Genomic DNA, 288358 nt, shown 5'->3' with positions numbered 1-288358 from the left:
TGTTTGGAGGGTAATGGAGATACCTCTCTTCTTTCCTTCTCCTGTCCGCAGCCTGGGAAACTAGTAGAGAAGAATGCAAAAATCTCACATTGCAGAAGAAAGAGAGAGATGATAAAATTATCTTGGTAATGCCCTGGCTCCTGGATGGGTGGTATGTTTGTCTTTCTCTTTATTCTTACTTTGGGTGTTGGCTGCTTTTAGTTCAGATTTAATACATTCAATCTGGAATAAACATTACTAAATTTGGAAGAACAGTTTGAAACTAATGGAAAATGGCCAGTGAAAAATGCTAAACCCAAATTACCAATGTTTGTGGCATATGGAAAATAAAAAGTATGAAATCAATTCATAATACAATGCTGGTGTGTAATTATTTCTAATTTTAGAAATAATAATGGGCTAGATGAGTTTCTATTAAGTATTAAATGGATACAAATAAATGAAAAATTTATAACAGAGATCAGGTCTTGCAAGGAACTAGAGGTTACCTGCATAAAATTCCCTAAGAACAAAAAATGCAAAGAAAACTAAATGTGAGGGTTGAGTAAGTAAATTATGGCATAAATGGTGCAGCCATTTAAAAATGCTATAGATCTATTTTTTTAATCGCTTCTCAGCCTTTTGGCTAAGATCACGTGAAATCTAAATGTGTCCAAGATATATTTTATGTGATAAAATCTAATTATAAAGTGGTCTTATAGCATGAAGTAATTTTAGTTACTTAAATTAAAAGGAGAGGGAAAAATTGCCTGTGTCCCTGTAAGTGTGTGTTTGACTATGAAACATTTTAGAAAGATGTACATAAAAATGTTAATACTGGTTACCTTTGGATGATAAAATCAGCAATGATAATTTTCTTTTAAAATTATTTGTTATTATTATTATCTAAAATTTTATAAATATTTTTCTTATGTATTCAAGGAAAAAAAATCTGTAAAGCTATTTCCATTTTCAAAAAAGTTTGATTGAAAAAGATTAATCTTATCCATAAAAATTTAAATCTGAGTCTGCGTTCATATGAAACATTTTTGAAGAGCAGTTGAAATAGTGACCAAGATAGACAGCAAAGGAATGTTTGCCATTCACTTTTTCAATGTGCAAATTTGAATCAAATTAGATTTCCAGTAAAGATGATGGTATATGACTCCATGTCTGAATATCACATTAAGCAAAATAATAAGCACAACAGAAAACAATAAAGGAATTTCCATTTATAAAGACATTAGTAAATTACCAAAATGTCTTACTGTAGAATCTACTATATATTTGCCATTTTTTAAATATTTGATCTACAAAAGGGAAAGATACTCACCTTTGACACATATCTCCCATAATCAAGAGTGGGATGCTATTTGGGGAAAGAAAGTAAGCAGTATCCCTAAAAATCCTTTACTTGGAGATTGGACCCCTTGTAGTTTGGATGGGTTGCAGGAGAAGTATGGGTCACCATTTTGGATACCCTAGACCACAAGACCACAAGCTTTGTGAAGTCTGGAACTATAATTTTGTTGTTGTTGTTGTTGTTAACAATCTTAACCTCAGTTTCTGGCATCTAATAAGGGCTGAATAAATATTTGTTGAATAAATGCCTGGAGTTGTTTTCCTTCCCACATAATGGCAGCAATGGAAGGAGAAACCAAGTGGTAATGTCATTTTAATTTAACCTAACCAAGTTTCATAACCAGGAGGAAACAGCTGCTCAGCCACAGAGGAAAGTTAACCAAACAGACATAAATATTCATCCATCAAGTAAAAATCCTGCGAGCCTTTGACTATTACACTGATATGGAAATCTGCCAGGATAATCTGAATCAGACTCTCTAAAATGGAGGAAGAGCTGAAATCCAAAAAACTTAAGATTTGAAATAATGTGAAATCTTTTGTTTTTAATCACTGTATTGCACTGTGTCTTTTTCCAAGGAAGATGCAAGTAATCTTCCCAATGATTAAATTGTAATGATAGAGTTGTAAGATAACATTAGACTAAAATACTATCTTGTCCTTCCAGATGGCTCTAAACTAATTAGAGTAATAATAGAACTTCTCTGATGCACCTTTAAGCAAAGATTTAGTAATTCAGAACACTTCCTGAGAGAATGCACAAAAGCAACATGACTCAGAAAGTCAGTGTGCTACCAAGATCTGGTCTCAAGCTGTGTCCTATGCATCAAGGGTTCACAGGGTTCTGCTGGGTTTTAGAAAGAACTTGAGGTTTTATGGTTTTGCCTTCAAAATGTTTAAGTGTACAACACAGTAACATTAACTATAGGCACCATGGTGCATAACAGATCTCTAGGACTTCTTCATCTTGCATGACTGAAACTTTACACACACTAAACAGCAACTCTTCATTTTCCTTTCCCTGAGGCCCTGGCAACCACCATTCTATTTTCTGCTTCCATGAGTTTGACTACTTTAGATACCTCATGTAAGTAAAATCACTAGCCATGTGTATATATCACTCCATATCTGTAATTACATGTATGTAAAATTATAGAAGTCAAATAAAAATAAATAAGAAAAATAAATGGAAAGTGTTAACTGGAATTGTAGAAAAACTTACCAAATAGACACTAAGTAGAAATGCCTTAATTATTTTTCTGTATATCCCACATATTCTGGCTTTCATCAATCTACAACTATAATAAATTTATACTTATTTACTCAAAAAATCATAACCAGTTTAGCTATAAATCTTAAAGCAGAAGTTTACTTAATAGGGATGTAGTATATAAAATAAGTAGGTCAATACATAACTGTTGAATAACTGAAAATTACTCTGGATAACTCAAGCAAAAGAGTTAAATTTATTAGAATATTAAGATAACACACAGAAGTGAAAAACATTGAACCACCATCCTGCCTTGACAGTCTCAGGACAAAGACTGTTTGTGGGTCTTTAACATCAGAAACTATTGAACCTTCTCTTGTCTGTTCATATTAGCTATCCTGTGCTAATAACTTTCATTCTCTCTGGGGCTCTGATCAAGTTTCATGTTTCCAAGAAAGAAAATTGGATTTGCCTAATGCCAGATGTGAAGTTATCCAACCAGCCTGATGGCAGGGCCCGGGCGGTGGACGGATCGGGACTGAATGGCGGCCCACCAAAAGTGAAACTTCTTGTACTCCTGCTTTTATGTAATTTGGCCTTAGCGTTGGTCAGGGCAGCCCCCCTACCAATGAAAGTACCTGGGGATTTGTCGGTTGGGGAATTGCCCACAACAGGCTCCCCAGGAAAAGAGCCATTGGGGAAAGAAGTAAGATTCCACAGGGAAATTATGCGGCCCTACATCCAGCCCTTGAGACACCCTATAAAGACTTCTCTACCTAAAGGAAGGATAGCCCCATATATTTCCCAGCCAAGAGAGGGACAAATGGGTTCAAAATCCCCACTCTGGCAACAAAGGAATGTATCTATGGATACAAGTTACTTACTCCAACCCCTAGTCCCACTTGGCCCCCAGGAGGCATTCCAGATGATAACTGGACCTGGTGGGTTAAGGTACAGAACGGTTCATTAGTTCCTAGGTATACATTGCCTCCGTGGGAGCACATAAAGCGTGGGTTCCCAGGGCCCTCTTGGCTCCCTCCGGGAACCCCAGACCAAAGGGAATACTTTTGTTCTTTATACTGCAAATGGTTCAAAGAAACAATTAAGAAGTCAGGTCCCTATAAATATTCCACTTGAGGTGTTGAGAGCTAGATGACCTTTCATGAAAATAGCGAAGCAAACGCTTTATAAACTATAAATAAACATAGATACATAATGAAAGTAGTATGAAGAAATTAATCAATAAGCAAAAGGCAGGAGGGAACATTACAAAGAAATAACCATGAGGTTCCTTAATGGGTGATTACACAAAAGAACATTTTTAGAATTAGGTAAAGCCGAGAAACATAGATGACACACGCTACAAGGAAATTGCTAACAAATATAATGCCACGCTTGCCACAGTAAAGCGGCCAGTCTAACACACTGCTGTTTTCTGTGTCCATTTGTTATTTTCGCCGATGCCATTCATCCTTCGGGAACCCCTGGACCAGCTGGGGCTGAACTCCGGCAGCCTAACTTAGATTAAGGTATCTAGATCCTTGATAAATCAGCCAGGTAAGTGTCTGGGGGGAAGAGGATGTTGACATCAACAAGGTACAGGGTAAGAAGTGAAAACAAAGACATTGTCCCAATTTGTATCACTGTAATGGGTTATCCTTATGATCAGAGCAATGTTCTCTTGAGGTAAAAATAGATGGTGATGCATGAAGAGTCCTCTCAGAATGTGGCTTGACCACAATTGAGTTTGCTCTAGGACTAAAGCAAGAAGTAGAGTTATATATCTTAAATTGATTTAAATAAGCAGAATGTAGTATGCCAAATCCTATATCCCTGGCCTACTACTAGAATTTAATGTCAAAGTTTCTCTCTCCTTCCCTTTCCTCCAGCTTCTGTTGATAGACAGTAGCCGTTATTTTCTTTGGTTCATCTTTCTCAAGATTGCTCCATTATAAGTGAGAGCTGATTTCTCATGCACTTATGTAGCTCTGTGTTTAGCTCATTAGACATGGGAGGAGTGCATCTTGTTGGCTCATTGATCATGCTAAGTAGACAATATCGCAGTAATAATATGCTAGAAAATGCAAGATTGTACCTAGCTTTTTTAACCAAAATTGTATATTCTGAACTTAAACATAGTCCAGCATCTTGCAATTCTCAGATTTCCACCCTTTTTAAGGTAAAATAATTATAAAAATATACTTGTAAAGCTTCCCTTATATAAGAATATCAGAAAACCATATGGCTGAGTATTTTAATTATCTATTGCCTTATAACATATTCTTTCAAAATTTAGCAGGTTAAAAAATGGAACATTTATCTCACTGTCTCTGTGTGTCAGGAATTTAAGTGCAGCTTACCTGGGTGTCTCTGGCTCAAGGTCTTTCATGGGGTACAACACCCATTTGGGGTGTTGGCTAAGACTGTGATCTCACTTGAAGGCTCAGCTGGGAGAGGATCTACATCCAAGCTCCCTCAATACGGTTGTTGATAGGATTTAGTTCCTCGTGGGCTGTTGAACTGATGACCTAAGTTCTTTACTAGCTGATGGCTAGAGAGAGACTTCCAAGACAGAAGCCACAGTCTTTTTTGTACCCTAATCTTATAGGTGACATCCCATCAACTTTGCTACATTCTGCTCCCTAGAGAGGAATCGCTAGGTCTAATCCACACTTAAGACAAAAGAATTATTCAGGGTTCAACTCCCAGAAAGCAAGAATCATTGGGAGCTCTCTTATAGTCTGCATTTAACACCAAGGAAACCCAGATCTATGATATTTTAGTATTGGAACCACAGGTATATTTTGATACTTAGGAAGTAGAAGAAAGTCACACAGCAAAGCACAATAAAGGAACATTAAGACTAAGAAGAGACTTTGGTTAAAAACGAAGGGCATTTATGATTACGGTTCTATAAACCAAGAGGAAAAATGGCTCAGTTGCTAAGACAGATGTTCACTGATGAACATGAAGACTTTTATACCAAACATTTACATCGAACATTTACTAGGCCACATATTTCTGTACAAATTTTAAGTGTATGCCTAGTTACCCTCTACAATAGGTATCTGTCCATCATGACTTGTGGTTATCAGTACAGAGTTAGGCAAAGATACTGGCAAGCTCTAGACAGCTTATAAAGGAAACCCTTGTCAATGCAAGAAAAATGAAAAAAAATTAAATAATTTTAACAAAGTGTGCTTTGTTAAAGCATAAGAGAGACACATAGAAAGAAAAAAATGCAATAATTTAAATTGCTTATGTTAATACAAAAGCAAAATACTTTGAGGCAAAACAATTCAAGAGCTGTGGGCTTCCTTTAGCTCTATAGGAAGCAGGCTTATTATACCTCCTCATATGAAAAATAAGGAGGATAACCAAATTCCCTAACCAAAAAATAAAAATCAATAAATTTAGATATTTTAATCTTCTTAATGAACTATGAATACAGATACAGATACACAGAATTAATGCCATATGGGATGGGTAGAATAGCTGAGACAGAAAAATAGAAAAAGAAATTTAACAGACATTGGAAGAACAACTTAAAACACACAATTTGGCTATGTTAAAATCAACATGGCATGTTTTATTTAGGAAATGGCTGATGGTCTACCTTACTAATCACCCTAAGGTTTTCTTTCTCAGATAACAGGAAGCTCTCTTTTATGTTTTTTTTTTTTCCAAGATGAAGAATGGATAGGTGAAGCCAATAATGATACATTAGTGCCCTATTTAAAAAGCTGGGGAAATAATCTTAAATACACATTTTCAGATTAACTCACCAGACAATTTAAGAACACAGTGATTGAAAGCTTTAAAAAGGTATGAAAAAAAAAAACAGTGGCCCTAATATTCCTAGCAGTTCACCAAGATTTATTGAATGTCAACAATATGAAGAACACTCTACACCAGAGGTAGGAAGCCAATGAACCATAGTTCACATCATTATTTTGTTTTACAATAACATTTTTTCTAATATTTATCATTTGTAAAAAGTCCAAAAGCATAAAAAAATATAAAATCACCCACAATAAACATCATAAACATTTTGGTATGTTTCCTATTAAAAAATATGTGTTTTTACATATGGATGTGTGTGGATAAATTTTAAATATTGACATATAATTTTTAGAAACTATTATGCAAATTTAACTTTTCCCACCTACAATGTCAGTGTTTTTTAAAATTATTATTACTGAATATACTTTTAAAAACATGACTTTTAAATGTGTGTAGCATTCCATCGTGGTTGTAATACAATTCATCAGATCTGCTTGTATAACGGATATTAGATTGTTTCCAACCTAAATATTTGTTTTGTTTATTTTTTGTATTCATGTAGTGATAAACATCCTGAAGCAAAAATGTACTGGTCATTTATCATGCAGCAAACAGTCTGTGCTTTCAGAGTTCCTACTCTCATGGGGAAAAAAGAGGCATAAATAATTACATTTTCATTAAAAGAGGTACAAACAATTATTGGCATATGGTAAATTCTAAAAGACAAATATCAATTGCAGGGCAAGTATAGGCAATACAGAACTACCTGCTTTCTGTCCACGGACCCAGCTAAGATCTCATAGAGCTCACACTTGCCTGAGCCTTGAAAGAGAAATATGAGCTTGTCAGACTATGAATTTAAAAGTTTCCAGGCAGGGAGGATCACGTGCAAGGGTGGCATTTGAACTGTACTTAAGTGTTTTCTTCTTCTTTTTAAAAATATTTTCTTTTAATTTTTTAAATGTTTACTTATTTTTGAGGGAGAGACAGACAGAGAGAGACAGAGTGTGAGTGGGGGGCTGGCAGCAAAAGAGGGATAACAGACTCTGAAGCAGGCTCCAGGCTCTGAGCTGTCAGCACAGAACCTGATGAGGGGCCTGAACTCGCTAACCGTGAGATCAAGACCTGAGCCGAAGTTGGTCGCTTAACCAACTGAGCCACCCAGGAGCCCCTTAACTGTTTTCTTTTTGAAACACTCTCTTAATTTCCATGATTCCAAACCCTCTTCCGCTTCTCTTCCTCATGTTAGTGGAGGAATATACATATTTGCCTTTTCTCCTGTTTCCAGCAGTTGGGACTCCCTAACATAAACTCCTGGCCTCTTGCTACACTCCTCAAACGCTCCTCTACATGCAGAAGACAGTAGGTTCTGCTGTGGCTGAAAGTCATTGGTTTACATTTTATGTCAATCATCTGCTATCTCTGAGGATTTCAATATCTTTTCTCCTCTTTCTACTGGACTGGTGGGAACAGAAAGCTTAAGTTCATTTTTGAACACTAAATTTACCTACAGAACTTTCTTAAGACACAGATGGAAGTATGAGAGGAAAGAGGGGCTACCATGACTTTCTAGTCATTTAACTCCTCTACGACTGACTTCAAGCATTTAGCAGTAATTTTAGGCAATATTATAATTTCTGCTTTCTGACACTGTTTCTCAATTGGTTCTGCACTGACCAAAGAATAGGGGGTACTATGTATTTACCACCTAAAATCCCAGTAATTTGTATCCTATTTGTAATTTCTATGTCTGTTTGCTCTGAGAAGAACTGGTGTTTGGTTGGATGTGGGAGGTTAGGGATAGAGAACCAGATGACCCCAGATGCTAGAAGAAAATCTCTACCAAAGAAGGGAGAGAATGGGTGAACACAATGATTTTGGTTTTTGAGCTTAAGGCATCTGTGGGGGTCCCTAATGGAGAAGTCAAGTAAGAAGTTATAAGAAGAGTTACAGCCTTGTTATGTGAGATGTCAAAAGTTTACTTCAGAGTATGTCATGAGTTGATCATAAATCAATAAGAAAAGAAAGTCAATTTGCAGATTATTAGAGGCAGTACAACATAATCATAAATAACAATAGCTTCATAAGAAGACGATCATATTGCAGAAGAAAAAAGTTTAGGAATCAGAAATATTGAAATAATTTCATTAATTTGAAATTTTGTATAATGTGAAAAGTATTTGCAATGATAATAAATTGTTGGTATCTATATTTCTTTAAAATGAAAGTATGACAGGCTTTCCCATTTCTTTCTTTTCCTCTTCTGTCTTAATCTTAACAGCATTAATGTAACATGATTAACTGGAAAATGTCAGTGTCTTGGAGGCCTAACTTAAATCTTACCAGGCTAGGTAAAAGAAATGTTATAGATTATCATTTAATGTGTAAACTCTGACATTGGGAACTATGCCAGCTTTTAAAGAATAATTTATGACTCAAAAGCAAGCAGGAAAGTACCTAGCAGGTATGTGTAAGTATTAGCTACTAAGATAAAATATAGCTTCCAAGAGGAGTATATTTGTAGTGGGTGACAAATTTCCTTATCATTTTTCTCTTAATAAATATGTGTATGGTTGTAGCACTTCATCATTTAGTTCACTAAAAGTTACATACAATGTGTCACATAAGGGGTCATAATATATGTCAACCTAGGCTTCTGTGAGTTTTCAAACCTGAAAGACCCGTTTGCTATTTCACTGTGCTTACAAATTTGTATTCTTTACAAACAATATAAATAAAACCTGCAGGACTTTAAAGGAAAAAATAAATCACATCTGATTGGAGGACTGAAAAAGATTTCAGAGAGAAAGTCAAACTTGAACGAGACCATCATGAGTTGCACAGATGATAATGTGGCAGAAAGAAAAAGACTAGAAACACGGTGTTTCTCAAAGCACATTAAACATCCTAAAATTTTGGAATGGGATATTTTTAAATAATATTTTTCTCTCTCCTTGCTACTTTAACACTATGCAATCAAGTCAGCTGGACCTCTTGAAGGCCAGAAATGAAAATGAAAATGAGCCCCAGGTCCTTTTTGGGAATTCTTCAATTCCTTCTTAACTGACTTCTATTCTCATCCTTTTTTTTTCTATCTGGCTCTAAACTGAAACTATATATTTTACTTTTTGGATTTGGGTGTCTACATTCAATTTCCCTCACTTTTGGCTATTAATTATCCTTACTAATTCTTTTACTTGTACTCAACCTTGTGCTGTGACACTTCCCATGCTAGGCTATTTCTGATACGATGGCTCTCCTTTGTTTTGGCCCTTTGGTACCCACTCCCAGTGCTAGGAATGGTTGGCACCCAGGACAGCCTAATATGGATCCACATGAGGAAGGATTTGGACATCAACCATGGAAGTTACTTTTGTTTTATTGCTATTTATTTTTTTCTGGAAATACAAATGTTTGTTGGAGGAAAGTATAAAAAAGAAGAAAAAAATTACCTGCAACTCCACTGCTCAAGATAAACACTATTAACCTGTTGATATATTTCTTCCTCATCTTTTTTCTATTTGTTTATATACATATTTTAAAAAATAAAATTGTGTTAATAGTACATATACATTTTGTGTTTTGATTTTACATACTTATTTTATAATAATAATTCCCAGTATCATTAGTTTTGTCAAAAAATGTGTTTTTTAATGGCTTGTACATTTATATATAAATAAAACACGATGAAACTCTATTATTAATTTATGTTGTTTTTTTAATTTTTCACTATTGTATAAGAAACCCTAATATCCTGTGGTCTGTATAGTACAAGTCACAATCAAGGAACTATAGGTATAAAGCTAGATGTAAGTACAAATAACACTAATTCTATACTTGCTCATGGAAAACATTCTTAAGAAACCCATTCACAGACAACTGAAAATTTTTGTAATATCCCTTAATCATTTGAGTCTATGCAAATATCCTGTTTCTCCTTAAAGTCTGCCCACCAAGTATAACATTCATCAGTAGACCGTGTCTACAGCAAGTATTACTGTGATGTTCTAATAGTGATTTTCTATTTCCCTCATTTCTTCTATGTCCGTTAGCTGAAAATCTTCAAAAAGGAAGACACATCTCTTCCCTCTCCTCAATTCATTCATTCATTCAATCATTCACTTATATCAGTATAGATTTATATATTGGAGGAGTGTATAATTCAATATTATTATTACTTTGTTCAAATTGTTATAGCACTGGTTGTTGGAAACTTTTTTAAGTAGGCTCCTTTGTTCTTTTGATATATCTCCATCTATGCATCTCTCTCTCTCTGAACATTCCCTTACTTTCTAGTAGCACACAATGCTTTACACTACTTTTACATTTTCCATGACCAGCCCGGGGATCAACCATTTCTCTAAGGAGCCCAGATTCCTTTTATTGGATAACTATATTGACAAACCAAGATCTGGGCACTAGGTAAACTCACTGCAAAAAAGACATCATTGCTTATAGGCCTTTTCAGCAGACATAACTAGGAAATATGTGTGTGTATACTAATGACTATGCACACATAAAAATGTTTACCTCTGTATCTATCTGTATGTATAATATAGTAAATACGAGTTTATGCTATTATCTCCAACTCCAACCCAGTACCACAAGATTCGTTCTAGTCTTCCCCCTACTGGCTTATTTGTAAATTCCTTTTTTGACAGTGAGAAAACATATCCACTACAGCAATACCATGCAGAACAGTTCCATCACCCTAAAAATGCCACTGTATGGCTCCTATATAGCCATTTCCTCCTTTCTTTCCTAATCTTCAGCAACTAATGATCTGTTACCCATTCCTACAGTTGTCTTCTTCCAGAATGCCATATAAAGGAATCATACAGTTGACACCTTTTTGGGGTCTAGCTTCCTTCACTTAGCAAAATGAAGGCAGTATTTTAAACGCACTTCTACTAAACCTCAAATGAAGTATTGCAAAAGTCCCAACAGGAGGTAAAATGGATATAAAACGAATAGCACTTTGAGTCTTCCACTTCTGCTTGAACAGAACAAATGTGCTTTTATCTGTTACATATAGGCTTCCATATGCCATTTGGCTTTCAATTCTTTTTCTACTGGTTTAAGAAAGTGTTTATGCAGTAGTAGTAATAATGGAGGACTTTGGAACAATTGGGAAAGATATTAAAGATGAATAACAAAACATGGAAACTTGTTTGAATATGTTGAATAAGTGCACTATGAAAAATCCCAGGTATTTGTGTTGAAGAGTAGATATATGTAGACATCTCATCAAAACAGATTCAAAAGAAGAGAAGATCTGGAAGAAAAGCTAAATTCTGTTTTGAAATTTTTCTAAGTGAGAGGTCTATACTAATACTTTGAAGCTCATTAATTAAATCTGAGTTAAAGATACAGAGTTGGAAGTTATTGCCTCATACACATTAATAAAATACATGGATATGAGTGAGTTATCTGAAGGAGAGTATATAAAAAGGGAAAATAATAAAAGCTCAGGATGCTGGTATGTGAAACACTCATATTTAATAAACAAAATATGAAAAGACCATGAGGAGACAAACAATCTACATAAAAGAAAGCCCAGGAAAGAATGATATCACAGGCTGCAAGAAAATGGGGTCTTTCAAGGATTTAGGTGCTTAACAATGTTAAAGATCAAAAAAGAAGAAGTAAAAGACATTAACAGAAAAACAAAAATGTTCCCCCTAGATTTGGCTGTTAAAGTTTGTTGGTGATGACAAGTTTCAGTGTGTCAAAACTGAAGTATATAGCAATTGGTTAGTAGCAAAAGAAAATAAAGGCATAGTAAAAAGAGTAGGTATAGCGTATTCTCTCTAAAAGTTTGAGTTAGAAGAGATAAAGAATTAGGAGAGAAAAAAATGTGACCTGTGGGATGTACAGGGTTGGTAGGCTGCATTAAAGCTCCTCTTTAGGTTTAGAAAAACTTGGTTTTTCACGTGTTTTAAAAATAATTGGTATCATTTATTCTCAAAATTACTCTTTTTGGTAAATATTCTTAAATGTGCTTAAGCTAAATTTTAGTTAAATGTTATATAAGATAAATAAAATTACATTCAATTAGTAGAAAATCTCTAGAATTTCTGAAGTCATATAAAAGAAAAAGTGTTTAAGAAATGTAAAAATTTACTTTTTGGAGTCAAGATGGAGACGTAGAAGCAGGAACCTGGACTTACCTCATCTCTCAAACACAGCTAAATCAACATCACATCATTATGAACACCTAGGAAATCAATCTGAGGATTAAGAGAATAATCTGCATGCATAATGAGAGAGAGAGAACATGGCAGGTACCAGGTGCAGAGACAAAAACTGGGGGAGAGAAAAACCAAAGTGCCACAGACGGAAGGGATCCCTTTCTGTGGAGAGAAGAGAGAGAAAGAGAGAGGGGGAGAGAAAACTGTGAGTCAAGTTCATGCAAGAAAAACACTTCCTCAAAACCACTGACTGGGAAATCGAGAGGAACCGACTATTGCAAGTTTTCACCTACAGTGGAGCTCAAATTCTGAGGTTTTAGAAATGTGTGGCATTCACCGGAATCAGGGACAATGCTGCTCCAGGGGAGAAGGAGCAGAGGACTAGGAGCAGACAGCATGGTTAGAGATCCCCTGGGTTGCACTGGGAGAGAATGTTCCCCTTCTTGGAGTACATTTGGAAGAAGGTATATTGCCTGTCAAAGGGCAAAACACCTGTTGGGCACCTTTGAGCGGCTGTAACAGCAGGGGACAGAGGCATGTACTGAAGGCTGATAAAGTGGTCATGGTTTTTTGCTGTGTGTCACCTTAAGCTGCAGCTGTGCAGCTGCTTTTCTGGGATAGAACAGTATTAGGCACAGTGCTATGAGGCTCTCCTCCAGAGGAGAGGAGATGGGGTCTACACCATGCCAGGTCTTTTATGATTTGTTGGAATTTTGAATCCCTGCCGCGCACCAGAGATAAAATACAGGAGAACTGTGGTTCCAGGAATGCCAAATGCCCAGGCACAGACAGAATGAGGGCAGGAATCTGACATAAGCCTGGGATACAGGAAGGGAGATTGTTTGCTTTTCTTTGAGGACTCCCTGAACAGCTGCAGGCTGAACTCCCTTCTCCAGGGAGGAGAGAGTGGGGTGACGCCATTTACCACCTCTAACTCCCCCACCTCCAACTCACCAGCATGGTCAGATTTCAGTGAGCAACACAGAGCCTCCAGTGGAGCCTGGGGCCACTTACACCAAACCCCACACCCCTGTGCCCTGCAGGTGCATCTTTACTATGGCAGGACTGACTGTGAATCAGCCCAGTGGGCCTCTCACCCAGAAGACCAGCACAGGCCCCACTGCATGTACCAAGTCTACTGATCATAGAGTGCTTCAAAATGTCAGCTTCAGTTATGGCTGAAATAGGACTAAGCTTCTTCTTCTTTATTTTCTTTCTTTTTCATTGGAATCAGGCTTATTGTTTTCCTTTTTTTTTTTTTAATTTTTTTTAATGTTTATTTCTGAGACAGAGAGAGACAGAGCATGAGTGGGGGAGGGGAAGAGGGGGAGGGAGACACAGAATCCAAAGCAGGCTCCAGGCTCAGAGCTGTCAGCACAGAGCCCGACACAGGCCTCAAACTCACAAACTGTGAGATCATGACCTGAGCTGAAGTGGGTCGCTCAACCAACTGAGCCACCCAGGCGCCCCTCCTTTGTTTGTTTTTGTTCCTTATTCTTTTCTTGTTTTTGGATCAGCGTGTTTTTTTATTTTAATCAGGTTTATTTTAACAAACAGATCAAAACACACCAAGTTAAAGGTCCAAAAACTTACTATTTCAAGCCAGAGAGGCTCTGCAGATGACTGACCTGTGGGAAAGAGCAGCCAAAACACAACAGCAGCGTGTTCACAGCATACACCAGAAACACTTCTTAAAGTGCCATGTCCTGGAGAGTGTATGACCCATTTTGATATAGCATTACTCTCAGGAGCAGGAAAAACATAATAAGCTTTGATAACACACAAAAGACAGAAACCTAGACAAAATGACAAGATGGAGGAATGTGCCCCAAAAGAATGGTCAAGAAGAAATCACAATCAGGGATTTATTCAAAACAGATATAAGCAATATATATGGACAAGAATTTAGAACAACAGTCATAAGAATACTACCTGGGCATGAAAGAAGCATAGAAGACACCAGAGAAACTTTTGCTACAGAGACAACAAACCTAAAAATTAGTCAGGCAGAAATATAAAGTGCTCTAAATGAGATGCAAAACTGACTGTATGTAATCACAACGATGATGAAAGATGCAGAGGAATGAATAGATGACACAGAAGATAAAATTATGAAAAATAATGCAGCTTAAGAGGAGAGGGAAAGAAAATTATTAGATTACAAATGTGGACTTAAGGCACTCAGTAATTCCACAGAGCACAATAATATCCATATCATAGGAGTCCCAAAAGAAGAGCAGGAAGAAGGGGCAGTAGGTTTATTTGAACAAATTATATCTGAGAACTTCCCTAATCTGAGGGAGGAAGCAAACATTCAAGTCCAAGAGGCACAGAGAACTCCCCACAAAATCAATAAAAACAGGTCAACCCCAAAACATATCATAGTGAAACTTGCAAAATACAAAATAAAGAGAGAATTCTGAAAGCGGCTAGGGACAAAAAGTTCTTAACCTACAAGGCTATACACATAAGGTTAGCAGTAGACCTTTCCACAGAAACTTCGCAAGTCAGAAGAGAATGGCATGATATATTCAACAAGAAAAATGGAAAAAATATGCAGCCAACAATATTTTATCCAGCAAGGCTGCTGTTCAGAATAGAAGGAGAGATAGTTTCCAAGACTAGCAAAAATTAAAGAAGCTCATGAACACTAAACCAACTGTACAAGAAATTTATTAAAGGGGCCCTTTGAGTGGGAAAGAGAGACCAAAAGCAACAAAGACAAGAAAGGAACAGAGATTATCTACAGGAACAGTGACTTCACAGGTAATACAATGGCACTAAATTCATATCTGTCAATAATTATTCTGAATGTAAGTGGACTAAATGCTCCAATCAAAATACACAGGGTATCAGAATGGGTAAACACACACACACACACACACACACACACACACACACGACCATTGATATGCTGCTTATATAACTCATTTTAGACCCCAAGACACCTCCAGATAGAAAGTGATGGGATGAAAAACCATTTATCAGGCTAAGGACATTAAAAGAAAGCTATAGTAACCATACTTATATCAGACTAACTAGATTTTATGTGAAAGACTATAATAAGAGATGAAGGAGGGCAATAAAACAAAAAGGGGCCTATCCAACAAGAAGATCTAACAATTATAAATATTTATGCCTCCAAATTGAGAGCAGCCAAGTATATAAATCATTTAATAAGCTTAAATATACTCATTGATAATACAACAACAATGGTAGGGGACTTTAACACCCCACTTACAACAATGGATACATCATCTGAGCAGAAGATCAATAAGGAAAAAAATGGTTTTGAATGACACATTGGACCAGATGGACTTAACAGATATATTCAGAGCATTTCATCCTAAAGCAGCAAATACACATTCTTTTTGTGTGCACATGGAACATTCTCCAAAATATATCACACACTGGGTCACAAATCAGGCTTCAACCAGTACAAAAGGATTGAGATCATAGCAAGCATATTTTTAGACCACAACACTATGAAATCTAAAGTCAACCACAAGAAAAAATTTGGAAAGACCACAAATACATGGAGGCTAAATAACATGCTACTAAGGAATGAATGGGATAACCAGGAAATTAAAGAAGAAATAAAAAATAAAAAATACATGAAAGTTGATTAAAATGAAAACATGACAGTCCAAAACCTTTGGGACACAGCAAAGGTGGTCGTAAAAGGGGAGTATATAGCAATTCAGGCTTTCTTCAAGAAGCAAGAAAAGTCTCAAATGTACCACCTAACCTTACATCCAAAGGAGTTGGAAAAGAGAATGAAATAAAGCCTATAACCAGCAGAAGAAGGAAAATAATAAAGATTAGAGCAGAAATATATGATATAGAAAAAAAACAGTAGAACATATCAACAAAACTAGGAGATGGTTCATTGAAAGAATTAAAAAAAACATATTGATAAACCTCTAGCCAGAGTTATCAAAATGAAAAGAGAAAATAACAAGATAAATAAAATTGCAAATGAAAGAGGAGAGATCACAACCAACACCATAGAAATACAAATAATTATAAGAGGCTACCATTAGCAATTATATGCCAAAAAATTGCACAATCTGGAAGAAATGTATACATTCCTAGAAACATATAAACTATCAAAACTGAAGTGGGAAGATACAGAAAACTTGAACAGACCCATAACCAGCAAAGAAATTGAATCAGTAATCAAAAATCTCCCAACAAACATGAATGCAAGTCTGGATGCTTCCCAGGGGAATTCTACCAAATATAGAGTAATACTTGTTATTCTCAACTATTCCAAAAAAAGAGAGATGGAAGGAAAATTTCCAAATTCATTCTACAAGGCCAACATTACCTGAATTCCAAAACCAGATAAAGACCCTATTAAAAAGGAGAATTACTGACCAATATCCCTGATGAACAGCAATGCAAAAATTCTCAAAAAGATTCTAGCAAATTTAATCCAAAAGTACATTAAAATAATCATTCACAAGTGGGATTTATTCCTGGTCTGTAGGTGTGGTTCAATATCTGCAAATCAATTAACATGATATACCACATTAATAAAATAAAGGATAAGAACCATATTATCCTCTCAATAAATGCAAAAAAAAATGTGTTTGAAAGAATACAGCATCCTCTCTTGATGAAAACCCTCAAGAAAGTAGGGATAGAAGGAACATACCTCAATATAATAAAGATCATATATGAAAGACCGTCACCTAACATCATAAAGGTCACATACAAAGAACCACAGCTAACATAAACCTCAATGGGGAAAAACTCAGCTCTTCCCCTAAGGTCAGGAACACAACAGGGATATTTACTCTTACCACTATTGTTGAACATAGTACTAGAAGTCCTAACCTCAGCAATCAGACAACAAAAAGAAATAAAAGGCATCCAAATCAGCAAGGAAGAAATCAAATTTTCACTCTTTGCAGAAGACAAGATACTCTATGTAGAATACCGGAAAGACTCCATCAAAAAAATGCTAGAACTCATGTTGATACATGAATTCAATACAGATGCAGGATACAAAATCAGTGTATCGAAATCTGTTGCATTTCTATATACCTATAATGATGTAGCAGAAAGAGAATCAAGGAATCAATTCCATTTACAACGGCACCAAAAATAATAAGACACCTAGGAATAAACCTAACTAAAGAGGTAAAAGATATGCATTCTGAAAACTATAGAATACTTATGAAATAAGTTGAAGATAACACAAAGAAATGGAAAAACATTCCATGCTCATGGATTGGAAGAGGAAATATTGTTAAAATATCTATACTATCCAAAGCAAGATACACATTCAATGCAATCCCCATCAAAATAATACCAGCATTTTTTACAGAGCTGGAACAAACAATCCTAAAATTTGTATGGAACCACAAAAGACCCTGAATAGCCAAAGAAATCTTGAAAAAGCAAAGCAAAGAGGGAGGTATCACCATTCCAAACTTCAAGCTATATTCCAAAGCTATAGTGATCAACACAGTATTCTACAGGCACAACAACACACACATAGATTAATAGAACAGAAAAGAAAACCCAGAAATGAACCCACAAGTGTATGCTCACCTCATCTTCGACAAAACAGGAAAGAATATCCAATGGAAAAAAGACGGTCTCTTCAACAAATGGTTTTGGGAAAACTGGGCAGCAACATTCATAAAAATGAAACTGGACCATTTTGTTACACCATATACAAAAATAAATTCAAAATGGATGAAAGACATATATGAGACAACATCAAAATTCTAGAGGAGAACACAGACAGCAACCTCTTTGACCTCAGCTGTAGCAACTTCTGACTAGACACGTCACCAGAAACAAGGCAAGCAAAAGCAAAAATGAACTATTGGGACTCATCAAGATAAAAAGCTTCTGCACAGTGAAGGAAACAATCAACAAAACTAAAAGGCAACCAACAGAATGGGAGAAGATATTTATAAATGGCATATCAGATAAAGGGCTAGTATCCAAAATCACTGAGGAACTTATCAAATTCAAAACCCAAAGAATAAATAATCCAGTTAAGAAATGGGCAGAAGACATGGACAAACATTTCTCTAAAGAAGATATACAAAGATATACAAGACACATAAGATGCTCAACATCACTCATCATCATGGAAATAACAAATCAAAACCATGAGGAGACACCTCTCACCTGTCAGAATTGCTAAAATTAACAACTCAGTAAACAACAGATTTTGGCGAGGATGTGGAAAAAGAGGAATCCTTTTACACTGTTGGTGGTAATGCAAACTGATGCAACCACTCCGGAAAACAGTATGGATATTCCTCAAAAAGTTAAAAATAGAACCCTACGACCCAGCAATTGCACTACCAGGTATTTATCCAAAGGATGCAGGGGTGCTGTTTTGAAGGGACACATGCACCCACTGTTTATAGCAGTGTTATCAACAACAGCCAAAGTATGGAAAGAGCCCAAATGCCCATCAATAGATGAATGGTTAAAGAAGATGTGATATACATACATACATACATACATACATACATACATACATACAAACAATACTGTGGAATATTACTCAGCCATCAAAAAGAATGATCTCTTGCCATTTGCAACTACATGGATGGAACTAGAGTATTTTATGCTAAGTGAAATACATCTGTCAGAGAAAGACAAATACCACAATATTTCACACATATGTGGAATTTAAGAAACAACATAGTTGAATACTGGGGAAATAAGATAAAAACAGAGAGGGAGACAAATCATAAATTTTTAACTATATAGAACTAACCAAGGGTTGCTGGAGGGGAGAGGGGGATGGACTAAATGGGTGATGGGCATTAAGGAGGGCACTTGTTGTGATGAGCACCGGGTGTTATATGTAAGTGATGAATCACTGAGTTCTACTTCAGAGACCAATAAGAGAAAGAAAGAAAGAAAGAAAGAAAGAAAGAAAGAAAGAAAGAAAGAAAGAAAGAAAGAAAGAAAGAAAAAGAAAGAAAGATAAAAAATTAGAAGTGGTTCACTAGTCCTCCTCAGCAGCCTGAATATTAAAGACCAAATTATAAATGTGTTGGATAAGAGTTTGTTGGATGAGTCCATTTTCAACTAAAAATAAAAATTATCTTAAACAAACACACAAAAAAATTAAATGCTGAATCCTGAAAATTTTGGAGTCAGAAAGGAAACAAAACAAGACAATCCAAAGCTAAAACTAAGTCTGGTTGACATGATAAATTCAATCATGTTGGATTTAAGGAGAAAAAATACATATAATTCAATGACAATAAGCAGTGGGATAACAGGGACAAAAAAACATATTGGTTATAAATTATTCTAATTAGAGCTCTTGACTTCAAACCTATGTAGTCAATAGATGCACTTAGCTCTTCCCCTTAAGAACTGGAAATTTAATCTCTTGGAGCCTCCAGGGGACTGGAATAATAATAGCATCCTACCTTAAGGTTGCTTGAGGGGAGTAAATGATGAAATAAAATGATGCTGTGATATCAAGTTCTGGAACAAAGTAAGTCCTCAACAAAAGGTTGATGATGACGATGGATTACTTCATTTTCTCAGTCCAATATAAGTTCACCTGGTATAAGACAGTAGGAAAAATCAAACAGGATTTCTAGAGCTTCTTTCCAAGTTTATATCATTTTCTAACTAAAAAAGTTTCATGATGAAGTCACTTGCACTGAATTTTCTCACACTTTTGATATATCATTAGCCCTCAAATGCTAAAGTATACCATATCTCTTTTATGAAATAGAAAATTGATGGTCAATTATGTCCAGAAAGCAATAAAAAAGAAAAGAAAAAAAATGATGTGGCAAGAATCTCATTTTCTTCCATAAGTAATAGAAAAAGTATAGTTGGAAACATCTTCTGTAAACTATTTTTAAAAAGGAAAATCAGAAAATTTCATTTTTCAATGATTTTTATTTTATTTGGCACACTTAGGTTGAGTCACATGAATTTGAATAGTTTACCCATATGATCAAAGTTAAAATTTGTTTTGACATTTTGTTGGCCTACTGTCTGGGATTTTTGGAGTAATTTGTTTAAAACTCTGACAGGAAACAATTGTTTTGGAGAACATTTTAATTCACAGAGTTTCAATAAATTATATCAGCAAGTATATTTGCTTTCAAAAACACTTGAAAATACTTACTTTAATTATGTATTAAGAAAAAGAATTCAGTTGGAAAAATGGCCCAGGAAAACCAACAAAATGTGGAGAGTTGTCTCAAACAAACTTAGAGAAAAAAATGTTTTTAATGCAAACTAAACACTGATTGAAAGGTGACAGACAAAAAATGGATGACACACCACAGTTTTTGTCTTGGGGATTTTAAATATACCCTTAACTGGGGTATAGAATAAGATGTATGGACAAGAGTATCTAATTTCTTAGAAAATATTCAAAGAAACATGAAAATCTTGTATGTTTCCTCTTATATGTTTGAAGTACCCTTTAGGAAAGCAGTTTAGGAATGTTAATTTTACTTAGAAAATTTTTAATTATTCTAGTACTACTATTTTTATTTTTAAAGTCAAAAATTAAATAAAAAGAAACATGAAAAAGTAAAAAGTAATAATTTTTATCATACACAGTTTCTATTTGTATCATTTATAAATTATGCTATGCCTTTATTTTATAGAATTAGTTGAATATCAGTAATAGCATTTTTTGTTGTCTTTTTTTTTTTTTTTTTAACAGACAGAGCACAAGTAGGGGAGGGGCAGAGAGAGACGGAGAGAGAGAATCCCAAGCAGGCTCTGTGCTGTCAGCATGGTGCCTGATGGGGGGCTTGATCCCATGAACCATGATATCATGACCTGGGCCTAAACCAAGAGCTGGACATTCCTGAGTCACTGAGGAATCCCAAAGAGAGAGAATCTTAAGCAGGCCCCATGCCCAGTGCAGAGCCTGATGCAGGGCTCCATCTCACAACCATGAGATCATGACCTGAGCCAAAATCAAGTCAGATGCTTAACCAGACTGAGCTACCCAGGCACCCCAGTGGCAGCATTTCTATTGCCTAATTTTTATATCACTAAGAATATATTGATTTATAATTAAATAGTGAATAACATAAATATCTCATTAAGCAAGGTATACATTCATTAGTAAATATAAAGAAGTTCATCTTACATGAAAAACTTACTTAAAGGACGATTTTCTCTAATTGAGAAAGGATTGGCACTAGAATAAGTTACTGAGGTTGGCTAGAGAATATAAATTTTTGGAAATATTGATGTGTGAAATAAATGATGATGTCACTTGCATATCCTTCACTTTCCTTGTATTGCAATATTATAAAATAAATTTGTATTTATGTATTTATATTTCTCACTTAATTTGGGTTTTTGTTCAGATATAATCTTCTCAGAAAGGTTTTCCCAGATCATTCTATTTAAAATAGTCCCATTTCCAGCGTGCCTGGGTGGTTCAATCAGTTAAGCATCCAGCTCTTGATTTCCACTCAGGTTATGATCTCATGGTTTGTGGGATTGAGCCCCGTCTCTCTCTCTCTCTCTGCTTGGGATTCTCTCTCCCTTTCTCTATGGCCCTCCCTTGTCTCTCTCAAAATAAAAAAAAATATACTTAAAAAATTAAAAATAAAATAGTCCCATTACCTTAACTTATTTTTGTTTATAGCACTTCCACTACCTAATATTATGTATTTGATTATGTATTTATTTGTATGCTTATTATTTTTCCTCTCTTTAATAATTTCCATGAGAGCAGATACTTTATTTTATTTACTGGTGTATCTCAGAACATATTTAAGTGACTGGAGTAATAATGTGCTCAATAAAAATTATTTGAACAAATGAATGAATTATTGTTTGTGTTCCCTAATAGAGATTGCTCTTGAGGGGCAGAATATCACTCTCCAGCAGAATAATGTGCTTTAATATGGTTGCCTTATAGTAGAGAACTAACAAATATTATTTTAATCCTATAAAAATCCTTGGAGAATTCAGGAAGTTAATGTGGGATTTGTGAAAAAAAATTAGAGTACTCACTTTCTAAAATGTCACCCACTTAATTTGGGCATGTTGTATAACATAACATAACATTCAAAATTCTCCTCCAAATTTATACAAATTGGTTTTCCAAATGATGATTTACTATAAGCAAAACTACATATATTGCAACTTCTCAGAGCTTAACTTTGCCTGTAACTGAAACTCCTCCTTGGTGGGATTATCTGCATCTGGTCCCTACTCACCCCCACCCCACCACCACTTCAAAACCTCAGGAAGGCTGGATAATGTCTCATGATCCAACTTGGATTACCAAATTTACTCTCTCTGCTACTCTCTTTACACTTTTGCATTATAGATCTGATCAGTTCCTTAGCTTACATTTGTCTCTCTCTAAATTAAGAGGTTAACTAGATAGAGGTTAACAAAGTTCTCTTTCATATCTTTCTATGATGTATATATCTGTTAGAAATTCTAATTGGTATATCAGATCGATAATACATTACAAAATACTTTTATTTAAAACAACTGCTTCTAAAAATAACCTTAAAACAGAAGTCATTTGATCATAAATTAAAATCACAAATATGACCTGCTACGAAGAGGCAATGCTTATTGACCTTCTGACACTCTAAATAATTACTTGGTTATCAGAGCAAAGCTAAATTAGAACTGATGTTTCTTACAAATGGGTTAACTCTTACAATAATTTTTATTTGTCTAAGTTATATTATAACAGAGTATGATCTACTACTCTGAATTTCTCTTCCAAACTGAGATGTAATTATTATTGTATATATACTGCCTTGTTTTCCGTGCACCAGATTTATTCTGTCTGTTGTTAATGATAGAGTAAATACTGAGTGTTTTCTTTTACAACTAGGATTGCCTGCTAATTGTAAAAAATATAGAGATTTAGGAAAATTAGTTATTCAACTACTGGTAACATTGTATTTCCTTCTAGTCATAAAATTATGAAAGGCCAAGATGATTATATAATAAATATATATTTATATATGAATGTATATGTAAAAATATATATGTAATAATATATAACATATAAATATATATTTATATAGATTTTTATGTTTATCTATACATGTGTACATATACATATTTCCTTATAGTCATACAATTATAAAAGATCAAGATGATTATATCATAATCATGATCACATATCATATATCATCATATAAATGAAGTACTAACTGAAATTGTTTTTACCACAAGTTTTTTGTTTTTTTTTTTCAATATATGACATTTATTGTCAAATTTGTTTCCATACAACACCCAGTGCTCATCCCAAAAGGTGCCTTCCTCAATACCCATCACCCACCCTCCCCTTGCTCCCACCCCCCATCAACCCTCAGTTTGTTCTCAGTTTTTAACAGTCTCTTATGCTTTGGCTCTCTCCCACTCTAACCTCTTTTTTTTTTTTTCCTTCCCCTCCCCCATGGGTTTCTGTTAAGTTTCTCAGGATCCACATAAAAGTGAAAACATATGGTATCTGTCTTTCTCTGTATGGCTTATTTCACTTAGCATCACACTCTCCAGTTCCATCCACGTTGCTACAAAGGGCCATATTTCGTTCTTTCTCATTGCCACGTAGTACTCCATTGTGTATATAAACCACAATTTCTTTATCCATTCATCAGTTGATGGACATTGAGGTTCTTTCCATAATTTGGCTATTGTTGAGAGTGCTGCTATAAACATTGGGGTACAAGTGCCCCTATGCATCAGTGCTCCTGTATCCCTTGGGTAAATTCCTAGCAGTGTTATTGCTGGGTCATAGGGTAGGTCTATTTTTAATTTTCTGAGGAACCTCCACACTGCTTTCCAGAGTGGCTGCACCAATTTGCATTCCCACCAACAGTGCAAGAGGGTTCCCGTTTCTCCACATCCTCTCCAGCATCTATGGTCTCCTGATTTGTTCATTTTGGCCACTCTGACTGGCGTGAGGTGATATCTCAGTGTGGTTTTGATTTGTATTTCCCTGATAAGGAGTGACGTTGAGCATCTTTTCGTGTGCCTGTTGGCCATCTGGATGTCTTCTTTAGAGAAGTGTCTATTCATGTTTTCTGCCCATTTCTTCACTGGGTTATTTGTTTTTCGGGTGCGGAGTTTGGTGAGTTCTTTATAGATTTTGGATACTAGCCCTTTGTCTGATATGTCATTTGCAAATATCTTTTCCCATTCCGTTGGTTGCCTTTTAGTTTTGTTGGTTGTTTCCCTTGCTGTGCAGAAGCTTTTTATCTTCATAAGGTCCCAGTAATTCATTTTTGCTTTTAATTCCCTTGCCTTTGGGGATGTGTCGAATAAGAAATTGCTACGGCTGAGGTCAGAGAGGTCTTTTCCTGCTTTCTCCTCTAGGCTTTTGATGGTTTCCTGTCTCACATTCAGGTCCTTTATCCATTTTGAGTTTATTTTTGTGAATGGTGTGAGAAAGTGGTCTAGTTTCAACCTTCTGCATGTTGCTGTCCAGTTCTCCCAGCACCATTTGTTAAAGAGACTGTCTTTTTTCCATTGGATGCTCTTTCCTGCTTTGCCAAAGATTAGTTGACCATACGTTTGTGGGTCTAGTTCTGGGGTTTCTATTCCATTCCATTGGTCTATGTGTCTGTTTTTGTACCATACCACAAGTTTTTAAACAACATAGATCACACTTTGTCTCTTTTTGCATCTGTTTTAATGTTAAAATCAACATTTTCCTACATCATCAGTCTATTTTTTAATAGTTTTTACTTTCTAAAAGTTTTTATTTTTATTTATTTTTATTTCTAGCAGTTTTTATTAGTTTTGTCAGTTATCTGCTACTGCATAACAAAGGAACTCAAAGCTTATGGCTTAAAAAAACTACTTTATTATATCTCATTATTCTGTGGTTGACCAGGCTCAGCTGGGCAGTTCTGATTTACTATATCATGTTGGCTGGGGCTGCAGTGATTTGGGGGCTCATTTGGGTTGGAATTTGTCCAAGGGAGCTCACTCATATGGCTGACAATTGATGCAGATTGTCAGGTGCTCTGGCCTCTCCAAGGGTCTTGGGTTTCTCACAGCATGGTGGCTTTGTTCTGAGAGAGAATGTCCCTACAGTGAGCATTCCAAGAGACAGGAAACAGAAACTGCTATTCCTTTTAACAGCTAGACATGGAATTAGCACAATGTTGCCTCCATTGCATTTCATGTGATAAGCAGTCACAGGACTTTAATTAAGGGGAAGTAAAATAAACTCCACCCCTCAATGGAGAGAATGAGAAATTTGGGTCCATATTTAATCCACAAGAATAGCTGCATAATTTCTACTTGTGTAGGGACCATAACTTAGTCAAAGTTAAAAATAATCTGCTAAAAACAACCAACAAAAGGAGAATGTTTATTATAATTAAGGCTAAGACACATCTGTGCAACTTTCTTTGGGTTTAGCCTGCTTAGGATTCACTTAGTTTCTTGAATTTGAAGGTTATGTTTTTTTCTGAATTTGAGACATTTTCAGCCATTACTTCTTTAAATACTTTTCAGCCCCATACTATTTCTACTCTCCTTCTGGACTCCAATTTTATTTATTTATTTATTTTTTTTGGACTCCAATTCTAGATCTTTTATTATAGTCCTTCAGGTCTCTAGGTTTTTGTTTTTATTTTTCAGTCTATTTTCTCTCTGTTGCTCAGACTGGGTAATTTTTACTGTAGTACCTTCTAGTCCACTTATTCTGTCCTCTGTCCACTTCTTTCTGCTATTGAGCCAATTCATTGAGTTTTTTTTTTTTTTTTGGTTACTACATTTCAGTTTTAAATTTTCTATTTGATATCTTCTATTTTTTGAGATTTTCTAATTTTTCATGTTTCAAACTTGATCATAAATGGTGCTGAAGTATTTTTATGATGGCTGCTCTGAAATCTTTATCAGTTAATCTCAACATTGGTGTCATTTCAGTGTTATCATCTATTAATTATCTTTTCTCATACAAGTTGAGATTTCCTGGTTTTTGCTTTGGGGGGTGCTTTTTCCTCTTCCAGGCAGTGTGGTGTCATCAGATACTTCACGGAGAACATGAAATACCACTTCTGCTTTTGGCTATAACAAGGTTTTCCTCCCTGTTAGGATGTCAAAGAAGGTTGAACAAACCACCAAGACTTTCATCCCTATATGTCAGAGGCGGTCTGCTAAAACAGGTATTTCAATGAGGTTCATAGTCTCAGAACATAATACATAAAATGTGCAGGATATGATAAAAAAAAAATCCTATGCTTCCTGCATGACCTCCACTGACACTGCAGTTGGAGGAGGGCTTCTTACCACTAGATCATGATGAATGTTCTGGCTTTTTGCTTTGTCTCCTCTCACAGTAGTGGAAAGAAGGAGGGTGTTTAATATGGGTAGGTGGCAATAAAAATCCAGAATCTTCATGTGGCCTCTACTGAAACCATATGGTAAAAGGCCTGCTTATCACCAGGCAAGAGTGAAAGTCCTAGCTCCCTACTCAACCTTCTCTGATAACACTCTGGTGAAGAAGTTGAGAGTCTTTGTTATACTCCCAGGTAAGGGTGGAGGTCTAGGCTCCCCTTGGGGCTTTTGCTGACTGGGATGCCTACTTGCCTACTTGATCCAGAACTGTGTTTTTAAATTCTGATTATTTTCACTTCACATTTCATGAACATTTTCAAATGTTTTTAAACTCATCGAGAAATTGTTACACAGACCTCTCGAACATCATTTTTAACAGCAATCATCTACACTAACTTATGAGAGAAATATCTTTAGATGGTGGAATTGCATGTAATTTTTATTTTCTCTGTCTCTTCTTGTCTGTAGTGTCTACGTTCTCTTTTGAACATATATTGCTTTTGTGGTAGGATATCACTAGGTAATTATTAGTAGTAAACAAGTATTTTTTTTTTCTAAATCAGACTAGCATTACATATATCAATAAAAATAAATGGTACAATATTATTAGAGGCAAATCACAGGAATTCTATCCATAGTTTAGAAGATTTGACAGAAAAAGTTTAGGAGTACTATGTTCTTTAAGTAGCATTAAACTTTGTAAAAGTTAACTCCCCAATTTTTATCTTATAATTCAGTAATATTTAAGGCATGTCCCTTTGTGTTCCCTCCCCTCCTCTTTCTCCTTCCACCCACTTAGTTATCACACAGAAAAGCATTTCAGTGCTTCTTTTTTTTTTATTCTCTGTTTTTCCATTGAAAAGATAAAAGTTAAGAATATCCTTAATAATCTAACTAAGGGGCAGATGGTCGTACAAAAATAACCAAGTTTACCAGAATCACGGCAAAAAAAAAAAAAAAAGCCACATTTCTCTGAACATTGCCACTGAGCAAGATGAATAAAAGTCAAGGTTTTTATGCTTCCCTTCCTCAGAACTGAAAAGTAAGGTAAAATAACACCAACAGAATTAGTTGTGTTCTAACTAATAGAACCTTAGTAAGCTAAATGGAGTTTTTACCTAAGTGATAAACTAGTTCACTAAGCACTTGATTGAAAAGAAAATATTATTCTAATAACAGTATTCAGTAATTTTAAATCTCCAGTGGAAGACTGGATTCCATTCTTCTGATTTTTGTCAGACTACCTCCAAACTTGCAGGTAAGGCAGCTAGTGGCATCAAAAAGAGAGATTTCTCCATTTATTTCTTTTTTTAATGTTTATTTATTTTTAGAGAGGAAGAGAAAGCATGCAGGGGAATGTCAGAGAGAGAGGGAGACAGAGGATCTGAAGCAGGCAGCACACTGACAGCAGACAGCCCAATGAAAGGCTCTAACTCACAAGCCATGACATCATGATCTGAGCCAAAGTTGGACGCTTAACCTGAGCCAACCAGATGTACTAAGAATACTCCATTTCTAAATTAGAATCAAACTGGTAGGAACCTCTGGAGTCAAGAGAACTGTCTTTTAGTAAAATGATTAGGAAATATAAGCTTAAATGTCATTTTTTTAAAGCACTGCTGTGCCATTTTGTTCATGTGGATGAAGTCCAAGTCGCTAAGCTCTTTTCATTCATTCACTCATATATTCAACAGGCATTGAATTAAGTAATAAAAATTGTATTAACTACTAAAATATGGAAGACATACTCATTATGTTTTTGAATCTTAAAATTTCTTCATTTATACTGGAGTGTGTCTTCAGAAGATGTTAGTAACTTGGTCTGTTTCTTAACGATGATAGCTCTGAAATGTGCTAATAGATTTACAAAGCCCTTAAAAAAGGGTGCCAGTAAAATAGAGATAGAGATAGGAGCCATTTAGCTTGTCCTAAAAAGTATTTCCTATACTGAGAGTATTCTCAATGAATATAGACAATGTATTCATCGTCTATAAAAGTGATTGGGGGAGGGTGGAGGTGGAAGAAGAGAGGATTTGTACAGACATGCTGACAAGGGATCATTTCTTTCAGATCCTGTGTTACATTTCACTTTCTCTATTTTTTTTTTGTTTGTTTATTTTTTAAGAGAGAGATAGACAGAGCCTGAGCAGGGGAGGAGCAGAGAGAGTTGGAGACACAGATTCGGAAGCAAGATCATGACCTGAGCCGAAGTAGGATGCCTAATCCACTGAGCAACCCAGGAGCCCCTATACCACATCTTTATTCATTCATCTACTGATGGACACTTGGGCTGCTTCCATAATTAGGCTATTTTAAATGATGCCTAAATATATAAATATAGGGTTGCATACATCTTTTTGAATTAGTTTTTTCATATTCTTTAGGTAAATACCCAGTAGTGGAATTACTGGATCATATGGTAAGTTTTAATTTTTTGAGGAACTTCAGTACTATTTTCCATAGTGTCTGCACCAGTTTGCATTTCCCCCAACAGTGCACAAAGGTTCCTTTTTCTCCACAGCCTCACCAACACTTGTTTCTTATGGATTTGATTTTAGCCATTCTGACAAGTATGAGGTTATAGCTCATTGTGGGTTTTTAAAAAATTTTTTAATGTTTATTTATTTTTGAAGGAGAGAGATACAGAGCGTGAGCAGGGAGGGGAAGAGAGAGAGAGGGAGACACAGAAACCAAAGCAGGCTCCAGGCTCTAAGCTGTCAGCAAATCACAACGAGGGGCACCTGGGAGGCTTAGTCAGTTAAGCAGCCAACTTCACTTTCTCTATTGAAGTAATTGCCTTTGTTAGTGAAGTTTCCAAGATATTAAAGCTCTATTCCCGCACTGCATCTATACCCTACTGGGTGGCTTGCCACTAAAGATGGCTGAGCTATATGACACTAGCTACACTTCAGCAAAAAGTGTGTACATTATTCCTTGCTAGCATTATTTCCAAAAATCTCTGCTATAATGAGTTTGGCTGGAAAAGTCATAAACATCAAAAATCTTTCTCACTTTTATATCTATTCCTTAAAGTTTAATACACAGCTAATCTACCCTCCCTTGATCCTTTTTCCCTTGATTCTATGTGGGCCCCCAGATTGTTTTGTAATCCTATAAGAAATATTAGTCCCCTATCACAGAAGTCTTTCCCAAGAAAAAATTGCCAATCCAATCATAACATTCTGCTAGGAAGGTAAATCACAAGGATAAAGAGAATTCTGATTCTTCTTTCTTCCCATAAAAAGCCCCAATCCAGTATGGAAATCTCACTGTGTATAGATTAGCATCCACTTCATATCATTAGCCACTCTGAAGCTAGAGTAATGACAGTGTGGGAAATAATTTTTACTGAAAAGAATAAGATTATGGGAAATGTAGCATTTGAGAAAATTTTAGTCACGGCAATGTTGAGCCAACTAGAGGGAAAAAAAGACAGATAACCTAATCAAAAGAAATTCTTGGGCAATAAAAAGCTGATTTTACAGAAAGATTTTACAAAAAGGAGACAGTCTTAAATTCTATATTCATTCCTATCTCTGAGATAAATAATGTTGAGCAACAAATGATGAAATGCTGAAAAATTCTGCATGGGAACATTGACAGTACTGGGCAATTAATTTTATTTTATTTTTATTTTTTTGCAATTGGTAGCTTTTATTTTTATTTTATTTATTTATTTATTTATTATTTTAATATGAAGTTTCTTTTTTTTTTAATTTTTTTTTATTTTATTTTTTTCATGAAATTTATCCTCAAATTGGTTTCCATACAACACCCAGTGCTCGTCCCAACAGGTGCCCTCCTCAATGCCCATCACCCACCCTCCCCTCCCTCCCACCCCCCATCAACCCTCAGTTTATTCTCAGTTTTTAATAGTATCTTAAGGTTTGGCTCCCTCCCTCTCTAAACTTTTTTTCCTTCCCCTCCCCACGGTCTTAAATTTCTCAGGATCCACATAAGAGTGAAACCATATGGTATCTGTCTTTCTCTGTATGACTTATTTCACTTAGCATCACACTCTCCAGTTCTATCCACGTTGCTACAAAAGGCCATATTTCATTCTTTCTCATTGCCAAGTAGTATTCCATTGTGTATATAAACCACAATGTCTTTATCCATTCATCAGTTGATGGACATTGAGGCTCTTTCCATAATTTGGCTATTGTTGAAAGTGCTGCTATAAACATTAGGGTACAAGTTGGGCAATTGATTTTAAAGCCCTGATACCCCTCCCTGATACAAGGGAAGTGGCCATTTCAATTCAGATGAGAATCGACACAGACTTAAAAGAGGGAGAAATGAATTTAACGATTAAATAAAAAGAAAAAAATCAAATAGTACTGGTATAATATCTTTAGAGATTTTCCTTGGCCACATATCCCAAGGGTTTCAGCAGGTAATTCAGTTTAGTTTCCTAAGAACTGCATTCTTGACAGCAGGCTGTATTTATAGTTATTCTTAAGGTAATTGCATGGCAATGCATTATTTTGTCAAGTCTTAGTATATATTTAGTTATTTTCAATATATTCCTACATTATCTTTGTAAAGCCCCAAGTAAAATAACTCTTTAAGCTTTTATTAAAGACAATGATCTAATCCAATAAATACAAGATAATTGCTAATATTCAGAGTCCTGAATGGCTAAGGAAGCACAGCCATCAGAGAGAGAATAGTGCTATATTCTATACTATATAACTGATTCCCACTGAGATGTGCAAAGAGCTCCTGCATCAACCATGTCATAGACCTTGCTACTAGTTGGCAGGTAGGAGAAAACTCTTTACGACAATTTTTATTGCCAGTGAGCTGAAATGTTTATGTACCTCCACTGTCAATGAGAGCATTCTTGGTTTCCTAACCAAAACTATAAGGAATAATAAGTAGTAATAAAAATGACCACTTAATGTAATCCTAAAAGATACAGATTCAGAATATAGATTTAAAAAGGCACTTTAATAAAATATTAACTAACTCAGTATTGGAACTGGGAACTTAATGCATCTTAAAATTTATTCTAGACTTAAGGCATGTTTTGTTTTCTTCCAATTTCAGATTTACTAGCCATGACTATTAACTTCTTTAAGTTCTATTTCAAATACCATCTCTTTAGTGAAGCTGTCTTTGACCTCTATCTGCAAATAGGGATACTTTCTCCAGCAGGACTCACTGTTCTCCATATAGGCTCCTAGAACACTTTGTATTTAACTCTGTCATAATTTGTTATTAGAGTTGGTTGTTGTTACGTATTCCTTTCCCACTAGCTGTGAAATTATCTAAGGACAGCATTTTATTAGTATGTTCATCCCCAGTGCTTAATACAGTGCCTAAAACTGAGTGGTCACTTATTAAATATGGGTTTGGTATATTCCGTGTGCATCTTCATTTTCAAAATTCTCTGTGGATTACGTTCAGCCAAAAGACAAAAGACCTACTGACTTAGACTTCCCTTCTGTTAAGAACTCTTTAAGCAAGTCTCAGAATTTGATGCCTTTATACAGCTATGGACATATATTATGAAATGTATTATCAGATAGATCATATGTCTGGATCACGTTTTTAAACTACATTTTATTTAAAGTCTATGGGGCGCCTGGGTGGCTCAGTCGGTTAAGCGTCCGACTTCAGCTCAGGTCACGATCTCGCGGTCCGTGAGTTCGAGCCCCGCGTCGGGCTCTGGGCAGATGGCTCAGAGCCTGGAGCCTGTTTCCGATTCTGTGTCTCCCTCTCTCTCTGCCCTTCCCCCGTTCATGCTCTGTCTCTCTCTGTCTCAAAAATAAAAACGTTAAAAAAAAAATAAAATAAAGTCTATATGATCCATCCAGAGACAATTCAACTATTAAGAAGCAAAAAACTCTAAGCAGCTACTGAAGAACATTATGTGATAGATCAAGTTCTTCTGGGTGCCTGATAAAAGGTTTTAAAAGGCTTCTGATTGAATTTTTAAAGGAATTCATCTTTATAACCCTTGTAAGAATAAAATAATGTGATTAGTGTCTGACTGACAACAGGGTGTCCTGAATTCTTCTACTGATGTGGGTTTACTCTGAAGTATCCCAAGTGAAGTTGCTTTCAAAAACTTAGCTTACTTACAGGAAAATGTCAATTGTCATGAACACATGGTAATCATTAGACTGATCAGTACATGGCTTTCCTGTTTTGTGTTTATGGCCATTTGTTTCTAGTACACTTACCATTGTGTGTATCCTCCTTGTAGTGTTTTTACTGGTGTTGATTTAGATTGAACTATGAAATTTTTGGCTAGGTACAGAAGACAAGAATTTTTTTAGGATTATACTGATATTTTCAGTCCAGGCATCACACAGAAGACAACACTGTCAGTGCCAGTGTCATGTCCTCAGCACATGAAAGGATGACTGAATTAGCATGGAAGTCTAATTTAACAAAATCCTGTAATGTTCAGTAATTAAATAATCACTCCTATTAGGAAAACTAGGGCACTCCTCATTCACCAGCAAGACAACAAAGATAGCATCAGTCCTAATCTCAATTCCAGAGGGCTTTTTTTTTTTAATATATAGAAACTAACAAGCTAATTTTAAAATGTATCTGGAAATGTTAGAACCCAGAATATTCTACATAGTCATGAAAAAGAAGACTAAGGTTGGAGAACTTATATTACCTGATTTCAAGACTTGATATAAAACTATAATAACCAATCAGTGTGGGTCTGGCATACAGATCAACAAATAGATCAATAGAACAGAATAGGGAGCTCAGAAATGGACTTACACTTAGTTATTTGGTTTTTGATAAAGGCTCCAAGACAATCTAATGAGAAACAAAAGCCTTTTGGCAAATGGTGCTGAAATAAATGTTCACATGAAAACAATAAACTCTGGCCATACACATACCACACACAAAACTAATTTGATATGGATCACAGATGTAATCCAAAATTAACATCATGAAAATTTTTAAATGAAATATAGAAAAACCATTGTGACCTGGGGGGTAGCCAAAGTTTTCTCAGATAAGAGAAGACATTAAATAACAAAACAAAAAATAATAGAATTCATTAAAATAAAAATTTACTTATTAAAAGACACCATTAAGACAATAGGCAAGTAATAGAGTATGAAAAAATATTTATTAAACTTATATGTACTAAAGGACTGATATCCTTTACTATACATATAGATATGGGTATGTCAACAGCATGGTTATTTTGTTGGCTGTTTATAGGTAGAAACTAATGAGAAACTGTAGCCAGATCAGCATTGGTAAGAGGAAGTTCAGATTGCTGAGCCCATGTATAGCTTCTATCCTGTCACCATGGCCAGTCTACCTATGAGTTCACTGAACAAGTACTAGATGGAGAAAGAGATATTTGACATTTTGGAGAACATGTCCTTTGGTACATTTAATTGTTGAAAGAGTTCTCTATAGTAGATGCCATTTAGTGAGGACTCACGAGACAATTATTTTCACACTAGATGTCAAGCTTGAGAAGTTCATCCATATGCATTTTTCCAAACCTCCTTGCCACTACACTTTCAGTCCTGTTCTTCCTAAGTCCCTGGTCATAAAACCAAACCACTAGCAATTTCCCATAAGTCAATGTAGATTCATTCTTCTGATCATCTTTTTTTTCTAGACAAGGTAGACACTAAAATGTCCCACTCAATGTTCTGCCTACTAGGGTGATTTATATTCACTCTCTTCCTCCAGACCACCCCTGAGTGAGGTTGTCATGTTACAGCAGTGCAGCTATGGTTGGTGCTAGCAAATTGTGTATAACCATCTATAAACCAGGCTTTTTTTTTTCCTCCTCAACTGACTGGTCATAAGGAGCTCTCCATAAGATCACAGGTGTGTACTGAAAGCAATGAGACAATGCAGCAGCTGGAGTCAGTGTCAAAGGAGCCTGAGCCTATATATACTATTTCCATTTGTTGACAGAGTGCTGTTGTACATGTCCAACTTAATGGCAGGTCAGAAACACCCAGTTTGAGATGGAAAGCTCAGGTCACATGGTCACTTGATGTTCCATGGCTAGGCATTCAGTCTCTACCAGGACCCAATAGGAAGTTAGGATATATTTCTCAAAGGAGGAATAATCATCTGCAGAAAAAGGCAAAGGTTTACTCCAAAGTTCTGGAGGTCTGACATTCTCCTATTGGTGCTTGCAAGCAACTCCACAGTACATCAATATTTGCCATAGATGCTCTGAGTATCATTGGATCTGCTAAGTCATGAGGCCCAATTAGCAGAGCAACCTGTATTTGATGCCTTAACTTGCTGCACAGACTTCTCTTGCTCTGGTCCTTACTCAACATCAGGACCCTCATGGGTTACTCAGTAAATGGTTTCAATTAAGACATTCAAATAAGGTGCACATTGTCTCCCAAATCCATAATGGCTATGTAGCATCGAGCCCCATTTAGTGCTAGGTGGTACAGGCACAACAACCTTTGAGGGGATATGTTCATTGGTTCCAAACCATTGGGCTTGAAATTTCAATGATGTGGCAGACCTCTGAATTTTCATGTGATTTCTCTCCCTTCCTCTGCTTTGCAAATATTGGGCCAATTAACGCAATCTGTGAGTTGTGGCTTCTCTTTTTCAACAACACTAAGATAACTCTGTGAACTATTCTAAACTGTCACAATGGATGGAGTTTTACATAATCCTGTGACTTTACATAGCATATACAATATCTTCTGTATTAGTTTCCCATTGCTGCTGTAACAATTGCCACACGTTAGAGGCTTTAAATAACATATACTTATTGTCTTACAATTCTGGACATAAGAAGTTCAAACTGTGTTGGCAGGTCTGCATTCCTTCTGGGGGCCCTCAGGGAGAATTGATTACTTTCCCTTTTCTAGTTTCTAAAGACTATCTGAATTCCTTGTCTCATGTCCCTGTATCACTCTGACTTTGTCCATGGTCTCATCACCTTCTCTGACTCTGACCCTCCTGCCTTTCTCTTATAAGGACCCTTGTGATTATTTTGGGCCCACTTGGATAATACAGGATAATCCTTTATCTCAAAATCATTAACTTTATCACATCTGCAAATCCCTTTTACCGTGTAAAGTAGCATTTTCACAGGTTCTGGGGATTGGGATGTGGACATATTTGGGTGCCATTATTCTGCCTGCCACATCCTAAACTGAGGGCTACCTTGAAAACATTTCAGAAGAATTCCAATCCATTTTTTCTTTCTTTTGTGGTTCTTGCCCAGAATTTCTATAAAAATCAAAGTAAATATTTTTCCTTTGTCTGACTTCTGACTGATCCAAGTGTTGTCCGTTTAACCCTTGTTTTGGTGTCTTGGAGCAAAGTGTAGAGAGATGGTGTTTCAGAGAGAGAGTGTGGGATCTGAGTCTTGGCATTGCTACTGACTATGGTGGGTTTGATATGTTTTCTTATATGTAAAGTAAAAGCGCTTTTACTCTAGAAATTAAACTGCATGATGTAGGTTAAACACCTAGCTTGATATTTGACACAGAGAGGAACACTTCACAGATGGGGGTGGTTATTATTATAACAGCTACAATTACTCATTTAGATTAGACATTCTTAACTCTAAGTGTCCATGAGAATCATTAACAAAACAACAAAGTCCAGGAACCACCCTCAGAGATTATGATTTAATTGCTCTATGATAGCTTCTGGACATCAGTATTTTTTTTAAAAAGCCCCCCAGATAATTCTAGTTGACGATCAAGGTTGAGAAAACACTGACTTACATGAAGTTTGCTAGGATATTAACCAAATCTTTTCTTGTATTGTGGCACATTTAAAAAACTCTTTCTTTTAAAGTCATTATTTAAAAACATATTTTGCAAGGGGGTGCCTGGGTGACTCAGTCAGTTAAGCATCCAGCTCTTGATTTCAGCACTGGTCATCATCTCACAGTTCATGGGATCATGCTCCACATCACTTTGGGGCTCTATGCTAACAGTGAGGAACCTGCTTGGGATTCCCGCTTCCCCCCCATCCCCCACCTCTCTCCCTCTCTCTCTTTTCCTGTCCCTCCCCTGTTTGTGCTTACTCTCTCTCTCTCTCAAAAATAAATAAACATTAAAAAATACATATTTTACAAATATAATTTGACTGAAGCACACATGTGGTGAACAGATGTACATTGATTGCAAAAGACTCTTTTTTCTCTAATGTGTTTAGGCTCTAAAAAATATAGTTTTATCTTTTTGACAAATAATGATTTTACTTGAAAAAAATTATTTCTCTATTGAGCATCCATAAGAGGTTTTCAACATTTTAATATAGTTTTTGAATATAGTGGGAAATAGTGACTTGTTTAAAAATTGTCATTTAATATTTAATGTCAGTATTTTAACATAGCTCAGAAATTATTTCCAATATGTCTGAGGGTATGTTCTTGCTAAAAACAATCTCTATGAATTTTGTCCTGTGGCTTCAGAATAAGCATTTGTCTCAGATTATCTGTTGAAGATTCTGATTGTGTGTCCATAAAATTAACAAGATGATTTAATGAACTCAAAACAACCAATTGATGAGGGTAAGATAATTTTGAAGCAAACTAACTGAATGAATTGACAGGTTATTTGAATTTATCTACCTTTCTAACTATCATCTATAGATTTAAAAATTAAATTATTGGTAATGTATAGAAAAGAGATGTATACCATATTCCAAATTGCAGGGGTTTGTGTTACTGTTATTTTAATTTTGGAATCAGTATTTTAAAGATAACTTTTAGTGAATTCAGCCTTTATTCGGGTTAAAATAGACTCTGACCCAGACTCATGTTTAGATATCTTTGTGAAGAACAAAATAAAACTGTGTATCCATATCAAGTTATTTTTGGGAATAGCTGGAGCAAATATCCTTCACAGCCAACTATTTTTATATAAGGATAAATAATGAGAAACAGAACATATATTTGAGTATCAAGCTAAGCAAAACAGGCAAAAATCAGTATTTTCTCATTCATGAAAAGACTATCATATTTCCCCTTAATAACATAGTGCATTAATCCCCTAAATATTTTCAAGAGAATAAATAAATCCTCTTGCTAAGAGTATCATTCTAGTAAGTATCAAAAGAAAACTAGCTTTTCTTATATTCTTTTCTACCAATTATTTACCATTTGCTACAAGTATTTTTTTTTCTAGATAAAAGGAATACATTCCTTTTGTGAAAAGGCTTTTTTTTTTTTTTTTAAAGAAAGGTAATCATAGATCCCTCCTGGTCCTCTCTGTTGCTAAAATTATGGTAGAACAATAGTCTGCAAAATGAGATGATCCCATTCCAGTAGTTGTGCAAAGCAATCCATTGGGGAATGGGAAGAAAATATTCACTTACCTCTATTTATTATGTAGCATTCATACAGAAAGAAATAAAACACATTCAGATTTAAAATACGAATTGACAGTAGTATGTGTATATAATTTATAAATGAATTGCTATATATTGGGACTGTATACAAAATTATTTTTCTCTGAGTGATATATGATCAAAGGAGTGTGAAGATTTGCTAGCATTGGTGCCCTTTTTCCAGCTGCATCCATGTGAACTCTGGATATGGCTGCAGAGTGCTGGATTTAGAAGAGTCTGAAAAGAGTGGATTTCTCTACATGATAGAATGAGAATATATTGGAATAGGATGGAGTGAATGGCACATTTCTACACTCCTAGTGGGAGGGATGAGGAAAAAAAGGTGAGGAAAAAGAAAGAAGGAAAAAATGGAGAGTCCAGGCTATTGCCTGTAAGAAGACCACATTTAGAAGTGTTATAGAGTAGTTTTGTGGTGCCTGGGTGGCTCAGTCGGTTAAGCATCCGACTTTGGCTCAGGTCATGATCTCACGGTTTGTGAGTTAGAGCCCTGCATCGGGCTCTGTGCTGACAGCTCAGAGCCTGGAGCCTGGAGCTTGCTTAGGGTTCTGTGTCTCTTTCTATCTCTGCTCCTCCCCCACTTGTGCTCTGTCTCTGTCTCTCAAAAATAAATAAACGTTAAAAAAAATTTTTTTTTAAAGAAGTCTTATAGGGTAGTTTAATAGCAAAGATTTTTTAAAACAGGGGCTTCTTTTACTTAATGTTACATAATTTAAGTGTTAGTTGATGACCTTTCTCCCGTGATTCCCAAATCTCCAGTAAAAGTTTTTCCATCTGCCACAGCCTTGAAAATATGGTGACTGGGAGGAGGAAATAAAGAGGAGAGGCCACATTCACATCATTGCCATGGCAGCAATTGCATTATCTGCTTCCTAGCTGTGGAATCATGAGCATCATGTAACACCGAGGCTTATCAATTTATTTCTAAAACTCCTCTTCCAGCCTTGCCCTGGAACCTTGACCCAACACTATGCTGCCTAACCTGGATTTCACCTTTTTTGGGTAACTGTTTATTTTTTTCTCAGTTACAATCCTTGAGTCAATACTGGTAAACTATAGTTAGTGTATTTGATTAAGTTACCTTCAGAATTTTGACGTATTTTCAGAAACATGGGCATATTAATGATGGTGAGAGTGTGAGTGTTAGTAGAGGAAGAAAAGGCAGTATTCCCAGGATACCACAGGGGTTTTTCTAGCATATAAAAGGAACAGCACAGTCTCTGGAGTTTATCCAAGAAAAGAGGGCTTAAATTCAATACCAGGACCTGCACTAACAATGGAAATTTGTGCTATAATATAACGTCTTTGAGTCATAAGTTCCTCATTTAAAAATGGAGATAAGAATACCTACTTACCTAGAGATGTTTAAAAAAAAAGAAATGTTAAAGAAGTTAATTATATATGTATATAAAATGTCTGGCACAGAATACTCAGTTAATAGTAGCTGTTGTTATTATTATAATAATAGTATATATATATAATCAAATCTGGTCATCTAAACACTTATTAACCTCACAGTATAACACAGGATAACTTGGACAGGCAAACTACATAACTGATGTCCCAAAGTGCTTCATTCCTAACTGATTAAGTCAGGCAAGTACCCTCTCACATATACATTGGATTTGTTTTACTCAAGCTATTATATTTTTCTCCTTATATGTTACATAAACAAACTACAAAATAAAATAGTACTTCAAAATCTCTTATGTTTATTCTTTTTTCATATAACCTTACCTTATCCTTATTTTATTCTTTAAAATGTTTATGTTGCTGGCTGGCAAAAACAACCTAAAGACTTAAAAAAAATCCATACCATATAAGCAGGGAAAAGTTTAACCGTTTCTCAGAATATGTGTTTTCTCTGTGTATGTGTGTGTGTTACAATAGAATCTTGAAGAAAAAGATTTTATACAAATCTAATAACTTTTTAATTATTGATGTGTTTTTCTCTTTTCCTTTCTTTGTCCAAGTTAGCTTGAAATATCTGTTTAACAGGAAGGAGATAAGAACTTCTTACTAGAGAAATACAAGACGTGAGAGGTCGGATTCAGCCACTAATATGCAAACTAGAGCTCTGTGTAACCAAGAAACAAGATTACAGTTAAGAGAGCAAGAGGGAAAACTTTCCAGATTACATCATTTTCTCCATTAAAATATCAAGGGCTTGAAGGACCTAGCTCACAGAGCTCTCCTGTCCCACAGAGATACTTCTTAACCCATGACAGAAAAGCAGCCAAGCTTGCTTCTCCTCTGTGGCAGAAAGGAGATGCTATGAAGGGAAAGGAAAACAAACAAAAAGCCCATTTTCTGGTCCCAGGAGAGAATGGGAAGGGACAAGCAAGAAAAAGAAGCATGAAGTGAGTGTATGACAACCTCCACCCCCCATCCCAATTTACTTTCAGAGAGAGGAAAATGTGGTTTAGAAAAGTGAAGGTAACGTGGGAGGAGAGTGACTGTTCCCCAATTTCCTATTTAAGATGCAGAAAGAGCTCACCTTATGTGATGCTCTTGTGGCTTGGCCATACTTCCTTGATGTTCTATGAGATAGGAGAGAGGGGCCTTAGGGCTTAACTTTGCCAAGCTGCTTTCTAGATTTAAATGATATGAATGAATGTTGAGAATAGAGAGATCAGCTATGGGGCTTACTGGGAGCAGCACAATGATCTCTGGCAGAGATTAAGGTATGAGAGTTGGAGGACATGGAAGAACCTTGTGGGTCTGTAGCTAGCCAGGAATCAAGTCAGCTAGGGAATGCCATCAAAATCTGGTTAGGACAAGAGGCATCATTTTCTGAGTAACACTCCCTACAGACCAGCAGTAGAGACTGCATCTAATTGAAATCAGATGCTAACCAGGGCTCCTCCACAGTAATTCTAGGACTTTCTTTCCAACCTCATCTGGGAATCCCTTTCACCCTTCCTAGGTTGGAACACTTGTTTCTTGAAGCACACACTTCTTTGTTTTCATCCTCATTATTTTCTGGAACATACCAGTTTCCTGAAAGAGTTTTTTGGGGAGAGGAATGATCTTAGGTACCTGAAAATGTCTTTATAATATTATAAGTATTATATTACACGTATCCCTCAATTAACAGTTTTAGTTTATTTCTGAGAACCCATTGCTAACTCAAAAGTTGTTTAAAAAAAGAATAATTCCATCAGTTTTAAGGGGGAAAAATATATTGTATTTCTTTCCCAACGCAAAATAATACCCAAATGATTTTCACAGAAAAATATATCAATTGAGCAAATAATTACTTATATAACTAAACTATAATAATCTGAAAATAAATATACATGGTTTGTAGGTGAAATTTAATAATAAATATTTATTGTACTCATCAAGAGAAGAGTCAACTTGATAGTGGGTAGTGGTTAGTGGAGGAAAGTATAGGAAGCAATTCTTTGAAAGAGTGGAAAATGTGATAGATAATGAACTTTTAGGCAGGCATTCGGTATCTGAAGCAGGTATGCTTTATAATTTTGTTTTCTTTGAGACTGTGATAAAATAAATGCCATGCATGACCACATTTTTAAATATATACACATAATATTTATGTACTAAGGGTCATAGAAAACCATGTGTTTTCCTCCTTGGCTATTTATTCATATTTAAGAATGGGGCACTAAAATGCTGACTGGACAGTGTATGTTCAGAGGTTAGATGTGTGGATTGGGGGGTTGAGACTGTGTGGTGACTGAAAGGGGACACAGATTCTTGCTTTAGAACCCTCAAATTATAGAAGCTGTAGGATTTTCCTTTTAGACTGGTTTGTTTCTTCAGAAAGCACTGCTCCAATCTTTAAGGAATGCATTTGATGGATGGCATAGGCTTAGCTATCAGTATTCTCAAAGCTGAATATGAGAGGACGGCTAGGGTCTCCTAGTTCCCTCCATATACTTTCAATTAATCAAGTCTTCAGTATATGTCTCTAAGGCTAGTGCCAGGCTGACTCAATTTCTCCAGAGAACAAATTTCTTTTATACTACCAGCATGCAGGAAGGTAGATACTGGCAAAAGGATGGAATTAAGATGCCTAACAGACTTTCAAACAATCTTTCTGCCCTCTTTGGTACCTAATGCTTCTGATTCATGAATGTTTATGGTTCTGTGATGCTTATCCTCTTGTGTCATTTGACATCTTTGTCTATAAAAACTTAGATTTCCATTTTTTCTTCTTTGCTTACATCAGTTACTAATTTGTTCATTGGCTTTCCCACTTCAAAAATTTGTTGACATCCGTTATATAACATCATCTCCCACCCTTTTGCCCCTTCTAGTTTATACATTGTTATTCATTTACAACAGTTTGAAAGAAAAAGGGCAAACATGAGTTCCTCTATAATATTTAACTAAAAATTTTCTTCTCTCTCTTTTTCTCAGGAAAAGACAAAAGTTTGCTCACATCAAATGATTTTGAACTAAAATTTTCAGACCAAAGAGTAAAATTGAAGGACTATAGTGACAAAAAAATGAGAACTTAGGAAGTGTTCTAATTGACCTGGAAGTGAAACTTGGGATAGTGTGGTATGGGGAGTTTAATTATTAAATGGTACCACAGTCATTAATGTGTAAAAGAAAAGACTTTAGTGTTAAGTAAACCTGGATTCAATTTGGGACCTGCCATTTATTAGCTGTCACCTAGAAAAAGTTGCTTTGGCTTCCTCCTTTGTAAAGTGAAGAGAGCTAATGTCTATGATAAGGTTTTCATGAGGATTAAAGTAGGTAATATTAAGTGCTTAATCTAATACCTCACACAAACATGGTGCTCTTTGATAGTTATTACATAAATTTGGCTACCCATCATAATATTTTGTACTCCTGAAGAGTTCTAATTTCATAACACTATTTTTTACTGTTTTTATATAGGATTTAAATAGCATATATAGTAAATACATCATATAGAGTATGAGCATATTATATTGTATAAAGTATGAGTGAGCAAGTTGAAAAGGCACCAGCAGAAGAGGGATGCAGAAAGAAACATAAAGAAGAACCAGAATCTAAAGTTTCATCTTTGAAACCACCTATTCCCATTCTACTCTACCTGCCTTCCACATTGTAAAGACATTTCTACAAGTGGTGGTTGCTCAAAGCTATCCACTGAGCTCTCCTGTGGATGTTGAAAGGATTCGATCTATTCCAGGAAAAAGGAGTAAAATTTACAGCTGAGTTAAACCTCTGAGTGTCACAAAGGGTTGAAGGTTATGAACAGACACTTCACCTGGCTTCTTCCACTGACTCTATTCTCTGCTTCCCTGTGGTCTTCTTTGGGATTTTAGCATAAGTCTATCTTCACAACCACAGGCAAACTTCCACCAGAGTTGTTGACCAGGGATCAAATGTGCAGTATCATGTTTTGGTATTTGTTTGAAGTACCCAAGGATATCAAATCTTGCAAAGAAAACCTGGAAAAATGCATGTGTTGGTCCTTTATTAAAATCAAACTTCAGATTAAGGTCTAAATCTGAAATTTGAACTGCTTAAGGAAAATTATAAATATTAAAACCACTTTTCAATCATTTTCCAAGCCAGGCAAATTTCCCTTAACCCAGCCTCTAACATATCTATATATGTATCTATCTACCTCCTTCTCTGTCTGTCTGTCTCTCCATTGATACCATTATGGAGTTACTAAAGTAATTCTCTTGTTTAAAGCCTTTTTTTTTTTCTCTGTTCTAAGTTGAGCATGGCTACAGACAGAATCAATTTTGGAATAATTTGTCAAATAATTTATATTGAAAATTTCAGTGGAAGGAAAAGATAGAAGCTCCACATATGCATAAAACTCTACCTAAATAAATAATACTACATGCACATATAAACACATTTTAAGTTTAATTTACCCATTCTTATTCTTTTAACACCTTCAACTAATAACAACATTTATAGCCTGAACATTTCCTCTGGGCATAGAGAAACACTCTTTTATTTATTCCAAATTTTCTACCTCATTATCTTTAATAACATACATTGTCTTCTCAGTTATTTTCAAGGAGAAAATGATTAAAAGGCAGTTACAGATAAGAGAGCCTTTAAGGACTTCAAGAAAAGGGATCTGGTTTCAGGCTGAATTTACTATCTTCTTGATGCCTGATTCAGACTGAAGGCAGGAACTTTTTAGTACGCTAAGTTATAATTTAAAATTTTTCACATGTGGAAATTATGCTGGTGTCTGATAGAGTTTGGGGCCCAATCTAATCACACTAGTCCATCACAGTGGAAAACCCTTCCTGGCTGTGATCGGAGAGAGAGAGATGCAACAGACAAAAGGATCAGTGAGAATCAGCATGAGAAGGACTTGGTCTATTTCTGGCTTTGGAGACAGAGGACAGGGAGAACAAGACAAAGAATGCAGGTGGCCTCTAAAACCTGAAAAAGGCAGAGAAATGAATTCTTCCCTAGAACTTCCAGGAAGGCACTCAGAGCTGGCCAATACCTTGTTTATAGCCCAGTGAGATTATGCATCTGACTTCTGACCCACAGAACTATAAGATAATAAATTTCTGTTGTTTTATATCCCTAAGTTGGTAGTGACTTGCTATGGCAGCCATAGAAAACTAACACACAAACTTCAGTAAATTTTATAATCTAAGCATTTCCTTAGTGTTTCAACTGTGTTAAAATAGAAATTATCTTAATAAAATATTTTCTATAATAGAGAGAATAAGTAATTAAAATTTTTCAATATTTCATATGACAAGTCTAGGAGTTAATAAACTTTGTACATGAAGTTTTTACTCACAAGAATGCAAACAGCTATCTTAATCACAAGTAAATTTTAAAATTCAAAAGAAACTTCCAGTTATAAGACAAGTTTTGGGGATGTAATGTACAGGATATGAACTGTAGTTAATACTGTATTACACATTTGAAACTTGCTAAAAGAGTAGGTCGTAAAAGTTCTTATCAGAAGAAAAAAAAGCTTTGTAATGATATGAAATGATGGATGTTAACTAAACTTATTGTGGTAATCTTTCACAATATATATTTATATCAAATTGTTACATTGTGCACCTTAAACTAATACAATGCTACATCTCAATTAAATCTCAATAAAACTGGAAAATATTAAGGGGCATCTGGGTGGCTCAGTCAGTTAAACTTATGACTCTTGGTTTCAGCTCAGATCATGATCTCACAGCTTGTGAGATCAAGCCCTGTATCAGGCTCTGTGCTGACAGTGCAAAGCCTGCTTGGGATTTTCTCTTTCCCTCTCTCTTTCTGCCCTTCCCCTGCTCACACTGTCTCTCGTCTCTCTCAAAAATGAATAAATTTTTAAAAAATTAAAAAAATAAAACTGGAAAATATTAAAAGTGCAAAAGAAAGTGCTTTCATAATACCAAAGAAGAAATCTTATGTAAATTTTAAAAATAATATATAATATCTCTTGTCACAAAGGAGCTATCAAATTAATTTCTTACTATGTCTCAAAGTCTATACTAGTCATAGCTATGTCCCAAGTGATCAAATATTCTTATCAAGGCTTAAAGAAGTGACTTATAAAGCTGTTTGTGACATGTTCTAAATATATTTCAATTCCAGGTCTTTTGTGTATGAATAAAACCAAATATCAAGATTCACAAGCACAAGTTGAAGAAAATACACTAACATCTGGAAATTTACATCATAAGAAGAGACGGTGTCATGGAAAACAAAGGAATAAATTATTCATCTTTTGGGAATGTTTGCTTCCTGGAAAGTAAAGGCAATTTTCCTCTAAAGTGAGAAATGTGGTGAATTTAACATAAAAACAGAATAGATAAGACAAAACAACCTAACATACTCAAAATCAAATTCCTATAGCAGAGAATAATCTGGATATTTTCTATAATAACATGCTATTTGTTAACGTATGTAATCAGTACTCAGAATAAGGCACCAAGCATGTTTAGATCTCTGCTGTGCAGAACATTCTGTTAGGTACTGTGAGATATTTCAGAAAATCTGGTCCCTGACATTAAAGAGTTTACTCCCTGCGAGTCAACAGGGAATTACTACATGACAATTATCAAGGAGCACACAATATTAAAATGACATAGAAGAATGACAGGAATAAAATGTGATTAGTCAGGGAAGAGAATAGATAGGAATCCATATCCAGAAATAAATAGGGTTGCCAGGTGCACAGTGCAAATGGAGATGTGCTGAGAAAGCCACTTTCAGAGAAAAAATATGTCCCCTACCAGTCCTTCAAGATGACTTAAATTTTTGCCATTTATCTGACCTGTCAGCTATTCATCTATCCAGAAAATATTTATTGAATTCTACACACCAAGTTGCATGCATGTCAATGTAAGTATTTTCCTTTCTTTCTCCTTTTTTCTTCATTTTGGGTCATTTTAAATATGATTGTTCTGTGGAAGAGATAACATAGAAAATCATTATTAGATCCTAACATGTAATTATGACCCACATTTTCCTCTCCTCCCTCTTTCTCACTTCACTGAAGAATTACACTAACCTTTTAGTTCATGTTCCAAACACCCATTGTCTACACTACTGTCAGAGCAATCTTCTAAAATTGTAATTCTCATTATTTTCTCATGGTATTGATTGCTTTCAAAATTTACCTGTCCAGTGGCTCGATTCTCCAGGGCCCTAAAAGAATAGCTGAAGTGAAATGATGAAAAGTTTAGACACACACGGTGAGTAGTTCAAGAAATGACCTGAGCTTGACCACTTTTATGAAGTCTAGAGGTCCTGGTAAAACACCCACATGAGAGATATATAGGTAATGATATAATGGAGCATGGGTGCATGAATATATTTTTAAAAGGTATCATTTTCTGGAAAGAAAGATAACAGGTTAGCATTTGCTATGAGCATGATTGGTCTACATACAATCACCAGGAGTTTGGAACTTACACATTTAGCAATCAATCCATACAAAATTGGCAAGTCATAACATGAGGATGGGGTACCTTCTGAAGAAGATGAATTTTAAGGGAAAAGAGCAAAGAACAAGGGATTAATTCCTGGAAATCTCTATAGGGTGGTAGAAAAAAAGGATATCAGAGAAAGAGCATTGAGAGAAATAATAGAAGAAATGAATCTTATAAAATTTGTATTAGTGTTGTAAAAAAAATTCTATTTCATTTGCAGTCAGAGTTTGTATATGGGACGATGTTAAGTAAAATAAAGTATTCTGTGAAATTCCTCCTGATTTTTCTCTGGGTCAGGAGGGTTTTGATATTAAGCAGGCTAAATGGTTCCAATTCTTCTTTTCTTGAAATTAAATAAACCAGAGCTGCTTTTTTGACTGTTTATAAAAGAAGAAAATGAGCTGCCAAGATACAGTTAATAATATTGTGTATCTTTGAGTTTGTCACGGAGCGACTTTTAACAAGCCCTAGCATGATCTTGTTTTTGCATACCCCAGCCAAATAACTTCTCAAATTTCTTATTCTTAAAACTGCTCATTAGTACAAGCTGGTAATCTAACTACAGCAATAGCCAAGAAACATTGCTTATTCAGCCACTAGAACAAACTGAGCTGCTTTAAGTGATTTTACCTACTGACTCATTAATATGAACCATCATAATCCAATCTTTTTATTTATGCTGAAGTAGCTAATGGCTAAAGGTGTTTTAATTTATCAACAAGAGTTTATACATAACTTGCCTATGAGGAAAAACATCATTTTAGGATGTTATCCAAGAACATAGACCCTACAAGAAGAGACAAGAATCAAGAAATAAAAAGGCAAAAGGGGAAAGTTTATACAGTCCTGCAACTTTTAAATTCCCATTATTGAAGTGTTTCAGAGGTTGATCTGCCCAGAGATGGCCATGGCTCTTCCCTCCCCAGCGCCCACCCCCCCCAATTCCAAAGCACATCACAACCTCTGCTTCCATTGTTAATTTCCCTTCTGCTGCTTTTTTTTTTTTTTAATTAAAGTTTATTTATTTTTGAGAGAGAGAGTGAGAGAGGGGCAGAGAGTGAGAATCCCAAGCAAGCTCCACACTGCCCTTGCAGAGACTGATGTGGGGCTCAAACCCACAGACTGTGAGATCATGACCTAAGCCAAAACCGGGAGTCTGATGCCCAACTGACTGAGCCATCCAGGTGCTCCAAGGACCCTTCTGATTACATTGGGTCCGCCCAGATAATCTAAGAATAAATTTTTATCAAAACATCCTTAATTTAATCACATCTGTAAGAGCACTTTGCCATTTGAGGTAACATATTTACAGAGTCCCAAGATTAGGATATGGACATCTTTTGAAGGCCATTATTCAGCTTACCACAATCACTATACCAGGGAACTCATAACTAACTGGAAAAGACTCTCAGCTGATTCATGAACTTCTTTAATTATATCTAACCTGCTACTTTTACAAAAATTTTTCACTGTATAGATGCACATTTGGGAAAGTGCCAGTTCTCTAAACTTTGTGTCTTTCACTTATAAAATGGAATTAAGGCCTACTTCCATAATAGGGATGTTCTAAGGATTAAATGACATAGTGGATAAAGAGCAATCCCCACTGCATCATACAAGAGTGCTGTGGCATTGTGCTGAAAAGTGAGTCTTCGGTGCAGAGGGGACACATTCAACTTACTGTTGCATGTTTGCAGTACACTGGAATTTCATACTAGTCACACTGAAACAACTTGAATTAAATTGCATGCTTGATGAGAGAAAGAATAATGTAAAAATATATACCATGCTACCTACCTGTCATTCTACCCAATAGACATATGAAAGAATGAGTATGTAATGGGTTACTTGAATCTGCTCTTCCTTGGTAAGGTTCAGTGTTCTCAGTTGCCCATCCCATGTCTTACTCCTGAACTTTGTGTGAATATCAAGGGCTTCTTTGCCTTTTTCTGTTTGAAGACATGAATAGAGACTACCTGCTCCCTTCCCACTTGCCCCTCCATGGAAATTCAGGCTACATTTCAATTTCTCATAATTTCAACCATTCATTAAGGTCATGAGTAAAATGTCTACCTCACAGACTCCATCCTCTGAGCTACACCTTGGCCATACTTGACTATTTGAGATTTTCAAAGACCTTCTGAGAAGTTGCTCCTAGATATGATCCCATGTATGAGCCATCTATGAAGAGATAACTAAGGAAAAATAAATATCAAAAGAAAACACATCAAAAAGAAGAAAACACAACACAGGCAACTATTTAAAAAAAACATATTTTACAGAATCATACCCTTTACTCCACTCCCTGAGACCTGCACAACCTGCTTCAATTACCCTTGTATGTGCTGACATTAGGTACATCCATTCTAGGAAAGCTGTGCCCTAAACAGCGGACTTGAAGACAAGACCTCCATGGTAATTACTTCAGTTGCTCTTTAAAATTTTTAATAATTCTCTTTCAAGGATTGGTTTTTCTATTTATTATCAATGTTCTGAGCTATAATCAATTGTTACCTTTTTCTCAGCTCTTTACCCTTATGCTTTCTTTCTCATTGCATTTGGTGTTCAATTTTGAGAAGAAATATAAAGGATTTAGGAACCCATATGGCTACCTGAAAGAGGAGTGTTCTATGACCCAGCAATTGCACTAGGAATTTATTCAAAAGCTACAAAAATGCTGATTCAAAGGGGCACATGCACCCGATGTTTATAGCAGCACTATCAACAATAGCCCAACTATGAAAAGAGCACAAATGTCCATTGACTGATGAATAAAGAAGATGTGATATATATATATATATGTATATGTATGTATATATATATATATGTATGTATATACATATGTACATACATACATACATACATACAATGGAATATTGGTGACCAAACAGAATGAAAGCTTGCCATTTGCAACAATGTGGATGGAACTGGAGAGTATTATGCTAAGCGACATAAGTCAGTCAGAGAAAGATATCATACAATTTCATTCATATGTGGAAATTTGAAAAACTCAACAGATAAACATAGATGGGGAAGGGATGGAAAAATAAGATAAAAACAGAGGAGGCAAACCATAAGAGACTCTTAAATACAGAGAACAAACTGAGGGTTGTTGGAGGAGAGGTAGTTAGGGTTAAATGGGTGATGGGCATTAAGGAGGGCACTTTTTCAGGATGAGAACTGGGTATCATATGTAAGAAATGAATCACTGGGTTCTACTCCTGAAGCCAAGACTACACTGTACGTCGACTAACTAGAATTTAAAGTAAACAAATTAAAAAAAAATAAACTAGGAAGAAGAAGGAGGAGGAGGAGTAGAAGGAGGAGAAAGAAGAAGGAAGAAAGGAGAAAGAAGAAAGAAGAAGAAAGAAGAAAGAAGTGTTCTAGACAAAGAATGAGAAGTACAAGGGCCTTGAAGAGGGAGCTCAGTAAGAAGACTGGCTGACAGGAAGTGAAACAGTTGAGGACGAGAGAGGTAGGAGCTAAGCCAGAAGGATAATGTAGGAGTTTTAAAAGCACATTAGTCAGACTTATTTCTTGCAAATTTTTCAAAAGGATACAAAATCCAGAAAATGTGAAAAAAAATTCCTCATAGTCCCCACTGTTGTGCAATTTTATCAGTTCCAATCTGTCTTTCATTAATGTCAGACTGACTCCAGAGAAAAACGTTGCTTTGAAAAAATTTTTTCTTGGATTATGAAGCATTGAAAATTTAAATGCTTAAAAATTATGTATCAGATTTTTTTATAATTTCATGTGACAGGAAACCCAATCTAAAAGGGATTAAGAAGCGTTTAAGAACAAAGGGAAAGTAATTGCTTCATGTATCTGAAAAATCAATTATTTGATGGGTAAAGGGGAATGGGAAATTTAGGCTTCCAATTATGGAAAGAATAAGTCACAGGGATAAATGTACAGGTACAGCATAAGAAATGTAGTCAATGGTACTGTACTAATATTGTATAGTGTGACACATGGTAACTACACTTGTGGTGGACATAGGATAATGTAGAGAGTTGTTGAATCACTATGTTGTACACCTGAAAATAATGTAACACTATGTGTCACCTATGTTTGAGCTAGCTGTTCTAACTCTAGACTTGGATTGTTCCTCAGTCAAATCTAATGGAAAAAGAATGAGAGATTTTGGGAAGTTCCAGAATGTTACTAATTTTTATTATGTCACATACAAACTCCTGAACTTGGCTACAAATGGCCATATCCAAGGGGATGGAATATGTTTATTTCTCTCAATTCCTATCCAGTAGAACATCCCTGAATGAATCTCCAAATGGTGGTACCAGAAATAGGGTGACTTGATGTTTGACAGCAAATAGACAACCGAGGAAATAAATGTTCACTTATTTGTCTACCCCATCTTTTCATCCAATCATCTTTTAAAATATCTCTACCTACATAAAAAAACTTATGCTATGTCCCACAGAAAACACAATATCCTTACCTTTCCCAAAGCAGTAACAAGTCTCATTCACTTACTGCATACATCTGTTAAGTACAAAATATCTTCTCAGTGCACAGTCTTTTCAGACCCATCTCTAACTCCTCTCAGCCCACAGAACTAATGCTATATAATATGTTTAATGAATACCAAAACATCCAATACACCTTTCCTTGCTAATCTGACATTGGGGAAGAGATACAACATACAACAGTTGCTGCTACATAACTCATCATATCTTGCACATAGAGAAGGCAAAGACACTTCAACTCAGTAGTGAAATGTGGTCAACAAATCTAGTTGTCCTGTGCTCTCTAGAAGGATCTTTATTGCATTGTTGAGAAGGAAATGATTAATGACAGGTTAATAAACCACTTACTAGTGGGGATAATGGGGGGAAAGAATTATGTCCACCAGATCTTCTTGCACATAGGGATTCCCTAACTACAATATAGGATATTTCTGACCCATCTATTTTTCTTACTGTAGAAAAACCTGACATTTATAGATTTTGCCTGTATCTGGTGTCTGTAACCTTTGAAATATTAATAAAGTTTGATGTAAAGTGAGATCTATGATTTTAGTGGGTGTGTTTTGATAATTCAATCTAGTGAGTTAACACAATTGTTTTCCATGACCATAACTGAGATGAGTAACATAATTCTTTATCAGTGTTCTTTGTTTAACCTCAAGTTCTGGAGCCTGAGGATGATTTTCAGGTTTGAGACAACCCTAGCCTCTTGTTTGTAAAGAATGAGATTTCTCTAATAGTAAAATTTATTTAAACTCTTGATATAATTTTAATCTATTTTCATTCACTCTATAGCATGGGGTAAACAGAGATATGAAGAATCAGTGTTTAAATCTGAAAAATCACCCTTCAATTTCCTGTCTTCTAGAAATTGACTATGACCACTATTTGGCTTTAATTATGTGCTCCTAAAAAATATGTTGAAGTCCTAACTCTTGGTACCTCAGAATGTGACCTTATCTGCAACCAGGGTCATTGCAGATATAATTAGTTAAGATGGGATCATACTAGAGTGGGCCCTAAATCCAGTATTACTGGTGCCCTTAAAGGAAGACACATAGATACAGAGAGAATGCCATGTGAATGGAGGCAGATTCAAGTGATACATCTACAAACCAAAGAATGTAAGAATTGTTGACAATAGTCAGAAGCTATGAAGAAGTCATGGAACAGATTCTCCTTCAATGCCTCCAGAAGGAACCAACACTGCTAACACCTTGATTTTAGACTTTAGCCTCCAGAACTGTGAAACAATAAATTTCTGTTTTAAGCCATCCAAGTTTGTATTTTGGTGCAAGTTGGTACTCTGTTATAGCAGCCCTAAGAAACTAATACAGCCACAATGCACTGCTAATGACATTAGGCCTGGGCTGAATGTGTTTTGTTTTGTATCTGTGCCCCTGGACTGCATATTCCCAATGGGAGTAATTTATCCCCTTCTTGGGCCATGACTGCTTAAATGGAAATATGTGTGAGAAGTCGGAGATACTAGAATCTCTTCTCAACTACCATTCTTGCTAAGTTGTCCCACCTCTGATTTTGCTTGAGTCAACAGTAGCCTGGGGCAGAGAACTTGGCTTTTCCAACCCTGTCAATATACTTGCAGCTATCTCAGATTTCAGACTGCAGGTAAAGGACCATCATACAAAACAATATTCTCTGATTTGTTTTCAGATGGAACAGATCCAGCTTAAAACTTCCTCGTTCTGGTTTGACCTTACTAATGACTCTATTTTGCTGAATTTTTCAAAACAAGTTCCCTTGTCCTGTAGTCTTGTTCAGCACAAGACACAGAGTGGACAATTTAACCAGTTATTTTGCTTATGCTTAATTAAAATTCTTTTCAAGTCTGGGATTGAGAGACCTGCACTGCCCACCATGGGACCTCATGAGCTTGGCCAGACAACATACACAGTATAGTTCCTGCTCAAAAGCTGGCACAACCAAATATGGCTCAAGATTCTTCCACTTTGGTTTACTTTATTGCCTTTCCAAATGTAGTTAGACCAGGTTTCTAACAATATCCACTGTGACCTTTTTGTCTCTATAATCAACTACTTTGTCCTGGCTGTATTCTCACATAAGATCTCTCCATGTGGTGAGATGGTTGTCACAATTTTAAACTCGCATTTTCTCTCAAGTCATTGGTGTTAGCAAAATCAAGGGTCATTTCATTGGCTTTGATCTGGTTACATTCTCATTCCTAAATGAATCATAGTAGATGGATTAATACCAAGTGCTTAATGACAAGTCTGAGTCATATGCTCCGGCCTCTACACCTCCAAAAACATATGGGCTCATTATGAGGAAGGACTAAATCCCCAAATGGCCATTTGCAGAAGTGGAGGACATTGAATATCGACAGTCAGAAAATGTGTAAATAACAGAATTAAAACTTTTTTTTTTTAAATTTGTATTTGAAAAATATATAATGCCTACAGGAGAAAATAAAAACCACTGGACCAGTCAACTGATGAATGGATAAAGACTATAGCATATCCATATAATGGAATATTACTTGGTAATAAACTATTGATGAATGCGTCTAAAATTTTTTTTGAGTGTGTCTTAGCTTGGGTTGCTATAACAAAATGCCACAGACTGGGTAGCTTAAACAACAGATATTTATTGCTGATAGTTCTGGAGGCTGACAACAAAGAGCCAGCAGGTACTCATGCCCAGTGAAAACTCTCTCCTTGCCATGCAGAGGGCTGCCGTCTTGCTGTGTTCTCATCAAGTGGGAAGACAGAACTCTGATCTCTCTTCCTCTTCTTATAAAAACACTAATCCCATCCCATCCCCACTGTTATGAACTTATCTAAACCTAATTACCTCCCAAGTGCTCCATCTCTGATTATATTAGGGGTTCAGACTTCAACATATGAATCTGTAGGTGGGGCACAAACATTCAGTCCATTGCAAGAGTGGAAAGCCAGACAAATAATGTATGATGCCCTTATATATAACTGTAGAAAAGGTAAACTAATCTACAGAGGCATAAAGCAGATCAATTGTTTTAGGGACAGGGCTGGAAAGGAATAGTGGGACTGGAGGGACTACCCAGGGCATGAGAAACTTTGAGAAGTGTATATGTTCACTATCATGATTATGGTGATGGTTTCACAGGTGTATATAAGTGTCAAATTTAACCAATTGTACACTTTAGATATGAACAGTTCACTGTATGTCAATTATCTCAATAAAACTGTTTTAAAAATATTCTATGGTACATTCTTCCAGTCATTCTCTGTATTTGATATTACTAAACTGATTGTAGAATTCTTTTATAAATGGTTCACCTAAATTTTTATTGTATTTTTCCATATTTTTAACACATCTTTTAATATTACACTTCTTTTTGAGGTTTATTATACATCTGGAAAAAAGCATATATCATGAATTGCCAAAAATTGAACATATCTGTGCAAATATCCCTCAGACCAAGAAGCAGACCAGAACATCAATGCCCACTTCACATTCCTTTCCAATAAACATTCTATTTCCCTTCCTAACAGAACCACTATTCTGACTTGTAACAGCACAAATTCATCGTGCCAGTTTTGAGTTTCATATTAATAGAATTGTAATAGTAGTATCTTTTGTGTTTGGCTTTATCCAGTATTATATTTGCAAGACCCATCCATGTTGCTTCATGTAGCAGTTATTCATGCATATTCATTATATATTCATAGCATTTCATCGTATGACTATATCATAAATATCTTGTCTGGTTTTCATGAGTATTTTGGTTATTTCAAGGTTGGAGCTTGCACAGTTAATCCTAAGATTATTCTTGTATCTTGTAGAGCATGTGTAGGTATATTTTTGTCAGTACACCTCAGAGTAGAATTGCTGGGTCATGAATATTTGTATCACCCTAAAAAATTCCTTTGGCTTCCTTCGCTCCTGACCCATACTTTAGTACTAGAAATTTACAAATAGTCTGCTCTGGAATTGCATATAAATGCAATCATATATGATGTACTCTTGTATATGGCTTCTTTTTGCTCAGAGATACAATTTTTTTTTTTTTTAATTGCTGAAGAGTGTTTCATTTGAATAGATTGCGCTTTGTTTATCCATTTATCTGATGAGCATTTGGGCTGTCTCCAGTTTTGTTACCATGAATAAAGCTACTGTGAACATTTGCATTATGATTAAAGAGCACGGTCTTGGAATTTACTGAGGTTTCCTTTATGGTCTGATACATAGTGTGGTTTTGTAAAGATTCCTTATGTGCTAGGAAATAATGCACTGTGTCAAGTGAAATTCTATATAAATTTAATAGGTCAAGGTTATTTAGATCTTTATCCACTTATTTTTTTCTCTACTTGACCCCTTAGTTTCTCAGAGGATTTTGTTAAAATCTCTAGTTACAATTTCTGATTTCCCTGTACTATTACTCCTTAAAATTTCTAGTTACAATTTCTGATTTATTTCCCTGTACTATTACTCGCTGTTATTTTTAGATTATATTGTTGATGTATGTGTTTATGATGGACATGTCTTGTTACATTGTTCCTTTTACTAGTATGCATCATTCATCTTCTCTTCTGGCCTTGAATTTTGTTTTGTCATGTATTAAAATTGTTACCCTGGCTTGCTTTGATTCATATTTACTGGTAGGCTTTTTCTCATACTTTTGCTTCTATATAAAAGCGTTTCAGGGACAACATGTTGTTGGACCTTGTATTTATAACTCAATGTAATTATATAAAACTTAGTTGAATATAATGAAAACAAAAGAGAGCTCTAACAGCTTATTTTTTGTTAGGTTTAACTTATTTTACATTCATTTGAATTACTGCTACATTAGTCCTTTATATCTTAGCATCTTTTTTTGTACTGCACTTTCATTTGCCCTGGCCCCATTACTAAATTCCATTGGGCTACGGTGAGTTTTCTTCTGACGGATTAAAAGTTACAAATTGTTCGTATATTTGTAATATTTGTTTTTAACCTAAGCCCCATAATCATGTTTAATGATGTCTTAAACTTTGCCACTGTTTTTGAGTAAATAAACCATTAGTAAGCTCTCATGTTCTTTTGGTTTCTCTCCTACCTCCTCCTTCTCTGCTTTAAACTGGATATACTTTTTCTTTTAGTTTCTCTTTCTTAAACTTCTCCAATAGGCATGGGGTTTGGAAGAGAGGATGGGAGGAATGAACACCTCTGGATGTGATGTTTAATAGATCACTGGGTTCATGGTCCTGAAGTTTAGAGAACCTCTAGGCTGGAGGTTTGGAATCCTATAAAGCTGAAACCACTGCTCAAAGGAAACAGGGAAATAAAAAGGGTAGAAGAGAGAACATTGGTATTTAAGGTACAGGAATAAATTAAAAAGCTTGCAAATGACACTGCAGATCCATCACCAAGGGAAATTGCGGTGTCATATAAAGAGATCATGTATTAAAAATGTACACACTACAAAAGGTTCCCAATTTACAATGGTTTGACTTATGATTTTTTGCCTTTATGATGGTGTAAGAGATATACATTCAGTAGAAACTGTATTTCAGTTTGAATTTTGATCCTGTCCTGGGCTAGTGATACCCAGTATGATACTTTCTAGTATGGTGGTGGGCAGGATCAGCCAGCCATGAGATAATCAATACACTGACAACTGTTCTATACCCATACAACCATTGTTTTTCACTTTCAGTACAGTATTCAATAGTTACATGAGACATTCAACACTTTATTATAAAACAGGCTTTGTGTCTAATGATTTTGCCCAATTGCAGGCTAATGTAATTGTTCTGAGAACATTTAACATAGGCTAAGCTATGATGTTCACTAAGTTAGATGTATTAAGAACATTTTCAACTTACAATATTTTCAACTTCAACGGGTTTATTGGTATGTAACCCCATCATAAATCAAGTAAGATCTGTATATTCACTACTCAGGAATTAGTTTTACAGATGTCACTATTGAGCATAAGTCCAATTCTGCTGACAGTTTGATTACTCTGATTCCACTCCCAAAAGGCAGTTACCTGGCCTGCCAGTGCCCATCAAAAACAGGATTCTGGTCATAAGTGGCCTTCTTGCAGTTACAAAGATTTTCTGTGGTCTTTCGCAATTCCTTGCTTAGATAGGCGGAATGGTGGAGAAACTCCATATCCCTCAAATAACTCCCACTGTATTGCCTGCAACTTTATAAAGAAAGAAGTTCATTTGATTTACTGTTAAGATGACTAACAAGACCTATCATTTGTAGTTTAACATGGATTAATCAGATGACTTTCCTAATATCAGAAACTAAATCCATGGGGGAAGGAAGGAATAAGGACAATGGAGTTTAACCACTAAAGTCTTTAAGAAAGGGAAAACTAGAATGGTTTGGTGAGAAGTATTTTGCTTAAGGTAAAAACTGAAGGCATCAGGTTCCTATACAATAAAAACACGACTTGACGGGAATTATGCTATCCATTGGCAGAGTCACAGAAATGTTACTTTGAATAAAGTGGGTTCCAAAGAACATGAATTTGCCTGAGATTAAGTCTTCAGAGACTTTTAGGAAAGATTTTATCTTATGCTACCTTCCTAAAAGCAGTGAACAGCAAAGAACAAGTTCCTTAGCTAGCTAAGGAACCAGCATTAAATATCTAATAATCTGTTTGCTACACAACCATCATTAACATTATCTCTGCTAACACATAAAGAAAATCATATGTATCAAATGCAAGCCTAAACCTGTGATTACATTAATGATTAACATCTATTATTTACTACATACCTAAGCCTTATGATTACATTAATGATTAACATCTATCATTTACTATACCACGAACTATCCTAAACAATTTAAATATATTAATATTTTTAATATAAATATATAGATTTTTCCACTTGCTGAATTTATTTCAACAAATCAACTTAGAAATGTCATAAAACTTCTGACATATAAACATACTGCCATGTTATGAAACAGATGTTAACACCCGCTAAAAGTCAATAATCACTTGTTAGGAAAGCTGTTCATTAATAAGGCCAGTCTTTAGCAAAACTAAAACCATTGTTTCTTTCGTTTTCCCAATCTAATAAAATATTATCAAGCCACAATCAAATAAAATAAAGACAACACTGGATGGATAGATCAGTACTACTGGTTGGTTACAGCTGTAAACAGATTCATGTTGATACTACGTGAAAAAAAATTAAGCCAATTACATCAAATAAATCATGGCTTTTCTTTAACACAATTTACTACGTGATGTTAATTATGGTCCTTATCAAACATGTTTGGTAAAGACTATTTACAATGTACATGGCTGAGCATGCATTATTTATAGTTACAAAAATACCTGCCAGTTTATACAATAGGATATATACATATTAAACCTATATAAATGTAAACCAAGGACATATAGGTTAAACATTCCTTTAAGTTATATTAGTAAGGGTGGTACCAAGATTTGAATCCAGGCAGATCCATAACTCAGACTCCTAATTATTTCACCACACTGACTTCTACTTATGTGTATAAAAATCCATATTTGAATTTGTCTCATTTTCTTTAGTTTCTGTCACTAAGGGTTGAAAATGTATCACTGTTCTTGAAGCAATTTAACACGTCTTTCTCATATCACTGCTAATAAAAACTACCCACCAGCTCTTCTGTCTTTGTGGGGCAGAAATCTGTTGATACACTACTGTACTTCTCATTTGAACACTAAAAGGCAATTCAGGTGAAGGTTTTAAAAAGCATTTTATACTGAATATTTAGAAATATGGTACACACAGACACCACCATAATATAAAATGCATATAATATTAAACTATTTTCTTATAAACCCTTAACATGGATGGCTGATAGCTTCCAAGAGACAAAATTTTGGACAAAGGTACCAGATATTTTGGGGGGTTCATTTTAAATATCATTTAGTCATGCAAACAATTAGGAAGTTTTTAAAAAAATAAATATGACAAATATATGGATTTCTGAAGTAGAAACTGACATACAAATCTATATATTTTCATAATAGTTCTCATTAAAGCATCTTCAAAGAAGTATTCTGCAACATGAAGTTGAGAGCTCAAATTAGATGTAATGAAAACGCATGAGGTTTTATTAGAATTGTGTAATTCACATACTAAATATTTACATAAACGGAAACACAAAATTGCAAACATATTTGTTTTATCCTCCAAGTCATGAGCTTCATGAAATCACTTACTGGTATAGTTACAAGATAAACCTCCCAATTCTGAATGTTAACAAGGAAATACCATAGGAGCAATAGGAGAAAAATGTAATTCTTTCTTCTGAGAAGCAGTGAAAAAGTAACCTAACTGCCCCTTCGGGATTGTCAAAGCTTTCCTAGAACTCCTGGGGGAATATATTCTTTTGTAAAACAGTGAGAACTAAAACTACATCGCTTTACCAGCACACAGACCTATGATAAGCTTTCTTTTCCAAACATACAGATGCCTACAACTATGAACCATAGGTTAGTGACCTGGACTAAAATGCCCCTAACCATCCATATCCCCATAAAGGCAGTTCCAAAGAGGTGGGAAAAAATCTATTACCTTTTTTCACTTGAACAGCTTCAATAAAATTTCTACTATGAGTTTAAAGAGAATAATCACCTTACACATAAGCAAGCTTGACGGTACTTAAGATGAAATAAATACTAGTTATCAGAAGAGCATAATTATTAAAACATCAAAACTTAACCGGGTTATGTTACTAAATTAAAAAGTTAACACAGAAGAGATAAAGAGGATTTTCTTGAACTAATTTAGAATTTCCTGAACTAATTTTGAGCAGTGGTCATTAACCCTGACTACAAATTAGAACCTGAGAACTTTAAGAAAAATAGAAGCATGGCCCCCTAAGAAATTCAGATTAAATTGTTGTGGGGTGGGATTCATATTTAAGAGCCCTCCAAATGATTCTAATATGAAGTGAGGGTTGAAACATTAATTTGGAAAAATCATTAATTATTCAGGGTGGATTTGACTTAAATAAATTATTTAAAACTCAAATACATGAGCACTTCCTACATGATAGGCATTGTTCTAAGTGCAAATAAGAAGGAAATTCTTTTTTTCTATAAAAATCATTGGATAACAATATATTTTTTATCTTTTCAATAGTTATACAATTTTATTAAAATATTACTCAAAGCTCTTATTATAATCTGCTGTCATGAAAGATTCTCTTTACTTTTCTGAATTATCTTTGTTTGATACTATAACAGAAGAGATCAAACTCAGAAACTTTTTCTCAAGATACGTGGAGAGAACATAAGATTAACATAGATTTTGTTTTTCAAGTCATAGTATATGAGGTATTCTCCATCTTATACCTGGAGTCACAAATCCATAATTTAAAAACTGAAACTGGGTATTGCTTTAAATCCTGAATAGAATCTCCTAAATCAAAAATGAACTATGATTGGTGTCAGTGCTTGATTTAAATTGCCTAAAAAATAATCTATGACACAACCTCAGGGAAGCTAGTAAGAGTGGGTCTTTAATGTAGACTATGTTTCTTGTGACCTATTTAGAAAATATTTCTTTATAAAAACTTACAGTAATGATTTTTGAAACAATTTAGTGATCTCAGAGGAACAGAAATACAGTTTTTTAAATTCTACATAATTAGAAATCAGTTACTATCTCAGGATGATAGCTTGAGCTTTAACATTTTAAATTAAAACCAACTTTACTCGATACTGTAAAACTCATTTGAAATGTATTTTAACTCAAAAAATCAGATATAAATTAATAAATTTGATTTATATCTACTCTTCAACCTAACAGTTTTCAGGTTTAAATTTGCTAAAATTAACTATTAATCCTATATGAGGCTAACTACCTTTTATAGCTGGAAAGTATGCCAAAGACGATGAAATTTTGTTTAAACTGTAATATATGCATTTATAGGAAAATGCAACAGCAATTTGTTTTCCATGGTTGATGGAATTAAAACAGCTTTAAATTTTTTATGAAAGCTCAGTAGTCAAAATAAATATTTAATAAAAATATACACCATAGGAAGATATCAAGAACTTAGTGTTTAAAAATAAAACTTTGTCACATTGTTTTGCCTTCAGTTAAATAAAGAACTCAATTTAGTTGTTTAAAGTATCTAAGAATGATTATGTTTTTGGAACAATTAAAATTCAAATAACACTAGAGAGAGAACACTAAGATGAAAGAGAATCTTACTATGTTTTAACTCAAAAGTTTAAATGAAGTTATAATTATTGGAACTTTTTCAATCTGACTAGACTCTAATAAACCTGAACAGTTGGGGAGTAAAAAATCAAAGATAGCTATGATTTATGTGGGGTTCATGCTGTGAAACTCTCAGTATGTAAAAAAATAAAAATACAGTATATATGAGCACCATTAGAAATGTGTGTGTGTATTTAAAACTTTACCTGATTAAAAATTGCATTTCAGAGTAAAGTTAAGGACAAGCACACAATTATGAAAAATACATTCTTAAACTAACATGTCATAGGACTTATTTTAAAAAGTTTTACCTGGCAGTCCTTCTAAAAATCAACCAAAGAACATAACCTAAAAGAAGCCAGTATTCTTTTGTGGTGCCAAGTTCCTTTGTTAAACAGAAGTTACCAAAGAAAAAAGAATGTGTTCATTAAGTGTTTTCAATCCATAGTCAGATTGCAAAGGTAACAGAAGGTAATGAAGTCAACTAATAAATGCAAATTCATAGAATAAACTAGCATATGTTGAATCTGCCCCCAAGGGTTTATCATTTAGGCTTTAGATTATTTTTGAGAGTAGTCAAGATTACTCTGCAGGTAGATTCTTCTACATAAAAGATACAAATTTGCCAACTGTAATTTAGTATTTCTGCTATATTTGCCAAAACTCAGAATTACTGTCATATCTTATACAATACATACCCTGGGGTAACACAGGTATTTAATGAAAATCGTATTTTGATCCTATGTAGAGGCAGCTCATGATAGACTGTCACATGTACACTTGTTTTTTCAAAGCTCCCAGTATAAACAATCACATAAGATAGACTGAAGTTCTTTGAAGACATTGTCACATGATAAATAATGCTATTCACCATTTAAAATACGTTCAATCTCTTCTAGTCTTTTTAAAGCAGCAACTCTTTTTTTCTCAATTTCTTTGATTTCTTTTGTTGTTTTATGGGGGGTCTCTTTGTCTGCACTTTTTCCTAATAGTTTGTTGGACTTAGACTGACTTTTATTATCACTTGGTTTTATGATCTGTGTAGGTCTGGGTTCACTTCTTACTTCTTTTACATTTTCAGTTGGAATTTTGTCTCCTTCTACACCTGAAGTCTTACCAGCTGGGGATACTGGCTGTTCTGCAAAACTAGATGAGGATATTTTATCCCTGACTATATTCAAATGGCGTTGAATATATTCTTCATGTGGTGCTAATGCCAATGTTTCAACCAGGCATCTTTCAGCTTTTAGTAAGTCCTTCTCTTCAAAATAAACAACACAAAGATTGTGTTTTCCTTGCACATTGTTTGGATCCATCTCCAAAATTTTTTCAAAACATTTTTTTGCTCCAAGTATATCTTTCTTTTGATTCATCAGAATGTCTCCCTTTAAAATAAGACCCTTGATATGGTCAGGATAGTATCTAAGTAACTCTTCCAAAATTGGCAAAGCCATTAATTCCTTTGCAGTCTGAGAATACAGGAGAGCCAGATTAAACAAAGCACTTCTAAAATCGGCTTGTAATTTTATGGCTTTCTTCATCCACATCTCTGCTTCACTGTCCTTTTTGTCATCCATGGCAAGCATTCCCAAATTGAAATAACCATTAGCATCTTGTGGCTCTTCATTTATGTAGCTAAGAAGGCGTTTTCTAGCTTCAGGTCTAAGTTTAACCTCACCTAAGAATAATTTTTTTAAAGAAAAAATACATATTGTTAACAAATGAATTAATAAGCCTGAGGAACAAAAGCCATTTTCAGTATTTATCTAGTTAAGATTACAAAAAGACAGCATCAAAACAACTAATTTCTGTACCTACATCAAAAAGTGGAATGAAAAAAACCCGAAGTTTTCCCAGGAAAGACAGTTGTGTTTGAAACACTGAAATGATAGCCCGCTTCTTTTCCTTTAAAGCAGAAAGAGTGCCTCAAAAATCAGAAGGGATGACATATCTCCTTAGTTAAGAATCTAACTGGTAGTAGCAGAGGAAGAAAACGCAATTAGGGGGAAGAGGCCTGGGATTTGCCAAAAATGACATGTATTCTAATCTTGACTCTATTAACACTATGACTTTATACATTAAACAAATAACTTCTCTGGGTTAGCCTGCTGAATTTTCTAGGCATTACATGGGATATATGTAAAACAGCTCAGCAAATAGTAACTACTACTGGATAAACAGAATGTTTCAGTCTTACAAAATCATATTTTTAATTACTTCAATTTTTTAAAGATTTTCAAAGGTAAAAATATACCATTAAATATAAAGCTTATAAATTTAAATATAAATTAGGATGCAAATATTTGAGATAATTTCTATTGCAAATAAATAGAAAAACTTCAAGTTCCACAACTACAAATCTTAGGGTGCAATCTTGTGTTGAATACTGGGCATTTTTCACGATTGCCAAGGTTAGCTAACTTTACAAAAACATTAGCTTTTCTCTAAATTTATGTTTTGAATACCAGGCATAAATATCTCCCTCTATACTTTTATTTGACAGTAAGATGAATAAAAAACATTGTAAAATAAATCAGTCAGCTTAAGTTCTTATCTTGAACTAGTTTTACTAAACTAGCCATATGACATTTGGGGTAGTTATTAGATCTATTTGGTCCTTACTCTAATATACTAAATAGAACAATGGCAAAAGTAAATTCAAATACCCTCTTTAACTCAAATACTATGATTTTATGATTCTTTCATTTTTTGTAAAAGTTTTTAAAAAGTAAGATTTAACTACAAAAATCTAAATGTACAAATTTTTTCCAAATTAAAAATTAAGATTATAAATTATAAATACTGCCTTTTGTTGTAGTACTAAAATACCCATGTATCAAAGATCCTAATTTACTGTCACGAATGATTTAGTTTTGTTAAATTACAAAAAATTGTAAATTACAATAATACGTCACAAAATAAAACTAGATATAAAATGATACCAAAAGTACTTGCTCTTACAAATCAAGGTAAAATACATTGTTCTGTTTTTTTTCTAAAATAAATAGAAATATAATGCTCGTCTCCCTAGAAATAATTATATAAGAATTTTTGCAAGTTCTGATTATTTGGATGGTATATTTAGGAGTAAGAAATTATATATTTCTGTGTATAAAATTGACAAAATAGATTAAAAAGGCACTGCTTAATAGACTGCTTGAATATTAAGTCTTAACACATACCCAAAGAACTAATAATTGTGTTAAGGCATATTACTTGAAAACTTTAAGTATTTTAAATATTCTTATATTTATCTGCAGTTTTGATATAAACTATTCATAAAACGTTTGCTACTCATAATGTAATTTAAGTTCAGATTTCATTATACTTCAAACTATAATGTGTTTAAATATAGAACTATTTTAAGAAAACATACCTGATTCTTGCATTAATATAGCAGAATTGAATAATGCTAGCTTATGCTTTGGATTTAATTCTAAAGCACGATTAAAATTTTTTAGGGCTTCATTTGGTTCTTTAAGTTCAATATGAACAATCGCCAAGTTGTACCAAAGATCTGCATTATTTCTGTCCAGCTCTAGTGCTTTAAGATATGCTTCTTTTGCCTTAAGAGGTTTATTCATTTTTAAAAGCAATTCTCCTCTGTGGAAAAATCAAACACAAGCTTTACTTACAACATTACCATGTCAATGTGTAGATACTATTTTTTGTAAGTTTCAACTTTTTCCACGTATTCACAGCTTTCCTTTTTCCTTTTAACCCAGGCTTTTAAAGTTTTCTACCAAAAATATCTGAAAATGTCCTCAAACCTGAACTCATTAGTTTAGCAAATTTGGTTTGTTAGGTTTTCAAGTATAATTAAAGAAAGAAACAGCATACCTGACTTTAAAGGGTAAGATGCGGGGAGGTAGCCAATAAAGGGGAACAGAGAAAATATATTCTTTAATTGTATCTTGAAAGAAGGCAGACCAGACTACATCATAAAATTGGCAGCGACAAGAATGGGAGATTAAGTTTTCAGGGGACCAAGTAATAGCATTTGAAGAAGGAAAATAAATATGGGAGTGATGGGGAAATTCCAGTATTCAAATCTATGTTAGAAGTCTCGTTTATAAAGAGCAGAATGAAAATTTTGCCCCTTCTTATATTAATTTAGTATTCTACAATGTATTCTTATAAAATGGCCATTCATTAAAACGAAAGAAAAAACTCCCCAAAACAACAAAAAGAGTTTTTAAAAAAACTGACTAGTAGTCAGGGTAGGAGGGCACTAGTGCCACCTGCAGGTACCTTTGAGGAACACATGTGGAACGGAAGATCACAGTTTGAAAACCATTTTACAAATCCTTCTAATACGGATCTATTATGTTAGAGCTTTAAAAAGTCATTTTGTTTAAGCACATATGTGCAAATAAATTTGAGCAGTAATATGAGAATACTTTTATTATGATACCATTATGTCCTTTAAGTATAAGCATAGGAATGAAATCAAATGAATGACTAATATTATCAATTAAAGCAACTTCTGGAAAGAGCATCTGTCCAGGATGTTATTTTTTAATGCAGATTGTTGAATAATTCTTCATAGATTAACACATGACAGATTTTATTTATATATGCAACCCCACTAAACTTAGCTAATTTCAACAACTACTGGATAAAACTGAACAAAGACAGCTTCCCAACTTATGAACAGATTTTTATCTCAAAAACTAATGAAATTCTGAATGCATTTTCCCCATAAGAACAATGTTAAAAATTATGATTAGGTTTCTGGGCCAGCGGATGAAGCAGAGTTTAATACACAATTTTACTCAAGTATAATACAAATGATAATCCTTACATGGTAAAATATATTAAGTTCTCTCTAACATGTGCGGCCAAAAGTTTTTGTACTGACAACTAAAAAGTTTCTTTGTGATAAATAAAAGGCATAATAACCAATCAGTTGTCAGTATTTAAGAAAGCTCTTGAGAGTTGGATATTAGAAGTAATTATTAGAAAATACAAGTTTCAAGTGCTTTAAGTAAAAAAGAATGTGACAATAAGAAGTAAATGAAACTAACAAGAAGCTTCTACTCTTTCTTCCGTATAAAACCTTAGTTTGCTACTACAAGTGACAGTCAATTTCAAATCAAATCAATTAAATTTGATTGTAAGTCTAACAGTCAAAATGTACATGCAGATACAGCTTCAATTCTCTGTAATACAACTTAAAAGTGAACTACAAATACCTGCTAATATAAGCCTGCTTGAAGTCGGGTCTCATGCTTATTGCTTGTCGGTACAGCTGATCTGCTTCTTCCAGCCGGGACTCATTTGCTCTGATCAGATTGGCCAGATTAATATAAACGTTTAGGTGGTTAGGGGCAATTCTGGCTGCATATTTTTTACCAGGAATAATCTGTTCAGAAAAACATAGCTGGATGTTTCAGTACCACATAAAAATAAAAAATAAGTATTCTTAGTAGCTTACTTCAAATATATATGACATAAAAAGGTTATGGTACCAGTTTGTATTGCTATACTGAAATAAGTCATAAAAACGTGAAAGTACCTACACTATTTATAAAATGTTAATAAAATAATTAATATTTTGTGGTATTAAAGGAGATAATATTTTTTCACTCATGCCAGCTCAATGGAATATTGTTAGCTTTTTATTTTATGCATCATTTTATAAAATCCTAACTAAATCTAAACTTTTGAGACTAAGGTCTCTTAGCATATTCGTATCAGACAAGGAATAGAAAGAACTCGGGTCTCTTTCCTCTCAGTCTAGTGTATTTGTTACAGCATGTCAGCTTCCATGTTGTCAGCAAAGTACTTCCTGATTGTGACAGGGTGGTTAATTTGTTAAGAGTTATACTAAAGCCTCATTTGGTAGAATTAGGAAATAAAATTCCCTTGTTAACTGATTTTTCAGGTTAAGTAAAGATTATAAAAGATACATAGACCCAAATTTTCAATGAAAGTAAAAAATTATATCTGAAAAAAGTCTATATTGAACACAATATAACTTTAGAATCTTAGGACTGAAACAATGCTTAAGATCATGTGGTCCAACTGTTTTTGAAACATTTATCAAACTATATCTAGTTATTTTAATATTATAATTATTAATGTAATATTAATGTATACTACCATTGAGAAGACTGTAGTGCAGTTTTTTTGTAATATTTATTTTTGAGAGAGAGAGAAAGAGAAAGAGAAAGACAGAAAGAGAGAGAGCATGCACCAGTGGGGGAAGGGCAGTGACGGAGGGAGACACAGCATCCATAGCAGGCTCTAGGCTCTGAACTGTCAGCATAGAGCCTGACATGGGGCTTGAACTCACTCATAAACCGCAAGATCATGACCTGAGCCAAAGTCCGACACTTAACCAACTGAGCCACCCAGGTGCCCTGCAAACCATCTTTTCTGATGAAAGACAGGATCTGACTTTCCAACTTTCATGCTATATTATAATATCCAGTGAATTTTCTGCATGTGTCATTGTTACAACTGAACACAATATAGCAACAGAGGTATATCCCCTCATGTTATTAGTTTCTTATTCATTTATCTTTTGATAGGAATAATGTTGCATTTAGTGCTTAATGTACTATATAAAAATCTCTTCACTTAAAGTTACTTAACTCATTGGTAACTTGTAATCAAGAATATCTAAAATTCATAACTTTATAAAATTTTTTACAAACATAAGTTTAATCTTTGCCTTTTTAAAATTTATTTATTTATTTTTGAGAGAGCGAGTGTATGCACACGAGCATGTGGAAGGGGCGGAAAGCAGGTTCTACACTATCAGGCACAGAGTCCAATGCGGGGCTCGAACTCACCAACTGTGAGATCACGACCTGAGCCGAACTCAAGAGTTGGATGCTTAACCAACTGAGCCACCCAAGCTCTCCTAGAAATTTTTTTTTAATTAAGTGAGCTAGAAAAGTAAATATAATCCTTTATAAAACTTGTAGTACTGTGCTCAGCAAAATAAGTTAAGTCAGAGAAAGACAAATACTATATGATTTCACTCATGTGGAATTTAAGAAACAAGCAAGCAAAGGAGAAAGAGAGGTAAAACAAGAAACAAACTCCTAAATATAGAGAACTGATGGTTACCAGAGGGAAGATTGGCGGGGAGATGGGTGAAACAGGGAATGGGGATTAAAGAGTGCACTTGTATGAAAGTGTTGAATCACTATATTGTACACCTGAAACTATTATCACACTATATGTTAATTAGACTTTAAATAAAAACTTGTAGTAATAAATGGTTTATTGGACACTTTACATTTGTATCAACAAATTGAAGAAAAGATAATCTAGGTAATTCTATTCAATATGGACATCTAGTAGATATGACACAATAGAAATAAATTATGACAACTTACTTGGGGCATCAGGGACTTAGCCATCATGTAAGATTCTTCAGCTTCTTTGGTTCTATTTAAATTTTTATAAGTTCTTCCTACATTCATGTGAGCACCAATATCATCTAAAATTAAAAAAAAAATCATTTGTTGGCAAATATACTAAATAGTATTCAACGTAAACCCAAAGTTTCTAGCAACAAAACACTAGGCAAAAAAATACAAAAGCAAGCAACAGGTCCTGCATCCTCCTTAAAGTTCTTCTAACACAGAGTGATCGATGCTATACTAGAAAATTATGTCATAAAGTACTCTAAGGACAGAAACTGCATATATGACATGAAAGGGGAGATATAGAGGTAATAAAGAAATCTGTATCATTTCTCTTCAGATTTTACTATACTATACTAAGGCTTGTTTCCATTTCCTTGATGCATAGCTCTGGAATTCACTCAAAATGTATGGCTCAACTCTAAAAGTAAAAAGATCTACAAGTGAAAAAGATCATGATTCCTAGAATTATTTCGAGTGTTATAACTAACAAATATACATGCATGGTGGGATGGGGCAATGAGACTGTGAAAAAACTCTGCAATTTTGTTTTTTTAAATTTTTCTGAATGTGGTCAGAATGCAAGTATAATAAAATATTAGGATTCTCCAGTACCACTTAAGATGCAGCAGCCCATCCTACATAACATATTTATAACTTTTTAAAAGGCTGTGTTACTATCAGTATGTCAGAAACTTTTATCTGATTTTCTGGTATGGAGAATCAAACCCACAGCAAATTTTTTCAGGGAAACAAAAAATATGTTATTTAAATAAGAAAGATATTAGGGCCCACTGCATACTACTTTTAGGACACATTTCCCAGTAAATATTTCAAAGGTTTGGAATAAAGATAGAAGAGAGAAGATCTTAAATCATACAAATGTTATTGAATGAATCTCTCGCAGACATGACAAGGTTTCACATTATGATTTCTACTTGCCTATGACAGCAATGATTTTGCCTGCTGGACAGTTTTCTGCCTGCACCTCCTAGGACACATAGGGGCCAAGCATATATATCTTAGTCATTCTCTTAGGACGATAGTAAACAGTCCTAAAATCTTGGTACATTATGTTTCAGGCTGGTAATTGTGCACACTGCACAGAAAATGTCACATGCAGCACAGGTTTGGTTAAAGAAGTAAGGGACAAGATTGGGAGGAAAGGGCTGATTTTTTGTTTTTTGATGTACTGCTGAGTCTTTAAAAAAAAAAAAAATTAATGTTTATTTATTTTTGAGACAGAGAGAGACAGAGCATGAACAGGGGAGGGTCAGAGAGAGAGGGAGACACAGAATCCCAAGCAGGCTCCGGGCTCTGAGCTGTCAGCACAGAGCCCGACGCAGGGCTTGAACTCTCAAACGGTGAGATCATGACCTGAGCTGAAGTTGGGCGCTCAACCGACGGAGCCACCCAGGCGCCCCAATGAGTCTTAAGGGGTTTCAGGAGAGAGGTCAAGAGGGAAATAAAAAAAAAAAAGAAAAAAAATTGCTTAGGCAAACCATTCCCAGTCCTGGCTGCAAATCAGGATACCTATGTACTTTCAAAAAGTCACATAACCTCAGCACCACCTCACTCTATCAAAATAGAATCTATAGAAACATGATCTGGGAAAATGTTTTTATAAGGTTTCAAAGGAGGTTCTGATGTAGAACCAAGGTTGAAATTCACTGCATTACCAAGAGCATATAAAAATAGAGTAGGTAGTATATGCTCTTATATAGCTCATTTTTTTTTAATTTCAAATAAATCTATATCATTTATTTTTATGTATTTTTAATTTTTTAAAGTTTTTATTTTTTTAACTCTTTTTTTTTTTTAGTATTTATTTTTGAGAGAGAGAGAGAGAGAGAAAGAGCCTGAGCAGGGGAGGGGCAGAGAAAGAGGGAGACGCAGAATCCAAAGCAGGCCCCAGGCTCTGAGCTATCAGCACAGAGCCCGAAGCAGGGCTGGAACTAATGGACCATGAGATCATGACCTGAGCTGAAGTCAGATGCTTAACTGACTGGGCCACTCAGGCTCCTCAAATCTATACCATTTATTATGGAGATCAGAAAGTTACTTAGAAAAACTAAGTTACTAAGAACCTGAAAAAAATTAATTATAAAGTGAGAATTTAAGGAAAGAACAAAGAAACTGGTAGTTTAGATAAACAAAATTCAGTGAAGTATTTACAATGTTATTGACATCAGCTCCAATCGTAGAAAGAAAATATGTTGGGGCGCCTGGGTGGCTCAGTCGGTTAAGCGTCTGACTTTGGCTCAAGTCATAATCTCATGGCTCATGGATTCAAACCCCACATTGGGTTCTGTACTGACAGCTCAGAGCCTGGAGTCTGCTTCAGATTCTGTGGTCTCCCTCTCTCTCTCTGCACTTACCCCTTTCACACTCTACCTTCTGTATCAAAAATAAACATTAAAAAAAATTTTTTTTAATAAAAGAAAAGAAAGAGGTTACCTACTTGGATGAAGGACAAGGCAAATTAATACCCACAGAAATCAGGTTCTTAAAATTATGGCAAGGAGATATTGTCATCAACGCAGACTTCAGACACTAGAGTAAGGCAGCCCTACTTTCTCAAAGAACTAAGGTAGCAATTAGATATCCTACAACAAAGCTAATAAAATGAAAGACAAAATTTCTAAGCAGTTTCTTAGAAGTTAACAGAGTTTTAAGATTTCAGAGAAGGAAATAACCATTACTAGAGTAAAGTAAATTTAAATTTGAAAACAAAAAGGGTTGGAAAAGAAGACAAGATATAAAAAGCAATGACATTTAAATGACTTTTAAAAAGCTATAGGATTTCAACAGACAGTCTTGCTATTATGAGTATGCTATCCAAACCAACAATAGCATGAATCTAGCAGTCTATCTTTAATTCAATGTAAATGAGAACTGACAAGTACTAGGCAACTTTGTACCTAATAATTCCTTTTCCACCAACAATGAAGCTAAGCAATCTCACACTGGTGGCCCTGGCATCTATGTTGCTTTCCAGTATTTCCTATCTACAAAATTATCTGTCAATTCATCTAAAGAGATAAACTTAAAAACACCTGAAAACTCATAAATACTCTTTAAACATTTCCATATTGACAACATCAAAGGTGAACTACAGGTCCATGATTTTTTTCTCGCATGAATAATTTCAAAGATTTGGACTTAGATAAAAATGAAATCAAAACAAACCTTACAGAATTCTGGTGTTCCTTGACAAAAATCTATCCTTGTCTTGTAAAGATGTTTATGGAAACTGCAATTCCATTTGTAAAAATTTTATCTTTGTGAATTGAAATTTTTTTTTTAAACACTGGTAACCATCAAAACAAAAAAACCACAATTCTTCGTTTAACACAACATGTGTGTCACCTTCTCAGACCACTGCATAATTTATAATCTTACTCTGGTTAAGCAAGAAAAGCCTTCAGACTCAATGTTTTATTTATTTTTTTAAAGTAATTTTAAAATGTTATGAATCCCTATTTATGTGCTCAACTGTTCCAAGGTTTTAAATATCTAGATACTTGTTACCCCAAATTTTTACCTCTAGTCCCAATATCCCTTATCTCCAGTCTTATGAATCTATCTGTGTATGTGTAACACTGACAAAAAAGGACTCTTGATATCCCTCCATATATGCCATTTCATCTATCAAATCTATGAAGAACACAACTAAAAAACAAAGAAAAAGCTAGGATGCCTCTAAATACCAAATTCAATGTTTCTAACTTTATGTACTTTTTCAAGTACTTTACGTACATAGAGGGGAGGGGCAAAGAGAGGAAGAGAAAGAATCCCAAATAAACTGGTTTACCTATTTTCTTAGCCCATGGCTAATTAGAAACAGCAATTTTGAGAATATTGTAGAGAAGTCATACTAATGGAAGTATCAGCAATTATCTCAAGAAAGGCAAAGAGTGACAACTGACAATGAAGGGAAAAATTATTTTAACACCGAGTATTTGTACCTGGCAAAGCTATACTTCACCAAATTGATTATCAGTACCACTCAACAACTCTGTTATATCAAAATAAATTCCTTAAAAGTCTAAGTAGCTCTAACATATAATCCAACTCAAAATAAGACAGCATCGAGCACTATAGTTTTCAAGTCACCTGGAATGAACAAACCTCTTACTTTTATTTTCCCAAATATAATTCAAGTTTTAAAAACAAGCTATCCAAATAGTTTTATTAATTAATAATGCTTACCTGGCTGAACATGAGTAGCCTGTAAGAAGTATTTCAAAGCTCTCTCAAAGTTCTTTTCATTTTCCAGAGCATGACCCACATTATTCCATAATTTGGCATTATTTTTATTTACCTTAAATACATAAGCATAGATAGAAATTAGTTACAATTAAGAAAATACAACTCCAATTAACACAGATATTTATCTGGTATACCATTAGGAATGGAGTATTCTACAGAGATATCCACGAATGGGTGAAGGTGGTCAAAGATACAAACTTTCAGTTACAAGACAAATAAATTCTATGGATGCAAGGTATAGCATGGTGATTATAGTTAACAATGTTGTATATTTGAAAGTTTCTGAGAGTAGACCTTCAAAATTCTCATCAAAAGAGAAAAACTGTAAATATGTGACAGATGTTAACTTGTTGCAGTAATTATTTTGTAATATATCCATAAATTACATTGTACACCTTAAACTAATACAAAGTTATATGTCAATTATACCTCAATAAAACTTGAAAAGTAATTGAGACTTTCTCCCAAAAAAGAAAAACTTATGGATCTATATCTATATATAAATATATATATCTCCAATCAACACAGATATTTGTTTGGTATATTATTAGAAATGGAGTGTTTGACAGAGGTGTCCCTGGAGAGGAGAAATAAGCAAAATGAACACGGCTTCACCAAATTTACTCTCCTTCCTTTTAACATCAACATACTAAAACCATAGCAGTCTAATTTCATCTGTTTTATATATTAGAATTTTACTAAAACTTTTATTTGATCAAAGCAGCTTGGAGTGCTGGCTGACTCAGTCAGTAGAGAATGTGACTCTTAATCTCAGGGCCGTGAATTCAAGTCCCACATTGGACACAGACCTTACTAAAAAGAAAACCAAAAAACAAGCTACAATGTTGTTTGAAAGCTGCTCTATTTATATTCTTTTGGACGAGAAGGTATTTGAACATGAGAATATATTTAACACTTCACTATTTATTTTTTAGGCTTAGTATAAAGCTGTTTATGTGGTCTATTATGGTAATGGGAGCCCTGGGATTAAAGTTCTAAGTTGATCTGTGCTTTCAGAGTTCACTGATGGGCATGGTATTCCTGCAGGAAGAGGATGGTAGCTGGCCAAGGAACTAGCTTCAGTGACTAGGACTGTGGTTTTGAGATTGTCCTAGGAGTAAGGATAAGCAAAATCTTGAAAATTATGGGGCTCCACTGGTATTTTAGGAGTGCAGATTAAGAGGAATGGTAATGAGGTCTCTTCTATTTATAAACTTCTGAGCTAGAGGAAAGAGTGGAGCTACTGAGACTAAATGATAGTCATGTGATCTTAAACTGATGTCAAATCAAGAAATGACATTGACTACTGGAATGAAGCAGTATTCTAGTAAAGCCAGGCAATGGGGAGCACAGAAATAGCCAAAAAGAATTTAAGAATTTACAGATTTGAAGAGAAGCACCTGAAAAACAAAATCACTGGTTTTAACTTTTACAGAAACCAAATTTTATGATTTTTAAAAAGACCTTATTCCTAGATGTTGTCCATTCTACAGAAATGCTTTATCACTCCTTCCTGCCAGTGCGTACTTAACTACCATACTGTAACCACCGGTTATCTTCCACATAGTAAGGTGCCATTTTTGTTATGTATTTTATTTCATTGAATCTAAGATGCCATCATTTCTAAGACTCACCATTAAGAAAAAAATAAGCCACTAAGGGCGCCTGGGTGGCTCAGTGGGTTAAGCATCCGACTTTGGCTCAGGGAACGATCTCATGGCTGGTGAGTTCAAGCCCTGCGTCAGGCTCTGTGCTGACAGCTCAGAGCCTGGAGCCTGCTTTGGATTCTGTGTCTCCCTCTCTCCCTGCCCCTCCCCTGCTCCTGCTCTGTCTCTCTCAAAAATAAATAAACGTTTAAAAAAAAAATTTAAAAAAAAAAAGAAAAAAGAAAAAAATAAGCCACTAATTGTTAAGATGCCTCTCACTCTAAGATTTATTCTGATTTTAGAGATGTTAAAAGGTAAAAATCAAAAAAAAGAAAAAAGAAAAAGTGCACCTTTAGAACTAGTGAACTATATATAGTATTCTTAAATTTTTTTTTTTTTAATGTTTATTTATATTTGAGAAAAAGAGATAGAGCCTGAGCAGGGGATAGGTAAAGAGGGAGACATAGAATCCGAAGCAGGCTCCAGGCTTTGAGCTATCAGCACAGAGCCTGATGCAGGGCTCGAACTCATAAGCTGTGAGATCATGACCAGAGCCGAAGTCCAATGCTTAACCAACTGAGCCACCCAGGCTCCCCTACAGTATTTTTAAACATTCTATTATCATTTGAGCTTCTAACAACTATATAGTATTTAGAAAATTATTCATATATGCTGTAGACATACAACTAAGTACTATTCAGAGCCCTGGTTATGGTATATATTATATAAAGAACAAATTTTTATTAATCTTTTGGTGAAGTACTTAAAATTGACAGTTAAATGTCTAATGAAATGTAAAAACATCTTAAACATGACTATAAGAAATCATTAATGACATACTTTCCTGTCATTCTGGGTAATACTTTACCTTCAAGGCTGACATAAACAATGTATATTCAGACTCCCAATCCCAATTTCTGTGGAGTGTTTTTAAGGCATGAGTGAATATCACCATAGACAGACAAACCCAGGATAACTTTTTTAATACACTGTTTAAAAGAAAAAAGCAGAACAAAAACAACATTATCTATATCACCAGAAGCATTTTACCTTTTACAATAGAGGTAAGAAATATGTTAAATATCCCCAAATATCATGTTTGAGTTTATTTTAAGGAATGAGGATCCTTCTAACAATCATCCAACTTCAAAGGCAACACCAAAAAATTAAATATTATGCACACTGCCTTCTACTTCAGTCTTAAATTATATTAAATATTCCACTATTGGTCTCTATTTCAAAAAGTCTGCTTAAGTTTAATGACAAAAAACCCGATAAACCAATTTTTAAGTATGACTTTCTTTTTGGGGCTTACTTACAACTTGAACATTCTTAATTGTGTTTATCAAGGGTCTATTTTATCATTGGCTGTATTTTAAAAAATTTTGGCTTACCCAGACTGCATCTATACCACAGATTATCATGACATTCTTTGAATATTTTTACATTCTAAAGCTAGAGTTATTTATGACAAGTCATAGTAAAACTAACTCTTTATATAATAGATACAATATAGCTTATATAGCTTTAGGCTAATTATTTGGGAAACAATTCCTCATGTATAAAAAGGTTACACTTCAATAATCCCTATGATCACATTCATTACTAATGTTCTCTGAGTCTATTTTTTTGTCTCAGTAACACAGTTCAACTTCTTTCATTTTGACAGATCCACTTAATCAGGATAAGAGTGCATGGATCAGAAAGAAAACGGACACTGAAGGCAGTGAGATGTAAATGTGAATCAAGAGTCTACTATTTACTAGCTGTGTGATCTTGAGGTAATCTGGTTCAGTAACCTGTATGAGCTTCAATTTTCAAATGTGCACACCAGAGTTAAGGAAAGTTAGATTAAATGAGAAAACAAATCTAAAAGGTCTATCATGGCTCTTGGCACCTGGGAAGCACTCAAAAACTGGTAGTAATTATAACTGGATAAATGGGTAGAAGTTAAGAGAAAAGGCTTGGTAGATGTTAGCAAAAATTGTAGACATGGATGAGATCATCCAAAGAGAATATGCATTGTGACAAAAATGGCTGTGAATAAAACTCTGAGAAATAAATATTTAAAGAGCAGTTACAGCAATAAGAATCTGAGAAGAGTCTGAACGGAGATGAAGAGACATGGAAGAGAATTAGGAGAGACACTTTTTACAGATGCCCAGGAAATAAATTTTAAATACAAGCACTGACTGGATTTAGTTACTAGAACGCAATGATATAGAGAGAAGTCAGAATTCTGTGTGTTGAAGGATGACTAGAAAGTGAGAAAGCAGAGTCGGTGACCATTTCTTGCATATATACAATGTGAATATTCTGTTCCTTAATTGTTAGTTTGAGGCCTCTAGGACATGGTAGTTATGATGAAGACAGTGATATCAAATTACAGACTGCTTACTATATGCATTTTACATATATTAAATCAACATGACTCACTTAAATAAGAAGCCTATATCTTAGTTCACTGCATGTGGAAGTGGCAATGGTAATTTGTAACTTTAGTGTCAATAATATCCTTGTTTTCATTTGGGTCTAACTCAAAGTGTGTTAGGTTTCAGGCTTACAACAAAATTATATAAATAAGAGAAAGAACATAGGGTGAGGTGGGTGCCATGGAGCTTTCTTAACTTCAATTACAGAAATATGAGGAAACGATCAAGATGGAAAATAAAAAGGTATAAAAATATGACTTATAAAACTAAACACTTTAAATACTTAAATGTATCACACTTAATTCTATAGTTTGTAAGCATTAAATGAACTAACATTTTAATTCACCTTTTGTTTGATATTTTCTGCCATCCATGGGCTACCAAAATACAGAACCCCATGCTAGGAACATATAATACTCGCTCAGCAACAACAAATCCCACTGGGAAGAAAAGGTTTGATGCAGGAATAAATGGTAATGCCATTAGACAAAGTGCCTACAAAGAAAAATAAGACATTTTATTTAAAAAATATGTGGACATTCAATAGCAAAATCCAAATATTTTATCATTTAACTTGAATGATAAATGACCATTAATTTGAATGGTTCACTGTACTGGTGGACCATTTTTAATAATACTCTAAACAATACTAGTTTAAACATAAGGAAGGCAATTTAGGGATAGTAATAACAGACCTCAGGATTATGTCACCAAAGTGAGATCAAGCTAGAATTTATAACCAGAGATCATCCAATTAAATAAAAAAAATTTGGGGGGAATATATATAAATAAGACAATTTTTATACATCCAACTAAAGTACGTGTGGTAAAAATAAACTGATAAAGATGTTAACAGGTTTTAACAAAAGAAAACCAATCATACAAGTTTTTATAATTTTACTACTGTAACTATTCAAATATTGGAAATTGAGGAAATGACATAAGGTATACTTCAGACAAGACAGTAGACTACTACTTCTGTACCCCAGCATTACTTGCATAACATTCTGATGGATCATATACATTTAACAGTGGCTTAGTATATACACAAAAATAAAACTGCCCCATTAAATAGTAGTCCTTTATTCTACAAGAATTTCTAAAATTCTAACATTGTACATTGACATAAAACATCATAAAAATGCTTAATTTGTTTTTGCCATTTTGAAAATGAGTTAACATAAGGTTGCTAGATTATAAAGCCATTAAAAAGATAGGATACAAACAGCTAGCACACAAATAACTTGTGAAAAGAAGTTGGTTGTTATTAAGACACCTGTTTCTATGGATATCTGCTTCCACAATTTGTTACCCTAATTTGTTTTATAGTATCTAACTGAATAACTGCAAATTGTTCCTTCAGCTTCAGAAGTTTGAGTCTTCTAACAGTTTGAGAGGAAAGATTGTTTTTCCTTTATTATATTTTATTAGTAAAATATAGATACAGAGATGTGTATTTCTCCATCACAAATTAATGACTTGTAATGAGGAAATAACTCTAAAGCACTACCAAATTGCTCAGTATCATGCTAATTTATAGATCTAAAATTTTAGTGTTTTCTTTTTGATCAAAAAGGTAAAACATTCAGAGTACATAATTCACTTTCCATTTCCCAAGAGTGGTTGATAAAAATAACCAGCTAGCTGCGAAAGAGACATTCCAAAATATGTAGTCCTTTTCTAAAAACAAACAAGCAAACATTTTTTTTTAATAATTCATGGCTTCCTTATAGCAATTTTACTTAAAAGAATTAAAAGTGTTAAATTCATTCAAAGATGCATTGGTTATGATGCATAAGCTGCATACACAAAAAACAATCTCACAAAAAACCTACCGGTTCCTAGATAAGGAATGCCTCTAATTAACTTAATGAAAAGTTCTAATATGTTCTCTACTGGTATATGCTAACCTAGGTAACTATGGCTACCATAAGTTCCTTCTTCAGTAATATAAAACTCTCTTTAAAACAACAGGTGTTAGGAGTGCCTTGCTGGCTCAGATGGTTAAGTATCTGACTTCAGCTCAGGTGATGATTTCATGGTTTGTTGGTTCGAGCCCCATGTCGGGCTCTGTGCTGACAGCCCAGAGCCTGGAGTCTGCTTTTGATTCTGTGTCTCTCTCTCTGCCCCTCCCCTACTTGCACTCTGTCAAAAATAACATTAAAAAAACAACAACAACAAAAAAGAAAAGGCGGTAGTGGAAAGCTCACAGAGTTTGGACAAATCTCTTTCACTATTTCTTATGTAACATAATAAGGTAAACCACTCAATCATCTTGCCAATCAGTGTTTCTTCATAAAAAGGGATTAATAACTGCTTATATTGTTGATACATATGGCATTTTATTTAGTAAGTGCTTATCATGGTATCTGGTACTTGGCAGGTACTCCTTTGATCTACTCAGTCCCTTCCATAGATCTTCAGAAAATATCACCATAAAAAATAACCTGTTTAGTACTCTCTTAAGGCAGTACTTAAGGTCACAATTGTTCTTTTGTACACATAAAATAAAATTTATGTAAATCTATGCTTACTTCACTGGCACGATCCTCTTTTTATTTTTTATTCAGCTTACATTACATAAATCATTACTTTATTTGCCCAAATTTTAAATTCACCCAACCTTCCTTATTTTTCCTTTCTTTTAGCAGAACCTCAGCTTTGGATGTGTTCTACCATATATCTGCTTTGTATTTACCTGAGCAACAAAGCACTACTAGAGACAGTCCCAAAGCAGAACAGATTAGTATCATCAAAAATTCATGGTCAACTTCAAAATGATTCTTAAGACTGCTCAGAATTTCTAGGTTTCTTTGGTAGGCTCATTCCCACTCTCCTAGATTTTAAATCTTGATTACTTTACTCAAACTTCTGATCCATGACATTTTCAGCAGGTGACTATACTTCCAAACATAGAGAAAACTACACTCATAAAACAAGAATTCCTTCAATTCCCTGCTCCTATACCAGCCAACATCCACATTCACATGTATTTCCATCCATTCTGAGATATAAGAGGCATCTCCATCTGTCTCAGGCCAAACCTGAGCTGTATCTACATGGCCCTTGCTCCGCACAAATCTCACAATTAGCCATCCCTTCAACTACTCAGCCACTTTCTAATCAACTGTATCGCTCCTATCCATATTTAAATATGCCCTTGTCTCCCCAATCTTAAACATGTCCGTTGACAACATATATTTACGTTACCATTCATTATGTACTTCAGGTGTAAATCAAGTTCCCACACTCTTACGAAAGCACTTTTATAGTGGGGGTATGAAGTAGCTCGTTTTAACCCCACTTAATCAACAGTTCAAATCAATGAGTATGTTTTTGCAAATCAACCCATTATTGACATCCCCTGCTTCTAAAAGTCAGCCAACTGAGTACTCCAATCAAAGTGATTCTCCTACTTCTGAAGGTACACCAAATCTAGATCTTCATGCTTCCTCCAAGCTCTACATGAGATCAGTCTGTGATACTTGAAGTCGGCATAGTATTCTCTCACTTAGCTAGTAATAAATTCAAGTTTGCTCATCCTTTGAAATATTCAAAGTTGAGTTACCCTATGGGTTGGTTATCTACACTAGCAATCTTCACATCCTCATCTCCTAATCAAATTTTTCCACAGAAATAAATTTCATTTAAGTAACTAATACACCAAAAGAGGTAAAATATGACTGATCTCACTTTTCTGCTTCACAGCATCTGTTAGTGATAACCATTCCATCTTCCTTAAAACATTTACTTACCTTCTGTCCACTTGGTCTAGCTCCTACTTAGGTTCATTCTCTTCTACACAGTATCTAAATACAGAAGGTCTTTTTTTTTTTTATTTTATTTTATTTTATTTTAATTATTTTCTCAAGTTAATATACAGTGTGGTCATGGCTACAGGAGTAGAACCTGGTGATTCATCTCTTACATCTGACACCCTGTGCTCATCTCGAAAAGTGCCCTCCTTAATGCCTGTCACCCATTTAACACACTCCTCACCAACCTTCAGTTTGTTCTCTGTATTTAAGAGTCTCTTATGGTTTGCCACCCTCTCTGTTTTTATCTTATTTTTCCTTCCCTTCTCCTATGTTCATCTGTTAAGGTCCTCAAATTCTACATATACGTGAAATAATAGGAGATCTTTCTCTGACTGACTTATTTTAAGCAGGCTCTGCACTCAGTGTGGAGCACAGCGTGGGGCTTGAACTCAGGATCCTGAGAACAAAATCTGTATTGAGATCCAGAGTCAGATGCTTAACCAACTAAGGCACCTAGGTACCCCCAAATATAGAAGTTTTTTAAAGACCTACTTGTAGGTTTCTTTTCTTTTCACTCTATCTAGACCCTTCAACTATCTACTGAGGAAGAATTAAGACCAAATACTCCAAGGCATTAATTATGTGTATGAATTATCTTCTATTCCATGCATCTACAATGGTAATAGCTGATTACTATCTTTGAGAACAGTGACAAAACCCCAGGTGAGAAACCTCTAAAATCGCCATAAACTTTCTTAATCATATCCTGGTTTCAATTACTATCTCTATGCCAATACTGCAATCAATTTTTTATGTGTAGCTTAGGCGTCTCCTCTGAACTCCAGGCACCAGGTGCTATTCAAATTCCCCACTAGGATCAAACTCAACAGATCAAAAAATAATAGTAAATATGATCTTTCTCCCAAACTCTATGTTCTTTCAATTGTCTCTATATATCAGAGATTAGCTTCAAATTTTTCCAAAATGCCAATTCCCTGGTAATGGGGGCCTTGTATTTATCATATATATCCTCAGTGCCTAAAATGCTGCCTGGTACACAGATCACAACAAAAAACTTTTAGTGAATGACTAAATTAATCTACTGACTGCAGCCAGGTATGATGTATTTGTAAAGTATTAAAAACACTTTCTGGCATGTAGCAAATGCTCAAGAAAATGTTAAAGATTATTATTGTCTTCAATAATTTAAAGGAAAACAAAACTGTTAGAAGTGACAGCAAAGTAAGAAAATTACAAAGAAATACATCCCTGAATAAGAAGACTTTGTACATAATCAGAGTCCTCTGAACATAGTAAAAAATAACTCACAGGATAATTAAGTCTTACTAATGAGAACTAAAGAGCTAATATGTTTCTAGCTGTCTACCTTACATGACATTCTTCTCTGTGTCAAGAAAACAAAGTATATAATATGATCCATTTCCTCAAAAAAAGTGTATAATCTACTTGGATAAAGAAGTAGAAGATAATGATGCCAAAAGGGATGCTTCATGATTTCAGAGTTCCTACCAAATAGGGAAATTTATAACCAGTTTTTATTTTACATGCTGAATATATATGCCTGCATATGAAATTCTGATATATATATATGTGTGTGTATATATATATATATATATATATATAACCTAAAATAAATTAATAAATTAGGGTGATGTTGAATAAACAAAAATACTGTTTCTAAGAAGATGCTTTGACAAATTAAAGGTGGTCTTTAAATCAACTGAATGTTGTATCAATTGAAAAATTAAGAAAGTTTTCTTACCATTAAAACAGTCTTGGAGGAATCACCAGGGTATCTGAGACTGAATACCCCCAAAGCCCCCAAAAAGCAAAAGAAAATAAATGTGGCAAGATTTCGAATATCTAGAAATGATTCTATAAGTGGTATTGTTCCCATGGTCCAATCACAGCACAGTTCCGAAGGATTTAATAGAAGCCAAGCATTCAAGGGAAGGAGGTAGTTAAAAGTTAGCTGCCTTGTAGGAGTTGGGCTTACAGCAGCTGGGTTATCAAATCTGTAAAAAGATTAAAAAAAAAGTTATTTAATCTAAAACACGTTTCAAACACAAAATTAATATGTAACATATAAATAAAATACCAAAAAAGCAGTATTTCATACGTAATCTCACTTAAAATGACAAAGTATTTTTTATGAATACCTCAGTCCTCACTGAAGTTCAAAATGTCCAACCCTTATGAAATATCTAGTTGAGAATCTATGAAGAATGGTTGGAAGGGCAACTAGATCAGACATGTGTACCCTGCAGAAGTGCTTTCATTAAATTATAACCTGATTAAAAGTAAAAAGAACATTTTAATAGACTCGTTGTAGGTGCTGTACGAGTGCTTCTGAGAACACTAACCAATATTTTCTTCTGCATGAGATGCTTCTTTCAGCACTAAATGCTAATAAAAATTATGCTTCCTAGAAAGAAAGGTTTTCTTTTGTCATGGACAGAAAAAACTATCACCTATGAGCTTTTCCTCTTTGCTTAGACTTTTAGGAAGCTGAAACCAAATTTCCAGTATAGAATAGTAGCTGTATTTCCCTATGTAACATTTTATTTGTGTTCTACTTTTTCTCCTACTATATACTAACATAAGCTTATACTTTTTTTTCCAAGTTTTTATTTAAATTCTAGTTAACATACATGGTAAAACATATGTGGTTTCTGTGTAGAATTTAGTGATTCATCACTTATATATAACTTATATATAACATATATAACTTATATATATAAGTGCTATCCCAAGTGCCCTCCTTAATGCCCATCACCCATTTAGCCCATCCCCCACCCACCTCCCTCCATCAACCTTCAGTTTGTTCTCTATAGTTAAGAGTCTCTTACAGTTTGCTTATATCCTATTTTATATTTGTCCAGGCCATGATATATTACATGTATGTTTCATTAATTCAGTCTGCTTCTTGCAAACTAAGTCAAACCATAGTCAAATCATTTTTTAAGTATATTTCAAATGAATGGCTTCAAATACTCATTTCTTTAGGCTACATTCAAAATTTTATTGGTTTTGTTAATATTAGTCTTTAAAAACCCAATTTCTCATTTTATAATGAATGAGTTAATAAAAAAAATCAACCTCTACCATTTATTTGACTTGGTCTTCTTAAAAATTCAAATGGCTGGGAAACAGTAAATACTATTTAAACAAATAACATCATTTTTAAAACTTTCATATTTGAATGTCTACATATATGAAAAATAACAAATCTTGAGTCAAGGCTTGAATTATCAAATAACGAACAGAACTGAACACAAGGCTGTCTTTTTTCCTATAATCCACTATTTGAAGTTCAGTTTTATAATTAATAGTTTATTTAGAATAGCTGATTTAATAACTGTACTATAGAAAAAGAACATGTGGCAAAGCATGTGAAACCATATTATAGTCAACTTCACTGATAATTTAATACAAGAAATTTATATATACACATACTTTTAAAAGCTTATATTTGGAAAATATATATTTATATGTAATATAATCCATATAGCAATCCACATGTACACAAAATACATTAATACATATAAACCACATTATCATACTACAGAAATGGAGATAAAAACAGTTGATGCAAATTCTCTAAAAGGAATAAAAACAGTAACACTGAATATGAGGGTAAAGAAGGAAATATAAAATATTATTTACAGTTTAATCTCTTTTCCATATTTTACTATTTAAATAAGTTGGTTCAGTTTAGCACAGCTAGACTCAGAAGTAAAAATTCATGAAATTAGAAAGTAATTATTCTTCAAAGAAAAAAATGCTACTGAAAGGAATATTGCGTGGAAATGTTAAAAAGAAAGTGTTTAATGTAAGAGAATTATCTGAATAAAATTTTATTCTAGCCTGGGCCAGCAATGCATTATCATGGATAGCACCTGAACAACATTTTGGCCATCTGTTAAAAAAGATCTTGCATGTAACGTTAGTCCCTTAAATAAAATTGGATAAGAAACTAGTACAAATTTCATTTTATTTTTTTTTAACTTTTTTATTTTTTTGAGAGACAGTGTGAGTTGGGGAGGGGCAGAGAGAGAGAGAGAGACAGAATATCCCAAGCAGGTTCTGCAATGTTAGGGCAGAGCCCCAATGCAGGATTCAATCTCACAAACCATGAGATCATGACCTGAGTCGAAATTGAGAATTAGATGCTTAACCGACAGAGTCACCCAGGTGCCCCTATAAATTTCATTATAAATTTTACCCTGAAAAAGGTGAAATGGGAAATGCTAAATGTTAGAGCAGGAAAACAAGATATGTAGACTGTTAAATTCAGTATAACTTTTGCTTCTAGTCTTTTTTTTTTTTAATTTTTTTTTATGTTTTTATTTTATTTTTGAGAGAGACACAGAGTGCTAGTGGGGGGAGGGGCAGGGAGAGAACAAGACACAGAATCCAAAGCAGGCTCCAGGCTCTGAGCTATCAGCAGAAAGCCTGATGTGGGGCTCGAACTCACGGACGGCGAGATCATGACCTGAGCTGAAGTCGGACACCCAACTGACTGAGCCGCCCAGGCGCCCCTTTTTGCTTCTAGTCTTAAAGGAGAGAAGAACTGGACAAGACATAACACAGTTGGGTATCAGGCAAAGAAAGACAATGATACCCAAGAGAAGGAAAACGAATGAGGGAAACCCTACCTGGAAAGTTCAATACTTGGATACAGTTCTTAGTCTGTGGAGCATTGAGGGAGAACCCAGTGGAGCCTAGGAGTATCCCTGAGTTGTGAAGATGGAACTGGGATCCCTAGGAGCCCAGGTCGATAGAGTCAGTGGGGAGGAATACCAGAGAGAAGAAAGCTGCTGAGAAAGAGAACTCAGATCTGTAGAGGGTCTCCTTCCAGTTTGTAGTACTGATCAGAACCGATCCGCATATATATATGGAAATACTCAAGGTCAGTGTAGTGGGTTGAACCATGTCTCTGAAACATTCATGTCTATCCAGAACCTCAGATTTTTTTCCTTATTTGGAAATAGGTTCTTTGCCAATGTAATTAGTCAAGTTAGGATGAGGTCACACTGGATTAGGGTGAGCCTTAAACCAAATGTATAATCACTGCAGTGATACAGCAACACACCAAGGAATGCCAAAGACTGCTAGCAACCACTAGAAGCTACTAGGAAAGAGGCATGGAACAGACTTCTTCCTGAGAGTCTTCAGAAGGAACCAACTATGCCTGACACAGTTTGGACTGTGGCCTCCATCACTGTAAGAGAATAAATTTCTGCTGCTTTAAGCTACCCAGTTTCTGCTAATTTGTTACAGCAGCAGGAAAAATAATAGAAATAGGAAACTACCTCTCAAACGAATTAGATAAAAATTCTCAAATGCCATACAGAGCTAGGAATAGTTCCTCAGCAGCCAGAATAGAAGCCCTCATAAGTCACAGTCTATCAGACAGAATCAGTAGTGGAAGAAAATTACCTCTATCATAAATGCTGCTGTGGTCTCATACAACAAAGCTTAAGAGCAAGACTAGAAGATGAAACATCTCTCAAATAACTTAAATGCATCCCAAAATAAAGCTCTAAAATATTTATAGGAATATATTAAAGTAAAACTCACATATGGCATCTACTAAAAAATTACTGGGCATGTGAAAAAGTAGAAACATATAATCTATGAGGAGAAAAATTATTCAATCTAAACTAAGAAATGACACACACAAGAAAATTAGTAGATGAAGACATTAAAGTACTAGAACATGTAAAGACATGAAACATAGAAAAAAGGCTTAAACAGAATTTCTAGAGATGAAAACAATGTCTGAAATGAAAAAGAACTAGAAAAAATTAAAGGGAGACTCGACATTGCATAAAAAAGACCAGTGAACTTGAATGCAAAGCAGAAGAAACTACCAAAATGAAAACGAAGAAAATAGTTCTGGGAGGGGAATAAACAGAGCATTAGTGTGACAACTTCAAAAGGCCTAATTTACATGTAATTGGGGTCCTAGAAGAATAGAAACAAATTTCAATGAGTAATGGCTAAAACATTTCCAAAATTTACATACTAAAACATATAGATTCTAAACTCAGTTAACCTAAGCACAGTACACATGAAAATAAAAGTAAGCGTAACCAGAAGTTTGTATCATTTGACCACCTTCACCCAAATTTTGTTATATGATAAGTATGTCCTACAGTAGTAATATGCAGCATGGGGACTACAGGTAATAATACCATATTACATATTTGAAAGCTGCAAAGAAAGTAGATCGTAAAGGTTTTCATCACAAGAAAAACATTTTCTGTAATTATGTATGGTGATGGATGTTAAGTAAATTTATTGTGATAATTTCTCAATACGCATATACTAAATCATGACACTGTATACCTAAAATTCATATAGTGTTATATATCAGTTATGTCTCAATTTAAAAAAGAAAATAAAAAGAGAAACAATGGTGAGGAGAAAATAATAAAAGCAGACATAGAGAAAAAGACACACTATATGCAGAAGCACAAAAATAAAGATGACAGAGGTTCTCCCAGTAAAAACAATGCAAGCTAGAAAATAGTAGAGCAACATTTTTAGAGTGCTGAATGCAAAACAGTCAGTGTGGAATTCTAAACTCAGGGAAAATATTTTTCAAAAACAAAGGTAAAATAAAGATATTTTTATATACAAAAGCTAAAACAATTTGGCATCAACAGACCTACAGGTCAAGAAATGATAAAGTCCTTTAGTCACAAACAAAAATGGTACAATACGAAAATCACATTAAATGTAAATAGCTGAAACACCTCATTTAAAAAACAGATTATCTGATCAAACAAAAAAGGAAGACCCAATTATATGCAGCCTGTAAGATACCAACTTCAAAGATACTGATAGTAGTGCCTGGATGGCTCAGTTGGTTAAGTGTTCGACTCTTGATTTCAGCTCAGGTCATGATCTCATGGTTTGTGGGATTGAGACCTGCCCTGGGCTCTGTGCTGACAGTTCAAAGCTTGCTTGGAATTTTCTTTCTCCCTCTCTCTCTCTCCCTGCTCTCTCAAAATAAAAAAAAAAAAGATATTGATAAAAAGTAAAAAGATGGAAAAAGATAAACCATGTAACTCTAACAAAAGATATATAAAGTAATTTCTGAGTAAAGATTATTACTAAGGATAAAGAAACTCATTAATAAAGGTAAAGGGATTAATTCATCAAGACATTATAATCCTAGATGTTAACCACTTGAAAATAGAGCTTTAAAACACATGAAGTAAAAACTACAAGAAATAGACCAATCTACAATTATAGTCAAAGATTTCAACATCCTCTACTTAACAATAGAACAAGTAGACAAAAATCACTTAAACTATATAAGACATCACTTAATAACCAATTAAGTTAAAATAGGTTAAAGTTTCATTAGGTTAAAATCATTATTTTCATTCGTTGGTTTCATGAGTGTACTCAATATGTCAAAATTTACTAATTTGTACATTATAAATATATGCAGGTTTTAAAAAAATATTAATACAAAAAGCTGTTAAAAAAAACTTCAATGTAGGGGCACCTGGGTGGCTTAGTCATTTAGCAGCCAACTCTTAATTTCAGCTCAGGTCGTGATCTCACGATTCATGAGATCGAGTCCCGCATCGGGCTCTGTGCTGACAGCGTGGAGCCTGCTTGGAATTCTCTCACCCTCTCTCTCTGCTCCTCCCTTGCTTGTGCTCTGTTTTTACTCTCTCTCAAAATAAATAAATAAACATGAAAAAAGAAAAAAAAAAACTCAATGTAAATCAAACACTTCTATTATAATCACTGAACATCAAGAGTTAAAGAAAGAATGAAAACAAAACAAAACAAAACAAAAACAAAAAAAAGAATCAGAATTTCCATACCTGGTGAATACTGGAAGTTGGGACTGAATGACCTGGACTCTAATCACAACAAGTAATAGGGTACTGAACATCAAAACAATGAGTTTTATTAGTGTCTGCAGCATAGAAAATGGAATATTACTCTTCCCACGGAAAAACTGTCCGGCAGTAGTACATAATAATGGCAAAGTATACTGCAATAGGAAAAAAAAAGTTTTAAATAACAATATACTACAACGTTTTCAACAATGCAATACATTCAAAATGCAAGATTAGATATAAATTGACTGTAATTATAAAATCAGTATGGAGCAATGTGTGGAACTGATAAGGAATAAAACTGAATCCAATAATCTTACCCAATAATGAATCATATTGGACGGTATTACTGTGTACATTTCCAAATTACCTAATGATTCCATTATTGAAACTGAAACAACAGTCTTAAAAAACTGAAGGAGTTATAAAATGTTAAGTAATTTTCAGTGGATACGAGGACAAGATATGCCAGTTTCTTGCAAATTTTTGGTAACATTATTGGTAAAGAGAATAATTTATAATGACACATTTAGAAACCAAGTTTATTATCATCAAATTCAAATAGGATAAAAGATAACAATAAAAATTGTATTTCTCCTTACCCCCTGGGCAATAAATACTTCATACACACAGCAAATTCCCACAACTGTTATTCCTTGTTCTTTACACAATGTTGCAACAGCAACTAAAACCACTGTCAAAGCAATTGGAGTCCATACTGCAATTTAAGAACAGAAAAATATAAACTACACAAAACAATTTTATAGTATCATAAATGAATATTTTAAGTTATACAACTGTTGGACATTACTAAAAAACTCATGATTCTATATTCACATTTGTGTTATTTCCCATTAACCTATACTTCATATTTCAAAATGTATTTAAATGTTGTGATTTTATATACCCAAAACAAAACATCGAAATGTATAACTTAAACTAAAAAATTTTTGTAGAGAGGAAAATTATCTAATGAAATGTTTTTAAAAAGTTTATTTAGTTTGAGAGAGAGAGACCAGCATGCACGCATGCATGCACGCACACAGGGAGGGGCGGGGGGGGGGGGTAGAGAATCCCAAGCAGGCTCCCTGCTGTCAGCACAGAGCCCAAAGCTGGGCTCAATCTCAGGAACCCTGAGATCATGACCTGAGCTGAAATCAAGAGTCAAATACTTAACCGACTTAGCCACCCAGGCGCCCTGAAATACTAATTTTTAAAACAAAGGTAGGGTGGCCAAATTGGAGAAGGGAAGCTTAAAGGCTGGAGTGTTGTGATTAATGAACCATGTATGTGAAATGAAGGCAAATTCTTTAAATTATTACACAGACATCTATATGTTTTATTATATCTGTCATTTATTAAAAACTTCAAACTGAAAACTACTAACAAAAGTAGAATAACATTCTTATTTTAAAGAGTATAAAAACTGAAACAGATAAATAGAATTTAAATTAATACTATTCTTTTAAAAAATCTGCATTAGAGGGCACCTGGGTGGCTCAGTCAGTTAAGTGTCAAACTCTTGGTTTCAGCTCAGGTCATGATCTCACGGCTTTGTGGGTTCGAGCCCTGAATTGGGCTGTGCTGGTAGTGTTCCTCTCTCTCTCTGCCCCTCCCCTTCTTGCACTCTCTCTCAGGATATATATACACACACATATATATGTACATATATATATATACTTAAAAATACTATCAATAGAATATTCATAAGTTCTACTTAAATAGAAAACCTACTTCATCAACTTTAAGCAATATCAACTAGTTTAGTAATAATTTGATTCAAGAAGAATGAATTTTGAGAATAATTCCATATCTACTAATTTGCTTTATGACTTTGAACAAGTTTTCTGAGCTTAAGTTTTCCTTAAAATTTCCGTAAAATATGACCTCTGATTCTTTTCAAGTTAAAAAAGCATATTGCAGTATAATTGTGTGACCTCAGGTTTATTTATTAAGAACATTAATCAGAGCAAAATCTCAAATAATTGACTTAAATCCAAGTATAAATAGAAAAAGAATTCATGAGTTTGATATATCTTCTTTTGTTGTTGGGCTTACTACAGAAATTCATTTATTTTTGAAATTGTTTTCAACTTTAAAATACTCTACTGATTAAAATTACTGTAAGAAAAACAACTCAAAAAACCTTCAAACACTATTGGAGATACCCAGTAAAACAGTATTCCTTTCCTCAAAAAAAAAAAAAAAAAAAAAAAAAAAAAAAAAAAAAAAAATCTCATATTCCAGTCAGATCAAAACCATCAATACAAAAGTACATTATACCAAGGAATGAAACATAATGCTAAATTCTGTAAGAAATTCATACAGGAAAGAAATCAATAGATGATTATTTATAAAACAAGCTGAACCTAAAGTTGAACCTTGAAGATATATACATAGAAAAACTGGGGAAGAGGTATGCATGCATAGAGAGGAGGAGGGAATAAGCTTAGCAAATGAATGATACAGAGAACAGTATGAATGGAAGGGTATGAATATAATAAAAATTAGTGGGAAATAACGGCCTTGAAAAGATATTTAAAACAATATATCAAATGGCTTGTATAACCAGTTTAGCATATATTATTTGAGTCTCAAAATCACTCTACTGTGATATAAGGGAAGATGTAATCATGTGCATTTTTAAGAAGAAAGAATTTTAGAGGTCCAAAAAACAGTCATGCACAATAAAGAAATCAGGACTTTAACTTGGTTCTTCTGACATTAAATTCAGAGCTTCTCCCTAGTTTGTAATTCCACTCCAAGACAGAAAGCAAACAGCTGCATTCTGTAATGCTGGATTCAATCTCAGCAACTAACAGCTCTAATAAAGGCAAAAGGTTTATTGAAACCAGTCGCTTCAGTTCTTCAACTTTTGGTGATTACATTACTGTATGAACACATACTTTGATTTTATAAATAGATCTCTGGGGTTAAAGTTAACCACGTGTAATTTTGCCCAAAACAAATCCCCCTGCTAGATACACTAACAACACTTAAAAATATACATGTATAAATACAGAATCCATTTCAATCATTAAAATTCATTCCAATTTCAAAATATAGGTTTCTAAACTGAATTTTACATGTATAAAGATACAAACCTTTAGCAATCACATATTCAAATAGTTATTTTAAGTATCTACTACATTTTGTGGAGGAGAAAGATAATAGTCATATAAATAAGATTTATTTGTTAACTGATGATCTAAGTGTTAATAAAGAAAAACAGAAGGTGAAGGGAAATAGAAAGGAATGGGAAGATGAGTGGTGCTGCTAATGGCATCTGAGCAGAAACCCAAAGTAACAGAAAGAAGCAAAGGCCCTGAGGTGGATCATGCTTTCAAAATGGGTGTGGGTCATGAATAACCTAGAATTTAAAGTGATCAAATAATTACAAATTGGAAACCTTTGCAAGGACACATACGTTAAATAGTGAATACAAAAGATGATGACAAATCTGTTTATGGTCTCAAGTATAAAATTATGTAATGTGGAATAGGACTATGGGAGTTAAGAGGACAGAGAGAGGTCCAAAGCAGGTTCAGCACTTTTTTTAATTATAATTTAATCACTGACTTGGTCATTTGCTCAACAAGTATATACTGAACACCTACTGTATACCAGGAACTCCATTCCAGGAAATGGAGATAGAAACCTACCTATATTACAAATCTAAGACAACACTAAAGGTGTTTGGCTAAATCACTTATTTGTTGAAACTTAGTTTCCGTTAATGTAAAGTTAGGCCCCTTATCATCAGTACTTTGGGTTTATAGTGAGAAAATTCTCCAATGATGTAGGGAAAAAAAAAATTAAAGTTTAGATCAACCAAATACAGGTTACTATTATGTAAAACCTCTTTCAGGTCTACTGTTCACACAACTAAAAAATCATTTTTATTGCCTGGAACTTGTTTTCTGATAATACCTGGCATAACTAGGATTAATGAGCTAATGTGTACAAAGCATTTTCCAGGGTGGGCCACATGGTAGGGACTCCATAAATAGCTGAACTATGATCAACACCTAATAAAAGTTATATTCTAATAGGCTTTCAACTTTATCTAAACGATACAATGCATGGCCTTCACAGGTGTTATTATAGAAAGACAACTGAAGTATTAGTACTTGTATCTTTGATAGGTAACAACAGATGGAACTAGGAATGACTGTAAAACTCCTATACTCTAGGGTAAATTTTTTAAGTTAAATTAAATACAGAATCTGTTAGTCATGATAAAATATAAACTGCATACAAAAATAATTTTTACTATTGACAATGTTGCATATCATGTTCGTATGTCCATACGTGCTGAAATAGTATAATATATAAACCCAAGTGTGACATATATTTTATAACAAATAGAGTAAATAAAAATTACTTAGCAAGTTTTATATCTATAGAAAAAAAATTAAATGTTAGACACTTACCTATGGAATTATCTGGTCCTTTTGATTTGGTATATGACAAAAATGCAGCTAGAAAAAAGATAGATGACAAAAGTTCTGCTCTTCCTACAACACCGGTTACCTAAAAAGGGAAAGGGAGAGGAGTTCGTATTAATGAAGAGCCTCTTGAAAATTTAACTACCAAATATAATAGGAATAGCACTTTAGAAATTAAATTGCCATAATTTTTCAAGCATATTTCAGTTTCTTAGACATGCTTTGAGTGCCCTCGTGTGGTGAATCTGTGTATCTTCCATAAAAATAAATTTTCCAGCGACTCTACAATAGTTCTGTTATCATCACTATTTTGAAATAATTGCAGACCCACAGGGAGTTGCAAAAATAGATACAGAGAAGTCCTGTGTATGGTTTACCCAGCTTCCATCAACAGTAACATCTTATATAATATTAGTACAATATCTAGAGTAGGTCTTAATTAAAAAAGACAAAAAACCTAAGACCTTACATATTTTCTTAAAATACAAGTGTTCTTAAAATATAAAAACATCATAAATTCAGTAAGGTCTATCTCAAAATAAACTTATAAACTAAAGACAATGAACTTTAAAAAGTCCTTTTAAATTCTACAAAATTAAATATAAAACCCTCAAACCTCTTCCTCTGAAGTATGCCTGAGTGCCTGAATCAGTTAAGCGTTAACTCCTGATTTCAGCTCAGGTCATGATCTCTGCTGTCAGCATAGAGTGTGTGTGGGATTGTCTCTCTCCCTCTCAAAACAAATAAACTTAAAAAAAAGAAAAAAAAGAGGCCAGTATATAAAAAGTTTGGGGGCGCCTAGGGGGCTCAGTCAGTTAAGCATCGACCCCTGATTTCGGCTCAGGTCATGATCTCTGCTGACAGTGTGCAGCCTGCTTGGGATTCTCTCTCTGCCTTTGTCCCACTCATACTCTCTCTCAAAATAAATAAACTTAAAAACAAAGTACTCTTGTGACAGCTGGGTGGTTCAGTTGGTTAAGCGTCAACTTTGGCTCAGGTCATGATCTCATGGTCTATGAGTTCAAGACCCGCATCGGGCTCTGTGCTGACAGCTCCAAGCCTGGAGCCTGCTTCGGATGCTGTGTCTCCCTCTCTCTCTGCCCCTCCCTGGCTCATGCTCTGTCTCAAAAATAAACAAACACTTAAAAAAATTTTTTTAAATAAATAAAAAATTAAAAAAAGAAAAAAAAGTACTCTGAATTCACTGTAGAATTTAAAACAACCTATCATTTTTATAAACATATGGAAAAATATCTATTCAATTAGACATAAAAAGGTTCAAGACAGTGAGAGACACACACTCCTTCTAATACACACACACACACACACACACATTCAAACACTTGGAGTTTAAACACACACATTTTTGCTTACAACCAAAAGCTCATAACAAAGCAATTGAACAGAGTCCTCTTTGCTCTGTTGTGCACAGTTTTGGGGTTTCACGGTTTTCAAGAAAAAATAAAGTTATAGTTTATGTCTTAGGAGGTACTGGCTGACAGACACATTGGCAACAGCAGAGACAGCTAACAATTTTGAAACACATGGCAAGAGACAACATGAAAGTACTGGGTATCATCATTTGTTAGGATGTGTTTATGTTTACATATATTTTGATATATTTTCATCCTTTACTTAAATTTGCCTTACTAAATATTTCCTATCCTTTGAAACACAATGCCAAGTTGACAAATATTTTAAATCTATATTCATAAAAAAATTAGCAAAAAAGGCCTATATTCATTTATATTTTACATTACTAATCTTGAGCAAGTATACCTTATACCCTTAAATAATAAATGCTTGTTTCAAAACTTGTTTTAAATTTAAAAATTTTATGTAGCCTAGAAAGTTAAGACTTACACTAATTTAAAAATCTTCAAATATTTGATTTAAAGCCACAGTTAAATTTTTTCTTAAAAACATATACCATTATAATCATTATGTAGGCTCTGCTACAAAAAAAAAAAAAAAAAAAAAAAAAATTGATTCACAGTTTTACTTACTGCTTCTGTGTGTATTGGGTGCACTGCAAAAAGTAAAGAAGCAATGACACTACTCCTGTTGTCCAGAAAAAGTTTGCAGACTTTAAGAAATATCACACTAACCACAGCATGAAAAATCATATTTAGGAGATGATATGACATTGGTTTCAGCTCACTAAACAGATAATTTAAGCGAAATGTCAATACTGTTAAGGGACGGTAAGACTTGTGGCTTCTCTCCTGAAAGGAAAAAAACAATCATCATCATTAAAGTACCATGGTCCTTCAGGGCACACAAACTAATTGCTGCATTTACTGTTGAAACTAGCAATAAAATAATGAAGTGAATGCTCCAAGGATAACACAAACATAAAATACAGCTTTATAAGCTGTGTTTTCCTATTTCCTTAGTCCCAAAACAAGGCAATTTCCTCTCCTAAATATAATGAAGAATCAACAGCAGAGGAAGAACATTTGACTTTTAACTCCTCTTTAACACACAAATTAAAAAAAGAGAAAAATAGGGGCACCTGGGTGGCTCAGTTGGTTGAGTGTCCGACTCCTGATTTCAGCTCAGGTCATGATACCAGAGTTGTGGGATCAAGTCCTGCATCAGGCTCTGCACTGAGGGGTGGAGCCCGCCTAAGGTTCTCTTTCTCTGCCCCACTCTGTCCCTCCCCCCACTCTTGTGTGCTCTCTAAAAATAAAAATATAAAATAAAATAAAAATATAATAATAGCACTGATCAAATTAGACCAAAAGATTCCTTCCAAAGCCTATATCCCCATCTATACCAATACCAGCATTTATATAACTGCTGGATAGCTCTTCAAAAGTAAATATAAGAATTAAATGTTTACCAGCACAGTTTAAACGGTGAAGTCTCAAAATGATACTGTCTAGTTGTTTTATGAAAAATACCTTTGTAATGTATACACCTGAATATATTAAGCCAAAAACTCACTAAATACTACACAGAGGATAATACAAAAGCAAAAACTTTCTTAGTTTTTGCTGAATTTCTTTACAAACTGTAAGGTTCACTTAACCAGAAAAGTTTTACTTTAAGACAAAATTAAAGCCAATTTAAGAATAAAACACAGGTCAAAACCACATAAAATATTATCCTAGCTATTTTTAAAAATTTTAGCTCGGGAAGATGGAGGTGTAGGAGGACGCTGGGCTCACCGTGTCCTGCTGATCACTTAGATAGATTCCACCTATACCTGCCTAAATAACCCAGAAAACCACCAGAACACTAGCAGAACGGATTCTCTGGAGCCAAGCGCAGACGAGAGGCCCACGGAAGAGGGTAGGAAGGGCGGCGAGGCAGTGCGTGCTACACGGACTGGCGGGAGGCAGCTGGGGCAGAGGGGCAGCCCGCCGGCCAAGCAGAGGCCCCAAGTCTGGCTGGCAAAAGCGGAGGAGCCAGACGGAGTGTGTTCTGACAGCAAGAGGGACTTGACATCTGGAAGGTTATAAGTTAACAGCTCTGCTTGGAAAGCGGGAAGGCTGGAGGAAAACAGGAAGGAGAGTTGTTGAGCCCCTGGCGACAAAGCTCAGCTTGGCAGGGAACAAAAGCGCTCGCCAGCGCCATCTCCCTCGCCCACCCCCCAGCCAAAATCCCAAAGGGAACCAGTTCCCGCCAGGTAACTTGCTTGCACTGTGAAACACCCAATGCTGTGCTTCTGCAGATCCATCCCTCCGGCAGCGGGTCTGACTCCCTCCCCCTGCCACAGGGCCCCTCCTGAAGTGGATCACCTAAGGAGAAGCGAGCTGAGACTGCCCCTCCTGCCCCTGTGCACCTAACCTATTCACCCCAGCTAATATGCCAGATCCTCAGCACCACAAGCCTCGCAGTATGCAAGTAGCCCAGATGGACCACGCCACCCCACAGTGAATCCCACCCCTAGGAAAGGGGAAGAGAAGGTACACACCAGTCTGACTGTGGCCCCAGCAGTGGGCTGGGGGCAGACATCAGGTCTGACTGCGGCCCTGCCCACCAACACAAGTTATTCAAGACAGCACAGGGGAAGTGCCCTGCAGTCCCGCACCACTCCAGGGACTATCCAAAATGACGAAATGGAAGAATTCCCCTCAAAAGAACCTCCAGGAAATAACGACTGCTAATGAACTGATCAAAAAGGATTTAAACAATATAACAGAAAGTGAATTTAGAATAACAGTCATAAAATTAATCGCTGGGCTTGAAAACAGTATACAGGACAGCAGAGAATCTATTGCTACAGAGATCAAGGGACTAAGGAACAGTCAGAAGGAGCTAAAAAATGCTATTAATGAACTGCAAAATAAAATGGAGATGACCACGGCTCGGACTGAAGAGGCAGAGGAGAGAATAGGTGAACTAGAAGATAAAATTATGGAAAAAGAGGAAGCTGAGAAACAGAGAGATAAAAAAATCCAGGAGTATGAGGGGAAATTTAGAGAACTAAGTGATGCACTAAAGAGAAATAATCTACGCATAATTGGTATTCCAGAGAAGGAAGAAAGAGGGAAAGGTACTGAAGGTGTACTTGAAGAAATCATAGCTGAGAACTTCCCTGATCTGGGGAAGGAAAAAGGCACTGAAATCCAAGAGGCACAGAGAACTCCCTTCAGACGTAACTTGAATCAATCTTCTGCACGACACATCACAGTGAAACTGGCAAAATACAAGGATAAAGAGAAAATTCTGAAAGCAGCGAGGGATAAACGTGCTCTAACATATAAAGGGAGACCGATAAGACTCGTGACAGATCTCTCTACTGAAACTTGGCAGGCCAGAAAGGAATGGCAGGAGATCTTCGATGTGATGAACAGAAAAAATATGCAGCCGAGAATCCTTTATCCAGCAAGTCTGTCATTTAGAATAGAAGGAGAGATAAAGGTCTTCCCAAACAAACAAAAACTGAAGGAATTAGTCACCACTAAACCAGCCCTACAAGAGATCCTAAGGGGGATCCTGTGAGACAAAGTACCAGAGACATCGCTACAAGCATGAAACCTACGGACATCACAATGACTCTAAACCCATATCTTTCTATAATAACACTGAATGTAAATGGATTAAATGCGCCAACCAAAAGACATAGGGTATCAGAATGGATAAAAAAACAAGACCAATCTTATTCCTACATAGATATATGAGAGGGGATGGAGAACTATTAATCATGCTACTGGAAGTCAAAAGAAAGCTGGAGTAGCCATACTTGTATTAGACAAACTAGACTTTAAATTAAAGGCTGTAACAAGAGATGAAGGAGGGTATTATATAATAATTACAGGATTTATCCCTCAGGGAGAGCTAACAATTATAAATGTCTATGCACCGAATACAGGAGCCCCCAAATATATAAAACAATTACTCACAAACATAAACAACCTTATTGATAGAATGTGGTAATTGCAGGGGACTTTAACACTCCACTTACAGAAATGAATAGATCATCTAGACACACGATCAATAAAGAAACAAGGGCCCTGAATGATACATTGTATCAGACGGACTTGACAGATATATTTAGAACTCTGCATCCCAAAGCAACAGAATATACTTTCTTCTCCAGTGCACATGGAACATTCTCCAAGATAGATCACATACTGGGCCACAAAACAGCCCTTCATAAGTATACAAGAAATGAGATCATACCATTCATACTTTCAGACCACAATGCTATGAAGCTTGAAATCAACCACAGGAAAGAGTCTGGAAAACCTCCAAAAGCATGGAGATTAAAGAACACCCTACTAAAGAATGAATGGGTCAACCAAGCAATTAGAGAAGAAATTAAAAAATATATGGAAACGAAAATGAAAATACAACAATCCAAACGCTTTGGGATGCAGGGAAGGCAGTCCTGAGAGGAAAATACATTGCAATCCAGGCCTATCTCAAGAAACAAGAAAAATCCCAGATACAAAATCTAACAGCACACCTAAAGGAAATAGAAGCAGAACAGCAAAGACACCCCAAACCCAGCAGAAGAAGAGAACTAATAAAGATCAGAGCAGAAATACACAATATAGAACCTAAAAAAGCTGTAGAGCAGACCAATGAAACCAGGAGTTGGTTTTTTAGAAAAATAAACAAAATTGATAAACCTCTAGCCAGGCTTCTCAAAAAGAAAAGGGAGATGGCCCAAATAGATAAAATCATGAATGAAAATGGAATTATTACAACTAATCCCTCTGAGATACAAACAATTATCAGGGAATACTATGAAAAATTATATGCCAACAAACTGGACAACGTGGAAGAAATGGACAAATTCCTAAACACCCACACACTTCCAAAACTTAATCAGGAGGAAATAGAAAGCAGCAAAGAAATTCAATCGGTTATCAAAAATCTCCCAACCAATAAGAGTCCAGGACCAGATGGCTTCCCAGGGGAGTTCTACCAGACATTTAAAGCAGAGATAATACCTATCCTTCTCAAGCTATTCTAAAAAATAGAAAGGGAAGGAAAACTTCCAGACTCATTCTATGAAGCTAGTATTACTTTGATTCCTAAACCAGACAGAGACCCAGTAAAAAAAGAGACTACAGGCCAATATCCCTGATGAATATGGATGCAAAAATTCTCAATAAGATACTAGCAAATCGAATTCAACAACATATAAAAAGAATTATTCACCATGATCAAGTGGGATTCATTCCTGGGATGCAGGGCTGGTTCAACATTCGCAAATCAATCAATGTGATACATCACATTAGTAAAAGAAAAGATAAGAACCATATGATCCTGTCAATCGATGCAGAAAAGGCATTTGACAAAATTCAGCAAACTTTCTTAATAAAAACCCTCGAGAAAGTCGGGATAGAAGGAACATACTTAAAGATCATGAAAGCCATTTATGAAAAGCCCACAGCTAACATCATCCTCAATGGGGAAAAACTGAGACCTTTTTCCCTGAGATCAGGAACACGACAGGGATGTCCACTCTCACCGCTGTTGTTTAACATAGTGCAGGAAGTTCTAGTGTCAACAATCAGACAACAAAAGGAAATCAAAGACATCAAAATTGGCAAACATGAAGTCAAGCTTTCACTTTTTGCAGATGACAGGATATTATACATGGAAGATCGATAGACTCCACCAAAAGTCTGCTAGAACTGATACATGAATTTAGCAAAGTTGCAGGATACAAAATCAAGGTACAGAAATCAGTTGCATTCTTATACATTAATAATGAAGCCACAGAAAGACAAATAAAGCAACTGATCCCATTCACAATTGCACCAAGAAGCATAAAATACCTAGAAATTAATCTAACCAAAGATGTACATAATCTGTATGCTGAAAACTATAGAAAGCTTATGAAGGAAACTGAAGAAAATATAAAGAAATGGAAAAACATTCCGTGCTCATGGATTGGAAGAATAAATATTGTCAAAATGTCAATACTACCCAAAGCTATCTACACATTCAATGCAATCCCAATCAAAATTGCACCAGCATTCTTCTCAAAGCTGGAACAAGCAATCCTAAAATTCATGTGGAACCACAAAAGGCCCCGAATAGCCAAAGTAATTTTGAAGAAGACCAAAGGAAGAGGCATCACAATCCCAGACTTTAGCCTCTACTACAAAGCTGTCATCATCAAGACAGAATGGTATTGGCACAAAAACAGACACATAGACCAATGGAATAGAATAGAAACCCCAGTACTAGACCCACAAATGTATGGCCAACTCATCTTTGACAAAGCAGGAAAGAACATCCAATGGAAAAAAGACAGTCTCTTTAACAAATGGTGCTGGGAGAACTGGACAGCAACATGCAGAAGGTTGAAACTAGACCACTTTCTCACACCATTCACAAAAATAAACTCAAAATGGATAAAGGACCTGAATGTGAGACAGGAAACCATCAAAACCATAGAGGAGAAAGCAGGAAAAGACCTCTCCGACCTCAGTCGTAGCAATTTCTTACTTGACACATCCCCAAAGGCAAGGGAATTAAAAGCAAAAATGAACTACTGGGACCTCATGAAGATAAAAAGCTTCTGCACAGCAAAGGAAACAACCAACAAAACTAAAAGGCAACCAACGGAATGGGAAAAGATATTTGCAAATGACATATCAGACAAAGGGCTAGTATCCAAAATCTATAAAGAGCTCACCAAACTCCGCACCTGAAAAACAAATAACCCAGTGAAGAAATGGGCAGAAAACATGAATAGACACTTCTCTAAAGAAGACATCCAGATGGCCAACAGGCACATGAAAAGATGCTCAACGTCGCTCCTTATTAGGGAAATACAAATCAAAACCACACTCAGATATCACCTCACGCCAGTCAGAGTGGCCAAAATGAACAAATCAGGAGACCATAGATGCTGGAGAGGATGTGGAGAAACGGGAACCCTCTTGTACTGTTGGTGGGAATGCAAATTGGTGCAGCCACTCTGGAAAACAGTGTGGAGGTTCCTCAAAAAATTAAAAATAGACCTACCCTATGGCCCAGCAGTAGCACTGCTAGAAATTTACCCAAGGGATACAAGAGTACTGATGCATAGGGGCACTTGTACCCCAATGTTTATAGCAGCACTCTCAACAATAGCCAAATTATGGAAAGAGCCTCAATGTCCATCAACTGATGAATGGATAAAGAAATTGTGGTTTATATACACAATGGAGTACTATGTGGCAATGAGAAAGAACGAAATATGGCCCTTTGTAGCAACGTGGATGGAACTGGAGAGTGTGATGCTAAGTGAAGTAAGCCATACAGAGAAAGACAGATACCATATGTTTTCACTCTTATGTGGATCCTGAGAAACTTTACAGAAACCCATGGAGGAGGGGAAGGAAAAAAAAAAAAAACAAGTGGTTAGAGTGGGAGAGAGCCAAAGCATGAGACTCCTAAAATCTGAGAACAAACTGGGGCGCCTGGGTGGCTCAGTCGGTTAAGCATCCGACTTCAGCTCAGGTCATGATCTCGCGGTCCGTGAGTTCGAGCCCCGCGTCGGGCTCTGGGCTGATGGCTCAGAACCTGGAGCCTGCTTCTGATTCTGTGTCTCCCTCTCTCTCTGCCCCTCCCCCGTTCATGCTCTGTCTCTCTCTGTCTCAAAAATAAATAAAACCTTAAAAAAAAAAAAAAAATCTGAGAACAAACAGGGTTGATGGGGGGGGAGGGTGGGTAATGGGTATTGAGGAGGGCACCTTTTGGGATGAGCACTGAGTGTTGTACGGAAACCAATTTGACAATAAAAACCAATTTGATAATAAATTTCATCTATTGAAAAAAAATAAATAAATAAAAATTGTATGTAAGGGTATTCAAATTCAGCTTCTTTGCTCTCTTACCTCTTACCATATCTTGCTGGGACCCTGGTATTATACTTGTAAGCTTTTCATCCCTACTAGGGAATGTTAGGAACCACAAGGAACAAATATTTCTCCTTTGAAAATAGGAACATTTTAATATCTCTATACTGACTACACACACCATGAGTGTTGTCTACTTAGAATGTTCTTTGCTGCTTAATTTCTGTATAACATTGGCTTTAGCTCAGGCAGATGAAATTATTTTTAAGGCACTATACTGAACTGACATGATTTGTATCCAATAGCAAAAAAAAGGTTCTAGAATCCTTTTGAGAGCCTAAAATGTTACCATAGTTCCAATGGGACATGTTTGCCAGCTGAATGGATAAAGTCTGAAAATGCAAGGGGAATAGGTTATTTTTAATTGCAATATACATGATTTTTTTTGTTAGGTCAATTAGAGAGCCATAGGTAATGGCCAATTAAAAAATTAATTATTAACATAACTAATTATAGTAAATCTTGGATTGCAAAAGTAACTCGTTCTAAGTGTTCCACAAAACAAGGAAATATTTCTAATAAATTTTAACTTGATAAATGAGTAATATCTTACAATAGTAGTATGTGAAACAAAGTCACATGATCACAACTGAGACAATGGCGCGCTCTCTCTCTCTCTCTCTCTATGGCTGTGGAATTGTGGGTGACCATCTCCCATGGTCACATGCTTGATGTCAGGCTGTGGCAGAAATCGGTGGTTTCAGAACTCTGGAGGGTGCCCACAACTGGCACTAGTGTCTTGTTTGTCACTTCAAACTACCTATGTACGTACTTCACTTTTCCATACAAGAGTAAGCTAAGGAATGCTTTGTTTCATTTTATGTCAGACTGCCTTCAGATATAGACTCTTTCCTCTGCTGTCTTACTGCCAGTTTCATTAAATATGACAAGAATTTATCAATACTGTATTGTAGTATCTCTGCAAGCGTATATGATGGCCCCCATGCAGAAAAAGGTTGAAAAGAAAGGCAGTGAGAAGGAGATGATCATGGTGGATGTTAAGAAGGAAATCATTGAGCACTACAAACAAGGCATGCAAGTGGCCGAAATTGCAAGATTTTATGGAAGTCTACATCTGCATCTCATCTGGAGAGGAGGAGAAAAAGGTAGAGGAATCCCTCACTTCAAATGAGATCAGGGAGAAGTGTAAAATGTGGAAACGGTGCAAAATTTTATAGAAATGTACCACCCAAATAAGGCTGTGGCAGTGTGAGTGATGAATCTATTTAATGGCAATGCAATGTCACATTTCCACAAAATCTTCAAAAGGAGGCAAAAGCAAGTGCCAGTGGATAGGTTCTTTGTTTAAGTTGCACAAAAAGAGGAAGATTCCATGGAGTCTATAGATAGCAGTGATTCCGTTAGTGATGGTGAAAGTTGTCCTACACAATAACTCTTCTCTTGTCTCCCTCACACCAGCCACTAAAGTTTTCAAAGGTAAGTGCAGATTAATTTTTCTTTATATTTTGTATTTTCTTAATTGTATATTATATTGCAGTGTGGTAACGGAATAAGCTTAGGAATTCCCTGAGCCTGCACTGATGGGTTAACAAGGCATAAAGAATTAAAAAGCCATAGGATACTCACACCCAAATTTGGGTAAACAAGATTAGGTAAGTAAGTATAGAGAGGGTGGGCCAATGCCCCAATATAAAAGTATATGAGGTAAATAAGGTTGGTATTCAGGGAAGATACCACCCCCCCCCCCCCCCCCCCCCCCCAACTCCCCAACTTAGTATTATAGCAGAAAGCTGCTTTTGCAGAAGGACCAAATTAGGTAAACAGGTAAATAGGGCTATAGACCACTGCAGGGCAAAGCTGCCCAGAGCAGAGCTAATTAACAAAAGAAAGGTTCCTAGTTGACTCTGAGGTTACATGTTCCACCTTTCTTGTCCCCAGACAAGTTTAGGTAAACAGGTGGTGCCTGAGGTCTGCTGTAAACAACCTTCCTCTGGGCACCAGGATTTTTTGTTTTGTATTAACCCAAACCCCTAACCCCGCATATCTTCAAGATCCCCTTTCCCATGAGTCCATGAGTTAATGTTTACAGTTTCATTCTCTCTTTCTGCACGTTCATCACCATGTTTGTAAGCCTTCTGATCCTAATAAGAAAGGAGCAAGGACCCTTAATCAGGGGCTCTTGTCTTCTCCCGGACATTAGCCATCTTTTGCATTTTAATCCTGCATCTCGCTTTCTTGCTAGACAAGAAAGAACTCTAGGCCCAGAGTCTACGACATTACAGTATTGTAATCATTTTTATATGAATATTTTTGGGTTGTGGAACAAATCATCTGAGTTTCCATTATTTCTTATGGGGAAATTTGCTTTGACATATAAGTGCTTTGGATTACAAGCATGTTTCCAGAACAAATTATGCTCACAAACCAGTATTTTACTGTATTTACACAATTCATTAGTAATCTGAGACTCTGCTATGACAAATAATCATTAGCATAGTACATAACAGGTTTACTCTTCGAAAGTACAGTAAAACAGCTATATTACAAACAAAATAATATAGATCATTATTAAATTCAGGTATATTAAAAGAAAATTTAATTACTCATATTATTATGTGGCAATAGAAACATAGGCATGAATATAATGAGTGAATTAGCTGACAGTTCCCTGCTAATGTGAATCTCCATATAGTTGAGGCAATATCTAGTGCAATGGGATTATTTGCAAACATTACCTTAAGATAGATATATTGTAGGCCAAATGCCAGACAAGAGTGGCTCATTACAGCTCAGTGGTTCTCAACCATGGCTGCACCAGAGAATCACTTGGATAACTTAAGAAACACCCAATCCTCTATCCCCCCAAAATCCTACAATAAAAAAGCGCACACAAAAAGAACAAGACAAAAATATTGATGGTTACATCCCATTCTGAGCTAACTGTAACTAACAAGTTTGAGTAGAGCCTTGGTAACATTTTAAGTGCCCCAGGCAACTGTAATATGCAGCCGGATTTATAATCCACCGAACCATTCAAAAACAGAGTATTACTATCTAAAGGATGGGTTTATAAAAGAGATGATCTAAACACTGAGAAGCCAAAAGGAGTCTAAAGATCCCTAATGTGCCAGTATTCATACAGTTCAGGAGAATGTTCTAAGCCCAAAATGTGTCTTTAAGCTCTATACTGGCACAAAAATCCTTATATAAAGGTTTGGTGATCTGCACACAGGCCTCTAGCCTATCAGTACTTAATGACATCAACCATTAGATCTTTGTGCTAATTCCAGGCTTGTCAAGAAAACATATAATACCTAAATACTATTCAGAACAATTTTTCCCTAGTGGCATGTTTCCCAACAGGAAAAGAAGATGCCCATCTGAAAACAGGAGGAAGCAACAATCTCCACCATATATTGTTATTCTAATTTGTTCATTCATTTTGTCTGAGTTTATTATTATGAGTATTTTCTTAGTGTGCCCACTTATAGGTGCTTTGAACAAAATCAAATATTGTATTTGTAAAGCTGAGGAAATCATATTGACACGAAGGTATGATAACTTTCATGAGACCTTTAATCTAGCCAGCTAACCTTTCAGTTTAAAATCTCAATGCCATGATTAATATCACAACAGATACTAGCTTAAGTTGTAGGAATGGACACGTAGTTCTAAGGGTCTCTGGGGATAAAAGGTAGAAGGAAATAAACTGACTAGAAAATAATGTATCTTATTATAGAACCATTATATTTTACTCATTATCAAATATGTATTTTTTTTAAAGGCTAGAATTAGGTGAGAACAGGAAGGTTTAAGAAAATAAAGTCTGCTTTTTAACAAGAAAAAATACTTATGTGCTGTCACTAAAGGAATGACAGACTTCACCCCCACCCTTGAGAGACTTCCATATTTAAAGCCTGCTTGGGATTCTCTCTCTCTGCCCTTCCTAAACTCATGATCACGTGAGTGCACACATGCACTATCACTCTCAAAAAAAAAGTCTAATCTATTTATACTGAAGTCACATATTTTCAGATGGTTAAATATATCCAAAGTGGTCATCTCTTTGGCCTGAATCATGGAAAAAGAGAAAATTAGCAAGAAATAGATTTGTTTACACTTACTCGTATCCTAATATGTTTGGTTTTCACACACATATATTATTTTTAAAAAGATTAAACCAAGGTATACAACTAAGGAAAGAACCATGTACTGCTTTAAAGACGATAACCACATCTTCAACTTCCTATCTAACATACAAATTTTTGGGAAACAAATTCATAAATGCTATGATGCCAATGTTGATAGAGAATTACGAGTAATAAACTACTAGAATTATTTAAAATCTGAGATACATATAAGCAATAAATAACTACTTACCTCAGACATAGGGGTTCCCCAGAAGTCATTCTGAAATAAAGTTTTTAAAGGTGTAGATGGATGCAGGTCTTTATTATCCAGTATTGCTGAAACATCATCAAAAACAAAACCACAAAAGAGGCTGTTCCAATAGCAGGCAGTAACCACACCTACTATTAAGGTTACTTCTTTGAGGTTAATATCAGCCATCTTTTCCACAAGCACTTGTGGATAAAATCTAGGAGGGAAAAATCATGAAAATAAAATAAGCATCATTTTTTTCAAGTAAGTAAAATTTTAGTAGAAGGATAAGTAAAATAGCGAATGCTAATTCTCCTTGAGAATATTTCAAAGCTCAGCTCAAATATCATCCACCTCTAAAAAGCATTAGCTGCTCACTCTTCAAATTTCTAACTTAAAATTAATTGCTGCTTCATGAATTTCAAACCTCTACTACAATCACACCACTTACTTAATCTCTGGATTTATATCTCTAGCTAACTAAATAGTGAATTCCTTATAAGTCGTCACAGGTCAGATTACTCAGGGAAACAGATATACATACAAAAAACTTAAAAAAAAAACTAGTATGGTCTACTCAAGGAGTAGTAAATAAATCTTAGTGGGAAGAACAGTAAATTTTTGTGGGAAAACAAATATTTGAAAAAACATTGAACATGGATTTTCTGAAATGTATCTTGAAACTTCTATTTTAGTACTTAATATACTAGAAGATCAACTATTACCTAAATCAGGTGTCCAAACTTGCAGCCCACAGCCTTGGTTTGGTTAAAACCTTTTAAACATATCTGTCTTAAATGTCTCTATAGGAATCCTAAGCCTAAGCTAGCTGTATACTAGCCATTTAAGTATCGTCTTGTCTTTAACCCTGACTTGTTTGATTGATTTATGTTATCTGGCCCATATAAGCTTAAAACCCAGTTCTAAATAGTGTTTCTTTTTCTTTTTACCACAAATGGTTATAATATAGGGAATGGGCTTCACACATGAAAATTCATAATTAAGTCATTGTTTTAGAGAGGATTCAGTGAGGGGTACCTGGGTGGCTCAGTCGGTTAAGCATCCAGCTCTTGATTTCAGCTCAAGTCACGTATCTCATGGATGCAAAGGATGGAGCCCCGTGTCTGGCTCTGCACTGACAGCACAGAGCTTGCTTGCAATTCTCTCCCACCCCCTCTGCCCCTTCTCATTGGTGCTCTCTCAAAATAATTTTTTTTTTTTTTAAATAAAGGATTCAGTGAGAGAATGGTTTAGAGTAAAAGGCACTATAATAACTGGATGATACTGAAGAATCAGCCCTATAATTAAAATAAGGGTACTCTTGAAAAACAAGCTGATGATCTACTTTTTTAGCTTGAGTAGTATCATTAGGATCATTTTAGGCTCATCACTTGTGGAAGATAGAACTATGCCCCCCTCCCAAACTGTCCACATCCAAATCCCCTGATCCTGTGAATATGTTACCTTACATGGCAAAAGAGACTTTACAAGTTGTGATTACATGGAGGGTTTTGAGATGAAGAGATTATATCCTTAATTATCTGGTGGGCCAATTCAATGACACGAAACCTTACAAAAGGCAGGCAGAAGAGTCAGAAAAGCAGAGATGAGAGTGATGTGACAGCAGGCTAGGGCCATAAGGCAAGGAATGATGGCAGCCTCTAGAAGGTGGAAAGGCAAAAAAACCACTTTCTTCATTAGATTCTAAAGGGACCACAGCCCTATTGACATTTCAATTTTAGTCTAGTGAAACCCATTTTGCATGTCCATAGTTATAAAATGTGGCTCAGTCCATTATGCGTCTGACTTCAGCTTAGGTCATAATCTCCCGGTTTATGAGTTTGAGCGCTGCATCGTACTCTGTGCTGACAGCTTGGAGCCTGCTTGGGATTCAGTGTCTCCCACTTTCTGACCCTCCCCTGCTCATGCTCTCTCTTCTCAAGAATAAATAAACAGTAAAAAAATAAATAAATAGAATTTTTGTTACTTTAAGCCAGCATGTTTGTGATAATTTGTTATAGCAGCAAGAAGAAAAAATACATCACTCACAGAGCCAAAAGATCTAAGGCCTGATATACATCTGGCCTAGATGTAGAGAGGAAGAATACAGTAGGGAGGGCAGAGAGAGATTTAAAATCAGACGTAAGTTTATATAAAGATACACAAGCCTATTAAAGTGCCTTTAGAATTGGATAGGAAAACCTTAGAATATATTACACTTAAAGAAATGCAAAATCCAATGCTACCAATCACCAAAAGAAATTAGCTGTACCTTTTGAAGGATAGTTTTAACTAAAAGAAAAATTATCTAAGGGTTTGAGTCCACAAGTGATTTATCATCTCTAAAGAGTAAGACCTTATACCTTATTATCATAGAAAAAGCTGATAGCACTTGTTTAAAGATTGGAGACTGACCAGGCATTATTTGCCTCACTCATTCTCAACTACACACTAAAATGACAGAGTATTAAAAGAGAAAAGAAAGGGGGGTATAAATTCCCAAGGATAAACACCACTGGAGGGGCAATCGTAGCAAGTTTTGGAAGCTGGAAAAACAAAATTTAGCAAGTGACCTAACAGAGCTCAGGAAAGTGAATCTAAAGCTTAAGGTGAAAAACTTAAAAAGTTTTTTGCATCCCTGCCAGCATCAATCTCAAAACTGGTGACAAGATCTCAAGAAATAGGTTGGAACATATGGATTTGTTAGAATTTAGACCCCTTTCCCATTGGGTACAGGCAAGTGACCTCTTCTATAGCAGGGGAGAAGATCAGAGACTTCCTCTCTGAAATAGGTGAAATACAAGGTGTCTGACACAGAAGACACAAGTCAGAAGAAAGGTAGCAAACTGAAAATGAGGGTTAACCAGAAGTCTGTCTATATACATTTTGAGACACTCCAGCTCTTTTTTACAAACTGGTATAGAATCTTATAAAATATTACAACTCTGGAAACAAACAAAAAGGACTCTAAAAGCTTCCACAAAGAAAACAGGTTCCATACCAAAGATTATGAATCCAAACAAATCTTTTTTTTTTTTTCTTTCACTAATACTGGAAGCTAGATGAAGAAGAAAAAGGGAGTAATGCTTCAAGTTTCTGAGGGATAATAATTTCCAACCTAAAATACTATGTTAATAAACACAAACTACCCGACTAAGAAACTAGAATAAAAATATTTTAAGACATTCAAGGTCTTAAAAACATTACCTCTGTCTCCTCTTTTCAGGAAACTAATAGAAGATGTATACCAGTAAAATTAGGGAGTATACTAAGAAACAGAGAGAGGGAAATCAGGAGACAGGGGATCCAATGCAAGATAGCAACAAAAGAAATACCCAGAAGAAAACAAAAACTAAACAAAACAAAGCAAAAAAAGAAATACCCAGAATGACAACCATGCAAGCAAGTCAACTAACCACTTCATACTAGAATAGGTCAGAAAGTTCTTGAACAACACTCCCAAGAAGATATAAACAGAGCACCTAATGGGTGAGAACCATGTTACTCTTACAGTGTGTGTGTGTGTAATTGAAATTTAGGAAAACAAAACAACTCAGAACATCCACCATGGGATAGATGAAAATCAGGTCTTGTGTATCGGTCAGAAACCTCTCTCCCATAAATAATGTCAGGTCCCTGACCTGGTGACACTTGGAGTTCTTACCCCAAACTGCTGTTAAACTATTTGGTTAAACATTCTCACCACAGGAAAAATTAAAATAAATAGAGGAAATAGGAGTAAATTAAACCTGTGGTTTTACTACTTCACAGTTATATTTGGGAATTAACATGTATTTGATTATTAGAGTACTTATAATGTTCACAAGAATCTTATACACTGTAGACTCTTGATATATTAGCTTCAAAAAGAATTTAAAATGCAATTTTATATGACACAATGATATGTAAAATATACATAATATTAAATTATTGGCCATGCAGTTTGTGGATTTAGGCTTTTTAGCTGAAAAGTATACTAATTTAGCCAAGTTTGCAAATATATTGGAATTTTTGTAAGGACTTGGGAGTTGCTATAGTTTTAAGTTTAATTTATTAGGTGTATACAAATTGTTTTAAGTATTGAGAAAATTTTGCTTTTTAAGTCAGGTGTCTTGAGTCCTTGAATAAAAATTAGGCTCAGTTGGTTAAGCATCCGACTTCGGCTCAGGTCATGATCTCACGGGTTCCTGAGTTTGAGCCTCCTATCTGGCTCTCTGCTCTCAGCACAGAGCTTGCTTCAAATTCTGTCTCCCCCTCTCTCTCTGCCCCTCCCATGCTCATGCTCTCTCTCAAAAATAAACATTAAAAAAATAATAAAAATACATTAAAATTATAAATGCAATTTTAAATTAAGGCAATTTAACCAAGTTTTAAATGTAGCTTATGCATTTAGTCCTTTCAATTTGAGTTATATAAAAAAGGGGGTGGGGGGGCGTGTAAGTTTACAAACATAATAAGACTTTTAGGTTGAATTTAAAGGTTTACAAAACATAAGGTTATAAAATGTTACTTTAAAAAACCTGGACAGTTCCCAGGATTTCTAAATATAGTTAGGTAATTAAGAGTTACACAATCACATTAAGTTGCAAACAGTTCCATTCAGTAATTGATGTGCTCAATGCCAATATAATAATCAAAACCCTCAACTTGATTTAACTTTAGGGATTGTCTTCTGCTCCAAGCTCAAGCTCACTGCAAATGAGAAGCCTTGTGACATGGAGAGGGGGTTCAATGCTTCTCTTTCTTTACCTAGAGATGATAGTACCTTACATGCTTGTTAAACATAAAGAAAGGAAAGCAAAAATGCTTACTTGACCATTATATCAAAGATGAGATTCTCATAAGTGTTTGTTACCATGTACCCCTTTTTCTAAAAATCCAGTAGTACAACTGTGGAAAAAATAAACCTACAGGAAAATTTTATATGAATTTGTGACTATTTAACCTAGAAAGTAGAGTTCTCTCAGTTCAATAATTTCATGATCTTCTTCAATAAGAATAATCTATATTTTATGACTATTTTAAAGTGTTTAAAACTTTGGCCTGCAAAGTTTATGAAGTATTTACTCTGACTCTTCCTAATCTTTCCAGTCTCATGTCAAGAGACAAGAGTCAGCTTGCTGCACACTGAGTCTTCTCTACTAGAACAGACAAAATGAAATATTTTATACACAGTGGATACTAAAGTTCTCATGGTTATGCTTTATTATAGATGCTGGAAAATAACCTACCATTCGTTTTCTTGATAAAGCAGCAAAAAAGGGAATGGAAGTAACATCTGAACAAAATAAGTTGACTGATACAGGGAACAGAGGTAGCAATTACAAAAGGGAAAGTCTTTTTTGTGAAATGATTTTGATTAAATAAAACTGCTCATAAAACCAGAGAGAAGACAGAAGGCAGGTCCAGGCAAGTGTTCCTGTAGCAAGGACATTTATAAAATTATCACATCTCTTGGTATCACTCTTCTCTTGGTAAAAACTGACTGATGCAGAAAATGTGATAAAAAAAATAACAGTTTTAGTGATTTTCCTCAAAATTAGAGTGACTAAAGTAGAACTTGAGTTAAATTTGATTCACAGCTACGTACATACTATAATGCATAAGGACCTAGACCATAGCAAACTTGTTTCCTGTTGTATCGCCCTTGTCTAGCTGTTGGGGAAGGTCATTGAAAAGATATGACTGACAGGGGGGCCTGAGTGGGCCAGTTGGTTAAACCTCCGATTTTTGATTTTGGCTCAGGTCATGTTTGTGGGATTGAGCCCCGCATAGGGCTCTGTGCTGACAGCACAGAGTCAGCTTGGGATTCTCTTTTTCTCCCCCTCTGCCTTTTCCCCACCTGCACACCAAAATAAACTTAAAAAAAACAAAAAACAAATGTGACTGCCAGCTGATCTATAAATTGGGCCCAAGTGATCTGTCCCCTCCAGTTGGAATGTGGGTTGTTTGCTTTTCATGCAAGCTTTGCTATCCCAAAGGCTACTGCAAGGACATAGCCTTGAGATAATGATATGGTGTTGAGAACACCTGCACAATATACTTGACTGAACCCAATTAAGGCCTCTCTATAAACTTTTCAGATTGGGTGGGTGCAGGGGTTCATTAGTCTTTCCACTATGCAAGACAAGCCTCATAGGTAAGTACCCTTTACTTAGTGAAGCTGCCACCTTCCAACCTGGAATGGCCTTCCCCTTTGTCTCTCTGCCCTCCATGTTCAGAAGCCAGTTTCGGATTACACCTGGAAAGCTCCTAAGGAGGTTATAAGTCAATGCTAGGACAGTGTACAAGCTCAAAAATACTGTTAGAGTAAAAAAAAAAAAATGAAATTTAAGCAAGATTTTGCATTTTGTCAGGACTGTAATTGAGATCTGGGTAACAGTCTTGGATTCATTAACTATTAGGAAATTACTTAGGTTCTCTGAATTTATTTTTACTTCTGAAAAGTGAAAATAAAATTTACCATTAGACCAGGTACCTTGAGATGCTGACAATATAAATGTGAACAAGAGGATGAGGGGAACTAAGGGTAGTAAAGATGAAAACAGACAAACGAAACTAGTAAATGAATACACAGAATAGTGATAATGAATGAAAAACAAGAAAAAAACAAGGTGCTACAGAAAAATCAGATTCCACAAAAATAAATATGCAGTTTTAAGCACATGATTAGATCTCATCTCTTCCCTGCCTTGCTAAATTATGAATTAAAAACTGAACATGAAAAACGTAATTCAAATTCTTGAGTAAACAAAGTTACATCATTAGAATGTGATATTTACTACAGACAGCAAGACTGAAGAAGAAGCACTCCACAGATACTGGTTCCAGCATGCCTGAGGAGGTAGTATGGCAGTCAAGAGAATGTCCTCCAGCCAGAAAGATCCATGCCCAATATCACACTATTTAAGCACAGTACTTAACTTCTCCAAGCTTAAGTTTTTTAACTTAGTTGGAAAATGAGGACAATATAGGCACCTACTCCACTGGACTGTGATGAAGAGTAAGTGAGATAGTTTGACAAAGTTATAGTATTGGCATTTGTATAGTTATGGCATTTGCATAAAATATACAGATTAATGGAACAAGACAGCCCAGAAATGAACAAAGGACCAAAAATACATAACGAAGAAAGTAGAGTCTAATAATTGGTGTTGGGAAAACTGGAGAGCCACATGTGAAAGATTGAAAGTGCATAATCTTACAGTACTCACAAAAATCAATACAAAATGGATTAAAGACTTGAATGTAAGACCCGAAACCATAAAACTCCTAGAAGTAAACATAAAGGTAAGCTCCTCGACACTGACCTTGACAATGATTTTTTTTTTTTTTGGATTTGAAACCAAAAGCAAAAAGGAAAAATAAACAAGTGGGACTACATTAAACTAAAAAGCTTCTGCACACCAAACTATTAACAAAATGAAAAGGCAACGTATGGAATGGGAGAAAATACCTGCAAATCATACATCTGATAAAGGATTAGTATCTGAAATATGTAAGGAACTTAAACAGCTCAACAGCAAAAAAAAAAAACAAAAGAATCTGATTTAAAAACAGGCATAGGCACCTGGGTGGCTCAGTCAGTTAAGAGTCCAACTCTTGATTTCAGCTCAGGTCTTGACCTCACAGGTTCGTGAGTTTGAGCCCAGAGTTTCTTTTTTTTTTTTTTTTTGTCAGGGCAGAGCCTGCTTGGGATTCTCTGTCTTCTTCTCTTTGCCCCTCTCCCATTCTTTCTATCAAAAATAAACATTTAAACAAACGAAAAAACAAAAGAACTTCTTCCAAAGACTTACAAATGGCCAACAGGTACATGAAAAGGTGCTCAATATCACTACAGCAGGAAAATGCAAATCAAAACCCTGAGACACCACCGCACACCTGTCAGTTTACTGTCATCATAAAGACAAAAGATAACAACTGTGGTCAAGGATGTGGAGAAGAGAGAACCCTCGCACACTGTTGGTGGGAATGTAAACCAGTGCAGCCTCTATGGAAAACAGCCAGGAGGTCACTCACGATTTAAAACAGAACTACCATATTATCAAGCAATTACACTTCTGGATATACATCCGAAGCAAATGAAACCACTATCCAGATGAGATATCCATTGCAGATACCCTCCATATCCATTGCAGAATTATTTACAATAGCCAAGACGTGGAAATACCTTAAGTGACCACTGGCAGATGAATCAAGAAAATGTGGTATATACATACAATGGAACATTACTCAGCCATGAAAAGAATGAAATCTTGCAATTTGGGACAACATGGATGGACCCTGGGAGCATTATGCTAAGTGAAATAAGTCAGACGTAAAAAGACAAATACCGTATGATCTAACATGCGCAATCTAAAAAAAAAAAAAAACAACAACAACAAAAACAAACCAAAACAACCAAAAAACAAAAACGAACTCATTGAAACAAAGAACAGACTAGTCAAAAGGTAAAACTTAGAGTTACAAGGTACGCAGGTTCTGGGGATGTAATGTAAGCATGTGAAAAAGATAATGAACAGCATGTGGCATATAATCTCCGTAAAGGATACAACAAAATCATCATTCCTACATTTTAAAGACATTCATCAGATTTGTATCTTACGAAATCGGTATGTTTTTATTTTTTACTGAGCTATTTGTTTTACCCAAACACGTGGTTTGGAAAAAAATCTGTATATTTTCAGAAGGAAAATATATCAATTACAATTAAGAAAAAGTCCTAAAAAGAAGATAACTGTAAGAGGCAATGGTCCAAACAGTTGAAAATGTCATTTCAAGTTTAAGGCTTTTTCAGAAAGTTACCTACTAGTGTATTATATTTCAGAATGGCTGAGCGCAGCAGGATGGAGAAACTTTGTCCAAAAGAACTGTAAACACCTGAGAACACTTTCATATAAGGGCATCTTCGGTAACCAAGCAAGTGACAGTTTCCGGGCTGGTGAATACTGAGGCCCTTCTCTCTCCACCCCAGCAGTAGCCTGGACAAATTCTGAACTCCCCTCTCTGGAGCCTTCACTCTATGCCAGTACCTCAACCTTCAGGTCCTCCGATCCACGAAGGCTACGGTGCTACAGGTAAGGCGGACAGAAAAGAATGTGTCCTTTTCTCGATTCTTTACTCACCCCGAAATCACGATCTTGGCGGCGCGGCCCCACTCCACTATACTGAATGGATTCTGAGAGCAAAGAAAACTAAAACTTTTTCTTCTTACAGAGGGCACCACCCGGGGAACGTTTGCAAACCCCTAAGGAGAAGGGTGCTTCCCACCTCTTCAGACCTGGACCGAGTCCTTCCGCCCCAAAGCACCAGCTTCGTTAAGCCGGGACCGCTCCCCTCAACTCCTCCCCCGCCGCTGACCCGTAGCCCGACCTCACCTGGGAGCAGTTCCACCAGGAGACGGCTTAGGGAAATCTCAGGAAATGCGGCCCAGCGAGTGACGCCACCGAAGGCACAGTCATGGTCTATCTAATTCTGGTCACCGGCGCACACGCGCCTCAGCCACTGCGCCTCCCGCCTCCGGGTCGTTCCCCCACCACCCCAGCACCGTCGCAGCCTCCCGCATTGCACGCCGGGAACGGCCTACCTCCACATCTCAGAGACTTCATTTCCCAGCATGCACAAATATTGCATGCAGAACTGCACTCTGGGATTTGGAGTCCTCATCCCTCACCTTCTCCCAGTCTTTAACAGAGAGTACAAGGGACCTTGCAGGAGAATCTAAACGCAAAGCATCACCCAAGGTCGTGAAATGTAGGCTCCCCTTGCATCCGGGGCCTTGTTCCGTCTTTAGCTGGGTGGGGAATGGTGTCGCCTAGCAGCCGCTGCCGCTCTTGATTGCACTGGACCAGTTGGCGGGATCCAGAGACCCGGTGGAAGCGCGCTGTGGAGCGGTCGGGCGTAGCGGCGGGACCAAGCTTGGTCCGTGCGGCAGATGAGGGGACGCTGCTGGTTGCCATCCTTGGTTAGGTGGGTGGATTTTGGTGAGAGGGAGCAGCCAGTTTCTTTCCAAGCAGGTTCTTTAAGCCTCAGGGCCCGTATGTAACAGCCTAGCTTCCCTGCTCCCTAGTCTTTGGTTGGCGACCCATTTGTCTTCTAGCTTCGGCCCTGGTTTCCTCGGCCTACCTGCGCCCATTTCAGCCGTTTCCGCACCCTTTTTACCCCCAGTTCCTGCTTCTCCGAATCAGGATTCATTTTCAGCCTTCCAGGCAGCCCCGCGCTTGGCACCATTAGATATTCGAGCGCCTCTAGTGGTAAGGGGGGGCGTAGAGGAGGAGACGCAGAACCTTAGTTCTTATCTAGATGAGTCTTAGGAAGGGAACTTGTAGTTTATTCAGCTGGTGCAGCATCTGCTGGTTTGTGCCAGCTGTAATTTTGATCAAGGCTATATATATCTGTATATATGTATATCTGTCATACAATTAAGGAGCCATTGCTCTTTGCTAACATCTTAGAGTTATAATGATGTAATCTACAAAAACAGTAATGTTGTTTACATTGAAAATGCTAATACCCACCTGTTTTGTTACAGAAGGTAAAGCGCAGTGAAAGATTTCACGATGCCACCTAATATAAACTGGAAAGAAATAATAAAAGTTGACCCAGATGACCTGCCTCGTCAAGAAGAACTGGCAGATAATTTACTGGTTTCCTTATCCAAGGTGCTTAACTGATAAACAATACATAGTTGTGTGTGTACATACACGCACAACTATGATTAAGTTGTCCACGAAATCAATGAATGTCACAAATGGAAGAGTTCTCATATTTTGCCTAAGGGTTATAAAATATAAAATAGTTGCTTTCTCTTTACTTAGGTGGAAATAAGTGAGCTAAAACATGCAAGTCAAGAAAATGTGATACACCTTTTCAGAATTACTCAATCACTAATGAAGGTTTGTATGCTGTGGGTTTTAACAATGGTTTTGACTATTAGAGGACGTTTAAGGAACTGTTCTTAAATAAGTTAATCTTTATGAAAGTACCAAGCTCACTGAAAATGAGATTGCTTCAAATGTGGATTGAGGATTTTAGTGTGCAAAACATTGCTAGTTTCTGCTCTAAAGTTCCTAGAAGAATGTATAAGGGAAACAGGATGGGGGTGTTTAAAAATAACATACGGAGGTCCTTTGTTAATTATGTTAACGTAATTCTGAAGTCAGAATGAAAACTATGAATGACTTCTGTAGGGATTTGTTAGGAGGGGGAGAGATTTTGGTGTGAGAGGCCTCATAAAGGGCAAAGGCCAATGAGTATACTGCAGGTAGAAATCACCCTAAATAAAAACTGGGACTAGAAAATGTGCTTATTCTTTACATTTGAGGAGACAGGTGCAGAAAGTTAATAGTAAATTGTAGCGAAAATAAATGTTGGGTATAGTTTACAGTAGTCTAAGTGTATTTTATGCTATTGCCTATGAGGAGCTGTTAGGATTTTTGAGCCACAGTTGATTGATTCAAAAGTATTCCTTAGGAAGGCTAAACTAGGTATGTTAAAAGGACACAATGAAGGGAATTGAAGCTGTTTAGACAGAACGTTGTGAAGGAGGTTAAACATAAGATTCTGGACTAGAATAATGACAATTGGAATAGGAAAAGATAGTAGAAAACATTACGGAAAAATTAGAACATTAGAAAAGTTACATTACCACGTATGAGATTGAGGAGAAAAAGGAATCAAAGATATTTTGAAGCTGTCATATCCTTAAATAAGAAAGTCATCTATTCAACAAACATTTACTGAAAATGTCCATATCCCAGGTACTGAAGGCATTAAATACTAGGAAAGCAAATGAAACAAAGTCCTTGTTTTCAGTGCTTTTGTAAAGGCATATTGAAATAACTTTTCTTTTTAAATGTTTAGATGAAAGCTCAAGAAGTAGAACTAGCTTTGGAGGAAGTTGAAAAAGCTGGAGAAGAACAAGCAAAATTCGGTAATGCCCTGGAAGAAGTTTATCATAGTGTCCAATAGGGGACTCCGTTTAACATATTCTATAAAATGTGTGTATTCCCAACTTACTTTGAAAGACATGTGTAGAACTCCTGTTTTATGGATGAGGTATAGAAGTTACTTTCTCTTATGTTACCTTATTACAATCATGATGGAGTCTTTAAAAATAATTTTATTACTTTATTGAAATTTATGTAAAAGTTTGTTTTGAGATAAATCTGACCAATTGAAACTTTTTTTTTAATAGAAAATCAATTAAAAACTAAAGTAATGAAACTGGAAAATGAACTGGAGGTATGTCCTTTTGTATTTCCCTAGGGTGTAATTGTTAATTTCATTACTTTGAATTAATACTTTTACAATTTTCTGTTGTCTGGAAAATCACAAGAGTGATATTGTGTTCATAATTAATTGTTCAACATATATTATATATTTATTACATACCTTAAATTCTAAGAATTGAGCATTCAGTTGTGAACAAAATAAAAACGTTAAATAACCTGAAGTTTACAGACTAGAGGGTTATACAGAAGATTACTAATAACTGAGCTGGCATGGAGGCATATGGGAATTTGAGGAATGGTGACAGAAGGATATGGCAGAAGAAGTAGCTTTTGAGAAAGCTAAGAGCCAAAATATGAATGTAGTGTTAAGGAACCAAGACATTGAAATTCCTGAGAATGTGGGAAGGAATGTGCTACAAAAATTAGCCTTTAAAAGGGAGAAAAGACCTTCTTTTTAATAGGAAGAATGGATGTGTATAGAAGCTTTTATGTTTGTAGGTTTAGTACCTGGAAGTGGAGAGATTGGAGGGATTGCTAAAAATAAGAGGGGAAGATACATGGTCAAATTTTAAGGAAGATTAAGCTTCAAAAATAGTGGAGAATGAAGTGGAGATTAGGAGATATAGTCAGATGATTTGAGTTCAAATCCTGATTCTTTTACTTATTAACTGTGAACTGGGAGGAGTTATTTTTTATCCCCTACTGTATATCCATCTCCTAGAAGAATATCAGCCACTCTCAGTTAATACTTACTAAATTAATTCTGAAGTTGGATTCATTCTGTTAGTGTTTAGCCAGGTACCTGCTGTGGAATGGAAGGATAGGGCTGTGGGAGATACTAGTAAGAAGTGGTTGATGTGGTGATTATGAAATCTCAGCTGATGGGTAAAGAAATCAAGATTTGATTGGTGGGAGAGGTTAGAGAGGAGTCCAGGGATTAGAGGGTCCTGTGAGGTCAGAGGGCAGGTATACTAGGAATCATGAGAGAATGTTTCTGCTGGCACAATGTTCTGGTGTGGGCATGAAAGTGGGAGGCTATAGTGAATTCAAGAAGCATGTAAAAAAAAAAAAAAAAAAAAGTGAGAGAGAGAGACCAGAATGAGAGTTATATGGATGTGGAAACTGCTTAGTGGGGCTTTTTGTGGAAGACTGGGAGCCATGTGCCAAAAATTCTCAATAAATTTTGAGAGGGAACAGTTGGGAAGTTAGTAGTTTGCTACTACCCTGAGTAGGTAGGGATTAGATAACTGGATATCATGTGGAATTCAAAGCAGCTGGAATTTTCACAAAATGATGGAGGAAGGATAGCCTGGAAGTTGCAGGTTGAGGTAAATCAACACCATGTCTTGACCCTAAGGTCTATGGGATGTGAAAGAATGAGCATCTCCCAATTAAAAGACTTCCAAAGGAATTAGTATATTAAAGGAACCAAATTGGACCTAAGGCAGGGAGATGGAGAGTATGATTCAGTAAAAGGGCTGGGGGTATAAAAAATTTATCTTGATTTTTGAGAGCACAATGGAAGGTTTTCTGAAGGAGGAAAAAAGTGAGAAAAGTATTATATAGGATTAAGACAACTGTATTGTAAAGAGATGAATGTGAGACAGATGACAAAAGGATGTTTTGGACTATGAGTCCAAATAACAGGAACATGAAGTGAAATGGATTTAATTTGCCATAAGATTTGTTTTTTTTTTAAAGTAAACTACCCCTAATGTGAGGCTCGAACTCATGACCATGAGATCAAGAGTTGAATGCCCTACTTACTAAGCCAGCCAGGTGCCCAATCTGGCACAAGATTTTAAAGATGACCTTAGTCTAGGCCAATCTAGTACAGTAACACTAATCACTTGTGGTTATTTGCAAGTGGCTATTTAAACTTAAATTCATTACAATTAAAATTAAAAATTCAGTTCTGTAGTTGCAGTAGCCACATTTCAAGTGCTCAAAGCCACATGTAGGTAGTGGCTGTAGTACTCTACTGTGCAGAGAACATTTCCATTATCCTAGAAAGTCCTGTTAGACAGCAATGGTCTAAAGAGAGTCTGAGGGAAAGGGCAGGTTAAGAGCACCAGAGGTCAGCGACTGGGTGGAGGCCCTGGTGAGTTGTAGCCTGGTTTCAGAGTTCTGATGCTCAGGAGAAGCCTTCATAGCTCATTGCCTGTGTTCTCTGCCTGTGTGGTTTAGTCTGGGGTCTGTGGCTCAGTGGTTATAATAGAGCCTGAATGATTGACAGTCCATTTGTAGCTGTGGGTGGCTCAGAAAAAGTTTAAGGGCTTGCCAGTCTGCAAACTAAAGCTCAAATTAACAGTTTTAAAAACAGGTTCTTAAGCTAACATGATTTTAAACATCTGGTGCTGATTATAATACAAATTTAAAGTCAGTTTGTTGTTGATTCTCCAATTATAATGAGATTGATTTATAGTTTTGGTTTAATTTAAGATGGCTCAGCAATCTGCAGGTGGTCGTGACACTCGGTTTTTACGTGATGAAATTCGCCAACTTGAAAAGCAATTGGAACAAAAAGATAGAGAATTGGAGGACATGGAAAAGGAGTTGGAGAAAGAGAAGAAAGTTAATGAACAAGTAAGGAACATTTTTTCAATGAATCTTAACCATTTAAGTTACGTAAAAACACCTGATTATGCGTTTTATAGTGGTATCAGTTAGTATGTTTTATGTGAGAATTGATGTACTGTATACTTATCTCTACGGTTTTACATCACTGTTCATGTTGTCATCACATCTTTAAATCAAATTCCTTGTCTTCAAGAGTACCTCAACTTTATGCAATAAATAGCTATCCATAAAAAAGTAAAGGTTCTTAAGTTGTGTTAATGCCAACATTTTGTAAATCAATGCATATTTTAAATCATAATATTTCATCATTTATACAAATATAGTCATTACCTTTTAGGTTATTCCTTGTTATTTATAAGATAACTCATGCAGTGTACACTTAAATTTAGTTTGAGGGCAAAATTTTTGGCAGATGAATTTGTAAATTCCTGTCGGAAAACAACATGTTTCCTAATTTGCCTCACCTGTCAGTCAACTTATACAAAATCTGCTGCCCAAGTGTGGTAACTGTCCCATCCCAGATTCTCAGAAGCTTTCTCTACCTTTGTGTCCTTTAAGTGAATGGTGTATTACATCCTGAGAATCTTATTTTGTCCATTGTTCTCTTAGAAATAGAAGGTGGTAAATTAAAAATAATTTTTTTTAACGTTTTTTATTTATTTTTGAGAGAGGGAGAGACAGAGCATGAACAGGGGAGGGTCAGAGAGAGGGAGACACAGAATCTGAAACAGGCTCCAGGTTCTGAGCTGTCAGCACAGAGCCCGACACAGGGCTCGAACTCACGGACTGCGAGATCATGACCTGAACCGAAGTCGGCCGCTCAACCGACTGAGCCACCCAGGCGCCCCGAAGGTGGTAAATTTTAAATAAACAACAATGATTATAAGGTGATGTTGCTATTTAAAAGGATCTGTTATAAATTTATTTGTAAGGAAAAACATCCCTATTCTTGCTGTATCCATTTTCTTATATAATTTAGAAGATTCATATAAGAGTGAGCTATTTATACACTTGTTGTAGTGGAAAAAGTATGGATTAATGGCGCCTAAAGATTAGAAATAAGTTCTTAGAGGATTGTCTGTTTAGTTGACTCAGTAAAACGTAATAGACCTATGGCTTTCTTAATAATCATAAAGGATTTGGGGGCGCCTGGGTGACTCAGTCGGTTAAGCATCCAACTTTGGCTCAGGTCATGATCTCACAGTTCGTGGGTTTGAGCCGCACATCCAGCTCTGTGCTGACAGCTCAGAACCTGGAGCCTGCTTCAGATTCTGTGTCTCCCCATTCTCTCTCTGCCCCTCCCCCACTCATGCTTTGTCTCTGTCTTTGTGTCTCAAAAATAAGTGTTAAAAAAAATAATCATAAGGGATTTAACCTATGATATACAGTAATGGAATTGCTTGTTGGGATGTTTGTGGTTTTCTAGACCATTGTTCTTCTGTCTAGCCCATGTATTAGTCAACTTTTTTGCCATTCATACCACATACCCTTAGTGAATCACAACTACCTTGTCCATTCTTCTTAGACTACTCTCTTTATTCATAGGTACATACACAGAGAGCTTGAATACATAGGCTGTATACCATTCTAGTTGCTAGATTCTTTGAGATGGAATATGAGTATGAGTTGTTGGCAATTTCTTCTTTGCCCTTAACCAGTCATTCAGTTTTATTGAGTATTCACAGCTTGCCAGAGACAGTTAGGGCAATAATATTATGCTTCTTGATATTCATTGTCAATAACAAATGTAACATGGATGATATTCTGGGGTGGGATATCTAAATCAATCTTGAGGTTCAGGAAGTGATTTGTAAACTAAGACTGAAGTAGGAGTTAGTCTGGCAAGGGAATGGGATGGCCTTGGTGGTTAAAGAAATGGCATTCTGGGCTGAAGATACAGCATTTGCTAAGATCTAGAGGGAAGAGATGGCATGGTGAATTCAGGGAACTACAGTTACTCATTCTGGCTGAAATATAAGTAAAATAGCTAGTATAGAACCCTTACTAATTGCCAGTTACCATATATGCACTCATTTGTTATTCCTCATTTCATACTTATCATATAAGATAGGTAACATTTCCCCATGCTATAGATGAGGAAACTGAGGCACAGAAAGATTAAGTAATTGTCCATGATTACAGAAATAATAAGTTGTAAGACCAGGATTTAAATCCAAACTTACTCAGTGAGTCTGTGTTCTAAACCACTATACTATCCTGCCTTCCTAGTTCAAACATTTGTGATCCTCTGGAGAGATAAGCACAGGTCAGTTTCTAAGGAATTTGCTCCTTTTCCTAAAAGGAACCAATGAAGAATTTTGAATCCAAGAATATCATGATGAGATCTATATTTTTGAAATTTATTCAGCTTTAGAGAGAGTGGATTGAAGGGGACTAGGAATAGTAAGGAGACAGGTGTGGTAATTCAGGCAGGTGCCAATGATGGACTAATTAAAGTCATAACTCAAGGGATTAAGGGCTGGAGACACGTTTAGAGAGGTAGGTGTAATTGGATGTAGTGAATGATTGATTGTCAGACGAGAGGGAGGAAAGGAGAGGGGCCCCACTAAGGAGGGATGCAGGAGGGGTTTAGAAGGTGTGCAATTAGTTTTCACTTTTATACATGTTGAGTCCAAGGTCCCAGTGGGCATATTCACAAAAGAGATCTATGGGTTTGGAATTCATGAAAGAAAGTGTGGATGATGATTTGTGAGTTATCAACATAGATATTGAAGCCATAGAAATGACTGTAAGGCGATCTCTGAGAAATGTCTAATGAATAGGAAGAGGTGCTTCAAGGAACAACACTTTAGAAAGGACAAAAATAAAAAATGTGATGTTTGACAAACTAAGAGAAAGGAGCATGAGTAGTGTTAAATGCTTCAGTGTTCTTTACATCTCTGTCCTTGTTAAAATTTTCCAATTCATAAACGATGGGACTGTTTCTTACCTCCTAGCTGATGATGATGATAAGGATGATGATGATGGTGATGATGATAGTAGTAGTAGTAGGTAAACTCCTCAAATTTGTGTAGCATTTTGCATTTTGTTATAAACTTTCTCTAACCTTTTTATTTTGAAAACTATCAAATAAACATGCATATACTCTTCATATAGATTCCCCAATTATCAAAATTTTACCACATTTATTTTACCTGTCAGTTTCTTTGTTTTAAGAAAAAATCTTTTTTGAATGTTTATTTATTTTTGAGAGACAGAGACAGAACACAAGCAGGGGAGGAGGAGAGAGAGGGAGACACAGAATCCAAAGCAGGCTCCAGGCTCTGAGCTCTCAACACAGAGCCTGATGTGGGGCTCAAACCCACAAACTGTGAGATCATGACCTGAGCCAAAGTCAGACTCCCAATGGACTGAGCCACCTAGGTGCCCTTCTGTCAGTATCTTTGTAAACACATATCTCCCTCTCTTTCTCTTTGCTGCGTCAGTTAAGAGTTGACTGCAGATAAGATGATACTTCACACTGAAATATTTCAGCATGTCTCTCCTAAAAAGTGTATTCCCCAAAATAACCACTATATAATTACCATATGCAGGAAATTTAATATTTATTCAATACTCTACTATCTAGTCTATAAACATATTTTTTTCTATTGGCCTAATAATGCCCTTCACAGTCCTCCACCCAATATCCAAGGTTCCATCAAGGTTCACATACTGATTTGGTTATTTATTATAGACTTTTAAATGTATTATAATTGCAAACCACTGATATTTTATTTTTTCCTTGAATAAGAGGCAAAAGCAGAAAAGTGAAAGGTCATAAGAGGGCTGGGGTTTGGACAACGGATGAAAAAAATCTATGATAATGGTTATAATATTTGTTTTGGGAAACAAAAAGAGTCATAACTGAAATCATCTATATAAGGAGAAGGAACACTCCATAATTTTTTTTGTTATTTCATGCACTGAGCATTGTGCTGGTGACTTTATATACAATGTACTTAATTTTTACATCAACATATGAAACAGAAAAATTGAATTTAAGAGATGGTAAATGATTTGTTCATATTGTACTAGAAATTGGTGGACGAAGAATATAAACTTGGGCCAGTCTGATTTCAGATTGCTTCTTTTTAACCATTATGTTGTACTGCCTTATATTTCTAAGTAATTTAATGCTCAACAGAACACAGAATATTCTAGACCTGACATAGAAGAACTGCAAAATGCTAAAGATTTTGGACAGAAAATTACTGTTTATTAGATTTTGGCAGGAGTGGGGGTGGATAATCTGTATACAAAACTTTGGTTAGAGTTTTGTTTTTAGTTTGATTATTGAAGCTTTTAAACTTAACCTGTTTTACTTTTCCCAATCCTTAGATTTCACAAATTTTGGATTATTGTTCATGTCTTGGATCAACGTGAAATCCTTAACAGTTAATCATTCTCTACTTCATTAGAGAGGATTTCAAATTTAAATTGATCGGCTGAAAGCCTGGTTTTATATTGAATCACTGCTGAATTTTATTATTATTAATCTTTTTTTTTTTTTTTTTTTTTTTTGCTATTTTAGTTGGCTCTTCGAAATGAGGAGGCAGAGAATGAAAACAGCAAATTAAGAAGAGAGGTTGGTAAAAAATTTTAGTAGTTGTGGCAGTTCAACAAAGATACTTGTTAAAAAAGTTTTCGTAAATTTATACTCTAACTAGAACTGGATTCTTCTAATAATGTTTTCAAGCTGGCTGATTTTATGATATGAATTTGTCTCAGGGAAATAGAAAATGAGAGTTGAAGCCATCAAGTACTGTATTCATCTCTTACTTTACGTGGGTAAATTTTGCTTTGTTTTATAAGCCATTCTTTGTTTGCTAACTGACTGTACAACTGGATTTCTGTCTTATCACTCTTTTTTTACCTACTGTTCTTTTAAATGTTTTGTTTTTTCATGAAATCTTAAAAGTTCTTTATTATTTGGCTCTTTTGAGCCAAATAATATTTATGCATTGTTTACCCTTATAGGAGTTCTTATCTTTTTAACATAATCAAAATATTCTTTGTTTTGTTTGATTATGAGTATTCTTGCTTTCTTTGATCATCCAAAATAATATCTCATTCTCCTATAATTTCTCATTTTGGTTTTAATTTCTAATGCTTGTTTTTTAATTATATATTTCCTTTCTTGTTTCTAATTACATTTTTCCTGTTCTTTTCTGGAGAACAAACGTCTAAAGAAAAAGGTGAGACTTTAAGGGTGGTGATACCTTGGGAATTTCAAGATCTGTTTTGAGATCCCTATTTAGAGGATGAAATTTTTGTTTCTCTGGATAGTTTCTTAATAGAAAATGCTGTATTTGGTCTTCTTCCAGAATGAGCAACTTCGTCAGGATATTGTTGACTATCAGAAACAAATAGATTCTCAAAAAGAAACCCTTTTGTCAAGAAGAGGAGAAGACAGTGACTACCGATCACAGTTGTCTAAAAAAAACTATGAACTTGTCCAATATCTGGATGAAATTCAGGTAAAATAGAAGTCATTTCAAGGCAATGATTCTTGTAAAATTTTAATCTTGTTATAATGTAAATCTAGTGTTTGGTCCTACATTTAAATCCTTTAGTAGAAATCTTCAACTATGCATTTGTAAACGTGAAATAAATTACATCTTTGAAGTTACAAATGTTGCAAATTCATTCATTTTATATGCCTATTTTGGGCATTGCTTAAAAAGAACTAAACTTTTTTAGGTGGAATTTGCTTTATATTGAATTTAATTGGTCAAAAACAATTGGTATTACAGACCTAGTAGAAAGAATTCTCTGGATCTAGTAGATCAAGTGGAAAGAGTTCTCTGCTCTCCAGCAGACAGTTAAGACTCTGTTTAACTTTAATTTAGTTTAAATTTCAGTTTCTTAAGTTAACTATTACGTTTTTAACTTTATTAGACTTTAACAGAAGCTAATGAAAAAATTGAAGTTCAGAATCAAGAAATGAGAAAAAATCTAGAAGAGTCTGTACAGGAGATGGAAAAGATGACTGATGAGTATAACAGGATGAAAGCTATTGTACATCAGACAGATAATATAATGGACCAATTAAAAAAGGAAAATGATCATTATCGGCTTCAAGTAAGAATTGCTGTTAGATTAACTCATTTGTGCAGACTTCATGTTGTATCATTACTATTTGTGTGAAGCTGAAAAGTACTTTAACTTTCTAGGATGTGTATTTTTGTCTTATGCTGTAATGTATTCTCTTATACTGTAATATGTTGCCATGCTGATCTATTTGTCCATATGTGTTTCTCTAATGGGACACAAGGTATCCTTTATGTATACCTCATTATTCTTGCCATTTAGGATATATAGTTGATACCTGAATGAATGTGTAGACAGCAATCCGGGAAGCTAATAAATGTGGGGATTTTCTGCTAAAGATTCTTAGAAGCCCTGTGGGCCATGAAGTTAAATTTTACACCTTAAAATAAATATAAATATCCTAGAAAAGCAATACATTGCTCATTTTTTACATGGATTAAACTAGTGTAAAACATAGAATAATGCTGAAACATATAGTTCTCTAGTAATGACAAATAATTATACCTTTGTAATGAGACAGAAACCATTAAATATTGCCTCTAACTACAGAACTGCTCCAATAATGAATGTGCATTGGTAATGTATATGTGTATATGTGTATATGTGTATATGTGTATGAGGATGTATAATGTATATATGTAATGTATGTATAAATATGCATATATAACAAATATGTATATATTGTGCTATTTTGCAACAATTCTTGAAATAATTGTTGCCTTTTAGGTGCAGGAGCTTACAGACCTTCTGAAAGCAAAAAATGAAGAAGATGATCCAGTCATGGCTGCTGTCAATGCAAAAGTAGAAGAATGGAAGGTGTTTTTTTCAGTTGACATAATGGGTTTTGCATTTGTATTTTTGATTTCAATTTCTTAGCTTTCTTTAAAGGCCTTTGGTAGTTAATGACATTTTTATTAGGCAATATTTAAAGTACATCAAATGTCCTAGTTACAGGAGCACTAAGTGCTCTCTCTTGTGGAATCCTCTAGCTTATTTGTTAGTAAATGAGTTCTTCCACATCAGTGAGTTAAACTTTAAGCTGAACTTTTTGATAGAAGTCTAAGTCTAAATCATAACATATTTGTCCTCTAAAATAGATAATTCTAAGTAAAATTAAAAAATTTTCAACATAACTCATAGTTACTCTGCATATGTATTATAGTTCCAGGTTTAATTTTAGTTTTTTTAATTCTCACGTCAAATCAAACTATTGGTTTTCAGTGGAAATGGGAGAAAGGAAAGGGATCTTTTAGAATCATCTGAGTTTTTTTCCAAAGAACACCTTTCAGGCTCCTCCCCACTCTCCAACCCCAACCAGATCCCCTGGCCTTACCATATCAGAAGCTAAGGGTTATGATGACTATATATTTTGAAAAAAGTCTGAAGCTATTCTGAATAATTCTAATTTTAAAAGCTGTCATTTCCATAGTTATTGTTTTTTAACAGTTCATATAAATCTTGTTGGCTATTTGGAATTGGTTATCTGCGAAGCTCAGATAACCTATATTTTAAACACAAGCAGTAGGAGTGGAAATGAGGCCCAAAGAGTCAATTGGAGATTAGTAAACTTTCTGTAAAAGTCCAGAGAATAAATATTTTAGACCATCTGGTCTCTGGTATACTAAACTCTGCTATTATAACATGAAACCAGCCACAGACAATAGATAGATAGATAGATGAATGAGCAAGGTTGTTTCCTAATAAATCTTTATAAAAACAGGCAGCAGGCCAAATTTGGCCTTTGATTCTGTTTTTTCATTCCTGGATAAAAAGTTTTTACATTATTTTAATTTGGGAGGGAGAGATGGTAGTATAGTATTCTACTGCAGTTTACTTTGTTTTCACTTAATGCCTTTTAAGAATGATAAATAGAGTACTGGTTTATTCTTTTTAATTGCTTTGTAATTTTTCTTTATAGATAAGTTATTTATTTAATTGATTCCCTATTGTGTGACACTTAGCAAGATTCTGGTTTTTGATATTAGAAGCAATGTTTCAGGGTGCAAGGGTGGCTTTGTTGGTTAAATCCAACTGTTGGTTTCAGCTCAGGTCATGATCTCACAGTTTCATGAGTTCCAGCCCCACATCAGGCTCTGCACTGACAGTGAGGAGCCTGCTTGGGATTCTTTCTCTCCTTCTCTCTCTGCCCCTCCCCCATTCATGTTGTGTGTGTGTCTCTCCCTCCCTCAAGATAAATACATTTAAAAAAAAGAAACAGTGTTATAATTAATTCTTTATGTATTTGTTATTTTGCAAATATGCAGGTTAAATTGCTACAAGTTGTGATACATATCCAAATATATACCTCCAGTTTGACACTTGTCTTTAGGCTTTATGGTATTTTTTGCCATGAAGTATTTCTTTTTATATTATATAGTTTATTTTTTTTGTGCCTTTTTATCATAATTAGAAAGGGTTCTGAGTATAAAATTGTTTTCTCGTACTTTCTTCTAGCGGCTCCTAATTTCATCTTTTACATTTAAGTCTTTGAAGCATGTATAATTAATTTTGGCATGAAGAATGAGGTATGGATGCAGTAGACCTACTCAGTCATCCAAACATTATATATTGAACATTTTATCTTTCCCCTACTGAAATAGTTTTATTTTTAATATATACGAAACTTCTGTTGAATTTGAATTTATTTTTGGACTCTCTCCTTTATATTGATTGATATGTTTTCTAACCATGTATCTTTGTTTTAGTTATGTATAAATATTTGTAAAAGCTGTTCATTTTTCAGCTTTTACATGCTTTCCTATGAACTTATTTTTTTTAATATAAATTTTAGAAATAGTTCTTAAAAATTGCATTTTAGAGACGTCAGGTTGGTTCAGTTGGTTAAGTGTCCAACTTTTGATTTCGGCCCAGGTCATGATCTCACAGTCCTGAGATCAAGCCCTGTGTTGGGTTCTGGGCTGGGCATGGGACCTGCTTGGGATTCTCTCTCTCCCTCTCCCCCTTCCCTGCCCTCTATCTCTTTCTCTCTCTCTAAAAAAAAAAAGAAAGAAAGAAAGAAAAGAAAAGAAAAAAGAAAAAGAAGAAATCTTATTTTATTGGATATGTGATAAATTTATAAGCTAATTTATAAGTTGATTTTGGTATTTGGTTCTTCTAGCAAAGAACACAAGACATCCTTAATTCAAAATATTTTATGCCTCTTGGTGGCATTTTAAAGTTTTCTCCATAAAGATTAATTGTGCAAAACTTTTTTGTAGTTGTATGAAGGTATTTATAACATGGATAGGTTTTGGAAGCTTTTGATTGTTGAAAGATTGAATTTCTAAAGCAACAAAAATTTTTTAAAATGTTAAAACAGCAACTTAATGTATATTTTTGAATCATTTCTTACTTGAACTTAAGATTATACACACAAAAGGAACAATGATACGCAAATAGTTGCTGATACTTTGTTACTTCAAAGTGAATTTTATTTCCTGTATTTTCTTGAAATATGCTAATGGTATATTAAGAGTATTTATCATAAGTGAAAAATGATTTGTCAATTTTCCTCTTATGTAACAGATCCTATGTTGTTTATATCTAGTTAATTTTGTCTTCTAAAGATGATGAAATTATTGAATATCAGCAAATGTTACATAACCTGAGAGAGAAATTGAAAAATGCCCAGCTTGATGCTGATAAAAGTAGTGTGATGGCTCTACAACAGGTAAAACCTTTTCAAAATTTGGTTTATTAAAGTAGTCAACGTGTCTAACTTAGTGGCTTGCACTATTGGGTATATAATAAAGTCTTTTAAAGTCCAGTCCCAAGAAACAATTAGAATTAAGTTTAGAGTTAGGAATAGAATTATTTTGTGTATTTTTCTGTGTTGATGCAGATAATACCCATATTGTTTTGATTGAGAATTATTTAATAAGAAACTTAAAAACTTTTATAAACTTAAAAATAGCTTCATACTCTATTAACATTTATCATATCGTATGTTAGTGCTGAAATGTCCTGTATAATGTGAAAAAAGCTAAAAGTGCGGTTGTAATTTGTGCTACATATTTTACTTTTGGGACAGCTGGGTGGCTCGGTTGGTTGAGCATCTGACTCTTGATTTCAGCTCAGGTCATGATCTCACGGTTCATGGGATCAAGCCCCATGTCCGGCTCTGCACTTACTGTGCAGATCCTGCTTGGCACTCTGTCTCCCTCTCTCTCTGCCCCTCCCCCACTTATGTTATCTCTCTTTCTCTCTCTGTCTCTTCTCTCTCAAAATAAATAAACATTTTAAAATACATAAAATAAAAAATAAAAAGATTTTTCTTTTGGTACAAATATATTCATGTAGCAGTTATACTTTCATCATCTGGGCTCTGTGGTCATAATCCAAAAGAGGGAAATTTGGGTAGTATTTGGAGGATAAGAACAATTGCAAGGGACAGTATTTTGAATGAAGCACTGTAAGGTGAAAGATGGTAATGGATGGGTCATGAGGAATGGTAGCCTGAAAGTCCTATGAAGCCATTAATGTTAGAAAGTTCTGGAACTCCCTTTGCCGGGATGTTAGCCATTATATCCATCTGTGTTAGAGTGATAGCAGTGTACCTAACACTGTGTAGTGCAGTTGAGGGTCTGCAAAGTAGTAGAAGACATAATTTTGATCCATAAAAAATATATTCTATAGTCTTGTTGAAAAAAACACAAGACCTACTTTTTTCCTTACTTTTAAAATGTAGGTTAACATTCATGAAGAAATAACATTCATTATTGAAAAATATTTTATAGGGTATACAAGAACGAGATAGTCAAATTAAGATGCTCACTGAGCAAGTGGAACAATATACAAAAGAAATGGAAAAAAATACTTTCATTATTGAAGATTTGAAAAATGAGCTTCAAAGAAACAAAGGTAATTCAATGTTGAATAAGTATATAAAGTTATTTTATGTACCATCCAATTTTACAAGTATTTTTATTATGTCTTGTCATTATATGTATTATTTTTTCTTTTTGAATTTTATCATAATTTCAAAAAATTATACAGTATGTTATTACTACTTTACATATATTGCTAGTGTTTAAATTTTTAAGTGATGGAGATATTTTCAGTAATTTTTCCCTGATGAAAATTACATTAACATTTATTACCAGATTAGTTACATGAAGAAATGAAAAATGGTGATATAATTAATTATACTTATTTATCCCCTTTTTTTATAATTAACAAAGAATAGAAGAGAATAAAATTGTGATGCATGTAGCAGCATTGTAGATAGTTTTCAGAAGTTCTTTGACTCATCAACATTTGAATTAACCTTACCCAATTTAATGTCTCATCTTATTCTCCCTACCCTGGGTCATACTGCTTTGCCTAATACATCTAAGTAGAAGCACATGCAACATCAATGGTCTTCTGTTGCCACAGCACTACATGCCATAGTTATACCAGGGCACATTAATGCAAACTATTCATGATAAATTCATGACGGATTTAACATAGTTGCTGAAGATAAAAAAATAAAACACAAAGGGAAATAGCTAGGGAGTGTGTATGTGTGTAAGTGAAATAATGGTGGTGGTGGTGGTGGTTGGAGTTGTGGTTGTAATTTTTTTTACATGTTTTTTTTGTTTTTTTTGTTTTTGTTTTTTGGGTTTTTTTTGGGAGAGAGAGTGTGTGAGTGGGGGAGAGGGACAGAGGGAGAGGTCTCAGTGTGAAGAACTACATGGGGCTCGATCTCATGACCCTGGGAGTTGGAGGCTCAACACACTGATCCACCCAGGTGCCCCTGTATGTTGTAATTTAGAAAGTGAGGCAAAAGCCTCATTGAGGAGATACTTGAACAAACACACCAAGTGAGGTAGTAATCCAGGCAGATATCCCTAAACAATGGGAATGAGTGTAAAGGCACTGAAGCAGGAGTGTACCTAGCATGTTGAAGAACAACAAAGAAGCCTTTGTGGCTGGACCAGTGGGCAAGTGGGGTAATAGGTGATGAAATCAGAGGTAACCAGGGACCATGTCATATGGGGACTTACAGTTCACTATAAGGACTTTGGCTTTTATTTTAAGTGAGAAGAAGCACCAAAGAAAGTTTCTGAAGATGGGAGTGATATAATTTGATCCATGCTGTATCTGCAATAAACCATAGGGATGTTAAGGACAGAAGTAGGCAAACCTGTTTAGGGCTGGGTTTCCAGCAGGTTCAGAAATGATCAGGTACTTAGTTAAATAGGACATGTTAAGTTTGAGATGCTTATCAGACATCCGACTGAAAGTATTAAATAGGCACTTGTATTTATAGAAGTTGAGATGGAGGACAACAGTCTCAGGCTCAACATATAAATTTGGGAACCATATGTGTAAAAATGGTAGTTGGAGTCAGGAAGCTGGCTGAAATCATCAAAGGAACAAATGTTAAGAAAAATAACAAAGATTGAGCCCGAGGATGCTTTTACTTAGAGGCTAGGGAGATGAAAGGGAGCAACCGAAGGAGGCTTAGAGATAGGGGAAAATCAGGAATGTGTGGAGTCCTGAAAACCACATGAGGAAAGTCAGCAAGGAAGAGAGTAAGCAACCGTGTTCAGAGCTATATCCAATGCTGCGGATAAGTCATGAGGAGCACTGAAAATTGACTAGTGGATTTAGCAGTGGTCATTTTTGGTTTAAGAGAAAGTAGGTAGAGATGAAATAAAACAGTATGGAAACTCTTTTGAAGACTTTGTATGAAGGGAAGGAGAAAAATGGAGTAGTAACTTGCATGAGGAAAAGTGTTTTTTCTTCTTAAAATGGAAGAAACAATCATGCTTCTAGGTTAAAGGAAAGATCCACTAAAGAAAAAAAAATTGATGCATTGATGAAGCAGGACAGAGAGAGAACTTCTGGAGCAATATCCTTGCGAAGGCATTGGGATGGGAGCTAGCGTTCAAGTGGGGGTAGTTGGCCTTAGGATCACAGAGAACTCATCCATAATAACAGGAAGGAAGGTGGAGTGTGTAGATACAGAAGCAGGTAACTGTGTAGATGACCTGATGGTGGGAACAGGTGGAACTGTATTGATTGCTTCTCTTTTCTCAAGCAAGTTAGGATTGGGGAAGATGTGTTAGCAGTTTGAGGAGAGAAGAAAAGAGAAGGTATATAATGGCTATCTGGAAGAGTGAACAGACTAGGGAAATGTAATATGATTGTTGAGCCAACAACAAAGCCCATTTGTTATACTTATTTCTATGTGTGTGTGTATTATGTATTTATCAGAATTATACTTTGACAGTAGTTTAAACTGCTTTAAAAGGGTGACTGATACCATGGGTTTTGCATATTCCAGCCACCAGGAGAAAAAGAGGCAGTTGATCTCTGCTATCAAATAAGAAACAGGTCTTATCTAATGACATTTCAGTCAGTCCACAGTCATATGACCCCTAAAGTCACAGAAGGTGTGTCTACTAATGTATACTGTATACCTGAAGTGAATTTGTAAATTGACCGAGGTTTTCATTGGCCAGCATTAGGTTTAGCTATTAGAAATAGAGATTTGGTAAATGGTAGCAAAATCAAGACAGAAGTTTATTTTTCTCCTTGTGTAATGATGTAGAATTAGGCAGTCCAGGGTATTGCCCTCATCTGTTTCATCCAAGATGGACCTTTCCCCTCCTATCCATATCCCAAACTGCAAGGTAGAGGAGGCAGGGCAGGAGGCATATGACACACACTGAAGGTTAGTCAGGTAAATATGTTGTGGAGAGCCATGTGGAAGAAGGAAGAATAGATACTGGGAGGAGTCAGGCTCTGTTACATTCTCCATCTAGGCTTTTTACTCCAGAGAGGAGGGCTCGTTTCTTATAAACATACGTGATCTCCCACACGAATCCATTACCACCTACTTTTAAGTATGTGCTCCAAATCAGTGGGTGCTCATGGATAAGAATGATTTGTGTTGATCATAGGAATACGATATTTACCTCAAGCAACAGTTTGGTAAGGAAATCTAGGTGGAGATTTTGTAGTTATGAAGTTTAGCTGCAAGTGGCAGAAAAAAATCAAATGTAATAGTGTTTTAAACAGGACAGAAATATATTCTTCCATGATGTAAACAAAGTTGAAGCAACTAGTTTGGGGTTGGTATGATACCTGTTCAAATATTGGGTATCAGGTGCCGTGGTACTTGTTGTTCTGCCTATCTTAACGTGTAGTATCCATTTCATGTTCTGAGTGTTTGAGTTCCAGACTTAATACCATATTCCAGATAGCAGGAAGGAAGAAAGAGGCATTCAGTTGTCTCCTTTAAAAACAGTTCCTGAAATACACATATGGCTTGTTTACTTGTATCCCGTTAGTCACACAACCACATCTAGCTGTTGGGGTATAAGAGGAAATTTAGTCTGTATTTCAAATGGCTGTGTGTCTAACTAAAATTGCAAAGCTCTAAGGCAGTGGACAAAAGTTCAACAGTAGGAACAGATAGCTCACGGTTTTTGCCACAGTGATCATTCTTTGAAAACAGTGTTTTACAGTCTTTTATGAGCCATAACCTTTCAGCTAAGATTTTATTGAACTTTTTAACTTGTTTTATCATGAAAATAAAAACAAATTTTATTTTAAAGATATAAAATTATAAATTAATATTAAAGGGATTTTCTTTAGTGACACAACTCTTTTCCTGCTTCCCGTATTGGAATCAAGGATTTAAAGGAAGAAGTAGTCAATTCAATTCTATTAATTCATGAATTTTTTTTTTCCCCCTGTAGGTGCTTCAACTCTTTCCCAACAGACTCATTATATGAAAATTCAGTCAAAGGTTCAAATGTTAGAAGAGAAAACTAAAGAGGCTGAGAGAACAGCTGAACTGGCTGAGGCTGATGCTAGGGAAAAGGATAAAGAACTAGTTGAGACTCTAAAGCGATTAAAAGATTATGAATCGGTATGTATTTTTATCTTGTCCATCAAGAAGCTTACAATATTCTTGCCACTTACAGTGAGACTGTTCTATGCTGTATACTGTGTTCCTTTAAAAGCCTTCAGAAGTGCTTTGTGTTCAAGATTCTCTTACTCAAACTTTTGAGTAGCATTTACTTTTCAGCAAGAGAACTGTTTTCTAATCATTTGATCAAAACATTTTGTCTGGGCTGATGGCTCAGAGCCTGGAGCCTGTTTCCGATTCTGTGTCTCCCTCTCTCTCTGTCCCTCCCCCATTCATGCTCTGTCTCTCTCTGTCCCAAAAATAAATAAACGTTGAAAAAAAAAAAATTAAAAAACAAAAAAAAAACAAAAAAAAAACATTTTGCCCTGATAAGCAACTTTGGTGAGGCAGCAAGTTTAGTTTTCTTGTCTAGATGTGACACCATTGGTTTATTTGATAAAAGTTATTTCAGGGACAGTTTTGCTGCCTACTGTGCCGACACACAGTGCTTACTCTGTACTTTTGGTATTTTTAAATCTAATTACCACTAAAACAGGCATCTAATGGCTTACGTATTCTAATAGTATCACTGATTTATTATTCCTTTCCTACATTTTGTTATGTGTTGTCTATGTCATTTTCTGAGTCACTTTGTTATTAGGATGCTATACTGGGAAGTTTCAGCTGTTCCATTTTCCATCATTATTGCTGGATTTGGTTTTTGAAAGAACAATAAAAAGCATTTAATGACACAAATCTTACATATATGTGTACTTCCGCTTAGACTTAATAAGAAAATAAATTCATGAATTTGATAATTTATTCAAAAAACCATGTTATACTTAAATTAGATTGGATATTTTTCAGGGAATATATGGTTTAGAAGATGCTGTTATTGAAATAAAGAATTGTAAAAACCAGATTAAAATAAGAGATCGAGAGATTGAAGTATTGACGAAGGAAATCAATAAACTTGAGTTGAAGATCAATGATTTCCTCGATGAAAATGAGGCACTTAGGGAGCGCGTGGGTGAGTCATCTTTTAAGTCCATAGTTTGATCAACCCTAATTGTCAAGTCATTTTTTTGTTTTCCTTCTTGTTTATTCAGTATTACTTTAAAATAGGTGAGTGTTTTTTTTTTTTTTTTTTTTTCTTTTCCCAAATCAATCCTCTAAAAATATTTAAAACAAAAGTGGAGCTGCTCTGATTGAAGTGGGGTTGAGGATTAAATGGGGTTGGGATGGTGGGTGGTCAGACCTGGAGCAGGGTTTTATTCATTCTGGATCTCTTCATTAATAATTGCTTGTTTAAAAACTGAAAGTCTACTAAGTTAATACCACACGTTAGAAGTTAACCACCCCCCATCTGTATGACCCATGTTAGTTTGCAAAGTGCTCTTGTTCAGGTAAATTCATGAGGACATTTAGAAGTACTGGTTAAGTACTTGACTTTTATATTTATGCTGCTTAATTTTTACTTTGGTCTAGTATTTTAAGGTTACTATTGATTCTAAGAAGTAATTGGTAAATTTGGCTTGGAAGTTTATTGATTTCAGTAAATAGTTCATTAATGAGTATTTTTCATTTGAATGTTAAATTATGACAGTGCAATCTAAATTGCTACTTTGAAATGAAAATAAAAACCGAAATACTGATTTCATTATACTTGGTAAATCCCAGTTAATGCTTTCTTAGAGTTAAAATGATCATCTGCGAAAACTATTCTCTAGAGGAAGGAAAAGTAAATATTTATAAAGATGATTTATTTGTAAAATGTATGTAAGTATGACCTAGAATCATGCCAGTACCCCAGGTTAGCCTTCTGATCAGCTTCAGATCACAGCCAACTTTAAACTAGAGGTCGCTAAAGATGACTGAGCCAATTGGACAGCTGTCACAAACACCAGATTGTCTGTATTTGAAAGCCTCCAAATCTTGGTTTATACTGCTTGAGACGATCTTCATGTCTACTCAGTAATAGAAAGTTAGGCACGCTGGGGACATCAGACTAGTAATGATAATGTAATTTATATTGATATTAATAATGACTACTGTGTGCCAGGCATTGGACTAAGTATGTTATATGGGTTAATTTTTTATACCCTTGACAACAAGCCAAAAAAATAAATACAGTATTATTCCTACAACTTAGTTAATAATTGACAGTGAGAATTGAGTGCAACTCTGTTTTATTCCAAAGCTTTTGTTCTGAATTAACACATTCTAGGACTTTCATGATAACCTAACGTGGAGAAGAAGACTGATCCTGAAATATATTGTCAGGATTTCCATTAATAATTGGGATAAAATATTGACTTGTAAGGTTATAGTTCAAATATCTGGAAATTCTTGCACAAAAAGTACCCCATTCTCTAGTGATACTGGCTAAATAAGTGATAATCATTTGCTTGATGATAACCAATTGCTATATGAAGTTTTTATAGTTCATTTGATTGTTGATAAGGTTTTAATTGTATTGCTTTCTATTTTAGGCCTTGAACCGAAGACAGTGATTGATTTAACTGAATTTAGAAATAGCAAAAGCTTAAAGCAACAGCAGTACAGAGCTGAAAACCAGATTCTTTTGAAAGAGGCAAGTGTGATGGTCAGTTAGTTATTTTCTGGTTGAACTAAAAAGAAATACTAATAATTTGTACTTTGTAGATTGAAACTCTAGAGGAAGAACGACTTGATCTGAAAAAAAAAATTCGCCAAATGGCTCAAGAAAGAGGAAAAAGAGCTGCAACTTCAGGTATATCCAAATCTATATTTGCAGATATATTCCAAATCTTTAAAAGAATCATTGGAAAATGAATTGTCAGGAGCTGAAATCTTCTGTATTTTAGAAATATTAACATGGGTCTTCTACAAGTTTAATAAATGAAATGAAATAATGGCCTGATGAGAAGTATTTGAGTATCATTGGTTTCTATCCTAAATCTGAAACAGGTAAAAACAGAAAAATAAATAAATAAACAGAAAATAAGTGAAAAGAAAACTTTAGAATCATCAACTTTTGAAAACTTCACAGTTGGTCTGTTAATTTCTAGGCAATTCCAATACATTGTGATCAATAATGATAGAATTTAGTAATTTCTACATTAATATATGTGGCTGTTAATATTTTTTCCTTTCCTTAAGAGCAATGCATTGAAAACTTTTTGCAGATTATTCTTTTTAAGTAATGTTTTATTGAATAAAAATTAACTTTTTTATCTTACTTGATATCAGGAGAATAATTGGTTTAGTTTTCTAATAGCCATTGCATTGCCTTTTTTTCAGACCATAGAGAAGGAATTTTTTTTTAACTTCACCCAAGTCCACAAGTATCTGAATAACAGAGGGTTTTTTCATTGGTTGGTTTGGTTTGGTTTTGGTTTGTTTTGATTTTTTTAGCATCATGGTCTCTATATCAAAAAATTTCTAAAAGGAAAAACTCCATAATTTATTAACATTAACTAGCTTATTCATGGTTCTTAGCTATTTTATATGTCATTAAACTATTTTAGTAGTTATTAACAAACACTTTAATATAGAATAGGTAAAGAATGATAGAGAAGCTAAAAGTCATATTAGTTTCTCATATTATTAATATTAAAAGTGAGCTGTGGGGTGCCTGGATGGCGGAGTTGGTTAAGGGTCTGACTCTTGATCTCGGCTCAGGTCATGATCACACAGTTCTTGAGATAGAGTCCCACAGTTCTTGAGCTCTGCACTGACAGCTTAGGGACTGCTTGGGATTCTCTCTGCCTGTCTCTGCCCCTTCCCCACTGGCACACACTCTCTCACAAAATAAATAAAAAGAAGAATTAAATGAAATAAGCTAGATTAGAAAGTTGTATAGGCTACATGTGGATCAAGGATTTTGGAAATAATTCTTTTGTTTGAGTTAGAACTTGATTTTACTTTTTAAGAATTAAAGGATTGGAATAATGGAGAACTCTTTTATGTTTCTAATTTGTTAATTCTTTTATGTGTAGGATTAACCATTGAGGACCTAAACCTAACTGAAAACTTTTCTCAAGAAAATAGAGTAGGAGAAAGGAAATTCGATTTTGCAAGCCTCAAAAATATAAGTGAAACACAATTAAAGGTAAACAGTATAAAGTGTTGTTATGGCAAAGAGAACAAAGAAAAATGTTATTATCAGTGCTTTCATTTCTGCCTCCCATATTTTATTTTGGACATTGCATCTTTTTGTAGTTGTTAAATAAAAAATAAAATGAAACTTTTTAAAATTTAAATAACCTGTTAATCCAAAGATTGATTAATGAGACCTTATTTACTCTGAATATAGATTATGAGTTCAGATGAAATAGAGCTGCTGCATAGGAGACCTTCATTCATATTCCACAGTTATATCAGAATGGGCCAGTAGAGAATGTCACCATAGGATCATTATCAAGAATGTTATCTGAAATTCAACATAGTGTAGAAAGTGAAGTGGATCCTTTGGTCTCTTTAACTAAACATTCTTCATCCGTACAAGTAAAAGATAATAATTCACCTCCAGAAATGATTACAATAAAGGAGATTTTTAAAGCACCATGTCTACAATCTTTAAGAAATCTAGAATCATTAGTCATTACCTTTAGTAGGAAGAGCCATGAAGAAATAGATAACTACTTATACTCTCTTTCTGACAACTCCATGAAGAATGTGTCTAGAAGCCATCAGGTACTTGAGAAAACTAGTTTCACACAAAACGGTTCATCTTTACAAGCCCTGTCAACAGCTTCCGACTTAATGGAGAAGTTATCACTTAGGCAAAAATCTGTGATATTTTGTGAACAAATTCATGATAACAGGGCTGACATGGAAAAATCACAAGTAGCAACAGCAGAAGATGAACAGGTTCATACCCAGATAAAATATGCTGATACCAGTTTGAAAGAAGGTATAAGAAAGAGTGAAGTACCTTTACAGACAGAGGTTTTGAAAAGTGAACTTGAAGTTAATCTTCCAGATCCTGTGCCTATTACTGCACAATCAAAATCACCTCAGATAGATCCACTTGAAAATCTTATAGAACAGCTACAGAGAGAACTAGTATTTCTTAGATCTCAGGTGAGCTTTCCTCCAAATTACGTTCCTGGGATCATTTTTTTATTAATGCCTTTTTAATGGCTTCTCTAACAAAGTTCTATAAAATAATAATTATAATAAGAATTTTTTGTTTGCATATAACACTAATTTATACACACACATTCTGTTTTTAAAAAATCTAAAAATGCAGTAAATTTGATATGAAATCATTGACTTGCCTAATTTATTATTTCTTTAGAATGAAGTGCTAGCACAGGATTTATTGATCAAGGAAGCACAGAATAGAAATGCAGAAATAGAGCTTGAACGTCATAGAAGCCAGACAGAACAGGTAGTATAAAGACAGACCATTAAAAGAGTAGATTGTGGTACTAAAGACAAAAACTTCCATTATATTTTTCTCCCTTTTGTTGTAGGGGCGGGGATCACCATCTGTTTTACCTTTCAGATTTTATTTTTATTACTGCTGCTAGGTTTCTATAGCTTGTTTCTTGTGTGTTACACCTCAGCTGATCAAATTTTCTTAACTTGGAAACTATAAACTATTGGGATAGTTTGTAAAAAAAAATAAATAAATTTTATTCTTTATGTTCTTTACAGAATGAATTTCTTTCAAGAGAACTAATTGAAAAGGAAAGAGATTTAGAAAGAGGTAGAACAGTAATAACCAAATTTCAGAATAAATGTGAGTTACTATTATCTCTTATTTTTCGGTACTTATTTATCCTATACTGAAAACCATGGATCTAAAAGGATTTTAATACATTCTCTGTTTTCTAGTCTGTTTTTAACCTTTATTGTCTCCATAATACATAGACTTCAGTCTCATTCATCTGTTTGGTTTGCCTTGCTGTATTCGTTGTCAGAGAAAGTTATTAATCTGAATTTTTTGTAATGACAAGTCAGTTTTTTTGTTGTCCAATAAAAGTTAAGTGAGAAAAACAAATTTAAAAGATTTTTAGTAAAGTGAAGGCAAAGTATGTTCATGATTTCTTTCTTTCAACTATGAAATATAAATATGTATATATTTATATATATGTGCATGTAATTTAATAAGGTATATCATTTAACTCAGCTATTCACACATTGGATTTTAGTTAAAAATTTTTTTATATTTATTTACATTTGTATTTCCAAATGGGTATTTTTTCTGTATATGAAATATTTGTTATTTGTATAGAATAGCATAAATTGTGAAGAAGGTAGTCACTGAATGAGAAAAATATGTCCTTTTAGTAAAAGAATTAGTTGAAGAAAATAAGCAACTGGAAGAAGGTATGAAAGAAATATTGCAAGCTATTAAAGAAATGCAGAAAGATCCTGATGTTAAAGGGGAAACATCTCTAATTATTCCTAGTCTTGAAAGACTAGTTAACGTAAGTTTTTTCATGTTAGTTTTGTTTTGTTGTTTCGTATTTTTAAGATGTTGTTCCACTGTTCTCCGGTCTTCATAGATTATGATGAGATATTTATGGTCATTAGAGTCATTATTCTCCTGTTGGTTACATGTGGTTTTCTCAGGTTGCTTTGAAAATTTCCTCTTTTATTTGGTTTTCACTAGTTTTACTATAATGTGCCTTGGTATGTGGGTAGGTATGTGAGTGTGCACATATATCTATGTATGTATGTGTATGTTTGGGGTTTGCTGAGCTTCTTGAATCTGTTTACTTATGCCATTTGTCACAATTGGAAAGTTTTCCACTTTATTTCTACAATATTTTTTCTGCCCCATTGTCTCTGGGACTCCAGTGACACATTAGACCTTTTGATATTGTCTCATAGGTTTTTGAGGCTTTGTTCTTTTTTTCTTCTAATTATGTATCTTCTCCTGATTGGGTGATTGCTATGTATCTTTTTTTAAAAATTTATTTACTTATTTACTTTTAATTTACATCCCAGTTAGTTAGCATATAGTGCAAAAATGATTTCAGGAGTAGATTCCAGTGATTCATCCCCTATGTATAACACCCAGTACTCATTCCAACGGGTGTCTTCTTTAATGCCCCTTACCCATTTAGCCCTTCCCCCCTCTCCCGCAGCCCCTTCAGCAACCTTCAGTTTGTTCTTTGTATTTACGAGTCTCTTATATATTTTGTCCCTTTCCCTGTTTTATATTATTTTTGCCCTCCTTCCCTTATGTTCATCTGTTTTATATCTTTAATTCCACGAATGAAGTCATATGGTATTTGTTTTTCTCTGACTTATTTCACTTAGCATAATACCCTTTAGTTCCATCTACATTGTTTGCAAATGGCAAGATTCCATTCTTTTTGATTGCCGAGTAATACTCCATTGTGTGTATATGTATGTATGTATATATACGTATATATGTGTGTGTGTGTGTATGTATATATACGTGTATGTATGTATATATGTATATATGTATATATATGTATATATATACATACATACACGTATATATGCACGCCACATCTTCTTTATCCATTCACATCCATCGATGGACATTTGGGCTCTTTCCATACTTTGGCTATTGTTAGTAGTGCTGCTATAAACATTGGGGTGCATGTGCCCCTTCAAAACAGCACACCTGTATCCCTTGGATATATATCTAGTAGGGCTGGGCTGTAGGGTAGTTCTATTTTTAATTTTTTGACGAACCTGCATACTGTTGTGCAGAGTGGCTGCACCTGTTTGCATTCCCACCAGCAGTGCAAAAGAGATCCTCTTTCTCCGCATCCTCACCAGCATTTATTATTGCCTGAGTTGTTAATTTTAGCCATTCTGACTGGTGTGAGGTGGTATCTCATTGTGATTTTAATATGTATTTCCCTAATGAGTGATATTGAACATTTTTTCATGTGTCTGTTAGCCATCTGGATGTCTTCTTTGGAAAAGTGTCTCTTTATGTCTTTTGCCCATTTCTTTACTGGGGTGAAGAATTTGTTTTTGGGTGTTGAGTTTGGTAACTAACTCTTTGGATTTTGGATACTAACCTTTTATATGACATGTCATTTGCAAATATCTTCTCCCGTTCCGTTGGTTGCTGTTTAGTTTTGCTGATTGTTTCCTTCGCTGTGTAGAAGCTTTTTACCTTGATGAGGCCCAATAGTTCATTTTTGCTTTTGCTTCCCTTGCCTCCAGAGACCTGTTGAGTAAGAAGTTGCTGTGGCCAAGGTCAAAGGTCACTGATATTTTCCTCTATCATCTCCATTTTTGTTTCAAACATCAGCCTGAGACTTGTGAGACTTTTTAAACAGAATTTGGAGTTCCCTTTGGCTGGTTATTTTCTTTCTGGAATTCCCATCTCACTTTCCTATGACTTTGGGCTCCATCTCTGGTTTTCTCAGCCAGAAAGATCACAGGTCACTACAACGAAGCCTGCCCACCCCACACCATCCCCTTCCCCCCCACAAAAGGAATATTCACTTTTCATTGGTTCTGTCTTCCAAGTTTTAAGTCCTCTTCAAAATCTACTTGCCTTTGTTTATCTCCAGAACCTTTAAACAGTTGTTTTTTGTATTAACTTGTTAAGCATGGGTCTTTTAGGACCTTATACCACAAACTTAGAAGTATAATAGAATGTAGTAAGAATATTTTAAATATTCCAGTGCTTACACATTGCTACAGGAATAATGTTAGCTATCAAATAATAAACTATTTATATTTACTATGTAGAGATTGGAGAATTCTACGGTATTAATGAGTGTTACATAAACTTGAATAAAATATACATTTTAAATTCTTAATATTTAAGGGGCGTCTGGGTGTTTCACTTGATTAAGTGTCCAATTCTTAATTTCAGCTTAGGTCATGATCTTTTTAATGTTTATTTACTTATTTTTAGAGAGAATGAAAGTGTTCGAGCAGGGGAGGGGCAGAGAGAGAGGGATTAGGACAGAATTCCTCTGCCAGTGCAGAGTCCATTTCAGACCTTGAATTCACAAACCCCAAGATCGTGACCTGAGCTGAAATCAAGAGTTGGACGCTCAACTGAGTGAGCCACCCAGGCGCCCCTAAGATCAAACTGTTTTCTGAGGGAAGCTCTACTTAGTAACCAAATACAAACAGAACAAATAGCCCAGGAAATTCTAATTTTGTCTATTTCAGTTGGCAGTTTCTGGTCTTCTCAGGACCCCTACTTCCAGAGATTTCATCTGCTTCTATCCTGGGTTGTCGTTCTTTTTTCTGATTGGTATGCCCTCTGTGCAATTCACATGACCTTACCTGCTGTAAGAAATCTTCAGAATCAGTGATATGTTAGATATCTCTGCATTATGTACTTTATGTCACTTTCTATAGCCACAGGATATTCTTCAGTGCCTCTAATTACCATCTATTTTGACCTCATTTTACGAAGAGGCCATGTAGACAACATGGTGCTATTTGTCAGCAAGACAGTTAACTAGACTACCTTGTCGTCTGTCACAATACCTCCTTGCACCTACTTCTGTCTTCCTGGTATAACTTTTGAATTAGTATTAACTTATTTCTGTAAGGCCTTCTCTGATCTCCTTGGGATAAAGGCTTGCTTTTATAAAACTACTGCCCCAAGTTAAACTCTGGATCACCCTCCTGAGCAGGAGATTGCACTTGGTTTTACTCATCTTAACCTTCCTTGTCTTCTGCCTTCCTTTGTGAGGCTTTATGTTGCAATTAGCAGTTTTGTTATGTATAGTTTATTTTTTTATTTTTATTTTTTTAAGTTTATTTATCTCAAATTTATCCTGAATCGTGAGATCATGACCTGAGCCGAAATCAAGAGTCAGATGCTTAACCAACTGAGCCACCCAGGCGCCCCTAGTTTCTTTAAAATGCAAATATATTTATATGTATGTACTGTATAGATGTGTATGGGGTATATGTATATTTATGTGTGTCATTGTTGGAGAATTAGGACCAGTGAAGCCTCTTGGAAAATATTTTACTATTTGACATGTTATTTTTGTTTATCCAACACTCTTAGATAATACTCTGTTACCATACTTTGCATTTTTATTAAATTTGTGCTTCAACTGTGTGGAGAGGAAGCAATAAAAAGTCATTTAATAAATGTAACTATTTTATTCTTTTGCTCGTGCTTTACGGGTGCTGCATAGTTTCAAAGTATTTGCATATAAGTTATCTCATCTTGACTGTATAAAAACTTTGTGAAGCAGACAGATCTAACATTACCTCTTTAGAGATAAGGAAAGTAAGGTATAAAGAATTTAATTCACTGCTGAGCTAGTAAGAGATTGGTTAGAATTTGAACCCTAGTCCTCTTATTCCCTTCCAGTTTTTCCAGTCTACCACTCTACTAAAATTAGGTAAATGTTTGTTAATTGTTTTAATGAGGTAATTACTATGCTTGGTAAAGCTTATGTAAGTTAATCTAGAGTTTTGTAAATTTAGATTCCTAAATAAATGGATTTAGCATATTTTGTTATACCTGGCAGTGGGAACAGTAAAATGCTTAAATGTGAATTTTATTTAAAGGTAATTTTTTAAATGATGATTTCAGTATTTTGCTTCACATTTCTTCAATATAATCTAAATATGTTAGGCTATAGAATCAAAGAATGCAGAAGGAATCTTTGATGCAAATCTGCATTTGAAAGCCCAAGTTGATCAACTTACTGGAAGGAATGAAGAATTAAGGCAGGAGCTCAGGGAATCTCGGAAGGAGGCTATAAATTATTCTCAGCAGTTGGCAAAAGCAAATTTAAAGGTAAAACTTTTCTTAAATAATAGAAAATGCTAAGCATTATGAACATAGGCTTAATATGAAACTTAATTTTTTTTAAATCACTGAGAAAATGCCTCTTAAATTAATTCAACAATAAGAAAACTCCTTTTTGGAGTTTTCTTAATTAAGTGGGAAATAACTACTTTTATAATAAAAAAGAATACAAAAATTCTAAGTCTATGCCTAGGTTTCTAAATAGAATTTGAAAGTATAATTTAATTAATGCCTGGTAGGGCATTCATACAGTTCCTTTTTAAAAATATTCTGTACGAAGTATAAGTTACTGCTTTTAAATTTGTCTTTGGGTGTAAGAGATGTGTTTCTCATTTCTGAACTCTGTCTTTCCAGATAGATCATCTCGAAAAAGAAGCCATTCTTTTACGGCAATCAGAAGGATCAAATGTTGTTTTTAAAGGAGTAGACTTACCTGATGAGATAGCACCATCTAGTGCCAATATTATTAATTCTCAAAATGAATATTTAATACGTATCTTACAGGTAGTAAAAATTTTGCATGTGAATAACAAAAGTAATTGATAATATGTTTTTAATTTAGTCTTCATACATTCTTTTGAGTTCTTAGAATATTAGCATTGAGGTATATTTTTATAGATTTTGATATTAAATGGAATTTGTAAATAAAAGAAATTTATCCTTCATCTGCATGAGAAGCATGTTGACATATCTTGTGCACATACAGGTCATATGAAATATATGGTAGTAGAGTAACATGCAGCAGCCCAAGTAGTAGTGTATAATTAAGGGGAGACCTTTTATTTAGTGTTAGTTGGATAAGCAATTCAAGTGAATAAAGTCTTGACAGAGCTTTTTGGTGAAATGATTAGAATTGTTCCTTTTTTGTGTTAACTACAAGAAAAAGGTTTTAAACCCAATTGTCTTTAATGTTTTTCTTCCCTTTATCTTGTGAAGTGTTAGTTAATCCATTAGTGAATTAGGAAGGGAAGTGCTTGCCCTGTTTGTCATTTTTGCTGTCTATATTGTGGTCATTGTGAATGGCCTAATGAGAGGTGCTTTTCATTATTTCATTTGAAGTGTAAATACCCATAACATTATGTTCATTAAAAGTATAATTATAGGGGTGCCTGGATTGAACGTCCAACTCTTGGTTTCAGCTCAGGTCATGATCTCATGGTTTTTGAGTTCAAGCCCTGCATCAGGCTGTATGCACACAGCGCAGAGCCTGCTTCAGATCCTCTGTCTCCCTCTCTGCCCCTCCCCTGCTCACACTTGCACTCTCTGTCTCTTCAAAAGTATATAAATGTTAAAAAATTTTTAAGGAAATATAATTACAAAAATGCATTTGAAATCAATGAAAATACATTTTTGATTATAAGCACTACTGTTTCCATCTCCTAGATGATCCATTTGTAACTGTACTTGAGTTCTGATTATCAAATACTTGTTTCTGTATTTGGAAATTAATCTTTTTTTGAAAATTAGAATTTGTGTGTTATCTAAGTCAGGGAGGGACAACCTTACCACTTATTAGAACATTACTTTATAGTGCATGTTATATTACTACTTCTAAGTTTATAACTTTAGCAAATTTTTTTAAGTTTATTTATTTTGAGAGAGACGGGCAGAGAGAGCAGGAGAGAGAGAATCCCAAGCAGGCTCCATGCTGTCAGTGAGGAGCCCGACATGGGGCTCGAACTCATGAACCGTGAGATCATGATCTGAGCTGAAATCAAGAGTCAGATGCTTAACCAACTGAGCCACCCAGGTACCCCTTAGCTCTTTATAACTTATTCTCCTGCAGTATAGGACACTGTCAACAAGTAATGACAGTATTGTCATGTTGCTTGAGATGAAATTCATTTTTTTTTATCTTTATAGAAAAAAAACATATGAGTGGTATTGTGGTAGATTAGGGAGCACATATTGGGACTCTGAAAACCTGTTCATAGTGGCAAAACAGGTACTTGGACTCCCATACCTAAGAGTGATGGACATAGCCAAAGCCTTTAGAGTCATGACCTGATTTCAGGTGTTCGATCTGCATGTAAATATAGCATCTGACACCAAGTTTGCCATGTTATATATGCTTAGAAATGATTACCAAGTGTAGTGGTGATGAGTTTTTTAATGTTAAGCTAATCTTTCCAAGTCTCTTTCTTCATTTATAAAATGAAATAATTGGAAAGGACCTTTGAATAGAGGCATGAACAGTTAAGTTCACAAAAGGGTCTGTGAGGCTGAGTGGACTGGAGGTAAGTTTGTAGCCATTGTATCTGATAATTTATATGGTTACAGAAACTAACAAATATGATAAAAATAATGTTACCAATTTTATAGTACTTCTTTTTAAACATTCCATATGCCTTAAACTAAGATGTTCAAAATAGTATAGAAATTATCTGAGCTGCTAATGGATTTGGTAACTATTCTCTTCTATGTTTTTCTGTAATCTTGTTAGATTATGAATTTATACTTTCAAATATAAAATATATTCTTATTCTTTTTTAATCCTTATTTCTAAACCAATTTTTAGGAACTAGAATATAAAGAAAATAAATTAAAAAAATTAGAAGATTCTCTTGAGGACTATAACAGAAAATTTGCAGTAATTCGTCATCAACAGAGTTTATTATATAAAGAATATCTAAGGTATAAATGTTAACAAAACTTCATAATTTGGTTGCAGTATGTTCTTATTAATGATGAAACTAATGTAAGGGAATACTTAGATATTTTGTTTTACCCTTCCCTCATACCTCTTTCCTCCTATTTTATGTCTTAGTTTCCTTATCTATAAATTTCTGAGATAGTAATGCCTTTTTCATAGGGTTGTTATAAAATTTAATTAAATTGTTATATGGAAATACTCAGATATGAGCATTTGGTAAATGTCCTGGCACATGAATATTTTGTAAATGTCAGCTGTTAGCATCATTCTTCATCATCACTGTCAGAATTATTGATATATATCCATTGAGACTATTCATTTCTCCGTATCTCTGCTATTTCATCTGTATCAACAGAAAAATTTTATCAGTCATTAGAATACCTGAGCAAAGGTGATTTAAACATGAAGGGTAATTATGTGATCTAACAAGAAACCCAAAGCTAATTATAGGGTAGGTCATGTTTAGGGGTTGTTATTATCTCCTATTATAGTTTATAAAACAGATGCAGGAGTTCAAGAAAGATGGAGTCATGCCCGCTGAAGAAGAGGCAATTTTTTTTCCACATGACTTTTCATTTTTAGATAAAACATTTTTTCCAAAGTCTTCTAGCAGAGCAGATTTTGACTCAGATCACTTTAGCCAGAGTTGGGTCAATGAGCTGTCCGAGTCCTATGTTCAAGTCCAAACCATTCAGTGGCAAAGAGAATGAACGATGTCACTGTAATTTGTTTATGCTGACTGGATTTCTGGTGACTGGAATGTCTCTTGGGTGGGCAGCAGTATCTTACACACCTTTTAAGTCAAGTGATTTCTAATAATGTCTGTATTCTATATTTTGCAAGTATTTAAATTAACACTGAAGCTTAAGACTAGGGTCTGAAAATTGAGACCTGATTTCCAGAATTACTTTGGAGTGTTGATTATTTTCCTATTTTCTGTTTTCAATAAATTGTCTGTAAGATCCATCATCATTTGTTATATTGTAACAGTTGTAGAGTTGTGATTCATGGAATAATGAAAGTAACTTGATAATTTCTTTACACTGCATTTATTTAATAAAAATATAACTTACAGGCTAAATCCTTTTGGAATGGAATTTTGAGTTATTCTGTTATCGGATACCAGTAGCTATGATGTCTGTTATTTCATGGAAACTTTAAATTTCCATAATTTAAAGTTATCTTTTTCTGTAAGTATTAGGTGTATTATATTGTCATTTTTTATTTTAAGTGAAAAGGAGACCTGGAAAACAGAATCTGAAACAATGAAAGAGGAAAAGAAAAAACTTGAGGATCAAATCCAACAAGGTGCTATAAAAGTAAAAGAATATAATGTGAGTAAAAACCCTTCAAAATCAATATATACTATTGTACAAATTAAGATAGCTACATTCACTAAGTAATGTAAACGTGTCTTTGTGCAGAATTTGCTTAGTGCTCTTCAGATGGATTCGGATGAAATGAAAAAAACACTTTCAGAATATAGTAGAAAAATTACAGTCTTACAAGTGAATGAAAAGTCACTCATAAGACAATATACTACTTTAGTAGAATTGGAGCGACAGCTTAGGAAAGAAAACGGGAAACAGAAGAATGAATTGATATCAATGGAAGCTGAAGTTGGTGAAAAAATCGGACGTTTGCAACGATTTAAGGTACATCTGATTTTTTTTTTTTTTTACTCTATGAAAACTTTCAGTTATGAGGAAGAGAGGATCATACAATGAACAGCCATCACCTGGATTAATAGTTAACATCTATTAACGTTCTGCCATAATTGTTTCATCTGTTTTTTGTAGGAATAAATTGTAGACATTTCTTCCCTAAATATTTTAGTGTGCATTTCTAAAAAAGCCTTTTTTTTGTTTACATAACCACAAGCTTTATCACATCTAACAAAATTGGCAATAATTGCCTCACATTATCTAATGTCCCGACCATATTCACATTTCCTCTGTTATCCCAGGATCCAGTTAAGGACCCTGTGTTGTATTTGGGTATTACATGTCATAAGTCTTTATTTTTTTTCATGTCTTCTATATTCATAGAATGTCCCCTGTTTTGTTTTTTTTTTCTCTTTGTGAAAAATGTTGAAGATTCGTGATTATTTTCTTTTGTAATTTTGTTTGTTCCTCTATTTGTTATTTACTAAAAGCTTTGAAGCCTTGTTTATGTCAGGTTAAACGTTTTTTGACAAGAATACTCCATCAGTAATGCTTTGTACTTTAGAAGTAATTATTTATATTGCATCACTTCAAGAGATGGAATGTCTGGTAGTCCCGTGTTTAATGAGTGATTATTATCTTAAGGGGGAGACAGCCATATATCTCTATTATAAAGTGATTTAGTTAACTGGTGATGTTTTGGTCCATGCAAATAACCAATTCTTTGTCAGTGTTCATAATGGGTTTAGCATCCACTGATGATTGTTGTTACCTGACTCAGAGTTGCAACTCATTAGAGTTGCAAACATTATTTTTCTAGTTATATTATACTTTCTACACTTATTAGCAGATATTCTTTTATAAAATATAGAGCTTTTCTTCATTAGCCCAGCCTATTCGGTTATTTTGAAGTATAGTTCCTACTAGAAAGGCAAGACAAAAGCTTCATCCTTTCCTTTTAATGACTAGTCTTCAGAAATCAGAGTTGATATACTCTGCTTCTTCTACCTGTTTGCCCGACTTCCCCATCTTTCTCTTCTTTCAGTATCATTACAGACTAACACACTTAGTCATTATTTGTCTTCGTTTTGGCCAATGGGAGCCCTTTAAAGCTAGTTCTTGTTTCCTTTTGACAAGTATCCGGTAGTCTTTGAACCAAGCCTCAAATGTTGCTTTCTTTTCTGGCACAACAGGATATCCAAGATTTACATTGTATACTTTAATCCAGACTTGGAATAAGCCATTTCTCTAAAGAACCCTGGTTATTTTTAGTGGTAAAGGCATTTAGATGCCAAAACTGGTCACTAGGTGCTATTGCTCTTGAAATGTCATTGCTACTAGTCCTTTTCAGTGAGCAAGTTAGGAAAATATGTGTATATTTAAAACATTATCTCCACATTTCAGATTTAACATAGTGGGGTTTAGGAAATAGTATGGAGTTTTTACTAACATTTGGTTTTATATTCATATTACTTTTTTCTTACATAGAAATCTGTTATTAATATTAAAATAATTATTCTGTAATATTTACACATTAATTTGAAGATAATCTTGCATTGGTATTAGCAATAACCACAGCAGTGCTACCAGATTTAGTTTAAAATATCTTTGGGGGCGCCTGGGTGGCTCAGTCGGTTAAGTGGCCGACTTCGGCTCAGGTCATGATCTCGCGGTCCGTGAGTTCGAGCCCCGCATCGGGCTCTGTGCTGATAGCTCGGAGCCCGGAGCCTGCTTCTGTTTCTGAGTCTCCCTCTCTGTCTGTCCCTCCCCCGTTCATGCTCTGTCTCACTCTGCCTTTCAAAAATTAATAAATGTTAAAAAAAAAAAAATTAAAAAAAAATATCTTTATAGTTCTTGGGGTGCCTGGGTGGCTCAGTCTGTTAAGCATCCAACTCTTGGTTTTGGCTCAGGGCATGATCTCACGATTTTGTGAGTGCAGGCCCCACATCAGGCTCTGTGCTGACAGTGAGGAGCCTGCTTGGGATTCTCTCCCTCCATCTCTCTCTCAGCCCCTCCCCTGCTCACTCTGTCTCTTTCTCAAAATAAATAAATAAACCTAAAAAAAATTTTAATTTCCTTATACTTCTTTTTTTCCTTAGAATATCTTTCAATAGGATGTATAGTCAAGGTAATATATTCTACAGTAACTTGAAATAATTCTCCTCCTTTTGAGGTTATACTATAAATTTGATGTATAATTAGGCTCATTTGTTTTGCATTTGTCTTCAAACTCATAGTTACTTTTAGTTTCTTTTTTAAAATTGATTTGAATATATGAAACATTTGCATCTTTTAAACATGTAGTCAGAGAAATCTTACTTCTGTCCCTGTACCTTTGACTCCATTCTGCCCTAACTGCTACAGGTAACTGATCATCTTTTTAATGTTTCTTTTCGAAGATATTAACAGACACAAGAAGTTGCATGCTGTGTGTACTCTTCTACACCTTGCTTTACATCTTGTCTTATATAGCTTATTTTAAGCATGTACATGTTCAGTTTACATATCCAAATTTACATAGGATCATATAAACGCATAAGCGTTCAAAGTAAAATTAAAATGAAGTTGAGTTCCTTTTAAGGATAGTAATAAGTGAAATTGTCATGCTAACAAACTTACTTTCAATATGATCTTAAAGCTGAATCCTGATGCAAAAAGGAACTTGTTGAATAATTAAAGCTGTTTTTATTTGTACATGTGATAAGGACATTTTGAGTCTTTTTAAAAAATTTTTTTAGTGTTTATTTTGAGAGAGGGAGAAAGAGAGAGTGCGTGAGCGAGTGGGGGGGGGGGCAAAGAGAGGGGGAGACACAGAATCCGAAGCAGGCTCCAGGTTCTGAGCTGTCAGCACAGAGCCCAATGCAGGGCTCGAACTCACGAACTGTGAGATGATAACTTGAGCCGAAGTCAGACGCTGAACCAACTGAGCCACCCAGGTGCTCCAGGACATTTTGAGTCTTAAGAAATGTACTTGTTTTTTACTTTTGTGCTTTCCTGAAGTATTGCAAATATAGTGAGTGTGTGAGATAGAAGGGGAAAAAAGAACTAGAATGTTCTTCTGTTCAACCTGACTATTCGACCTGGATTTGGGGAGATAGTACACAACAATTGGAAAGCTGAAAATTGGATATTTTTAGGAGATGGGAAATAGGAAACCCCTCCCCACACAAAGAATGTGTGAAATCAGATTCTAAGAGTAAGGTAGAATTATGTGTACTTACTTAAATGAAAAGAAGCTACCAAAATGAGATATGAAGCACTACCACAAATATTTCTCCCTCATTGCTATCCTTCACAAGAAATGGTAACTGTAGTTCTTTATCTTCCTCACTTTATAAATTTGGTTATTCCTTGCACTACTTCGTCAACTTTAGAGAGAAAAGTTCAGATGTTTCTTCGTAGTGTTAATACAGAGTCTTCGAGTAGTGAATTTTTATAATTGTATAGCTGATGAGTAGAATGTAAAACAAGTAACTAAAGTCATTGGTATTATTAGAGACAGCTAATTGAGAGAAAATTTTTCTCACTAAGTATTGTTTCTTTCATGTGAATAAAAGGTTTTCTCTTTTATTACAAAACTAGTCTGTGTAACTATAATAAGCAGAAATAGGTAAATTGTAATGTGGTAAATTTAATTTTGCCATTCAGCTAACTAAAGGCAAGTTATTTTTAAGCTTATGAAATTTAGAAAAGCCATCCAGAGGTACATTCTTTTTTTTTTTTTTTTTAATACAATTTATTGTCAAACTGGCTAACATACAGTGTATATAGTGTGCTCTTGGTTTTGAGGGTAGATTCCTCTGATTCATCGCTTACATGCAACACCCAGTGCTCATCCCAACAAGTGCCTTCCTCAATGCCCATCACCCATTTTCCCCTCTCCCCCACCCCCATCAACCCTTAGTTTGTTCTCTGTATTTAAGAGTCTCTTACAGTTTGCCTCCCTCCCTCTGTTTGTAACCATTTTTTCCCCTTCCCTTCCCCCATGGTCTTCTGTTAAGTTTTTCAAGTTCCACATATGAGTGAAAACATATGGTATCTGTCTTTCTCTGCCTGACTTATTTTACTTAGCATAATACCCTCCAGTTCCATCCACGATGCTGCAACTGGCAGGATTTCATTTTTTCTCATTGCCAAGTAGTATTATTCTGGGTGATACATATTTTCTTGCTGCTGTGTATTATGCTTTTCTGAAATTGAATTTCATTTTACTATGATAGTTATGAAAGGATTTCCTTTTTTTTTCATTTTTATTATGATTTAAAATTTCTAAATAGTACTATTTCTTCTACTAAAGAAATGAATAATTATTGTAATATTTTTAATACATAAGAAATCTTTTCTTTAGTGATTCTAAAATCTGTTTTGCTTTCAGCTATATTATCTTATCCTTCTGAAAAGTGGCTAGTACTTCACTAGGAAAAAATATACCAACTTGACTCAGTGTGTCTTTGTTTACATAGGAAATGGCCATTTTCAAGATTGCAGCTCTGCAAAAAGTTATAGATAATAGTGTTTCTTTGTCTGAGCTAGAATTGGCCAATAAACAGTACAATGAACTGACTGCGAAATACAGGGACATCTTGCAAAAAGATAATATGCTTGTTCAAAGAACAAATAACTTGGAACACTTAGAGGTAAGTGTATATAGTCCTTGAACCTTGTAATATTAGCTGTTCCTCTTGGGTGCTATCTGTAGGTGCGGAATGACTTCATCCTTTCATCCTCCTTAGTCCACTTGCAGAATTTTATTGAATCAAGACGCTTAACACCAGGCACTTAAAAAAGAAACAGAAGCATGAACCAGACAGGTTACAGATGATTGTAACCGAAAGAGGAGGCATCATTAAGTACCCATCCTTCTCTCTTCCCCCTGATCCCAGTGCAACTTATTTTCTTGTACCCCTTGGTTTATGTTTCTTGGGATGGATATAGCCGAGAATGGCTCTTCCTGACCCTGGATGAGCTCTGGAAATCCCCATCCTTTCTAACTGTACAAATAAAGAAAATAGGATGAAGTATCACATATTCAAACAGTCTGTGGATATGGCCCAGAACCCTTGTCGTCCTCTTCTAGCCACTTGACCTCCATACCTTTAACGCAAGCAAAACCAGCTCCTGATTTGTTCATCTTCCTCTTCAGAAATAGGGGCTTGTGTCTTTTGACATCTTCTCTTTTGTGATCTTCTCCTAGGAGTGGAATGAGGTCTGATTTTGTTAGCTTCATAGATTTTACTTGCTTAGAGGGACACATTCAATAAAACACCCAAATGTTATTTTGAATAGCTTTGAATGACTCATAAAAATATCTGAGTGATTTATTAATACTAACTAGCAATAATCATGATCAGTTTACTTTTTACTGTTTTGCCAAAGGGAGATGATTATGTTAATTTTTGTAGAAAATTTTGAATATTTAGGTGTGGTAATAATTTATTTTTCCCCATTTTTCATGTCCTTTGCACTCTTCCTCTGTATGATTTTAGAATCCATGTAAGAAAAAAAAAACCAAGAAAATCCATGTAAGAAATATATTATGTAGATAACAGCAATGAGTAATTTTTAACTTATTTATCTATTTTTCCAAAGAATATTTTTCATCTTTCCTTAAAATTAAAAAAAAAAAATGCGTTTGTGTTATATTCTTTCCCGCATCTCGATTTTAATTCTGAGTATATTTTTATCCCTATTGACAATGTGTCAGTTTTATTCTTTATTATGTGTATTGTGGTAGCCCTTACTCTATCCCTATCTCCTGTGTTACCTCCTCCTTACTTCCACCACTATGGTCATTCTAAACATGAATCTGACCATAGGACAACGCCTTTGCTTCACACCGATCAATCACTGTCAGCCACTTAAAGAATAAAAGCCAAATTCCTTTTGTGATTAGCCCCCACTTACCTCATGTCATCTCCTATGGTGCTCTAAGTACTTTTACAATTTGTTTTTGAAATTGAACTACCAGTTTGCTGGGACACAGTGTTTTTTCTCATATATATATTCTTATGTACCTGCTGTTTCCTTGTCTCGAAAGCCCTCCCAGGGCTCTCCACTTATGTGCTCAGTGAATTTCTATTCATGTTTAAAACTTTGTTCAGGGGCACCTGGGTGGCTCAGTCAGTTAATCATCTGACTTCGGCTCAGGTCATGATATCTCAGTTCGTGAGTTTGAGCCCCACATTGGGCTCTGTGCTGACAGCTCGGAGCCTGGAGCCTGCTTTGGATTCTGTGTCTCTTCCTCTCTCTGCCTCTCCCATAATAAATAATATAAATAAACATTAAAAATGTTATATATAACAAATAAACATTAAATAAATAATAAATAATAAACATTAAAATAATAAACTCAATAATAAATAAACATTAAAAAAAGAAAAACCTTTGTTCAGACACTGTCTTTTTTTCTGAAGCATCTTTCTTTATAGAACAAAGTCTCTCTGTCTATATTCTCTATCTTGTACCTGTTTCTGCTATTTATATCACATCATACTAATAGTGTTTGTATGTCTCCATCCCCTACTGGAATATATTCTTGATATCAGGAATTCTATTTAATTCACTTTTATGTGTTTAGTACTTCCTCTTTGGCACACAGAACTAGTAAATGTTGACCTCGAGAGAGTTATTAATGGTGTAGAGCCATGGTGCAAAGGTCATCAGATGTGGTGATTAGGAAATTGTTGATGCCTTTCAAGAGTAAAGTTCCTTTTTTCTTTTTTTTTAATTTATTTATTTTGAGAGAGCGAGAGCAGGGGAGGGGCTGAGAGAGAGCAAGAGAGAGAGAAGCCCAACCAGACTTCATGCTCAGCGAAGAGCCCAGTGCAGAGTTCAGTCTCACAGTTGTCAGATATGACCTGAGCTGAAATCAAGAGTTGGCCACTTAACTGACTGAGCCAACCAGGAGCCCCAAGGGTAGACTTTATTGAGAGTAAAAGTGGTAAAAATCAATTTTCAGAAAATAAAGAGAGTGGATGATAAGAAAATGCAAAAACTGAATGGGTGGGGGTGATAAGGCAACAGAAAAACTAGAAATCTGATGATAGAAGTAAAAAGAAATTAGATACAGGTTGAAGTAGGATCAAGAGAAGGATTTATTTTATCAACTGTTTTTTTTTTTTCTTTTTTTTTAAACAGGCCAATGAAGTTTGAGGGTAGAGGGAAAGAAAATTTAGAGCAAATAGGGAGAGGTCAATTGAAGATTCTAGAGGTGGGTGGTAAAAGTGTGGGTGCAGGGCACCCCACCGAGGGCAGGGGAATAAGAATGGCATCTGGAGCAAGACCAGAGTTCTTGAAAGTCTGGAAGTAAGAGGGAAAAAAAGGTAGAAAGATGTTAAAACCTCTAAGCCCTCTTTTTTTCCTTTTTCCCCTATGTATTTATAGTATCTAGAACGGGGTTGTAATTGTGCACATTACCAGAAAGTCACATTGTATTCCCTTATCTTGCTTTCTTTTTTATCATAACGTCCTCTTAAAAAAAATAAATAAAACCTCATTATCCTGTTATTCTTCATAATATGTATTATGTAACATTGTATTATGTATTGGCTTCTTTTCCAACTACCCCCTGCCCAACACAAGTTCTAGGACAGAATTTCTTTATATGATTCAAGGGCTTAGAATACCTGGCATATAGTTAGTATTCTGTTTGTTAAAACAAAGAGTAAATGAGCATATTAAATTTATGTGCCAACTCCTACATTTTTGTGTCCAGTCTGCCTTTTCGGTACTGTAATGGGATTATCTATTTTACAAATCCTGTTTCAAGAGGATCTCAAATTTAACATATCCAGAATGTCTGTTTCTCTCATAGTTGTTTCCGTTTCAATAGGTGCTGCTGTTACCTACTCCATGAAGGCAGATACCTTAGAGTTACTTTCTGTCATTCCTTTCTCCTGTCATTTTTATTTCCCAAATGTAATTCATTCATATGTGTGTCCTCTTTTCTCCATCTTCACTGCTGTGACCCTACTCATCAGGATTTTATATTTTCTTAATTTTGATTTCTCTGCTTACCCCTTTATTTATTCTCCACATTGCATTCAGAATGGTTGTTTAAAACGTCCTCCTTAAAGAAGCTCCTGGGTGGCTCAGTCAGCTAAGCATCCGACTTCAGCTCAGGTCATTATCTCGCAGTTCGTAAGTTCAAGCCCTGCTTTGGGCTCTGCTGACAGCTGAGTCTGGAGCCTGCTTTGGATTCTGTCTCTCCCCCTCTCTGCCCCTCCCCTGCTCATGCTCAGTCTCTTTCTCAAAAATAAATAAACATTAAATTAAAAAAAAAAAAACAACAAAAATACTTCCTCCTTAAGATGTTTAAATGATTTCCTATTATATATTAAGTTAAATTCTAGTTCCTTATCTTGACATACCATGCCCTGCCTGGTATGACCCCCTATTATCACTCCAAGTTTATCTTATACCACTCGTCACTGTTATTTTTGCTGTCTGTGCTTAAGTCCTCTAATGCCCCAAACTCAGTCCTCCATCAGAGCATCAGGGTTTATCAACACATAGCTCTTCTCTCTGGCTGGCTTCTTGTCAACACTGGCTCCTTGAGCCCTTGGGTGGCTCAGGTGGGTAAGTGTCTAGCTCTTGATTTTGGCTCAGGTCATGATCTCACAGTACATGGGTTTGAGCCTTCTTTAACCTTTCTATCTTGATATGGTTCCTTTTATTTTGCTCTGGATCCATACTCTGTTTCTTTCTAGATCTTTACATTCTTAGAGTTTTTGGTTTGCTTACCTGTTCACTGTCTTCTGCCTTCCATACCCTCCCCAACTCCTGCTACACACAGATACCCACAGATGCTAAATGGTGAGGCCTGTGAAGGCCAGTATTTTGTCTGTTTCTTTCCACCGTGGACATGAAGTACAGCACCTGACATGATGGTGTGCTAGTGATGCTCAGTAACTGTGTGAGAAACTCTAAGCATTCCAGCTTGGCCAAAGTGAACATAGCAGAAGCTAATATTCGGAAGTCACATATTGGATATATTTTGATTATTTTAACATACTTTCTTTATATATGTGTGTGTGTGTATACGTGTGTTTGTATATGTATGTGTGTATATATTACGTGTAGGGAAGCTCCTAATTTTGTTTAAAAAAACCGGATTGTGAGTTTTAGGAGATATTATATAAAGTTAAGTCAATATCATTTATATCATATTAGTCTGAATTATAATGTAGTTTCTCAGTGATGTTTCTGTTTTATTGAGTGTGAAAATGCATCCCTGAAAGAACAAGTGGACTCTATAAATAAAGAACTGGAGATTACCAAGGAAAAACTTTACACTGTTGAACAAGCCTGGGAACAAGAAACTAAATTAGGTAAGTATGATGACTCTGATAATGTAAAATGATGAAAATCTAATAGTGAATACGTTATTCATTTATAGTTCCTTTTCTATATCAGATGAAAAGGAAGTATTTTGATAAAAATGAACTCTGCCTAACAGTTTAATTTAGCAGACAGTTGATGAATAGTATCTTATGCTAATCTCTACCAAAATTTGGTTTTTAGTTAGTAGATGAGTTTAGTTAGTAGATGAGATTAGTTCATATATGTTAAAAAATTATGACAGAGCATTAACTATTTTGAACCATTTAACCATAAAGACTGGTGATAATCTTAAATACCTATATTTTAGTGGTAGTATTTAGAAGTTTTCCACTGCATGTAATATGTGTAAAGTTATATTAGGAATGTACCATTTAATACATTTAAATTAAAAGGTCACCATAAAACATCAAAATAATTTTGAAAAGAGTTTATATTGCCTATAGCTTTACTATTATTATTTTTTTGTATTCCCTTATACATGTTTACATGAGCACTGGGTGTTGTATAAAAGTGTAGAATCACTATACTGTACACCCAAAACTAATATTACACTGTATGTTAACTAACTGGAATTTAAATAAAAACTTAATAAAATAAATAAAATGTAAATGACTCTAATAGTAAACATACATATACTTTAAATTATAATGAACATTATATACTGTATTCATTTAGTAGATATTAATATATTTGCTTTATTCATCATTCTTACACATACAAATATCCATGTAATATCTTACTGTTTGAGTGATTAAATCACGAGGCCTTCTTATTTTTGCTGTTGTTTATGGTGCTCAATGAACATCTTCATGTATATCTAACAGATATTATGACAGATATTAAAATCTTTGTGGGTCCTGCTAGGATTTTCCTTATTCATTTTTCAAATGGTTTTCCATATTCATTTTTAAATGATTATCTTAGTTTATGATGTTTAAATAATTTTATCTTACTAGCATTGTGCTTTATAATTTTCAAATAAATTTGCTCCTTTGGATAAAGTGTTTTTGTATGTTTGTTTTCTAGATCTTAGAGCTCTAATGTTATTCAAGGTTTCTGTTACAAAATAGAGCTGTTTTATTAAATTGGTAACTGGGACATGTAGTAGTTTAGTGAAGCCTAACATTGGGCCTAATATTATCTAAAATAAGCTATTTTTAGAAATGTGATTTTTAATTCTTTAAGAAATTAAAAGTGAATTGATTTCCATGTAACTGCTACCTGAAAGAAGGTATCATTTAAGCTAAAATATAAAAAAAAGAGTATTACCTACAATTGTAGTAAGTTCTCTGTTCATTTTACTCTGTCTCTCTTAAATAAGTGCTGGATTCCCTGTAGAAATTCCTAAATTTCTATAAGGACTAACTTTTATTAACATTTGACTGATGAAGAATATAAGTTCCCGAGAGATTAAATGGGATAGGCAGTTTCCAAACAGTAAGTAACAGAGCTAAGACTGGAATCTAGGTCTATCATAATTCATAAGGCTCGTGTGTTTTCTGTGGAACCATATTATTGCATCCTTGTATACAGTGTCCAGGGGTGCCTGGGTAGCTCAGTCAGTTAAGCATCTGACTTCAGCTCAGGTTATAATCTCATAGTTTGTGAGTTTGAGCCCTGCATCAGTCTCTGTGCTGACAGCTCAGAACCCGGAGCCTGCTTTGGATTCTGTGTCTCCCTCTCTCCCTGCCCCTCCCCTGCTTGCACTCCGTTTCTCTCTCTCCCTCTCTGTCAAAAATAAATAAACGTTAAAAAAAAAAAAAAAAGTTTCTAAAATATTTGGCATCTAATTTTGATAACAGCTTGTGATTGACTTAGTATTGTTGCATATAGGAAATGAATCAAGCATGGATAAGGCAAAGAAATCAATAACCAACAGTGAAATTGTTTCTATTTCAAAAAAAATTACTATGCTGGAGATGAAAGAATTAAATGAAAGGCAGCGGGCTGAACATTCTCAAAAAATGTATGAACATGCAAGGACTTCATTAAAGCAAATGGAAGAACGTAATTTTGAATTGGAAACCAAATTTGCTGAGGTTTGATATAATTTTTATCATGTAATTGGGATAAAGGATTAGTCATGTTAGACATCTTATATTGTAAGAGATTTGTTTGTATTTCTGAAGTAATGTTAATATAGTGCTGTGTTTCATAAAAGATGTGTTTTAAATCTGAAACGTTTAAAAAGAAGACAGGTATTTCTGTGAATGAGTTCTTATTTTTCATCAGCATTACATTATTAGATTTAATGTAAAAAGATATTATTTGCTTAGTTATGATAATTGCCTTCCACTACCATCCATTCATTTAACAAATATTTATTGATGCCTGTTACATGCCAGACACTGTATGGGGGCTAGTTTTATCACAGGAAATAAAATAAGCAGTAATCTCTGCTCTTGGGACTTTACATTTTAATAGTAAGTTTTAGACTTTTTTGATATGCTCAGAAATATTAAATTGGTTGGCAATTAAAACAGTTTGCAAACATTCAACAATTAATGATGAAGCGGCACGTTTATAATGTTTACCTTGAGAATTAGTATACTTTTCAAAACATATTTGTCATTTTGTTTATTTTAACTGAGTCACTAAGTATATGTTAAGATTTTATTAACTCATTTATGTTTATTTATAGATGATATAATTGAAGTCAAGCATAATGAGTATAACTACGTTTCAAACAAATGTTAAAAAATCAGATTCAAATATTAGACTATGAGTTGTCTAATATAAATGACTTTTGGTGGGTTGACATATAACCTGAGTTCTTATAATCTGTTCCTGACTCTTTACCCTCTTCAATCTATTCTTAATACTTCACACTCAATTCATTATCCAGACTAATGCTAAGTAAAGAGAACTGTGGTAATATCTAAGTTGAGAAGAAAATCTCACCAAAAACTAATATATCTGAACATTTTTGTTGCTTTTCTTAGCTTACCAAAATCAATTTGGAAGCACAGAAGGTGGAACAGATGTTAAGAGATGAACTAGCCGATAGTGTGAGCAAGACAGTAAGTGATGCTGATAGGCAACGGATTCTAGAATTAGAGAAGAACGAAATGGAACTAAAAGTTGAAGTGTCAAAGTAAGTGCATGCAGAGTTTTTAGTCATTAGGTGCATCTACTCTAGTTGATTTTTAAGAAACCTAATTACAGTGGTTCGGGGTAATATTCTTAGTGGAATTGATACTGGTTGTTTTTATTTTTGTTTTTTTTTTGTAAGAATAAGGTTAAGTACTAACAAGATTAGTTTTTAACAGGCATGAATAATAATACTGAAGAGGAAATAACTTTTCAAGATTCATGTTTTTCAGAGTCCAAGAATAGTATTGCAGAAAGCACTGAATTTGGAATCAAGACCCTATGCAGTCGAGTTCTTCCACATACTAATATTTTTTTGGAGGGAAGTGGGGTGGTCATTCAACTTATTTAAACTTAAGTTTCTTATATCTGATAAAAAGATAGTATCCAGAATATATAAAGAAATTATACAACTCAACCCAAAAAAAAACAAATAATCTGATTAAAAATGGGTAGAAGAAATGAACAGACATTTCTCTAAAGAAGATATCTAGATGGCCAATGGACACATGAAAAGATCCTCTCAGCATCAAGGGAAATGCAAATCAAAACTGCAATGAAAAAACACCTCACACCTGTCAGAATACTAAAATCAAACCATAAAAAACAAGTATTGGCAAGGATGTAGAGAAAAAAGAACCCTCTTTTTTCCCAAATGTTTGTTGGGAAAGCAAATGGTGCAACCACTGGAAAAAAGTATGGTTGTTCCTCAAAAAGTTAAAAATAGAACTACCCTAAATACTACTAGGTATTTACCCCCCAAAACAAAAACACTAATTCAAAGGATACATGCACCTCCATGTTTGTAGCAGCATTATTTACAATAGCCGAATTATGGAAGCAGCCCAAGTGTCCATAATAGATGAATGGATAAAGAAGTGGTGTGTATATGTAGGTATATGTATATATATATAAAGGAATATTATTCTGCCATAAAAAAGAATGAAATTTTGCCATTTACAACGACGTGGATGGAGCTAGAGAATGCAATGCTAAGTGAAATAAATCAGTCAGAAAAAGACAAATACCATATGACTTCACTCATATGTGAAATTTAAGAAACAAAGCAAAGGGAAAAAAAAGAGGAAGAGACACAAACCAAGAAACAGACTCTTAACTATAGGGAACAAACTGATGGTTATCAGAGGAGAGGTGGGTAGGGGGATGGGTTAATTAGGTGATGGGGATTAAGGAACGAATTTGTCAGGAAGAGCCCTGGGTGATGTATGGAATTGTTGAATCACTATATTGTACACCTGAAACTAGTATAACACTGTATTTTAACTATACTGAAATAAAACAACATAACATAAATGTAAATGAAATAAATATATTAAGAAATTGCTATAGCCACCCCAAATTTAAGCAACCACTACCCTGATCAGTCAGTGTCATTAGGGAAGACCCTCCACCAGCAAAAACATTATGGATAGCTGAAAGCTCAGATAGATGATGGTTAGCATTTTTTAGCAATAAGATAATTTTTAATTAAAAAAAAATAAAGGGGTGCCTGGGTGGCTCATTCCAGTAAGCATCTGGCTCTTGGTTTCGGCTCAGGTCATGATCTCATGGTTCGTGAGTTCGAGCCCTGCATCCAGCTCGGTGCTGACCTCATGGAACCTGCTTGGGATTCTCTCTCTCTGCCCCTCACCCCTTCCCCCCATTTCTCTCTCACTCTCTGAAAATAAATAAACTTAAAAAAAATAATGAAATAAACTTGTTTTTTTCTCCTTTTTAAGGGAGCACTAGTATCTCTTCTACTTGTTTCATAAGATTGCTGTAAAATGAAAAATTCAGATTTTGATTCAGTTTACATTTTTTGAGTACTATATACTGTGCTAAGTATTAAACATATATTAACTCGTATAATTACACTTAACCTTAAAGTAACATTGTGATTTTTATTTTACATGTGGAAATAGTTTATTCACTTGGAACACAAAATATATCTAAGGAGTAAATATTGTGTGTGAGATAGATGCTATGTACTCATTCTCATGGGTGATTTTGTGTTACTTCAGTAGAAACGTAATAGGAACCGTAACATAAGTTGATCTGTCAACCACAAAATAATTTGTAAAAAGGGTTTTATGATTAGCGTATTATAAAGTAATACCCATTTTTTTGGAGTATTGATAGTCCTTTGAGAATGTCCATCATTTTCAGCCCATTTCACTATGAAGGACTCCATTTTGTATTCTTCCTCTTACCTCATAGACCTCACCTTTTGAGATAATTTAATTTACAATTATGCATTTTATTTTAATTTTTAAAACTTATGTAACTGGTAATGAGCATTTATAATCAATATAAGGGAACCTTATTTATATGTCACAGTGCACTAAAATTATTGTAGCCCAAAGTAAAATGAATTTTTGCTTTACCTGTGTGATCGTATAATAGTAGTCTTGGAGAAAATTTAATAATTTACCATCAAGCTTCTCCCATTTTTTGTAATTGTAGTAAGCATATAATCTTTCTTTTTTTCATTTCTGACAGTTTGTAAATTTAAAGCATATATTAATCCACCTAGGGAACCTAGGAATCTTAAATTTCTGTATCCTTAACTGTACAATTATGTCAAATAAACCTACCTTAAACCTTATTCTAGCTCTTTGAGACTAGGGTAATAAGTATCTTATGAAAAAAGTGTGGGAGACTAGTCCTATGGCCATATACATTTGGAAAATGCTGTATAGATAGATAATTTTTTACTTTGGAACTTTTCAACATTTCATACAATACTATGTATTACGAATTTTCAACGGGGAGGGATGTTGGGAATGGAGTTTTTTTGACAGAACTCTCATGGAATTATTTCATTAAATGGTTTAGGAAATTTTGCTTTAGTATGTCACACCAAGAAGAGATGCTGGAAATTAGTGGCTTTTCCAAGAATCTAGAAATCTGAAATACTAGTATTTACTTAGAAAATGGACCTAATTGTTCCTGAAGTATTTTTTCATTTCCTAGACTGAGAGAGATTTCTGATATTGCCAAAAGACAAGTTGAAATTTTAAATATACAACAACAGTCCAGGGAAAAAGAAGTAGAATCTGTCAGAATGCAACTGTTAGACTATCAGGTAAGTACAGTATTGGCTCTTGTAAGTGGATTTTTTTCTTTTTCCTAAATTCACATTAGATATTGGATAATTTTATGGTTTTAATCAGAGGCTGTATCAAATGGAAGCTCCTGTACTTGTTCATTGTAACCTGATTAGAAAACTCTTTAATTTGAAATACCTTTCATGATACAGAAAAACATTTACATACCTACAGGTACATTGTGCTGGTCGCTAATTAAAGTTAAGGTTTGAGGAGAAAGTCTTTCAGAACTGTATTTTCTCTTGTATTAATATGTAGCTTTTTACATATTCTCCCATTATAAATTTTTTAAGATTAAAAAAATTGTCAACATTAGTGTTGTCCCAGCATTGATATTTACATATGGAAGTTTAAAAAAAAAACAACAACAACAAAACAGTAATATGCCAACTGTTATTTAGTTGGATACTAGATTTAGATTTTAAGTATGTTTGATTCTGGGGTTTTTTCTTTGACAAGTTTTTGGTAATCTAAAGCCAGGCTAGATTTTTATAGGATCTCATATAGCATACTTTTTTAAATTTTATGTAGTAGGTCATGGTTTTAAATCCATGAAAAGTGTCATTAGAAAAACTTGAAACTTATAAATATATACTCTTTATATCAGGCACAGTCTGATGAAAAGGCACTAATTGCCAAGTTGCATCAACACGTCGTCTCTCTTCAAATCAGTGAGGCTACTGCGCTTGGCAAGTTGGAATCAGTTACATCTAAACTGCAGAAAATGGAGGCCTGTAATTTGCGCTTAGAGCAGAAACTTGATGAAAAGGAACAGGCTCTCTATTATGCCCGTCTGGAGGGGAGAAACAGAGCAAAACATCTGCGCCAAACAATTCAGTCTCTCCGACGACAGTTTAGTGGAGCTTTACCCTTAGCACAGCAGGAAAAGTTCTCTAAAACGATGATTCAATTACAAAACGACAAACTTAAGATAATGCAAGAAATGAAAACTTCTCAACAAGAGCATAGAAATATGGAGAACAAAGCAATGGAAATGGAATTAAAGTTAAAGGGGCTGGAAGAGTTAATAAGCACTTTAAAGGATGCCAGGGGAGCCCAAAAGGTAAAACATTGGTTTTTGGTTCAGTATTTCCAAAAGAGTTACAAAGTAATTTTAAGTTTTTAATAAATAGCTATCTGAAAAATGTTTTGTATAAGACAAAAATTCCAATTATGTTATTCATTTAGGTTTTGTAAGTTAAGGCTTGGCTATTTGAATGTCTAATTGTAAAAATAAAATGAGACTCTTCTAAACTGTGATTTTGGTAGAAATGCTTAGATTGTATACTATCAAAGAACTTTAAACATTCTAGAAAAGTTTATATATATTAGCTAAATACTAATTTTAGTTATTCATAAACATTATAGTGGTTATCAGTTGAATTCTACCCTTCATAATTATTATCTGTTTAAAATTATTTACAGGTAGTAGGCCCACGTTTACTTTTTAATATAATTTTGTTTTTACTTTCATTTGGTATACATTAAATGAAAAGTAATTACCTTGCTACTTAATTTTAATCTCTAGGTTAGAAGTATTTAGGATTTCCATTTTTGAAAGTAAAACCAATGTTTCAATGACATATATGAAAATAATAAATGAAAGTGTTAGTATTATCCATTCCCACATAATTTGAAGAATGTTTTATGTTAAGATGGCACATATTTTTATAAAAGTCTATGAAAATTCTAAGTAAACTTTGCTGTGTGGCTGAACCAAGAATAATTTTTATCTCAAAGAATATTAATTTCAATGAAAATTATTAGGATCAATGGAGAAATAATTATATGGACAGTGTTTACATTTGTACATGTAATTTATAAATGTTTAGGTAATCAGTTGGCATATGAAAATAGAAGAACTACGTCTTCAAGAGCTTAAACTAAATAGAGAATTAGTCAAGGATAAAGAAGAAATAAAATATTTGAATAATATAATTTCTGAATATGAGCATACAATCAGCAGTCTGGAGGAAGAAATTGTGCAGCAAAACAAGGTTTCATTTTATATTTATTTTGTGGTCTTGTTGCTAAGATACTAAACATAAGAATATTGTATGAGTGATTCCATTATTCTCTTTTTTTTTAAGTTTATTTATTATGAGAGAGAATGTGTGCGGTATGCATGTGTGCGAGCTGGGGAAGGGGAGAGAGAGAGAGAATCCCAAGCAGACTCCGGGCTATTAACCCAGAGCCTGATATGGGGCTCCATTTTGTGAACCTTGAGATCATGACCTGAGCCGAAACCAAGGGTCAGATGCTTAACCGACAGAACCACCCAGGCACCCGTGCATTATACTCTTAATTGATTGTAGCTCTCATTATTATTGTTATAACATATTCGTTGTCTTATTTTTGTTAATACTTATTTATTTATTTTGAGAGAGCAAGTGAGCAAGCATGAGCGGGGGAGGGGCAGAGAGAGGGAGAGAGAGAATCCCAAGCAGACTCCAGGGGGCTGTCAGCGCAGAGCCTGGCGCAGAGTTTGATCTCACATGAGGTCATGACCTGAATGGAAATCAAGAGTTGGACGCTTAACCCACTTAGCCAGCCAGGTGCCCCTGTTTCTTATTTTCTAAGGCATTCAAAAATTTGTATTTATTTACTTATGTTGTAATAGTAGTTTTAAACTTAAAAGAAATAATACATAAATTTATTTGGTAATTAATTTTTATTTTGACATTAGTTATGTGACTCTTCACAGTTACGAGTCTCTAGTGGCTCTCATTGATGGAGTAGGAGAAGGCAGCTTGGTGTAGAATAAAGCACATATACTTTAGAGGCAGACAAAATTCCCTAAGCTCATGCTTGCTTGCCTCAAAATTTGTTGTTCCCTCCACTTAAAGTGTTCTTAGCCCAGATCCTTGTATTGTTTATGCTTTCATTGCTTCTGGGTCTTAGCTCCAATGTCTTACCTCATCAGTGAGGCCTTCATTAGCCACCCAGTATACAACAGTAAATTCTACCATCAAGATTCCCTAACTAGGGATTATCTAAGTTCATTTTTCTCCAGCACTCATCATCCTGTAACATGTTACATGCGTATTTATTTATTGCCTAGAATAGCGCTTAGCACATAGTTCATGTCATTAAATGTGATGGATGGATGCATGCATGGAGAGATTGAAATCCTGACGTCACATTTTCTATCTCTGTGATCTAAGGCAAGTTACTTAATCTCTCTGAGTTTGCATCCTTTTTCCATAAAATGAGAATACAGTGACCCCAAAGGGTTGTTGTAAGGATTAAATAAGAACATGTATGTAAACTTTTTTGTCATATGCTTGGTCAATGTCTGTGTGTCTGATAGTTTCATGAAGAAAGGCAGATGGCCTGGGATCAAAGAGAAGTTGAGCTAGAACGTCAACTAGACATTTTTGACCATCAGCAAAATGAAATACTAAAAGCAGCACAAAAGGTATGAATGATTAACTCTGTTTGCTACTCTATAGCATGGCCTATAGTGTTAACCCACAGAAGTGGTTTTAAAGTCCAATCAAATTTTATTGATATTGCCTTCTTTTATTTCAAATATAAGTGAGGTTTAACCATGTTTTGTCCTATAGTTGTAACAGTATTATTCTTAGTGATGTAACTGCTTTTTCTCAAAAATGCTATTTCTTAATAGTGTGAAGAGGCAACAGGATCATTGCCAGACCCTAGTTTGCCCCTTCCAAATCAACTTGAGATTGCTCTAAGAAAAATTAAGGAAAACGTTCGAATAATCCTAGAAACACGGGCAACTTGTAAATCACTAGAAGAGGTAATAAGAATTTGCATTTTTATTAGTGTATTATTGGGTATGTTTCTAGAATTTTCTAAATATTTTTTAACAGGGCTGAAGCATAGAATCATGAATCTGTTGCTAACTCTAATCTTCTTTTCTACTCTAGTATAATGTTCTTAATAAAGAGCATTATTATAAGGAACACCAGATAGGGTTAATGTGAATCATTTCATCACTACTTGTCACTCACTGATGAGTAGTAGTAAACATGAAAGGAAACAAAAAGCATCTTGTAGTTTTATGAGCAATATATTACCTTTTCTCTATATGATCAAGAATTGTTTTCATACTTGTTTATTTTATGTTTTATTTTGAAGTGCATGCTGTATGCTCTGAATCAGTTTCAGTTCATTCCTTTTATGGGTGGCTAAAAGGTTTGCAAGAGAGCTAGAAATTATTTCTTTAATCTGGGTCTTAAATTTGATTAATATGTGATCAAATCTCTTTATTACATCATACAGAAAATATAAACTGAAGATGATTTTCATTTTGGTTTGCATCTAAACATAGTAATGGTAAATACATTTAAAAATTTTGTAAATGGTAAAACAAATTGTAAATAGTACATTTTTAATCAATTGAAACAGTTTTTTTCAGTAATTGTAGGATTTGTCACTTATGTGAATTGCCACTGAGTTATTTGATTTAAAATATCTGCCTTAATCCTACAGAAGAGTAAACATTTTTCCTATTTTATTTTAATAAGCTACAGATTTTATAATGTTGATTCATTGACCTAGGCCACTAAAGTTCCAATTTGTTTATACTCAGCTGACTTTTATGGCTTACTTTTCTGGGGCTCTGATAGTTATTGGGCCAAACTAAAAGAAATGATTTATTACATTTCCTTTCTAAATCTACTACCACCACACACATTTCTCGTTCTAAAATTACAAGAGCTAAATAAAGTGAACAGTGAAGTTTATAACACATTATAATCTTATAAATAAATGTGCATGCAGACAAGTGTGCTGCCACATGGAAATATAAGAAATATAACCTTATTAATATCAGTATATCACTAATATAAGTATGATGTGAAAAATAAAGTGAAACTCCTTTTTTTTTGCTTATAATTAATCTGACCAAAATTCAGATGAAGCATTCTAAAATGAAAATATATACTTTAATAATTTTATTATGATTTGATCATTGCAGAAGCTAAAAGAAAAAGAATCTGCTTTACGGTTAGCAGAGCAAAATATTCTGTCGAGGGACAAAGTCATCACTGAACTAAGGCTTCGATTGCCTGCCACTGCAGAACGTGAAAAGCTTATAGCCGAACTAGGCAGAAAAGAGGTAGAACCAAAATCACATCACACACTGAAAATTGCTCAGCAGACCATTGCAAATATGCAGGCAAGGTTAAACCAAAAGGAAGAAGTGTTAAAGAAGTACCAACATCTTCTGGAAAAAGCAAGAGAGGTATGTTATTACATTATGCTTTGCTCTTTTCTTTATTATGTTTTTTAGTCAAATGCCAAATACTATTCTTCCCTGAAGTGGTAGTTTGTTTCTTGTTTTCAAGTGATTCTATTTAGGAATTTTTACTTTCACATGATTGGATTAAAGCTCTGTCAGTAAACCTGGCAGTTTGTAAATGTGTATTTTTCTCTTATGACTGACTAAACCAGGACTAGCTGTCATGGTGAAACCGTTACGATTTTGAAAAATATCAATGGAGTTTATAGGTAAAGATTGAGGCAATAAGTTAGAATGAAATCTATCACACTAGTTAGCAGTCAGTGGAAATCTGATTTGCTAGAATGTTGATAGGAAAATCTATAACATTTAAAAAATTTTCTAGAAACAAGTTAAAAGATGATGGATACATATTATTCTAATATTAAGAATAAATTATGATTTAAGGCTGGATTTGCCAATATGAATATGTACCAGGGGAATAAATACTGGTGTAAATATATTTATATGTACGCCATACAGGTAATGTTCCTTCCCTATCTCATAGGGATTTTGGAAGATTAAAGGTAATAAGATATTTAAGATCTTTAGAATGTGAATTTATTTAATAGTTTATGACACAATTTTGATTTGCTATAAATAGGAGCAAAGAGAAATTGTTAAGAAACATGAAGAAGACCTTCATATTCTTCATCGTAAATTAGAACTACAGGCTGATAGTTCACTCAATAAATTCAAACAAACAGCTTGGGTAAGATTCTGGGAACTTTGTTCTATCCTTTTTTTTTTTTTTCTTTTTTTTAATTTTTACTTATTTTGGTGGAGGCGGAGGGGCAGAGAGGGAGAGAGAGAATCCCAAGTAGGCTTCACACTGTCAGCACAGAGCCTGATGTAGGGTTGATCCCATGAACCACGAGATCATGACTGGAGCTGAAATCAAGAGTCAGATGCTTAACAGACTGAGCCACCCAGCCACCCCTGTTCTATTCTTTGTTGATTTTTGAGACCATATAATTGAAAATTTAGCTCTCATTTTTTTTTTTTTTTTTTTTTTTTTGAGTAGAAGCCATCCTACGTGTGTTGGAATAATCACAGCTCTGATCATTTTTTCCCCTACATCCACGTCTTTAGTAGCTCACCACTGCCTACAAAATCATGTTTATATTTATTAGCCATGTGCTCAAAGCCTTGCATGATCTGACTTCAGTCTTTCTTTTCAATTCTGTTCACCGTAAGTTTACCAATATGTAACTGCTTTTCATGTTCTGAATTCAATTAATACTTGCTTCCTTTGATCTTTGTCTTCTATATATGTGAACTGACCTAACTTTCATCTCCTAACATGGAAATCTTACCATTCTTTTTTTTTTTTTTTTAAGTTTACTTATTTTGAGAGAGAGAGAGAGAGAGAGAGAACGAGAGAGAACAAACATGAGTAGGGGAGGGGTGAAGAGGGAGAGACAGCAAATCCCAGGCAGGCTCTGCACTGTCAGTGTGTGTCTGATGCGGGGCTCAAACTCACACGTGTGAAGTCACGACCTGAGCTGAACATATCTTAGCATTCTTAAGCCTTAGCTAATGAATTCAGTCAACATTTATTGATCGTCTACTACATGTGGATGCTTTGCTCAATATTGGGACCACAAAGAATAAGATCTGTATTTCTTGTCTTCATAGGCTAGTAAATCATTAAATTTAAATTAGAAATCATATTTTAATCATTTGAGGAACCAAATTAAAATTATGGAATAGGTATGGCATTGGGTTGTACATGCTCATGGCTAATTTATTCATATTTCCTAGGATTTAATAAAACAGTCCCCTACTCCAGTTCCTACCAACAAGCATTTTATTCGTCTGGCTGAGATGGAACAGACAGTAGCAGAACAAGATGATTCTCTCTCCTCACTTTTAGCCAAACTAAAAGAAGTATCTCAAGATTTAGAGAGACAAAAAGAAATCACTGAATTAAAAATCAAAGAATTTGAAAATACCAAATTGCGGTAAGTTTTAGGAATGTATTATAAAAACAGGCAAATGGTAATAATGATAGAATGAGGATAAATGTAAGCATTTGCTGTGTCATGCATGGTCTAAAACCTTTATGTGTATTATCTCATCTCATTTTATTCTCAGGACTATTATGACATAGATTATTCTCTCCATTTTTCATATAGGGAACAAGGCCACAGGAATGCTCAGTAACATGCCTTAGGAGGAGATAGAAAAGCCACGATTTGAATCTAGTTAATCTGGCCCAAGAGCCAACTCATGATTCTTGTTCTATACTCTCATTTTTAACTTCTTTAATTAAAGCATCCATTTAATCATCTATAAAATAGAAATGACCTTGTCTCCTTCTATATGAAGGCCAAATGATACTGTATGTGAAAGTAATTTGAAAATTGTAAAGTAACATATAAATATGGAACTTTTGTTTACACACCTGTAACAGTTTCTAGCACATAACAGAGGTTCAATATTTGTTGAATGAAAAATTATTTTTTTAATTAATCATAGTGACAGCATTCTTTTGCTCTATTAGAGATTTTAAACGTTGTTCAACCAGTTTATCAGAATATAGATTTTAGATCTAAAATAGGTTTATAGTGTATTTTGTAATCATTGTAGAATGTTAGGAATGAGAGAGTGTCTGCATTGTGCGAATGGCAGCCTAGGTCCTTGGATTGCCCGTGAGAAGATTTACGTGGGGATCAGTGCTCAGAATAAAAACGTCCAGAAGGAAAGTAGCAAGCACAAAGCAGTTTATTAAAGTAAAAGTACACTCCAAGGTGGGAAAGGAGAGTGGGTAGGTTCCCTGAGGTGGAATAAGCCCCTAGGTTGTTTTGGAATTAGATAGTATTGGGTTTCTCTGGGCTGGGAGAAGCCCCATCATTTGGGAAACTCCTCCCACAGTTTGGGAGGGGGAGTCTGACCCTGTAACGTTTGCACCAGAACCTTCATGTGGCAGGTGGGTCGAGGAGGAGTAGAGGCAGGTAGGGGTATCTATGCATTATAGTGAGTCTAAGGGTTACCCTGGGGCAGAGGTGGAAGAGGAGAGTGCATGTTCTCTGCACCTGTGGCTCTTGATCTATCAGGCCCAGGGTCTTGAAGCCACAAAGCCCCCATGTTGAACTCTGGCTTATAATGTGTTCTTTTTTTTTTTTTTTTTTTCTTTTAATTGTGGTCCTTGCCTCCACTTCAGGCCTCTGTCATTCCCTTTCAAGGACTTGGGACTCTGCCTCAGGGTGTTCCTTCCACTGCTCTTGTCTAGCCTCTACCTAACAGCTGTCTCTGTGGACCTCAATTTCTCATCTGAAAAAATGAGAAAGTTGAACTACTTGACTTTATAATTCCATTCCAGCTCTGAAAGTCTTACAATTTTATATTCTTAACCTACTTATCCAAGATGTCTCTGACAATATTAACACTACTTTTGCTTTATTAAGAAGCTACCACTTTTAAGAAATTACTCTCTGAAAGAAAAAGAGAACCAGCAATAGTATTTGGTATCTTTTCAATCTCATTTCCCCCATTGTATTAAATTTTCTACATGAGATGTTATTTTTGGTAAGTTTCTGTCATGTTTTGGAGTATAAAATTGCTTGTGCTTTTGAATCTAATTCCTGAGTGTAGAAAATAATCATCTTTTGAAATACCTTGTATATATATAAATTTTTGCCACATGAAATCCTTGAGTGGTTGTTTTGTACTTTACCATTGTCATTTTAAACTAAAACTGTACTTTTATTCTGTGTGCACATGGATATGTGTATTTTAATGTGTCTTAAGAAATTATGGACCTGTGTGTTTACTTTAGTAAGACCTCATATTTTCATAATTTGATAATTATTTGTAGTAACTTCAGTTTTTGTTACATCTTGCAGGAGACATAGTATTTAAAGTGCTATTTTGTTCCTTATATTGTCTAGAGGTACAAAATTACTTGATGCAGTTGTTGCCAAAAATAGTAAATAACTACAAGGAAAAGTCTATTTTATGTTAAGTTTAAGGGTTAAGTGGAACAAAGAATTGTTCTTGTTTTGATTTGAATTAAGACTTAGGTTGTAGGGATACTTAGGACCCAATATTTGCTCTTTACAAAATTCCTATCCATCAGAGTGTTAATTGCAGCAACCTCACCATTAAATACATATGTTTGCTTATATTAGGCTCCAAGAAAACCATGCATATGAAGTGAAAAAAGTGAAAGCAGAAGTAGAAGATTTAAGGTGTCTTCTGGCCCAGTCACAAAAGGAGTCACAGAGTTTAAAATCTGAACTTCAGGCTCAAAAAGAAGCAAATTCAAGAGCTCCAACAACTACAATGAGAAATCTAGTAGAACGGCTAAAGAGCCAGTTAGCCTTGAAAGAGAAACAACAAAAAGTAAGTAACAACAGAGTATTGTCAATATTTAGGGAATATATGTGGTAATAGATTGCTTTTAGAAAAGACTTGTAAAAGATTATATATATAAATCTGTTGTACTAAAAAATATGAGCTTTGTCTTATGCTATTAAGTAGGATATTCGCCTTTTGGTGGGGTTTTAAAGTACAGATATAGCCCAGTTTCTTTGTATGTTGTCATCAGTTTGATTTGTGAGTTATCTGTAGGAAATAAGGGGAAGTCTTAATCCCATTATTTTCTCTCCTTTTCTAACTGGGATTTTATGCTACTGAGGCTATTTTGAATAATATTTTGAATGATTGAACAATTTGGGGGAGTATGAGGGAGATAATGACAGTGAGGAGGAAAGTTTAAAGAAGGAAGTCACAGAAATAGATTTTTGAGAAGCAGTTGGTCAGCGGATTGTCTGAGGTATTTTTAAAATTTATCTCAGGTTTGAGATACTCAATTGTTTTAGAAGGTGCCACTGTATTTCTGTGCTAGCTTGTGAAATTTATTGGCAAATTTCAAGTCTCTTCTAATCCTATCATTTTACTTGTCTATATAAATTCCATTAATTTCACTTGTACTAAGTAATTCAGATAAATATCTAAACTTGGATATTGAAGGGGGGCACCTGGGTGGCTCAGTCGGTTAAACATCCAACTTCAGCTCAGGTCATGATCTCATGGTTCGTGGGTTCAAGCCCCATGTTGGGCTTTGTGCTAATAGCTCAGAGCCTGGAGCTTGCTTCAGAATCTGTATCTCCCTCTCTTTCTGCCTTTCCCCAACTCCTGCTCTGTCTCTCTCGCTCTCAAAAATAAACAAACACTAAAAAATAAATAAATAAACAACCAAACTTGGATACTGAAAACAAAACATACGGCTTTTATAGCACAAATGGCTTGATTTAATATTGGTTCTCAAAATTAGTGTCAAGATTTTGAACTCACATGCAGTTTGAAAAGAATTGAGTGCAATTATTATAGAAATTTCATTTGAAAAAGTTAGACTCTTTGTGAATTATGTTTGTGTAAAGACATGGCATTTTAGGAAAATAGTTAAAAGTGATACATGTTAATTTTTTTGTATTATGCGTTGTTCATATAAAATATTCTAAAAAAGTGTATATGTTATAATATTCAGGCACTTAGTCGAGCACTTTTGGAACTCCGGACAGAAATGACAGCAGCAGCTGAAGAACGTATTATTTCTGCAACTTCTCAGAAAGAGGCAAACCTCAATGTTCAACAAATGGTTGATAGACATACTAAAGAGCTAAAGGTGAATGTCAACACATTCATTAATATAACAAAATTCCTTATAATTACTATTAGAAGAGGATCCACTTTGATATATAGCAATTTTGATAATGAATAGAGAATTTATTCTAATGAATTACTGATAGATAAACATACATTTTTGAGTAATAAGAATCTTCATTGTTCTCACACTGATGGTCATCTTGGAAATTAGCAAAAATAGACCATTATTAGCTACTTCTTCCTAATAGAATTAACGAAGATTTTACTTAGAATTTTTGTTTCTGTGTTGATGAGATATGTATGTAGATTTCCTTGTTTTATTTCTTTTGCTTCATCAAATTTTTCTAATTTTTTACTAGTTCATAATATGAGTTAATTAGCTTTCCTTTTTTTTTCCCTGAAATAGTTTATGGAGATTATATAGTCCTTGACATTTAATCCATAGAGCTGTGTAACTCTGAAGGCTTTTTTGAAGTTAAATATGTATTTTTTTGGCTATGTATTTTATTGTTTTCAAACATGATAGAGCATTAGATTTGGTGATTTAAGATTATTTTTACAAAACACATGTATTTCATAATGGTTTTTAAATTTCTTTACATAAAGTTTCATAGAGTATATTCTGCATAACGTGAAAAATATAAAAATTGTGTTTTATTTTGTTTATAATTTTGATTTACTCTCGACTTGTGTGTGCTCTTCACCACCATTAAATTGTGTAGGGACTGGATTTTACTTAGGTGTTTTTGTTTTGCTTTGTTTTTAAGTTTATTTCTTTAGTAATCTCTCTACCTATCATGGGGCTCAAACTCACAACCCTGAGGGGCACCTGGGTGGCTCAGTCAGTTAAGTGTCTGACTTCGGCTCAGGTCACGATCTCACAGTTCATGAGTTCAGGCCCCAGGTCAGGCTCGGTGCAACATCTCAGAGCCTGGAGCCTACTTCAGATTCTGTGTCTCCCTCCCTCTCTGCCCTCCCCTGCTTGCATTCGCTCTCTCAAAAATAAGTAAACAGTAAAAATTTTTAAAAAAAACCTCAGGACCAAGATCACCATCAAGAGTCACATGCTCTTCTGACTGAGCCAGCCAGGCGTCCTTCTCTCTCATTGTACCTATATGTACTCATTGTACATATAGGTACAATGAATCTCTCATTGTACCTATCAAGATTATCAGTATAGTTGACAGTAAAAACCCATTAAGTAAATAAATATATAAACAGGAATACCCCTTTGTTGATTTCTTCCTCAATACCTCTTTGCCTGAAATGTCATCTTCTCTGAATCCTTAACAGTCTTAAAGTCCTTTTTCTTGAAGCCTTTTCTGACTTCTCCTGGACAGTGTATGTTTCTTCTAACTGTATTATAATAGTGCTAAATTTCTTGTTAGTGTTATTGGTAATAATTTTGACCTGTAGTAGTTTATCCAACAAAACCTACTAAGTACCAGTATTTTTATCGCTGTTACTGTATGGGACAGCTGGGAACTCCTGTATAGTGGGTGGCTTCAACATACTGTCAAGCACTGCAAGTTACCCTTTTATGTCCTGTCTTTACAAAGTGGGTTAGTACTACAAGTTAGAGATTTTGTTTTATACTGGCATTTTAAATGCCATGTACATTCATATGTCCTTATTCCTTTAAATCAGTTCCACCGTAATAAAACCTTTGCTTATTTGATAAAATTTTGTTTCTGGGTGTTTGCTGAAGCTGAATTGCCTTAGACTGTTTCTTCATGTTTTGTTTTTCTCAAAAGAGACTTGGTTCATTTGAAACGAAGACAGAAAAATATATGTAGTTAGTGGGGTTTTTTTCCCTGCGACCTTAAAAATTCAGATTGAAACTTTACTTTTAGTAAGTTTTAATTTTATAAGCATTAACTAAACCTTTTTTAATAAGTATTATTAAAAATAATTTGTTTCAATAAAAATTTGGATCCACTTTCTTTTTAATAAGTAATAGATGTATTATATTTTATTGTTGATACTTGATGAAGATTCATGAATTAAACCTCTTTGTTTTAGTCACAAATTGAAGACTTAAGTGAAAATCTTTTAAAGTTGAAAGAAGCTCTTAAAACAAGTAAAAACAGAGAAAACTCATTAACTGATAATTTGAATGACTTAACCAATGAACTGCAAAAAAAACAAAAAGCTTATAATAAAATGCTTAGAGAGAAAGATGGAATTGATCAAGAGAATGATGAACTGAAAAGGCAAATTAAAAGACTGACCAGTGGATTACAGGTAATTTTATGTTTAATTGTGATAATGTCTTTTATTTAAAATATGTAGGTAGTTTATTCCCACTTTTTAATTTCACCTATTTGCTAAAACAACTTTCAGATCACTTTGATTAATGTGGCTAATTCCTTCAGTGACCTCTGTTGTATTTGTTGTTTTAGAGTAGCCTATCTTTAAAATGCAGAAGCATCCATAGTGCGTCAGTAGTGCATTTAGAAAATGTGGTTAGCTATAGCCTCAAAAGTTTCTATAATTGGACTATTTATTGTGTATTCTGTTTGGTACTTTTTTACTTCTAAAATGTAAAAATACATCTTATATTTTAGGGAAAATCTCTGTTAGATAATAAACAAAGTTTAATTGAAGAACTCCAAAAGAAAATTAAAAAGCTAGAAAGCCAACTGGAAAGAAAGGTGGATGAGGCAGAAATAAAGCCTATGAAAGAAAAGGTATGTGAAGAAACATACTGATTAATATGTTTAATGTAATGATAGCCTAACTTAAATTATAGAATTGATGAATAGGTAATATATGCTAGAGGCTCCTGGGCTGCTCATTTGGTTGAGAGTCTAACTCTTGATTTTGGCTCAGGTCATGATCCCAGGGTCGTGGAATTGAGCCCTAATTTGGCTCCATGCGCATGGAGCCTGCTTCAGATTCTGTCTCTCCCTCCCTCTGCCTGCCCCTCTCCCCGGCTTGCGTGCGCATGCTCGCTCGCTCTCTCTGTCTCTCTCTCTCTCTCTCAAAAATACTGTATTAATTTGAGGACCTAACACATAATATAAATAATATAGAGAAGTCTAAGATGAGTTTCTGTCCTTTAGAAATTTAGTGACCCTAGATCATGACCTGAACCAAAATCAAGATTCAGGCACTAACCAACTGAGCCATGATGGTGCCCCTATAATGTAATTCCCGCTCAGAAGTGACTACAACATCATTATGTCCTCTTCCTGACAAAGTACCTCTAAAATCCCCTCACACCTTACATATCCAGCTTTTCCCCAATATAGTTGTTTATGCAGGTAGGTGCTTTTGACCTTTGGGAAAGAAAGTTGGGTGTTTTTAGTCTACTACCTTGACCCAAATGTGTCCTTTTTATCATCCAGTAGAATGGACTGTTAGTTCAGGGTAAACAAAGTGATTTGGAATTCAGTATTGGTAGTAATCAATAACGAAACCACTCATAAATTGATTCTGTAATGTGAGAAAAGTTGCTTAAAATTTTCTAACAGGTTAACTAGTCAACTATTTTGTAATAAATATTACTGATAGAAATTATCAATCCTCCAAATCCCTTCAATTGGCTAAAGTGCATATAATTAAATTTGTTACAAATAATAAAATGAAGACTTAGTAGCACTGAAAATATCAATAGAGACCTGAGAAATATTGGTGTTAGTAGTAGCCTGGAGAAGCTAAGGTTAGGAAAAATTTTTATTGTAAAATTTGTGCAGAAAATATTCAGTATCTATAAAATAATTTCAATAACATGGACATAAAAAAGAAAATTAAGCCACTGAATAGAAAATAGTAATGGGATTAAAATGTCTTAATAGAGTATATTCCAAAAAATTTTTGTCCTATGAAAATTCACCAGTGTTAGTATAATTTTTATTAAAATATTTTCATTTATATACATTGAACCACAATACTTGCTGTCTGAAGCTTTTCTGGTAAAAATTGCAAGATAAAAATGTCCTTATTCTTACAGTTTGCTTTTTTTGCTGCCTCCCCACTTGAACGAAGGTCTAATCCTCAGATACCAGTTCCTAACCTGATTCCTGTCAGAAAGCCTTGTGACTTTGCCTAGACTCCTAATCTCTGTTTCAGTTTATTTCTCCTTAAAATAGAAATGATACTATTTGCATTGCCAATTTCCCAAGATTATTTTGGCAGTCAAATGAGACAATATGTGCAAGTCTTTTGTAAGCCATCAAGTCCATACCACTGTATGATATTATATTATTACTAATTAGAAAAAGAGGACAACACATAGAGCAACACTAATATTAAATTTTCTATCCAGGAATCTAGCAAGAGTATTATTTCAAATTCCACAGTATTGGGCGTTTCTAATTTATGGATGTTTTTATACTCAATGATTTCATGCTGAAATTTCTGTACATTTTTCTCTGTCAACGCACCCCCATGCCTTACATTCCTGTGTTTTTTATGCTGTTATACTTTTCTCCATAGCATTTATTATTATCTGACATACTAGAGATTTACCTATGTGTTTATCTTTTGGACTATAAGCTTTAATGGCAGGAATTCTACCTGTTTATTGTTGTATAACCACCACCTACAACAGTCCCTAGTCCCTAGCATGTATTAGATACTCAGTATTTGTTAAATGAATGAAAAATTTTAAATGCAGTCACATTATTCTGAAATCCATCCTAAGTGGCTCTTGGTACACAAACCATGACAAAAGAACTTCTCCCTGCATCTTCTCTTCTCCCCCAGTCAAGAACAGATCTGTGGTGATGTTTGCCTTTGTTATTTTTTTCTTGTGGTTCATTTTTAAATAATTCCAGCCTTGTTTCCCTCAGTCTTACTTCAGAGGCTGGTATCAGAGGGTAAATGCCCAATTCCATGCTGCAGAATTATTTATTTATATACCATTATGCCCAAGCTAATATTTACATTCCTGGAAGTACACAAAATTTCTTGTATATATTTCAGAAAAAAATAATTATTAAACATTTACCGAAGTTTTTATGTTTTTTTAAAGGATAGTTGCTAACTGAATTAAATAAATAATGTAAAAAATTGGCCAGTATCAAAGAAGATAGTTTTGATAGGGCAATGTATCTTAGATGGGCATTTGACTTTAAACTATGGCTTTTAACTCTTTCAGCCCTGACATTGCCTTTTGTAATAAACAGTGTTTTATAATATCCACATGAAATTTATGGTTAATAGAAATTACCTACATGTGTAATTTCAAAAATATCATAGGGGCGCCTGGGTGGCTCAGTCGGGTAAGCGTCTGACTTCGGCTCAGGTCATGATCTCATGGTTCGTGAGTTCGAGCCCTGTGTCGGGCTCTGTGCTGACAGCTCGGAGCTTGGAGCTGCTTCAGAGTCTGTGTCCCCCTCTCTCTCTGCCCCACCCCTGCTTGTGCTCTGTCTCTCTCTGTCTTTCAAAAATGAATAAACACACAAAAAAAATTTTTTTAAAATATTATTATAAATGCCCTAATTGAAATATAAAGGAGAAACAAAATAATTCACAAAAATAATATGTTTCTACATCTGTCATGTTTCAACATGAAGATGCTCTGGCATACTACACTAGAAAACATAAGGAAATAGACTTATAGCATTAAGGTGAATTCAGAGCTACAAGTGCAAACTGATGGAAATGTATTCAGTGGCATTACTAATGCCATTAACTATTTCTCTTCCGTGCTCAGCACTTACCAGCAGCTAACATACTACAAAATATTTTTTTTCTTGCTTTTTTTCTGTATTTTGCTCCCCTTCCCTGATCTACCCAACCAACATAAATTAGACTATAATGCTTTTTCTCTGATTTTTCTCTGATCAGAGAGTGCTTCTACACTTAATGCCGACAGTGGTATGGCAGATGATTAGCAGTATATAACCACCTGTTGGATAAGATTTGAAGAGGCTGTGATGCTAGGAGATTGCTATTTTGGTCAAAATTGGGTTGGTCATTTGTACATACATATTTTTGTTAGAAGCTTACGTTGGTCATGATCATCTTTATTGAATCTTTACTTAAAGACTTTTAAGTCTGTTGACATTAATCCAAACTGTTCCCTAGAATTTTACCATCAATAATAGAATACAGAACCTTTAAACTGAAGGGCATTTTTGTTAGTAGCTTGGCATGTTTAAAGATTCTAGACATTATATAGCAAAATGAATGTATTCACATATTCCCTAGGAAGTATTGGTTTACCATTGTTCCAGTAAATTGTAATTAATAAATCTTGAAATTAAAATATTGGTAATTTTCTCCCTCGTTATTGTTTACAGAGTGCCAAAGAAGAATTAATTAGGTGGGAAGAAGGTAAAAAATGGCAAACCAAAATAGAAGGAATTAGAAACAAGTTAAAAGAGAAAGAGGGGGAAGTGTATATTCTAACAAAGCAGTTAAATACTTTGAAGGATCTTTTTGCCAAGTGAGTTTAAATTTAACCCTAGTTAATTATTTGTGAAGTCTTTAATTGATCTGGAAGTTACATAGTTTTATTGTATTTGATAGTACATATTTGATGTTATATTTGAGAAATTTCATAGTTTTAATTATGATTTATTATCTGTGATTCACTTTATTTTCTTTAAAATGTGTTTAAAATTATTTTAACAATTTGTAAATGGAGTTTCCTACAATTTTGAAGTGTTAGCTCATAGCAAATACAGCAAGATCTAGTTTTTGGGTTTTTTTTATGATGTTGTTTAATTAGTAGTAAGCTTCAGTTTAATAAATTGAACAAGTAAAACAGTGAATTTTATATTTTCATGATGCTATATTGAATCCCACAGGGCTGACAAAGAGAAACTTACTTTGCAGAGGAAACTAAAAACAACTGGCATTACTGTTGATCAGGTTATGGGAGTGCGAGCTTTGGAGTCAGAAAAAGAGTTGGAAGAATTGAAAAGGAGAAATCTTGACTTAGAAAATGACATATCATATATGAGGTAAGCTGCTATGTGAAAATGTGGGACCTATTACAATGAAGAAATACTGGCTGACCCAAAAAAACTGATGTAATGAATGTGTATTATTTAGGCTTGGGTTCTGTTCTCTTTTCCCGTGGGAATTAAGATAGGTTCTTTGTATGCCACGTAATTTGGATTGTATTCTTGAACTTCTGAATATCATGTTGTGAAACTTTGGATCTTGGTTAAATTCTGTGGAAAATGTAGTATTTTTGTTTTCACAGGCAGGCAGTCTTGGATAGGTTCAGGCCCCGAGTTCCCACCTGCTTTTTATGGGCTGTGGTTCTAATATCAGTTTTGTTTTCAAAGCCTTTATAGTCTCTTTGGTTCCGTCCTGCCTGTGCACCTCCCTGTTGGAAGTCTGGTATACGGGCTGCCTTCCATCCATTAGTTCAGTTCTGTGAGTTGTTGCTACTGTAAGATCAGATTCATACACACACAGCTCAACGTTGAGGCCAGAAGTTCATGAACGACATTATAGGATCCCTTTCTTGAGTTCCTCCCTTTCTGCCGTCTCCCTGACACTGTCTGTTTCCCCAGGGCTCCCCCTTTTCGTATTTCAGATGAAATCTGGGGCTCTGGTTACCCTGTTCTACTGTTTACTTTAGCAATTTTGTGTATGTCTGGAGCCAAGCAATAGGAGGGCAGAAAGGGGAATGGGGAGGGAGGGGGCTACTTCCCATCTACCCCTTTAGTAATCACAACTCTACCAATTTCCTAAATATTTTGACTCCTGTGGGTTCCCATGCAGCCTATGCCACCAGTAGCATGGGATTGCTTGAGGGTTGGAGTACGAGAGAACAGAGAGAACAAAAAAATATTGGGGGGGTGAGATTTTGTCTTGGAGAGTATCATAAGTGCCCTCTCTCCTTGCTGGAGCTAGAACTCTAAGGCTTCCCTGGAGCTTCCTCCCTCAGTGCTAACACTCACCTTCAGGTTTCAAGCAGTGTTGTGTTCAGCCCAAGACACACTAGAAGCAATGGAAAGGTAAATTGCTGCTGTTTGCTGCGACTTCAGATTCTGGTATACTGTCCCACTCTGTAAAATATTTACTTTTCAGAGTTCTCAAATAGCTGTTCCATGCATTTGGGAGAGACAAGATTGGGTGTGTTTACTCCACTCTACCTAGAACCAGACCCCCTCCCTGCCCCCAGTGTCATTTCTTTAGCAAAGCTTTTGAAATTGGTTTCATCATCTCTTTCCAAGCTATGTCTTCTGATAAAATCATGTCTTAACACCCAAAACTGTAATTTTCTGCTTTATTCATTTCTTCTTAGATGAACTTAGATTAGTTTTACAAAATTTGTTACTTCTTCTTCTAAGTACTTACAAGCAGCCCAGAATCATATTAATGATTATTTTCTAAGTGTGGTACCTGCCTGTTATATTTGGACATGGGGATACTTACTGTTCTTAATTTTTTTTTAATATGAAATTTGTCACATTGGTTTCCATGTTCTTAAATTTATCATATGTTTTTCCTCTCCATTGATCTTCAAAAATTACCATTAGTGTTTCTTTATTAATGCCTGTGATCATGTCTGTATTAATGTAATATGAACTTCTTTAAAGAAGTACCCATGAGTTTCTAGCCTACATTCGATTCCCTTTTTTTCTAAGTCATTGTTTCTTAAATCCTTCAGAATTTTCCTTGATGGAGAAGAAAAAAGTGATTAAGAATTCTTTCTTGCAACATCTATTTTGTAGTTACTGTCTGATCCCAGTAGTGGCTCCTTCTCTTCTTTGTTTTTCTTGATCTAAACATGTGTTCAAAACAATGTTAAACCCTTTTTTTCTCCTTTGCAGTTTTCACAGGATCAAATATTTTCGTTTTGAAACCTAATACTTTTAGAGGTTTAATTTGTTTTTTCTAATAATGTGAACCTGTATGGGCTGAAATAATTGGAGAAGATTTGATAGAAGAGATTGAACTGGCCTTCTGTCTCAGTTCAACTGTGAATTTCTAAATTTTATGAATCAAATCTAGATATTAAAGGGAGGAAGGACATTCCAAGAAAGCAGAACCCTAGCAGAGACATGGTGGCAGGGGTGAAACTTTCATGTTGGGTAAGGGCAGATTTTTTTGCCTTACTAAAGGTGGACTCCTGGACAATTAGGTTGAATAGGTATAGTGGGGCCAGATTATGAAGGGCCTTAGGCGACACATGTGAGACTTGGACTAACAGATTGTTACTGGCACCACTAAGAGCCTTTTTTATATTGTTGAGCTTTTTGAGAAGTATGTCATGAAATTATTATATAGTGTTTTAAAAATAGTATTTTGATTCATCTTACATAATTCCAAATAAATAGATGCATGTTCTTTAAAGATGTTAATGTATTTCTATAAATCTAAATACACTTGTTAACTCATAATTCAAAAGAGCCCTGCAGTGAATCCTCTGTAATATATATGTAATTAGACTATATAATTAGACTATATATATAATATATATATGTAATATATATATAATTAGACTATAAATAGTCATGTCCTAATTTTTATAAAATTTACAAGTTTTATAGAAATTAAAATAAATACAATGTTAACAAATACATTATATATTTTCTTTTCTGTATTTTAATACAATAAAGCTGTGGAAAGTTGGTGTTTGAATAGTAAAGAGTCTCTTGTTTTTTATCATAGAACCCGTCAAGCTCTTCCTCGAGATTCTGTCATAGAAGATTTACATTTACAAAATAGATACCTCCAAGAAAAACTACATGTTTTAGAAAAACAGTTTTCAAAGGATGCATATTCTAGACCTTCAGTAAGTGTACATCTTTTTATTTTTCTGTTTTTAATAAAAGTGATATAAACTTTTACCTTTATCTGGCCCAAAACCTTAAGCTTCTTCTTCTTAATATTAATGTACTAAATCCAACTTTTATTTTTGCCAGGTACTGATGTATATTAACTTCTTTAATCCTTCTTACATAAGTAGACCTAAGATTCTTAGACTTTGCATAAAACTGTATTCCAGAGATTTTAAAGAAGTTATTATTTTGAGTTTTGCTGTGGCAAGAACATACAATTAAGTAAATTAGAAAAATACAGCATTGTTTCCATTCAAACGTGTGATACATTTCTAGTTTTCCTTTATAAAAAAATCATTAATGTAGAATTGTTTGTTGTATATTACCTTAAAGCAATAGTGTGTATATTTTTGTTATTTTTTTCTTCTTTTCATGTTTCTTCTCTTTCTTCTGCTTCAAGCAGAATGTGTTATGTGACACAACTACGCTTTCTACCCTTGCTACCAGTGTTAATAAATATAGGCATAATATTTATCACAAAAAGAGCACTTTCCACAAGAACAAAAAAAAACCCATAATGGTGTTCAGAATTAAAAATGGGAAGGAAATAGATGCCAGTAACAACTTACATCATCAGGTACCTAAAAGTATTCTACGGCATTACAGTAATGAAGAAAGACACACAACAGAAGATATTGTAGATTCTGCGGAGTTAAATAAATCTGAGGCAAGACCAAAAAATAAATCAAGTCCGTTTAGGTCAACTAATGGTACCATGGCAGATGTTAAGTCCAATTTTGAAAATGAACCAGATCCTGAAATTGAGAAAATTAATCAAGACTATCATGAAAATAATAAACAGGAACATGAAAACAAGGAAGAGAATGAGCTAGGCAAGAATGTGAAAGGAAAGGGACACACAGCTGAAGATGTGAGTCACGACCACCACCTGGATCCAGAAGGATCTGCCGGAGAAGACCGTGATTGTGCCACAGTTGCTGCTGCACTGACTGAGAGTGCTGAGGAGGAAGCACAGGCAAATTCTGAAACCGATGTACCAGTCCAGCCAAGAAATGAAGTGTCCCAGGTTTGAGTCCATGGCAGTCCTGTGTTTGTTTCTTATAGCAAGTGGTATACAGTATGTGGTGCAAATGGAAATCAATTGCGTAGGATTTGTAAAAAAATATTAACTATTCATGAAGTGTGTATTAACCTCTAATTGACGAGTTCCTATAAAAATTAATGGTTATGCATTTCTTATTGATTTTAGTACTCACTGTTTTACCACTGGTACTCACTTAAAAAGTGTTAGGTAACAGGATAACAAAACCAGGCTCTTTAGAGGTATGCATTTTGCCTTAGAAATTTCTAACTCAAGGTGCTCTGAAATCTCATCACAAACTTTTATTACAGTGAATAATATCAGTAAAAATGTGTTAGGATACTGTGTGACATTACTTGGTCATCTTTTTGCCACATATTTTATAACATACTTTGGTATAATGAATAAAGGGAGTTTGCATGTGTTGCTGTCTATGTTGTATTAGGCTCGATGCTGAGGTATAATTTTCACATATTTGCAGAGTATTGTTTCTGTTTTACATGGGAAGCTTCGAGCATGAGTATCATCTCTAGTGATGCAGAACCAGGATCTAAACACAGGTCTAACTTCACAGTTGATGATCTCTCCATGTACACACTACTTTTGGTCAGTTTACAATGCAGTACAGACAAAGACATGTTTGTCTCCACTTGAAATCAAATAGAATATATCTTTTTTTTTCCCCTTATCCTTTCCACCTAGATATGCCAGTCACCTAAGTCCTAAACACATCAATAAAAACAAACATTTAAATCTTAAGAGAAAATGGGGGGGGGCGGGGGCGGTGCCTGGGTGGCTCAGTTGGTTAAGCATCCAACTCTTGATTTCTGCTTAGGTCATGATCTCATGTTTCATGGGATCGAGCCCTGCATCAGGCTCCACACTAATAGTGTGGAGCCTGTTTGGGATTCTCTCTCTCCCTCTCTCTCTGCCCCTCCCCCACTCTCTCAAAATAAATAAACATTTAAAAAAATAAAAATAAAGGTTAAGAAAACATGGATGAAAGTGACTTCTTATTTCATATCTTTATCCAAGTTCATAATCCTTCTCTTTTTTCCCTTGATAATAAGTAACTGTAAAATTGAGGCTCCCACTGTGTGTTTCTAAACTCCCATCCACTAAGAATTTGGTTTCTAGCACTGTATTCCTTTCAACAGGATTCCTCTTCCATAAAAGAATTGGAAATCTCATAAAATTCATTATGCAAGAATTTTACTTATATTACTTTTACACAATACAGAGTTTCATTAGAATTTGTTTTCCAGAAATTGGACGATTTCAACTAATACTTTTGTTTTTTGAGAATTGTGGGGAAAAAACGATCTGTATGTACTTACATAATTGCATCCATGTTTTAGGAGAATGTGTTAAAAAAAAAAATCCTCATGTGAGATCATCAGATAGAATTACTCTCTTCTGTGGTTGATAATTAGCAAATATTATGTCTGTCAATCAGTGGTACCCATAAGTGTTTATCACTTGTTAAATCGCTACCACAGACAGAAGAGATGAAGTGAGGGTGACAGAAGAGCTCAGGGACAGGGCATTCATTACAGATTTCCATGTCTGAAGAGGCCTTAAAAATTACCCCATCTTGTGCCTTCATTTGTAAGATGCAGAAACTGAGGACCTTGCAGGTGGCATGCTTTGCCTAGTGTTAGCCTAATAGTAGCAGAATCAGAATGGATACTTGGGTTATTTGACAGAGAATGAGCATAAGCAAGGACATATTCCTGTGGTACAGACATTAACAAATATGTCTGTCTTTTGCACACAAAGAGATGCACACACATTCCTTTGAACAAAGACAAGTCAGGTTGGACACAGGCAGTGTTTCTGCCAGGGTTCTGCGCCCTCAGGTCAGAATCAAATAGCCTAGAATTTCTTTACTTTTCTATATTCTATGTTTTAATGTCTTTAATTTCTTTTGCTTTTATTACCCAAGGGTAAATATATCGGAATATAAAGTATTTAACCTACTGCTAATTTAAAAGCTATTATAGAGCCATGGATATATTTGTATAACATTGCATTTTTTAAACTATAATGTCTTTGGAGTTATTGACTTGATAGCCCATCAAACCACAGAGAGAGAATGGGATGGGGGAGGAAAAACTAAAGCTATGCTGAGTACTTGCACAAAATGTTTCATATGATGCTCATAACAATCATAGGAGGTGGGTGGTTTTCTACCCCCTTTATAGAAAAAAGGAAATCAAGCACATATTTCTCTTTCAAATGACCTGTAGTTTAGAATGAGAAGGAAGAATGAACATAAATAATAGCCCAAGGTAGATTCGTGCCAAAAGAAATGCAATATAGTGTTACTGGATATCAGAGGAGGAAGTTATAACTTGCACTTAAGGAACGAAGAAGAGCTTTCCGAAAGAGGAAAGAATTAAGGCACTTCTTTTTGGAGGCTCGTGTGTTAGTTTGCTAGGGCTATTGTAACAAAGCACCACAGATTTGGTGACCTGACAAATTTATTCTCACAGTTCTGGAAGCCATGAGTCCAAAATCAAGGTATTGGCAGGGTTGATGACTCCTTTAACCTGTGAGGGAAGAATCTATTCCAGGCCATTCTCCTTGGCTTGTAGATGGCCAGTTGTGCCCTCTTTACATTATCTTCTTTCTATGCATATCTCTGTATCAAAATTTCCCTTTTTCATAAGAACACTACTCATACCGGGTTAGGGCCAACCCTAATGACCCTAACTTGAGTACCTCTGGAAAAGCCCTATATCCAAACAAGGTCACATTCTGAGGTACTGGGATTAGGACTTCAACGTATGAATTTTGGGGTGGGGTAGGATTTAGGGCATAATATAAACCATAACAAATAATAGTCATATTTTACTTTTGGACAGGAAAAATTAGCACAAATTAGTCTTAGAAGAGCATATACATGTAGACATTATACGTGTGGATGTTTTTAAGACATACTTCACTGTGCTTTCTATATTAAACTGTATTACCTTTTCTCCTGCAATTTTTATATTCTGACTTCTTTAGGGTCATTTTTTTTTAGAGTTCTCTAATTTTTCATATTTTTTGAGGGAAAGTGTACCATTTTAGGTTTTCTTATCCAATATGTCCTATATAACTTTTATTACTAAAATTTAAAAATATTCCTAACTTTATTTTCCTGAAGACTTCAGGAATAGAGTCAGATGAACACTGTCAAAGAGAACAAGAGCTTCAGAGGGAAAACTTAAAGCTGTCATCTGAAAATATTGAACTAAAATTTCAGCTTGAACAAGCAAATAAAGATTTGCCAAGATTAAAGGTAAATTTAATGTTCTTTAGTTAAGAAATCTAATACCTGAAAACCTTTTCTCCCTCTTTGTATTAGTTTATGAAGATGCCAGAAACTCATATTCATAAAATATTATGGTAGTGGTATGTTTTCTACATTTGTTCATGTAACAATTATTTATTGAAAGCCTACTTTGTTGTCAGGTACTCTTCTAGGTGCTGGGAAACAGCAATCAAAATATTTCTTGCACACATAGAATTTATATTCTAGTGGGAAAGGCTGATAATAAGTAATATGCAGTATGTCCGCTGATGTTAAGTTGATGTTAAGTGGTAAGGAGAAAAGCATGGTTGGTGTGAAAGGTGTGTGTGGTGGGGGGAGGGTTGGTTGGGACTGTATGGAATTGCTATTTAAATTAGGGTAATAGGAGAAGGCTTTCTTTTTTTTTTATAAATTTTTTTTTCAACGTTTTTTATTTATTTTTTGGGACAGAGAGAGACAGAGCATGAACAGGGGAGGGTCAGAGAGAGAGGGAGACACAGAATCGGAAACAGGCTCCAGGCTCCAAGCCATCAGCCCAGAGCCTGACGCGGGGCTCGAACTCACGGACTGCGAGATCGTGACCTGGCTGAAGTCGGACGCTTAACCGACTGCGCCACCCAGGCGCCCCAAGGAGAAGAGAAGTCTTTCTTAATAAAATATTTTATCAGAGAGCTAGGGCAGGAGGTTAGGAAGTGGGTCATACAAATACTGGAAAGAGAGTTCCAGACAACAGAAATAGCAAGTTCAAAGTCCTGAGGCCAAGTGGATGGTTGATATATTTCAAAAACAATTATCACTCTTAATTAGGATATTTCTTTAAAAAAATTAAGTAAGTCTTTAAGCTTAAAAAATTAGGATAATTATCTCTTTTAGGAATTTTGATGTTTATAAGAAGTTTATCTTTGGTTTTCCAAATCTCATCCTATTTATGGGAATCTCTTTTTCTTTTTGCTGGCTAATTGTTTCAGTTCTGTTTTCTAACCTGGAATATTAGCAGTCTGTTAATTCCACTGGTAATGATATAATTAAGTTATGTCCTGCTTCTAGAACACTTATTTTTACATTATTAGAACCCATACTATTAGATCAGCTGTTTCTCTCTACCATCTGGATAAGGATCTATATATGTCATTTATGGGGTGGTTAAAATCAGAGTTCTAAAACTGGAAGGGTGCCTGGGTGGCTCAGTTAAGTGTCCTACTCTTGATTTTGGCTCAGGTCATGATCTCACGGTTTGTGAGTTTGAGCCCCGCGTGGGTTCTGCACTGACCACGGGGAGCCTGCTTGGGATTCTTTCTCTCCCTTTCTCTCTGCCTCTCCTCCACTTGCATGCACATGCACATGCACATACACTCACTCTCAGAATAAATAAACATTTACAAAAAATAAACTACATTTATATAAAGGCAGTAATGTGGAAAATATTTCTTGAAATTTACGTATAAAATATTCTTGTATCACTGCCCTTAAATATATGTCTTAGTTCAAAGTCCTTATTGCTGTAGAGACCTTGTTCAATTAGGCTATATAGTTGAAGAAATTGATAGTTCAGATGAATTGTTTTCCTTTCCTTTTCAGTGGCTATAGCTATGTTAAACTGTTATGTGTTTGCTTTAATCTTTCAGAATCAAGTAAGAGATTTGAAGGAAATGTGTGAATTTCTTAAGAAAGAAAAAGCAGAAGTTGAGCGGAAACTTGGCCATGTTAGAGGGGTGAGTGTGTGAGAATATGCCATATATTTGTGTTGATTTCAGCAGTGATAAGCTGGAAATGAAAAACAAAAAAAGTTTGGATTCATCAAAACAGTAGTGATATACCTTTACTTACCTGTAGTCTTGGTTTTTATTCTGCAGATCTACAATGTAAAACATCACTAAGCTTTTCTTTGTGTTTCAAATTAATGTATTTTAACATTAACAAGCTGTAACATGTCACATATAACAAGCATTTTATTTCAACTGGACACATCATCTTTTTTCATTGCATTTCCCTTCACACCTTGAAAACCTTTAACTTCTAGGAATCTTCCTTCTGTTCATTAAGGTAACTACTCACTGCTCCTTGGTCCAATTCTAACATTTTGTGACTATTTGTTTTATGATTTCCATGGCAACTTCTTAGTATAATGCTCTGTAAATGTTTCCTAGGTTTTTTTATTCATATGTTTTTCTTCTAATGTTATTTTGTATTCATTTTTTACAATGAATAAATGCTGTTTTTGAGGCCCAGGCCAAAGATTTAAACCCCTGTTGTTTTCATGTTAGCAAGGGGCACAGATAGAAGCAATCAATTTAAAAACTTATTCAAGTAATAACATTAAATATGTGACAGATTTGGTGAAAATACTGAGTTGTTATTAGAAAAAAGTATTCAGAACAAATATCTAGCTTGACAGCAACATTCATTTCATAAATAAAAACCTGGGGGTACCTGGGTGGCTCAGTTGGTTAGGAATCCGACTTCCACTCAGGCCATGATCTCACAATTTATGAGTTTGAGCCCCCTGTCGGGCTCTGTGCTGACAGCTCAGAGCCTGGAGCCTGCTTCAGATTCTGTGTCTCCCTCTCTATCTGCCCCTCCCCTGCTCATGCTCTCTCTCTCTCTCTCTCTTCTCCCAAAAGTAAACAAACATTAATAATTTTTTTAAATGGGTTAATTTGATTTTTAATTATGATAGTATGTATTAAAATTATGTATTATAAGGTTATTCATTATATAGTGTGAATACTGACTAAAATGCAAAAACAATAAGCAGATTATTTTACTCAACTCTTAAACTATTTTATTTTAAAGCATAAGCAGTTGAACTTCCTAATTGGTGACCTATCTCTGTTGATAACTCTACACTAGGTTTTTTTAATTGCAGATGTCTCTTGTATTTATACTGGACAGAAACTGAATTTCTTAATCATGGCCATTGTTAGAAAATCACCTCTATTCTGCAATTCAAATTTGGTAACTCATGAGCTCTTTAATGACACAACTCTTCTTTTGTGGGTTTTTTTTTTTTTTTCCCCATGTAAAAAGAATTCTGGTATACTGGAAAGAACATTAGCTAAATCGAGTATTTAGGTTCTTAGCTTTATTCATTTGGAACAGACATCAAATTTAGAGTATTTAAGCTGTTACTCATTAGCTACATGACTAGGAATATCATATTCTCTGAGTCTTGATTTGCTTGTATGTAAAGTAAGAATTATAATTCCTATTGCATAGGGTTATTGTAATGATAAATTGAATACAAGTTTTGGCTTCAAATGTTAGGAATCAGAAATGAATGTAATAATGGGTGTATTATGTTGTTGGTGTTTGATATCATACTCTTTCAGATATTTGATTGAATAAAAAGTTAATTTATTCTTTTGTAGGCTGGTAGAAGTGGAAAGACAATTCCAGAACTAGAAAAAACCATTGGTTTAATGAAAAAAGTAGTTGAAAAAGTCCAAAGGGAAAATGAACAGTTGAAAAAAGCATCAGGAGTACTGACCAGTGAAAAAATGGCTAATATTGAGCTGGAAAATGAAAAGTTGAAGGTAACATATTGTCAAGTTGGCTAAAATACAGCGTATACAGTGTGCTCTTGTTTTGTGGTAGATTCCCATGATTCATCGCTTACACAACACCCAGTGCTTATCCCCACAAGTGCCTTCCTCAGTGCTCATCACCCATTTTCCCCTCTCCCCCTCTTCCCCCTCCCATCAACCGTTTGTTCTCTGTATTTAAGAGTCTCTTATGGTTTGCCTCCCTCCCTCTCTGTAACTATTTTTTTACTTCCCTTCCACCATGGTCTTCTGTTAAGTTTCTCAATGTGATAATTTGCATGGAATGTTTTCACCATTATAATTTCCATTTTCTTTTAAATTTTTTAAATGTTTATTCATTCTTCGGTGGGGGGGGGGAGAGAGCAGGAGAGGGGCTGAGAGGGAGGAAGACCCAGAATCCAAAGCAGGCTCCAGGCTCTGAGCTGTCAGCACAGAGCCCGACGCGGGGCTTGAACTCACAGACCCCGAGATCATGACCTGAGCCGAAGTCAGACGCCCAGCTGACTGAGCCACTCAGGCACCCCAACATAATTTCCATGTTTTAAAGAAAATTTTTAAATATATTCCTGCTATTTAAAACGGTTTTAAGAGATGCAGTAACTGTTTTACATATACAGAAAAACCTGTCGGAGACAAGGCCAAGAGAAATTAGAGTAGCTCCACTTGGGCATTTTATTATTTCAAGACCAATGGTTCTCACTCTGGCATTCTCACTCACTAGTGTCTATTTTCAAATATGCAGGTGCCTAAGCCCCCAAGCCTGACATTGATTAGATTCTTTTGGGGTGGGTCCTACCATAGGTGTTGTGATTTTAAGTCATCAGCTCGTTCTAATGTGTAGCCAAGGTTGGGAACCTCTGCTCTAGATGACCAGTATGAAAGGGAAAACTTTAATTCTATCAAAAATAATCTCTAAAACTGTTATGGATTAAGTTTTACGAGTTTATAGGATCGTCTTTTATTTCCTTGTTCCGATAATGTATAATTTATCTTTTACTAGGCTGAATTAGAAAAACTTAAAGTTCATCTTGGACGTCAGTTGAGCATGCACTATGAATCCAAGACCAAAGGCACAGAGAAAATTGTTGCGGAAAATGAAAGACTTCGTAAAGAACTTAAAAAAGTATGACTTTCTTTACTGATTATAATTACTTTTTTATCTTAAGTAATATATCTTTGAAAAAGTGAATGAAAAATTTGATGAGAATGTCTATTCAAAGTAGATATTCAGAGACTTAGGAATTGTATCTTTTTGGCTGCCATCCTTTCACTATGAGGAACATTGAAAATACAAAAATTAAGCAGCAGTATAATGTAGAAGCCACATGTCTGGGAGTCAAATCCTAGCTCTATTACTAACTGGCTGTGGAAACAAGGACAAGCTACCAGCCCCCCCTCTAATGCTCAATTTCCTCGTCTATGAAGTTGGGAATCATAAATATCTCTTTCACAGAGCTGCTGTGGGACTTAAGTGAGTTAATATTTGTGTACATGGCCTAGAACAATGATTGGTATAGAGTAAGGAATATATGAAACGGTTATGTTAAATAGTAAGATCCCTTTCTATTTCTATTTAAGTCGTGAAATATATTCCTTGCCCCAGACAACTAGGTGTTATTATTTATATGGATGATTCAGTGAATAAACTGAAATTGAGATTTTTAAACTGGTTACAATAGTATCTGAATATATTGTGAGGCCATAGTGGTAGTGTGCTTTGCATGGATGTTTACTAGTGGAAATAATTTATGGTACTTACACATAGTTTGTGCTCATAGCTAGGTCTCTCAAATAGTCGTCAAAACAAAACCTCTTTTAAGTGTGTTAAGACATTATCCCATTATTCTATAAATACTATGACAAATGTAAAGTAACCAAACAAAACGACAAATTTATTGTTTTTAATTTTTTTAATGTTTTTTGTTTTATTTTGAGAGAGAGAGAGAGAGAGAGAGAGAGAGAGAAAGCACGAGTGGGGGAGGAGCCAAGAGCGAGGGAGACACAGAATCTGAAGCAGGTCCAGGCTCTGAGCCATCAGCCCAGAGCCTGATTTGGGGCTCAACTCACAAAACACGAGATCATGACCTGAGCCAAAGTCGATGCTTAACTGACTGAGCCACACAGACACACCAAAAATGACAAACTTAAAGCAACCGCTAGAGTAAAATACTTGCAAATGTATTTTTTTAATGTTTATTTATTTATTGTGAGAAAGAGTACGGGTGCATGAGTGCGGGAGGGGCAGAGAGAGAGAGGGAGAGAGAATCACAAGCAGGCTTTGCACTGAAAGTGGGGCTCGATCTTAACAAATCGTGAGCTCGTGACCTGAGCCAAAATCAAGAGTTGGACGCTTAAGTGACTGAGCTACCCCATGTGCCCACAAATGTATTTTTCTAACCTGGTTTACATCATCTGTTGTTCTAATTATTATGATCATACTGCTGTTTTAGAGTAAAGGAAACATTGGATTTTTATTAGAATTTTAATCAGCGTTTAGAGCTCCAGGTTACTTTTGTTTTCTAATTTGTGGTGGTAATTTTGAATATATTGTATCTATGAGAACAGTATTGTTTTGTCATCATGTACTAATTAGCCTTTAATGATAGGAGACTGAAGCTGCAGAGAAATTGCGGATAGCTAAGAATAATTTAGAGATATTAAATGAGAAGATGACAGTTCAACTAGAAGAGACTGGCAAGAGATTACAGTTGGCAGAAAGTAGAGGTCCACAGCTTGAAGGTGCTGACAGCAAGAGCTGGAAATCAATTGTTGTTACAAGGTAGGAACAAATAATTTATCATTTGCACAAAGTTTAATCAGTTCCAATGCTGCCTTTATTGTTTCAAAAGAATAGGACACTACTCTGATTAATTTAGTTCTTTCCTGATGAACTATTTGGTTGTTTGCTTTAATAGGATACTTTTGGCAGTGCTAGGACAGAAAAAAAAAGTGTTTGTTTCTTCCTTCAAACATTTAATGAATGTGGGTGGCAGGATATGGACACACCGGGGCTGGGGCTGGGCTGAGGGTGTTGGAGCTGGGTCCTTGGTTCCTAACACAGTACTGAGAGCGCTCAGAATCCTGCTTCCCAGTTCTCTCTTAACTCTGTGAGAAGGCTAGTGCGAGGGGGTAAAAGGAAATAATGTGTGATAGGTATCAGGGAAAAGGGGTCTCTTTTGTCTGCTTGGACCCCAGCTGAGGTGCTCAACCACCGACTCTATCCAGTAGACTTCTTGGTTGGTCCTTTATTTCCTTCTACAATCACACGTAGACTCAGAAGGGATTTTGAGTTACTTTGAGATTTTTTAAGCAGATAATATACTCAGTACATACTACATGCCACACATTCTGCTTCACGTTAGATGTATCTCTAAAAGGCCGACTTTGTCTGGTTCCTGTGGAACCAGGTGGTTTCCATGACTTTGGAATACCTAATTCTCACTGTGGCCTTAAATAAATTACATCTCTTCTGTGAGTTCAAGTTTTGTTGTTGTTTTTTTGATCTATAGAGATGGTCGTCTGTCTTTCCTTTTCTGAAAAGGGCTCTGTGAAGCTACAGAAAAGATTATTAATGTGAAAAGGGTTTATAAGCATTTGAGAGGGGTGATATTTAACCATAATTGAAGAGGACTTTGCCTTATACATAATTTGTGTGTTTTTAATCTGTGCACTGTACAGGTAACTGAGCACTGGGTAAGGCCTTCAGTAAACTCCTGAAAAAGTTATGTAAATTATGTAGAATCCACTTGACAGAGTGAAGGCTAATCCTGTCTGATCCTTGACCTCAAGAACCTCCCTAAACTCAAAAGAAAAAAAAACAAAACTTGTTAAGATCTGCAGCTGGGATTATACACCCACCTCAGTGAAGTGTTTAGAGATCTCTTCTGGGACCCTTGACACATTAGATCTCTCCCATGCTGCAGTCTTCATAGATGTTCTATTTACTCAACAGACCAATGACATCTGTTGTCATCAGTCCTTATACTGACTGCTAAGACAGGCCGGGTGATGCCGCAGCTATTATATATGGGGTGATCAGAGAAGATTGGGTGGCACTTGAGCAGAGAATCGAATGAAGTGAAGGAGTAAGCTTCTGGTATTTCATCCCTTCAGTGGAGTCTGTCAAGTTAAGAACACTCCTTTCTGATCACGGTTTCTCAGATTTATCAAAAACTATTTGAGGGGCGCCTGGGTGGCTCAGTCGGTTAAGCGTCTGACTTTGGCTCAGGTCATGATCTCACAGTTAGTGAGTTCAAGCCCCGCGTCGGGCTCTGGGCTGACAGCTCAGAGCCTGGAGCTTGCTTCGGATTCTGTGTCTCGTTCTCTCTGCCCCTCCCAACTTGTGCTCTGTCTCTCAAAAATAAATAAATGTAAAAAACAAAAACAAAACCATTTGAATGTATTGAAATAATAATTTCTGTTCCTTGTAATGTCCTTACCTGATTTTGTTGGCAAAGCATTCTTTTTCTTTTCTGTGGGAAACTTTGAATATTATAAGCATTGTCTCCCTTTAAGGTGGTATATGTTTTTAAAATCATTTTGGCTCAATGTTTTAAAATTTCCTTTTGGAGTCTAGATTTTTTTTAAATTATTGGTCATTTCTTTAAAGGCTACAGATCTATTCAGATTGTCATGTACCATTTTCTCACCCATGCTTTTGCATATTTTTCCTCTCCCAATAGTGTCCTTTTGGTTTTGCTCTACCTGGGTACCTTTTTTTGTATGCTTCTATGCAGGTATACATAATGTATGTATGAACTGCTTAGTTTGTGATCTTTATTTCTGAGACTACCCTGTAATACCGAATTTGATAATCTGATGAATTGCACTATTTTTTGGTTTGTCACTGAAAAAAAAAAAACTAATTGTAATCTTTTTGCTAGTGATCAAACAGGCTCCATCCTTGTTTATAACCTTGGGAAACACCAAAATCCTCTATTTTAATTGGCTTGTTAATTAGGGGTACTTATCCCTTGTTGTCACCTAATGCTAAGTAAATATGCAGCAGTAAAAGATTTGAATAGAAGAAGCAGGGTAAGATACTCTGTTATTTTTAGTGCAATGACTTGAACTGGCTTTTAAATCAATGAATTATTTCCATGTCTACACTATTTTTTCTTTACTTTTAGAATGTATGAAACCAAGCTGAAAGAACTGGAAACTGACATTGCCAAAAAAACGCAAAACCTTACTGATCTTAAACAGCTTGTAAAACAAGCAACAGAGAGGGAACAAAAAGCTAAGAAATACACTGAAGACCTGGAGCAACAAGCAAGTAATTTTTCTTTCCGAGAAAATAATGCATTTCATCTCAAGCCACTTCTTGGCATTATCTTATGTATATAAAAATGAACTCTTGGGGCAACTGGGTGGCTCAGTTGGTTAAGTGCCTGACTTCACCTCAGGTCATGGTCTTGCAGTTCGTGAATTCAAGCCCTGCATAGAGCTTCTGCTGTCGGCGCAGAGCCCGGCTTCAGATCCTCTGTTCCCCCTTCTCCCTGCCCCTCGCCTGCTCAAGCTCTCTCAAAAATAAGCATTTAAAAAAAATTTTTTTTAATGGAACTCAATTCCTCCCCTAGAAGGCCCCTCTTAAGTGAATGGCACCACCATTCAACCATTTGTTTAAGCCAAAAACCTTAGATTATCAATTCCTTCTTTTGCACCCCATCTTTTTCATTAAATAACATCAGCTCTTATTTTCAAAATAGATCTCAAATTTGACGTCTCCACACCTCCAACACTGTCAGTCTAAGCTATTCTCTCACATGTGAACTGTTACAATTTCCTAACTGGCCTCCCTGCTTCCACTCTTGCCTTGTTTCGCTTTGTCCCTATTCCTGATCTCTTCTCCACATGGCTGAAGAGTCAGCCGTTTAAGTATAAAGAAAATCCTAGCACCCTGTCCTCAGAGTCTTCTGGTGGTTCCCCATTACCGCAGAATAAAATTCTAAAGTACTCTGCATAGCCTATAAGGACCTATGTGGTCCGGCATCTGGTTTCCTTTCTAGCCTCATCTTTGCTTTCCCTCATTCACACTGACCTTCGAGTCCTTTGAATTGGCCAAACTCAAGCTTTAGGATCTTGCACTTGTTTGCCTCTGTACCGAAATATTTTCATAGCCCCCTAGATCTCTGATAAAACAGAGGCTCCTCAGACCTTCCTTAGCCCTTCATCTACCTTCCATGGCTCTCCATCCTCTTACCCAGAGTTATTCTTCTTGATAGTCCTTCCTTCCTCTGGCACATTATTATATCCTCAGTGCCTGGGCAAGCAGTACTCAGTAATTATCGAATGATTAGTGAATGGAACACCATAGATAAGTGCTCATATGTGCTTTTGGAAAACCCCACATTCAAGATGCTTTACTGAAAATATGTATCGTTCTAAAACTCTAGTTCCATATCAAACTTTGCTCTCTTTTTGTGCCCAAAGATTGAGATTCTCAAACATGTTCCTGAAGGTGCTGAGACAGAGCAGAGCCTTCAACGGGCGCTTCAAGTTCTAAGGTACATTATCTGTTCATATGACTACCATTTAAGAAAAAAATCTTTTGATATAACCAGGTTTGCTATATCTAGAGATTAGGATTTTTCAAACTTGATGCCTAACAGGCTTATCAGTCTTATTTCATCCTTCTAATGCCAATTACTCTTTTACATAATAGATGCTGAAAAAAAACAAAACAGGGTCAACCAGATCCTAATTTGCCCAGAGGCAAATATTAATTAATGAAAAAAAATTATTTACTTTCCGGATTCTGTGTGGAATACTCCCATGAGGTTCCTCCAACAGGAAAACTCTTAAAAATGATATCAGATCAGGGGCGCCTGGGTGGCTCAGTCAGTTAGGCGGCCGACTTCAGCTCAGGTCATGATCTCGCAGTTTGTGAGTTTGAGCCCCACGTCGGGCTCTGTGCTGACAGCTCAGAGCCTGGAGCCTGTTTCAGATTCTGTGTCTCCCTCTCTCTGACCCTCCCCCATTCATGCTCTGTCTCTGTCTCAAAAATAAATAAACGTTAAAAAAAAAAAATTTTTTTTAAAATGATATCAGATCAGACTTTACAAAACATAAAGAATTTTCATTTTGACCTCAGTTTGAGAATGGTAGCATTACAGTAGTGAGAGTAAATGAATAAATGTTTACCTTTATAACTATCAGCAAGTTGTAAGCAATGCACATCACACAGTTTATAAGAAATACTTGTATTTTATGAAGCAATGTCTGGTTTTTGTTATTGTTTTAATACATAATCATTGTGTTCTAGATTAGCTAATAGACAGCTGGAAAAAGAAAAGGCAGAATTAATCCATCAGTTAGAAGTTAACAAAGACCAAAGTGGAGCTGAAAGCACCATATCTGGTAAAGTATTTTATAACATACTTATAGCATGTGAGCTAACCCAAGTGTTTTAATTAGGGTTTGCCTTTTTTATTTATTCAGATTTTTGATGACTGTCTTCGTATAAAGTCAAATCGCTGGAACAGGTTTTTAGAGCTCTTTGCTTCTTCCAACAATAATGTTCCTATTGAGTCCTTTAAGTTGTTTATAATATTGAGTAGCAGGTGCTCAAGTGTTTTTCTCTTTGTGTTCCATATGGTGTTAACATTTAATCATGATACAATGCTAAGCAATGAATACTAGGTCTCTTGATTCCATTTTCTAAGTACAGGCCCTTTTAAACCCTCTGAACATTATCTTCTAAATGTTGTCATCTTATTAACTTAAAATTAACTACATATAGTAAACATTGCCTATATTTTTTCTCCTTTTACAAAGTAAAACAAAGTCTAGCCTTCTACATGCTTCTGTTCAGAAGTGATCATTCTGCTGTGTGCATATGTATACATAATGCACATATGCATATATGCACATATGCATATGTGCATTATGTATACATACACACAATTAATGGTTGATCCTCATTATTTTCAGATTCTGTATTTGTGAATTCAGCCACTCACTAAAATTTACTTGTAACCCCCAAAACCAGTACTCCTGGTGCTTTTGCAGATACACAGCACTGAAAAATTTAACTTTTGACCCGTGTTTTTCAGATGAGATGCAACAACATGAAGCTCTGCATTCTTATTTCAGCTCTCATATAGATGAGAGACAGTACGAGGTTATGGAGACAGTATGAGACAGTACAGCATAGGGTGATAAACTGGTTCTGGAGCCAGTTGGACAGGGTTTAAATCCCAATTCTGACACTTACTAGTGGGGCAGCCTCAGAAGAATCACTTGATACTTCTGAATTTTTTCTGAACAATTTTTTTTAAAACACAACAGAATTGACCAGGGGCGCTCAGTCAGCCACTGGGTGGCTCAGTTGAGCATCCGACTTCAGCTCAGGTCATGATCTTGCGGTCCGTGAGTTTGAGCCCCGCATCAGGCTCTGTGCTTGACAGCTAAGAGCCTGGTGTCTGCTTTGGATTCTTTGTCTCCCTCTCTCTCTGCATCTCCCCCACTAGCACTCTGTCTCTCTCTCTCAAAAATAAACATTAAAAAAAAAAATTGACCAGAATGAGTTGTTTCCAGGATTTAAAATTTTAATCTACGTGAGATCTGAGTATGTATATGTATGTACGTTTTCCCTATGAGTAACGGTTTAATATTCACTAATTCATTGTTCATGTTGACTTTTTAGAACATCACTGTAAACAAGAGTCATTTGTTCATTATGTATATTTGATAGCCTGATGGAAATGGCAAATTCTGTTCCAAAGGATTATACCAATTTGTATCTGAACAATCTTGGATTATTTCATACAGCTTTTTCAGTATTCCACCACATATTCTTGTTACTACTGTGTATGAGCTATCATGTAGGAGTTGTACCAGACACTATGCTAAGTGCTTTAACAAGGATTTTATAACTTTGATAACCCTGTGTGGTGGGTACCATTGTCTTCATTTCACCTGTGATCTTTACCTTAAAGAGGCTAACACGGTCACAACAGCTAGAAAGTGAGAAAAGTAGGATGAAACCTAAATCTGAAACTCCAAAGCCCCTCACTGTTCTCAGCTATTGATGACAGAAACTGTATTACTGCCAAGAAGCAACTAAAAATAGTCAAGTCAGTCTCCAGGATCTCTTAAATTTTTTTTTTAATGTTTATTTATTTTTGAGAAAGAGCATGAGCAGGAAGAAGGGCTGAGAGAGGAGACACAGAATCTGAAGCAGGCTCTAGGCTGAGCAGTCAGCACAGAGCCCAGTGTGGGGCTCAGACCCACAAGCTGTAGGATCGTGACCTGAGCCGAAGCTGGACATTTACCCGACAAGCCACCCAGGTGCCCCACAACAGGATCTCTTATCGCAGCCAGCTTAGCGTACTAGACTAGCACAGTACCAAAGACTTGTTAATACTGTTGACATTAGGCTAGTTCTCTCTAAACCTCACTTTCCTGAGAGGAAATTTCTGAACCCTATATTCTTCATCTTTTTAAAGATAGATAAGGATACCTATTATATTTCAAAGACTGTTAAGGTTTAAAATCAAACCAAAACTGTCTTGGCAATCCTAAAGCACTATTTAAATACAAAGTAGCAACAAGAATATATGGGAGAATATTGAAAAAGTTGTATGAAATAGTCAAGTATTGTTATTAATTGGTATAATGCTTTAGAACAGAATTCACCATTTCTATCAAGCTATCAAATATCATTAAACTAACTTTCAGGAAGTGCTATACATAATAATCACTTTTGCTGCACTATTTCATTACTAATCTTTGTAACATATAGCATCCCAGTGATTAAGAACCAACTCTATAAAAAATCATTAGCACTTTCTACAAAGGTGAGTGAAATTTTGAAAAATATTTCTCTGCTTTCCAAATTAATATGGGTTCTGCTAACTCTATTCCCAAAGGAAAGGATGAGGAAAATATTTCCTGTCTTCAACTTATAATTAGGGGACCATTCCAAATGATCCTTAATAGAAATATGCTTCCTATCTCATTCATGAAAATGTCAACTGCCCATTATATTTTCAAACTTGAGCATTACTTTTAAAATTTTACCCTTCAATGGCTGCAAAATATGACCTATGTAGTGTTTAAAGAAAATGGTTCTAGCAAAGAGGGCAATTAAATAAATCCTACATGTCCACTGATTCTCATTATAAAATTAGAGATATGTTAACTCCAGGTGAGGGGAGTGGTAAGAATCTAATAAATTAAAGCCTTTGTGCTCTATTTGTGTACTTAACGTTTTCCAACCATGGTATTTAGGGTGTATTATCCACACTGCCTACCAAGTTTTTCACGTAGTAATTACACAGTAAATGTGTATTGACCGATACGGAACAGCCAGTACTGTTGGGTATCGGGAGCCTTGGCCAATACCCAACTTGGGTTGGAGCCCCTTCCCTAACAAACAGTCTACTTACTCTTTTGCTGTACTTTGAGTACCTAACAATTTTTCCTGGCTCTATATTTTTTCTCTGGAAAATAATTTCTCCCATATAAAAATTAAGCTGATTCTACACATTGAATACCTAGCATATTCCTTTTCTCTTGGTCTGCTACAGAATTACCTGAGAGGTAGCATTACAGTATTCACATCCTGAAAAGCGTTCCAGTCATAAAATGCCATATTTTTCCAGGTTCTGGTTTCATAAGTTTTCTACTTACGTTCTCTAAAATAAATCCTTTGTCAGAATGGGGAAAAGTGGAGTCTAATTTTTATAATTTTTTTGGCAGATCTTGATCAACTAACGGAAAAGGTAAAAGATTTAGAGACACAGCTCAAAACCTCAGATATAGAAAAGCAGTATTTGAAGGTAATTAATTTTATCAAATTATAATATTATAAATGTTTTGTGAAAATAGCTGTTAAAAACAAATTTTATGAACACTATCTATGAGTTTTAAGTATGCATCCTAAAAACTCCTGGGGTTACATAATATACTTAATATTTTGACGTTAACATTTCAGAGTTCATTATATTTATCGATGTTAAAAATACTGAAGAGCTACAAAAAAAAAAAAAACAAAAAAAAAAAGACAAAACAAATAGTATTAAAGAGTAAATTTATTTTTTAATTTTCACAAATATAGCTCATTATTTTAATATATTTTCTTAAGTTTTGGGTCACACTGGGAACAGTGCCTTTTATTTCCTTTTGAAATTCTTTTCAAGAATAGCTCCTTTAAAGAAAGATACTTGCTATGCTTTATCTCTTAAAGAATCTATAAACAGAACAAGAGAGCATGAATTGGAGAATTAACTAGTAATCACTGGCTATTCTAAATGGTCACTAAAGTTCAAATGGTCCCTTTACCAGAGGCCTCTTATCCAGGTAGAAGTTCTAGAGTTTCCCTAATCCTAAATATATATATATACACACACACACACACACACACACACACACATACATATATATGAAGTTGACTATTAAAAAAAATAGGTATTTGTAAAAATATAAATGAAGCCTAAACCAAAGAATCTTAACATAACTTGTGTAGTGAATAGCCAAGTCTTTGATTACCTCAGTGAGAGTATCTGATATGCTTTTGGATAAAGATTAAATATCCACCCCCTACACACACAATTTAAGAACTGATAAATTCCAAAGACTAGGACATAATTTACAGAACAGTTTGATTTGCCAGTTAACAAGTTTGTTACTTAAAACCTTGTACAGTGATACCTTATTAACAGAATCCTAAGAAAATACTTATGCCTATATAGTTTCTATTTGATTATTCAAGTTACTTTGGATTTTATGTTTGTAATTACATCTCTTTAGTTCAAACCTAAATGTATTTTATTCCTACCTATACCTTTTAAAGTTATCATGTTTCTATTAGGAGGAAATAAAAAAGCTGAAAAAAGAACTGGAAAACTTTGATCCTTCATTTTTTGAAGAAATTGAAGATCTGAAGTATAATTATAAAGACGAAGTGAAAAAGAATATTCTCTTAGAAGAGAAGTTAAAAAAACTTTCTGAACAATTTGGAGTTGAATTAAGCAGTCCCGTTGCTGCTTCTGAACAGTCTGAAGATGAAGAGGAAAGTCCTGCTAATTTCCCCATTTATTAAGGACCACCTATAACTGTAGTTTTATTTATTTATTAACTTTGTAAGTTAAAACTCCATCAGGAAATCAAGTCTCTGACCTACATGATTTCCATCTCCATATCCTGTACCTTGGAAGGTTTAGTAAAATTTACTAGATATCCAATTTAAAATTGGAAATTTACTAAAATTTAGTGAATTTTAAATTTAGTAATTTAAAATATGAAATTTTAAACATTCAAAAAGTATATTTTTTTAGATTTTTAAATTATGTCTATCAAATGAGCTATGATGAATTTCTGTACATTCATAATATTTAAATTTTTTAAAGAGTATGAGGGTGAACTTTAATAATTTTAACATTTAAAATTGGACTTTTACATATACTTACATACTTATATAAGACTAATTTTATATATATGTACATGTATATAAACACGTTATGAGGTTACAGCTATATGTTAAGTGTCTAGTAAGATTAAATTGTTTTTTAAATTCTTTAATTCTCAAAATTAATGATCCAGAATTGTTTAACTGCTGTTTTTAAATTACTACCCAGTAATGGTAGACAGAATCCAACCTTTGTACAAGGTGGGGAGATTACTATTACATTTTTTTAAGTTTAGTGGTTGAAATTCATTTGCTGCTTCTAAATAAAATCTTGAATAGACATTTGCAACTGGGAAATTCATTTCCTGAAATGCTAGAAGATGTATTGCTATATTAGACACTGAACCTTGAGATTTTTTACCTTCCCCACATGGCAGAATATTCAAGGTTTAAATATAATAAAGCTGTTTTTTAATTGCATTTCTAGTTTATACATCAAGTATGATATCTCTGAGTCTGCCAAATTTCTGATTATCTATTTTTGAAAGAAGATTAAACAAACTCTTAGTATCAAAGGCATGGTCATACTTGTTCAGGTTCATGTTGATAATAACAGGTTTTGAATTCATGTAAGTATCTGGAATTGGCCAGCATAAACCAAGATGATGGCGATGAACCTAAAAAGAGAAAAAAGGGTATTTAGATTTTAGATTTTATTACCTTCATTCACTTACAAATATTTGAGTGCCCACCATCTGCCAGGCACTATTTAAGGCTCCACTTTCTTACCCTTTTTTTTTTCATAGCTGTTCTTCTCCTGACATATTATATATTTACGTGTTACTGTCTATCTTCCCCATTAGACTGTGAGCTTCATGAAGGCACAGACATTGTTTTGTTGACTCTGTATTTCCAGCACCTGGAAACATGCCAGGAACATAATCAGGGGCTCCATAAAAATGTAATGGAGTCTGTTGCTGAGTGCAGAAGCTAGCCAATTGAAAAATATGGGTGGAGAGGCATTCTAAATATCATGGGGTAGAATGGTGCTTTTTGCTCTGATTGTAGTTACTTAAGTATGGTTAGGACATATACAGTATGGGTATGTTTGGCAGCTGGGGGTGTACAGCAGTTCCAGAAAGTGAAGCAAGGGTCCCGTCATGAATAATCTTTATGCCACTAAGCAGTTTTATGTAGCAAAGTAACATTTTCACTTACTGTGAAGAATGGACAGAAATGGGAGAAGACTGAAAGATAACATTTAGGAGGGTGATATAGTAAATCAAGCATGAATTTTGGCTTAACTTAAAATTAAATGCCAACTGGTTGGGGAGAAGTATATATTCAATAGATCAGAATCTTTAAGAAATAATTTTATGTATGAAATAATGGAGAGAGGGGTTAAAAATGCTATCTAATGTTTTGAATTGCTGGGAGTTGGGGTTGGTATGACAAAGGTCCAGTTTTGAACATTACTAATTTCAGGAACCTGTCCGAAATCGAGTAGACAAATCCAAGAGACAGAAAGGGCACAAAGTATAAACTAATTGATTCTGTAAATATTAACTGTCACCCTGGCACTTTTAACTCAAATTCTATAATCAAGTTTGGGAAATGCGGAGTTAAACTATGCTGATTATCTCAGAGAGCATTCATGTGCAACATCCACAAGAAGGGAATATGTAATGTGCAGTTTTTCCAGACATTTTCATCAGCTTAATTCTGAAGGCCATGTAGGACAACCAAAGCCCCGGAAAATGAATCCATATTGGGAAACATTATTTTATCATATAAAGAATGGTGGCATGTGAGATGAGGAAATTAAATTTCTTTACAACACATTAGAATTAACTGCAATTTGTACAGAGTATTCTCGTGCCACTTCTACTTTGTTTTAGGAACATAAGACAAAATAATCCCACAAGCTATTTTTTGCCATTACCTTGATTAAACAGCCATCATTGCAATGCCATACTATTCCTTCAATTTTACCCTCTCTGCAACCTTCAAACCAGGATAATAGATCATTGTGCTTCAAGGTTGGTAGATTTCTTATTTGAAATGCCCCATGTGGTATAAGAAGATGTAATGGATGCTTCTTGCTTCCTAACCCTAAATGGTAAAAATTTCCATTAGGCACATAAAGGTTTCAAAAAGAAATGAGAACATTTACTTCTCCAAATAAAAAAGCCTTTTAAAGCATTTAGGAATAAATTTACCAAAAAGTTTAGTTGGTTTCCTGGAAGAGAGATATACCACAAGTGATCTCATTCAGAAGTGTCACCTTACCTCATTAAATCTAAATTTCACCTGCATATACTCTACACTAGGGGTCAGCAAGCTATGACCTGTGGGCCAAATCCAACCAAACACCTGTTTTCATAATTTCAGTGGAACACAGTTATACCCATTCTTTTAAGTACTGTTTATGGCCTTGTTTCAGAGGTATAGCCTACAGAACCTAAGTATTTATTATCTGTACTTTTACAGACGTCTGCCAACCCCTTCTCTATACCATTAGCCAAGTTCACTTATCAATGTCTGCCAAACAGCCACACTGGATCTCTGATAACTTGTATAATTACTATCGTAACTTTTCTTTTTTAACGTTTTTTTTGTTTTTTGGTTTTTTTTTTTGAGACAGAGAGAGACAGAGCATGAACGGGGGAGGGGCAGAGAGAGAGGGAGACACAGAATCGGAAGCAGGCTCCAGGCTCTGAGCCATCAGCCCAGAGCCTGACGCGGGGCTCGAACTCACGGACCGTGAGATCGTGACCTGAGCTGAAGTCGGACGCTTAACCGACTGAGCCACCCAGGTGCCCCAGACTATCGTAACTTCTTTATACCTGCCAATCAGTCAGGTTCTGATCTCTATACAGGATTTTCCTATTCCAGATTTAATGTCCTTGAATCCAGCTTCATCTGCCTATCAACAATGTACTCCCCAGTGCCCTCTGGACTTAGACTCCATTCGTCATAGTACAGATTCTAATGCTCATTATGCTATTCAGTGTCAATTCTTTAATTTATTCTTAGCTATTAATACTAAACTAATTACCTAGCCATGAAAAACACATAATTTTCATTCAACACAGTTCACATAAATTTTAAAAAACAAAAAGTTACACTTGAATAATTACCTTTCATAAATAGCTCTATAATGTTATCATAGGAAAGAATGAGAAGTTAATTCAACCTTTTGGATTAATGGTTAGAGTCATGAATAAATTTCTCCGTGGACATAAATAGAAATGGCTATAATTCTAAAAGCTATTTAACTCTAATTAGTCATTTTAGTGTGTGTGTTTTAAGTTGAACCCAGGAAGTTCTCTTTATAAGTGACAGTTACTGTAACTGAATAGGAAAAGGCTTCACTCACCATATGGGTTTCCATTAATATTTGTTCCGATAAGCTCTAGTGTTTGTTCAAGGAGATCTGATAGCGGCACCGCACTAATTTCCAAAAGACCAGGATCATCAGGATGATGCTTCAGTACCAGGGCAACTTCAAATTCATAATTAACTACAGAGGAATGCCAGCAATACTGTTTGTTGTTTTTCTCCACTGGTACCCAACCTATCAGGCAAAGAAAACACTATTACTACATTGCTGTTCTTTGGATTTAGACGTGAGGTAATTTTTACTTTTGTTGTACATTCTCAATGTTTTTTGGATGTTTATCACACACAGATTATCATTTTTTAATCAGTGATAATGTTAGCAGTTTTACTACTCAATCACAATCATTTTTTAATAATAAGGTTATTTTTTTATTCTGTTGAGGAATTAACCTGTTGGTGATTCAGTACAGAGCACTCAGCATTCCTTTACCAGAAAATTTACCTTTTCAAGAACTGAACCTTATTTATTTATTTTTTTAAGTTTTGTCTCCACTTTATCTCCATTTTCAAGGACAACAGACCATGTATTAAGTGTTCCACAATTCACTGCACTGTTCCAATATTCACTGAATAATGTATTGATTCCACATGTATTGAACGTTACTGCTATTCCTAACTCCTGTTACCAGAATAGGATCCTTCATTGTGGACAATTCTTTATCAAACAATCACTAGGCTACATATGCCATTGTGACCGTCATATCTTTGGCCTTCAGTAGTCATTCAGGTGACTATAATAATCTTTACTGGTCCATTTGTCTCCAGGGAAACCCAACCTACTTTTATCATAATCCTGCTTTAAAAATTTAAATTTAGTTCTGCTGCACCCCTGCTTAACAATCAACGTCAGGATGAACTTCAGACTCCTTTAAATGAAATATAAACCCCTTTAAGATCTGAGCCCATTCCACATCTCCAGCCTCAACTTTTATAATGTCCTCCAGGGTCATACACCCTAAACATTCCAGCCACAGAGAAGCATTACATAAAACTTCCAAGACTCCCAATCTCTGCTCTTCATGGGAGTTTGCCTAAGCTGACCTCTCTTTCCTGCCAGCTAACTTCCTGGTTCCTAAGCTTCAGTACAGATGTCCTCTCCCCTTAGAAGCCTCCTCTAAACACCACAGGCTCGTCTAGAGTTCTTCCTGTTTTCTCTGACTATACCCTGTGGATGCTTTCCTTTTAGTTCTTAAATCAGACCAATATTGCATTTCCTCTGGTGTCTAAAAGATCAAGGTTCTGATCTTCATTTCTGTATTACTAGAACCTGAGTACTCTGCACATTATAGGTACTCAAGACATAGCTGCTGAACTAAACCTTAATCTGGGGTATCTTTCCATTCAGCACACTTTTGCAAAAATTTTCACATCCCCAGAAACTATAGGTAGCAAACTAACTCAGAGAAGATTCTAAACCTGTGAGGACATTTTTAATATAAAACATCTTTATAGATTATTAATATAAATTAGATTCAGAAATTTTGTGTTATACAGATAAATACTATAAAGAACCAGATTAAAATTAAATTCTGCAATTTCTGGATCTTTTGTTCTTTTTACGAATAAAAACAAAAGCACATTTTAGAAAAGTTTTCATGATACCAGGAATGTGTCCATTTTCATCAGGCATCGGATTCCCATTTAATTGTTCTATTTCCTTCGCTGGTATCCAGCACTCTGGAACAGGTTTGAAGTCCTCCTCAACATTCCAAAAAAATTCTAAAATAGTTCAATAATTTTATATGTGGTGATGCTTTAAAAAAAAAATTAAAAAGACTGAATAAATTCAACGTGGGAACAGGTAGTAAACCCCATTCAGGTATCATAATTATTCTCCATCATCAACACCATGTGACTGCACTTCTCAGGGTTAGAGTATACTAGCACTTTAAATTTTCAATTTTGAACCCACCACCATAAGTAAATAGTGCATAAAACTCTAAAGTAGCCAGTGTTCCAGTATGTGTAGATTTATGATAAATTTTTAATACACTATAAGTATGTATATATAAATATATACATGAAAGAGTGGATATATAATGATTAATGTATGTATCTACTTATAAAATACTTAGAGGCATTTTAACGTAATAATTAAAAATACTGATAATCCTTTGAGATTTGTGTCTGATTTATAAAATTATGGACTTCTCTCTTAGATAACAAAACAAAAATGTGTTACTCTTTATAATATATATATATGTATGTATATTTTAATAATATCAACATACTCTAATGAAGAGTCATAAAAATGTTAGGAAAACAATTTAAAATATTTTTCAATAACAATCTTTTACATATAAAGATACTCAATTACAATTTTCTTCTTTTCCCTAAGTGCTTAAATTTTAAGAAAGATATAATGTGTAGAATACCACAGCAAGAAATAAGCCAAAACTATAGATTTAAGTCAGAAAAAAATGAAAAAAAAAAAAAAAAAAAGGCTCACTAACCTTTTGAGTTTTGTTTTGAATGTAGAAAATTTTTAAATCTTTTCTCAGCTAATTTGTTAGGTTTTCTATCTAGTCGAGCCCAAAGGTATGGCTGACCTAAAAAAAATATTAATAATAAAAGGGAAAAGTGTAAGAGGCAAACAATAAAACTTATCTTGGAAGACATTTCAGTATAAAGTTTTTCAATAAACAGTAGGATGACCTTCCCTAAAAGCAGCAATCCTAGATAACAAAGGTAAATATGTATTCTAACAGACACCGTATGTGATGTATGCTTACCAGCAGTACCTGATGTAGTAAGACTGAAGTCTTTGGTTGAAGAATGGTAAACCTGAGATAAAAGTAAATATGTAACCCTGTCATAAGGACATTCCACTGCCATATTTTATTAGCAACTAGAATTTGTGAGAAAGCTACCTCTATACTAAATGGAAACATATCCAGATTATCATATTCACACTTTTCCTGAAACTTTTCCTGAAAATTTTCACATCCCCAGGCTGAGCTGAGCTGTTTTGCATGGCTCTGATCCCTGGTTCAAGGCATGAAACAGTGATTATTAGTGATTTGTAATCATGGACCTAAGAAGTTTCAGGCAGTGTGCCTACATTCTTTACTTACAGCAGTGAGACGAATGAGTCTTCTACCTGGTTTTAGTAAGACTCCTGGAGGGCTCTGCGGTTGAGGCTGGTTACTTAGCAGGAAGATGCCTCTGTGACCAGCAAAATATAAAATTCCTCAGCTGAGGGGTGCCTGAGTGGCTCAGTCAGTTAACCAACCGTACAACTCTTGATTTCAGCTCAGGTCATGATCTCAGTTTAAGCCCCACTTCAGGCTCTGCACTGACAGTGTGGAGCCTGCTTAGGATTCTCTCCCTTCTCTCTCAAAATAAGTAAGTTAAAAACAATAAAAATCCCCAGCTGAGACTCCATTTTGGATTCCATTACCGAAGTGTGTTCTCTTCATACATCAGTGGTTCCTGATTTGAGAAAGTGTGTCCCATTAGGACCTTGGGGGCTGGGAGCAATGGAAAGGGGGGTCGGTGGGGAGGGTACCAATAGGTGCTTTCACCTGGTCCTCCCAAACCCTTTGCTGTGATGTACATCCTTACTTTTCATGCCCTTGATAATGCTGTGTACCCTTTACCTGCAATAAACTGAGGATTTGCAATCACTGTCATTTGGGGTCCTGCCCTGTAAGTTTTCTTTAATAATCCATTCATGCTTAACTGCCACTATTATACATCATACATAATGATGCATATTTAAGTTTTTTAATGTAAATATGAAAGCCTGAAAAATCTTTTAGTTTCTTCAAATATACTTTGAAATTATTGATTATAGTTTGTTTCAGACATTACGTATTACCTATTAACTATCCCAGTAAATAAGATGAAGAACCAGATTAAAATTATATTGTCATTTCTGGTTGAACGGACCTTTTGTTCTTTTTACTACTAAATATAAAAAACTCATTTCACTCATACCCATTAGCATTTGTGTTGGTGAGGATGTGGAGAAACTGCAACCCTTGTGCACTGTGGGTAGGAACATAAATCGTGCAGCTACTATGGAAAACAGTACGGCAGTTCCTCAAAAAATTAAAAACAGAATTACTATATGAGCTAGCAATTCCACTTCTTTGAATATATACCCAAAAGAATTGAAAGCAGGTCTCAAGGAGATACTTGCCCACCATGTTCACAGCAGCATTGTTTATAACAGCCAAAATGTGAAAGCAGCCCAAGTGTACAATGAGGGGTGAATGCCATATACATAAAACTATGTGGCACACACATAAAATTATGTGGTATATACAAACATAATGTAGTATATACACACAGTGAAATGTTACTCAGCCTTAACAATGAAGGGAATTCTGACAGGAATTACACCGCGGATGAACACCGAAATCAGCTTGTCAAAAAAAGACAAATACTGTATGATTCCAGATGTATGAGGTATCTAGAACAGTCAAAACCATAGAGACAAAGTAGAATGGTGGTTGTCAAGGACTAGGTGAGGAGGAACGGTGAATTATTTAATGGGTACTGAGTTTCAATTTTGCAAGATGAAGAGTTCTGCAGATAGATGGTGGTGACAGTAGCGTAACGATGAACTGTACACTTAAAACGGTTAAGATAGTAAATTGTGTTGTGTATTTTAATCACAATTAAAAATGGAAAAATATGCATTTCAGAAAAGATTTCCTGATAACAGGAATGTGTCTAGTTTACATTTAACTGTTCTGTTTGTCTTGCTGGAATTAAGAGGTCATTTCACTATCCACAGGAAATCACAAAGATCATTTCTCCTTTCAATGCATTTTTTGTCCTTAACTGACAATTTCTATTTTAGTTTCTAGCTCTCAAAAGGCATTAAATTGAAATAAATTAGATACTGCCAATAGTAATAAAAACTAAGGAGTTGGCAGCAGAATCAGTGGCGTAAGAACAAGCTTTAGGATTAAACATAGGTTCCATCACCTATTCAGTCATTCATTAATTATATGGTCTTGGACAAATTATTTAAGTTCTCTGAAGATCGGTTTCCGTATCTGTGAAATGGAGAGGCTACTGTGCAAATTAGAGATAACATGTATAAAGCATTTATCACATTGTCTGCCTTTAATGAGTATTAAATGTTAATTACCTTTTCCTCCCTCAAGAGAAAGATAAGTGTAACATTTGTGACTTTATTATTGTGCTATTATAGTTAGAGTACGAAGGGTTTATGAAGGGTAAATGCCCCATTTCAGATATATATAGTTTGTAAAGTGATTAAAGATATTTGTAGGGGTGCGTGGGTGGCGTGGTCAGTTAAGCGTCCAACTTTGGCTCAGGTCACAATCTCGCGTTTCGTGGGTTTGAGCCCCTCATCGGGCTTAGAGCCTGGAACCTGCTTCGGATTCTGTGTCTCCCTCTCTCTTTGCCCCTCCCCAACTCGCACTGTCTGTCTCTCTCAAAAACAAACATTAATGATAATAATAATAATAATATTTGTAGTTTTATTTTACCTTTATAGTTAGTAATATAACAACATGTTCCATCCACTTTTTCTGTTGGAATTGCACTGTATATATCTGCATCTAATGCCTTGTGACTTATAGTTTCAGTTGCCAAAACTTTAAATGGCTTAAAAAAGAGAGAAAGAAAACTGGTTTAAGATCAACAGTCTCTACACCTTCACACATACTCCCACCTGAAATGTTCTTAATTTCACTATTTCTGAAGTATAATCTCCTGCTTACCTTGCAAGACAATTTAAAAACATTTGTCCCGTGAAATTCTCATGAATCACCCCTTCCTTTCTATCACAGCAATACCTGTTTTCCCACACAGATTTGCAATTATTCATGTTTCTTTATCCACCATAATGAGCTGACACCAGGAACCGTGTCCTATGCAGCACTGTATCCCTAGCACAGACTGTTCCATCATCCACTTGACAACTTGACAATTATTTGCTAAATGCCTTCTATGGGTCAAGTAAGCATTGTCCTCCACACTAGGAAATATAAAGGTTAATAAAAAAAGAATACCTGCCTTTGGTAGAACTTTCATTTGAATGAGTGGGAAAATAGTAACAGAATGTGTAATACAATGTCAGGTATAATTTATAATTGATGCTAAGAAGAAAAACAAATGGGACTCTTTCAGCTTTAGCAGTAGTAAATTGTAAAACTTACGGTTTTCCTACTGTCAGGAAGAGCCGCCAAGACCAACAAGAATGGAGGAAAAGACAGTTTCTGCGATTCCTACCAACTTTTTATCTGTAACTTATTTTTATTTCTGAGAAAGACTTAAGCCACCATTTTACAGTATAAATTAACATTCAACTTTCATGTGAAAAATACTGCACAATACTGGTGTGTACAGGTTTAAAACTAGTATGTGGAAGTACTATTTCAGAGGCACGTAGACTTAGGAAATTAGCACCATTCTGTTCCTGACTCAGTACTTTCAAGATAAAACAATGATCGGGGATTTATCACTAACTTCTGCAATTAGTAGCAGACGATATCAATTTAACCTGTGGTAGCAGAAGAGAGGAGGTTTGGCCCAACAGCAGTGTTTGTGTGTATTCAAATTTACCAAGGATCCTACGGAGGAGATTACTCTGATGGAGCTCTTGATGAGTCCCCAAATATTCCTTCCATAAGAATCAATTTTCAACCACTCTTTGCTAGCACCATGTCCAAAAGACAATATAAGATACCAAAGGGTACACAAAGTTCCCCGTCTCATTGAAGTCTTTAAACTGTGACTGGAAAAAACAAGGCATGTATGTTTGAAAAGTAATAGTAAATGTCAACTGAGTGATCCTCTACAACTTCTCGGTGGAAGAACTCACTGGGATAACTAAGATGATCAAAGATTTCAGAGAAGGTCTGATTCGAAAATCCCGGAAGTAATCCAGGCAAAGTGCACAGCCTGAGCAAAAATAGACAAGACTGTGCCTGGAGTGTTCACAGGATGAAAGAGACTTTACTCAAATAGAGACTTCCCTTTAAGGAGGCAAGTCTGTCACAAACACACATGGCATTTTCTGCTACACTGAGCCCAGGCACCTCATGGTAGGTCCAACAGGCACTTCAAGAGTAGAATGGACCTGATTAATGGGAAGCCTTGAATTACAGTTAAGGATTTGGATACTATGCTATAAATAATAGCGTAAGCTAATCTTAACTACAGAGGGACATGAACAGGGGCTTATTTTTCCGGGTGTAGGGTCCTTTTACAAACTACACGCCTCCACCCCCAACGTACAAAGTTGAGAATCACAGCTAGAGTGAATCACTACGTGGTTTGTTATGACTAAAAAAACACAAGTTTGGCAACTACTGCTACAGACATTTAGTAGTTAACTGCAGGGTTTTGACTAGGGAAGACCCTAACAATGATCATTCTGGGTGGCAATAAAGAACGATTAGGCAGTGCCATAAACTGTGCATAAACTATTAAGAACTATAACAGCAATGGCACTAAAAAGGATGTTATAAGGCAAAAAGTGTCAAGGTGAATGGAAAATTGGCACAAAAAGGTTCCAAGGTTCATTCTTTAATTCAACAAATATTCACCCAGTGCCTACTACACGTCAGGTCCTAAATATTGGGACTAGAAACAACAAGGCAGTCTCAAAACAAGAACACATGTGCAAACGATGTAAAGGGGGGTGGGAGCCTATGCCAAACGCACATGATGAATTTTGTATGATGAGTTCAAAGTACTCAATATCTGGGGATTCTGCCATCAAGGACTTTCCTACATATTAAAGAATTACCCTGATACTGGCTACTAATCATTCACCAGTACTTACTACGGTCCCTCGATGTGTAAAACCCAGTGCTGAGAGAAACACCCAGAGATGGGAACACTAGTTAGAATCAAGCAGGTAATTACTGGTAACAATACGTGAGATCAGATCTTTAGTGACCTAATTAGGCTAGTTGTCAACACCACCATCGTTCCTAGGTTAGAACTGGCAAAGCAAGTCTTCTACAATCTCCACTTTGTCACCACATTCTTGAAAGTAGAAAGTTTGGACTGCGGTGATTATGCGAATCTTAAAGGGTCTTCCCCAAAAAGGTGGTAACCTGAGAAAAGGAACACTATTTAAGATGTGGGATTTCAATTTCCATGAGACGGCAAGTTTGAATCGCCTCATCATAAAACTTCTCTCCTAGATTCCCTCCCTTGCAACTAACATGGTACGAGAACCTGGAGCTCGGGGAGTAGAGACCCGTATCCCAGATCTCCCCAGCGAAAATTGCAAAAAAGCTCCCGACCTGCAGGGCGGCTCTATAGCGCCCGGCAGCCCCTGAGCGGCCGCTCCACGGGGCCGCACACCTCGGTACCTGATGCTCCCTTTTGGTGGAGGGCTCCTCTTTCACCTCCGTCACAAACACGCATGGCATTTTCCGCTGCACCGAACCTAGGCGCCTCATGGTAGGCCCAAAAGACAGTGCGAATGCCGAGCTCGTTTCCACAACAGCACCCCGGCCAGGAAAGCGTCCCCTGCAAACAGCCGCCGTGCTCAAGCCACGCACACTGCGCGCCCAAGCACGGCGGCAACGCCCCCACGTCCCCCAACACCAAGCGTGGGGCGGAGACGCACGCGTAGAAGCGGCCACCTGACCGCGGCGCCTTCTGGGACTTGTAGTGCGGAACCCAAAGTACCTCCGTATGCACTCCCGCGAGCGTTGGTCCGGTGTTACCATGAACGAGATCCGTTTTCTGTGTTGTGTGTACTTAACCACACTGATGATAACTGATATAACTGATGATATTTATGAAAATTAAATGATATCAAGTTATAAGTAAAGAATCATTTCAGATGGCGATTTAACACCATTCTGGTGAAAGCTAATTGCTTGTTTTCTTTAATAAGTTCCTCATTGAAGCATTATAGAAGTTTAGAAATATCCAGAGACATTTCAAGTCCTGATGGAAACAGATTTCCCAAGAGGAGTGCTAGAAAACGCTACAATTAAAACACCTGGGAACCCACCCCTCATAGTAATACAGTTTGGATTACGCCTCATTGTGCAGCATAGTATGGTTGAAATTGGTTCTGATGTTCTTTCCTGAATGCAAAGTTTAGCATTAGACTAATCCAAAACCCGATTTCATTCTCAATTTTTTTCATAGGAATCTCATTTATCTTCAGTATGAGCTCCAAAAGAATCCAAATGGCTTGAGTTGTTGGGAGTCAGTCAGCTGCAGAGCTAAAAACAGCTTTATTTGACTTAGTGCTTAAAAGAATATTGGAGGGTAAGTGATAAATTAATGATTGAATAAAATATTAAATATTTAGTAATAGTAGCCTTTCTGTCTTGTTGAGGCTAGTAGTCTTTACCAGTGAAGTTTTGACTACTGCCATTTTTATGTGCTTGGACAAGACCCACGTCTCATTTCTATAATTGTGTTATCGGCAAGAACCGTAGAGTCCAGCATTTTCCTGACTTAGCCCTTGGAAAAAATATCTATATATAAAAGAGGGTTTCCAAAGAATAAAATATCCACCCCCCCCCAAAAAAAGCGCTATTTTTTTATTACTGGATTCACAGAGGAAGAGAAAAGAGATTTGCCATTTCAAAGTATTTACTTCCTCTTCTATCTTTTTCTCCTAGGAAAACACAAAATGGCCAAATATATATAAGGGACAGGGGCGAATAGAACACCTGATGCTGGCTGTGAGCTATTGGGACCAGACACTTAGTTAAGCACCAGTGATTTTCTGTTCTTCCAGAGGAATCCTAACAAGCAGCTTGTTTCATGGGTCTCAAGGGAACAACAATTAAATAACCCTCACAACTATCAACTGCCATTTCCCAAACTGCCACAGAATCTTCTAGATCCAACATTATGTCATTTCTGAGAGGGATCATCTTCTAAAACATTCTACTTGCTGTTTGAATAGTGGCAGCAAGGCTAACCATTCCTCAGGAAACACTCTATTTCCACTGCTTTGATTTTATCAGTGCTTGGAGCAAAGCCTTTGGCTGAGACAGAAGAGCCCAGGTTAGGGGAGAGACACAGTTCCAATTCACAGTTACAAATGGGGCTCCTATTCTAATGCGTAGCAGCCAACAGCTTTGCCTGATTCTCATAAACCTGAAGAGCCAGCAAGGAGTTACTACCAGCCCCTGTACTTAGAGTGGTATTATTGGATCACAAACTGAAAGAAAGACTTTCTTCTCTGACTGATGTGTTAGTGTTCTAGCAAGCACCAAAGATGAAAGACACTCAATGTGAGTCTACCTTGGCCAACACAAAATACTTACAGAATTTTCAGGCCTACTCCCAGTGGTGGAGACAAATTTCCCATCACTCTTCATTACAGGGAGTAAAAATCCTCTTGAGTATGGTCACAGCTTTTCCTGAAAGACTAGAGTGAATTTCACATCAGGAAAGAAGTGAATAAGGGGTAAAAAAAAAAAGAAAAAAAAAAAAAAAAAAAAATTTTGTTTAAAAAAAAAAAAAAGAAATTAAAGCTCCATGCTAAAGACTACCAAAATATACAGATCTATTTACTGTTCTTTGCAATAACAAAACAAAAATTCCCATCATGGTTTGACCTGTTTTTGCTGTGTCTAATGGAAATGTAATTGTCCCCAACAAACCCTAAAAGGTAAAAACCTTTTTTTTTTTTTATCCTTTCCCCTATGTTAACCATGATGTTGCATGTAATCATGCAATAATGGTGTTTGGTAACAGTATTTGGAATTAATCCATGCAGCTAAAAGCCCATAGGCAGAGAGAGAATTTATCTGGAGGAAAAGACCACTGAAAGATATTTCTTAGAGATGCTGCTCTCAGTAATTTAGGTGCTTAAAATGAATACTTTGTTGTTCTAGAGTTAGAAAATAGAGCAAAACAGAAAGCAAGATATTAAGTTTTTTTTTTAAATATATATCTTTGCTAATATTTCCAAGGGTTTAGCCAAGTCTTTATTCTCTACTTCTTCACTTAAATACTACCCATTTATTTTTACTTTTTCTCTTATTTATAGTTATAGGCACACAACTCTTTTCTAAATTTTAGTTTATTTTATTTCTTAGATTTTACCGTAAAGTATAGATTCAGAGAGTTCATACCAATTAGTCTGTTTTACTTAACGAAAATGGGAATCCATATATCTTTCTCTTATTAATTTCCAATTCAAAGTACCTTACATTTTAAAAATACATTTTGATCTACTAAACTGTCATCTCTATGGCATCTTCTACATCACCTACTATGAATAATTTTATTAAATTTTGCTACATTTTAGTTCTTTTAGTAAAAAACTAAGATGAAGAAAGACCTCTAACTGCTGATTGAAATGTCTCATTCTGGGAATCAGAGTACTTCACCTTGTCTTCAACAATTCTCAAAATTTACAGACACTCTGGAACCTTTCTGCTATAGGAAGAAGTTATTCCTCCTTTTATGATGGATGAAAAATGAGTGAATATAGCTACAAGATGAATAAATAGTCCAGCTTATTTCCAGGTACCTATTAAAATAACACAATCTGAATGATTTTTTCCCAATTCATTGGATAGCAGTAAGTATATATTTAAATAATTGTATTTATTATCTTGGAGTATAGATAGTATATTTACATATTTTAAAAATGTGGTTTTTTTTCTAAACCATATATAGAAATGAGAATTTAGAAAACAGCTATTTACTTGTGAAATACTTAATATTTTTGACTATGAAATTAGGAACTAGTTTAAGTCCCATATTCAATCAGAACATTAAAAGATAAAATATTTTATTTTTACTAGCCTATTTGGTTAATATACTAGAATTGAGAAAGAAAGACCATACAGAATTCACTAAGATAGGCTGGCCTGCAGTTACGTATGAGGTCAGTTATGATGAGCAAACAATGGATTAGGTAACAATGAGGAAAATTCTGGAAGTTTGAGTTTGTGTGCTTACTAGCAACCACATTCAACATTTCTGCAAAGCTAGAGAAGGTATCTTCTAATTTAAATTTCTTTAAGAATTATCTATGGTGTAATATACTGTCAACAGGAGGTCAGTTTTAAAGGAATACTACTGATAGCCTGAAAGACTGTGGAAAAGAAATTTTCCCCCCTTACACACTGATAGTTCTCATATTTGCATTCCTGCAATTCTTATATTAAAAAACATTGGATTAGCAGCAAGAGAGTTGAAAATGGCAGAAGTTGGGAATGACTGCTATTTCTTTTTTAATTCAACATGCATAAAGGTAAATATTATACAATTTATGGTACTTCACATGCTTAAGCTTTTTAGTAGAATGAAGGAAGATAAGGCAATAATTTGTATTGCTGAGTCAAAATTTATTATTTTCCTGCAAAATATTATACATATTTTCAATCTGAAGTAAAAGCTTATCATGTATTTTTGACATATTGAATTTCTCTAAGGAAATTAAAATTATTATTTGTTTACAATTGTTAAGTGCCTATGGATTTTTTGTCTTCATGTCTCACTTTTGCCTATATAATGGCTCATTGAGACATCAGATTTTTAATACTGAAACATATTGAAACATTGTATGATACATCATATTGTTATGGTTAGTGTGATTCCAATCATATAAATTCAAAAAGTTAAATTCACCTTACTATCAAACTTTGTTTAATAAATCTAATTGATTTCCTATTTGAAATTTATTAACCCAATTACTGAATTTTTCCCTGTTGACATTTAACAGCAAATATATGATAACGTGGAAAAAGGAAAAGAAGTAATATAAACAAATTAGCTAAATATGAATTCAAGTTTTTAAGGCTAAAGGGGAAAAATATTTAAGAGATTAGAATTAATGGATCTCACTGAAACCAAATAAATGTAGAAACTTGGAGCTTCATGTTCATGCCAAAATGAAAGACACAATGAATGTGATTTAAAGTGTTTCATCTCTGCTAGGAAAACTGAATGGGTTCAACCTCTTTGACCATAAGAATTAAATCCATTTCAATTGCCTGTCCCCTTATAATTAAACATAGAGATGATAAATAATAATAGAATTTCTATTCCATATGTGCAGAGTTTTGTCTGTTTTATTGCTGTATCCTCAAGTACTTAGCACAGTAATTTATGGGTGGTAAATTCTTACTAAATAATTAAATTATTAAATAACAATAATAATAGCAACCACAATACCTTCCTCACATAATTTTTACAATCTGTGAAGAAGGCATTTTATTCCTTTCATACAGATAAGGAAACTGAGGCACAGAAAGGGTGAGTAATGTATTAACTTTGTAACTATGGACAAGTAATGGAACCAAGAGTTCAAATACTGGTTTATCTAGCCCCTGTCCACTATCCTATACTACGAGACCCACAAATCCACTTTTAAAAAGGGGAAATAGTGAAGACAGGAGTAAGAGGGTAATAAAAGATAAGAAAAAAACATGGAACATGTGCCAAAAGAGAATTCAATGGAATATTTTTGTTGTATGTGACATACCTCTCTGTCAAGAAGATAATGGCCTGCAGTTTTTCCAACTGTGGACCTATGTGTAAAAGATGCAGACAAAAAAAAAAAAAAAAAGCAATAGCATCCCATTAAAATGATCCACATTTGCTTTTGTTGGTATATAAAGATGTTTATATATGTATTGGCACAATTGTTTATCTCTGTAGACCAAGGGCATAAAGCACAGAGATTTACTGTAGCATAATGTGGTAATTCCCTAAAATTCCACAATAATATAAAGTTTAAGCTCCATTCACTTCCCCTGTAGAAACACACTTAACAGTATCTCCATAGACTAAGAAAACATTATCTAATAAAGGGATTGATTAATGGAGATCATCTTCACAATTAGAATATGACTAGTGTTTCTTAAGAACAAGACAAAGAGCTGGCTTTTTCCAGAAAGAGAAATTAAATTGTTCTGTCATTGGATTGTGATTAAAACTATCACTGCTCTCATATATCTATTCTTAGTGAATCATATGGACTAACAGATAACAAAAAGTAGCAATTTATCAGTGACTTGTGGCATGTTGTACTATTTAATCATTATATTATCAGTCTCTCACTAAAATTAAACACATTTGCTAAAATTTAGACCTATGACTTTGTTTTGTAGTATTTTTTGTGATTCTAATTTGATCTAGTCATATTTTCTTTAATTAATTAGCAACCTACTGTTGTTGAACACTAACGCCAGTATGTTGAGTTTGCTATACTGTTTACTTGTTTCTTTTAGGGTTCCCAGTGCCGATTCCGACACTGTGAAGAGGCCCTTGGCAGTGACACTGTGTGCTCATTATGGAGAGAGGGAAAATGTTTAGATCCACTTTGCAGATTTAGACACATGGAAATGCAGGTAGAATTACGCACCATCATCATGTTTATTAAAAGAATCTCCCTTCAATAATATTGAAATGTACACTCTTACAACACAATAGAGAAAAAATGATTCTTTCTTCCACTACTTAATTTTAGGCACTTTGCATGTTGCTCAATTTAAATTCTTATAAAAATGGAGGACTATATTTTAGAAATATCCATTGCATCTTTTAAATAGCAGAGTTTAGAAACACTGAAAGCCAGAAAACACACATGATCCTAAATCAGTAATCGTGATAGTTTTGTCACATGTAGCACGTTGTATTTATTTTGAGTATGGCACCTGATCATTACATTTCCCCCACCTCCTTTGTCTAGCAAAACTGCAGCATTTCATGCTTCTGGGAAACTCAACCTCTTGGTTGTGTGAAGATCAGTTGTATCTTTTATCACAGCAAACCTCGAAATATCAATGGATTATTTTTGCCACCAAGTAGCAGTGAGTATATTTTTTTAATAACATGGACATATACCATATTATAATCTGGTTTTGGATTAGCAGTGAAGAATGACAGATTAAATTAAGTATGGCAAAATGAATGTGATTTAATAGCCAATGGATAATTTGGGATGACTCTAGAATCGTGAGATAAGGCTTAGAATGAGCCATCAAGTAACTGCCAAGATGAAGTGAACAAAGAGCAAGTTAAACTTTCTCGGTGCACGGCTAAAGTGGACTGGATTCACCTGAAAGTGAAATGACTACTGACCTCACTAGGCAGAAGGAAATTGTGTCTCAGCAAAGCATCTTTCAACTGGAGCCAAGCTTGGCTATCATGCCTCACTGTTGCTCCCTGTGAGTGTACAGAAACCTATCTTATAAGGGGGCATGCTCTGGGCTGCACACTTCAGCTTCTAAAAGAACAGCTGTACATGTGGTTCTTCTTAAGCTTCAGTTGTGGAGAAAACGCAATCCCATTGCTGCAAAAGCTGTGGCACAATTCAATCTACATAGATGATCCTGAGACTGCTTTGTGGTGAATGTCAACATAAGTTCTGGGAAGGGGATACAGAGGACATGATACCCCAAAACAGTTAGTGGCAAGAAGCTTGCTTAAGGAGTTGGGATAGTCAGTTTCCCTAGTGCTATAGCTCTACACCAGTCTCCTGCTATGGCCAATGGAATCATTTTAGAAATGAGCTTATAGGTTATCAGTCCTTTAGGATTTGAAAAAATTGGCTTCAGATAATCCTTGGAAAATGGTAAAAATTGGGTCCTCTACCTTCTTTTGGAAAACTCTGACCTCATGGCAGTCATCATATATACAATACCTTGATCAACAATTCTCTTCCTCACTAGACTGCAAACATCATAAGGATGGAGATCATAACTAGTTTCCTCACCAGTGCTCTCTGCAGTGTCTGGAGCACAGATATTCAGTAAAATTGGATGTACAGATAGATGGATGGGGGATGGACAAATGACTGGAAACTACTGGGTACCTACTGTAGTGAAAGTTATTGTACCTACTAAGTGATCAACTTCGCTTCATTGGTTTACACAGAGTATGATTTTATTTCACCAGGAATGTTGTACTAAATTCCTTCTACATAGTTAATACTCTGCTTCTTAGTGGTCTATGATAAAATTACTATTTTTCAAACCAGTTCTTTCAGGACTAGAGGAAAACAGACTGTGTCTCTGTACAAAAGAAGGGTACAATTGACAATTATTGGGCTCCTCATTGTTAGAAATGCCCTGAGCTAAATTCTGTAGGGATTACATGTTTTTTACTCTAATTTTTAGACATAGAATCTGGTGGCTAAAGGTAACTTCTGGCTTTTCTGGAAGTCTTAATTTCTTCAACAGGTATCAAGACTGAGTCTGACTCTTAGAGTAAGCTTTCCTCTCTCTCAATAGAATCAAGACCAGATCCATGCACTGGGACCAAAGCCTAGGCATTATACCTTCATTGTAAGAGGGATAAGTGAGTTTCACAGGCTGCTAATACCCTGCTTTCTCATACCTCCTTCCTCTATAGGCACAAGAGGGAGCCCCATACACCCATAACACCCTCCCACACACCCTCAACACACAACCCTTATCTGTTTTGAATTCACCAGGACCAATTTCATTCTGCCCTTTATTTCCATTTATCTGAGTTTATTTTTGAACAATAAAAACACTCCTGTGTGTTTATTATTTGCTCTCATACCACTACCATGCAACACTTTAGATGTTGTGGATTTTTCCCACATCAATGATTTTTTTCCAAGCAACACTCTACACCACCATCTGGTGTCCTACAATTCAGTTCTAACACTACTAGGAGTTAACACAGAGCCCATGGGTTGAGGGCTCCCAAAAGACTCCCCCACCCAAAAAACTATTTCAGATGCAATCAAAAGTAGTAGATCCCCAGGCTACTCAAACTCCTAACTGGGCTACAAATTGAAGGTTTCCATGATCTCCCTCCTCAGCTTCCATCATCTGCTAGAATAGTTCACAGAACTCAGGGAGCTAATTACTTGTGTTGACCAGTTTATTTTATACTGTAGGAAATCATAAAGGATACAGATGAACAGTCAGATGAAGAAGTACATAGAGTGAGGTCTGGAAGGATCCAGAGCACAGGAACTTCTATTGTGGAATTGGGGTGTGCTGTCCATATGCAGATGTGTTCACCAATTTGGAAGCTCTTCTAATCCCATATTTTTGGAATTTTTGTGGAGGCTTTTATTGTGCAGACATGATTATTAACTCAATATCCAGCCCCTCTCCCCTTCCTAGAGGATGGGGAGGAGAGGGCTGAAAGTTCTAAGCCTCTAATTATGGCTTGATCTTTCTGGTGACAACTCCCCTTCCTGAAGGTATTAGGAGCCCACCCAGAGTCATCTCTTTAGAGCAAAGGACTCTCCTATCACCCAGGAAATTTCTGAGATTTGAGTTCTATGTCAGGAAGCAGTGTCAAAAGCCAAATATTAGAACAAAAGATGCTCCCCCCATACTGTTGTTATTTATGAAATTACAAGGATTTTAGGAGCTCTGTTCCAGGAACTGGGGATAGAGACCAATATATATGTTTTCTATTATTTAATATCAGTGAATACCAGAAAGCCCATCTCTCAATTGACTCATGTCTATCCTTATTTGGTCCCTTGCATCCATGCCTCCCCAACTTTCCATTATCAGCAGGATTCTTCCTCAACTTCCTCTCTGAACTTTCCCTTCATCTTCATATCTAACATAAGCATAATTTTCTTCTCCAGACCCTACTTCTCCTGCAGCACTTTGCCAAATGGTGGCTGTTTTTTTTTCTCCCAGCTCTCAAGTAGCATTTGACCTGGAGGTGAGGTAGAAGGTTTCCTTGGTCCTTACTGCCAACTTCAAACTGCTCTCTGTCCCTTCTCCCTAAAGCCATCCAGCTTGTATTTCATGCCAACAGATTATTAACAGCCAACAGTGTTGCTGGTTTTTGTTGTTGTTGTTTTTTTGCCTCTGTTTACATCCATCCAGGTCTCTCCTTGTTTTTCAGAAGTCTGAACTCCTGGCTCATTGTCCTCACATTGTACTCCTGTGTCAATTCTTGGTGATTTCAATATATAAAAATATGATATGCACATCACCCTAGCCTCTCAGTTCCTCGAACTCAATTCCTCCACTGATCTTTTCTTCCCCATCTCAGTCACTCTCTCTTAGTCATAACCAAATGCTAATTACCACCACGTACCCCATGATCTCGATTACATGCATTTCACCCTATGACTTGCTTTCTATTTCAGTCCTTCCAGAATCTTGAGGTAAACAATGCTTCAAGTCCACTGGGACCTTCAATTAATTGTTTGTACCATCTTTTCATAATCCCTTACCCCCCGGATATCTTCTCGAACCTCAATCTAGTAATCTGTCCCTTGCATACAACTTCTACTCTCTTGCTACTTTCTGCCTTCACTGTACTTACTTAGCAACCATAAACACAACTTGCCACCTACTCAGTTCCTGAATCTATCACAGCTGAACATAGCTTTGGTAAAATATGTAGGTGTGCTTATTGAATTAAATTCATGACCACAGACCTCAAATGAGACCTTAATGCTGACTGCCAATCATACCACACAATACTTCCCCAGTTCTTCTATATTCTCCTACACCTTCGTTTCATACCTTCCTCCTTCCTTAAACTTCCTATCCCCCCACCCACCTTAGGTGATGACCTTACATCTGACTGAACTGAGAAACTTTAAGTAATGAGGATAGCCTCCACAGATTTCCATCACTATACTCATCTATTAGAATGTGTACTTGCCTTTTCCCTACTCTTACCAAAGATGAGCACCTAGCCAAAGGCTATCTTTCCATTTATTAACTACATCTTATCCACTCTGGTCTACTCAAGAACACTGATGCAACAAGTCTTTCCTCTGTCTTCTATATCATTTTTTTTTCATTTTTATTGGATCATTTCTATCAGCATACAAGTATATATTTATTTCTCTAATTATTAGAAAAAATACTCCATTCTCTTGATTCATTCTCTCACAAGCTACAACCCCATATTTTTCTTTCCCTTTGTAGCAGTTCTCCTCAAAACGGTTATCTATTCCTGCTGTTATCGGATCTTCCTCTCCCATTGTCTCTTAATCTTGTGTAAAAAAAAGCCTTTTCAGCCCCTTTCACCAGTGTTACACAAATTGTTAAATCCAGTGGTCAATTCTCAGTCTTTACATAATTTGAACCATTAGCAATATTTGATGCGATGCTATACTTAAAAAATTTTTTTTTCTAACGCTTGTGTACATAGTGCTCTATTTTCACTCTCCCTTGTTGATTTTTCCTCAACTTCTTACATGTGGAATGTTCTAGGAGATAGTCCTTAGTTCTCTTTTCTGTCTACTCCCTTGGTAATCTCATATCTCACATCCAATCCATACAAAAATCCTGTTTACTTTCTTAATATATCCAGAGTCTGCCTTTTCTCATCATTCCTGCTACTCCCACCCTGGGCCATGCCACTACCATCATCTGATGCCTGAATTATCACAACAGCCTCTTAACTCTTCAACTCTTGTCCTTCTATGTCTGTTCTAAGCACAGTTGCCAGAGTGATACGCTCAGATGTCATACTTCCAGTGGCTTTTCATTTAATTCAGAGTAAAAGCAGAGTCCTTAACAGAGGCTTACATGACCCTACTTGATTTGATGCCCTGTTGACTCTGAATTTATCTTACATAACTCTTTTACTTGCTCACTCTCTCCAACCACACTAGTTCCCTTGCTTTTCCCTGCTTTAGGGGCTTTGCATGAAATGCTCTTCTGTTAATATCTTTATAGCTAATTCCTTTACCTCTTCAAGGCTTTCCACAAAAATGACCTATTAATGAGGTCTAATCTAAACACTCTTCTTGGAATGTAGTCAGCCTTATCACTTCCTCCCTACACATTTCCAATATTCCTGGCCTTGCTCTCCATTCTTTTTGAGATACACACACACACACACAGACACACACACATTTCAGATACAGTAGAAGTTCCTTGTTTACTACATCTATTGTTTCTTGTCTGACTCTGCCCTATAGAGTGAAAGTTCCATAACAGCAGGAATCTTTATTTTGTTCACGGATGAATCCCAAGCACTTAAAGAAGGAACATAATATTACCCTTCACACAGTTGCCAATTCCACCCTAGGATGTCCTGAGCAGTATGGATTTGTGTTAAGCAGGCAACTATTTTCCCTCTGCCCAGACACATTTCTGTTCTATAGGAAAGAAGATTTAATGTCCAGAACTGAATTAACAAACTTAAGGAATTAACATACTTGTTTGAGTTATGTATTGAACTACCATATCATCTGTTCATTTAAAAAATATTTCAACTCCTCAATAAGAATAATTTGATTTTCTGTAAACCTAATCTTTCCTACAGTATTTCCAGGAACACTGATCTACCAAGGTTCACATTAACCCAAACTAGGACCATAAATCTTCTCACCTTACACAAATTTACAAGGTTATACCTTTATTACAATCCACCTTTTTATGTTTCAGTAAGGGCATATGATTAATAAATTCAGGGTGGGATTATGACAACTTTTTATAGTAAAATGTAAGTACCGGCTCACACATAGCACTGTGGAGTTTATGTATAGTGTTGTCTCTTAGGTTAAAATAAGGGAAAATTTAGATATTTATTTTTAGGAGCGAGAGAGAGAGAGAAAGCTAGCGCAAGCAGGGGAGGGGTAGAGGGAGAGGAGGGAGAGAAAGAATCTTAAGCAGCCTCCTTGCCCAGCACACATGGCACTTGATCTCAGGAACTGTGAGGTCATGACCTGAGCCAAAATCAAGAGTTGGGCACTTAACTGACTGAGCCACCCTGGTGCCCCCAAATTTAGATATTTAAATGTGCAACCTGTAAAACTTTCTAGGGCTTCTGCTTGAGAAATTGAGACCCCATCATGGGTTGGAGCCACAGCCATGCTATCTAAGTCACCAGCTGTGCTCTTCCAGAATGAGCTGCTTGCCAAAAGCAATTTTTCAATATGTGATTTGCCATTGTATATCTTTAAGCACTAAGTGCAATTATCAAAAGTTCTACATATTTTGTCTGAGAATATAAAACTGCCAGTTAGTCTTTTTGCAATTTAAAATTTAACCTGCTAGCAAATTAAAAAAGGTTTTGGACTCTTTTGAAAGAGACTTCATTTAAATGTTGCTAAACCAGACATTTAAAAAAGAGGTCTAATCCCTCTGGTTACCATCCTCAAATTTAAAAGCAAATAGCTAATAAACTAAATCATAATGCTAAGAAAACATAATTCAGTTGATATTTGCTATAATTATAAGAATTTTCTAGGCATTTCTGAGTACATATTATATTTTCTTTGCAAGCATGGTACGTATGTGCTCTTTCTTCCATGGTATACATCAGAGGTGAGCGTATTCAGACAAACCCTTCCTCTTAAGAAAATCTCTAAGTTTAGTTAAGGGATAATTTGCTCAAAACACAGTGGCTCAAACACTGAAGCACCTGCTCACCTCCTTGGCTAATTGCCACATTATTCTACGATAGATAATTGAATAGAATAATTTGATTCTTATTTTTTCTAAGTCAGTGTCTTAGAGGTGCCTTGGACAGCTGACTATCTGACCAGTTGAAATGAACTTTAGATCAGCTCACTTTAGAAAGTCTAGCTTAGGGGCACCTGGTGGCTCAGTTGGTTAAGCGTCTGACTTTGGTTTGGGTCATGATCTTGCAATTTGTGAGTTCAAGCCCAGCGTCAGGCTCTGTGCTGACAATTCAGAGCCTGGAGCCTGCTTCGGATTCTGTGTCTCCCTCTCTCTCTGCCTCTCCCCCACTTGTGCTCTGTCTCTCTCTGTCTCTCAAAAATGAATAAATGTAAAAATAAATTAGAAAGTCTAGCCTATTCTATATGTGTACATGACCTTTTTATTCTAAGCATTGGCAAACGATTGTAATTTATATGGTTCTTAAATAGTTTAATAAACACTTTGACTTGAATATTTGACTTGGCAAAACAGACTAATTTTGTGTGTGGGTTGGGGGGAGGAACAGTTGTTAATAGTTATAAGAAGAAAAGAAACGTGTTGAACTCCATTCTTTCCTCTTTTGGGAAGAGGGGGATGGGTAGTGTAAATGCCCTAACCCACACAGTGGTGATGCCTGGAACAATTTGTGGTTGGATGGGGGACTCTTCATCCTGACTGGACACTGTTTATGTTCTCATCTTTGGTCCAAAGTGCCTTGTAAAAGTGCAACAAAATAAAGGCATGTACTCAAATAGGAGTTCTCTAGGCCTAACATTTGTTAGTTACCTTTGCATTTGAGACCTCCACCGATTTGTTCTTTAGGATTATGTAAACTGAAACTTTAATTATGATTTAAAAAAAAATGAAGTCAGGTGACAAGAAACAAGAAAAATCTCATATTCAGTGCTTTCACATAATTTCTAAAATTAAGTATTTTCTTGTGGCAGCACTATGTTGGGCACTTTGCATGCCTCTTCACAAAAACCTGCTTAATAGATACTATCAACATCCCCATTATAGATGAGGAAACTGAGGCCTAGGAAAGCTAAACATCTTAGGCAGGATACCTGGTTCTGTTAGACTCTAAGACTGTCTTACAAAAACAAAACAACAACAAGAAAACCAGAGATGGCATTTCAAGAATGCTCCAGTTCTTTTGGTCATTTGAGTGGACTCACCCACAAGACTTCCTAACCCGGCTTCATCCTTTTGAGAGGCTAATTCTACTCTACACTTCCCTACCCCGTAGCGTTCCTTTTAAAGCTATTAAGATCCTTTACTTTAATAGAAAACTCCCTTTTTTTCTTTTAATTTACAGTAAACAGTGAACTACATCTAGCATTTCTGAGTTACGTATATTTCCATTAAATAAGGTTTCCTCTTTCTCTAAGTTTATTTTTTCCATTTATTTGTGGCAACACATCAGTGAAATTTCTTCCCTTTAATCATCTGAAGCCCAGAAGTGAAGGTACCCCATCTGGTGTTCACCTAATCCAGAGGTCCTCAACTCTAGCTCCCAATTAGAATTACTGGGGGAGTTTAGGGGCGCCTGGGTGGCTCAGTTGGTTAAGTGTCCGACTTCAGCTCAGGTCATGATCTCACAGTTCCTGGGTTCAAACCCTGCATTGGGCTCTGTGCTGACAGCTCAGAGCCTGGAGTCTGCTTCAGATTCTGTGTCTCCCTCTTTCTCTGCTCCTCCGCCACTCACACTCTGTGTCTCCCTCTCTCTCAAAAATAAATAAAACACTTAAAAAATTTAGAATTACTGGAGGAGCTTAAAAAAATAATAACCAACAATGACAACAAAAAATTTCCTAGTCACCACCTAGACCACCAATTAAACTGATAAGTGTTGAGTCCAGCCTTCACTGTGTGTTTTTCCTCCAACATTTCACTTCAAACATTTTCAACAGAGAAGCTGCAAAAATAGTTCAATGAACAGCCATCCATGTACTCTTCAACAGATACACAAATAAACATTTTGTCAAATTACTCTTTTCCCTCTATTGTACTTACATATATGTAAGTATAATATTTACCTATATGCATATAGTGTACCTATAATTATTTATCCCCCTTTTTAAGAACTATTCAATTACTTGGAGATCTAATGAAATTGCAGTTTGATTCAGTGTGTCTAGGCTGGGACCTGGGTCAGCATTTCTAACAAGCTGTCAGGTTCCCAGGACAATGTGTTGAATAGTGTAGCCTTATAGTTGTTTTTGTTTTTTTCAATCCAGGATCCAATTAGGCACCATTTATTGCAATTAGTTGTCATGTCTTTTCAATATCTACATGATTTTTTTTCTTTCATTTGACATTTTAAAGAATTCAGGCTGGTTGCTTTGCAGAATATCCTTTATTTATTTATTTATTTTTGTTTAAAAAATTTTTAATGTTTATTTCTTTTTGAGAGAGAGAGAGAGAGAGTGTGAGCAAAGGAGGGGCAGAGAGAGAGGGAGACAGAGGGTCCAAAGCAGACTCTGTGCTGAGAGCAGAGAGTCCCATGTGGGGCTTGAACTCACGAACCAACCATGAGATCATGACCTGAGCCGAAGTCGGACGTTTAACCGACTGAGACACCCAGACACCCCCAGAATATATTTTAAATGGGAATTTGTTTGTTTGTTTTATCCTACTTAGATTTAGATTAAACATTTTTGGCAAGAATACTGCAAAGAAGATGAATCAATATATTTTAAAAACTATACAGATGTTTCTAATGCCCTAATCAAATCATTCCATGAGGTTTTTCCTAAAGAATTATGAAAAGTAAAGAAAAAAATTGAAAAGCCTCTACTCTGGGGGTTATACAAAAAAATAATCATCTTTTTAACTCTTTCAACCAAAGGGAAGGATAGTACCCAATTCCCAAAGAATATGAATAAAAACAACTTATTTGTCTAAAAATAACTGAATCATTCAAGCAAAAGATTCTTATAATCTACCTGTTTTGCCTTTGTATTGCCTTTGTTCTAGTTATGGAAGGAATTTATAGCAGGGAATATTGCATTATGATGACAGCCTGCATGACATATGAGTGAAAGGAACTGAATTTGTTTTGAAAATAGATTAAGCACAGAAAGTAGTTGTTCATTTTTGAAATGTCTGGCCATGACACAGTGGTCTATCATATATACTAAACGAGATTCTCTTGGTTGAAAAGCACTGATGTCCTGTTAAATGTTTAAAAACTTATTCTCCTCCCTGTCCCCACTCTGCCAAAAATAAAAACAAAAACAAAACAAAATGCAGAATTTGCTTATTTCCATAGAGCAAATATTCTTACCATCGATGATTTCAAGTTACCAGTGTAACATCTATCAGCTTGCAAATAACAATCAGTTCTCATTTGCTGATCTGAGTCTACTCCAGTACACCACTGATTTTAAAAAGACAAACCCACCTTCATCAGATTTGAGGGAAAACTGGAAATTATTGGCTCATGTACCTGAAGAGATTAAGGACAGAGCTGAACTTAGACCCAGATGTATCTAGGGCTTCCTTTGCCAACCCTTGGCTCTGGGCTTGTTGCCATTCTCCGCATACTAGAGTTGCCCCCAGAAGCCCAAAGATGGAGAACCCTGAGTCAGACTGGATTAAAATCTCATTTTGCCACATACTTCCCACCATAACCTTGGGCAGCTTAATATCTCTGTGGCCTAGTTTCTTCATCTGTATAGTAGAGATAGTAATAATACCTATATCATGGGGTTGGTTTAGATATTTAATGAATTAATACCTAATAGTTCAGAAGAATCTCTGGCAACGAGTAAACACTCATTATTGTCATCATTACCATTGTCATTCCAAAGTAAACTCTGAAGGAAGAAATCTTTTTCAAGTTAAAGCCTTAACATTGAGCCTCATCTAATGATGTGGGAAACATATTCATCCCTGGTAATTGTTCAGGCCAAGGGAATAGCTAATCCTTGGGTCTAGGATGTCATTGTCATTCAAATTAAAGGAATTGAAGATGGGGAAAAGGTGATTCCCTGAAGGAAAACTAATGTCTTTTGCCTAAAATGAGGGAAGGAGTGACTACAAAAACAGTGATGTTACTACATGATATAAAAAAAGTATGTCTTTTTCCAAAGAGTTAGATGAAATCGATCTGATCACACCAAAATTGATTTTAGTGGTATGAAACCATGCTATAGGTAGAAAAATCAAGGTGATGAAAATGATCTATTTGTGTAAATTCATGGAAAGTACATTACAGTACTTCTTTAAAATGCAAATCCCATGGGAAAGTTACTGTAAAACAACAAAGATATACTAATATGTATCAAAACTGTTAGTACACCATTGTTTTAACCACTATAAAGAGGGAAAATTTAACTGTCTAAATGGAATTTTTTTGTTTTTGCATTACTTGATTACCAACTAATTCACCTGAATTATTTTATTCCATAATTTAACTGGGTAGTTTCTTGTCACCAAAATTGCTGTTTTTCCTATATTGTAACTTTCTCCTTCTGATGTATATTTTAATACACTCAATGGCAAGGTTATCATGAACATTGGTCTTTATTTTTGATGAACTATTCCTTAAAACATTTTTATTAAACTCATCATAAATTTAAATAGTTGCAAAAGTTCCAACATTTTATCAACACTGACATTTAAAAATGAAAATCGATATACTCTTGTAAATACATCAGATGACATTTGAATTGCCGTATGATTTGATACTCATCATATACTTTAAAAATATAAGAACAGTAATCTCAATCAAAATTCAAACGAGTCCTAAAATTTATGTAGAACTGCAAAGAGACCAAGAACAGTGAGGACTGCTTGAAGAACAACAAAATGATAGCACTTGTTCAACCATATTTCAAGGCCTATAAAGTGATACAGATTAGAATAGTGTTGTATTAGCCAAGGGCTAACCAAACTGACAAATGGGATATAATAAGAAGCTGGAGATCCCTGCAGAGATGGATACTTGATTTGTAACAGGTGGCATGGCTGATCAATGGGTAAAGGATGATCTTTTCAGTTAATGAGTTAAGGGTGGACTACTCTGACACCATACATAAAAATTAATTCTAGGTAAATTATAGACCAAAATGTAAAAGGCCAATCTTTAAAGGTTTCAGAAGGTAATAAACACACAGAAAGTATTAGCTATTAAAGAAATGATGAATAAATTTGGATGCATTAAAATTAAAATCTGTATTCACCAAAAACACCGTAAAAGAATGAAAAGATAAGCCATAGAATGGGAGAAAATATGTGCAGCATATGTTGTTACAAGACTTCAATAAAAGACTTTAACTCAATTGTTTGAAGAAAAATCAAGACAGAGAACCTGATGGAACAGGTTTCTCTGTAGGCATTATTGACATTCTGGCCTAGATGGTTCTTTGGTGTGGTGGGGGTGAGGTGAGGTTGGGGGCGTGGGGGTAGGGACTATGCTATGCATTATGGGATTAGCAGCATTTTTGGCTCATACCCATGAGATGCCAACAAAAGGTACACTCAGCCATTGCCAAATGTTCCTTAGGGGAAGGAATAAAATCATCCCCAGCCGAGAACCACTGTGGTAGAAGAATTAGCAGAAAGCATAAACAAGATTTTGAAAAAAATAGGAAATCCAAATGTCAACCAACAAATGAAAATGTGATCAATTTATTAGTAATCAAGGAAATGAAAAAGGAAATCACTTTGAGATATCAAGTTACACTCATTGTACTGGCAAAAAATTTTAAATCTACCAACTGTTGGTAAAACAAAGAGCACTGGGAATTCTTGGGCACTGTAGTTAGTATAAACTGAAACAAGCACTTTGGAAACAGTCTAGAATGATCTCGAGGAAAAGTTATACATAACTTAGTCCAAGTAACTCCACTTTCGGGGCATATATCCTAAAAATATTAATTCCCATGTGCATCCAGATATATGTAAAAGAATGTTCACAGCAGTATTTTTTGTAATGCCTGAAGGCTAGAAATAACATAAATGTTCAATAATAGTGGGATATATAAAGAGATTGTGGTACATTCATTCAATGGATACCATACAGTAATGAAAATTAATAAAAGAAATATGCAAGCAAGGATACATCTCACAGTTATAATGTTGAGTGGTGGAAGACAGAAAAAAGAGTGCATACTCTTGAATTCCATTGATAAAATGGAACATTTATAAAATTAAACTTTATTTTTAGAAATACATACTTAGTAGTGAAACTATAAGAAAAATCACAAAGTGATTATTATAAATCACGATGAACATACCTAGTGTGGGTAATGGAGAAGGAAAGTGATATGAACTGGAGAGGACACAGAGGGGGCTGTTATTTCTTGACTTAAGCATTGGCTTTGTGATGTTTGTTACATTACACATTTTATGATTTGTGCACTGTTCTGGATATGTGTTATATTTGACAGTTTTCAAAAGGTGATAAATACTTCAAAAATTTCTTCAAAAATTAAAAAAAAAATCTTTCCTTCTCCTAAAACTATTATTTTAATTTTCTTCCTTCACATTTTTATCCAAATCTAATATTTTTATGCTTGAGTTTTATTGAGCACCTATGAAATTTAAGTATAATAAAAATGTATATATAAATTGAAATCTAACTTTTTGTTTTATTTTCTATGACAGCAAGTTTCTACACTATGGATCCTCATAATCATTAACACATTTTTAAAATAAATTTCTTTAGGGTTGTTATTATTACAATTATTATTAATACATAATTTGTAAACAGCATAATTACATTGCACACTTTGATAAATTATTCTTGCACATAAAAATAGACTTTTATTGGAAAATTATCTATTAATGAGATAATGATCAAAATTATTCTCATCTGTTTATGAAATAAAAAGGCATATAGCTAAAAGCCAATATCCAGCACTAGCATGTTATTCTAATTTTACCAAGAGAGTTAGGAGATAGTTAATATTTTATAAGCTGAAATAAAGTGAGGACTGATTTTAATAAGAACAATTCATAATATTATTTGATAAAATGGGTCTTAACTACCTCATGGAACAACATGCAATTAGAAGAAAGTCATTTCAAAATATTTCTTACCCATTGGTTTTATCTAAGATATCATGAGTAATTTGGCAACCCTGTAAATAATTACACCTGAATTAAAAAAAATTGTGATTCTAAGGTAACTTTCAAAAATGCATAGTAAAGGGTTCCATGGATCTACTCCCTAGTAAGGCAACAATAGTTGATGAAAATTATATTAAACAAAAAGTAAAGTGTCTGGAAATTGTCCTAAGGACATATAGCGAGTTTATTTATTCAAGAAATCTGTTAAATATCAGTAAGAACAAATCACCACCCACTCCTCTTTCCATTCCTCAGTTCACTGTGGCAGAAGTTCTACACCAGGTGATTCAACCAAGAACACAGGGGGTACTCTGCCTCCAGCTCCCTGCTGAGGACTATGGTATCTTCCTAGGAGGAGCAGGCTGCTACCATTTCTCATACTCCCTCCCTCACAGCTTCATGTTGAAAGAGCTCTATTTTTCAGGCTGAGAGTTCTGGGTCTTCTCCTATCCAGCCCCACTCATGGGGCAGTTCTATTACAGAGGTAGCAGGCTTAGAATAAGAAGCCCCAAATTACCCAATTGCAAGAAGGGACAAACCAAAAATATCAGAGGCTATCCCCCTACCTAGTGCCTGCTTATAAAGCAGGGGTGTCATTCCAAGAGAAGTGAGTGCCTGTCCCTGTTCCCAATAGTGGCACTAAGGTTTTGTTTAGGCAGGAGAGGTAGGCTGTAAGAGCAGAGAGCTCTGAGGCTCTCCAAAAGAGATCTGAATTTATCTGGAACAGAACAGAGCATGGGAAAGTTTATAATTATGACACTCTGGAAAACAATGGCGAGTTTGGGGGTAAGAAATGATGAAGAGACTGGTAGCTCTATGAGAGCAACAAGCTAAACTGTAAACCAGATTTGACCAAAGACAACCAAGGAAAGAGTTAAGAAGAGCTCTCCTGGGATTGGAACAAACTTGAAAGACTGGACTCAAAAACTACCTCTGCAAAGGGATCAGAACTTAAGTGAATCGAATGGTGAAGCAGATTATGCCTGAGTGCACTAGTGAAAATAATAGAGCAATCAACCAGCAAGGAATGGAGTCTGACAGCTGTCAGAGATACCAACAGAGGTAGATAGCTTAACAGAGAAACCAAGGAAAGAGACAAAGAGAGTCCTGAAAAAACCATTGTCATTCCCGGATCACTGTGGATATGTCAAGGCTACATCCTCTGAGGAGTGACATCAGGGGCTATATAGAGTGGGAGAAAATAGGTTTTGCTAAAATAGTTTGACCAAATCACTAAAATATTAAAAATCAAACAACAACAAACCCTTGGGCTAGGGTTGAGAAATCAAGATCCAGAGTTGCTACAATATATTGTCCAAACTGTCCAGTTTTAAGAAAACTATAAAAAATGTATAAGACATGGAAAGATGCAAGAAAGTGTAACTCACACATAGGAAAAAAATGTAGGCAACAAAATGCCTTGAGAGGGCTAAGATGTTAGAGTTAGTAGATATAATTTAAGCAGTTACAATATTTTCAAAATTCTACAGAAAATAGATATTGTGCTTAAAGATATTAAGGTAGGTATGATAATGTCTCAATAGAGAATATCAATAAATAGATGCAAACTATGAATAGAAATGAAATTGAAATTCTAGAGTTGCATAGTATAACAATTGAAATGAAAAAAAAATATTAGAAGGGCTCAACATATTTTAGCTGACAGAACAATCAGGAAACTTAAAGAGATTATACAGTCTGAAAAAGAGAGAGAGAACAGAAATAATGGTTGAAAACTCCTCAAATTTAATGAGAAATATTAATCTACATATTCAAGAAGCTCAACAAATTCTAAGTAGAATAAGCCCAAAGATATCTGCATCCAGACACATTGCAGTTAAAATGTTAAATGTCAAAAACAAAAACAAATTTTTGAAAACAACAAAGTAAACATAATTTGTCACATATAAAATAACCTCAGTAAGATTCAGACACACTGTAGTCCATAAGACAGTAGAAGGACACAAAGTACTAAAAGAAGAAAAAATATATATGCATATGTATATAATGTATTTTTGAGCCCATAACATTTAGAAATGTAATATATTTGTCAATAAGAGCATAACAGAGGCAGGTGGGAGAAAATCTATTTAATAGTATGGAAATGATACCAGGTGGTAACTCAAATACATAGAAATAAATGAAGAGAATCAGAAATTATAAATAAGGGGCACCTGGGTGGCTGAATCGGTTAAACGTTCAACTCTTAAGCTCATGATTCATGAGTTTGAGCCCTGCATCAGGCTGTGTGCTGACAGCATGGAGCCTGTTTGGGATTCTGTATTTCTCCCCCTCTCTCTGCCCCTCCCCTGCTTGCACACACTCTCCCTCAAAAAAATAAACATTAAAAAAATTATATAAAAAAGAAATGAGAAATAAAAAAGTTAGTATGACAAACCCTATAGATATATATTTTCTCTTCCTTTTCCTTGAAGCTCCTTTAAAAGATACCAAGTTAGGGGTCCCTGGGTAGCTCAGTCAGTTGAGCATCTGATTCTTGATTTTGGCTCAGGTCATGATCTCACCAGTTTCATGAGTTGAAGCCCGACATCAGGCTCTGTGCTGTTAGCCTGGGATTCTCCCTCTCCCTCTGTCCCTCTCCTGATTGCACTCTCTGTATTCCTCAAAAATAAATGATAAAAAACCTTTTTTTTTTTTTTTTTTTTCTGACCGCGCTCCGGCGAGGTAGGGAGCGCGGCCCTAAAAAACCTTTTAAAAGATACACATTTAAGCAAAGTAAATAATTATAACAATGTATTTTTGGGTTTGTAACACATATAGATGTAATATAACAACAATAGCACAAATTGGGAAGGGGAAAAAGGAATAGAGCTATATAGGAATAACCTTATTAGTTTTAGCTGAAATTAAATAGTATAAATCTGTGATTTATACACAGGTGATTATGGTAAGTTAGGAAGTATATGGTAAGCTCTAGAGCAACTCCCAAGAAGATACCTTTAAAAATAGGGAAAAATCATAAAAATAATCAAAATATTGCACTAAAAAATATTCACTCACTGCAAAAGAAAGCAGTGGAGGAAGAGAGGAATAAAAAAGCAAACAGGAAGTAAAATGACAGATAAATATCCAATATATCATTAATAGCATTGAATATGATTGGTTAAAAATACAGAAAAACAGCAGACACTGCCAGATTAAAAATAAATATTCAACTATATGTTATCTACAGGAGACACATTTTAGGTTCAAAAACTCAAGTTGAAAGTGAGAGGATGAAAAAGATGTACTATGCAAACAATTATAAACAACAAGGAAATAGAAGACTTGAACAACTATAAAACAACACAACTGAATATATCTGTAGAACATTCTTTGCAACAATAGCAGAATACATATATTTCTCAAGTGCAAATGGAACAATCTCCAGGATAAAGTATATATTAGGCCATAAAACAAAGCTCAATAAATTTGAGATTGTAGAAATCATACAATGTCTGTTCTCCAAACAATGGAATTAGAAATTAATAGGAGAAAAAAATTATGGTAAATTCACAAATATGTAGAAATTAAACAACACACCTGCAAACAACCAAGAAATTACATGGAAAATTATAAGAGAATTACAAGGAAAATTAGCCAATGCTTTGAAATGAATGAAAATGAAGAAACAGCATACTAAAACTCACGAGATGCACCTAAAGCAGTACGTAGAAGAAATGTTACAGTTGTAATGCCTACATTTAACAATATGATCTCAGGGGTGCTTGGGTGGCTCAGTTGGTTGAGTGTCCAACATTATTTGGTTCAGGTCATGATCTCATGGTTAGTGAGTTTGAGTCCTGCGCGAGGCCCTGCGCTGATAATGCAGAGCCTGAGCCTGCTTCACATTCTATTCTCTCTCTGCCACTCCCCTACTTGTGTGTGCACTCTCTCTTTCTCAAAAATAAATACAAAAATTTTAGTAAAAAAATGAAAATATGATCTCAAATTAATAACTTGATTTTACATTTTAAGACTCTGGAAAAAGGAGCAAAGTAAACCTAAAGCAAACAGAAGGAAGAAAATAATACAGAGTAAAGCAGAAATAATGAAATAGAGAGTAAAAAACTGACAGAGAACATCAATGAAAGCAGTGATAAGATCAAGGAAATTGAAACTCTAGCTAGACTAACCGAGAAAAAAAGAAGTAAGACTGAAATGACTAAAGACTGAAATGAAAGAGGGGACATACTACCAATCTTACAGAAATAATAAAGATTAGAAGGGAATACTATGAACAAATATTATTTTACAACTAATGAAATGGACAACTTTCTAGGAAGATACAAACTACCGAAACTGACTCCAGAAAATAAAAATTGAAAATCTGAACAGACCTATAATAAGGAGATAGAATAAGCACTTAAAAATCTTCCTACAAATAAAAACTCAGGTTCATATGGCTTTACTATTGAATTATACCAAAAATTTGAAGAAAAATTAATAACCAACTCTTCACACTCTTCCAAAAATATAGAAGATGGGGGACTATTTTCCAACTCATTTTATGAGGCTGGTATTTACTCTTATTTTAAAACCAGACTAAGACATCACAGGTAAATTATAGACCAATATTCCTGGTGAATAGAGACACAAAAATATTTAATAAAATTATAGAAAATGAAATCCACCAACATTTAAAAAAGGATTATATTCCATGACCAAATGAGATTCATCCCAGAAGTTCAAGGTTGGTTTAACTTTTAAAAATCAATTACTGTAATACACCACATTGATAGAATAAAGAGGAAAAAACATGATCATAATGAAGAAAGTGCATTTAACAAAACCCAAAACTCTTTTGTGACTAAAAAATAAAGAAATAAAACACTAGCCAAACTAGGAATAGAAGGGTACTTACTCAACCTGCTAAAGGATATATGAAAAATCTCCAACTAACATGATACTTAATGGTGAAAGACTGAAAGCATTTCCCCTAAGATCAAGAACAATCACGTTCATTCTTGGCATTTACATTTAAGCCAAGGATGTTCATCCTTGTCACTTGTATTCAAGCCAGAGGAATTGGGCAATGATAACAAATAAAAGGCAATTAGCTTGGGAAAAAAAGAAATGAACTTATCTCTATACATATGGCATTATCTTTTATTTTAAAAATTCTAGAAATCATTAAAAAACTATTAGAACTAATAAATTCACCAAGGTTACAGGGTAAAAGACTAATATATGATAATTGGTTAGGTTTCTATTTATTAGCAAGGAACAATTAAATGAATAATTTAATTTATTAATTTAATTTATCAGGAATAATTAAATGAAAAAGGAAAATTAAAGGAAAAAATTAAAGGAAAAAAGCAATTACACATAATAGCATCACAAAGAATAAAATATTTAGGAATTAATTTAGCACAAGAAGTACAAATATTACACTCAAAACTATAAAATATTGTTGCAAGAAATTAAAGAAACTTTAAAAAAATAGAAAGAATAGCTCATGTTCATACATTGGCTATATTGTTATCATAGTAATTCTCCTCAAATTGATCTATAGTTTCAATGTCACCCTTGTCAAAATCCCAAATGACTTTGAAGAATTGACAAGCTGATTCTAAAATGTATATGGAAATTCAAAGGACCAAGATAGCAAAAACAATCTTGAAAATGAAGAACAAAGCTATAGAGCTCAGTGTTAATAATTTCAAAATCTAGACATTATTACAAAGCTATAGTAATCAAAACCACCTGATACTGGCATAAAAATAGGTATATAGATATAGATCAATGGGATAGAACTGAGAGACCAGAAATAAACTTTTATATCAATCAACCTAAGGTCAATTGGTTTTTGACAAGGATACATAGATCATTCAATGGGGAGAAAGAGTATTTTCAACAAAGGGTGTTAGGGCAACTGGATAGCCACATAAAGTTATTTTGTACTTCTTCCTCACACCTTACACAAAAAAATTAACTCAAAATAGATAAAAAACCTAAAGAGCTAATGTTATAAAACTCTTATAAGGAACCTTAGGTTATGCAAAGCCTTCTGAGAGACACCAGAAGGGCAAGAAACCAAATGAGAAATGGATTAGATTTTATCAAAATTAGAAACTTTTGTGTTTCAAAGAATACCATGAAGAAAATGATCAGACAACCCACAGCATGGGAGAAATATCTGCAAATCCTATATCTGACAAGGGGCTTGTATCCAGAATATATAAAGAATTCTTGTAACCCAATAATATAAACATAATCCTATGAAAAATATGGGCAAGGAATCTGAAGACATTTCTCAGAGATTTACAAATGGCCAATAAATTCATGAAGATGTTCATCATGTATCATCAACCATTAGATAAATGTAAATTGAAACCACAATGAGCTACCACTTCATACCCATCAAGATGGTTTAATCAAAAACATATAGTAAGTGTTAACAAGGATGTGAAGAATTTGGAATCTTCATACATTGCAGGAAGGCATGTAAAATGGTACAATTGTTTTGGAAAACATTCTGGCAGCTCCTCAAAATATTAAACAGAGTCAGCATGTTTCCCAGTGATTCCACTTCTAGGTATATATCCAAGAGATGTTGAAAACATATGTCCACATGAAAACTTGTACACAAATGTTCATACCTACATTATAACAGCCAAAGCAGTGGAAATAACCCACGTATCCACCTTCAGATGAATGGATAAATTGTGGTATATGTCTACAGTGGAATATTATTTGTATAAAAAGGGAATACAGTATTATTACAGGTGACAGCATGACTAAACCTTGAAAACACTATGGTAAGTGGAAGACGTCATATACAAAAGACCACATATTGTATGATTCCACTCACATGAAATATGTAGAATAGGCAAATTCATAGAAACAAGGTATGTCAGTGCTTGTGTAGAGGTATGGGTGTTTGAAAGACATGAAGAGTAACTGCTAATGGGAATAGGTTTCTTCTTTGGAGTGATGTCCTAAAATTAGGGCAATGGTTGCACAACTCTGTAAATATACTAAAAACTATTGAACTGTATATTTATATTGGTGACTTGTATGGTGTATGAATTACATCTCAATGAAGCTTCTAAAAATGTGGCTCTAAAATTTACTGTTTAGAATGTTCAGTGAAGCTTTTGCAGCTAATGCAGCTAATGACAAGTCTTGGGAATATATATTGAGAATAGCTAAAAAGCTTTATTTAAAGCCATGTTTTTCCTTCAGAGTTTTTACCAGTGCTTTCCTTCCATTGATGTCAAGAGACTTTCCCCTCAAGAGTTATATATTATATAACATTAGTCCAGAAATGGGAGAGGCAGAATTTTTCAACAAAAATTCTTAACTGCTGCCATACTCTACCATGCATTTGAATTTAGAATGTTCCAAAACGGACACTAGTAGCACTTTTTCTAATACTTTGTGTATTCATTTTCTGTTACTGCTGTAACAAATTACCATCAACCAAGTGGCTTTAACAACCCATTTGATATCTTGTAGATCTATACTCTAGAAATTCCACGAAGACTTTCTGATTAAAATTAAGCTGTCTCCAGGGAAGCATTTCTTCTAAAGACTCTGGGAGAGAACCTCTTTCCTTGCCTTTTCCAGTTTCTATAGGCCTCCTGTATTCCATGGTTCATGTCCTCCTTCTTCCATCTTCGATGAAAGTCAAGTCCTTCTGACACTGCATCACTTGACATAGTTTCCATTGTCACATCTCTTTTCCTGGCTCTCTTTCTCTGCATCTCTCTTCCATTTGTAAAGATCCTTTTGATTACTTTGAGCCCACCTGGATAATTCAGGGCAAAAAATCTGCCAATTTTAAGGTCACCTGATTATGTCTTAATTCTACCTGCAGCCTCAATACCTCTTTCTCATATAACTTAATACATACACAAGGTCTAGGGATTAGGACATGGACATCTTGGGGGGGGGTATTATTTTGCCTACCACATCATGATTTTCTCCTAGTAGAAATGTATATAAATTAAGGTAATGGAGAAAGCCCTATGGGTTTATGGTAGTTTGGTTTATCACTAACGGAGGATTTCTCTTTTGAGCATGTGCTATAGTAAATTCTGGCATGAGTGAAGGGTAGGCCTTTATCTTGTACAGTGGAGGAAAGGATATTGTGAACTTAAGCCTGTTCTTAGGCAAACCGACTTTAGGGAAAGATAAATATGGAAGTTGAGGATCTGGAATTGTATTCCTTGCTTTCAAATAATTGGGATATGGCATACCCACTTAAAGACTTTCTATAATCTAGAACCCTAGTTAGATGATCATTCATTTGGGGCAGTGGTTTCCAAATTTGGCTGATTTCATAATTACCTGAGACTTTTAAAAAATAAAATTAGATTTCCAGGCTTTAATCTAGACCTGCTAAATCAGAAGTTCAGAAAGCAGAGACTTAAAAGATGTTTTGAATAATTTCTTTAGTTGATTCTGGTAATTAGCCAAATTTGATAACTACTCATTTAGAAAACAAAGGGGGTTGAATTGATGATGAAAGAAGATTCATATGTTCACTAGCTTTTTCTAGTAATTGCTTGTTAGTTTTGAAGGTTATAGAACATTTAAATATGACCTAGAACTTTGGACAGTCTGGCCAATGTGTAGCCAATAGAGGAATGTGAAAGTTTCACGCTTTCTCACTTCCAAGTAATCAGGCAGCCACCGAAAACTAGAACAATTGGATTATTCTTGTTTTGCTGTATATACTCTGCCATTATAAGCTATGCCATATTTGAATCTGCCTTCATTAATTTGTTGTAATTAGTTAAGTTATTCTTATTCACATATATAGTGTAAGAATACAGTGATACTTATGATTACTATGCATTTATACCAAAAGTGTGATATACCAAATCATGGTTATAATTCCTATCTAAAATCTATGAATTGGCATATTTTCTGCACTTTACAGGCAAAATGTTGATCTTTTTTAGTTTGATAACCTTTCCAGAAATAAGACGAGATACCTCTTAACAAAATGCATAATAAATCAGGAGTTAACTGTTGATCATTAGACATGTATATAATATAGATCTTAAAAGGACAGAAATTTTGTATTTTCTCTGTAGATATCACACCACAGAAAGAAACTCAGGAAGGAATTCCACCCCTGACCCAGAGTCAGGAACCCCTGAAACCTCAGGAGAATATATCACGACCCATTCATCATCCTTTAGTTTTAAAAACTAACTTTGAGGAAGAAGAGGAGGAAGGAGATGAACAAAATGGTTAGTAAGGCTTTTCTCAGATTTACAATGAACATTCAAAACCCTATCATGTTTTTTAATTTATTTTTTAACTGTTAGAGGTTTATAATGTAATAAATAGGGCAGAATTTGGTAAGAAAATAGCTTCAATTTTATTAAGTATATTAAATTCATTATGTTCTAATTTGTTCTACGTCTATATATGATCATTTGGATTGGAGAGTTTTTGTCGTATGATGTCTGGGAGATAGACCTCATTTAAATAGGGACAGTTGCTTACACTGATTTTTCTAATATGTGAAATACGGCAGTTTGAGACATTTACTAGTATGCAAATTACTGATTTTAAAAATTCCAAAAAATCCCACCTGTGAGAACAATATTTGGGATTCTTAATTCTGATTTGTATATTTTCATACCATTTGGCTTTGGGACAATTTAATTAAAAAAGATGTACATATATCCTATAGATGCATCTAGTTTATGGACAAAGACTCCTGAAGAAATTGAAGAAAAAAGAGCAATAAAGGAGATGTGTTATAAATCCGGTAAGAAATCAAACATTTGTGGATTTTCTAATGTTTGATGTGACAAATATACTAACCACTAGCTTTCTCATGGGAGATTAGGTGAATACTACAGATTTCATACTCCAGATATTTCATCATCAAAAAGCATAGCCTCTACAGCAGACAAAGAGTTAGAAAAGCCTTTGGAAAATGGCAGTGAATTGCAAGAAGGTAAGGCATGAAAAGGCAGCATTTCAAGGTGATGTATAAGAGATACTTGGTGTGATAGGCTGTGAATTATTTAGTAAGATGTACACTAGAGCTAATGATAAATAATACATCAGAATTGAGAGAGAGAAGGAAATGCTTTTATCAGATGACCTAAATTTAATATGAAAAGCTGCTATTAATTATGCTTTCCCAGAGGAGGTGCAGAATGAAAAGACTACATAAACACATGGGGGCATTACACCCTCGATGCAGTAATTCTATAAATATCTTGCTTTTACCATCTTTTTTTTCTTTGCAAATCACTCTCCCTGTGAAGTAGGGGCTATTTTTCTCTGTGAATAGAAAGGACAACCTAGCCCTAAAAGGACAAAAGGGAGATCACAGGATGACGTTAGTGGCAGAACAAGGATACATTTGTGCATTGAATGAGTGCCTTATGTGTACCAGGCAATTTCAGAGGCAATGCAGCTGGATTATTCCAAGGCTGGACCTTTCATGGATCTTATGCTTTGGTGAATCTGATTTCAGTGTTGGTAAACAATTTGCCCTCAAAGGCAAGATAAGAAGAACATTATTTTCTGGATGTAAAACCAGAAACTCAGAGAAAATCCATGGGTGTTACGAGTTTATATGGTTTTCCTGCCATGAGGATGAGATGAAAGGCAAGTTTTGCTGAAGTAGGAGATTTGAATCCTCTCCTCTCACTAAAAGTAAAAAATGATAATTGGGAAAATCTCCAGGATCAAGTAGAGGATAAAGAGTAAAATGCCTGCCAGTCAAGTACATATGTGGTAAACTATTTAAACATATGGCAGTAGGTGGCAGCAACATACTATTAGATGTTAGATGTTAAAATGATAGGAAAGACTTAACTGATAGGCGAGAACCACATCTAGAGAAGGGCACATTGCCCGCATTACCTGGACAAGAAAGCAAAACCAATAATACAAGTCAGCAATGAATATAAAACAGTATATTACCATTAGGGATTAAAGATAATTACATGTACTTTCGCCTTAAATTATGGTTTTAAAAGCCTTTTATATTTAAATAATTTCAGTTAATTCATGAATAACCTTCACCAGATTTTCCCAAATATCAGTGTGTTTTACACATTTGATTTTCACTCTTCTTTTCTCTAAATATATACATTGTTATTTTTTCTAAACTGTTAGTGTAAGAGTAGGTTGCAGATATGATGCTCCTGCATAACTCTTACATAACTTTAGTATAACCATCAAAATCAGGATATTACCACTGATCTGATATTATTTACAGAATTTTAAACAAATTTCACCCGCTGTGCCATCCATGTCCTTTATGGTAAAATGAACTTTTTTTTTTTTCTGGTTTAGAATCCAATCCAGAATCACAAGGTGCATTAGATTATCATGTCTCTCTTTATTCTGCTTTTAATAGCTTATTTTAGTAAAAAATTATCTAGAGATGTATAAGAAAAATTCTAAGAATTATTTAATTATCACAGTATAATTACCATTTGTCAGTGGTAGACTCTAATGCTTTTTACTCAATTTGTTCATGATGAATAGGTATAATCAAAAGAAATATTATAAAATTCATTATATGAAGAACATAGCAAATAAGTTAAATATATTATACATACATAGTAATGTTAGATTGTTTAAATTTTTAAATTGCCATTTAATAAATAATACATATAGGAAAACAAACTTGCTTGCTATTTTCTTGATAATTATAAAATATGCTTAAAATTCATATATTTATAAATTTATTGTTCATCATATCACTATGCAAACAATAATTGCACTAACTTTTAGGCTTTTTACTATCATCATGAATTTTATGTAAGTACCTAATGGCTCCTGGGGTGATTTTCTATTTTTTTTCTTTTTTTTTTCTTATTTTTTCTTAATTTTTTAGGGGATGGTCTTACAGTTCCAACAAAATTTAGCCTATCTGAAAGGCAAGGTGAGATAAAAGCATCATTGGATAGGAAACCAAGGACTGACATTGCTGCTTTTGAAAATGGAGGTGAGTTAATTTATAACTGGTTGATTCTGAATATATCACCATATAATAAATGAGTCAAATTTCCTCTCTCATAACTAATTTTGTTTTTTCAAAATATTTTTGACATTTCTATTGTTGGCTTTGGGTAAGACACTTGAGGCCTGGAAATGTATATAATTAATTGCTATATATGAATCCTTATTAGTAGAATGTCTGACACATGAGGTGCACTCTGTGAATATTTGTAGAATAAACGATTTTATGTTTAAACAATTGAATGGCTAGATGAATGAGAGATGTTTATAAAATTGACAGATGTCTGGAAGTTAATATGCTGGATCAATGAGCCAAGTTTAAACAAGGTAAAGTCAAGCTGTGATAAACATAGTCTTGCATTTAAGTTCAAGACATTAATGGTAGATTTTCTTCAAGTCGGGAAAGACTCGACATGATACAGATTGTGAAGAAAAAAATAACTGTTTTTTGTTGTCCACAAGGTTTAAAAATTATTCAGTAATTGGTGATTGCTACCAAATAGCTCAGGTAAACTCACATTGAATTATTAGGAGTAGTATAGGAAGATCATTAAATGTGATAAGTCATTTAAAGTACCCAGTGGAGTGTCTGATACATAGAAGAATGCTGCATAAATGTCAATTATTATTTATACCAGTTCCACTGATTTCTGTACAGGGTAGTCCACATTTGTGTGTCATTTTTAAAAAAGGCTACTTGAAACAAATATTTTATGTTACAAAAGTGTAACTTGTATGGTGAAGAATCTGGAAATTAAGTATATAACATTTAAAACAATTATGGATGTTTATCTTGGAAAATGGAAGAACTTTAAGGAACATAAAAATTGTGTTCGTATATCTGAAGATCTTATTGAAGATAAATTATATTTATTCTGAGTACCTCTACAGGGTGGTACAGGGTAGAAATAAAGATTTCCATATGTTAAAGGAAAATTAATTTTGTTGACTATGTGAATTTTTTTTGCAATTATCTGTATGTAAGTGTATATACTGTATATTCATATACATATATATGCACATGTATTAATTTAAACATATATGATATATATAGAGATGTGGGTGGTATCACTAAGAAGTGTTTAAACAAAACTGGCAAAGGTATATTGTAGAGGATAATCCTGTATTGGAAGATAGTATTTTACAACTTTCTGCCATCATAGCCACTGACAGTAAGGTATTGTCATAGGAGGTGACTGTTATGTTCCACAGAGGATCATATTCCTTGGAGTAGATGAAAAGGAAGCTGTAACTGAAGAGAAAGAAATTACCGTGTCAAAATGTTCAAATACTAAAGGTAATGAACCATCCTATAGTTTTAATCCGTTCATAATTTGGATTGAGAAATGTAAATATAAAGCTTGACACTTGAAACGAATATAAGAGGCAAGGTCATAAATTAAAATATACACTAAATCCAGTGATTCGGAGTCAAGAGCCCTAAGGTTTCAGTCCTGGTCTGTCCCTAAGTGTTTGACCACGAGACTTCATCTCTTTTAGCTTCAGTCTCCTTATCTGAAGTATTGGCCTGTTGGACTACATAATTTCTAGGAGTGTTGCTAGATCTACAGTTATTGGTTCTTTTAAATGGTAAAACCAAGTCCTTTTTAGTTTCTTTTTCCAACTTCAAATACTCCATGTGATTGAATTTTCTTAAAAAGCTTTGTTTGTGAACACTGTGAAGAGTATTAATTTCATGATGACTTCTATGACTTCCTCATTTTGTAATTATTACCAACTATAGTCTGTGAATAATCAAGAGATATAATAAAATCATAGTTTGTACCTCATAGTTTTGTACTCCCTTTACCATGGTTAGAAGCCCCCAGCTAGTACCTCTCTGCTGGGCAGCTCTCTTAGTCACAGACTAAAAGTTTAGCTGTCCTGTAATTAGAGGGCTTTACATATTCTGCATCCAAATGTTAAACAATTTCGTCTACTGTTTTGCCCACCCTTAAATAAACATTTTCAAGAATAGGTTAAGGCACTTGTGATCGAATAATTCTTATGGGAAATGATATGTAAATCTTTTCTTCTCACTCAAAGATGGAAACCTTTTGCTGAATCGATCAAAAAAACAAAAAACAAAAAAATTCTAACTACAGTAATAACCGTTGCCACTCTTCACATGTGGCTGTTTAAATTTAAACTAAAATGAAATTTTTAAAAATTCAGCTCTTCAGTTGCATTAGCCATATTCCAAGTGCTCAGTATCTACATATGACTAGTGGCTATCATTTTGTACAGTACAGACTGAGAAAATTTCCATCGTTGTATAAGGCTCTGTTAGACAGTCCTGCTCCAAAGCATAGAACACACGAAAGTTGTTCCACTTAAATTATTTCTGGAACCTATTTTTAAATCAGCACATTTGATTTAAAATTGATAACCTTCTGATTGTTTCTTATGAAATTATTAAAAATATTGCCACAAATATATTATTTATATATTGAAGATAATGTCTGTATATCAGATATTTAATGTTTTGTTAGTGACAAATTTTGGGGACTCAATGTAGTGGTTAGGGAATTTCAGTGTTGTAAAAATTAATATATATATTTTAAAGAGGTATACCCATCATATAATGTTTGAAAAGTAAAATACCAACTGAAACCTTCTTTTACTAATATTGATATTTTATTTTTTTAATTTGCTTTAAAAGATAACAAGGACAGCCCTCATCCAAAGCGTTCCCTAACTACCCGACTAGTACCTACAACGCATGTATTAAATGCTACTGAGAATATCAGTATGAAGTGCAGAGAGGACCCCTCTTCAAGTGAGACATTAGCTCTATCACTTTTTGGCCTTAGATATATTTGTCTTATCATGGATTTGTTTTGCTTATTTGAAATAGAATTTTTAAAATGAAAGAAAAAAGGATGTTTTGAAAATTATTCAGGATTAAGAATTAAAAACAATATTCTTCTACTAACTTGGACAATGAATTGTGATGTAGGTCCTAGTAAATTATATACATACCCACTAGTTTAATTTAGGTATTAAAATTAATGATATACTACCTTCTTGGAAGATTCATTAGTACACCCTTTAAATTTAACCCATAGTGGGATACATTGACAAATTTTTATTATGTGTTGGATTATTTTTCATGATTTGGCTTTACCATGCCATTCTGTATTCTGAGCTACTTCTCTTGATACAATTAAGACTCATGAATCTTCCTTTCTGTTTCCTTCCTTCCTTCCTTCCTTCCTTCCTTCCTTCTTTCATTTATTTCATTTACTGAAACTATAATGTTCTTGGATCCCAGCCAGGCATTGAAGGGAACCATGATGGTTTTACTCCTAAGAAGCTTAGTAACATTTGTTAAAAATATGGTTTCCAAATCCTAGGAGTGGGAGCTTGAGAAACATGATGGTTTACTCCTAAGAAGCTCAGTTTAGTGACATTTGTTAAAAATATGGTTTTCAAATCTTAGGAATGGGAGCTTGAGGGTAAGGGTGGAGCATGATATTTGGAGAGGAGGTGGTGAATCAGAATTCAAACTTAATGCTTAAGCTGAATTGAGAGCTAGGGCAAAGACAGATTTAGTAGTCCACTACAGAGAGCTAATGTAATCTACATAGTGAACTTGATGTTCATTTTCTGTGTTCAATAGTGAATGTTTAGGACCTCCACACAGAGAAATAACAAAGAATGGCCTGTATACTAAATTGTTTTAAGAGTCTCTGGAGAAATGTACCTTAGAAATTCCTAGAATATTGAGCTTGTATATAAATTTTTCAGTGTAAAAATATGCCAGTAAAAAGTGAATAATTTAGTACTATTAGCACTTACAATTCTGACTACTTAGTCTTGTTTCACCAAACTAACCTTATACTCAAATTCTTAAAGCTTAAAAGAATAAAGTAATATTCACTAAAAGTATTTTACATTAATCCACCTTCTTAAGAAGTAGATTTATGTTCAAAATAACAATTCTAAAACTACTTAAAAATAACATTATAATAAGATATATAATTATATTTGGAATATAATTTTGTATTCTTTTAAACAATCCACAAATTCTTTTTGGGAGGAAACATTTCCTCTGAGGAATGCTACGTATCAAAAGTTTTCTCATCAATCAATTTTCAGGATAGCCTTTCTCTTGAGGGTGGGGTGCTTTAAAAAATAAGTCACACTTTGTTCTAGAAAGTAAAATATTAGTGTAGTGCATTTATTTTTTTTCTCTTGCTTGACATGTGTATGCACAGATATGTAATTATCACCTATAGTAATTTTCAGATGAAAGCGTCTCTTAAAAACCTGTAAAAATTTGTATCTTCTTCAAGTGAATGATGTCCAGCCAGTGAGGAAGCCTCACTTTAAAGGTGTGAAGAAAAGAAAATGGATTTATGATGAACCAAAGAATTTTCCTGGCCAAGGAATGCAGAGAGGTAAAGGATCTTTGTATTTGATATTTCTAAATTATAATTTGAAACAAAATTAAATATAAAATAATAATTTCTACCTGAAAAACAAATTACTGTTGTGCAACACGTTATTTTACATGTCAACCCACATCCTATAGATTTAATTCTCTTAGCACACATTGTCTTCCATAGTGCAAACATTTACCATGCAGTATGTTATTTATGGGTATGAAACCAGCTTGTTTTATCCCTCACTCCCCTCCTGCTTTCTTTTACAGCAGTACAGGCCCCAAATCCCAAAAATAAAATGAGTTACCATCGCAATAATAAAAACAGAAGTGCTGAGAATGCATCCTATATCCATGTTCAGAGAGATGCTATCAGGACTGTCTCACTGAGTGCACCTCCCCGCAGCAGGCCCACAAATAGGTCCTACAATAAAGTCGATGTTAACAAGGAACCCAAACTCAACCTTTGTCCAGGTGAGGCTCTTTCCTTACATGATTTACTCATGCACGTGGTTTGCAATCCCATGGAATCACCTGATGGTCCAAGTAATCTTCATCCCTATCCAACTGGTATTCTGTTTCCAGGCCATCACTACCACCATGATGTCTTAGAGAACTAGTGGGAAGATTTCTTCCACAAGCAGGAGTGCACACGGTTTAAAGGATATGTTAGGGAGCACCCGGGTGTCTCAGTCAGTTAAGCTTCCGACTTCAGCTCAGGTCATGACCCCATGTCTCGTGGGTTTGAGCCCCATGTCAGACTCTGCTGAGAGCTTGGAGTCTGGAGCCTGCTTCAGATTCTGTTTCCATCTCTTTCGGCCCCTCCCCCACTCACACTCTGTTTCTCTCTCCCTCTCTCTCTCAAAAATAAACATTAAAAAAATTAAAAAGAAGGATATGTTAAAAAATGTGTTGGGTGCAGATGACTAGACATTGAACCTCTCTAGTGTTTTGTCTCACACCATCACACTTTGTTCCCCCTGGATAAGCTTTATTTCACTCTTGAGGATTGTTTTCAAATGGTTGACATTTTCTTGTTCCACTAACCGCATTGTTCAGTCACCACTTTCAGGTAGTGCCTTGGCTTTTCTTTAAGCCTTCATGATTGCTTTCTGAAAGGGTTAGTTTGGGGGTTAACTGCAATATTTTTGACAACCTCTCATCTCTCCCACCATGCACAGATTGCTTCTAAATCATTTCATCATGTAATAGGCAAAGTCATAGTATATGTCAGTAAGTACAAGGCCACAAGGGAGGAAGGAACCATATCTTTTCTTCCTGTCTCAGATGAATTTTGCTCTTTTGAAGATGGGTTTCAGTTTTCTCAACTTAACAAAAGGCCACTTAATTCCCTCTAATTTTGTGTTTGTATTTTCCTGTGTTCACAGTCTAGTTAGTGGCGTTCTGGATGTTGTGTACTTTCTGAAACATAAGTAAAAATTCAGTGTCTCTCTTAGGTCCTTACTTTTATAATTTAAATAGAAGTTAGCTTTATTAAATTGTTTTCCTTCTATTTGTCTTAGAAATAAATGATATATGGGTTTATATGTAAAATAAGAATATTCTTAGGTGAAACAGTCTTAATTTTATTTATTACTATTGTTTTATTATTAAATTTATTATTTTACTGTGAGTGGATGGCTGTCTAGATCTGTGTTAAGGTGGTCACAGTTATGTTCACTATTGCTTTTGGGCTATTGGTGCAAATGTCAACACAGGAAAAAAAGCAAAGAAATTCCTGGTATTATTATGAACCATGCTTTTAGAATCATAGCTGCATAGTAATACTTAAAAACACAAATAGAACATTGTTAGATAATCATTCAGGTATAAAGTTGCCAGAGGAAATGAGGTATTTCTAGACCGAGTCAGTATATAAAGGCTTTGGTTTCCTGGGGACAGTGAGTTGGTAGTACGGTAGAGCAAAATCACTGCCATCATGGGAGTCACTTTATGGAAGGTAAAGGGAATTGGCGGTGCCTTCTAGATCTTTTCTTTCTTCTACAAGTATTAGCAGAATTGTATATAAAATCATGGTAAAGCAAGGCAATGAAATATTTTTATCACATCCAGATATCACAGTCCCCTTTAGCTTAGCCTCATGGGGAGAGCCTCATTTGAAGAATTGGGCAGCCAAATTATAGAGACATAACCATGTTCATTGATAACATATATGGTCTTAATAAACTCACTTGGGTTCCTAATGCCTTAGCTTTGAAATGCTAAAATAAATTACTCAGAGAATAGCTTCACCTCTGAGATGTTTATAACTTTGAGACACTTTTGGAATATGATTTTAAAGTAAGAAAATATTTAATTCTGGTCTTCTTTTTTTCTCAGATAAATATATGTCAACATCATATAATGGTTCAGCCTGGCGAAAAAGGATTCCTTTTTCAAAAACATATTCAAAAACTGAAAAGATATATACAGGTAAATATTTACTAGTGATTTTAATGTATCATACAATTCTAAAAAATGAATGACAAGTTTCTAAGGTCAGGAAACATATTTTAGAAAAATTTAGAAAATTTCCATGATATTGGAGTTTAGTAGAGATCATGTAGTAGCAATTTAATTTCCTTTTTTTTATTGTGTTCTCCTTTGTGTTATCAGAAATCTTCTGAAAAACCTCTCTCCTTAGATACAAGCTTAGCAGTTGCGGCAATTATGTGTTAAAATGTATTCTTTGTTGAACTGCAAAGTGAATATATAAAACCATATCTTAACACAAAATATCAAAGCCCTACTATTATCCACCATACACAAATATTAGCTGATGCAGTCTGACAGGGCACCTAAGATGAAGTTTCCAGGCCAGGATGCTCTGAGTGACTGTGGTGTCCCCCTTGTGTTCTGCTCTCTGGAAGAGTGTGGGGATCCTAGGAACCTCCCCAGGATGAAGTTTGAGGCAGACCCAACCTCAGGTGATTGTTTTTCTAAAAAGCTTAGTGGCTTCTCCGAGCTGATCTGGGACTGGCACAGCAGATTTGGAAAGCCACACAGGATAAAACAGTTGCAGTTACTTTTCAGAAATTTGAATCTTTCAGAAAAAAATAGAAAGTTCCTACCTAAATCATTAGCCTAGAACTTTCAGAATCATCTGAAATCCATAAACTCTTTTACAAGAGCTTCCCAGAATGAAAACTGAACATATCCAGGTTAGAAACTGTCCACGTTCCAAAAAAAAAAAAAACCAAAAAAAAACCAAAAACAGCTGAGATCTTAAGTAGTATCTCTCAGAACTCTTGACTTCAACTGTGCAGTCAATTGTTTTTCTTTTTTGGCCTAGATCTTTCAAATCATATTATACTCCAAGAGAACTCTGCTGTGGCACTATTTAATTGGCTATATTTTCTCTTAGATTTCTGTGCGTTTTTACATGTAATTGCATTTACTTTTGGGGGAAAGGACGTGAAAAGCTGGTAAAAATCCTGGATAAAACTACACATTGTTGAGCCACATCTTTTTCTCCTGTGGTTTCCTTGTGAGTGCGATATTATTTGGAGTATTAAAGGGCATGCTCCTCATCCCCTGTCCCTATCCCAGTGACTGCTCTTGTTTCCCGGCAGCCTTCTCCTCTCCCATCCTAGGTAGTTAAACATGAGTTACAGAAGAATTTGGGGGGTGGAGGGATCACATCAGAGCAAGAAACATGTACCATCCGTGTATGGCACAGGAAAAGGGATGTGCAGGGGATGTAAGCTTATGAAACTTTTTCCCATTCAATCTGTAGAGCAAGGAGGAGGGTATGGAGAGGTAGCAAGGAACCAGGTACAGTGGGGGGCCACTTATTACATACTAGTCCCCTTCTGCTCTTCTCCCGTCACCTCCAGCTATGCCAGGGCTCAGGGGCAGAAAGTCAGTGATGGATTTCCCTTTGAAGTTTATAAGAATCTGAACATAAACAGGATCTGCATTGTACGTCCCAGATGCAACCCAGAGAGAAAAGCTTTGGAGAGAATTTATCAATGCCATCTGGTGGTGGGAGTGTCTAACATGAGACAGGGCTGGAGACAGCCTCTGGAGATTCCCAAGCTCCAAGTTTGCTTGGGAGGGCATCATGTATTCTTGTTGAGTTTCAAGTGAAAGTGAGTTCCCCAGGAGAGGGCCAGAGGGCTACACAAAGTCTCCTGGCTGGGACTGGAAGCATAGCATCAAAGATGACTTTGTGGTCGGGCCCTATTAGAGGAGTGGACTCCAATCTCAAATTATTACGAGAATCTCAAAAGATTGTTCTGCCAGGGAGTGGATTATAAACCAAATTATCCACTTGTTACTTGCGATTGAAATATTGTCTGAGGGCAACCAGCAATGATACCACCTGGGAATTCGTTAGAAATGTAGTATCTCCATATCAGACATCCTGGATTAGAATCTGCATATTAACAAGTTCCCCAGGTGATTAAGAGGCACATTAAAGTTTGAGAAACCATAGGCTATGTTGTCTGGACCACCATTCACCAGCACAGGACCCAGGCCTTGTGGAGACCCAAGATTGCTGAAATAATATTCTCTTCCAAGCTGTCATAATGAAGCAAACATTCTCCCCTGTTCCAACCCTAAAAATGAGGATAAGCAGCAGAAAGGTGAGGGAGGGAGGGAAAAAAATCCTGAGAAAGAATTTCAAATCAAATGTGGTTGAAATATAAATGTGAAATAACTAAGAAATCACTGAAATTGACTAAGTTTATGTGAAAAGGACTAGATAAGTTTTCTACATCGGGCAGAATGGGGACATAGAGTCAAGAAATTAAATAGAATTATAAAAATAAAGTTTTCTTATTTACCTGAGCTTTTGATTGGGAAATTTGTAACCCCTAAACTCCTATCCTTTCCAAATGTTGTTGTGATTCTCAGACTAGAGAAAGACTAGCTTGTATTTCTTCCCCTGCACTTCCTGCTAGGGCACAGAGGAGCGATTTCAGCATTTCCCAGTGGACAGATGGGCTGCTGGAGAGAGGAGGCAGAAAGCACAAGCTGCCACTAGTCTATTCCACTAAGGAATATCTCAGAGCCAAGGCTACAGAAGTGTAAATGGGCGAGAGGAGCCTTTTGGGAAAATGCTGTCTGATGCTATGAGGATAATGCAGTAGGAGAGAAAGATGTGTGGGAACCAAGGAGAGGAGCAAAAGGCGATTAGAGATGTCAGCCCTCCCTTGAGGCTGCATGTCCTTTCTGATCAGGATAGAGCTGGTGTGACTGGAGGTGCCTGTCTCTGTAGGATAGAACATCCATTCTGTTCATTCTGGGTGTACCAAGGTACAACCTTATATGTAGTATTGTTTCCATTCCTTTTCATCCCTCCATCCAAATGCAAAAGCTTTGGAAAGAAATGGAATTAGTTTGTATGGTGTTTTGAAAATTTATGAATTAAGACAATGAGCTTAGTTTTTGTTTTGCCTTAAGATTTATGGTAAGTAATTAGCCAAAGAAATGCAGAATGATGGTGCCCTGAAGAATGCTGAACAAGAAAATAATTGAAGGATTTTCTGTGTTTTATTATTAGAGCCAAGAAGAAATGGGAGCAAGTAAATCTGGAGGTTGAGAGAAGAGAAAAATGAGAAGAGAAAAGTGCCAGATATCATCTGATTTACAATCAAAAGTGAAAATTCAAAGAATGAGATATTCAAGTACTCCATACTATATACTGGGTAGCCAAAGATGATAAAATGCAAATTCTGAAAATAAGATGCAGGAAGTACATTGTGCTCTTTCAAAACTGATAAAAATGCAAATTACAAACAGCTGTCTGTGTATTTATATAGGTCTGGAATTCATTCTATGTATTGCCACAAACATTTAATAAAATTTAAAAGTTTGACAATTAAAATCATTCTTTAATTGTAAATAAACTAAGTTAGATCGCACACATTGAGAAGTGAAATTGTGCCTTTGATCTCTGTTTTGCAATATTCTTTACAGAAGAAACCTCACATTTTCTTTCTTTACTTAGATTTTAAGCTGGGCCCTCAGTGACAGTAACAGATAAAATGTAAACAAATTCAGTGAAGTCCCAGGGTTACAGTTTGGTGATGAGTATGTTAGAGGAATTCCAATAGAAATGCACTTTGATGTGTTGTAGAAAGGAAAAAAGAAGATTGTTTTTTTAGGCAGGGCAGTGCTGAACAATGTCTTTTAATTGGCAACTACAAAATCTATCTGCCAAGATGGGCTAGATTCAGAAATGAAAAATAAACATTTTTCTACTGAGAAAACACAAATCATACAATCATATTAAAGAAAAGGACTTGTTAAAGGAAAAAAAAGTGAATTAATGAAGCGATGTCTCAAAAGTATTAGTGAGATTTTAAGGCTTTAAATAACTCTGGAAATATAAATGCTTACAAATGAAAGACATCACTTGAAAACTTATTTCCATTTCTTTTGCACTTGTTTAGAAGAATAAATTATTAATTAACTTAAAAAATTCATCTGCAAAGTAACTAAAACCAGAACTTAAAATTAAGAATTTATTCTTCAAATTTAAAGATCAGGATGAGAGCAATATACGTAATTAACCTTTCAAAGGGTGTTTTTGTAAGTTTGTAGCATTTATACTTCTGAGTTTTATTAAAGCTCAGAACTTCTCTAAGACTTTGGGACACCCTGTATTTATATTTGCATGCATCTTGTGGATATTAGTAGATTCTTGTTCAATATTTATTGTGGAGGTCATCAGAGTTTAAGCTTAGAAATATTTTAAAACATTCTATAAGATACAATTCCAGCATGTGGAGTAATAAGTCCTAGTTTCTAGCTTCTAATGGTGTTCTGTCTACCCACTTTCAAAAACATGGGGGTATAGTCATTTTGTTTTCACAAATAGTGTGGACAGAAATGAAAACTGTGCCAGCAAAATATCTTGGTGAGAGAGACAGGATGCAAGAGAGCAGAGTTGAAAGCCTGTCTAGACGGAGGCTGATAGGAAACATCCATAATTCCACTTAACAGATCCTCATGTCCTTCTAAAACTTCATCTAGTGCTAAAGAAGGAAGCATTCTAAGAAGGAAGTTCAAGTGTTCTTTCTCAACATACAGATTCTCAGTGTGTACCTTTATTACATGCAAAATGCTGAAGACTGGATGAGGAAAGAGAAAAATCTGAAAGATGACTTGAATGTCATTCTCTTGAATGTGTATGTGCATTATTCCCAAACAAGTGGACATTTTTGTTACGATAAACTTTGTCTAAGAGGACCAAGTGGATAGTGACATAAACCAACCCTGTTTTTATATTTGTGATTTAGGGAAAAGGCATGACTTTAATGCAGTAAACTATTAGCCAAGAAAGAAGACAGCAAGCCCCCCAAATAAGGATAGAGGATAACAAAGATAAGTGGACCATCCAGAAATGTACTAAGCCAGTGAGAAGTTATGCCTGCTGACTCCTACACATAAAAGCAATGCATTTAAGCCTAAGTTTATGGAGCCAGCAGAAGGCAGTTGCTTTTCTGGCACATACAAAAGCTTTCAATGAATTTGATGGATGTACTATGATTCTATTCTTTTCAAAATGCATCAGTAATAAAAATAATAAAATAACATTTATTCAATGTTTAGTATATTAGTTTTCTAGGGCTGTCACAACACAGCACCATAAACCGGGTGGTGGCTCAAACAATAGAAATTTATTGTCTCGTAGTTCTGGGGCTATAAATCAAGGTGTTGGCAGCATTGATTCCTTCTGACGGGTGTAAGGGAGAATCTGTTCCTGGCCCATCTCATTGGCATTGTAGATTCTATCTTCTCCTTGTGTCTCTTCATACCACTCTCCCGTGTGTGTGTGTGTGTGTGTGTGTGTGTGTGTGTGTATTTATTCAAATTTTCTCTTTTATAAAGACATGAATCATATTAGAAACCACTCTAATGACCTCATGTTAACTTGATTACCTCTGTAAGGATCCAATTTCCATAGAAGGTCAACTTCTGAGGTACTGGTGGTAAGCACTTCAGCATATTAATTTGTGGAGGGGCACATAACAATGTCTCCTGGATCTTCCCAGCATGGGGAGGTAGGTCTTAAATGACAAATCAACTCTAACATTTCCATCTCTCTAAGCCTTTGAATTCCTTCCTTTACAAGTAAACCAAGGCAGATATGGCATTTCTAGCTCACTCACTCTGGGCCCTTTTTAGCCCATACTTAAGCCAACCAACCAACCAAACTGTTGGAACCCTTTATAATTCCCCAAGTTGTGACATTAAAAGTAGAACCACTGTTTAGTGTGCCATACCAACAAATTCATTGGAATTCAACTTCATGCTACTTTCACTGTTATTCCACATCTTTAATATCCATTCCCACACATAGTCCCAGGATTTTTCTTTGTATAAATTAGCAAACTCAAATAGTTTTTTTGGAATGTATTAAACGTCTCCATGGGTCACACTTTTTACCTCATAGTTGGTGAGGCCTGGTGGGACTTTAGTCTAATTATAGGTCTACTAGCAAAGAGTAGTGGTCAGGGTCAGTCCTGAGGGGAATCAGCATTAGTTTACATGGCAACTGCCTCAGTTAATCTCAGATGTGGGTGGTGTGGCTGCTTCTGTTAGGAATGGAGAGGCTAATTCTACTGGCAAAGACTCATCAGAGTTTAGAGGCTAACGTGTCCTCAGCTTCATGAGGGTCTTCCAACATGTCTCCATTCCAACTTTCAGGACAATGCTCTTTCCCAATCAATACCCTCACTGTAACAGTAAATAACCTGTGAGTTTGGGAGTTTAATTTGCATTTCAATTCAGCCACTCACAGGATAAGATTATAGATTTGTTTTTCAGAAATCCCAGCCCTGTGTCTATGAGAGAAAGGGGTCTTTCTATCAGGGCAGCTTTCAGATTGTTTATGTGATGTGTGAGCTAGGAATTCAAGATCCTTGCTTCTCATACGTGTTTGGCTGTGAGTATACAATGGTGATATTTTCTGTATTTCTATTGCCATATCACACCGCGCATGATCAGTGCTCTTTACTACTAAAATTAGAGTCATTAGTGTCTTTAAATCTAATCATATTAGAGAGTCAATTTCAGAATTCCCAGAACCAACTCAGAAAACTCACTTCTAATATTATGTTCCTGTAGAGCCACTCTCAGCACCAAAATCTGCATTAGGGTTCTCCAGAGAAACAGAATCAAGAGAGGAGATCTATATATAATTTATAATCTACAATTTATATAGAGAGAATAATTTTAAAGACTTGAATTACACAATTTTTGAGACTTTGCAAGTCTAAAATCTGATGGGGGAGGCCAGCAGACTGGAGACTTACTGGAGTTTAAAGACAGTCTGATAGAGAATTCCTTCTTACTTGAGAAGGTCAGCCTTTTGTGCTATTCAGGATGAGGCCCATCCATATTATGGAGAGCAATCTGTTATACTCAAAGTCCACCAATTTAAATGTAAATCTCATCTAAAAATATCCTTGCAGAAACATCTAGAATAATGTATGACTAAATACCTGGGTAATGTGGCCTAACCAAAGTGACACATAAAATCAATCTACCAGGATAACCCAGATGATCCCACTATTTTAAGGTCAGATGATTAACAACCTTAATTCCCCTTTGCCATATACTCTAACATATTCACAGGTTCTAGGGATCCAGGTGTGGGCATCTTTGGGGAGCTTTTCTGCCTACCACAACTACCTTTCTTATGCACAATAAAACTAATAGTTGTTACTACATCACAGGCACTATACTACATGAAATAACTCATTTAAACATTAGTACTCCATCCCATAAAAATAAACTATGAGCTAGGGATTATTATTGCCCCCATTAATGAGAAAATTAGACACTGAGTAGTTAGCTCATTTGTAATTGGCAGAAGCAGGATGGTACCATGAGTGCCTGTGACTCTAGCCTATTCTCTACACTCCACTAGACCTGTTGCATATCTGATTATACTTCCTTTCCTCAGGGCCCAATTCACTCTAAAGCCATACTGGACCACTCTGGGCCAGTGATAAAAACTTTGGAGTCATGACAGTAAAACTCATAGTCAAGGTTTCTTCCCTATTACTTCCCTTTTGTCCTCCCTTAATAGTGGTGTCGATATGTTGTTCATAACCATGTCTTTTCCTCATAAAATAAGGAAAAAGCAAATATCAGAACATGTATATTGTATATTGTATTACATTTGAGTTTTCTGACAATCAAGTCAAGAAGAAAACACAGCTATATCATAAAACAATACTAGTGCCCCCTCAAATTATTTTTTCACAGTACTATATTCTAAATGCAATTCATTTTATGCGAGCATACTGTAACTGTATTAGTTCATTTGGGGTGCTATAACAAAATACCATAGACTAGGTGGTATTAAACAACAAATATTTATCATAATTTTGTAGGCTGGGAAGTCCAAGATCCAGGTACTGGAGATTTGGTGTCTGGTGCGGGTCCACTTCCTGAGTCATAAATGACTTCTTGCTATGGCCTCTTATGGTGGAAGGGAAGAGGGAACATTCTGAGGTCTCTGTTTCAAGGATACTAATTCCATTTACGAAGGCTCCACCCTCATGACCTTTTTGGTTCCCAAAGGCACTACATGGGGGGGGGGTTAGGATCTCAACATAAGAAGTGGGGGGACACAAATATTCTGTCTATAGCAGCAATTCATTCAATAAATGTTGAAAGAACACCCTCTGAGGTTAAGCCATCTGCTAGATGCTATGGATACAAAAATAAGCCAAGTCTTTCCCTCTAAATGTTTCTAATGTGTCATGCAAAGAGTGATTTATATAATATGTGTGCCAAAGTAGAGGTATAGAATAGGTACTATGGGAATATGGAAAAGGCATGCTTCACAGATATTTCAAGTGAAAATCTAGCTTGGCATTGACTGGTCACAGGATCTCTCAAAAATTTCCTTGCTGCTAGCATTTCTTTTTATGAGCAGGAGTGCCAATTTATAGCATGGCATGAGGTATTGGCCTGCACCCCATTCTGACACCACTATGGGATAAAAGATGAACTGTTAACTTTGCAGGAGCAGTTACCTTCTACTTTAGGTTGGAGAGACATTCTTTGTGCTCTCCAGAGAGGTGTTGGTGAGAATACAGGTTTTACAGAGAACTTTTTTCTTGGACACACCTACTTTCTGTTATGCAGTTATATTATGTATAGTGATTAGCTTATTTCTTCTATTAGGTAATGAGCGTTTGTAAGGAAAGAACAGTCTCTTTCCTTCTTTATATCCCTTCCATCTGGAATATAATAGTCACTTAATATTTGATGAATGCTCTAATGCCTACCTCTGAGAATCCTTTTTCCTGCCTCAACCAGTACAAATTTTAACAAAGGAATGTAGCACCATTGCCAAGATTTTTGTGTTTTGAGAGACTTATCCTAGGCAAGGACTCCACAGGCCATGGAAACATATCTATATGGAGACATGCTCCTCCCTCTAGAGTATGCTCTAGTATCACAGAAGTCAGATTTCACTGTTCAAATCATCTTGAGCCCATTTCTTGGACTGCATGAGTCTCTCCCTTAAGACATTCCTCCAAAGGATGAACCTATTAAAGAGTTGGAGAAGCAAACCTATTTTCAAGGTGTTAACGGAGGTGGAAAGTGTGGGTTGTCATGTCTATACATATACATATATATATGTGTGTATATACACACACACACACACACACACACACACACATATATATACACATACAGATACACATATACAAGGTGTATATGGAACACAGCAGGGAATAGGAAGAAAAGAAGGTTCACCTTGTTCCAGGAGATTGAGGTTCTTCATGCTTCTAGTTTCTAGTGCAGAACTCTGAATTTTCCCAGAATTCTAAATACAAACCCAAGTCTTCTAGTTACTGTGCAGGGTTATTTGTCAGCTTGATTTATAATTTTTAAATATTTAAATATATGGTATGTGAATCTTCATGTCTACTCTTCCTCTAGGCTCAGCAAATATTAGGGATAGTCTTAGCACCCACATGCCAAAGAGAAACAGTTTCTATTTTTCATATTTTCCTATTAATTATGTAGCAGGTGGGATCTGAACACTAATTGTTTCTTTTATGCAAACTGTGGACAGAACAAGAAAGTCTGTATTAACTGTAACAGGAATCTAGATTTTTCCAGAGATTTGTCCTCACAGTGAAGGAGCTAGGCTGAGCAGAAGGGTCAGTGTTAATTACATTTTTTAAATATATTTCAGGTGGGGAATGTATTGGACAAGTATGTGATTCCTAAATAGTTTCTAATTCCTTGATTCTACACTGCCTAGGTAATTCAGAGGCTTATTGTTGTGTGGAGCTGTTGTGGATATTAAGAAAGCCTCAGGCAAAACCAGAAGTTCTGTAAACTATTCTGTGAAAAGTAATGCATACCATTGTTCTTTGCTATTAACCAAAGAGTGATTAGGGAAAGTCATTTGATCTTGTTTAGTCCTTCTTCTAATCTTTAATATTAAGAATCTAAAGCAAAGTAAGCCCAAGATTTAGAATAGCTTCATAATTAAAGACAGTACTAGAATGTCTTAAGTGGTCATATTTTCTCAAGTATTTCCATGCTATTTTGCTCTAGTATTACATTATTAATTGTAATAATAAGGTAATAAATTGAACTTAGTATAGTGCCTGCAACATAGTAACTACCCAGTAAATTGTAACTTCTATGAAAACATAATTAATTGTAAACAATGAAACATGAATACTCAGTTTCTAGCAGTATGGTAAAATATTTATTCAAAGAATAACATCCCTTTTTGGAAGAACATACCAAAATATGCCACATTTAGAAATAACACACTGTAAAACAAAAACATCTCTTTCAGTGCATGTCTGCAGTAAGGAAAGAAAAAAATGTCCTCAGAAACCAGAATGACAAGAGGGGAGTCCAGAAGAATAAGGAAGCATGAGAACTGGTGTTTGCCTTGGGGTATCTGCAGAATCTTGGTGCCACAGAGTTTGAACTTTAATGGTCCACAACTGGAGAATGAAAAACAATGTCTAAGGCATGAACAGAGTTGGGGACAGGATGAAAAACTTCACAAAAATCCAGGACGCATTAAAGATGATAATGTTCAGAGAGGAAACTAGAAAAAGAACAATTACCTTGTAGACAGAGACAGTGTGAATACATAACCTCTTCTCTTAAAATTTCTAAAGACCTAACTTTTTTTTCAGGTGAATATTGGATTTGAATCAACATTATCAAAATGTCCCAATACACTTGAAGTGCAAAATATAGTACAAAGTGTTGTCAAATTGGTAAGTGCCCCAGGCACTTGGATGAAGTAAAAGTAAATCATTTCTGGTTTCTGGTCTCTAAATTCAGATACTGAGGAATTGCCAAAGAAAAAGTCCCAAGTAATGCAAATTTTTAATTAAAAAATTAAACACATAGAAACAACCATTGGTCAACTGTAGCAACAATATATTAAATCAGACCTGCCAAAAATATGAGAAGTGTTTTTAATAATTAAAAAATAAAATAATGCATTGAAAATATGAAGAATGACAAAAAGCTATCAATATTGGCCAGAAATATTGAAAAGAAGGTGGAAAAAATAAAGGATAGAGATTAGAAATTGCTGAAAAAAGTATAAACTGAAGGATATATTTGAGGTAAGTTATTCATAATAGATCACAGAGAGACTAAAAAATGTAAAATATAAAAGAAAGGTAAACAGAGAAAAACGAAAGGTAAAGAGATAAAGCATAATTGGAGTTCAGAGAAGACAATACAGAAAATTATAGAAAGACAAGATAATGGTTGGATTTTTCAGAATGGCTAAAAAACACCACCCTTAGATACAGTAAGCCCACTGGGTCAAAAGAGAATGAACAAAAAGAATCTCATATCTGTACCCTCTGCCTGGGACTGTAGTATATCAAAAATAACATCTTAAATCAAATTGAAAGAAAAGACAATTTGCCAACAAAAAAAGAAATATTATGTCCATATTAGAATTCTACATATCAGCAGATCCATACAATAATGAAAAAATCAATGCATTGAAAGATAATAATCTAGACAAGAATGTGCTGCCACTTTTCAAGAATATGAAAGAAATAAAACTCTTTTAGACAAATCAAAACTGAAATCTTTGCCAAATTACTAAATTTACATCTGAAGGAAATTCTTCATGAAGGAAAGTGATTTACAAAATAATCTTGACGACCAAAAAGAATTGTTAACAAAGAACATTAATTTATGGCTTAATTTAATAAAACGATGACTGTATAGGCAATAACAAAGTTTTCTAATTTGTAAGTTCAAAAAAATCATGATAGAACTAAAATCTTAGACAATAAGTATACATAGGTTATAAGAATGGGTTATAAGAATAGATTATAACCAGATTTAAGGGAAACTGAGTTGAACATATAAGAACATATAACTTATATATAAGAACATAATCTTATATGTTCAACTGAGTTGAACATATAAGATTGTGTGGAATATACTTTATACGTTGAAGGAGGCACCATGCAAATCATAATCCAAGTACAAATATACTGTACTCGTATAAAAGAGTAAGAAATGGTATAATCTTAGACACTATGCATGCTAAAAATTTGTAGAATAACTGCAAGAAAAGAGAAACCATATTATTGACTAATTGGTGGAGAGAATTAAAGGGAATAAGAAAAATTTTTTAAAGTGAAAAGCACGCACGTGAGAGAGAAGTTCTACAAAAAGCACAAAATAAATCAGCAAAAATAAATTCAAACATATCAGCAATCACAATGTAAGTGCAGAGAATTCTAATTGATTAGTATTTTTATAAGCTGTAAATATTATCCAGCTGTATAATATTTCAAACATATCCACTTAAAACTTCAGAACACAAAGGGTAAGATGACAGGGTAGGAGGATCCTAAGCTGACCTCATTCCATAGATACAACTAGAAAACACCCACATCAATGTAAATAACCCTGAAAATGACCTGAAGACTGGCAGAACAGACTCTCTACAGCTAAATGTAGAGAAGAGACCACATTGGAAGAAGGTAGAAAGGGTGGAAACATAGTCCAGAGCTAATCAGATCTCCAGGACTATCCATGGAAGTGAGGGAAACCACAGGCATGAAGAACAGAAAGAAACGGACACCACACCAGGTATCCCAGGCACGAGGAACCTACAGAGAGAAGATAAATTCTCATAACATTTGGCTTTGAAAACCACAGGGGCATAATTTCATGAGTTTTTACAATCAGCAGGGCTTAACACCTGGAACTTTAAAAATCAGTAGCCTCAACTTTGAGAGAACCAGGAGGATGACAGGAAACTGAATCCCCACCCTCAGAGAAATAGCACAACAAACAGCTCAGTGAAGATACAGCATGGAAGCAGCAGTTTGAAAAATGCCAGTCGTATATGGGAAGATTTATTTACTAATCTCAGAAAGTGCTGGAGGGGCAGGAATCTTTTAGGAGAGTTTTTCAGGAACAAAGAACTGGTGCTATTTCCCTCCCCCTCCCCTACTCCAAGCCTAGGCACACTGACACCTGTGGAACCAGCATGGGGCAAACATTCTCCACCTAAGTTGCTAAAAGTGAGCCCCACTTCTATATTCTACTGAAGATCCACCCCTTCCAACCATTCAAGGCAGGAGTTTCTTAAAGTGGCTTCAGGTCCTCTCCCACAGCAGACCCACATATACCTTGCTAACAGTGTGCCCTTACCTCTTATTATGTTGTGGACCTGCCCCCTCCAATATGCCCTTGGCCAGAGCCCATCCAAAGTGGAGCCAGAAGCACGGCAATGTGCAAGCAGCCCCAACAGGGAGACCACCACTCTCAACTGACTCCTGCCCAGGAGTGAGAGAAAGATAATTACATACACCAGTCTCACTGTGGCCCTTGCAGTGGTCTGAGGGCAGACATCTGGTCTGACTGCAGGCCCTAACCAACAATGAAAGCTTCTCATTGCACAACACAGGGAAAGTGCCCTACTGTTCAGTGCTGTTACATTTCTGGCAAACAGATGGTCTGAATCAATTCAAGCCCAAGGCATCCCCAGACTGGATCAGTAAAAACACAGGGACCAAATCCAGGCTACAATAGGCAAAGAGAACCATTGCAGATGATTAGACTGAAGGCAAAAGTGGCTCAGCCACTTTCTGATGAACATGGGACATTGCAGCATGGCACTACAAGGACCTCTTCTTCATAAGGTCACTACTTTCAAAAGCAGGATACATAGCTGAATTTCCTAACACACAGAAACAGACACAGAGAGTTAGACTAAATGAGAAAACAGAGGAATATGTCCCAGGTGAAATTACAGGACAAAATCACCAGAGAGCTAAATGAAACAGAGGTAAGTAATATGACTGATAGAGAATTTGAAGTAATGATCATAAAGATACTCATTGGACTTGAAAGAGTGGAGAACCTCAGTGAGACCACTGACAAAAGGACAGAAGACATAAATAAGAAATAATCAGAGGTGAAGAACTCAATAAGTTAAACTAAAAATACACTAAATAGAATAAATAATAGACTAGAGGAAGCAAAAGAATGGATCAAAGACCTGGAGGATGGAGTAATGGAACAGAATCAAGCTGAACAGGAGAGAGGAAAAAAAATAAAAATAGACTTAGGGAATTCGGTTACACCATGAAGCATAATAACATTCACATTATAGGGATTCCAGAAGATAAGAGAGAGAAAAGGGGGCAGAGAGTTTACTTGAAGAAATAACAACTGAAGACTTACCAAATCTGGGCAAGGAAACAGACATCCAGATCCAAGAGGCACAGAGAGACCCCAACAAAATCAAGACAAAGAGGTAAATACCAAGACAAATGGTAACTAAAATGGCAAAAAGTAGTAACAGAGAACTTTAAAAGCAGAAAGAGAAAAGGTAACAGTTACATATAAGGAAACCACAATAAAACTATGAGCAGATTTTTCAGAAGAAACTTTGCAGGCCAGAAGTTATGGCATAATATATTCAAAATGGTAAAGAAAAAATCCTGCAGCCAAGAATACCCTATCCATCAACATTATCATTCAGATTCAGAAAAGAAGGAGAGACAAAGAGTTTCCCAGACAAACAAAAGTTAAAGGAATTCATGACCACTAAGCCATCCCTACAGAAAATATTAAATATGACTCTTAGAGTGGAAAGGAAAGAATATAAGTAGCAGAAAGAAAAAGTACAAAGCACAAAAGGTACAAAAATAAGTATATCTGTAAAAATCAGCCAAGAAATTCACAAAATAAAAGGATGTAAAGTATGACATAATAAACCTAAAACATGATGCAGGGAGGAGTAAAGAATGGGTCCAAACTGGGGCACCTGGGTAGCTCAGTCGGTTGAGCGTCCAACTTTGGCTCAAGTCATGATCTCATAATTCATGGGTTCGAACCCTGTGTTGGGCTCTGTACTGAAAGCTTGGAGCCTGGAGCCTTCTTCAGATTCTGTGTCTCCTCATCTTTCTGCCCCTTCCCTGCTCCCATTCTCTCTTTCTCTCTCTCTCTCTCTCTCACTCGCTCGCTTGCTCTCGCTCTCTCAAAAATAAATAAAACATTAAAAATAATTTTTAAAAAAGGACGGTTTCAAACTTAAGTGACAATCAACTTAATATAGATTGCTATATGCATAATATACTGTATACAAATAAAATGGTAACCACAAATCAAAAATGAGTAATAGATACGCAAAAATTAAAACAGAAAGTAATCAAAGTGTATCACCAAAGTAAGCCAGCAAACTGTGAAAGAAGGAACAGAGTACAAAACAATAATAAAGTAAGTAACAAAATGATGACAAGTACATAGCTATCAATAATTACTTTGAATGCAAATGGACTAAATGCTCCAATCAAAAGACACAGGGTGACAGAATGGATAAAATAGCAAGACCAATCTATCTGCTGCCTACAAGGGACTCATGTCAGACCTAAAGACACATGCAGCTTGAAAGGAAAGGGATGGAGAAGCATTTTTCATGCAAATGGAAGTGAAAAGAAAGTCAGGGTAGCAATACTTATATAAGCAAATAGACTTTAAAACAAAGACTGTAACAAGAGGCAAAGAAGGACACTAATAATAAGGGGGACAATCTGACAAGAACATATAAAATTCATAAATATTTATGCACTCAACATGGAGGCACCCAAATACACAAAGCAGCTAGTAATGAGCACAAAGGAAGTAACCAATGGGAATGCAATAATAACAGGGGATTTTAGCACCCCACTTACTTCAATGGATAAATCATCCAAACAGAAAATCAACAAGGAAACAGAAGCTTTGAATGACACATTGTAGCAGATGGATCTCACATAAGTTCGGAACATTTCATCCTAAACCAGCAGAATACACTTTCTTTTCAAGTGCACATGGAACATTCTTCAGAATAGATCACATATTAGGCCACAAAATAATTCTCAACAAATTCAAAAAGATTGAAGTCATCCCATGCATCTTTTCTGACCACAAAGCTATGAAACTAGAAATTTACTATAAGAAGAAATCTGGAAAAAACACAAATACATGGAGACTAAATAACATGTTACTAAACAATGAATGAATCAACCGAAAAAATCGAAGAGAAAATAAGGCCGCCTGGGTGGCTCAGTTGGATAGGTGTCGGACTTCAGCTCAGGTCATGATTTCACAGTCGGTGGGTTCGAGCCCTGTGTCAGGCTCTGTGCTGGCAGCTTGGAGCCTGGAGCCTGCTTCAGAGTCTGTGTCTCCCTCTCTCTCTTCCCCTCCCATGCTCAAAATCTGTCTCTGTCTCTCAATAATAAATAAACACTAAGAACAAAAATAATGAAAAATTAAAGATAAAATTAAAAAGTTAATGGAGACAAATGAAAATGAAAACACAACAGTCCAAAATCTTTGGGATGCAGCAAAAGCTGTTCTAAAAATAAGTTTTATAGCAATATAGACCTACCTCAAGAAGTAAGAAAAATATCAAATAAACAACCTAAACTTATAGTAAAGGAACTAGAAAAAAAGAACAAACAAAACCCTAAACTAGTACAAGGAAGAACATAATAAAGATTAGAATTGAAATAAATGAAATAGAAACTAGTAATAATAATAATAATAATAATAACAGATCAATAAAACCAGGAGCTGGTTCTTTGAAAAGAAAAAAAAAGTCTTTAGTGAGACCCACCAAAGGGGAGAGAAAGAGAGAGAGAGAGAGAGAGAGAGAGAGAACTCAAATAAAGTTAGAAATGAAAGAGGAGAAATAATTAACACTACAGAATTACAAAGAATTATAACAGAATATTATGAAAAATTATATGCCAACAAATTGGACAACCTAGAAGAAATGGGTAAATTTCTAGAAACATATAACCTCCCCAAACTGAATCAGAAACAAATAAAAATTTTAAACAAACCAATTACCAACAATGAAACTGAATTGGTAATCAAAAAACTCCCAAGAAACAAAACTCCAAGATCAGATGACTTCACAGTTAAACTCTACCATTTAAAGAAGAGTTAATACCTATTCTCAAACTATTTTAAAAAAATAAAAGAGGAAGGGACAGTTCCAAATTCATTCTATAAGGCCAGCATTACTCTGATAAAGACACTACAAAAAAAAAAAAAAGGACAACTACAGGACAATATCTCTAACAAATATAGATGCAAAAATCTTCAACAAAATATTAACAGATTGAATCCAACAATACACTAAAAAAATCATTCACCACAATCAAATAGGATTTATTCTCGGAATACAACTGTGGTTCAATATTCACAAATCAATCAATGTGATAGATTACATATACAAGATAAGGAAAAACCATATGATCATTTCAATAGATGCAGAAAAAACATTTGATAAAATACAATATCCACTCATGATAAAAACCCTTAACAAAGTACGTTTAGAGGATACATACATCAACATAATAAAGGGAATATGTGAAAAACCTCCAACTAACATTATATCAATGTGAAAAATTGAGAGATTTCCCCCAAAGATCAGAAACAAGACAAGAATGTCCATTCTCACCATTCTTATTCAACATAGTATTAGAAGTCTTAGCTAGAGCAATCAGACTAGAAAAGTAAATAAAAGACATCCAAATTGGTAAGGAATAAGTGAAACTTTCACTATTATCAGATGACATGATGCTATATATAGAAAACCCTAAAGACACCACCAAAAAACTACTAAAACTGATTAATGAATTCAGTAAAGTCACAGGATACAAAATCAATATACAGAAATCCATTGCATTTCTATATATAATAATGATGTAGCAGAAAGAGAAATTGAGAAGACAATCCCACTTATAATTACACCAAAAATAATATAATACCTAGAAATAACTTAACGAAAGAAGTTAAAGGCCTGTACTCTGAAAAACTATAAAATATTGATGACAGAAATTGAAGATGACACAAAGAAATAGAAAAGATATTCCACGCTCATAGATTGGAAGAACAAATATTGTTAAAATGCCCATAAGACCCAAAGAAATATAAAAACCTAATGAAATCCCTATCAAAATGCCAACAGTATTTTTTACAGAATTAGAACAAATAATTTAAAAGTTTTTAGGGAATGAGGCTCCTGGATGGCTTAGTTGGTTGAGCATCAACTTCAGCTCAGGTCAAGATCTTGCAGTTTGTGAGTTCTAGCCTCGTGTTGTCTCCATACTGCCAGCTAGGAGCCTGGAGCCTGCTTTGGATTCTATGTCTCCTTCTCTATCTACCCCTACTCTGCCTGTGCTCTGTTTCTCTCTCTCTCTCTCTCTCTCTCTCTCTCTAAAAGAAATAAACATTAAAAAAATAAATAAAATAAAATAAAATAAAATAAAATAAAATAAAATAAAATTTGTATGGAACCACAAAAGACCATAAGTAGCCAAAGCAATCTTGTAAAAGAAGAACAAAACTGGAAGTATCACAATCCTAGATTTCATGATATACTACAAAGCTATAGTAATCAAAACAGCATGGTACTGGCACAAAAACAGACACATAGATCAATGGAACAGAATAGACACCCCAGAAATAAATGCACACTTACATAATCAACGAATCTTTGGCAAATGATGCAAGAACATGACGAAAAGTCTCTTCAGTAAATGGTGTTGGGAAAATTGAACATCTTCATGCAAAAGAATGAAACTAGATCACTTTATTACACCATAAACAAAAATAAACTCAAAATGGATTAACGATCTAAATGTAAGACATGAAATCATAAAAATTCTACAAGAGAACACATCAGTTGTGGTGATGTTTTTCTAGACATATCTCCAGGGGCAAGGGAAACAAAAGCAAAAATAAAGTATTGGGACTACATCAAAATAAAAAGCTTTCTCACACCTGGAAAGAAAGAACAGGAAAAAATGATGGTCAGGGATTTAATCAACACAGATATAAGTAAGATGTATGACCTAGAATTTAAAACCATAGCTATGAGAATACTAGCTGGGGTTGAAAAAAGCACAGATGACCACAGAGAATCCCTTTCTGGGGGAGACAAAAGAATTAAATCTAGTCAGGGTGAAAGTAAAAATGGTATAACTGAGGTGCAATCTCCAATGGATGCTATGATGGCAAGGATGGATGAAGCAGAGCAGTGAATCAGTGATATAGAAGATAAAATTATGGAAAATAATGAAGCAGAAAAAAAGGGGAACAAAGGCAAAAGATTATCATACAAGACTTTAATAACTCAGTGACTTATTAAAAAAGAATACCATTTGAATCATAGGAGTCCCAGAAGATGAAGAGAGAGAAAAAAAGGACAGACCGTTTATGTGAGCAAACTATAGATGAAAAATTTCCTAATCTGAGGAAAGAACAGACATCAAAATCCAAGAAGCACAGAGAACACCCATTACATTCAACAAAAAACGACCATCACCAAGAAATATCATAGTCAAACTCACAAAATATACAGAGAAGGAGAGAATCATGAAAGCAGCAAGAGAAAAAAGTCCTTAACAAGGACTTTCACAAGGGAAGAAGGAAACATACAAGGACTTTTACAAGGGAAGACAGATCAGATTTGCAGTAGATATGACCACAGAAACTTGGCAGGCCAGAAAGGAATGACAGGATATATTCAACATGATGAATAAGAAAAATATGCAGCCAAGAATTATTTATCCACCAAAGCTGTCATTCAAAATAGGAGAGATAAAGGGTTTCCCAGACAAATAAAATGTAACGAGTTCATGACTGCTAAACCAGCCCTGCAAGTAATTTTAAGGGGGACTCTTTGAATGGAGAAACAAAACAAAACAAAACAAAAAAGACCAAGAGCAACAAAGATTAGAAAGGACCAAAGAACATCACCAGAAACACCAACTCCATAGGCAACACAATGGCACTAAACTCATATCTTTCACTCTAAATGTAAATGGACTAAATGTTCTAATCAAAAGACATAGGGTATCAGAATGGATAAAAAAATAATACTCATCTATATGCTACCTACAAGAGACTCATTTTAGACTTAAAGACACCTGAAGATTCAAAGTAAGAGCATGGAGAACCATCTATCATGCTAATGAATGTCAAAAAAAGCCAGAGAAGCCATATTTATATCAGACAAACTATATTTTAAAACAAAGACTGTAATAAGAGATGAAGAAGGGCATTATATCATAATTAAGGAGTCTACCTACCAAGAAGATTCTTTTGAAGCTGTTCCAAAAAATAGAAATGGAAGGAAAACTTTCAAACTCATTCCATGAGGCCAGCATCACCTGGATTCCAAAACTGGACAAAGACCCCACCAAAAAGGAGAACTATAGACCAATTTCCCTGATGAACATGGTTTCAAAAATTCTCAACAAGATACTAGGAAACCCAATCCAACAACACATTAAAAGAATTATTCACCATGATCAAGAGGGATTTATTACTGGGCTGTAGGGGTGGTTCAATATCCACAAATCAATCAATGTGATACATCACATTAATAAAAGAAAGGATAAGAATCACATGATCCTCTCAATAGAAAAAGCATTTGACAAAATACAGCATCAAACCCTTAAGAATGTAGGGTAGAATGAACATATCTCAACATCATAAAGGCCATATATGAAAGATCCTCAGCTAATACCATCTTCAATGGGGAAAAACTGAGAGCTTTCCCCCTAAGGTCAGGAACACGATAAGGATGTCCACTCTCCCCACTGTTGTTCAACATAGTGTCGGAAGTCCTAGCCTCAGCAATCAGACAACAAAATGAAATAAAAGCAATCCAAATTGGCAAGGAAACAGTCAAATTTTCAGTCTTCACAGATAACATGATACTGTACATGGAAAACCTGAAAGACCCCACCAAAAAACTTCTAGAACTGATACATGAATTCAGCAAAGTCACAGGATACCAAAGCAACATACAGAAGTCAGTAACATTTTTATACACCAATAATGAAGCAGGAGAAAGAGAAATAAAAGAATTGATACCATTTACAATTGTACCAAATACCATAAAATACCTAGAAATAAACTTAACCAAAGAAGTGAAAGATTTGTATGCTGAAAACTATAGAAAACTTATGGAAATAACTGAAGAGGTCACAAAGAAATGAAAAAACCTTCCATGCGCATGAATTGGAAGAACAACTGTTAAAATGTCTACACTACCCAAAACAATCCACACATTCAATGCAATCCCTATTAAATGACACCAGCATTCTTCACAGAGCTAGAACAAACAATTCTAAAATTTGTATGGAACCAGAAAAGATCCAGAATAGCCAAAATAATGTTGAAAAAGAAAAACCTGGAGACATTACAATTCTGGACATCAATCTATATTATAAAGCTGTAATCATAAGACAGTATGGTACTAGCACAAAAACACACACTTAGATCAGTGGAACAGAATACAGAACCCAGAAACATACCTACAAACATATGGCCAACTAATCTTCAACAAAGCAGGAAAGAATACCCAGTGGAAAAAAGACAGCCTCTTCAGCAAATGCTGTTGGGAAAACTGGACAGTGACATGCACAAGAATGACCCTGGACCACTTTCTTACACCACACACAAAAGTAAACTCAAATTGGGTGAAATACCTAAATGTGAGACAGGAAGCCATCAAAATCCTAGAGGAGAAAACAGGCAACAACCTCTTTGACTTCAGCTGCAGCAACTTCTTACCAGACTGTCTCTCAGTCACGGGAAACAAAAGCAAAAACAAACTATTGGGACCTCATCAAGATAAAAACCTTCTACACAATGAGGGAAACAAATCCACAAAATGAAAAGACAGCCAACGAAATGGGAGAAGATATTTTCAAATGACATGTCAGATAAATGGTTAGTGTACAAAATCTATAAGGAACTTATCAAACTCAATACCCCCAAAACCCAAATAATCCAATGAACAATGGGCAAAAGACATGGACAGACAGTTTTGAAAAAAAGACATTCAGATGGCTAATAGACATGAAAAGATGCTCAAAATCACTCATCATCAGGGAATTACAAATTGAAACCACAATGAGATATCAACTTATACCTGTTAGAACTGCTAAAATTAACGATGGAGGAAAATAACAGATGCTGGTGAGGATGCAAAGAAAGGGGAATACTTTTGCACTGCTGGTTTGAATGCAAACTGGTAAAGCCACTCTGGAAAACAGCATGGAAATCCCCCCAAAAATAAAAATAGAGCTTCCCTACGACTCTGCAATTGCACTACTAGGTATTTATTCATAGAATAAAATAATGCTGATTATATGGGGCACATGCACTATTAACAATAGCCCAATTATTGAAAGAGCCCAAATGTCCATTGACAGATGAATAGATAAAGATGTGGTATATGCACATACAATGAAATATTACTTGGTGACCTAAAAGAATGTTATCTTGCCATTTGCAACAACATGAATGGAATTAGAATGTATTATGCAAAACAAAATAAGTCAGAGAAAGATAAATATCATATTGACTTCATTCATATGGAATTTAAGAAGCCAAACAGATGATCATAGGGGAAAGGGAAGAAAAATGAAATAAAAACACAAAGGGAGGCAAACCATAAGCTCTTAAATACAAAAAACAAACTCAGGGTTGCTGGCAGGGTATTAGGTGGGGGGATGGGCTAAATGGGTGATGGGCATTAAGGAGGGCAGACATTGGGATGAGCACTGGGTGTTATATGTAAGTGATGAATCATTAAATTCTACCCCTGAAACCATTATTACACTATATGTTAACTCGCTTGGATTTATAAGAAATTAGGCACTAGTCCTCTGATATTTATGATTTATGGGGCTGTGTGTTTCATAGTATCTCTCTTTTTAATTCATTATTCCTGGATTGCATATAACTTATCTCAGTACGACTATTTTTACCTAAATTCTTTTTTCTTAGGTTGACTTGAGGGACCCAAATAACTTGTTTTCAACTCTAATCTTAGGGTATATGTATGCTACCTTTAAGAAAAGTTTACTGTAGGCAGTCTTTCCTTTGAAAATGATTTTTGGCTGCTTTTACTAGAGGCTGTCATTTGACCTGGAAGTGAAAGTCCTAGCTAGAGAGTTTCTCTTTACTTAAAACTATTTTGTCACAAATTGGAGTATAAACTGCTTGGCCAGAAAAATAAATAAATAAATAAATAAAAAATAAATAAAAAATAAAAAATAAAAAAAGCCACAACTTCTACTTTGCTCCTGGCATAAACTCAAAAGGACAATTTGTACCATTTGTAAGCTAATCAAAACAGATCATCCACAGTAAAGCTGGGAGAACTTTTGGTTCCAATTCAATCTGTTTGAGTTGGTTTTGGATGGTAGTGTTTATGGAGATAATTGCCCCATTGCCAAATTGATGTTTATTTTCTCTCCACCTCCAACCCCCAGGAGAAAAGACTGCCATAGAACAAATTAAGAGTGATTAAGCAGGAAAAGTAGGTAATTACCAATAAGTTCAATAAACTCACATAAGGTTTGGAGCCAAAAGGGCATTTTTTAGGCTCCTGGGTTTATCATTTGCTAGTTGTTTGACCTAAGAGAAAATACTTAATCTCTGCATACAAATTTCCTCATTTGTAATATTAGGGTTTCCTGACAGATTGTTATGCACATTAGAGATAATATATGAAGTGCCAAGAGTTTTTCCTGGGATAGGGGTGTTTTTTCATAAATGGTAACTGCTTATTACTATTGAGCTAAATATAATAAGGTCTGGATGTTTCAGCTGGGGCATAGGCTAGAAATACAGTTTGAAGTTGTTTTTGAGAACAGATTGATAATTCTCAGACTCACTTATTCCTCTTCTATGAGATCTCCTGGTGGCTAAGGATACACAAATGTTTTCCTTTTTTAAATGTTTGATTCAGAAACAAATCTATATCATATATTTAATAGGAATATATATCTAAAACATAAAAACAAGATACATTTTATAAGTTATACCACTAAAATTTAAAAAATAAATCACAGATTTGGGGTGCCTGGGTGGCTCAGTCAGTTGAGTGTCTGACTTCAGCTCAGGTAATGATCTCACGGTCTGTGAGTTCTGGCCCCGCATTGGGCTCTGTAGTGACAGCTTGGAGCCTAGAGCCTGCTTCGGATTCTGTGTCTCCCTCTCTCTGCCCCTCCCTGGTTCATGCTGTCTCTCTCTACCTCCCAAAAATAAATAAATGTTTAAAAAATTAAAAAAAAATAAGTCACAGATTGTAGAAGAATTTAAAGTGCTTTCATTTTTCTTTTTAAAATTATGATTTAATAATTTATGCTCCCCAGGCATGTGGTCCTGGGAAATTTCTAGCCCTGGGCTAGGACATCACAGATCTTCATAAAGTTTACTAAATGATTTTTACACAGGAAAATAATTTCAAATATGCTGATTTCTGACACCCAGAACTTCTCTATTCCCTTTATAAATAGCAGGTTATTATATTTTTAAGTACATAAAATGTTTAACATCACACTAAGTAAATTCTTATTCAAAACACAAATTATTTATCAGAAAGATATATTTAAAATTAAATAGGAAGCATTTGTTAGTTTGTTGATTTTATGGGTTATCCATGACCTGCTTCTTCCATGGGTCCTATTTTTGGGAAAAAATAATTCTATTTATATATAGCATATATTTTTTGAATCATCTTCAGAGTAACATTGTTACCTAATTTGTAAATTTTATTATCTGAAATACATTAACATATTAATGTGATATACTAAGGGTTCCTTATTTTCAGAAGTACATAAAGTTCAGATTCCACACTTGGCCACCCTTGTTCAGGTGGTCTGCTGATAAATGTTTAACAACTTGTTCTCAGGAAAATTATCTGCAATTTGTTGCATTGGTGGGATTTGTAGCATAAAAACACCTAATAGACTAATTTAAACCTGCAAAAGTTAAGTCATTGAACGCAGAATTCGGAAGAAATGTTTACAATGGGCTCTCCTAGCTGGAAAGAGCTCACTCCAGTATCCCTCTACATATTTTCCATGTTCTGAAGACATTATTTAAAATAATAAAATTGAATTTAATTCAGATTGAGTGTCTATATGAACCAGTTCCTATTTAGATATTGGGAACATCCCTTTAACTATATATTATATACAGTACGCTTATTTGTTTATTGTCAGTTTTTACCCTAAAATAAGCTTATGAAGGTAAGAAATTTTTCTTTTTAGTTAATTATTGATTTCTCTGAGCCTAGAATGATGGCTGACAAACAGCAGGCAATAAATAAAGATTTGTTGAATCAAATGAAGGAGACTCAATCTCTGTCTTCAATGAGATTACATTCTATCAGAAAAGGAAACAAAAAAAGAATAAAACCAAATAAGAGCATATTATAATAAGTTTTAATATTTTTCTAAAGTTGAAAATTAACTTCTAATAAATTCTATAATACTATAGTTAATAATAATTTATAGGGGCGCCTGGGTGGCTCAGTCAGTTAAGCATCTTACTTCGGCTCAGGTCATGATCTCGTGGTCAGTGAGTTCAAATCCCCCATGCAGCTCTGTGCTGACACCTCAGAGCCTGGAGCCTGCTTCAGATTCTTTGTCCCCTTCTCTCTCTGCCTTCCCCCTCTTGCACTCTCTAAGATAAATAAACATTAACAAAAATAATAATAATTTATATCTCTCCTAAAAATTATATTTTATTGAAGTGCTGTATGTTGATTGTGCAAAAAATAGCAGCAATAATGCCAGGAATAACAGTAACTTACAGGGTACTCATTCCATGATAGGCATATGCTCAGTGAATTACATGTCTTATTGAATTTAATTCTCATAATATTCTTTCAAATATGCACCAATTTTACCTTCTTACTTTATGAGAAAACCTCAGTTCCAAATAGTTCAGTAAGTTGCTCAAGTCAACATCCACTAAGTGTCAGGTTCCATTTTAAACCTAAGACTTTTTGATTCTAGATGCTATGTTCTTACCTTCTATTCAGGTTAATGCAACTTTCCCTCTTTGTTGTTTCAAAATGGTCTTGGAGCATTCATATTTTAATTTTTATGTTTTGCAATCTGCAGCTGCAGACCAGCAGTTAGGATTATTTTTTTAAAATAAAAGATGCTCTACCATTGGCAATAGGGTCTCTACAAAATGTTTCAAATTGGCCACAGGATTTGAATGAGTTCATTATAGGTTACAAAAGGAGAGAGTCATAAATAATCTTCTTAAGGGTCTTGGGAATCCACTGGCAAGCTGTGAATGGATATTAATGATCCATTTCCCTTTAGATAGGTATTTTAGGGCCTTTGGTGGAAAACAGGGTAATTATGCATTTTGTATACTAACTACTATTTATTCTCTTATCTAGTAGCTATACAATTTTTATATGATAATTTATCCACTGTCTTCACCTGATTTTTGTAATTGTCCTGATCCTGTCACTTACTGGTATATGACTCTTGGCATGTAAATTAAGACATTAATAATACAACCTTAGAGTTGAGAGGAGTCAATAAGATGACCCAAGTAAAGTATTTAAAAAAATTTTTTAATGTTTATTTTTGAGAGAGAGAGAGAGAGAGAGAGAGAGACAGACAGACAGAGAGTACAACTGGGGGAAGGGCAGAGAGAGAGGGAGAATCCCAAGCAGGCTCCGAGCTTTTAGCACAGAGCCCCATGTGGGGCTTGAACTCACAAAACGGGAGATCATGACCTAAGCCTGAATGCTTAACAGACAGAGCTGCCCAGGTGTCCCTAAAGTATTTTAAATAGTACCTGGTAAATGGTATGCAATTGCTGTGTATTAGCTCTTATTATTGTTATTTTGAATAATACTGGAGAGATCTAAGCTAAGGGAGAATGACTTTCATTTCACAAATTAGGTGACAGATTGCTGACCACTATTCTCTGCTCTGAAGTATAGTGTTATTTTATAGGACCTAGGGATGGGTGATAAGTGCAGTGCTGGCTGGGGCACAGTAAAGATCTTTACTCTTGTTATATATTCTATCAAATATTCCAGTTAATTGGCAGTTCAGAAATGTTTTTTTTCAAATATATTCCCACTTTGCTTTAGGTGTTCAATTATCATTATTTAACTTTCTTCGTATTTTCCATTGCAAAGTTGCTTTATTTCCTATTAGAACATATTTATTTATTCACATTTTTTAATGTTTATTTTTGAGAGAGAGAGAGAGACAGAGCATAAGTGGGGGAAAGGCAGAGAGAGGGGGAGACACAGAGTCCAAAGCAGGCTCCAGGCTCTGAGCTGTCAGCACAGAGCCTCAGGCAGGGCTCAAACTCACAACTATGAAATCGTGACCTGAGCTGAAGTCAGATGCTTAACTGACTGAGCTACCCAGGCACATAAGTTTTTAGAATAGGAACTATATTTTATTCAATGCTATGTCTTCTAAAATTCCATTTTATAGATTCTTCAATAGTTGTTGAAACAGAAATTCAGAGAAAGCAAAGGAGAAGTGATAAGCCTATGAAGTGTGTGTTTTTTCTAATGGAATCTGATTTTTAATTATCACCTTTTCTTATTTTACTTCATATCCGTCTGTGTCCTAGGTGAAATTCCATTTGAAATGCATTCACATATTTATTTCACAAACTATACCAATGAAGGTGCTCAGCCTGTTTATGTTAGGAATTAACCAAGATTTGGATAACTGAATTATTAAAGTTCGAACTTAGGTTTTGCCTCTAAAGACACAAAAAGGCACTGATAGCCATTGATTCCTCAGTTCATTTTTGCTTTTTCGTGGAACAAATATTTACGTGAGCACTTCCTCAATACCTTTATCAAAATGTCAGTGATACAGCAGCAGTAAACAAACCAGAAAAAAGAGAAAAAAAATCCTGCCTTCATGGAGCTTTTATAGTATTGGGGAGAGACAGACAGACAATGAATAAATTATAAGTTAATATAAAAATAAATTCTATGGGGAAAGATAAAACAAATTAAAGTGTGTAGAATATTTGAAGGGTAGAATTTACCATTTTATGTAGGGTAGGGGAGCTCACAGGGCAGCATTTTGAACAAAGGTCTGAAGGAAGTGAGCACACAAGTAGTGCAGACATATAACCATCAACATACGCCAGACAGAGGGAATAATAAATACCAAGAGCCTAAGTTATTAGTGTGCTTGGTGTTATTAAAGAAAACTTGTACCCTACAAAGTTAAGTAGGCAAAGAATATTTTATTTAAGACTATTGTAAAGGGGAAGAGAGATTGAACTCCACATAGGACTGGAGATTTTTAAGAGCTGGGTTGTTGAGATCATATCCAATCGGTGTCCATTAATTGGCTTTACCCAAAGGAAAGCAAGCTTTTTCATATCTTCATGGACAGGAAGTGGTGTTCCAATGTAGAACATGGAAGTTAGTCTCTTATCCTCCCTGGGAGAGGGAGACTGGGAGATGGGGCACTATCTTTCTTGATGGTTGCTTTTCAAAGAGATGGCTTTGAAGATAAGAATAGACATTTTTCCAAAGAAGACATCCAGAGGGCTAACAGACACATGAAAAGATGCTCAACATCACTCATCATCAGTGAAATACAAATCAAAACTACAATGAGATATCACCTCACACCTGTCAGAATGGCTAAACTAACCACTCAGGAAACAACATATTTTGGTGAGGATGGGGAGAAAGGGGAACCCTCTTACACTGTTGGTAGGAATGAAAACTGCAGCCACTCTGGAAAACAGTATGGAGGCTCCTCAAAAAGTTAAAAATATAACTACCCTACCATCCAGCAATTGTACTACTAGGTATTTACCCAAAGGATACAAAAATACTGATTGAAGGGACACATGCACCCTGATGTTTATAGCCAAATTATGGAAAGATCCTAAATGTCCATTGGCTGATGAATGGATAAAGAAGATGTGGAATCTATATCTATCTATCTATATCGATATTGATATCAATATAAATATTGATACAGATATATAATGGAATATTACTCAACCATCAAAAAGAATGAAATTTTGCCATTTGCAATGATGTGGATAGAACTCAAGAGTATTACACTAAATGAAACAAGTCAGTCAGAGAAAGACAAATACCATATGATTTCACTCATATGTGGAATATGAGAAACAAAATAGATGAACATAGGGGAAGAGAAAAAAGAGAGACAGTCAAACCATAAGAGACACTTAACTATAGAGAACAAACTGATGGTTGCTGGAGAAGAGGTGGGTGGGGGGATAGGCTAAATCGGCAATGGGTATTAAGGAGGGATATTGTAGTGATGAGCCCTGGGTGTTATAGGTAAGTGATGAATCACTACATTCTACTCCTAAAACCAATATTACACTACATGTTAAGTAACAATAATTTAAATTAAAACCTGAAACAAAAATAAATAAATAAATAAATAAATAAATTCATTAATTAATAAAATTTTCTAATAGCTACACTTTAGAAAGAAAAAAAAAAGGGAATAGCCAAAGAAGTCAGTGTGTCTAGATGGTGTGGGTGTGTGTGTG

General features: G+C 35.0%; 4 protein-coding genes across 19 annotated transcripts; 2 read left to right on the top strand and 2 right to left on the bottom strand.

Annotated features, from left to right (window-relative positions):
* Positions 1-54872: 54872 nt before the first annotated feature.
* TMTC3 (transmembrane O-mannosyltransferase targeting cadherins 3) lies at positions 54873-116800 on the bottom strand. 2 transcript variants are annotated; one of them, XR_007456747.1, is made up of 15 exons: positions 116615-116800; positions 107238-107454; positions 95586-95804; positions 93565-93664; positions 89734-89849; positions 89114-89286; positions 83023-83275; positions 77828-77976; positions 75918-76038; positions 73344-73455; positions 69102-69205; positions 66945-67114; positions 65126-65352; positions 62448-63427; positions 54873-57713 (listed from the first exon to the last, which is right to left on the bottom strand). XR_007456747.1 is itself a non-coding variant. In XM_049626038.1 (14 exons), exons 2-14 carry the CDS (start codon positions 107424-107426, stop codon positions 62613-62615), a joined length of 2748 nt encoding a protein of 915 aa, XP_049481995.1. In that variant the 5' UTR covers positions 107427-107454; positions 116615-116800; the 3' UTR covers positions 59603-62612. The 2 variants fall into 2 exon arrangements, 1 of the variants encoding a protein (XP_049481995.1); XM_049626038.1 differs by lacking the exon at positions 54873-57713 and having other exon boundaries at positions 59603-63427.
* Positions 116801-117213: 413 nt separating this feature from the next.
* On the top strand, positions 117214-208725 carry CEP290 (centrosomal protein 290). The gene is made up of 52 exons (XM_049626055.1): positions 117214-117898; positions 118055-118132; positions 119100-119169; positions 119434-119480; positions 121913-122056; positions 126585-126638; positions 127378-127530; positions 127952-128134; positions 128831-128920; positions 131652-131774; positions 132841-132964; positions 136798-136970; positions 137817-137979; positions 139442-139542; positions 139614-139701; positions 140930-141042; positions 142596-142680; positions 143232-143371; positions 147499-147663; positions 148030-148179; positions 150194-150309; positions 151560-151662; positions 151753-151983; positions 156456-156629; positions 161210-161321; positions 163168-163373; positions 164277-164428; positions 167398-167509; positions 168139-168594; positions 169364-169528; positions 170842-170949; positions 171160-171294; positions 172477-172743; positions 173384-173491; positions 174544-174743; positions 176913-177126; positions 178274-178411; positions 180415-180636; positions 180960-181082; positions 184644-184789; positions 185154-185309; positions 187978-188101; positions 192341-192475; positions 194113-194199; positions 195856-196020; positions 197030-197152; positions 198636-198808; positions 201159-201300; positions 202462-202535; positions 203294-203388; positions 206734-206813; positions 207845-208725. Exons 1-52 carry the CDS (start codon positions 117797-117799, stop codon positions 208073-208075), a joined length of 7419 nt encoding a protein of 2472 aa, XP_049482012.1. The 5' UTR covers positions 117214-117796; the 3' UTR covers positions 208076-208725.
* Positions 207048-222131, bottom strand: CB4H12orf29 (chromosome B4 C12orf29 homolog). Of its 5 annotated transcripts, XR_007456748.1 has the most exons (8): positions 220024-220217; positions 217252-217369; positions 214237-214332; positions 213386-213502; positions 211761-211958; positions 210324-210493; positions 209171-209300; positions 208952-209058 (listed from the first exon to the last, which is right to left on the bottom strand). XR_007456748.1 is itself a non-coding variant. In XM_049626053.1 (7 exons), exons 1-7 carry the CDS (start codon positions 222073-222075, stop codon positions 208870-208872), a joined length of 942 nt encoding a protein of 313 aa, XP_049482010.1. In that variant the 5' UTR covers positions 222076-222131; the 3' UTR covers positions 207048-208869. The 5 variants fall into 5 exon arrangements, 4 of the variants coding, with proteins under 4 accessions (XP_049482010.1, XP_049482007.1, XP_049482009.1 ...); XM_049626053.1 differs by lacking the exons at positions 209171-209300; positions 220024-220217 and adding an exon at positions 222022-222131 and having other exon boundaries at positions 207048-209058; XM_049626050.1 differs by lacking the exon at positions 209171-209300 and having other exon boundaries at positions 207048-209058.
* On the top strand, positions 220303-262239 carry CB4H12orf50 (chromosome B4 C12orf50 homolog). Of its 11 annotated transcripts, none has more exons than XM_049626047.1 (15): positions 220303-220418; positions 220886-221008; positions 223148-223231; positions 225946-226065; positions 226407-226527; positions 249201-249359; positions 249809-249886; positions 249968-250078; positions 251981-252091; positions 253295-253402; positions 254768-254884; positions 256404-256508; positions 256763-256966; positions 258833-258925; positions 262002-262239. In XM_049626047.1, the coding sequence occupies exons 4-15, from the start codon at positions 226054-226056 to the stop codon at positions 262025-262027; spliced, it is 1245 nt and encodes a 414-aa protein (XP_049482004.1). In that variant the 5' UTR covers positions 220303-220418; positions 220886-221008; positions 223148-223231; positions 225946-226053; the 3' UTR covers positions 262028-262239. The 11 variants fall into 11 exon arrangements, with proteins under 11 accessions (XP_049482004.1, XP_049482000.1, XP_049482002.1 ...); XM_049626043.1 differs by having other exon boundaries at positions 223123-223231; XM_049626045.1 differs by having other exon boundaries at positions 220307-220478; positions 223123-223231.
* The last annotated feature ends 26119 nt before the right edge of the window (positions 262240-288358 follow it).

The sequence above is a fragment of the Panthera uncia genome, chromosome B4, assembly GCF_023721935.1.
Source record: "Panthera uncia isolate 11264 chromosome B4, Puncia_PCG_1.0, whole genome shotgun sequence".
In the NCBI taxonomy this organism is placed as follows: domain Eukaryota; kingdom Metazoa; phylum Chordata; class Mammalia; order Carnivora; family Felidae; genus Panthera; species Panthera uncia.
This window is presented reverse-complemented; position numbering and strand designations above follow the sequence as displayed.

Coding starts and splice junctions, on each gene's coding strand:
- CB4H12orf50 (XM_049626039.1), top strand. CDS start 223,911: ATGGCAGAAGTTGGGAATGACTGCTATTTCTTTTTTAATTCAACATGC. Junction 249,887..249,967: donor GGAGATGTGTTATAAATCCG/GTAAGAAATCAA, acceptor ATGGGAGATTAG/GTGAATACTACAGATTTCAT. Junction 256,967..258,832: donor CAAACTCAACCTTTGTCCAG/GTGAGGCTCTTT, acceptor TTTTTTTCTCAG/ATAAATATATGTCAACATCA.
- CEP290 (XM_049626055.1), top strand. CDS start 117,797: ATGCCACCTAATATAAACTGGAAAGAAATAATAAAAGTTGACCCAGAT. Junction 169,529..170,841: donor AAATTGTGCAGCAAAACAAG/GTTTCATTTTAT, acceptor TGTGTCTGATAG/TTTCATGAAGAAAGGCAGAT. Junction 170,950..171,159: donor TACTAAAAGCAGCACAAAAG/GTATGAATGATT, acceptor ATTTCTTAATAG/TGTGAAGAGGCAACAGGATC.
- CB4H12orf29 (XM_049626050.1), bottom strand. CDS start 220,182: ATGAGGCGCCTAGGTTCGGTGCAGCGGAAAATGCCATGCGTGTTTGTG. Junction 217,370..220,023: donor GCTATAGAGCCGCCCTGCAG/GTCGGGAGCTTT, acceptor CTCTTTTTTAAG/CCATTTAAAGTTTTGGCAAC. Junction 210,494..211,760: donor TATTAATGGAAACCCATATG/GTGAGTGAAGCC, acceptor TTTACCATTTAG/GGTTAGGAAGCAAGAAGCAT.
- TMTC3 (XM_049626038.1), bottom strand. CDS start 107,426: ATGGCTGATATTAACCTCAAAGAAGTAACCTTAATAGTAGGTGTGGTT. Junction 76,039..77,827: donor CAGAAAATATCAAACAAAAG/GTGAATTAAAAT, acceptor TCTTTTAAACAG/TGTATTAAAAAAGTTATCCT. Junction 63,428..65,125: donor TATATTAATGCAAGAATCAG/GTATGTTTTCTT, acceptor AATTATTCTTAG/GTGAGGTTAAACTTAGACCT.